Source organism: Ammospiza caudacuta, chromosome 1 (assembly GCF_027887145.1).
Source record: "Ammospiza caudacuta isolate bAmmCau1 chromosome 1, bAmmCau1.pri, whole genome shotgun sequence".
Lineage (NCBI taxonomy): Eukaryota > Metazoa > Chordata > Aves > Passeriformes > Passerellidae > Ammospiza > Ammospiza caudacuta.
The window spans coordinates 116833993-117111079 of NC_080593.1; the positions used below are offsets into that span (position 1 = coordinate 116833993).

General features: G+C 40.3%; 4 protein-coding genes across 6 annotated transcripts; 3 read left to right on the forward strand and 1 right to left on the reverse strand.

Annotated features, from left to right (window-relative positions):
* The first annotated feature begins 16791 nt into the window (after positions 1-16791).
* On the forward strand, positions 16792-131105 carry FAM110B (family with sequence similarity 110 member B). Of its 2 annotated transcripts, XM_058806738.1 has the most exons (4): positions 16792-16977; positions 46927-47056; positions 110912-110978; positions 126250-131105. In XM_058806738.1, exon 4 carries the CDS (start codon positions 126556-126558, stop codon positions 127666-127668), a length of 1113 nt encoding a protein of 370 aa, XP_058662721.1. In that variant the 5' UTR covers positions 16792-16977; positions 46927-47056; positions 110912-110978; positions 126250-126555; the 3' UTR covers positions 127669-131105. The 2 variants fall into 2 exon arrangements, with proteins under 2 accessions (XP_058662721.1, XP_058662730.1); XM_058806747.1 differs by lacking the exons at positions 16792-16977; positions 46927-47056 and adding an exon at positions 68486-68597.
* A 77824-nt stretch (positions 131106-208929) lies between these two features.
* Positions 208930-224582, forward strand: UBXN2B (UBX domain protein 2B). Of its 2 annotated transcripts, none has more exons than XM_058805621.1 (9): positions 208930-209055; positions 211491-211591; positions 213082-213153; positions 214662-214821; positions 216296-216373; positions 217717-217826; positions 218297-218434; positions 218564-218725; positions 220871-224582. In XM_058805621.1, the coding sequence occupies exons 1-9, from the start codon at positions 208930-208932 to the stop codon at positions 221031-221033; spliced, it is 1110 nt and encodes a 369-aa protein (XP_058661604.1). In that variant the 3' UTR covers positions 221034-224582. The 2 variants fall into 2 exon arrangements, with proteins under 2 accessions (XP_058661604.1, XP_058661612.1); XM_058805629.1 differs by having other exon boundaries at positions 221742-224582.
* A 14853-nt stretch (positions 224583-239435) lies between these two features.
* LOC131562390 (cytochrome P450 7A1) lies at positions 239436-251319 on the reverse strand. The gene is made up of 7 exons (XM_058812073.1): positions 251287-251319; positions 245979-246123; positions 244471-244711; positions 243523-244136; positions 242104-242234; positions 241014-241189; positions 239436-240402 (listed from the first exon to the last, which is right to left on the reverse strand). The coding sequence occupies exons 2-7, from the start codon at positions 246056-246058 to the stop codon at positions 240103-240105; spliced, it is 1542 nt and encodes a 513-aa protein (XP_058668056.1). The 5' UTR covers positions 246059-246123; positions 251287-251319; the 3' UTR covers positions 239436-240102.
* Positions 251320-260219: 8900 nt separating this feature from the next.
* Positions 260220-275619, forward strand: SDCBP (syndecan binding protein). Its single transcript, XM_058805022.1, has 9 exons — positions 260220-260351; positions 264746-264826; positions 267728-267806; positions 270308-270417; positions 270732-270890; positions 271883-272058; positions 273237-273408; positions 273960-274051; positions 274907-275619. The coding sequence occupies exons 2-9, from the start codon at positions 264776-264778 to the stop codon at positions 274959-274961; spliced, it is 894 nt and encodes a 297-aa protein (XP_058661005.1). The 5' UTR covers positions 260220-260351; positions 264746-264775; the 3' UTR covers positions 274962-275619.
* Positions 275620-277087: the final 1468 nt, after the last annotated feature.

Genomic DNA, 277087 nt, shown 5'->3' on the forward strand with positions numbered 1-277087 from the left:
AAAGGAATCAAACCTCTCAAAGCTCCCAGAAGCATCTTTATAAGAGCAACAGTAGCAGAACTGACAACAGGAAGGAAAGCTATTGATGCTCTGCCAGCAAAAACTAGGAATGTCAGGGTTAGGGAAGACTGTGGCCATGATGTAACTAGAAATATATGGCATATACACAAGAAAATTCCACCAAAACCCTCCCAAGACTCTAAAAGCTGCAAAAGACTGTGTATACCAGCTGTTGGGAGCATGGGTTTGAATGTAGGAGGGAATGACTCAGTCCTCAATTAAGCGAGTTTTGTGGGTATGAGTGTCACTTGCACGTGTAGAGATGGAACAGGGGCCCCAGCTCAGAAAACAGAGTCAGCAGCTTTTAACCCTTGCATTGAAAAACTGGCTGCATGGTTATCTTTTTCCCCTATGTGATAGGAACAGAGAAGAACCTTGGAATCATACACAGCTCTTCTTCAGTAATACAAGCTCCCCAAAACCTGAACAACAGTAACACCACAGAAATGTCTGCTGTGAGAAAACCTGAGAAATTCCCAGCAGCACATTGTCCACCACCACAGCAAGAGGGAAAATGGTTTCACAACTGTTTTGGAAGAAGAGGATGTCTAGGCAGAGGGCATTTGGCCAGGGAGCCTGCTCCCAGGAGGCTGAGCTCACAGCACTGAGTGCTCTCCCCTGCACCGGGCAGGAGACGCACAGCAGCAACTCTCCCCACGTGTGTGAGAAGCCAACACCTTTCCTGAACACCCATCCTCCCAATGCCCAGAGATGCTGCTGAGCTGGCAGCAAGCACAGACCAAGATATTTAGAAATGGGAAGATAAATCCAAAGTTCTGTGCTAACAGCCGCAGTGGTGTGGTCGGCGCAGAGGCTGAAGCTCTGCTCTCGCAGATGAAAGGGACTGTCTGTGCTGCAGAGAGCTGTGCTGACTCCCATCCAGCACACTCAGGGCATGCAGAGCTCAGCTCTTTGTGCCCTTCATCAACAGTGCACCACAAGAGAGAATCCCCTGGTTTGCTCCCAGCCCATACCTTATGTAATATTTAAATGTAGCAATGGGATACCTGGAAGAAAAAGATCCAAACTTAAATATGCTCTTCCATAAAGCAGACTAAAACCTCAGAAGCTTCTAGCAGTAGCCTAACAGGCACTCACCCAGCCAGACATCCAATAGTTTTTAATGCTAATCAATAGAAAAGATTATGGGAAGTGATCTTGAGAGCTATTGTCTCAGTGTGATATATATTTTGAAGCAGTGGGTGATTCTGATGCTTCGATGCAGTAATTTCTGGAAAAGGATATGTGGAAGGGTAGTAAAGATCTGAAAGAATTGCATTTGTTGGAGGAAGGTATTCAAAAAGGGGTAACTTCCGGGAGGAAAAAAATGGTTAAAATACAGAAGACTGAGCCAAGCAGTTTCAGCTGCATTCACAGCTTCTCTGTGTGTTTGTTGAACACCCATTTTATGATCAACTCATGAAACTTCCCGTGCCCAAGGAGGGGATAAGTATTTATCATCACAGCAAAATTTTGAAGGTTTATTCACTATTAGGGCAAATACCGACTTGCAAATGTTTAAAAGAGTAAAAAAGTTGCTTTTGACTATAAAGAAAAGTTTCTTTCCTTTGGAAGCTTAAAATTTATTATGTGTTATATAAATGCTACTCAATATTCCAAGTACTCCTCCTATGCTGTCTGGTATTTTAAGGATATATCAATTTTTTAGTACCAAACATATATTATGTCTTATTTTCTCTTCTGCATGCAGTTGGACCTTTTGGTTTGGCACCAGACAAAATACAATCAGACTTTGAATGGTTTGAACCACTGTTAATGCTATAATAGCTTGCAGTAGTTCCTGTGAAAGAACACCAAACTTTTTTTTTTATCAATAAATACTCTATGGCATATGTTTCCACATTTCAATATCCATTTATCCATATCTTTGTTTCTGAGGAAATCAGTATTCCTTAAAAGGAATACACTGTTAAAATGTATCATTATGATAAGGCATTTTTGTAAAACACTGGTAAAATGTATCATTTTGGTAAGGCATTTCATGTGAGGTAGAGAAGAAATTGTAATAATTTTAATTCCCAGGTGTTAGTATAAGGAGATTTCATTTTTTTTAACATACTCTTTATTTTTTCTGTGAACTTCCATAAAATCAGAAGACTAATGTTTTAGAACGTAGAATAAAGTTAATGCCTCAGCTAAAAATATATTAAAACCTGAAAAATGTGCTTAAATACAGCATCTTGCAAGATATGTTTCTTTAAATGATTTCATTTTTCTAAATGATTCTTTGTTCTGAAAGCAAAATGAATGTAATAAACAACTAGGCTATCTTAAAGCACAATTTGAGTGGAACAATTGTTTGTCTGCTTAATTGCAATATATGAGGTGTGCAATTCCAGTATCTAGAGTGAGGTCACTCACAAGTCTGAACACAAACAAGTGTTTAAGTACTTTGTTGGATCAAGTCTTTCAGAAAATTACTGTTGCAACAGAAAAATTAAAGCCTCCCTGTTGGGGTTTGACTGCAGGAAATTTAGCATAGGTAATGCCACTTACAGAAACCCTTTGTGGTACCTCATACAACGACAGACAAACAGCAAAGGATTTTCTTCTTGCTTTGAAATGCAACAAATGTCCTTCTTGCCTTCCTTTTGACTTGTAAATATCAGAAGTCAAAAGCATGCTCTGACCAGTTTTGGGGTTGTTTTGGGGTTTTTTGTTCTTAACAGTTGATTCTAATATAAAGCAATTTTTATGTCTTTTGAGGATTGAGGTGAAAAAAGGAATAAAACAAGAAAGGAAGGAGAAGTAAACTTGCTTGGAGAGGGAAGACTACCATGACAAAGAGGGATGAAGAGAAATCTTAAGTATTATTTAGAGAGAGATGAGGACAGTAGAGGGAATGAGGTATTGTCAGATGAGATATTGTCAGATAGAAGCTGCAAAGAATCTTAAAAATGAGGGTGAGGAAGTCTGAATTCTGTGAGCCAGATCTATGGGGGCTGTGGTGCATGAGCCTTAGGTTGGGTAAAGTTTATTTGAAATGGCATCCATTGTAAAGACTAAAAGAAAAGGGTAATAGGAAGTAATTATTGCTAACTATGAGAGGATCGGTGTTAGTTATTTTTTCTCACACACCCACTAAAAAAGAGCTGCTGTTTTGAATATTGCAGATTAAGCAAAAAGAATTAGTGTAAGTCTTAATGTGAAGAGAATGAAATGAGAAAGATGGAACCTAATGCTGGTGATAGAGCAGTGTGGGAGGGAAGGCATTTTAGGAAGAAGTAAGAGAAGTTCCATTTTAGAGCTGCTTGACCTTGAGAAACCACGGGAGATCCAAGAGAGAGTACTAGGGAAATAGAGACACAGCATGCTCAGAGAGAAAAATGAGGTTTTGGATTTGAGGGTCAGAGGTACTGAGGCAAGAAAGAGAATGAGAATATGCCATGCTACAGGCAAGGCATGGTGAGCAATGCAGGGTGGCAATCTGGAGATGCCCAGGGAGTCATTGAATACCCCAGAGAGGCTTCAGCTTGGAAAATGCAGCCATTGAGTGATCACAGCTGAAAACACAGGAAGTATATTTTTTATGGAGTGGAGAGGGAGGGGAATGCTGTCAAAATCTGAGTCTTCCTCTCCAGAATGAGACATGCATTGAAGAAAAAATAAAAGAAGCAGGGTTTGGGAAATGGAGGAGACAAAAGAAATAAAGACAGCAAATTATGTCAGGATCACATGTTAATGAGGAAGAAAATGAGAGAAATGAAAATGAGAGAACTGAAATTTGAGGCCACTGCTATAAAATCTGAAAGGACCAGAAACACTTTCTGGGATGGGCTATTTTAAACTTTCCTCCAAATAATTATACCCTTGCAGAGTCATGATGTGCTCATGTAAAATGATGGCTTTTTGTTCCGCGTCCGGCACGGTATTGGCGGGTATTAAATGGGATGCGCTGCAGTTCAGCTGCAGGTACAAAGCAAATGATGCATCTCTTTGCTCCAGGCCCTCATTATGCTCTGCAAACAATCAGAATGGAGATTTATTCTCCACTCACTGATTTCCTGCTCTTGGGTAAAAGCACGAGGGGCACGTTAGAAAGAAAGCACTAAGACACTGATTATCTGTTTCTCCAAGCGAAATTGGTTTAGGTTTCTCCAGGCCTCCTAGCAACAGCTTTATTATTATAGAGTAATTTCCCCCAAAATACTTCTAAAACAAGTATCAGATTAATGTTTCAGATAAGAAGAAAGTATAGTCATTAACTTCCAAGACTTGTCTGTGGAAATAAAAGCCTCAAATGAAAAATGCAATAATGGCTTCATTATGATATGTTGATTTTTCTTGGGTTTTTTTGTTTGCTTGTTTTGGGTGTTTTTGTTTTACATTATTTAACAGTGAATGGTTAATGATGACCAATATACAATACATTTATTACATAGACAAGAAAAAAATAATTCCTGTTAGAAAATATTTTCCTGCAGTATTGGCATATTTCATGTTTCTTTTAATATAGCTGTAGATATGAATCACTGCACGCACATGCATCACTTTTGTTTACTTACAAACCAGCTGTACTGCATATTATGTTGGAAGTAAACACATTTATGAAGAATTTATTAAGTTCTACAGTAATTGCAGTTTCTGTTGCTTACAACCTTATGGCATTCATATTTCTTATGCTATTCCAGGACAACTATGGTACCTTAAGAGAACTGATCTCATAAATATGTATTCTTTGTTTCATGGTAAATTTTTCAGAAGTTATGTTACTCAGATGCATATCTCTTAATAAACATTTTTTAATCCCCAAGTAAATGATTTATTGCATAGTCTCCTTTTCAAAAGTAGCTTAAGCACCAAGAAGTTGGTGAGACTTGGGTTCACATGGAAGCTTCTAAAAAAAAAATCTTCAAGTTTTGAAAGACAATAAATTCTGTATGAAGAGAAGATACACAATGGAGCACTTCTCTCATTCTCTGGTTTTTCTGCCATGGTACCATTGTTATTTTTTAGATGGAAAAATGTATTGTTTTGGTGGTTTCTCTTGCCTTAACCACAGGTGCCACCTTCCTAGTGTCTCTGTGGAGGAACGGTGGATGAAAACTCTTTTTTCCCCTTCATTGTTTTTCTTTGTGGTAGGGTATCACAGCACTAAGGTCTCTGGTGGGGCCAGCAGCTGGTTTTGTAGCGTCACTTTGTTCAACCACACCATGAATTGCCAAGGACTGGTGCAAGCAGATTCTGGAGGACACAGGTTTAGCCTTTCGTGCTGGTGTGCTCTGCTCCTGGGGGAATGCGGGAAGCTCCTTGTGGGTTTTGTTAAGGGGAGCACTCTTAACAGAGAGGAAACAAAGGAGAGGAAATCAAAGTATCCACAGTGTTTCTAGTGGACTTGACTAAAGAGGTAGAAACTGTTACATCCATATTGCAACACCAGGTGCTGCCTGGGTAAAATGCAAAATGACAACAGTTTCAGCTGTAAAAGTCTTTTTAGCATTAGAAATCTTGCTGGTAATTACAGAACGTGACTCCCTTGAGGGCAGAGTCAGTTTATATCTGATTCACTGTATTCCTAGAGACATTTGTTCTGTTCCTTTCCTCCAGAAAACTCAGGTGATATACCAAGGCAGACCTGGGCTTGTGCAGGAAAATGTACTCTCTAGCCCATTTTGGTCAAGTGGGATTTATTTAGCCCCTTCTTAAGAGTGCACTTTATTCAGGTGGAGAGAGTTTCCATCACTCCTTCTACTAGTGGCACATGTAATGACAAAGACTCAATATTAGAAATAGGGAATATTTAAAGTTAGCAAGCATTCTTACACAGGCAATATTGCAAAATACTTTGAAGTTTTAAAAAAGAAAATCTTTCAAAATGTCAAGATTAACACCTGGCAAGAAATTTGAGAGAATACACAAAGGGAATATATGATTTCATTAAAAGTCACCTGAGGCCTAGGAAGATAGTTGTTTATAATACAAGATTTCTTGTGACCAGTAGCAATTTGTAGCATAATGTAGGAGAGCGATTCAGACATGGGCAGTTTCTGAGATTGCATTTTGAACATTGGGGATTTCTAGCAAGGGTACACATTGAGTTTAACATGCTCCATATGTACAATACAATAACAACAACAACAAAAAGGAAATAATAAAATTTTTAAAAAAGAGGAATCTTAGCTTATTATCCATCTATTAAAATGTGTTTCATGCTTCTTATGAAGGGGACTAAGCACAATACACTCAACAGCTGTACAATCCTTTCTGCCTGGTATATTTAAATTACTTTCAGCAAAAGGAAGTAGATGTTGCTACAAGTCAAGCCCATCTTTAACAAAAAGGCAAAGCACAACAGGTATTGCCTCCTCCATCCTTCCCTCTGTGGGTACAAAACCAAGTTGTCCCTGGCTGGTTTCATGACCCTGCCCAGCAATGCACAGAGTATGAAGGAAAACAGCTTGGCGCCTGCAAACCTCACACATGAAACCCCCAAAAGTACAAAGGATTTTACAGAGATTAGATCCCGGTTTTTCGGGGGGTTTTTCTGGCTTTTTTTGTTTGGTTTTTTTGTTGTTGTTTTGGTTTTTGGGTTTTTGGTTTTTTTTTTTTTTTTGGTGAAAGAGCAGTTGCTTTACATGGAGATTTTTGTTACCTAAGGACCTAAGCTTGCTTCTGCATTATTGAAAGTACATATTAGAGTACAGCAAACAAGCAATGATGATTTATTATGGAGTCAAGAGGATTAGCAACATGGCTTTGTCACTTTCTTTTATGAATAAAACACATTAATAACAGCTTTGCAAACCCAAGTAAGGTAGAGCATAATATTCTGAGGCAGAAAATAAATAAAAGTTGGAAATTTCGGTAGACAAGAATATTCATTTATGTTTCCCCTTGAAATCAGCTGTATGCAGCCTTCTTAACTATTTTACATATCTCTGGAGAAACTCCATTTAATGTAGAACTCAACCTATTTGAAGCTGAATGTACGTCTTGAATATATGCTTAAATTTAAATCTGCAGCATTAACAACAAATAAATATTTCTCTAAAGGTTGTTCTCCAAAGAGTGTTCTCTCCATGTTTCTTTAATAGATTATGAATATTAAATGTACCTGGTAAAAAATCAGGAAAATGCTTGTGTGGTAGTTGAAGTCTATTACTGAAAATGTGAACTAGGCACAATTTAAGTTGGAGGCATGCCTGAAAAAGGATGGTTCATGTTTCTGAACTCAGGTTGTGCGTTTTATCTTTATTAAACATTGTAAAATTAGAAATTATGATTGCAAGTAAAATTCCACATATAGTTTGTGACAATATACCATTAAATATCTCACAGTGATTTTCCTGCAGCTGTGAATTGTATTAGGCCTCTTCTAATGGGGTATTAAACACAAGAATCCAATCTTTCTTCACATGCACCAATAGTTCCCATCACTTCATTCACATAAAGTCTCCTTGTTGCTAGTGAAAAATGGCTGATGAGTAAAGTAGGATATATCCCAGTGTGTGGTACCTTTAATAAAACATCTGCCATTTGAACAACTGGGAATGACTTGAGGAGTAATTTCTGAAATTCTGTAAAAGAAAGAATAAGTAAAAAATTTAAATAAATAAATAAATTTATTTGAAGAATAAATAAAATTTTTGTTGCAAATTATATTTTCAGATTCTGTAACATAATTATAATGTTACAGCATATCTTTGCAGTGTTCTGTTTTCATCACAAAATAGCCCAATCATTTATAGTTATTTTGCACGCCCTTTTAAAGAAGAATTTAGAAGACATTGGCATTTTTACAAACATCTACAGCAGATCTGTTTGGTGTGAAATAAATACCTGCATGGCTGCACTCAGCAATCAAGTAAACAATATGTAACTCCTTTTGTTAATCTATTAAATAATAAGGTACTACGTGCCTAGCTTTGTGTAGTGCCTTCCAGCCAAGATTCCCTGACAATTTACACACTTTATAATATCATTTTGCAGAGGGCCTGTGAAATGAGGAGATAACAAATATTCATTCTGTTCCTGGAACAGAAGCACAGGATGTTTTCAAAAGTGGCATCTCTGTTCCCAGCTGTGAAAGGCAAATATTTGGAGGCTGCTCAGCACCAGCGGCTGCTCTGGAAGTGGAGCTGAGTGCAGTCCCTACCCTGCCATACCCAGTCTTGGCTCCATCCCTTTTTAAAAGCTTAATGCATGGCTTTTCTGCTGCAACTAAGTCTTATAAACAGCCAAGTACAGAAAAGAGGCAGTTGATGCTCCACCTTCTTAATACAATATTAAAATCCTGTAGTTATTTTTTTAATGTGGATATACAATGTGTCTCTTCCACGATTTATGCCGTTTAAACATTCTCATTTGCATACTTTTCCTGTTGTTGGGTTCAGTAAATTGAAAAGGTGTGCTGACTGATGTGAAGTTTTCTCTGACAACTCCTCTATGTTAAAATGCTGTTTGGGAGTGATAACGGGACCCCGACTCCATGGGAGCTGATACTCTGCTTCAACCATTGACCCATTCTGGAAGCTCTGCATATTTCTCTCTTCTCTTTTTCTGATGTAAAATATTTCCTTTTGGAAGATACTTCAATGACTTCAAAGATTTGTTCCCTGCTACATTTTACCTGCTCCTGCTTTCAAAGAAAATAATTAGCAGTGTTGAATAAAGAACTCAGGAAAAGTACATACCATCTTACAGCTTATTGGTCTCATTGCCATTTCCAGTCTACAAATAATTATAAAGAAAAGCAAAAAGTTGAATGAAAATACAGTCATAGGCTTCACTGAAGTCTCTGAAAGAGCCCCATAAGTTCATTCAAATGTATTCCCTGGAATAAGTCATTTCTTGCTGAAAAACTGCATTGTTCTTACAGGGGTTAATCATAATATTTGTTTTATGGTGTAAGTTCATCACCATCCAGATTGCTTCTACGCTACACATACCCATCATCCCTCTGATCCTTCTTTATACTTTAAATACCTTTACAGAATCTTTTTTACTTGCAAACCAGTGTCTCTCTTCATTACATATCTGTTTTACAAAAACCACATTTGTTTAATGGGGTGCTGAAGTCATTATTGGTTGTGTATAGGAATTCAGATTGGAGTTTATAAACACTTTCTTCTTTTTTTCTGACCTGTTACACTGTGATTCCTTTCATCTTCAATTTTTCTCCTCCTTTTTAGAAATTTTATATTAGTTTTGATCCCTTTGTATGTCTATATTCTCTCTTTTAATAGTCCCACTCCTTTTTATCTTTATCAGCTTATTTCTGCTTGCTTTTTCTCCTTGTCATGGTTATTCATTTCTCTCCTCTGTATTTGCACTCATCCCCTTTCCTTCCTTTCAAGCTAACAGATGTAGACTGTATTTACAGACTGGATTTTTTAAAGAATAACATACCAAAGTCAGACTACAAATATTACTTATGCCTGATGTCAGTTATTCACTACCTGTCACTTCCAATGCACACATCACCAAAGAGCCTCCACTGACACTCTGGCCCAAAGTATAAAACCTCTACCATTACATTTCAAAAAATAACAAATCTTTTCATGTCTGAGCTGTCAAAAGAAGCTCTTGGAATAGCCAGCATAGACACAGTCACTACCCCCACACACAATAGAAGTATGATCAAATACCTGCTAGAGCAAGAGCTGATAACTCTGGGGAGTGGCAAACCCTTTCCATGCAGCTCCAATGCAGCAACATGGATTGATATTTTTTTTTTTTTTTTTTTTTTTTTTCCCAATCTGCCCTTGCCAGGGTATTTGATGCATTCCTCAAAGCAGGGCCTGGGAGTAGCAGTGCCTGGGATGCAGCTGCAGCTCCACTGGGGGAACGCTGTGGGTGAGTGCCAGGGAGGCATTGCGCATTTGGGGTTAGACAATGTACAGCGTTGAGCTGCCTGCTGTGCTGCTTGCTGAAACCATGAGAGAAAGAGCAAGCAAGGCTTGGAAAATGGGGTGGTTTCATGTTCTGCAGAGCTGCTTTAAATAACCCCTCTCTGACAGCACACCACACTACAGAGGGACATTGATGCCACTCAGCCTTGCCCTGGTAGGATCCCACACCAGCTGAGGTGCAGAGGGAGGGAGAGAGCATTGCTGCCAGCTCTAAGCCAAAGGGGAAGTGAAACGTCTCCTGCAACTTAAAACCATCAGTCTTCTGGACTTGTCTTGATGAAGACTGGGAAAAAAATGGGAAAGAACTGGTTCAGGGCAGCAATTCTTGCAGCTGAAGTTCCTGAGAAAGAGGCATCTGTTCCTTCAAACAGAGAGCTTTACTGAAGAGGAGAAAAAACATGCACATAACAGTAAAGGCATACAAGGTTTCATGTGATAACCTATTATTTCAGACTTTCGCTAAGATTTTTGCTTGTCACATTAGTGTGCAACTATAACTGCAAAGTACTTCAGTACAAGAAGACTGCCCTCATATTTAAAAAATTGTACAGATACAATAGATACCATGAAATAAACATTTGCAGCAATTTATCTTTTTTTTGATATATCATACTTGTTTAAAAAAAAGGTTAATAATTTCTACATATAACTCAGTTCATGCTTATCTTTTAATATGCCTTCTTTTTGCCCTTTTCTCAAGATCCTTGAGCCAACCTCTTTTTCTGAGGAAAACAATGTTACATCTTTTTAAAAGGCTAAATCAAACTTTCTTTCAAACACCACTTTCTGGATTAATGATTTACCAATCCAAACCCTGTTTAGTTCTTGAGAACTTGCTATATTGCTTTGCCATTTTCCTCCTGCTATTCTGAGCTAGTTCTGTACCTCACACAACACTTAAATAATGGAGAGACCCTGAAATCAGACCTCACTCTTTTTGGATTTATTCACACTTAAACATTCACACTGCAACTCACACTCAGCAATTTTTGACCCCTATCAAATTTCCTAGCTCCTGGGATTTAAGGGAGAAAGCCATGCAACAGGCAATGGCTCCTGCAATCACTCTCTCCTAGTGCTTGCTGTGTGCTCTAAGATCTGCTAGATCTTTCTCATCTCTCCTGCTGATCCAGACTTCCCTGATAGCATCACTTCCCAAGCTGGCTTGATGAGCTGAGGAGCAGAAAGGCCTGCCCCGGTGTTTGAGAGCTGTGCAACAGCCAGAGTGCTGCAGGCTGATGTGAGCACAGGAGCAGGGTGGGGGCTTTTGCCATGGATGAATTATGATCCGCAGTTTAGTGTCATCACATTTGCTATCTGTTACTGATTCTCCTGTTAGTGCCATTCCCTGATGTGGTCATGAGTGTGTTCCTGCATTCCTCTGGTACAATACTGAGAAATGTGATGCTCTGTGGTTTTAGTTCCTGTAATGAGAACAAGGCAGTTCTACTCACATACAAAATTTGTAATTATACAAGGCTATATCGTGTTACTGGCAACTAATTAGAATTCTCTGTTGAAATGACATTACTTTATTATACATCATTAACATAAAATGTCTAAACTAGCATGATAGTTGCTTTCATACAAAAAATGAGCTTACTTCTGTAAGTGAAAGCAACAAAATTACAGCAATTTTAGTATCAGTATTTTAATATATATTATAGTTTATGTGGTATGGTCAGAGGTTTTTCCATATAAAAATCACAAAAAGACAATCCTCCCTTTAAAAAATGTCAGTGACTATCAGTTTTGTCCTCTGCATTTACTATGCAGATTAAATAAAATTCAAAAATCATTAAATGTCAAAGGGTGGACCTTTGACATTTGGGGGGCGGTTGAACTTATACTATAAGTTCATATTTTGCTCTATATCCTTAGAGCACAGGGTACACACTACAACTAATTTACTCTCTTCCACCACTGCATAAGTGATGTTATTATCACATTGCATACAGTTAAACTGAGACAAGAAATTGAATTCCTTCTGGCCAGACAGTAAGTAAAATGCTGGTGTTGGGATGAGGACACAGGGCTCTTTGGAGCAGGCTGAATATCAGAATAGAACATTTATTTCACATTTACATGCTAGGTTTGAATATTTCTAAACGAGATAATAAGTAGGTTTTTCATCAGGGATCTGTAGAATACATTGGTGAAATCAAGCCACAGCTGGCAAGGTACCTACCTGTTCCTTGACAATACTATGATTTTGGTAACATATAAAACTGATGAGAGGGTAGCATTCCCTTGGCAGCACACTAAATATGCCGCAAGACACATAACCAATGAGTATAATTTGCAAATGTGTATGGAGAATCAGTCTTGACAGTTTTGTTTACAAAGGCAGGCAGCTATTTGCTGATAAGAGATATGACATGCCATTCATCTTGCTGCTACTAAGCCAAAGGGATTGCAACTGTGATAACAAACTGTTAGATTTGATTGTTGGAATGCTTATGCAATGTTAGTAATAAAGGGTGTTTAAAAGCATATCTCATTTGTTCTTGGGCAATCATATGGCATTTCTTATAATAATTTTCCTGGGACTCTTAAAAGGACAAGCTAATTAAAGAAAAGATATCTGTCTGGCTCAGCTTTAATGGGTCTGTGTTCTCTAAGTAGGTGTATGTAGGAAACAGGAGCAGACGTGTCTTTATTTCTCTGCTTGCATGGGTTGAGGCAGAATGTCAAGTGACACAGTCATGGCCTCACATCTTTCAGTTCCTTCATTTTGGCTGGCATTACCTCCACACACCTTCCAAAACTGGAAAATAAACAGTCCTAAAGACAGGACAAGGGTAATGGCTGTAAACCGAAAGAGGGTAGGTTTAGATTAGATAAGGAAGAAATTTTTCACTATGAGGGTGGTGAAACACTGGAACAGGTTCCTATCCCTGAAAATTTTCAAGGCCAGGTTGGACTGGGCTCTGAGCAACTTTGTCTACTGGAAGGTGCCTCTGCTTATGGCAGTGGGGCTGGAACTCAAGGACCTTAAGGGTCTCTTCCAACATAAACCATTATGTGACTGCAAGTAGTGCTGAGACCTTCAAGAAGCTGAGGAGGAGATTTCTGGCTTGTTTCTCCCTCTTACTGAGCAGCAGAAGAATGGGTCAGCATGACTAACACCTTTCCTTTGTCATCAGCCCCCTACTTCAGACAACACTGAGAAAACACTTTTCCCAGCACTCCTAAACACCTGCACCATTTTTAGCCTGAGTAACATGTTGCTCAGACATTTTCTTACAAAGCTTATGATCAAAGTAAAAACCCCCAAACTTATATAATACTATCCAGAGCAAATACAGGACTACAGAACCCAGCCATGTTTTTGTGCAACATTGCTCACTGAGCTTTGTTGAATGTGTGCATGCAACTCAGTAATGTGCAGACAAGGGCTGATCCAGCTGTGATGGCTAAAGCAGTGTTTTGTCTGGCCAGCTCACTCCCACCTCAGCAGGCACAGCTGAGGTGACGGCTGGAGAGTCTGAGCAGGCAGACCAGGCTGACCATCAGAGACCGTGCACATGCCTCACTAATGGATTTAACCAATGCTGGCTACACTGAAATACTTGGCGAGAAGGGTGAAGGGGTAGCTGCTGCAGGTTACAGCTTGTAACCTGTTGTTGTAACAAGTTGAGCTTGTGGCTGACCCCAGCTCACACCTCCTGGTCAGGAGACTGGAGAGAACATTTACAAGGTTAAATATCATACACCCTTACAGGGGTAGGGGCAGCTAGGAAGGCTGCACCACTCTTGAAATTGCTATGGCTTATTCAGCCTGAGTGCTGCAGTAATTCAGGCAGCAGTCTGCATTTTTTACTGTATTTGAGCATTAGACATAAGCCTACACAAGGAAGACATATCAAACCTCCAAACTTTCCACAGCAGGAATTTTAGAGCTAACAAGTGGAAAATGAGTGGCTTTGTTCTCAGTCATTCTTACAGTTACAGGTGACTTTGTGAATAGCATATACTGTGCCAAACTAGAACTGAAATCCTCTTTGAATGCAAGCAGGCCTTAGGTTTAGCAGCAGCTGTGAGATGGAGACTTACTATTAATGGCAGATTCAAGCAGCGTGAACAATAACGAGGCTCTGTTTAAGGTGGACACAGCTTGTCTGCATTACAACTGGACCTTGAGAACCTGAGTTAATTAACACAATTTTAAGTGGTGTCAGCTGTTTCTGAGTAAAGCAATTGATTAGAGCAATAAATGCTTTATTCTTGGTCTTACAAGAATATGGATTTAGGAAGAGAGTTATGATCAATAGGCGGGGTTTTAATTTTTTTATCTCAAAACCTTTTGAAAGTTGTGAAGTATTTTAATGGACTGAGAGGATTATTTCATTTTTTCATAATCTGTTATTTGGAAAGCACAAAGAAGAAATCAGTCTGGAATGTGATAATTTTATGTTCATTTCCAGGGGTTCTTGACTTAGTTCCAGACAACATAATTTCTTATGTACAATTTTTACTCCTATTTAGCAGCCTTACTGAACAAGTTTAATTTGGTACATGCATGTTTATAAAATAAGTTTCCTGTCTTAGATATGATCTATAAATCCAGGGTTACAGTGCTTTAAAATACAAAGGTATGTGTAGGAAGACAATAATTTAATGCACCCTTAATGTCATCTTAGGGCCAGGGTGCTGGTTTCATTAAAGGGATCTGGCACGTGACAAAGTCCATGGGCGTTTGTGATGAGCTCAAGGCTGCAGCTTGCCTTGCACTGGGAGGACCTCTCACCTCTGCTTCAATGGGTTGGTCATCTGTCTGAGGCCTCTGTCACTAGTCTTGACAGTGAAAACAAAGACCATATTTTGGTAGCTATATTAGAAGGTGAGGCATTAATTGTATTATTCCATACTTCTTCCCAGAGGCAGCAGCTGCACAGTGTGGCATAATTTCATACAGCTGTTCATCATCTGATTCTTGGGTGTGAAAAACTTACCAGGTAGTAGTGTAAAGAACAACTCCATAGTTCTTGTTTTGTCAGAAAGGGCACAACAGAACTGCTATACATGCACCTAGGCTTTAGCAAACGTCTGCATATTGATCTGAAGTTAAAATATTGATAAGCCACTGTTTTGACGAGGAATTGGGGAATTTTCTGGCTCAAACATGTAATCTAATTTCACATAACGGTTCATTTACTTACTCCTCCCCTTACTACGTACATCCAGCCCAAAGAATGAAGGGCACAATGCACATCCTGTAAAAGTTGGCCACAAGAGGTGGGATGCCTGTGGATTGGACGTGTGACAAATGACTGTGGCATTGGGTGGCAGAGGCTCCATTCAGCACATGCTGCAGGGCTGATGGTTGGCTTCTGGCCCTAGTGCATAAGGCAGCAAGAGATCTCAATAGCACCTAGGATGTGTCTTACACCTCTAGCACACTGGCTTTATTTAAGGCTGACTGATGTCTTAGGCAGGCTTCTTCATGTTTACTCCACTGTTTTACATTTTCAGACTTTTTACCCCAAAGCACATAATTTTTAATTTTAAGATAAAACAGAAAATTATTCCCCCCAGAACACAGCTACAGGAGTAAAGGTTCAAATTCACATACTTTTCATTCCCTTTTTCTGATGCAGCTATGCTAACGCGTGCAGGAAGCAGAAGGTTTGTGTGAGTGAAGCAGAAACACGCCATGGCTTCCTCTCCTTCCTCACATACCTCATGGACCATGCAGAAAATTTCTAGCTAATTAGCGAGGGGACCTGATAAATCACCTGCTTCTTTGGAGCACAAAAATGCAACATGGCCTAGTACTAAGCCTATTTAGCATCTAAAGCCCTGTGCTGCTCTGCCCTCTCAGTCTGGGAAGCAGAACTCTGCATAGTGAGAGCTCCCAGGTGGGATCTTTTAACTGCTGGGGCTTAATGAACATTATGTGAAAAGACCTTTTAAAAGAGGCTGCTTAGCGTTTACTCCTGGTTATAACAACCCTAGGGTAGTCTACTTTTGTTGCTGCCTTCTTAAGAGTCCACTTGTGGATATACAGTGACTGCTCGTTCCACCTCTATGCAAAGGACTAAAGTCTAACTATCCTTCATAGAAGGGTATTTCTGTCAGTTTCTTCTAAGTTAAATGCGAATGAGGGGAAATTCTCCCACTTCTACTGTTTTAACTGGCATGACAAGACTGCATGTATTAACCTCAGGTACCTGAACTGAATGACTAAATCGGTAAGCTTGGAGGAGATTTATAGGATGAGCACTAAAATATGGTGTAAAAGAAAAAAAAAAAAGCTTTAAGAAAGGTACGTTAATTGGACACGTACGTAATATGAGTAGCTCCGTTTGAAAGATCTGTGACCTACCACAGACAATGGGGCAAAAGGTAAATCTGAAATTCGTTTTTCAATGCTTCTTGGCTGCTGCCAAGCACAGAATACTAAGATACCAATCTTCGCGATGCCATCTACCCTGAGCAATAAAAAACCCACCCTTAATTTAACCGGAGTCACCAGTCAGCTCCTGAGGCATAAACAGGCAGCTGAAGCACCGCGCGTAGGCTGACTTTAGTGCTGGATGCCGAGCAGCGCTTGGCACAGGTGGAGGAGTTTTCATCACAGACCCAAATTAACTCCGGTGAAGTTGTTCCGCGCCTGCCAGCGCCGGAGGAGCAATCTCCGTGTGGGAGAAGCGCCCAGCGCGCCGCCCTCCCCTCCCGGCGCCGCTCGGCCGAACAAAGGCGGCAGCGCCGGGTCCCCTTTGTGCGCCGCGGGCCGGGCACGGAGCGATCCCAGCGCCCGCCCCGGGCTCCCAGCACGGCCCGGCCCGGCCCGGCCCGGCTCGGCACAGAACAGCAGCGCGTCGGGAGGAAGCGCCGGCTGCGCGGCGGGCGGGCGGGCGGCTGCCGGAGGCCCGGGCCCTGCCCGCCCCCGTCTCCTCCCCTCGGCCGCCGATCCTCCGCCCCCTCCGCCCTCTCCTCGCGGCGGCGGCGGCGGTGGCGGTGCCTTCCTCGGTCCCGGCTCCTCCGGCTCTCCGCGGCTTCGCTCCGCTCCGGGGGCTCCCGCGCCGCGCTGCCCAGCACGGTAAGGGCGAGGCGAGGCTCGGGGCCGAGGGTGGCTCCGTCCCGCGGCTGCCCCGCTGGCTGGGGCGGCCCCGGGAGCGGGGCGGGCGGGACCCCGCGCTGCCAGCCCCGGCGGGTGTCTGGCCAGGGGGCTGCAGCGGGGCTGGGGCGCCGCGCTGCCCCGGGGGCGGGCGGGGGCTCCCCCAGCCGGGGGCTGCAGCAGGAGCCGCCCTGCCCTGCCCTGCCCAGCCCAGCCACGCTGCTGGGGGTCGGCGGGCGGGCGGACGGGCGGCTCCCGGAGGGGACGGAGCGCAGCCCCGAGCGGGGGGTGCCGCGGGCGCTGCCCCACCGGCCGAGCCGGCTGCGCCCCCCGGCCCCGGGCGGCGGCTCCGACCCCCAGCCCGCGAGCGGGTTCGCGGCGGAGCGGGTAGGGCGGTTTGGCTCGTCTGAAACGCCTCGCTAAATGGCACGGGAAAGCGTATGGCCCGGGAGAAAGCCGCTGGAAGGGATAGCTGTTGGACTCCTCCGAGTTATTTCCCCGAGTCGGAGCGTAGTGGGAACTTCCCCCCGGGATGCCCGTTCGGGGGGATGCGGGGCTGAGCACATGGCTGCCTCCCCTGGGTCTGCCCCGCGTCTGTCACTGCACCGCCTGCCAAGGGGCCTGCCGGCGCCTGCTCTCCCTTCGGAGTGCTAATCTGACCCCAGGAAAACTTTAGCTGGGCGAGGGAAGGAGGCTTCTCCAAAAGGTAATTTACTTAAACGCGTTGGGTTTTTTTCCCTGCTCGTCTTCCTTCCCTCGCTCAGGCCAGGCATCTGTGGAAAGGAGGGAAAGCAATGGGATTATCTGTGTGTAAGGGTCCAACACGTATGGCTGCTGATAGTGCAGAGACGAAGGTTAAAACTTGCAAAGACTTGACACTGGCAAATTAACATCTCCTGTGAATCGTAGTGTTAACTTTTTAAGCTTGAATTTTATGGTCCTTTGCTTGTTGATTGTTCCTCGTGTTTAAAGTCTCTAGATACTCAGGTATTTAAGGACGAAACATATTCTTTGCACTTTCAATGACAATGTTGTTGCATTTTGTAAACATCAGGACAACTTTTATCTTTAATGTAGCGCCTTTTATCACTCAGCTGTATTGAGCTGTACTAAATACTTGCACTGTTTGTAAATCTGGTGCTGATTTGTTGGGTGGTTTTGCAAAGGTCACTTCAGTTCATCCAATACAGGCAATTTTTGTAAAACGCCTGTATTGATTTAGTGTGGTACAGGGTCAGACTTGGCATTTATAAATTATTTCACATTTGTACTTGTGTGCTGTAAGAGCCATGCTTTATAAAGCAACTATTCCTTAGTTTTTCCTACTGGCAGATCTTGGTGTGTGGTGTACAGGAGGTGTACAGCTTTATGGGCATCTAACGTTAAGTGTCCTACTTATTTAAAAATGTTGAGAGCTCTAAAAGGGTCAGTGTAATCCATACCACACGTGTGCTCAACTGACCTAGAATTAACAGGATAAAACACTTTTAGGCGCTTCTGGAGTGAAAGGTAGGATGCTGTTTCCGCGTGCATGGCTAACAATGACTTGCTTTTTCAAGGTGTCCGGTGCCATGCTCCCCAGTTTGGAGGGTGGCAGAACACCCGGAAAGGCTTGGCTTAAATTGGTGAGACTGGTCATGGGAGCAGAAGGCACCAAGCAGCCTGGAGGTGCTCCACGGGGAGGTGAACACGATGGTGTTGGTGGCCAAGGGAGGTGGATGCAGGGACCACCATCAATCCCTCATGGATGGTGGGCAGCCCGTGCTGTGCTGTGGGGCTGCTGGAGCTGACACAGCTGAGTGCCCTCTCAGGGCCCCCATTTCATGTGGGTTGGTAACTTAGCATGTCAGGTGCTATTTCATGCTGCGGGACTGAGTTTCCCCTCTGGCTTTCAGGAGGCAGCAGGCAGGTGCCTGTGCTCTGCCGTGTAGGTGCAGGCACACCAGGAATGTGGTGCTGAGTGTGATTTGCTGCCTCGATGGGACTGATAGCCCGTGCCAACAAGTTCACTCTGCTGCACAGAAGGCCTGGACTGCCTTCATGCCAGCGCATCTGTGTTAAGCAAATTGTATCACAAGCTAAAGTTAAGAGTTAACCATGTTTTCCAGGTTCTTGTGGAGATCATTTGCTGTCACTTTGCTGGAGAGGCTCTTTCTGTGTTGAGTTGTAGCAGCTGGCCACCTTCACCTTCCTTGTCTGCCCCTCTTAGGCTTGTGGTGACCATGCTGAAGATCCAGTTATTTAATGAAATAATTAAATCGTGCATTTAATATAGGTGCAGTCTTCCACTGGGTAGGAGATGGTTTTCTCTTAAAGGTTCCTGCTTCTCTTTCAAAATCTGGAGGTCTAAGGTTGATTTAGCAAAGCAAAACTGACTCAAATTGTAGGACACAACTTTGCAAATAAGTTTTGATTGCTCAGAACTACAGAGCTCATTTTGGATAGTGTGCTAGTGTGTAAAGGGAAGGTGTTTCTCAAATGTGCTTTTGTAAGTATGTTTCCTAGTGCTGACTAGCTAAGTTAAAAGTCTGTACACTGAATTATCATAGGGTAGATTTTGGCCATTAATTGTAGTGAAATGCAGAGTAAATAAAGGCTTATGTTTACAGCCTGCCCAGAACTAGAGGGTGTATCTTTAAATTCTGGAACATCTCTGGTCTCTCACTGGCTAACAGTGTGTCTTGTTTTCTGCTGCTAGATTACAGCTCCCTCCCATAAGGCCTTAAGCACATGTGTTGATCAGCCTCAAGTTAATAATTTTTAATTAAACTGAAGGGTAAGTATATGTCAACTACAAAGTGTTTTTCTTTCAAGGAAGCTTTATTTTAGGAGGGCAAGTTCTGAGAAGTTAGAAGAACTAGTTTGTGTTATCCATGGAGCTAAAGGCCTGTAGGAGTTGGAGGTTTAAATGGAAAAAAAAGAGAAAAGCTTGGACTGTTGAAGTGTAATGTACAATAGCTGCTTGGAAACTGCATTTTAAGGAGAAGCAAAAGCTTGCCAAGTTGGGCTGCGGACCTTGCTGTGAGAATAAGATACTGCAAGTTACCAGAAAACCTAAAAGGAATGAAGTAAAGGAGGGGATTGATTGTTGGAGAGCAGAAACTGCAGGGATAGCACGTGAACTGCCAAAAGCTAGAGGATGAAGAAATTTAAGATGAAGAGAGGGGAAAAAAAAAAGAAAAAGAGCAGAAGAGAATTTGGCTATGATGTTGTGAGGACCAGGCTGTATGAAAAATGCTTGATGCCTCTAAAATTAGCACTTTCTGTTTTAGTTGTTTAGTTTTAGATATGCATGAGGATTGAATATGGGAGAAAGATAGGGTGCCAAATGGAAATGACTGGAATAAATGTCTTGTGTCTGCTCCCAGTCAAACTAAGTCTGAGGGTCTCTGCTTTTGTGCCCTTTTGTGAGCTGGGGCAGGGCATTGGAGCCAGGTTAAAAAATAGAATTGGGTGTTATTGGGTTAGGCTGAAGGTAGCAGTTGTGATAGCAAGATAGCAAAAGATGTATAGTTCTATTTCTTTTAAAAAGAGAAGGATATCTTCACACCTTTTACTCTGGTCACAATAGAATTTAAGGATTTAGAATAAATTTGGAATGGAAAAAGTAATTAAGTATATAAAGCTAAGTGGAAAACAGGATAAAGAGCATCATGTATTTGCCACAATTAGGTCACGGGAGACTAAAGTTATATTATTACTGGCTAAATACTGAATGTCCTAGACAATAGGAGCAGAAGGCTTCAGTTCCATGTATATACACCAAAAATAATTAAATTGGAAATGTGAGGCTTAGCTAAAGGTGTCTCCTGAAGGAGAAATTATGAGTTTGCCTGCCTCATAAAGCAATTATTCATGCTCTGCACCAGTGTTAGTGGAGAGCTGGTCTCTTTGCTTCACCATACTGGCTGAAATAACTGTATGAGAAGGACAATTGCTGACGAGGCAAAGTTGGTAGTCGGCACTGAGGTGGGTTGGATTATTGCACAGGAAGAATTGAATGTCTGTGATGACTGAAACAATAGGAATGTCAGGAAGTTGAATAGCTCTAAAAGCAGAGTTATTTACTGAGTGATTATTAACAACACATATGCTATCAGCTGGCAAGTCATCCCTTAAAACAGGTTTGGAGGAAAAGGCCTGACAGCCATAGACAGGGATGACTCTTGTTTGATACTGACCATGAAATGGGAGCAAACGTGGTGCTCTGGAAGAGCTCTTCAGTGAAGGTAGACAAGTCATTAGGCAAGGTATTAGGGTGACTTTGTGTAAAATACTTTACATAGTTCTGGGCACTTATGTACAGAAAATATTAAATCGTAGTGGAACATGTGGATGGACATCCAAACTAGAAAGATCATGTAGTGTGAACAGTCTGGAGTTGGATGAGAGACCAAAACTTAAACTACTCTGTCTTAGTAATGGCAGAGATGGGAGATAGCAGCTGCTTAGAAGTTCCCTGGGGCAAATTCTTGGAGGAGAGGAAGGGTCATAAACTGAAGATTCATCTGTGATTTTGGGTTAAAAACTTGGTGTACGGAAGGGTAATTTGATGGATGAGTACAAGAATAATGCACGTGGGGGATTTGAAAGGAGTTTCCTTACTGTCAGATTTTGGATGCCTTCCTAGCTGTATGTATCCTGAATCGCAGCTAAGTATTGAAGTTTGCATGTGACTGTTCAGGAATGGAGCAGTTCAGGTAACTGAAACTGCCATATTTTATGCTTTGGTGTTCACAGTTAATCAACAGAAATAGTACTTTACTTCAGTAAAGGAGGTGTGATGAGCAGAAGCACTTATTTTTGGGGAGCATGTGTTGTCTAGTCACATGATGGTGGATGGAATTTATAGCAAGTAAAAACACTTATCTGTGACATTAGTAGCTGTTTTGTTCTCTTTTCAGTGCATAATGGAGTGGAATGAAGCTTAACTCATAAAATATTTAAGATAACCACAAATTAATATATGTGGGACAGAAAATGCATAAATGGACATGCAGGCTGGAGGTCAGGTTGGCTGACTTGCACCCATAAATAAATAAAAGGGTTCTCCTGTCGAATGAGTGCCTGTGTTTATCCTCTGCCTGATTTCATGCTCTCTGGTCTTAGGGGTGTTCCATGGCACTGGCTGCATCCTCTTGTTGGGGGCTGTGCTCCTGGGAGTAAGGGCTGCCTGGGGAGAGGCTTGGACAGAGCCTCGTGGGGTGGACGAAGTGCAGAGCTGTTGAAAACCCTGGTGGGGGCTCTCAGCTGGGGTTTGTGTGCTTGTCTGTGGCTTTGTTTTGCAGTACCTGACCCAGGTGTTGGTGCTGAGCTGTGCCAAGGCTAATGCACCCTAACCCCTGGGAAGCAATTGGGGTATGGGGTGTGCTAATTGAGACACACTTCCTCTAGTGACAGTGCTGAGGACTTGACTGGTTCACAGTGAAGAGAAGAGTGTGCCCCATTGGAAGTGTAAAGATGGCACGTGTGGTTGAAGGCAATGCCGTGTTGACTTTGTTTGATCTTTGCCATAGCATCAGTCTCTCTTGGTTTATAAACTATCCTGTGGCTATGCCCAGTGAAACTTCTGGAAGCTTTGAGATGACTTCAAAAAGAAAAAAAGAATATGTCACCTGTGTGAATGTATTCTGAGAAGAACCATTGAAAAAATAAGGTGCTTTGAGTTTGTTTGTACATCAAAGCAAGATGAATATCTTGATATTGCTTTATGACTATTTGTTTTGAATTTATAAGGTGGGTGTCTTACTGCCTTAGAAATAATCCAGTTGCAAACTTCCAATGTAGTTTATTAAAATCTGAATTTTAAGTGTTTGCCCTAAATGCCTGTGTATTTTTTGCTTTAAAGAGGAGCTATGTAATGAACTCAATGTGTCAGCATGCCCCATAGGAAGCAATTGTGAAAAGATTGTGTTGAGCCATCAGAAGAATAATTAGACAATCCCAGGGAAAATTGAATGTGTTGTCCTGGTTGCTTTTAGCATGCATTATTAGGCTGTTTGCGTACTGTTATTTTTCATTTACTGCTATTGCCCTATTATGCAATAAAAGTATAGTTAAAAAATATAAGACTAGGGCTGTGGTGGGCATTATAACATCTTTCATTTGACAGCCTTCAAGTCCCAAATATTAATTAATGTGGTGGAAAAGTTGTTTCACATTTACAAGGGAGAGATTCAACCTAAATTCAAACAGTCTTTACCAAATCAAAGAGCAAAGCACTTGTCTCTTGATGCTTTGCTGTGTTCTTTAAAAACAAAAATCACTCAAATAATTTCCTGTTACAATTTGAGGTCTTAGAAAAGTCTGCATTAAAAAATGGGAGGAAATGTTTTAAGGCTTTACTGGACAGGGAAGATAATAATTGAGTTGAGTATTGTCTAAGTTGTCTTCTTCATCTAGTGCCTCTTCACAGTACTAGACAAGTCTGTTTTAAGTAACTACCCAAATTCATGAGTGGACCCAGACCTTTGGGTTTGTGATGACCTTTGTCTCTCTATTTGACAAGTTAATCTGTGCATGCTGCTACTTGGGAGGTTAGGCAACCACAAGGAAGCTTTTTCTCATGTATGCATGTGCATTTATAGATATATGGAGTTTGAATCAGGATGGAGGAGAATCATTTAAGTAATGCTTGGTTAGAGCACTTTTGAGATGATGGTGATGATGATGATAATATGAATTTTATTTTACTTTATTTTATATATATAAAACTTAATGTTGCTGTGATATGTTTGTCAATCTGTTATTTGTCTTCCTGTCTAACTCCAGTGGGTTTGGACCATTTTTAAAATCCTGCTTAAGAACCTTTTGTCACTTTTGTCACATGCAGCCACATACTTCAAGATTATATTCTAAAAATTGCATATTTATTACTAACATTTGTAAATTGCTCATGTAAGTACAGTAAGTAACATGACGCATTCTATGTGCATGTTGTATTTAATTGCATTTAATATTTAGATTCATATTATCTGTGTTGTTTTGCCTTTCTGAGCTGCAATATTGCTGAATTTTATTACTGTTGGGTGTCCCAGTGTGTTAGTTTGGGTGTTCAGTGATAATTGCAGTGAGTGTCAATGAATTTAAATGGTAGGCAGTGTGAATGGAACTTCATGGTTTGCTTTTGCTCCAGTTGGATAGATGTTATTTTGTCACTGAAGATCACTTGTGATGGTCTCTCTACATAGTAAAACTTGATACAATATTAGGGACTTACTGATAAATCAGTTAATTTTATTAATGAATATCTGCTAATCAGAAACTAGAATCGCAGTTCCATAATGTGTGATTTTTGCAGTGTGTTTGAACAAATGCTTGGGGAGCATTGCAGATAGGAAGGCCTGCTTATTCAGATTTCCTGCAAGGCCTCCATACGTGCTTTACTGAAGGATTTCAGGTGTTCTAGTTAATTTCTAGTTAATTTTGTCTTTATTTATTGCTGCTGTGCTGTCTTGCACTGTTTTGTGTGCGAGTTCGGGGTTTACTCCTGTTGTAATTTTGGGTCCTATTCCCTGCAAATGAAATGATGCTTATTAGGCTGAGCTTCAGAACTTCTAGCTGAAGTGAATTCCCCAAATCTTTGTGTATTTAAAACTACAGATTTCAGGTCTTTCCCCCTTGTGCCCCTTTCTTTGTGTTTGATAGATATGAGGAAAAAGAGACACTGACTCTAATGAAACAGACCATATAGGAGTACACAATGTTCTCTTTATTTGAAGAGAAATGTTGTTTTCCTCTGATCTTTGCTATAGTCATTTGAGGTGTTCACTTCTGACTAAAATACATTTATTTATTTAAAAAGTAAATTTTGATTTTTTTCTGATGACCTCTTTCTTATAGCAAGTTTGTGCTAGCACACAAATTTCTTTAAGGACTGAGAACTTTCTTTCCCCCCTGTTTAATTGAAAGATGATCAGTATAATTTCTCTCTTCCTTTCCTCTCAATCTCCCTTAAACCAAAACAAACCCTTCAGTCCTTAAACAAAAGTGTCTTTGTTTTTACATTTGTTTTATGAAATTGCTTGAATCCTTTGGGAAAAGCTTTCCTCTCACAGGAAGAGAGGGAAAAAACCCCCCACCCTTCTAAAGCCAAAACCAGCAAGCCTGCCACCAGACATTACTTTGTTTTGCTATCTGAATAGTGGCAGATTGCATTAAAAAAGCAATTTCTTATCTTAATGAATGAAAAGTGCAATTGCAGAAATGCACACAAATAGACAAATGGTTTTCGCTCAGCAAATGTAAAATTGGTAGTATCCAGGGCATTAATTTGCTACATGCCCTTCTGGAAGCTTCTTCACATTTGGAAGTGGAATTTTAAATGGGTATTTTGTAGATCTGAGAGGTGGGACTATGAACTGCTCCTTGGCCTTTCTGATTTTATTTTTTGACACTGTTTATTGCTAAAAGTCTCTTGGTTGTACACCTTGGTGCTGTTCTGATGCTGTGGCCTTGCTGTGGAGCCATCCATCCTGGCACACTAGGCAGTTGTGTGAAACACCATCTCCTGACCTAGGAACCTGGAAACTGGCAGCAAACATGAGTTAAATGAGAGATTGGGCCAGGAAGACAAAGAATTATGTGAAATATCACCCTGCTAGTTTGTCTGCATGGGCTTTATCCAGAATATATACTGAAGAACAGAGATGCTGATGAGCTATTAGAAGATTATTGCAGCAGACTCTCTCCCAAATGCAATAAAAATGCAAAATTGAGTCAGTGGCCTACTAATCTTGATCACCTGTGTTATTATGCAGGCTGGAGGGATCAAGGATGAAGAAAAATTTTCTGAGTAAATGCTGCAGGTGAATGAAAAACTAAGGCAGCCTCCGTTAACACCAGGAGGTAGGGGCTTATCTGCTGAAGAGTGAGAGATCAGACACTGGGCTAAAAGCATTGGTGCAGGACTGTCCTGGAAGACCCCTTTGTGAGCATTATATGGAGAATTAGGGGTATGGTGGTCTCCCTGGCTTCCACTGGCACCTCACATCTTAAGCAGCTCTTGAATTTTGCTTGACGTTCCCTCTGTTGGTGTCCTGCATTGCTGCTGTCCCCCTTCTGTCCCCAAAGCCCATGCTGTGTCAACTTTATAGCTCATGCTGGGCTTCCATGTGTGTGCAGCTGTGAACAGCTGTGTCCTTATGACTGGCTTAGCCATAGTGTCCTGGTGAAACCTTCATGTCATTTCCTGGGCTTCCTTTTTATATCCCAACCTTGCAAGTACAGCTGCTTGTGCTGCCAGTGCCTGGGAACAGAACTGTGTGTGCTCTGCAGTGCCTTGTGGAGTAGCATCCATACCTCTCATAAACAGGCATGTGCAGAGATGATTATATGGATGTTCATCTTATATCTGAAACATTTTTAAGTGCTCATCATGAAGACTAGACCAGAGAATTATAGGCTTTGGAGAGATAGAAGCTGAATTAACTTGTGCTTTGCTGACTAAGCTGCATTAATGTTTTCATTACTTGCCCTAAAATGCAGTAGGCAAAAGCTGTAGGGAGAGGCCCTGTCCTCCATCTATGCTGAATTTAATAAAATATAGGTTTTCTCCTTCTAAACTTTCATTAGCCAAGAACCTCTATGATGCTGTTTAGATTGTTGCAGTCAGCTAATTTGATTTCCATATTACTTCTGGGTGACTGTTGCTGAAAAGATCTTTTTACAAGGTGCCTTGCCCCAGTATGAAATCAGATCCTCACCCTCCACCTCCTACGTATCTATTGCTGGATTGTGTGGGCTGTGCTGCTGAGCCAGAGAGCACAGAGGAGTATTTGCCTCCTGTGCTGCTGTTGTGGTCAAGGCTAATCAAGTGCTGCTAGTGACAGGAGGGCTTGCTTTCCTGGTGAATAGCAGGATGGTGTTGTGTATTTTGCTCAGGGGGGATCAGCACAGATGCTGAGTAGAGGAGCTGCCCACCTGACAGATCCATGCTCACTCTCTTTGTTCCAGTCTGCTGTGTGCCCAGAACACTTTCCCTGAAAATGCTGTTCCCTGTAGGTGCTGCAGTTGAGCTGGGACAGCAAGGTGCAGACTGGAAGGACAGAGACTGCTATCCAAAAAGCCTTGCAGTGGACATGGTTAGTACTGCAGCTCTGCAGGCCAGAGGCTGTCACATGTTGCTGCAGGTTCAAGGCTGAGGGAATTGCTGTGTGAGCTGGGCATGAAGGAAGGAGGCAGCTTGTGTTATGGTAGCTGGGATGCAGACACTGTCTAATGTGGAGTTGCCTGCTGTGAGGTTCCAGTCTTTCTCCTACGTCTTTCCCATGTCTTGAACTTTTACTAATTTAAAGCTGAACTTCTAATGAGAAGCAAAAAAACCTGTTCCTTAATCAGTGTGATTTGCTTTCATGGAATACTTCATTCAGCTTAGTGCAAATTGTGAAAGCCATGTTTTTATATTTGAAAATTATGTCAGCTGCTCTTGACATTGAACCAGGCAGAAGAGTGCTGACAATCCCCATGAAGTCTGGCTTCAATGAACTGTAATTTAGTACCATAACATACTGAACTGAAAGAAGCAATAAAATAGTCCTCCATATAGTCCTTTTGCATTATAGTTCTGGAGTTGCAGCTATGGGTTTTCCATAGTTTCCTTAATACCTTTCTCTTCTTAATAGGCAATATAAAGAATACCAAACTCCTCAAATTCACTTGAAGTGTTATTAGAATAACTCATATGTTGGGGTAGAGATAATGGCCTCTTGTTCTTCTGTAGAGCAGTCACATGGGCACAAATTCTTTTTTTCTTTCCTTCTTTGAAGTTGTTTTACAGAGTTACACAGAAATGCAGGGATTTTTCCTAGGCTGGGATTTTTCTCAGGTCAGTGTCAGAACTCCCTTTTTCATAATCGCTAAGATTGTGACAACAAGATAAACAGAACTGAGGTGAGGTATATCTTGTTCACCAAGTTGAACAGATCTTAAAATTTTTTTCCATGATCAACTAACTCATTGACATGGCAGTTAATAGAAGTGTAAATGGGAATGTCAGAAACTCTGTGGTCACTGCCCTGTAAGCTTCACTGGCACCTACAGTGAGTGTTCTCCAAGGGTAAAGAAGAGGCAGAGCTTGGATATGGAGGAGGGAATTACAATGCTAGAGTAATTGGCCGAGTTAATTGTGGCTGCTGTGCTTGGTACCTCTAAAGGCTTCTGACAGTGGAAGGAGAGTGCCATTGGGTTGTTGCCCAGTTTCTCTTTTTTAAAAAATATTGTGATATGTCTGATCACAAATTCACAGACTTTGAGCTCCCAAAGTGTAGAAGAACTTTCCTTGATGGGAAATTATAGAACATACCTGCTTATGTGTTCTGAATTATATGGTGGTTTTTGTTTTAACCAATTCTATTCTGACTTGGGAAAAAAGGTGATAGGTTCTCATGAAAAGAGATGTATTCCACATGGAAACCATGTACATAATTTTCAGATGATTTAAAAGCGCATTTCAAGACAGATCAGAGTTATCTTGATTTATGTATTTGGTCTTCAGCCTATGTACAAAATGTAAAGTGAAATAAAATTAAGATGTCTGGTTTATTATGTTGTTTACTAATAAAATACATCTAAGTGTTCACAAGGGAAAATTTTATTTGGAAAAAGATTCAAATGAAGTACCGCCCTACTGTCTCTGTTGTTACTTTTCTGTTGTCTTAAATTTTTTTTAGTTGTTTTTTTCCCCCCTTCTAACCGTGCCTAGGATGTGTATTTGAGCTAACCATTAATGCTTCATTTTTGATGTCTGTTGTACTTTTACCTGTATGCTAATGTATGTAGATGAACAGGCCAGGACATGACCTATATAATACAAGTGCCTTAATTTACTCCTATGTACATTCCAGGGTGTGGATATTTAAATAAAAAGGGAAAAGATGAGCTGGCGCCTGGTACAGTAATTCTAGCTGGAGACTGGTACTTGTGATAGGTGGGTAGTTATCAAAGTAGCCACCATCTGATGCCATTTTTTCCCATTCTTGCTGTAAAGGCAGCTCATGGAGACACATCCGCAGCCAGGCAGGGGCCAAGGGCCTGCTTGGGCAGAGTCATTCCTCAGTCCTCTTTTCCATCTTGAAGGCAGGATGCACATGCTGGGCCTCTCCTGGCAGCAGGGTGCACCTTGCAGCTGTGCTTCCCAATGATCTTGGGAAGAGCAGCTCCTGGAAAGCACAGAGCCTCCCTGCTTGCCCCAAGTTCAGGCTTCCTGCAGGAGCCCATGGGACATGGCCTGCCCTGCCTCTCTCCTGGATTAGGGCATGGCTGGCCTCTGGGTGGAACACAGGATCTACCTGGCCATCCCTGCTGGATCCCTTGGTGTCTCTAGTGCTGTGACAGGCACTTCACAGGAGGATGACAGATGATTCCTTTGATACTGTGCCAGGAATTCAGCCTTGCAGAGCACTCACAGGTCATAGTTGAGATTTTGCATCTTAGATAGAGAGAAATAATAAATCCTTCACATTAAACAGGATGAGAATACACAAAAGAACGTTTCCAGGAAAGCATGCGTGCATGAGATGGGGAAAAGGAGTTGATCTGGTTTCTGATGTGCACCATTAACTGTGGGATCTGCAACATTCCTCAACAGTCGAGAAATGTTACGTGGATGTCTGCAGGTGATCTTGAGTCATCTTGGAGACAGAAGACTGAATCCTCCTCTCAATCCCTTGGTATTCCTTCTGTAACAGGATGGTGTCCACACATTAATAATACTGGTTTTTTTTAAGTCTCAAATGATCTAATTTTCTAGATGAGCTTTCCCTTTCTGCAGCTGGTTTGGACTGAATCTGGGGAAGCAGTTCCAGTACATGGTCTGTATCCAAAGGATGCTCCTCTGAGGACTGTTAGCTATGGTAGGAATGTAGTCCTTAGCAGGTGGGCTGGGCTCAAACTCTTGCCCTGCCCTGTGCTTGGAGAGGTTGTCCATGAATTCTGAGCTGCAGCATTGCTCCCCCACATCTTCTGAGGGGTGCTGAACAGACTGGTGACAAGGCAGACTGAGGTGGGCATCCAGTGAAACGTGTTCCCCAGGTCCCTCTCCCAGGTTCTCTCCTAAAATATCGGAAATGCTCTTACTTCTATCTTCCTATCAGTCCTCTTAGTTGGATTGTCTGGAAATAGTTACTTTCTTATAGATGTCTTGCTGGTGGTATAAGATAGCTTGGCAGCATCTATGAGAAAACAGTTATATGGGGAAGAGGTTGTTTTGAGATTTTTGTCTTAACTGGAAGAGTACCAAAAGCTGGGAAGTGCAAAATACATGTGTTGTTTTTTTTTTCCTCTGAAATTTCACACCACTTTTCAAAATAAATTTTTCTGACTTTAAGTGGGTGAGTCCTTTCTCAAAAGTAGTGATTCCCAAATGTTCATATTTGAGCCAAGAATAAAATCCCTTTTTATGCAATCTCTTCAGAGCCTGCCTTTGAGAAAGAAAGAAAGAATTTAGTCTTCTTTTAGAGACTTTATTCTCTTTAGAGAACATAATGAGTTTGCTTTTGAAAGGAAAAACTGAGAATTGCCATGTAGGGGCTCTGTAGTATCTTGGCTTGATTTTATGCAGGATAAAGCTGTTTAGTATTTAATACAGTAAAGTGTTTAAAAGGATAAGTTATATAATTGCCATGAACTTTTAAATAACGATTAGTATTAGTACTTGATTGTCGGTCAAGGCTGTGGCTTTGTAAGTGGGAAAATGGTTGCAGATATAGTCAGAGCTTTTTAAGATTTTTTTCCCTTCCTTTTTGTTTATCCTTATTTGCGTATCTTAATTATGTCAACATAACTGTTTACAGTTTGAAACTGAAATGTTATTTTATTTCTCCAAGTATCTTTCAGTATCAGTGACTTCCAGTTTTTAGGAGCTTGTTAACTTGCCTCTGACAGTTTCTTCATAGTCAGATATGGCAGCTGATGTCTGAGAGCTTTAAAATAATAATGAATGCCATAAAATTCTTTGTTTGCTTAGTGATGTGATCCTGTAGCTTGATTTCAAATGAACAAGCATCCACATGGTGTGTGGGAATAAGTGAGGTGTCCCTTGCTGTGTGATACCTTTTTGTTGCTGGACTGCAGCTGACTCTTCGGGCAATAGAAGAGCCTGGTGGTAGAGTATGAAGTGGTATGAAACCACTCCTGATTGCAATCAGCTTGTCATGTATGCTTGAGGGAAAGGGTCGGAAAGTAACCTCCAAGCATTTCCACTTCACAGTGTTGAATTGTGGTTTTATTATTGTCAATATTTGGCTAATAATGGAGTAGGAGTTGAACCCTGTTTATGGGTATTGTTCACCAAATTCAGTGCTACTCCACTTCAAGAGAAACAGCACCAAATGTAAGCAAAATATCTCTTGCTCTGTTAGTATTTAAACTTTTGTAACAAAATGACTTAGGACTGAAAGCAGTAGCTTCAATCTCAGAGGCAAACAGATGCTTCCCAAAGTGGCCACACTGGAAAGTATATTTGTCTCTGGCTCTTTTTATTGTACTCTATGCTAAACTTAGAATCACAGGATTTAGAAACCTCTCCCCATGCACTTTTTAGTAGTGACCCAATCTGTCCATGATACAAAATGGATCTGTGGGCTGGAGAATGTTCATTTAGCTCCCAGGTGCACCAGAAAAGCTTCCAGATAGAGACAGCTGGAATTCCTGAGGTGCCAAGCCCAACTGGAAGGTTCCTCCTGCAGCGCCTAATGTAGCAGTACAAAAGTATCAGAAAAGGTTGTGTGAGGCAAAAGGAGATGATATTTAAAGATTTGCCTTGTTCTTTTACTAGTCATTTTGCAGCACCAGATAAATGATAATTTTATTTAATTGTAAGGGGAATTCCATTGTGTTTGAAGGATTCATCCTCTGCTCCTCAGTTTGTTGAGACCTTTACCAAGTGGGTAGACTTCATCAGTTAATACAGGAATTTACATAGAGGTGGTGCAAAGTTCACGGAGTAGTAGTGTGGTATGGCTGGCAATTTGAACTGTTTAATATGTTCACAGCAAGGGGGTTTTTGTTTTGGGGTTTTTTTTGTCTTTTCTTAAGCTTTTTCTTACTGTCAAGTCAATCCCTAGGAATGATGGGTTGTGCATGTGTCACATCCAGGCTATCATTCTAGCAAAATCACTGACAAGCTGACATGTGTGGTTATTGTTTGTTTTTTGGAGAAGGCACCAAAAAAACACCACTTCCTAATCCAAAGAGAAACTTTTCTCAGAGAAAACTTGATCTCTTTGTAAGTACTTTTAAATCCTGCCTGTGTATTGCAGGTGCGTGCCCAGACCACATGCTGCCTGGTGACTGCTCCTTCTGTGAACACAAGGATTAGAATAAAGTTTCAGCCTTAATCCTGGGTTTCCTGCACTGATTCACTTTACAGCCTTATTCCTGTTTAGTTGCCTATGTCTTAAAAAGCATGTTTTTATTTATGCTTGCTGTCACAAAAAAAAAAAAAAAAAGGCTCTCACTGTGGTATTTTGGTTTTTATTGTGGATGAACTGTGTAAAGATTTATGCCTTCCCCCCACTCAGACTCTTCACAAGGTAGTAATTAGCCATGTGCTATGCAAATTCATGCAGAAAACAAATTGGTTATGTGTTAATTAAAACTAAATGACAGCAATTTTATATTTAGGTTACTTTACAGTGCCTAAATTATTTTGGATTTGAAGTCTTAAGTGTTTTTCAATGCATGCCTTAGTCCCCTCTTTGTTACTTTCAAACTCTATAGTAAATATATATGGTTTCTTATGTACAGAATTATATGCTATAATTTAAAAAAAACCCAAACCAGTGTTTGTCTTCTTCAGGGCTTGACCTGACCTGCAGAATTTTGTGAAATGTGAAAATTAATTGTTCACTTTTTTAGTGGCCTTGCTTTTTGTTCTTTTATGATCTTTGCAGTCTTAAATGTGGTGTGCAGAAATTGAACTGCATCTAAGATTTAATATTGGCCAGGTCAAGATCTTGCGACTAAATTTGTATAGCAATATGTTTAATTGACAAGTAAGAGTAAAAGACTGTTTTCTCGTTATGCAGTCTTTTGTTTATCCTTGAAAGTTTTGCATTTAGGGAGCTATTTAAATCATCTGTCTTTATAAGTTAAATCAATAGCAAGCATACAAGATGATTTAAGCAAGAGGAAAATTAGTTTCTTGGTGTGCTAACAGATTTAAAAGAAATAGTTTTGAATTGTGTAATAATGGCATATGATGGGTTTTTGATTAAAGAAAACATACTAGAAGCATGTGTTTGTGGTGGGTTAATTTTTTTTCTTTTTCAGGTTTTCATGTCTTAATTGGTTTCTTTACCAGTCTATTGCAAAACTGGACCCTGGTGGGTCATCTGAAGGTTGTGTGAAAATATAAAGTCAAAATTTCAGAGGTTTCAAAACCACTAAGTCAAAAAGATGTTTGGCAGGGAGTTAGTTTATATTTGGTTGCTACAAAAGTATAAATCCGTGGCTAAGCTGTACAGGAAAATGTATGGAGGTAAATAAAGTTGCAGGGGGCCACTGGGGAAAATTTCAGATGTTGACAATTTCACTGATGTGTTTCTGTGAAATGATTGCCAGTGTTTCCTCATTCTCAAAAAGGTGCTTAAGTGAAAATTCAGCCTGTTGGGAGGAAGTGCTGATTAGCTCTTGTGTCCCATATGATGCAGTCAGGAGCTTGCCCCCCCTGCATGGGGAGGGAAGGGAGGATAGGGAATTCTTCCATCTCTGATCCATATATTTGTAATCTCCTGCTGTTATTTTTTCAGAGGCCTAAAAATATATTGGATTCTGCTTCAGAAAGAAGATTGAATACATGTTATTGTAGGAATGGTGTTTTAGGTAGTTTAGGCAAGAAAGCAGCTGTTGTATAAAAATGTCTGTATAAGTATGGAGTCTTCCTTTGAGACAAATAAATTTGTTTTCTATACAATTGATTGCTGTTGGTTTGGGTTTTTTTTTTTTCCAATTCTTAATAGAAGCTCAGCAGTAAGCCTTGACCACAGAATAAATTCTTTATCCTGTGTGATTTGTGTGCATTTGTCTTTTAAATCTGTTTAACAAAGTAGTGCAACAAATTTGGGATTAGCAACATGGTAGTTAGCTTTTCTGGAGGAAGCTGGGACAGAAAAATGGGGAAAATAATGTTTTTTGCATTAGGTATGATGAGCTGACAAAGATTAGCTGTATTGTGCATTTCTTTTCAAATGGTTCCTGACCTCATGGGTGCAAGGAAGTTGTGATTCAGCTGTAGCAGGATAAATTTGGCAAAGAAAATAAGCATGGGTTTTGTGCTGATTTGTATATTGCCAGAAAGATATTCTCAGCTCGTAGACTTTCATTTTACCTCTCACAAATTTAAAAATAAGGTTGATTTAGTGCCAAATGTCTTTTGAAACACATGTCCTTGTATTGTATTTTAGTTCTCTTTACCAATTGTAATGCCTTTATTTTTTCTCTGGATCTGCTCTATGTGATATGGAGGGCTGTAAATGCAAGTAAATCAGGTACTGCTCTCAAAAGTTTCTGATATGTTATGAAATGCACATTTTAAATTTCAGTAGCATGAAATCTGGGCTGTAAAATCCTACTTTTAATCTAGGCTTATTTGGTTAGGCTATGTTAAATCCACTCCTAAAAATACTCAAGCTTTTTTCTATTATTATTATTATTATTTTCATTCAAGATCAAATCTCTTTGAACTATGTAGACACGCACCTGTGCTCATTTTAATCCCTGTGTAGTTTTCATCAATTATCACAGCAGGCAAGAAGAAAATCAAATTGTAAAATGCTTTTGAAAAGTAAATACATGGAACTTGGGGTTCAGGTTTCTGTTTTAATCTAACATCATCTGTATTCATGTTCTTAAGACAAAGCTGGGTGAGGGAGGAGCACAAAAAGCCTTTTTTTGTTATTACTGTGAAATATCTGATGTGCTCTGCTGTATGATGAGTGTAATATGTTTGTGTTTGTCGAGGAAGGCTGTGTCGTGTGTGTATATGCTTTTTTTTTAAGCTGGAGAAAATCTAGGTCAAGAGATTTCATTCTTATTAATAACTTAAAGCTTTATTCCTCAAAAATTATCCTCCATGGCTAGAAAGCTTCCTCACTAGGGGAAGCACTGTTGCTCTCAAACATGGATGGGAGCATTTTCCTTTCCATCAGGCTGTTAAGATGTTCACCTGAGAATCATAGAGTCATTTAGTTTTGAAAATAACTTCCAAGGTCATTGAGTCCAACCATTAGCCTAGCACTGTCAGCCGAGTCCACCACTAAAGCATGTCCCTGAGCACCACATCTACACAGAGATATGGTGACTCCATCACTTCCTTGGGCAGACTGCTCCAGTGCTTGACAGCTCTTTGGGTGATGAATTTTTTCTGTTATCCAATCTAAACCTTCCTTCACACATCTTGAGGCCATTTCCTCTTGTCCTGCTGCTTGGTAGAGGAGACTGACCCTGACCTGGCTACAACCTCTTCTCAGTAGCTGTAGGCAGCAGTGAGGTCCCCCATGGGCATTCTTTTCTCCAGACTAAACAGCCCCAGCTCCCTCAGCAGCTCCTCATAAGACTTGTGCTCCAGACCCTTCACCAGCATTGTTGCCCTCCTCTGGGTGCGCTCCAGCCCCCCAATATCTTCCTTCTCCTGTGAAATGTTGAACACCACCACAGGACCTCACAGGAGCCTGATCTTTGTGGGTTTATCAGTGTGGGGCCAAGCCTGAGGCTGGGGACCCTTGGCATTTCCCCTTGCCTGCTGTCCAGCTCCATGCCATGTCCTCCTGACCCATGTGGGACCGCGCTCTACCCAAAAGAGGTCTTATGGTATTGATATGACAAAATGGGCCACAGCACTGAATATTTTTGCTTTCCTGAGAACGTACATCCCCATCAGCAAAATAAACAAATTAATATGGAAGCTTGCCAGTTATTGTTGTTGTTCATTGGGAGATGCTAAAATGTGAAACCTCTCACTTGGCCTTGTCCAGGTTTGCTCTTCCTCAGCAGCTGCTGCCCTGTGTGTGTAGCTGCACAGCACCAGTGACTTGGCCTGGTATTACATACCTAAACTGGAAACACTGGGAAGAGTGCTGGTAAACTGGAGGAACAGACAAATTCTTGGCTCTTACAGATAGAGTAATCTACTGTATAAGAGGTTTAAACAAACTTGGGCAAAATAATTGTATGAAGCCTTTAATTTTATCTTAATCTTTTGTGTCACCGTAGACCTGAAAGCAAAGGTAGTTAAATTATGATAATTAATCATGGAATAATTTATGCAGAAGAATGTAATGAATTTTCCATCAACTTGCAAGTTATGTAAATCAAGATAAGAGTCTTCTCATAAACATTCTGTTTGCAAGCTATGGACAAAAAAAAAATTAGGTTAATTTAGATGCCTTTTGTGTTGGCATTTTGAAGTTGTTTCTGGTTTAGTTCCTTCAAGTATTAGGATTTAGAACTTTTGATATCTGGTGCTGTATGAAAGAGGGCAGACTTGAGGGAGAAAAGGTAATTTTTAGTTATAATGTTCGTGTTAAGGATTCCTGTATTGACTTTCTCTTTCTCCTGTTTCTGCCCAAGATCTTGTGGATATAGGAGAGATTGGACAGGAAGCTGTTTATGTGCTGCTACAAAACCCACAAAACTGGGTTTGTGCAACAAGTCAAGAAATATATTTACTCTTTTCAGGGGAAGCCTTTCAATATGTGGAGTTGCAGGTCCTAACTTCCCAAAGGGAGATGTGCTGAAGCCTCAGACATTGTAGTCAGCCCATGTGATTAATATAATTGCGTCTTCTTTGTGAATAACTTCTGTAGATGTGAGGCAGACTTTGAAGCAAGTCAGTTGACACCCACACAGAACCAAATTATAACATCCTGATTAAATTGCTATGCACTATAAATGCTCAAGTATTGTCAATACAAAGAAAGTTTGTTCTCAACAACTCTTGAAGTGTTGAAATTCACTTGAATTTTGCTGGATTAAAAAGTTAACTTGCACAGTTAGGTTATTTGCATGTAAAATGAGCAAAGACTATCACGATCATTAAAAACATAAAATACATGAAAGAATAATGTCAAATGTATTTTAGGAATACCTGTCAAGTTCTGTTCACATCCCACGTATTTTACTTAACTTTTTTTAGTTGGTGATCAAATGGTGACTTTTGGTACACTGCCTTTTATTGAAAATAAAATAATTCTCTGGTTTATGTCAAACAGATTGAAACATATTGTTCTTGAATTGCATCATATGAAACATTTTCTCAGCAGGGTCTGAGAAAGCACGCTTCTGAAAATTTATCTCCTTTTTGTGATCATGGAGCGGTGGTAGATGCCACATCTCTGGAAGCATTCAAGGTCAGGTTGAATGTCTGAGCAATCTGATCTAGTTGAAAATGTCTTTACTCATTGCAGAGGGGTGGAACTGGATGGCCTTTGAAGGTCTCTTCCACTGCAAGCTCCTCTGATTCTCTGGTAATAACTGGTCATTTAAATGCAATGTTTGTACACTAGGTGAACGTAGGAGTAGAAATTATAGTACTGCAACGAAAATTAAGATAGGTACCTCTTTAGATGTGGGACTTATTTTTAAAGTTTGTTCCTTCTGTCTGTAGTGCTTTTGATGATTTTGATTAATTTTGTGTGCTGCAAAAGCTTCTCCTTAGATGCCTCATACTGACCTTCAGAATGGTCAGATTGGATGTTTGGGATTTAGTACTTGTTTGGGTGCCTGTCTTCCTAAATAACTTGCACACAATTTTCTGCAGGAGCATCATATTGTCAACATTCACAAGGAAGAATGCCACATCAACACTTATTAGCCTGTTGGAATCATCAAAATGCTCATCTTTAGGGGTGTGTGCGTGCCTCCAGTGAAAAATAGCTGTTTTGATGTGCAAAAATGTTGCCTTTTTTTTTTTTTCTGAGTTTTTTTGTTATCCTAATGACCAGCATAGTTTTCTTAGCTGTGCGTTCTTTTGAGATTCCAAAGGTTAACCAGTGTAAGTGTGAGCAGTCTTTTTAAATAATGAGATTAGTTTTAAATATCATTATTTAAAAAGAATTGCTGGGTAGTTTCAGGATGAGTGACAGGATGGGACAGTCTCTCAGTTGCCCTTTGGCTTCAGGGTAGAGCAGCATCCTTGCTGTATGGACTGATGACGTGGACTCACCAGCTGCAAGCTCCCATGCACCTCTCCTTTTATGACTGGTGCTTTGGAGTAGCTATCTGCTTTGTGGATCCTGTTTCCATTTTGTAAAGCTGGGGCTTTTTAAAAAATACTCTCTGCTCTTTCCTTCTTCCCTGAACTCAGTGCTGTTAAATGAGGGTCAGAGTTGGCAAAGGAAAACTTGGTCTGTGGCTGTCCATGGCTTTTTGTCCTGCATCTGGTGACATGATGTGACTGCTTGATCTTTTTAAAGTATAAGAAAAGTGTCAAAGTTCTCTGTTATCTAATGCTAAGCTGAGTTTTGTTTACATCAGAGCAGTATGAGAGTGTATTCTCTTAAGTTTTACTCCTGTTTTGACATTTGACAGTCGAGTGGCTCAAATCAAGCTGAAACCAATGGAGGTACTCTGCAACTGTTGCCCCTTTCATTCTTTTCCACAGTGACCTGATACAAGGTTGATAAATGTTTCTAAAAGAAGCAATAAGTGGCTGAGTCCTCAGAAAAGAAGCATAAAGCCTTCTGATTCAAACTGTTGATTTATGCTGCTCTTAGCAGTAGTGGTTGGTTTGGCTGCTTGCCCCTTGCTTGTTTGCCAGCTTCCTGCTACTTGGAGATGAACAGGGTCCTGGATTTGCTTTCTTTGGGGAAGGGAAATGCTTTGCCATTGCACTGAAATTCTCGTTAGTAATAATTTGCATAAACAAGAACCAATTTTTTTATAACTAGCTTTAAACAAAGAAAAGTAATCAATTGTGGCATCTTATGTATTTTTTTCCTTCTGTACAGAATTGCCTCAAAGGGCCTGTCTCTAAGCTGGACTTGCATCAGTAACTACATTGCTGTTTGCTTCTCTCATTCTCAGAACTCTAGTGTGCAAGACAGAAATGTTATGATTAAATACCTCTGATGAAGGTAGGCTTTTGCAGAGCTGGCACATTACACTTAATTCCTGCCTTTGTGTCCATCTGCTGAATAATCCTACATGCTGAGCCCATGGCCTGGAGATGGCTCCACTTCTTGTTGTCCAGGGGGGAAGGCTTTTGGTAGGACATCACTTTTCCATGGTATGCCAGGAATGACGCAAGGACTCTTTTCACAGCCTCATTAAAATTGAATCATTGATATCTTATAGCCAGGACTCTTTTTCTCTGCAAGTGTGATACAAGTTTTTTACTGTTCCTGTCAATGATGATAGTGTAGTATTGGAACAGGTCACAAAGGGAAGCAACAAACTCCTTGTACTTTGCTGTAGTCCAGTATTAGGTACATTTAATAAACAACAGTAATGGTTGAATGTAATTTCTAGGAAAGTTTTTAATGTGTGTTCTCTGAGGTGTCTTGACTTGAGCCTTCCTGAATCCCCAGCCTGGTCAGTAGTGTGGGTCCTGGGGTACTCCCCAGTTATATTCTGTCCTGCTTTAAAACCTGGATGTGAGAGCCAAGTCCCCCAGCTTGGCTGGGGACAGGGATTAGGTCTGACTGCTAGAGCAGGCAGCACATCTGTGACTGGCTGACATCTGCACGCCCTTGTGCTTGCCTTTTTTTCAGTGTTGAAATGTTTTCATAAATACTTCCGTACTCACTGTCTTGTCCTTTGGCAAGTAAGTTTTAGAAATAATGTCTGATTTATATCCTCTTTGTATTTTTGACCCTGTGGCCTGACCCCAAGTCAAAGCTTTGTATATCTTCTCATTCCCAGCAAAGTGGACTGTGGGGTTTTGTTTTGAAGCCCAGCTGTAGATTTAGTATTTCCTATCATGGGTAATGTGTCTGTTTCATGTCTCTTATTACTAACATTTCATTTGTTGATTGATTTAAAGTCAAAACTGAGGTCACCTGTTTGTATCTCTTCCTCCTCCAGCTGTAAAACATCCAAAGAGAAACAATTACAGTTGAACAATCAGGAACCAAGTTATTCTTCCTGGTTGTACTGAGTTGTGAAGAGAGAACTGACAGTCTGAGTATGGAGCTGGATAAGCCAGTGGATGTCCTTAAGCAGAGACAGAATAGAGATTAAAGTGAATTCTTGCTGCTTTGGGGTTTTAATAACTTGCTGATGAAAAGTCTTTGCTTGGAAACTTTAATGTAGAAATGTAAGCTGGAGAGTCTTTCATGCCAGAGGAAAATTCATCTTTACAGGCTGTAATGTCCATCTGTGTTTCAGTCATGTGTAATGAATTGATAAATCAATGACTGTTTACCTCAGCTGATTCCCCCTGCTAGTTGTCTCTTACTTCTAAGTGTAAATGCCTAACTTTTTTGGGCCTAACACTTCCGAAGTGTTTTGTTTGAGATTTATTTTGTGATAATTTTGTGGGGGTTGCTGGGGTGTGAGCTAGTGGGGTTTCCTCTGCATTTGCAACTATCTCATTATTAATAATTGTGCTTGTTCTAGTTCTGAAGCTTATATAATAAATTCAGCTCTTGTTGTGTTGGCCAGTGAGCAAAAAAAGGTGACCTAAAACTCTTCTAAAATATGTGCATGGCTTGGTGTTCTGGAGCCATTTGGCACTTTGTTACTTCCTGATTTCCCCTAGGCCTGATGGAAGAGTCCTCCTGCCTCTTGTCATTCAGGTACTTTGGAGAACCACTCTTGCAGTTCCCTGGCACCATTCCCTGGCAAAATTGCTTGGGCAGGTTTTGCTTCAGCATCTAACTGTGAGTTGAAAACCTCAAAGCTGCCTTGATCTGATTATTTAATGGAATTGGGTGTCACTTTTATTGCTTTGAATGTTGGTCACTGTCCCAAGGGAGAAGTAACACATCTCAAATGGGGGTTCACTACCAGGAAGGGTTAGGATTCTCATATCTCTTGCACAGCTTATCTTATGCAGATCTGCCAAGATGATGGAGAGATTAGAGGCTACAGCAAATTTGTTTTATAGTTTGTATAAAAATCCTACTTCTCCTCCTGTGGCTGGATTTGCAACAAAAACAATAATGAATCCAAATCTGAAGTCATTAAGGACCATTTGTGTAACTTTGATGTTGCAAAGATTTTTGAAAATGTCTGTGTATTCTAGACTATCATTCTTAAGCTGATAATGGCATCACCATTAAGAGCTGGAGAGAGGTGTCACCCATGTTAGATCTAAAGTCTGTCTCATGCATAGTTTTGCTTATATTTCCATGCATTTCTTATGCTTAGTAGATTTCCAGTTCTGCCTATTAAGTGCTGCTGATTTTCAGAAAGTTTGTTTTTTGTTAGAATGCAGGCAGGCAGTGTAACATACGTGTTTCCCCTTTGAGCTGCAAATAATTAATTGCTCTCATGTATATTTGCATCAATGTCTTGTCTTCAGATTTTTCCAAATAGCAGGCAAAGATGGTGATAGCATATGGTTGCTTCTAATGTTTGTTCCAAAGTCAAACCAATTACTTAGCTTGCATCTTATGAACGACAAAGTGGTTATGATTTCATGGGGGCTGTAAAAAATGAATAAAGCTAAATGGCAAACTGAAAAGCAGCACAGTTCAGAATTTGGCTTATTTTGGGTTATACCCAGGCTGTCATTAAGAAACCATTATATTTAGGAAATAACTTTGAGACAGAGTATACCGACATCTTCCCTGGATCATCAATGAGGTCTCAGAGAGTACATTATTTTTTGAAAATTTCAAAATTAACTACTTTAATGATATTCTTTTTAGGAGCTTCATTGACTTCTTTTTTTCAACTGATGGAGAATTCATCTAAAACTCTTACAAAAGGTCTCTTATTTTGTTTTAATTTCAGTTTCTATTCCCTATTTTATGGTTCTCTGTAATGTTTGCAGTAGTAAGGCACTGTGGCATTTTCCTATTCCCTTTCACAGTGAAAACTTAAGAAACCCAATTGTTTTGAATAAATTTTCTGGTCTTATTTACTTAAAATTAATCATGGTACCAGGCCCCTTCTTAAGCTTATCTTCTGGTGTCTTTTTGTTCTGGTTTTGTTTGGGACAGAGTAAATTTTTTTCATAGTAGCTGGTCTGGAGACATGTTTTGGATTTGTGCAGAAATCAGTGTTGATAATACAGAGATGTTTTTCTTATTCCTAAGCAGAGCTTGCACAGTGTCAAGGCCTTTTCTGCTTCTCACACCACCCCACTTTGAATCATTATGCTTGCTTTTCATCATGTGTCTCATTTTCCTCTTTTTGCAGCCTTTCTTTGAACTCTTAGTTGGCTGTTGTCACCAAACACAGGAACATTCACTAGTTTACAGGCTTTCTTCTTTCAAGTCCCTTGGCAAGAGGTGTTATGTTCACAAAGACTGAAGAGGGTAGGAAGTGGTACATTAGCATATAAACACAGTTCATAAATTCCCAGTTGCAGTTTTTAGTTGGTACCCCTTGAACTGTGCTTTCAGGTCCCCACCTGTACTTATCATCTGCTGCTTTTCTGTGGAGTTTCTTGAAGGAATGGTTTTCTACAAGAATTGTGCTTATCCTCTTGATAGCCACCTGTCTTAGCAGACCTAATTCTGATTGCTTTTTTGTTGTCAGTTTGTTTGGCATCTGACTGTTGTTCCTCAGGTGCACAAAGAAAGTGACAGCATGGAAACCCGTCAGGTCCATCATGCTGCTGCTTTGTTCAAGTACTGTAATTTCCCTGCCCTTCATTCTCCTCTACAACAACTCCCTCCTCAAAAACACACCAACTCTTTTTGCTCATCTTTAGAGCCCTGTTTTAGTAGGCTGCCCACTGATGCTTAAGCACTCTAATTACTCTGTCATGATGTCTATACATATTTCCATTTATTTTTTAACTTTAGAAAAACAAATCCTCTCCTGTAAAACCAGGTAATGGGCTGGCCAGAAAATCTGTTTTTCTGTGTTCCTTTTTTTTGGTCCCTATTATATTTTAATAACTGATACAAACTGTAAATTAAACCCTTGGTGTTGCAGAGTAGAAAAGAGAGTAGCTGAGAACGTGGGCAGAAGACTAAGACCTGCTTTTTGTATCTTCTTGTGGATATATTTCTCAAAAACAAAAGTATTAGTGTGTTGGACTTGAGGATCTGTTTCTAATTGAAGATTTGTTTCAGTATAATTAATGTTTAGGAGATTAGTGCACTTTTGTTCTTCTGCAAGTGTACTGTGGCATTTCCTGACAGTGGCTAGATAGCTGTGCTGAGCCAGAGTCTTCAAGTGAGATACAGCTGCAAGGATGGTGGTAGTGAAACCTTGAAACTTTGAAAGATGTTGCTACCTTCCAGTAGTCCAGTGGATGTAACTCCTGCTTGGGAAAATTAGCAGTATTTTCATCAAACTTTGCAGGTAGTAAGGCTCCTCTTAGTATCTTATAGGTGCCTTACTTTGCAATGAAATTATTAGTCTTGTTCTGAATTGGGATAAATCCTTCTAACAGCTGGGTACCAAGTCAGAAAACATTAATGTTTTTCCACCTCAGAAGTAAAACCTTCAGTACTGAAGATACTTTTTACTAGCCAACAAAAGTAATATAGAGTAATAATTAAAGTAGTGGTGTGTGAAGTATGAATGTATTAATTGTGGGAAGGGCCTGACCTGAGATTTTTCTGTGTATCTTTAATTTGATTCCTCCATCTCTTCAGGGGCTTAATGCTGAATATGGGAACAGATTGAAACTTAGTTTTATTGTTGATGTAAATGAAAATAAGTCTGTCTGCACGAGTAGAAGCTGCCAGAGTTAGAGGATATGGGACCCTTTCTAACGAAACTCCACTAATGTTTCTGAAAATTGTGTTCTCTAAATTGACTATACCTTTTGACTTATGCTTGATGTGAGATTTTTACTTGAAAATTATAGAGAGATGTTAGAGTAGTGAGTCTGTACCTGCTGCCTGTGGAAATGTAGGGTTTGCATTAAAAAGGTTGAATAGTTTTCAACAATACACATTGCTAGATATTCCCTTGTTTCTAATTATGTATAAAACTGAGGTCTTCTCCACCTCTTCTGCTTTGTTAAATAACTTTATTCTCTCAGAGAGGGTTGTCTGCAGAGAGCATTCATATATATTTTTTCTGACACAGAAAGTATATCTTACTTATTTGAGTAGCTGGATTCCTCCGGCTGCCTAGTTTCAGTTCCCTGGCTTACACTTCCCCCCTGTGACAGAGGTTAAGGTAACTCCTTATCAAAACACCAAGTTATCAAATGCTTAATCATATGCTGCTGAGCTTCCATATCAGCTTATTTCTTTCTAAGGAAATCCTACATTTTTAAAGACTTTAGTTTGGATTATGGAAACCTCATGGTAGACTTGAGTCAGGTTTGAAGGTTTAGATTGATGCCGTTGGGATTATTAGAATAAGAGTGCCATTCATTCATTCATTCATGAATCCTTCTAAATTACATTTGGCTTCTCTTCCATGAGATGTATGTTTTTGTAAGTATTAAAACTTTGATTTTATACTTAGCAGGAGAGGAAGAACATAGCAATTGAGGATGAAAAGTCCTTTCAGAAAAAAAAGCCTAAAGACTTGTTGATACTGGACAGCAAAGCAGGAAACTACATGTGTCATAAAAGGCTCCAGTTTGTTGGATAAAGGCTGAAACTCAGGATGTAGTCTATAAATACAAAACAGATTCATAAAAATATTTTTCAAGTGCAGTTCTGAGCACTTTAGAAAAGCTGACACATAACTATTCAGCTAGTTAATATAAATATATTTGTGCAGATGCATACACACACATTCAATACCATACTTTCATTTTTAAACATTAATATATTCAATTCAGTGATATTTATTTCCCTTATGAGACTGGTAACATTACTAACACCAGATATAAACTTGGGACCATATTTTTTGCAGATTCTAAACCAGCAATTTAGTGGAGAAGCAAAACAGAAGGAACTCTAATTTCAGCAGGCAGAAGGGAAGGAATTTGTGCAGCTGAATATTTACCTGCACAAAAAGTCGCAACCTTTTTTTTCCGTATAGTATACTGTCACAAGTGTTTGATTTTAAGCAGTATGTCTGGCAGTCTTCTGGGGATTTTGGAGATGTCTTCTATCCTGACCAGTTAATAGCTGTTAAAATTTGTCACTCAACTTGGAAATAAAAGTGTTTGTACTTGGACTTGCTCAGGCTATTGGCCAAGCAACATGGCTGGAACAGATTTACTTGCTGCAGCTAATGACTGTCTTCACTTTTTTCCCTTTGACTTGTCAAGTATGAACTTACAGGGATCCTTTTGCTACACAGTTGCTTTGGTTTTTAGACTGAAATGACCATCCTTCATAATTGCTGCTTAAATACAGTAATTTGTATATCAGAATAATTTGTAGTAGTACAAGAGTGTGTCTCTGGCTGGTTATCTGTTGTTGTGCTTTGTTGTACTAAACAAGGCAAAGTTGAAAAACATTTTTTTTTCTTGCCATGCTTTAAGGTTTTTTATCTTTTACCAAATTCCATAGTAACACTACTACAGCAGGCTCATAATAGTTGTGTAGCTGTAATGCTGTGTCACTCTGAATATGCTTATGCCTTCATCTTCCTCTTATTTTTTTTTTTTTCTAATTTTAAATACTTACATGCAGATACTGATCTGTCTGAAATCCCCCCATTGTTACTCGTTTCTGTTGCACAACTGTTTCAAAGGCAGTCTCCCAAGATGAGACTTCATCCACCCACCCAACACAAACAAACTCTTATCTTCAGTCTACTGTTGTCAGGACCCAAACTCAGTCAGATTTGATGTCTAGACTAAAAAAAAAAAAAAGCAGGACTGTGAGTGAAGAAGAAGTAATTGATACCTGACTGATATTGCTGCCTGTTTGGTTTGTTAACAGTATGAGACCAAAAATGTTTTTCTTGAACTTGTGCTTAAGCTGTTTCTGCATGTATTTTTGAGGTTTTTGCTAAAGGAGCCCTGTGTTTCATCTCATGGTCTGTTACTTGACTGCACTCCTGTTTCTAGAGTGAATATCTGATTAGAAAATTAAAGTAATTTGAAACCACTCAGAATTGTTAGCTTAAAGGAAGCTGCTGTGCCATCTGCTTGTGCCAGTAAGGGTGCTGGACCACATACTGTCAAATAAAACCAAACCACAGAAATCTCATGTACCCAAGTACATTTTCTGTGTGATTAGAGCTGGTCTTACCTCAGGTGGCATTTTGAGAAAAAGAATGTAAACAGGGATTTAGGTCACAGCTTGTAAACTACCAAATTCTGTATGGTTGTTTTGCATGTAAAAAGCAGTGATGAAATGCATTCATTTCAGTAAGGCAATGTGGTTATTCTTCCCTTCTGATGGTGGAATTTAAGGATTTTTATTTTTATTTTTTCTAAGCATAAGGTAGTGTTTGGGAGTGGACTTTTAACAAGGACTGCTTTGTCAGCTGGGTGGAGGTCATTGGCAGGGAAGCTAGGTGGTGTTTCTTGCCTACAGGGGCACAGGACTATATGAGTCCCTTAAGAAGATGTTGTCACACTTGTGCTCTTTGTCCTGAAGCATTTCCCTTGCATGTCTCTGAGCAGTTTAGTGTGGGGAAAATAATGAAATGAGAGGAATTCAGAATCGATACCCATAGGTCACCTGTTAAATTTCAGAGTTTGGAGACTGTGCTGTTGGGACTGGCAATATAAAGGCTAGAGACCATCTATAGCTGGCTGAATGCTTGTCCAGTATTGCTAAACACATCTTTGCAGCCTCTAAGTCTCCAAAAGAAGATGTAGGCTTTTAGTTTTGGAAATTTACATTGTTTAAACCAAGATGCAGCTTTAAGGACACTGCTGTCTTGTCCATTCTAAAACTGTGGCTTTGATGATGGAGCTAAATGCCTTCCCTGTTGCTGTGTCTCCAGGCATTGCTGCAGGGAGCCTCTGGGAGTTCCAGGTGAAGAGATCTGCCTTGATCTGGAGACCTCTGCTGAAGGTGAAGACCTCCTAACAGGCCAGACAGCCTTAACAGGAGTTCAGAAGTCTTACACCAAGGTAAAGTGATTCATTTTTCAAACAAATTGAATTGTGTGATACAATTCTCAAAATAAGTATTTTTCTTCTTGTGGAATAAACACTCAAGTGCATGCATCTCTGAGCTTTCTCCTTCTTTTGTGTGTATAGCTCCTTGCTACCTGACACAAATGTTGTAATAGCAAATTCTGGGGGAGGGGAGAGGAAAACAACATAATATGCATTGTAGGTTAGAGCCAGAAGTAATTCCTTAGATTATTAGTAGGAGATACATCTGCAGTTCTTTGTTGGCAAGGGAACAGGCTGTTTCTGAGCTCTACAGCATGCTCTGTTTTTAGAAACATATCCCACTTCAAGTGCCACATTCAGAGCTCACTTTGAGTGGCCACAGAAATATGGAAACACTCTCTGGTATCTTCAGCAATGGGAGGACATTGAGGTTTTATATGATGATTTTCTGTTTATTAGCACTGTGGTAATTTCTTAGCATCCACAATCCATTTTTGCTTGTACAGGATAAATACTGATGGAAGAAAAGGACATGTGACCCCAAGAACTTTGTTGAACTTATCAATATTACAGTTACATACATTTAGAGAGATTTGACTATGGTTTTGCTATGGTTTTGTTTGCCAGAGTTTTGAATGTAGTGATGATATATGCAGGATCTTTCCTTCATGCTGGCAAGATTAATTGAACTAAGTGTAGAGAGTTGGCTGAAAAAAGTGAGTGGTAGTGGAGATGTTTCCCACAGATTTATTTAGGGTTGAATGTAGGTGCTTCTAAAGTTGTCAGCTTCTCTGTTTTTAAAAACTACCTGTTGCAAGGTGCTGACTTTGTTGTTGGAAAGCTTCCTAAATGAATATTTCTTGATTCATCTGAGAAGAATTGCAGATTTTTCTAGTTAATCCTGTATTGATCTGAATTTGAACCGAAATTAGAGCTCTGAACTAGATCTAAGTTTGTTGTCCTTCCATCCATGGAGTAAAATCAAAATTGCTGTTAAGTTCTCCAATCAGCAGAGTCAGTGCTTCAAGTCAAAACCTTCCCTCATGATCTGTTGTACACACTGAGGGTGAGTGCATAGGCACAGTTGGGCCCCTCATCCCTTTGCTTCACATTTCTTGGATTTCAGCTGCACTCATGTTTCTCCAGTCCACTAGCAAGGTCATCTTGAGCTACTGAGGACACTGTATTCAAACCCTGACAGAGCAGAAAAGCTGCTGCTGGTGATTACAAAGTGATTTCAAACTGAAGGCAAAAAACCCATCCAGAAATACTTATCTCTGTAAATTTCCCTTTGTTATATTTGCCTTAGGAGTACACAAAGCAATACAAGTTGAGATAACCATATGTTGCAAAGACACAGCATTTCTTCTGGGAGTTACTTAAATATTTATTTATTTATTTTTGAAGTGCAGATTTGTGCATCGAGAGAGTAAAGACTTCACAGAAGGTATCCTCATAATCCCATGGGGTGCACGTATCTAGGTGGGGTGGTGGCTAGGTTTCAAGCACAGCAGTGTTAGTGTAGTGTTGGTTTTTGGTGCTGCAAGCATCCATGAGTGAAACGCAGCCTTGAACACTCTCACTGCTTCCAACAAGGCAGTTTGTTCTGTGCCTCTCTGTCTCGTTTCCCTTTGTTGGAGGGGTTTGTTGCTAACTAGAAACACATGATACAAGACAGCCAAATGTTCTGGTGAAAATCAAGGACACTTCATAGCTGTGAAGATTTTATATTTGCCCTAGATTCTTTATTTTTTTTTTCGTTTACCTCATTGATGCAGCTGTAACTGTTGTAAATTATATGAATAATTGATCAAGGAGTTCTTGTTAGCTCAAATCACGTTATGGTTATTGCTTTTTAGAACTGTGCTGCTCTTTGTTGTACTACAGCATTGCTTCTATGCTATCCTGTGTGTGTGGTTTTTATAGCCTTAAAGTTTTCTTCTGCTTCTGACCCTTTGTTCTTCCCTTCTTTCCCCTTCTCTGAAAAAATGTATTGTTTCTGCTTCAGTATATTCCATGATCTAAGTGAAAAGCAGAGTCCTTTTTAATCAACAGCAACACGTTTTAAAAGCCCTTCCCAGCCCTGGGAACTGTGCAGTGCACACATCTGGTTTCACATAAGCATGAATTGCTGGCTTCACAAACACGGAGCATGTAGTCCTCGCCACAGAGTTAGCTAAAGTGTTCTGTAACTTGAGACTCTATTTGAAATAAAAACAAAATTGTATAGCTTCTTTACCATGCTAATGGAAAACATTTAATTTGCTTTTTTCAAGCCAACCAAAAGTATGACGCAATGCTGCTCAGGCAGATTTACGGTGCCTTTTCTTCCCTGGAAATCAATACAGCTTGGAGGGGCTGCTGTGGGAGCTGGCTAGCTGACTGCAGTCCAGCTGCATTCAAATGTAAACTTCTGTCCCACAAACCAAAACTGGTGGTTTTGATTTATGCAGGCACCACTGTATCTCTGAGGTTGTGGTGTTGGGTTTTCTTCTTTGCTTTATTGCCATTAATACTAGATTGGATTTCAAAATAGCAGGGTCAGTGGGCTTGTGATATTTTTTTCATGAAATCATTCAGTGAATTTCTACGTTTCCTGAATTACAGTACTTAAGTCTATGGTAGTGATATCAGCAAAAGCAGATTTACATACTTGGCCATGTGTTCCTTTCAGTGGGGTCCTTCCCCCCCCCTTGAAAACAAACAAAAGAAAGAGCAGCACCAAAAAGCAGGCCCTCATTCAGTGTGAGCATTAAGGGCTAGCATAGGCATTTTCTACTTTGCACAGAATAAGCCCTGAATATTACATATTGTTTGATTTCACTCCTGCTAGAAGAGGTAAAATGCAAGAGTTTTTTATGAGCCCCAAAAAATTTTTCGAGGAGAACCATGGTGTTTCTTCATAAGTGAAGCCAACACTGCAGATTTTCATTGTGCACCAACTATTTTGCCTTTGTTTCCTTTCTGGTCCCTCACTGTCTCCACTAATAGCTTTGACTTTATTTAAACTCTCCACTATAAGAGGCTGTTGATTTTCCTCTCCTTATGCTTTTTTCCTTAATGGGATTTCAGTCTTGCTTAAGAGCTTTACTTCTGGCAGAAGGTCTTTTCTAGAATGGCCCTTTGGGATCCTTGAGACTGCTTTTCTCCCTGAATGCTGTGTTTCTTTGGGAAGTCTGTTACTGGTGGTCTGTGTCCTGGTCTTACTAGACACAGTTCTACCAGAAGGAAAATCACAACTCAATTGCTAGCTTGCCAAAAGGACATGTTCTTTTTAAGAAGAAAAGTTCTACTTCCATTTCTCATGCAACTGTGATCCAGGTTTTTTAATCCTCCAGCCTTTTTTCTCTCATATACTTAACAATTTCATGGTGAGTAAACAGCTTGAGAAGACAGTGTAGAGGAATTGAGGTCCTTTTTGCAGGGATAGCTCGGGGTGTCGTGGATTAGCAAAGAGGTGCAGACACATTTTGGAAATACGTTTGGCCCATAGGTTTTCTGTTTGACCATTCCAAAGTTCTTGTGAGCAGAAAGCTCTGTCGTTACAGTTTTCCTTTTGCCATCTTCTCTGCACTAGCACTGGCAATCCAGGCTGGATGATGCCATAAAGACTTCTAAAGCCTCACTTTGAATAAAGCTTACATTTACTACAGAATATTTGCTTTGCATGGTTACAGTACAAGCACTGTATTCCTGTGTAAACACTGTAATGAAGTTGTTAAGAAGAAAGGAAACGCTTACAGCATTTGCACTAAAGTTCATGGAGCATGAGATAGCTGTGCTTAGGATGCTGGTACTTTGAAGGGATTAAAAAAAGCTTCTCAGAAATAAACACAAAAAATGTTCTCAGACTAGCAAAACAGTTTGCAAGTGATGAGAAGAACGACACTAATTATTATGTAGAGAATAATCTGACTTGAAATGCCACAGTGGAATCTACTTATAAATCTGACCTTCCTACATATGAATTGAAAAGCAGGAAAAAGTTCAGGGCATGACCTAAAAATGGTAGTCTGGAAGCTTCTTTAGGTATGTTTGGTCTTATTTTTGTCTAGCCTGAAATGTAGTTTTTCCTCTTGAGTCAAACCTGAATAAACTGGTTTGGGTGTTCATGTTGCCCTCATGGTTCCAGCTCTGCCAGACATAGCTACTTTATTTTAAGAATTGCTCTTACTTGGAATTTGAGTCCTACTGGAAACAGTATTGTCAGGAGGCTGCAGTCTTGCTGTTAGGAAACTTAAATAAGATAAGGCTAATCCTATTGTGTGCTTCTGCTTTCAGAGGTAGTGTAGAGACTTGCCTTTCGTAGTGAGGGCTCCATACCAATCACTACCTGCTTTATGGGATTTCTCTCCCTTTTTTTTTTCCTGAACTGCTGGCTTGGCTAGACATTAATATCCAAAATATTTCACACAATTGTAGATGGCATTATACTGTGGCAACTTTCAGACTTACAGAAAAAGAAACCAGCTCTTGTTTTCTACAAGTCAAAGAAGGTGAGAGAAAATAAATTTACCTAGGATCTCTTTGATTGTTGCAAATTTAGGTTTCCTGTATACAGGATGTTTAAACAGTTATATTTATGTATCAGTAGAGATCGAGTAAGGATTAGAATAATGAATACCTTTGAGCTTTGCTGAGATGATTTATAAGTTTCAAAACCAGCAACTCTTTGCACATAGTAAGAATTTTTGTATTGTCATTTTGGATTGGTGCTGAACCAAACTTCATTATCTTGCTTCAGGAAGAGGTAGTATTGGCTAAAAAACCCAAAAAACAGCAAACAAAACCAACCAAATCTAATAATTTTCCTACAGGTGTAGGAGGATAATGTACTTCCAATATTTTTTCTTACCTTGGTCTTTTGTGTTGTAAGATTAAACTGCAAAATTACTTCAGAATGGGGTTATCTTTTGAGTTGTCTAAATCAACCTTAGATTTCTTAAAACTTGCAGCATAACAGATGATTTGTAGAGAATTAGGCTGCTAGAGTATATGTTCTTGAAATAAATTGGTTTAGAAAAGGCACACTTTTCAGGCTCTCCTAAAAATTAGTTACTCTGTAAATCATTTAATCTTAGGCAGTGGTTAGATGTCTGTGCCTGGGTAATTAGCAGTTGTCTCTGCTCCTTTCTTCTAAAGGACCTGAAACTTTTATAAGGCCAGATAGTTATCAGTAGGTTTTGACTGACTGGGAAGATCTGGATTAAGAGCAGAATCTTTTTGTTGTTAAAACAGCAGCTGACTTGCTGTGTGCCCTTGGGCATGTCCTCTTGACTTCCTTGCACCACCTTACCATTGTTTCCACTGCTGTTGTCACCACCATAAAGTTCTTTGTAAGCCTGTGATCAAAATACAGTTGAAGCTGTTTGTTATTCTGAGTGTACTCAACTTCATTTGCTGTGCAGTTCTGTATATGGCAGTGTAAAGCACAGTGGAATTATGCAGTTTAGTCTATAAAGAACTTACACAAAATAAAACCACCTTGTGCAACCTGTATTATAGTAAAGTAGATTTGAAAAAAAAAAAAAAAAACAACAAACCCACAGAGTTTTATTTTGGATTTACTGAAGTATAGAAATACTGCTAGTGGGGGATAAAGCTATGTGGTTAAAAATAGGAATGCTCTGACTATAAAAGTTGGGAGGGGAAAAAAAAAAATCTGTCCTAGAAGAGCTACGTGGCAGTCTTAATTTGCCTGAGTCTTTAGCAGAGGTTTTCCACTTCTGTTTCTGCCAAGCAAATTAAATTTATGAAGAGAAGCTAAACTCCAAGGGTTGGACTGTTAGTATCTTTTGACAAGGTTAATGTGGTGAAGCAGAATATTGGTAATAATGGGCTGACATTTAACAGTGGACCAGCTGAGAGATCTTTGTGTTCCTACGTAATGTGAAGATTGAATGTCCTGTAAGCTTATTGTTTTATGTTTTGTACTTGCTTTTGCATGCATGCCAGGACATGCTCTGGGAAGAGGCATAAACTTTTTTCCTTTTTTCTTTCACAAATACATTTCTTTCCTGTCTAGAGCTGGAAAAGAGGAGCACAAGAGGGGTTTTGTGAAATACAGCAAATTCTAATTACAGCTTGATTTAAAGCCACTTTTACACAATGGCTGAGGGGTGAGTTCACTTCCACAAAAACAAACTTGTTGGCTTCCTACTGTGCATCGGGGAATGTGAAGATGCGTGTCCTGGAGAGCAACTGCCTCCCTCTGCTGGCACCAGCTTTTCTTAGGCCGTGCTACAGCTCAGCTACATGATATTAAAATACAGCTGTACTCCTGTATGAAAGAACAGTGATGCATGAATTCATGGGTATGTGCTCATCTTAGTGGTTGTGCTGCAGGTAATACATGGGACATCGCACGTTCCATGTGATAGGCCTGATGTCTGTTTTCCACGAGCTATGGAAACCTTGTTCCTCTAAAGGAATGGTTGTTCCCTCCAATCTGTATCTTGAACAGTTATGTCCCTGGTGGTTCAAGGGGAAAATGTGGGTAAACATTTTCTTGCCATTGTGGTTTACGCTCATAGCGCATCTCTGGAAAATGCAAGATCTCATTTTGTTTGCCTGCTGAAGTAGCTGAAAATGTGGTTTTCTTTCTTCAACTGGTTCAAGTGTTCTGCTGTTCTTTTAACGCACTTTCTCAGATGACAAGGCTGCACATCTCCAGCTTAGTGAAATTTCATCATTTGTAGTAGGTTTTTCACTTTCAGGGATACCTTTTGCTCAAGACCGCCGTCACAGGTGGTTTCATTACAGCAGCTCATAGTTAACACTATGGTCTTTCTTTTTTCTTCCTTTGTTTCTGGCTGATGACTGCATTTTTAGCAGTTTTTTATTATTGAATTTGCACTTTATGCTGCTACTACTTCTTCCATTTCTGCTGCTCTAGTTCATAAGAATTAGAATAGCAGAGTTTGGAGACTAAGTATATGCACTGCCACTCTAGAAAAATGAGGCTGAGTGGAGGTAGAAGGTGGCTGGTGGTGAGACTGAAGTTGCTGTGCTGCCCAGCAGCATTGCTGAGCCGTGTTTGGAAGCTGCTTAGTGAAGAGATTTGTGTTACTGAGAGTCTGGGGTGAGTGGGTTGGCGTACATGGGAAGTCTTGGGGAAGGAGGAACAGGCACAGGGTAGGTGGGGAAAGAAAGGGTCACTGATATTCACAGACATCAAGGAGAGACTACAGAACCTGCCCAGAAGAAAGCAGTGCAGACACACTGGTGGAGAGGCAAAAGTAGAGATGGAGAGCGTAGCATGGACAGCATGTGGATGGAAATTAGTGGAGGGAGATACGGCCCTATGAGCTGTGTCTTTGAAGTGGGGTTAGCGTTGCGAAGGCCAGAAAATAAGAGGGATGCAGATCTGCAGAGTGCTTGTGAGAGAAGCAATGAAATGAGAGAGTCTGGCAGGGTATTTCTGGCCATGAAAAAAATCACCCAAAATTGTTGGTCCCACCAAGAGTTGGCGTGCCAACATGGGAAGAAATGTAAAATCACAAGAGGCAGAGGAAGAGGGGATGAGATCCTGTAAGATGAATTGTTCTTTCACCACTAGAGTGATCTCCTTCTTTCTTTTGTTTGGTGTCAGCTCATTCCACACTTCTCAGAGTATTTCAAACCCAGCCATATTAGTGTGATTCTGGTGAACAGTATCTGAAGTTGATGAAGGGGAAAAAGAAGACCACAAAGCTTGCTGTGATACTTTGAGAGGTCAGTGAATGAAACTCGCCTCTCTGTGTATAGCTCAACACAGTTGCACTCCAAAGACTACAAGAAAGTCTCTTTACCATGAAGTCATACCTGGGGAACTCTGTCCTTCGTAAGTCTTAAAATTTTATTCAGTTTACACAAACTTTTATAAACAGCAAATCACCATTTCTTGCTGCTTCTTGAGATACTTTGGGTTTTATTTGGCCCTTGCTGGAGTTCTGTTATTCAGCGTTTTGCATTTTCTCAGATAATTAGTCATGTGAAGGTCATCAGCTGCAGAAAGAGAAATAAGTTGTCTTTTTCAGCACTGTTTTGTCTGCATTGTATGTCACCTTCAAACCCTAAGGTGTCCCTAACTGCTAGGAGGATCCCCTTAAGACTTTTCCATCATATAATGTTGAAGTTCTGACCTAGTCGAAGGAAGATGAGCATTCATCAAGATAAAAAAGCAGTCAGGTCTCACCTTACGATAGTCTCCAAGCCAATATGGTGAAGAAAATGCTGATGGGAAGGAGAATCTTTGAGCATGTTTATGAATATTCAGGGATCAGAGCCAATGTTTTGTTTGGCTGTCCACAGGAGAATAGTGGCATTCACATGGTCCCTGTTCTTTGTCTCCCAGGTGGCTCTGGGAGTCACTGCTGGAAACCACACAGATACCTAAAGGAGTTGTGTGGCTTTTGCATTGTCTCATGTCAACCAGAAGTTCTGCAGTTGGCTTCTCAAGAGGAGATGACTTGAAGGGCAGAGGTGTATGGATTGCTTCTCACTTTTCTTGTGATTATTTTTTATTGGTAAATGCTTACAAAAAACCAAAGCCAATGATCAACAGTTCAATAATATCCCAGCTGCTAGTCAGTGTTGATATGCAGAAGTGACTTGGTACGAGTTGAAAGCTTTGTTCTTTTGGAAGCTTTTCTTTCTGCTGTGACAATTGTAAAGTTATTCTCCTAGGAGATGCTCAGATCTTCCACCCTTACCCCTAGTAACTGAACTGACTAGGTGTTCCTGCTGTTTCTTTACTGGATTACCTGTTCAGAGATAATGACATTTTCAGCTGTATTAATTACCAGACGTACGCCATCAAAACACCAGGTATGTAATCTTATTACTTCCCTGAAAGAGCCATAAAACCTAAAAACAACCGAATTCTGGCCCTTGTAAAACTTCTATAAGGAAGATTAAACTTAAATTTATGAAGAAGCATATTCCAGAAACATGTAGCTTATGAGGGAGGTTGTTTTCTTTGTTCTAATTATATTGGATCTTTTCTCTATTTTAAAGAAATTTAACTCTGTGATTAATCTAATTTTTATTTAATGAGAAGTTTTTTTGGGGACCCTGTCCGAGTGAGAAAGTTTACAGAATTGAGGCGTTGGGTGGGATAACCCTTCTGTTGCATCCACTAGATATGGTTGCATAAGGGGCTGGATGTACCAAATGTGGCCAGTAGATGAAATTCATCAGTTGACTGATCTTGAGTGTTGAGTGCCCACTGTGGATTACTCACTGAAGCCTGGTCAGTGCTGACCAGTAGTGATAGGGGGCATTGAGCTGTTCAGAGGGCAGTAGCTACGTGTTTTCCTGCACCATGAACTCCTGTGCCTCTCCTTCAGGGAGGAAGCAGCTCTCTTTATCTGCAAGGTCGTGAGCTGTAAGTGAATTTCCAGTGGAGGACCTCTGACCTGGAATTTCAGTGCTGTCATTGCCCGTTCTGGAGTTGTCTCCCATCTCCCCAGAAGTTACATCATGGCACCAAATGTAGCTTTTCAAGATAGTCTTTATCCTTCCATAGGGGCAGCTAATGTCATGGTGGTGATAGTGGGTGATCCAGAATTCCCTGCTCTGCAATAAAATTAAATATTTCCACCTAGGCCTGTTTCTCAAAAGTTGTGTTGAATGAAAAGAACCCCTATTTATTTTTTTTCCAGAGGAACTGGTACTAGGCTTTGTGATCTCTTGAAGAGTACAAAGAATAGAAAATAAATTCTCTGTGAACTCTTTGCGGCTGATTCTATTTTTCCACTGTTGTCCCTGAGTCCTCCTGCAATGACACAATGTAATGAGAAGAGCTTGTTACTCCCAACAATTAGCAAGTTTCTTTATTAATAGACTTAAGTATAAATACTTGTGCTATATAAATACACAATTTGGAAGCTAAGTCAGCCTTCCCTGATTTTCATGTGTCAACATCTTCAAAATGGTTTTCTGATCTGTAAAGTATTTTCCAGAAAGAAACATGTTTTTGCATAGATCTGTTTAATACTGTTTAACAAAAAAAAGTTAAAAAATAATATCACTGTCTCTTTTATTGCTGCTGCCTGTTGCAGCCAGTTTGTAATTTATACTAAGTTAGGTGCTTTAAGCTTTCAAAGAAGGTGAAGTATTTTCTCCTATGTCATATAAACAGTATTTGATCAGATGCACCCAAGAGTGAGCCACTCAAATAAAGAAAGACCAAAACACATTACCTCAGCAAAAAAACAGTAATTTCAATGTGATTTAAGTTGTCTTTATCTGGAACCATTTGGCATTAAAGTGTAATCAGTCCAATTTCCAAGCTTGCTATATTTGCATCAGTTGTAAATGAAGTCTTGTGTTGCCTGTGGATTATTCCTGTAGGTTTTGTCTTCTGTAGAGCTTTCTGATTGTCATCTCTCTTCTCTTTCTGTATTCTACTAACAAGAACAGGTTCAAAAAAATTAATAAAACTATATAAACAATGCTTACTTTGTGACTGTTTCTAGTTGCATCCTAACTCATTTCTACAACAACATCTTTTGCATTGCTCATTCACTTTTTTCACTGCAACAGGCAGCCTGTAATGAAAATGTTGACACACCTGAATGATGTCTCTGGTTTTTTTTATTCTCTAGATCAGATTGCAAGATAATTTTAAATTACAAGTGTTAGATCACATTTCCTTGGACAATTGCTTTTGATTATACTGAGTTACTGCACTCACCTATTTAAGTTACAGTCAACATTTTAAGTATCAGTGTTAAGGGAAGCGGGAGAAGGTGTCCCAAATGATGTTTGCTCCATATCTTCTTAACTTAATACTTTGAGTCTCTTCAAATTAATGTTACTCTTTGTATTAAAGAACATTGTATTAAAAGGGCAGTTGATTTGTCTTGTAACAAAAAGTACAGGTAATCTTGGCTGGGGGGGTGGGGCAGAAGGGATCTATGAGATGCAGCCTGGATATGCACATAGTGTAGTCTTTCATTATTTTATAGATTGCATGACAGCAGCTTTTAATTTTTGAATGCTTTAATTCTAGTGCAAGTACTCAAATGATTCACCAGTTATCTAAAGCATCAGGTAACTATACCCATCTTTAGCTTTGTTCTATCTTCTTATCCTTGTTTCTATCTTCATTTTCTCAGTGGTAGGCTACAGTGAGTTTAATTAATGTTTAGAAAAACAAAAACCCAAAACAATGTGGGAAGTGTTCCCAAGTGTTCTAATGAATAAGTGTTCTCACGAATGCAGCCTCTGCAGGCTTTCTCTTGGGATGGTCAGGGCATACGGAGGATAAGTTCTCCATCTCCTTTCACAGTACCTTCAAACACAACATAACTTGACCCCAACCTGCCAGCAGGCTGCACTTCTCAGTTGGAGGTGATGCTGTTGTTCAGAAGAGATGTCCTCTCTCTGCTGCCTGCAGTGGTGCCTTCGTTTTGGTGGTTGGTCCTTGCCAAGGCATGACCCTGGCCTTGTCTACACTCCCCCTCCGCCGAGGGATTGCTGTGTGCCACAGAGCGTGGTATTCAACCGTGGTGGGGGGTCAGCCCTTCCAGCTAATCCTATCAAAGTGCTGAATTGCAGGGGGTCAGACAAGAAATCAATACTCTTTTTCCATCTGATTGCCTCAAAGACTATGTAAATTAAATCTGTCTGTCTGTAAAAAAAGTCATGTCTACACTACAAGAAATGCAGTTGGCAAGTATGAGCTGCTGCTTGTGTTGCTGCTGGGAAGGATTTTGCCTGGATAATTTTGTTTCCGAAGTAGTTATTGGTAAGTTCCCCTGAGCTTTGTAATAGTGAGATGCAAATAATCCATGCAACAATGACAACTCTACTGTTTTCCTCACAAGTTGTGTAGATCTGCCTGCAGCAGGCTTTGCGAGTTGATGAGGTGAGTGAAGATATATTGCCACCTGGGAGGCATCCTTTGTTTTCTGGAGTTCTCTGCCTATTAATACCTTTTATGTGTATTTTTGTTGCCTTTTTCTTCTTTGACACATGCTTTTTTGATTTCCTTTTGTTTTGTTGTGTTTAGGCTTTTTCTGACATAATGTACTTCTGAAGTGCTGACATGCATCTCCTTCACCACCAGCAGCTTCTACAGATTTTAGAGCTTATTTTTTTAATATCCAGGCCAGATTACTTACCCTCACTTAGTTTTGTATTTTTATTTACTTGAGGAAGTTACCTGTAAGTTCTGCCAAACATTAACTCAGACTCAGTGCAGTAAGGCTGGAGCCATGTCATGGGCTGGGAGACATGAGATGTTCTAATATATGATATAATTGGGAAGACTTTAACCAGTCTCTGGTTTTACTCCAACTTTTTTCTTTCACTGGTTTTGGGAATTGAAATAATAAGTATACAGACACCCAAAAAAAATTATGTGAATAGTGCAAAACATGATAGATAATTTTCATACTTCTCCTTTATGCACTCTTAGGTCTGAGAAAGTAAATTTAAATTCCAAGTTGTGAATGAATACAGACTTCTGAAATAGTTTTTTGCTCCAACGTAGAGTGTAGCATTTTAAAAGAGAAATAGTGCATCTAATTTGGTTGATTTTTAATCTCATTTTATTGATGTGATGCAAAACAATAGTAGAAGCTACTTTTACCTAATGTACTAGTTTACCACAAGAGTTTATTATATGTGGAGTACTCCAAGAGAAAATGAGCCTTCTAAATTATTCCCGACATCAATATGTCAAAGCTGTTTCCGTTTGTTTTAATTGAAACAGATATGGAATTATATGAATGGGGGAGTTGTAGGTACTCTGAACAGCTTGAATACTGTAAGTGAGATAAATGATTAGATTTTTGCAGGTTAGCTGTGCAGATGCTGCAGCCTGTGTGCTGAACTGATCAGCATAAGGACTCAGTCCTGCATGCAGGGTTATCCACATTGCTTCCACTCAGTCCTTCCAAATAGGAATATATTCATGCTAGTGAGTGGGAGATGGTGGACTTCCCAGCAGCAGTCCAACTGTGTATAGAAATTATGACATTTTTCAAGTTCTGCAATTTTTCATACTTAGGCAGTTTCTGTTAGAGAATACAAATAATGCATACAGTGAAGTCTGTGTTAAACACTTAGGCAACTCTGAAATTTGCTAATGTTTCATTTTACTATCAGCCCTTTTACTGTGGTTATGCTGCTTATGTTTTGACTACAGACTACGGGAATTTGCTTTGAAAATATCAGTGTCTGTTTTATTTGAGGATCACTTTTGGAGCAGCTTCTTTTATAAATCCTGATTCAGGCAAGAAGAGACTTTCTTGGCTCATGTCAGTAAAGACTGCATTGTTGTAGAACATTCAGGAGATAAATATTTGAGACTGACTGAAATGTCCAATTCTGACTTCACTAAGTTTTGACTGCTCACCTTTTGACCTTGTCTTCCCCTGTTTGTGCCTACTTTCTGTAGGGACAAAAATGGTTCCTGCAATGCTATTAAGGTTATGTTGTATGGGATTACTGATTGCCCATCCTACCTCTGATATGTTTAGGACTTTTAAGACTCACTGCTGAGAGCCATCCGCATGATGTAGTGGGAAGTCAATTGTCTCAGAAATGCATTGAGCTTCACTGAGTACATTATTAGAAAAGCTGAGAACATACTTGCTGTGTGTTCATGCTCACAGACTGTATGTGAGTTTACAATGAAGACTAGGTTCAGGCCTGTAACTGTTACCCTGATTTTTCCTAATCTTATGTTGATAGAAATTCTTGACAAAATAATAAATGCCCACTAATGTGATGTGTGTGCAAGCAGTGTTAAATTACAGTGCCTGTGAGATGAAGGCTGTTACTTATTTCCAATTTGCTTAATTTAAAACTAAAAATTCTAATGCTTGCGCTTTCAGAAACTTGTTCTGGAAGTGCAGTGGAGTTATATCTGGGACAAGGTCTGAAAGGTTCCATCTTGTTTGGGCACTTCATAAGAATTGCCACCTGAAGAAATTCTGACAGTTGACACCAGTGGTATTACTGCTTATGTGAGGCTCCTGTGCCATGCAGGTGTGTGCTTCTGGGAAATTGGGCACTTTTTTTCCCTCCCAGGACTAGGAAAGCAGGATGAAGAAAAGGCCTGCTGCTTTGCCCAAGAAAGGCAGAACAGTAAGTTATGATGTCCCTAGAGTGTGGTAGAATTCCCCTAGTGCACATTTCCTGTCTTCCTCATAGCACTTCTCAGTGCTCATGCTAGTTTTTTGATAGGATCATCACTCTCCCCTTCACCTTAGTTGGAGCACCATGCAGGGAGGGAAGTATCTGCTCAAATGTTCAGAGAAGGATGGAAAGGAAGGGGTGGGAGCTGCTTGGCTTGAGGAATGGCCACTCATTTGTCTCCATTTATGCCAAGTTTTTATAGCCCTTCTTATGTGACTTTTGTGCTCATTTTGCATTAGAGGATTGGACATTAGCATCAAGCAGTTCTTGGAAGAAGGGTCAGAGGATCTTATCAGCTCAGCAAAATTTAACTTGCTAGGTGTACAAGCTGCCCAAGATGAAAGTATGCTCTTCTTTAGGAACATTATATGAAATAAGAGTCCTGATGACTCTTTCATAAAGGAGCTTTTTGGCTTGCTCTATTAAATAATTAAATCTCTCTTCCTGGAGAGGCTTTTCATCTGTGCCAGCGAAATGCTTCTGGCTTCTTGTAAGAAGACCGTGAGACTGGGTTCCAGTATGGTGAGGCACAGTTGCTGGTTTTATATGGACACAATTTCTAGAAATTTAATTATAATCTTTCTAAGATTAGAATCTAAATTTATTTTACTTTTGGCTAAAAGGGCTTGACATTTAATAGGCTGTCTTCAAACTCGTTAGCCTTGATTTCTGAGGTAACCAAAGCCATTGCATAGTTTTCTTCTGGAATTCATTGTGCTAAATATCTTCAATTCTGGTGTAAAGTAATAAGATCTTAGAGTTGCTCTGAAACCTGAATTATGGGTGTGGACTGGAGACTTGAAGTCTCAAAGGTTTGCAATCTCTGAGCTCCCAGAGAGCTGCCTGGCAGCAAGGAGGGTTTTATGCAAGTGCCTGTATGCATTAGTGTCTGCAAAGAGCCACTTCATGTTCCAGCAGTCACACCTTGACTTGCTTTCTAGTTGCATCTTGCAGCTCAACATAAACACCTCCTTGCACAGAGAGATGTAAGAGAGTGGAAAACAGTCTTTGAAGAATAAAAAAACAATGGGGTTTAGAGAGCCTGATGGGTCTTCATTGTGATCACAGAAGATCAAAGAAAACCTTGGAGCTGCTCTTTCTACTCAGAATTGGAAATAACATTCTTAATTACAGAACTGAACAGGTCTGACAGAGTTTTTTCTTCAAAGGCAGGAATGCTATACTTCATCTTTCAGCCTTTGCACTTTTTGCAGCATGGCATTTTTGAAAAATTACACCTGTCCTCTAATGGAAGACTTGTATTTAAAGTTTTCCCAGGTCAGTCTTATCTCAGCTGGATATACTCATCATCAGGTTGTGTCACCCATTCCAGCAAGGTAATCATAGTGAGCACGCTACTAAATAGAGAAGGGGAAAATGCCGCCAGGGTGATGAAGATTAATAATGTGAAGGTGCTGGAAGTTTACTTACTACATTGCAAGCTCTTTTTTCTGCTTTTCCACTAGGGAAATCAGTATTTGTCTATCAGCTTTCAGGGTTAGGTGATGCTCTCAGGGTCCCTATTTTCCACCAACAGCTACAAAAAATGTTTCTCCACTTATGAAGCCCTTTTGTGGCTTGTTCCAGTGTAGTTTTAACCTCCTCGGTCCTTGTTTTTAAGCAGTTAACTTTTGCTGCCGTTACATCTTGTGTTAGGACTTCAGTATCTTACTTCAGTCATGGGGGCTGGTTTTGGTTTGGGGTTTTTTGTTTATTTTTGGGGTTTTTTTTTTTTTATTACACTCTTTTTTGTTCTGGTTTGCAACTGTGTCTTTCTCACTTAACCATTTAGAAGCAGAGGCTGTTTTTTCTGTAATATATTTTCCAATCTTTGACTCGCTAGGGTCACGATCATTGGTTTTGTGTGAGTCAGCCATGCATTATATGGGGTCCATGGTCTTGATGCATGGTTTAAAGCTATTTCTATGCTTATTGTAAACAGTGTGGTCCCTTTCTGTGGTTCACCAGCTTTTGTGGCCATCTGGCTGGTCAGCCAGAGGCTGTGAAATGGTGGCTGCAAGGAACACATGCTTTGGTCTTGGGAAGGCCTTGGTTGTGCTGGCAGGTGTTACTCCCTTTGAAATGGACAGTTCATACTGAGACTCTGCTGGTAGCTGTGAGGAAAGGAAGTGGAGAGAAGAGTAAATAAGGTGGAAATAAAAGAGGGCACAAAGCATATCAGTGTAGCATGAGGTGACTGTTGAAATATGGTATAGATTTGAAGAAAACCTTTCACTGAAGGAAAAATGGATGGAACTTGAGGAGGAATGAAAAGTTGACATTGGTATGGAGATGTTAGGTGGCATGTTTCAGGGTGATGTGAAGTCTTTTACATGACCTTTTGTTTGAGACTTGTGTGTTCTTAAGAATAGTGATACTGTGTTATTATTCCCCTTTTGGTTTTGTGTCTGAAGTGCAAGTGCTCAGCATGGCAAACAACTTGCAGGCTTCACTTCAGATCCTTTTATGCCACATGCATCAGCAATAGGATGAAACACACCTCACTGACAGCTGAACTGCTCCTCCCTGGATCTCTGAGGTGCCAGTGATGGACTGGTGTCTTCATTTCAGTCAGCTGGGGCTGCAGTGAAGATGCTGCTAGCACGTAGGTCTGTGGAGGTGAGGCATGGTAATGTACCTTGGAATGTGGGTGTGGGGGATTTTTTTGTTTGGTTTTACTATGATTCTGAGATAAAAGTGGGTAAGAATGCCGTAGAAAATAGTTTTTGGGGTCAATCTTTGTGCCATCCTGCAGCGAGTCTCTGGCATTAATATAGAGACATCTCTGCCTGTTATTAAGCTTACAGAGGAGTTATGTCTGGGGCCTTTATGGATACAATGAGCATATTTGAAAAAAAAAAAAAAAGCTTGAAGTACCAGGTTATATGTCCAACTTCAAAATATGATTGAGAGCATCGACAAATGCACACATGTGGATAGGTAACTGCTTTCTTACCAATCACAGTTGGGGTCATCCAAGAAATGTCCTAATGCTACACAAAATGAAAATTGTTCATGCTGAGTGCCAACTTCAAGGCATTTGTGATTTCCAGAGAAAAGTTTATGCAGCAAACACTTGGATCATGTTTTATTTTCCTCCATAAATTATGATGATGAGTGATGAGTTTGCCACCAATTGGCAGACTTCCCATATACTTGCTAGGAAAGGAAAGAGCTTAGCAAATAGCTATTGTGAAATCAAAGGTTGTTTTCAAAAGAAAAAGAAAATAATGCTAGATAAATTTATTTGTGAAGGAAAACTGGAATGTAGAAAAAGTAGTGGAAGAAAAAATTGTCCCCTTTTAAATTGTGTGAATGTCAGAAGTACCATCCAAAAATTGTAAGATTTTGTTATTATGTAAACATAACCATGGGATGGTTTAACTTCTAAAAGTCTAATGAATGCATCAAGCCAAGTAAAATATTCATTAGAGTAATTGGTTCAGTTCAACCTCTTAAGGCTACAGCTTGGAAATATACACACTATTGCCTTTAGAAATGCAGCATATTGATTCACCAGCCATTTTATTCAACTCATTTTCATTCCATATGCTTACTATACATTGCTAAATCTAATTAAGTAACTGAGGTAGCAGTTTGCAAGCAATATTTGATACATTTTTAAGCCAAAGGTTTTGTGATATCCAGAGTAAAACCTGTTCAGTTGCAAGACACATCAGAAATTTTTTGAGATTCTTGTATTAAAATAATTGGATATGGAAGTACTTACACAAGTGATAATAATATAGGAAAAAGTTATTTGTTCCAAAATAGTAATCTATTTCTTAATTCCCTTAGATATGCCTAAATGAAGTGTATAATTCATTAATGTGCTAGCTAGACAGTTTTCACTGTAGGAAGCTAGTTTTAGTGTCATATGATGAATTCATCATACCCTCATAGGTTTTCCTCTTTTCTCCCCTCTGTGATGGGCATCTGCCTCGGACCATATGGTTTTGGAAAATTTTAATTGAAATTCTTCTGTCAAGGAGCTGAGTTTGAGAAAGCCTAACTTGCTGATAATTGCTAAAAATGTTGTAGAGACCTTCTGTTTCCATGCGGAGGAGCGGGAGCTTGAAGCTTAGCACAGGCGGGTAGCTTGTGCCAGGGACAGGCTTTTGCTTTCCATGAAAGTCTGCCGAATATTGGCCAACTTGTGTACCTTTCACAATTTCTTCATTTCCAACAGAGACTTGCTGGAGTCTCTTGTGACTGTGTCCTCATGAAACCTGCGTTCTCTGGGATCTGATGAGTCTCTTGTGACTGTCCTTATGAAACCTCTCTTGGCTTCTCTTGCTGGCGCATCTATAGATGGCTCTGTCCTGTCACAGGTCCAGTGCATGCTCCAGGTGCTCGTGTGCCATCACCACGGGTGGCAGGGCAGGCTGGTGGAGCTCTGCATCGGCCTCAGTTGGAGTTTTAGCCATCTGCCATTGCCAAATGTGGGTTCTTGTGAATGACCACTGACCCTAAATGTTAGTCCCTCTGCTCAGTTCCCCATATCGTCCTGACCCAGCATAGCATCACAATGGTTAAAAGCAAGTGTAAAAATTGCCACAGACATCAGCACTCTTCTGGCTGATCTGCAGAGCCAAGCACAGAGGTTTAGTGAGTATTGATTCTGCTGCAGAGACAAATAGGTGCTTCTTGAAGTGCACCTTTGCAGCTGTTTGTGGGTCCTTCAACTACTGCTGCTACCATGATGTTTTAAAAAAGAAAGCAACTCCCTGTGTTGGGAGTGTGCTGCCAGGGCAGCTCTTGCTGGGGCTGTGGGTGAATGCCCTTGGAGCCAGGAGCTCACTGGGAGGAGGCAGACGCTGGCTGCTGGGAAGCCGTGCTGGAGCTGAACAGGGTGAAGCAGTGAGGGCTTGGGGAGCTGCTGGGCGGAGGGGGGACACACATGTAGGCTTAGCAGCCTGCATGGGAGGGAGCCAAAACTGAGAGTCCCATAGCAGCTGAAGCCTGGTTGATTCCTGTTTCAGTTTTTCTGGTCATTTTTTCAAGTATCATATGTGCCTTTGTGGTTTGTGAATGGGGATTAGATTAAAAGAATCTAGTAGGTTTGAGTCTCTTTGACTTTATTTTTTTGTTTGTGTTTGTGAAATTTTTTTTTCCTAGCATTTCAAATAATCAGAGGACAAGGGTAAAGACTTTTATTGGTCTTATTCCCCTGTTGCTACCTTTGGCAAAATATTGTTAGAAAAATAACATTTTTGATCTGATCATCAAATAATTTTTTTTCACATGCCTCTTGAACTCTTCCATTTAGGTTTTTAACCCCTGTGTAACTGCATCTCCTGCCTTTCTTCATTAAGTACATAGTTTCCTGGTTTCAAGGAGTATGGCTGAGAAACTTGGACTATTCCACAGTATTTTAAAGAAACACAGTTGATAAAAATTGATGAGCTTCTTAGATGATGTAATCTAAAAAGAAAGACTTAATAAAACAGCCTTCTTTTATCAAAACACAAAACTTCATATTGACTGAACATTGAATCAAAGAGTAAAATGTCCCTATTCCTGCACTTCATTTTTATTTTCAGCCATATACAGCTTTGAAAATATTATTCTTACGGCAATGAAGTTTACTTCTAACAGAGAGCAACTCTTTATGAGCAATTTTCACTGGCAGATGAAGAAAGCTGTGACATAGCTATTTACGTATTGCCAGTAAACATGGTCTTGCAGTGTTACCATATTGAGATTTTGTTCCATTACTAAAATTTTATATAGTACCAAATATAATTTTTGTACTGAAGTAAGTACAATAGCTAGAAAGTGTTTATAGACAGCCTTTAATATCATGCTCTTGGACTGTGCTTGATACTGTGTGGTGCTGGTGATAAGAGTAAAGAATTAGGAAAAATGCCAGTGTGGACACAGTGGAATTCATTATTGCAGTGGGGTTCAAGATCTTGCTAGTGTAATGTTTATGGGTATGGTTTATGTGTAACTTAGTGAAACATCTTAGAAATGCATTGTAGTTTGCATATGCATAATGCTGTAGCATTATGATATTTTTGTAATATCAATCATGCAAATGTACTGTATCTCACAAGAGAGAGTTGGCACCACAACTGGTTTTTCTGATAGTCAGGCTGTGTATTTCCATCTTGTCACTGATGTTTGAAAACCTTTTGGTCAGTGTAGAGCTTAGGTGATGATATGAACCATGTGGGGACAGGAAACATCTGAAGGGTGTTTTTTTTCTGTTTGTGCTAAACAAAGTGAGGATTAATTGAAGTGTTTTACCAGGGAAGACTAAACAAGCATCTGTATCTTTTTTTCATGATTATTACCTGATGTTGTAAAAGCTCCCATCATCTTTCAAATACACAATGTTCTCTTGGATCATAACATTCCTTTGTTTTGTGCACTTATTTATGGAATAAGCATAAGTAAGCATGTAGGACTTGGTTGTGTTAGTTCCCCATGCATCTAAGTAGTCTTTGCTCATGGTAAGTATTTTCCAAACTACTTGAGTTGTTTTGTATAATGGCAAAAATGTCCTTGGCATTTGCACCCTAGCCTCGTGAAAGCTGAGTTAGGACTTTATGTGCCAATGCACACAGAAGCCCTCTGATCGTCTGGGTGTCCGCCCACGGGTAAATGTAAAGGACAGAGGGGGTCCTGTTGGCTTCTGTAGGGCTGCTGTGCACTGAAAGCATGTGTGTGGTGCCTCTCTGATCTGAGGTCCACGTTCTAGCCTGTGCAGTAATGCACAAAGCTGAGATCTGCTCTGCACGGTGCTGGCAATGTGTACATTCAAAACAAGAATTCCTGCTGGCTGAACAAACATCTTCGTTTTACTGTCTCCTTAAAGCAGACCTAGCAAGCAAACTGCGAGTGGTCAGCTTCCCAAAGGGCACACCTAAACAGATCCTGCTTTTCAGAGATGGAGACAAAACCCCTCACAGGTGAATCACTCAGCAAAACAACAACACCACCGCAAAACCCCAGCCGGGATTTGATGGTGACGCACCCAGACAGGCAGCAGTGCCAGACGCCGATGCCGCGGGCTGCAAGGTGTGCTCGGCCGGGCCGTGTCTGCGCGGGTGCCTGGGCAGCGCTGCGCTCCCCGGCAGCCCTGCGCTCCCCGGCAGCGCTGCGCTCGGCCAAGGGCTATAATTAGATTAGCAGCCTGCTCGGCAGCGGTGCCAGCCTGCGAGCCTCAGCGAGCATGTGCTGGATTCTGCATGTGCCTCCCGCTTATTGGCGGCCGGCGTTGCTGCCTGCCGGTTTGATAGGTTTCCCCAGTAATCTTTATGCTGCATTACAGACATAGATACAGAGAGGTACTGCGTGCATGCAACGGGAGAGGTGCTCAGCTTGTAGCGTAAAGGAAAGCCCACAGATGAAAGGCACTGGTCTTTGTTGCAAGGCATCAGTACTTAAGGACTGCTAGCCTGGGAGCGGAGAGGTCAGTGAAGGAGTTTTACTTGGTGGTAATTACTTTCAGGTCTTTATCTCTCCGGTAAAACAGTCATGCATGAAATGAATACTGTTAATCATGTCATCTGTTTAATTTGATCTTGCTTTCGTTAATGTCATGTGTACTCCGGTGGGAGAGCCGTCAGAATACAAAACATATCATTGGAGTGGGTTCAGTTCAAAAATAGAGCGTATTTCTATGAGAATATTGCTTTCATCTGAAATTTTGAGCCTGTGCATGAGAGTGATTTTACTGGTTGCCTTTTGTTATGCTAATAGAAATATTTCTTTTATTGGAAGGTTTTCTGCCGAGCGATTGAATTAGAGCATTTATAACTATTAGCATATGAAGATAAATCTGTAAATATTTATCAGTTTAAGGAATAATTTTGTGAAGTATTCTTTAATATGATCACAGCAATAACTATCTTGGTGGTTCTCTTGAAACAAGGTAGAGGGATGAGGAGTATTATGCTATTGTTCTTTCAACAAAGATGCTGGAGCCTTCATGTTTGGGTGGATTCTTTGTTTCATCTACTGGCTTTTATTTTAAGTGGCTTTCAAAATGAAACTGAAGCTATTCAGCCTGGTAGATTTCAATATGTCCTTTGCTTGCACATACATGTATTTTGTTCGTATTTATTGTTCTCAAAGGCTGAATTTTGGCCCATAGCCTTGTTTATTGTGAGAACTGCCTTCAGCAGTAGAAAGAAACAAGATATATATATATATATATATATATATATATATATATATATATATATGCACCAATCTTTTAATCTGTGATTCTGAGACTATTACAGTATTTATCATAGCGTCATACTCATTTTTTTCATGCTTGACCTACGCATCAATTGATCACAACTTTTCCTATAAAAAGCATGCATATTTAATGAAAACATTCTACAGTGAGAGCTGTTCAGAACAAAAGAAAGCCAGCATAAAGTATTAAAAAAAAGTCTCATAATGTAGGCATGACTCATTTGATGAGTTTTGAATATTAAGGCTGACTGGTGAGACTCCAGAGTTAATGCCCTTGTCTGTGTCAAACTCCAGAGCCCACATGAACTTGTATATTGAGTCACCAGTCATCTGGCTGGCTGGCTGCCACCATACGTCCGAGGTACGAGTAGATTGTCTCAGGCAGGATCAGAAAGGTGTTAGGAACAGGGGCTATTTTGGTGTTAGTCTTCATTCTTCCCTCTGCACTTATCCTTGAAGAGGTTTTTTCCTGCTATGTCAACCAAAGTATAATTTAGGTTGTTCCCTTTTAAAGCATGTGGTGTGAAACTGTGTTACCATCTGAGTAGATACCCTCAAATGTGAGCATTTATTCAGTTACCAACTTTATATGGCAGTGGGTACAGCAAAGACACATTATTATTTGTGATTGTATATTCAGACAGAAGAGTATTTGGGAGGTTTAATCACAACTGGTACATAACAGTTGGTTTGAAGTTTTGCTGTTGACTAAAACCGGTAACTTGGTGTCTATTTTAGTCAAGAGCAAGTTGTTTTTTCATATTCCAGGAGCTGTTTTTGAAGTTGTTTTCCTTTAGGCAGACTTGGAAAATGGCATTTTTGCATTGTGACAATTAAACCTGGACAGGGAGGACTCAGGACGTGAGGGCATGTTATTCTTGAGCTGTTCCATATTCCCTCATTACCCCAAGTTACCAACCAAAAGTGTTTTAAAGATGCTCCAAGCTGATTTATGGCTTCTACCTTTTTTTAACAGAGGACCACCTTAAGTAATTTATCTGTGTTTACCTTACCTTAACCTAAGGTGTTAACCTTAGCAGCGGCATCCCATGAAGGAGTAACTGAAATTAATGTTAGTAATAATGAAATGTAGAAGGTAAATATCCTCATCTGAATCACATGTTTACCATATCCAGACGAGTGGGTTTATGAGAGAGGAGAGGCTGATGTTTTCTCTCCGTGTATTAGGCTATTCTCATTTGTAAGCAGCATAAAGTATGTCTGCAAAAACACTGTAAAAGTTATCATATTTTTGGTGGTGGATGCAGGTAATATCACCACCCACTGGAACTGAAGTGATGCACCAGCAGTTATTCAGCTATTTTGCCTCCAGAAAGAGCTGTGATGATCTATGCAAGCGTCACAAGAAAACGTGACAGAAGTGAAACTAGAACTGGTGACCTTGTGATTTAACTTTGCAATAGCTTAACAGTCAGGAATATGCTACTTTGTTATTGCTTCATTTTGTAGCAACCTCATTTTTCTTCTTGGTAAACTAAGAAAACAAATAGAAGCAACAGTTTGTGATTGCTCTCTAAAAAGTTGACATCCTTGTTGCTATAAGCATATTTTAACTATAACCAGTGTATTGCTCCAGGAAATTTAACACACTTCATATTATTATCAATGAGATGTTTTATTCAAGCTTTGTCAGGGATTTTCCTGATGTAAAAGTTTTTAATTACTCTTTTGTTAGGAGATATACGCATTGCAAGTTTGTTGTGTGCCTCTGTGAGCTGTTCTCATTTCTGATGTGTTGCCTGTAATTAAATCTCAAAGTTCTTTGTTATGTGAAAAGGAAACTATTTTCCCCAACAGGAATACGGTATATATGTGTATATACAGATGTGTGGTAAAGACACAAAAGTATGTTGTGAAAATCAAGATCTCAAATATTTAATTTATATATGCAGGTAAACATGTATAAATACATATATATTTTCTACCATATAACTCTAACATATGTTTGGGTAGAAAACACCTTCAGTGTCATACCAGTATTGTCGTAATAGTCCAATAGAAATACTCTTGGAAGAGTAATGTTAGAAGTGCCGGGTTTGGCTGCTGGCTGGAGATGGGATATATGCAGTAAACTGAGTGGCTGTAATAAACACTGCTGCACTAGCTCTTCCCTTTTAAGATATTATGTCCTTGTACAGCTATGCATATAAGTGAATTTTGAATTACTTAAACCCTTACCAAGTCTAAAGGGGAAAGATGATACTTAAGGTTAATGCATTTTTTTTGTAGCCTGCTAGCAATGAAAGAGATACTCCAGAAAAAGTCGTAAGGATTTAAAGTATTACCACAGTGTTTATTTTGCAGGATTTGTACTTACATGCCTTACAGTTTTTAAGTCGAGTAGCAGCCAGTGATATATGCATAAAGGTTTATATTAGAATAAGAAAAGTGACATTGTGCCCTAAAGCTCCTTTTTGCTTTTCCTCTGTTTTTGGAGCCAACTCCAGTTATTGCTTTGCTGATGGAATGACTGTCTGCTTAAATGGTCGAGACATTCAATAGCCCATCTATAAATGCTTATTATAACACTTTGAGAGCTCACAGGAAATCAATAGCCTGTTTTTTGTATTTTGTTGAGTGAAGATCATTTCATTCTTCAAATATGAAGGCTGTTGGGCTGGGTGAAGATGCAGGATGAGTCCTCTCAGTGCATCAGCTTGGGATGGCCTTATTGTTGTGACACTCTTCCCACACTGATGCAGCAGCACTGTTTAATGGGCTCCAAAATGTTCCTTGTATGCAGACAGCTGTTGCTCCAGTTCAGGGACATGTGTCCTCCCATGCCCTGGGACTGGGCACAGGAGAGCTGGTGGCAGGGAATGTCTGTCCTGCCCTGCCTTCCCCTCCTGCAGGGCTCTTTGCCTAGCACAAGTTACCCTGGGGACCAACCAAGTGGATTTGGAAACTGGATGAGTGAAATATGTCTAGCTTTGGGCAGCTGTGTGTCAGACATTTCCAATGTTAAGAGCAGAATTGTGTTTTGTAGAGCAGGAAGGGAAAGTGGCTCTTTTTTGCCGTTCTCACAGTAGTATAGTGAATTAAAGACAAAATGGATATTCATTTTTTTTTACACTTAATCTCCTGTTGTGATTAATTTAAATTGTTCTTAAGTGTATTACCTGCAGTATTAAGTGTGACTTGATAGATTAAATGCAGAATACAGCCAACAAACAGTAATCCTGGACGCTATTGTCTGCATAATCCTGGTAATGAGATTCCTGTCTTAGTTTCACGTTATCTTTCATGGATGTGCTTCGGCCACCGGTAGACACAAATATTTGCTGCATTTTTCCATGAAGCACTTGGGGCTTCCAAACCCAATCCTCACTTTGTATATATGTCAATTTTAGACATTAATTGTCTGTTCCATAACAGATATTATTTGGGTTTGTGCCCTGTTGTGTAGCTGTTGCATATTTCTATAGTATAATGGTTGTTTAGTTGAAACAATATTTATACATTGATGATGATCCTATGGCCATCTACATATTTGGCTGCTTATCTGTTGGGTATTATAGAATAATTTTACTGTATCATCCATACTTTTCTGAATGTATGTAATAGAAAAACCCCAATTAATGGCAAAGAAGGCCATTAAATTCTTTTATTTTTTAAGAGAGTTTAACATTGTGGAAGTTGGTAGACTAAAGCAAAGGCTATTCTACTTTCTGGTTAGGAAGTCTATAAAAACAATGCTGTAAGAAAGTGATGTAATGTGTGAAAAGACTTGTACATGTTATTGGTGCTGTTTAACTGGAGAGAAATGTGAATACCTAGATATGCACATTTTCACAAGTTTGTTAACATCTGGCTCTTTCATTTATTTTGGATCCTCTGGAGTCCATGGATATAAGCGGGGTTTTTTGAGGTCTGGTTTTGTATATAATGTTACTGAAGGAGAGATGTTAATACAATGTGGTGTGTTGGCCTATAATATAAAAGCACAATATGATACAGTGTCTATGCCAAAATGTTTCCTGCCTGGATAATCTAGGCAGAAAAAGGCTAGAGTGGAAGGGAGAAATGGAGACAATAAAGATGAATTATCTTTTATGTGACCACAAACTGTGGAGGTTCAAGGTAGACTGAACAGTCTGTGCTTTAGGATTATAAACCATCACTGCAAATGTCTTTACAAAGAGTGAAAAATATAAGATCAGGGTAACTATTCCTGTCTATATAGCACAAACTTCCCAGGGTAAGGATGATTTCCTTCTGTCTCAATGTTATAATTGTCATTGGATATTTTGGGCATTGCAGTCATCTGGAAGTGAGTGTGCAGCTTTGTATTTCTACTGTGACATTACAACAGCAGTCTAGTCAGAAGATGTATGAGGGATGTGATAAATTATATCCCTTCCTCTTCCATTACTGTTACATCAGCCCTACTGTAATCCATGGTTCTGTGCCATGTGGTGTCCCTTATTTTCCTTTACCATACTGTGGAGTGCAGAGGTTGCTATTTTGACCCCTAGCTCTCCAGGGACTGGGTAAAGTCTGGCAGGAGTTGTGCAATTACTGTAAATTTTCTGTGAAACACAGGTACCATGGAGGGTGCAGCAGAAGAGGACCTCTGAATATGATGATGTCATTACACTCCAGTGTTTTGCTGCTTCTTGTTTCTCTTCACCACAGTTCTCCTCTCCTTGCTGCCACCACCTTTCTAAATTTGTCTGCTCCATTTTCCCATTTAAATCCACTCTTCTCTTTTTCCCACTTTCTCTAATCCCTCTTTCTGCACTTCAGCTTTTACCCATCATTCAACCTTGGGCTCTTTGACATCTTTGCAGCCACCCTCCCCTTTTTGGGAGGTGAATATCTGTGCTGCTTTCTGCTGGGGTTGTTGAATTTCTTCCCAGTTGCCGGTATGGGGCTCTGTTTTGGATTTGTACTGAACACAGAGCTGATAACACAGAGATGTTTTTGTTATCAGTGAGCAGGGCTTGCACAGAGCCAAGGCCTTTCCTGCTTTTGGTGCTGCCACACTGGTGAGGGGGCTGGGGGTGCTTGGGAGGGTGGGAGGAGACACAGCCAGGACAGGTGACCCCAGCTGACCAGAGGGACATTCCAGAACTTATGGCATCATGTCCAGCATAGAAAGCTGAGGGAAGAAGGAGGAAGGGTGGATATTTGGAGTGATGGTGTTTGTCTTCCCAAGTCACTGTTGGCTGAACACCTGCCTGCCCATGGGAAGCAGCAAAGTAATTCCTTGGTTTGTTTTCCTTATTTAACTGTCCTTAACTCATGAGTTTTCTAGGTTTTAGCCTTCCTGTTGTCTCCCTGATCCTGCTGGTTGGGAGAGCGAGAAAGAGGTTGCTGACTGGAGTTAAACCACAATATCCAAAAATACCATTTATGCAGAGGTGCCCAAGGACGGCACACAGGTGAAGAATGTACATTCTCTTACCAAAGAACCTTGATTTTATTAAAGTTACTGTGTATTTATTTGTTGGAGCAAGATGTCCTTGGCTCCTGCTTGGAAAGCTCATTCTGACAAATATAAATTGTGCCCCTGACCTTTTCAAATCTGACATATCTGCTGTTTTTCTCTCAGCCAGTTACCTCTTTACTGAAAGCAAGCATCTCTGTTCATCTTCCTGTCATCTCTAGATCAGGCCTTTCTTGAGTGATTTATGAGCTTTGCTGACCACTTTCTGCAAACAGGGCTCCTTTCTTGTCATGCCTTCATGCAGGTACCTCACACCAGCTGTTTCTGTAAGAGCTTGACCCAAGGAGCTGCTTCTGCTCCTCCTGCTCTTCAGAGGTGTTTCAGACAGTTGTGGCGCATTTCTGACCTGAATTTTGACAGCTTCACTGGTGCCTCCAGGGCTCCAAGATGTGTGGGCACTTAACTGCCTTAAAGTCACATTTATTTTGCTCTTCTTCTTTTGCTGGCACTTGGCACGTTTGCCACACTGGGTGCCTAAAGGATCCTGTCACAGGCTGTCCACTGGGAGGAGGTTTTTCAGACTGCTTTCATTAAATCCTCACAGAAAAAACCCAAGCAGATGATGCTCCTATCCTGTGCTAAAGTATGCAGGATTTGGGCTCTTCGTCTGTAGTGTGACTTGATGAGAACTATGGTATGTGTAGAAAAACTGGGATGCTTTTTTACTATCAACTCTGATTTTGAGCTCCCTAGAGAGACAGAGATTTTGCAAGTATTTTCTCTTTCCTTATGCCACAAAACAACTTATACTTTCATATTTTATTTCAGTATAAGTACTGAAGCCTAAATTTGCAACTGTGAAGCCTAAATTTGCAACAAAAGCATGTCTATAACTAACTCTTAAAAGACATCCATTCTTAGAAGACATTACAGATACTAAATCCATCTGGTGTTTAATTACCATTGATTTTTTATAACTACTCTTACTTCTGTGGAAAATAGTCCTGGAAGCATTAAGATCCTTAGGATCTTACACAGTGCTTTTTTTTTTTATCTCCCCTGATTGTCACTAAAATGAATTATGGAATTTTCAATGTGTATGAATACCTGATTGGGGGAGTGAAGAACATGGAACCTTCTCAGTGGTTTCCCATGACAGGACCAGAAGCAACAAGCACAAACTGAAATACAGGCAATTCCATTTAAATACAAGCAAACAATTTTATACTCTGAGGGTGGTCAAAAGCTGACAGAGGTTACCTGAAGAGGTGGTGAAGTCTTCACCCTTGGAGATTTTCAGAACCCAGCTGAGATGTGGTCCTGGGCAGCCTGTTCCAGGTCATCCTGTTGTCAACAAGGGCTTGAACTAGGCAGGCTCCAGAGGTGCCTTCCAACCTCAGCTCTTCTGGGATTCTCTTACTAGAAACCTCCAAACAGCAGACCAAGCACACCTTGCTAATGTAGGCAAGTTTGTTTTGTTTTTTTTTTTTTTTTTTAATATGTTAATTCTGCAATCCAAATAGTATAACATCTTATAGCTGTGTATCTCCTAGGTATGAGTGTACACTTGTATAGGTATGTATACATCTACCTATTTCTGTCTCCAGTGTAAACATACTTGGACAAGTTGGAGAATATCAGAGATGGAAAAGGAAGGAGTAGAATGTTTATATATATATATATATATATATATATATATATATATATAATAATTTAATGTCATTTCACACATGCTTTATGCCATCATTGAGGGTTTTTTTCCCTTCCCCGTATATATGCTACATGTGTATAGCAAAAAAAAAAAATGCTGATAAAATTGCTTTGAAGAGAGCTTTATTTTTATTAGATGATTTCTCTTGGGCACTACTTATACATAATTGCATCTTTGTTCCGGTGCACATTGACTGTAAGTGGGCACCAATCGTGCAGGAGGAGATCTGGAGGAGAGAAAGCAGAGAGCAAAAGGCTCTGGGTCAGAAGAGGGAGGTTCACTCTCAGCTGGACTCCTCTTTCTCAAAAAGATAGCTCCAAATTAAGCAGCAAACACATAAAAATTGGCCCGAGTTTGTGTCTATATAGAATACTCAATACTTTGGATTTTTTCAAACACTTTTTGAACTCCTACATGTACATAATTACAGCTTTCCTGGTACTCAGCCCTATTTCTGCAGCTCACAGCTGTCTGGGTGTCTTATAGTGTTCTTGAAAACTAGAAGCTGGACAAGGCTGCTAAAATTACATGTATTCTCTTGGCATATAGGTGATCCTGGGAGGTAGTGTTGGAGGAAGCTGTCTGAGAGCATCCTTTGTAGCATGAATTGGATACTTTGTGGGGAAAAAGAGACACTTGCACAGTGTCCCCTTCATCATGTCCCTTCAAAGCTGTGAATCTTGCCCTTTAGTATTAATGCATTTTCTTTCTCCTTTTCAACCCACATTAAAGTCAATCTTCCCCTTCTTTAAATGATGACCTTTATGTTGTTTGGGGTTGAAGAGATTTTATTTGTTTATATCTTGGCCAAGATAGGTGAAAAAGCATTCTGACTTGAGGTTTATATATAAAAGTTGAAAAAAAAAAAAAAGTTTTCCCCATAAGCATTTGGATTTTTGTTTAAGTAAATGGGAATGCCAAGTTCTCTCTTCTGACTCCCTGTGGTCAAATATGGTGCAGGGTTTAGTTTTTCCTGCTTGTTCATAGGTCTTGAAATAGCTTCTTAGAAATGTACTTGCAAAAATAATAACAGTAATAATAAAATCTATTTTGTAGATGAAAGAAAGCCAAACTCTGGTACAAAGAGCTTGCTTAGCTCCATGTTTAACCACCAGTTTCAATCACAGCTACTAGAAAGTTTGGAAGTCTTTTTTTGCTGTTGAATTTTCAAAATTTAATCTGATAAACCTTTAATCTTTATGAACTGTACCATTCATTTTAGTTTAGCAGTTATGCCTTTTACACTTGAATAGATTACTTCCTTGGGTCAGTGCAGTTGTCTTTTGAAAACCATTTAGAGGTATCCACTGGTAGTGAAGTTGTCTTGTCAGGTATCACAAACATGCAGGAAGAATGAATGGGTTTGCACTGACAGCTCCAGTCTCCCTCCCCTGCTTTTCTTTACCTCCTTACCTGTGTGTTTTTGATCATCTTTTCCTCTCTCTGTCCCCCAGCCCCCTTTTCTTCCCAAATCTGTAGTGCTCATGTTTTCTGTGATTTTCAGCTTCAAGGACTGTTAGGCCATCTGAAGCAAGAAAAAGTCCTGTTCATATTTTAAAGTGTGAAACTTGCTTTTCATTTCCTTTTCTTGATATATCTGGAAATGTTCACATGTATGATGTGACATTCTTCAGTAAAAGTGGGATCTGCTGTGACTGAAGCTGTCCTGCAAGTCAGAGGCTGCCAGCAGTGAACAGGCTCAGGCTGTCAGCAGTGTGACCATTGCCTTCTTGCATGGCTCTGCCCTCCCAAACTCCACAGGGAGGAGACAAAGGAATTGTAAGAAGTTCCTGTTCAGCTACTTGAAGCATTTCCATGGTGTTCCTTGAGGAAGGGTTTGCTTGGAGTTTACTGGGTTTTCTTTAGGAGCTTGGTATCAGACCTTCAAAATGGGTTTAGCAATAGTGCTTCCAGCATGTGTCAGGGTGTGGCTTTCCTGCTTTTCCTCACAGCTGGAAAGGAGTTCTCATTAAGCGTGAAGGTGTTGGCTGAGCTCTGTTTTTAGGATGCTTCTTCCTGAAGCCTGCCTGTTTGAGGGTTCTGTCACACCAAGCCCAGTGGTGGTGAAACAACTGCAAGTTCCACCAAGCTAGACTTGTACCAGGGGCTTTTGTGTAGAGCACTGTGACAGAGGTGTGGGACTTCTTGAGATTGTTGCAATGTTTGGTTTCTTTCAGCCAGAGGTACCAAGCAGAACATGACTCTGTGCTTTGCACTACTGCACCAGTGCCCTTGCTCTGCTATGGAAACATTTGGGAGCTCCGAGTGTTTTTGTAAAGAGGAGAGAAACCCAGCTATGGTGATGCCTTTGGGGACTCCATTTGAGTTTTGTCTTCAAAATAAAATTGTTTATTGCATTTAGAAAATAAGTAGCTAAGACTAAGAAGCAGGTGGATGAGGTTAAGTTTTACTGGTTTATTTCAATTTTTACGGGTTTATTTCAATTTTTTTTACACTTGTGGGAGAAGTCAAGTGGCCCAGATACTAATGCAGAACTGACACAGCCTCTAAAAAGTAATTGCATTTTTCCTTCTCAAAGAGAAAAAACATACTAAGTGTAATTTTGTTTCAGTCCCTATTGTATCTAGCATGATTTTAGCTTGGTTTTGGAATCCAGGGGGATTTCCTTTTTTCACATAAGCTGTCACCTGAGGTGATTTGTACTTCTTTAAATGTACTCTCCCTTGAAACTGAAGTCCTTAAATAGTCTACAAGTTTTGAATGCTTGTATTGCCTTTGATATAGTTAGATTAAAACTTTTATTTCTGTATAGATGTGGGGTTTGTCTGTATAATTTTTAAGCACATGAAAACAGGGGTAGCATTAATCTCCCTTTTAAGTTGTCCTCTGCTCAGCTGGAATCATTAATTTGCTTTCAGAGTCTTTTAAACCCCTGAAGTGTCCCAATATTTCTAGTCAATAAAGGTCACTTACCTTGTGTAGGAAGTGCAATTTTTGTCAAGTTAGTCAACTGAGAGTCTTGTCCCTTAAGGAGCCTTTCTGATGATCTTTCCAAACAAAACTTAAACCACTTCCATAATTTCTCCATAAGGTAAAAATTCCGCAATCCTCTTGAATGAGAAATATCTTTTTCTTCCTGTCTTAAACATGTTAATCCTTAAAAGAATAATAATAATGATGAAAAATGGAGATGTAAACAAAAGCAGTCACCACCGCATACCATAGTGGCGGAATAAAAACTGACCAGTCCTTCCTACCCCTATTTTATTTCTTCCAAGGCCCTCACAAGTAAGGAAAAACCCATATATTGAGGATTTCCCTAGTATACTAGGATGTTGTGTACTAGGAAAATCCTGTTGCCACATGTGTGAGATGCAGGCTTCTCTGTCTGCCCATGCCAAGAAATCTGCCATCCGTGTGTCTTATCCTACTACTGAAGTACTCTGCTGTCACTTTCCTAGCCTGGATGAAAGCAGCCTTGTCTCACTTACATCAATTCTGAATATTGCTTGAAAAAGCATTTCCCAGAGCCTGTGGCTTTGATCATATCACCTGGCTTTACGTCTTTTGTTGGTTCCTTCTCCTCTGTTGTACCCAATATTGAAACTTTTGCTAAGATATCCTAACATTATCTGTCCTCTTCCATTTATTACCAAAATTTTTGGTTTCTTGTCTCCATGCCATCTTAAATCACCTCATTGTTACACTTTCAAACAGTAATCTTTGTGCTTTGTTTTACATCCTTTTCACCTGGTAAGAGCTAATGCTGTTTAAATAAATTCAGTGTGCTCCACTGTTATTTTGATTTACCTAGTATCAACAGGTGATCTTGCAAAATGAGTATTGGTAACATTTCAATTAAGACCTAGAAAAAGATCTTTTCAGAAAGACCTGTGTTTGTGTTTGCATTGCATCTGCAGAAACATATCTGCTGGGAAGAGTTTTCTGTGAAGATGATAGCCAAAGGTTTGTAATGCAACAGAAACTTGCTCTGGGGTCACTGATTACAGAGAACAAGTCTAGTGTAGTGGCATTTCTAGGTGAATGGATTTGTCTGCAGTGAGAAATACCATCAGTTACAAAGGCAAATTGTCCTGGGAAGGAAGATTAAGTGTAACCTTAATACAAGATAAAGAAAATCTTAAAGACTAATGAAACAAAATACAATTTGTTGTGGAGCTATTTGGTATTGAAGGTACTGAAGAAACTCAGTATGTGTTTTCTGGAGCTTCCCAAAATATTTGTGCATGTCTGATGGCTGTGGGAGCAAAGGGAGATATGTCATTCTGCAAGACTTGAGGGTTGCATTGTGGCCTGGCAGGGGGGATGCAACCTACCTTTAGGAGCCAGGAATTGCAATAATTATTGCACTTCTCTTCCAGTGACTGAGTGCTTTTCTTTATGTACAAAACAGAAGCAACATTGTCAAACCCATGTCATGGTTCCAAGCTTTAATCAACACTCTTTAATGCTGCTCTGGAAAACCAGTGGGGGTTTTATTGTTGTCCTTTCAGGTTTGGTGGTGGGGTTTTTCAAAAGATGCCTGAAGGTCTTAAGGCCAGTTGTGTTTGCCAGATTATTTAAGACTGTGCTGCATGCCCTGGCTCCCAGTGGAGGCCATTGGCAATGCTACTGTGAGGCCACTCTGTTAACAAAAAGAGAACAACAACCAAAGAGAAAAAGAAAACCACCCACCACTAAAGAACCCACAACCAAACCTTTTTATTGAGGTCTTTACCTCTGTTCACCTGGAAAAGCACCTGGAAGTGCAGAGCTATTAAAATCACTGGGACACTGTTGAAAGGACTCAAAAAAGCTTCTGAACATTTACTGCTACTTGATGTTCAGGAGAGATTAGCTAAAAGTGGTTTTTTTTAAGAATTAAGAAAGTATTATTTGGTTTTGTACTGAGCATTACAAGCATAAAGAATGGAACAGGTCCCTCGGAGGTGCCAAGTGAGTTGTTTGGGAAATGCCATCACAGAGGTCCACTTGGTTGCACCACACTTTCCTAAGTGAAAGCTACTGGTGACAAATTAGGGCAGATAAGTTTTCAAAAAGAACTGGGTACTAGTTTAAAGAAGGGAATGACCAGAGTAAGGAATTTCCTGGTTTAAGGATTGAAATAAGTACAGGAAACAAGATGCACATTGGAATTCAGATGGACTCTGAGCCTTTCTCTGTCTTAGAAACATGGTGGCCTATTTCTTCTGGGTTTACCACAGAGACAACATTTTGTTGAAGTTATTTTAGTGTAAAGGTAACATGTGAGAGAAGTTCACGGGTGCTACTAAGGATCACAGAAAATGAACAAAACCACAGGGGCTGGGCAATTCCTAGCTCTGTCCTGGACTGCGTGGGGGAAGCTGGAACAAGCAGGGGACCCTGAATGGCCCCTGCAGCCCCTCACCCAGGGACAGCTCAGCTCCAGGGTGGAATCCCTCTGACTGGGCTGAGCCGGTCCTGTTCCACTGTTCCAGGGCTGTCAGTGAAGAGAAGCAGGCAGGTGTGGGTATGGCTTCTCCAACCAGCTTGGGTGGTGGGGGATCCTTCTCCCCTGCCAGCTGTGGAAGGGACAGGATGCATGGCTTTTATGTGACTGGAGTTTGTTTGACTGCACTGCTGTACTTGGAAAGCTGTTTCTGAACCTAACTCCTGTACTGGTTACAAATGGTTTCATTTCCAGCATAAATTTTCACTTTTAGTTAGCAGCGTTTCCTATACTGATAATGTCAAACTTGTTGCCCTGCAGTGTGGTGTGGAGTTTTTTCCCCCTCCATATGTACACTCCTGTGGGGTGAAGCATTTTTAAAAAATAAAATGTTTTTTCCAGCATAGTTTGTATAGATTGTGTGCATCTAGTGGCAGTTTACAAAAGAGTGATGGAAGAATCTTTGTTCCACATCAAAATCTGTGTGTGCTCACATACATATATCTGTATCTATATAGAAAGCTTTAAAATCTGAAAGCATTTGGCATGACAATGGTGTGTGATCACAAAGGCCAAAGGTTTTGTGCAATTTGGCCAGTGCTTCCCACCGAAACTGATAACAGTGTGGGAATTGCCTGTAATGGTCACTGCCTGTACAATTCATAGCTTGGGAAGAAACCTGGTCTCTACCACAGGAGGGCAAGTTCAGGGACAGCTTTTCTATCTCAATTGCTTTTCAAGGCAGCCGTGGTTTGTATGTGTGGTAACTGAGGAAAGGGTGTAGCTGGCATCTTCACAATTTCAGATCATCCCATAACCAGCGCATGGGTGCTTGGCTGTGCCTCTCTGGTTCTGGGGGTTTTGGAAAGCAGGAGGGACATGCTGCTGTTGGGGCTGGGGGCATCCTGGGGCTGAGCTGGTGTGTTCCTCATGTGCCTGTCTGCACGTTGAGAGGTGGGTGTGCCAGTCCATTGACTGAAATCTCATAAGGTTCCGTGCTAGTTGCTAAGCAACTGCAAAACACTTCAAAATGGGATTTCTTTTCCTTACCCACAGACTGTTTTTGCAGCAGGTAGAGGAGAGGGGGAATGAAGAGCACTGTGGGGTGGCTGCCCAGGAGCCCGTCTCCTTCCTTCCACATGTGATGGCCAAGGCGATGGAGAAGGACCCAGTCTTGTACTGTGCTCCCCTTGCAAATTCACAACTCTTCCACCCTGTTACAGCAGTTTCATTTTTTTGCCATGTACATAAATATTGCTCTCAGCAAGAAAAGATGCTGTATTTTAAACATTCCCCTGACAAAAAGCGAAATTTTCCAGTAAAACTTTGGTGTTTTAAGGAAGATAGTTGTGAAGGAAAGGGGCATGACATGAGAGGTATGATGATGATGATGATCCTTTAAGGGTGAATGCTCTCAGTGTAGTCATCATTGAAAATAACTGTAAGTTTTACACGACCCCATCAGTTTCCCACACTATAGAAACAACCAGGTGTGTGAATTGTTTTGGCAGTTGGCGTCCCATCTATTAAGTCATAAGTTCTACAGTTGGTATTTCAAATTATTTCCTATAAATGATGTCTTACATGTGAGGATTATGTTCAAGTGATTGCAGCTTGAAATTGGCTGGTGTCTCATGCATTTTTATCACCAAAATACAATGTCCTCGTTGGCAGTAGCTTAGTTTTGGTATTTGATTTATTTTCAAGCACCTTACTTTTACAAGTCATGTATTGTTTTTTGGCAGAAAGGCAGCTGCTTGGCATTCAGAGCCACTAGTTTGCAGTAACAGTTGTTGATTCTGGTCTTTATTGGTTTTTCTTTCCAATTAAGATGCAGCTGTTATGACTTCTGGAGTGAGGGAGGATTATTTTATCTAATGATATAAATAGAAAAATCCTAAAGTAAGGATCTGTCCTTCAAAACAGCTGGGAAAAGATCAGGTTGTGAGGCCTCAGTGTTTAGTGAGAAGTACCCCGGGCTGTGATTTTTGTGACAAACTGTAAAAAGATCGGGTGTTTCTTTTCTCATGTAAATGGAAGGGAATTAATGATTTGAAGAAGATTATTCTAAAGGATTTTTCACACTGCATCTTTTACAACATAATAGGGGAGCGTACAATTGCTAATGTCTTTGAACTTGGTTTTTTTGTGACATTTGGAGCACTTGCAGATATAGTGCTTTTGTGCTTTTTAGGGAGTAAAAATAAGATTTTTGCTCAGGTATGTGTTCAGTGATGTATGTGAAAAATCCCCGAGCCACTTTTTGTTTTAGCTATAGCCTAAAAGCTGTAATCAGCAGAAGAGGAAGCCACACACACAAATCATCGCAGTGTATTGCAGACTGGACAATTGTGTTAAACAAGCCATTTAAAGTTAGGAAGTCAAGCCGGCCGAAGGTGAACAATGATTTGAGCTTTATGTGTAATTTCACTTTGGTGGCTCATTCATGCATATTTGTTTTTTGAAAAGACTGTGGTACACCCATTCCCCAAACTCCACCCATGCAGCAGAGAGTCACTCAAAGCTAAGTAAGCACATCCACACTGGAAATCACACTGTATATACACACACAGAGAGATTGCGTGTGTGTGCATATGTGTATATGCCACAACACACATACAAATCATATATTTTGACTGTTGTTCTCCTTTATGTCTTCCAGATGTGATTTTCTAGAAAGCTGGAGGTGGAGCGGGATGGGAATCCCACGGTAGTCTCTTCTTTACTGTTGTTTCATGGAGCAAGGGAACATGAGGAGCAATTGTGGGCTCTTATAAGTCTTGTTGGAAGGATTTGCATAGTGTCTTTGGACACTGTTTCTTCCTTCTCCTCCAGCTTTCTGAATGGAATATAAATGATATCAAGTTGTTTCAGTAGTTTATCAAATATGCTGAGGCATTACCTCTCAACTATAAATGACACTATCATATAGAAGAATAAAAACTAGTCAGCCAGACCAAAAGCAGGGAAGATGGATATTTGATATATTCTCACACTAACAAAGGGAGTAAACATTCTTATTAATTTTCATAACAAAAGTGTATCTAACTTGACAGATTATTGAACTGAGAGATCAACTAAGAATGTCAATGCTATTGACAAATGATATTGTAAACCAATACGTCAAGCTCTTATTGACACAACCATAAATCAATGACTTTTATTTTCCTCTTTCATTTCAACACAATGAGAGTCGGAAATAAGTTCATATAATCTCAATATTTTGAGTTTTTCTTTTTCTAGACAGCAAGACCACAGGAATGCCCCAAGGAGGTTGTTACTGTAGTCTTATGATACAAAAAATATACAATTAAATACTATCTCTTAATAGAAAATATCCAAAAACAACTCTTCAGGATTTTAATTCAAATACTTGATGCTGTTTGAATAAAGACCATTGCATGAAGACTTGCTGGATGGATGTGGCTCCTTGTCCACATGGGAGCCTGTAGTGGCCTTTGTTGGTGAGGATTGGCTGTACACAGAGCATTTATGGTGATGGTTTTCTTTTGGAGATACCAAGAAACTCATGTGTTTAACAAATTTGTGTGAATGTAGGACAGATACTCTGGTCTGTGTGGATGTGATGACCATGAAGATGATGTCTTTTGAACACTGAACTTTACATGAGAATGTTTTTAACTTGAGTATTCTCAGTTTGAAGATTGTCTGATCAAGGATGGCAGGTTGACTTTTAGGGTATCCAGTGCCATCTAACATGCCCCAGGGTATCAGAGACAGCATGTTGGGCAGGATCCTGGTGTGCAAGGAGCTCTGAGAGTGAGATGCTGCTGTGTTTTAAATAGTGTTGTGACAAGGAAAGAATGTCTTCTGTTTGTGAGCAGCCTGCAGAAGTAAAACCAGAGGTGGGGTGTTAAAACTTTGTATGCCTAGGAAATGAAAATATGACTGCCCTTAGCAAGTCCTGACAGCTGATTTTTTTTGCTGGTCGTGGTGATACTATTTCTGTTATTTATTCCTGCTTGATAAAAGAAATTCTTAACAATTTTCTAAAAAGGTATAGTAATAGTAAATAGTGATAGTAAATACAATCATAATAGGAATAGTAAAAATAATCATAAAGTTAAAAGAACCAAATGCAAACAATGGAAAAAGCCCAATAAAACCCCAAGCCCCCAAAAAGCAAGAGTTTTTGTAACTTGCTTGGTCACTAACTCGATTATAGTGGCTGTATAAAAAGTGGTCCATTTTGGTAGTACATTGTGTTACCATGGTAACATTGACATACTAATTTAGAAACCCTTCAGGCTAGCTTTGAGAACACGAACATTGCACTAGTATACCAAAACATGAAAAGACTTATTGTGACTGTAACTGCTAAATGTTTAGGATGAGCCCTTTAGATACATGTGGACTTTTTTGCCCCCCTCAACATTTCTATTAGGATCCACTTTTGCTTATACTGTTAAAAATATCTGAACCAGTTTTATCTTAAAGATTTTACAGCATTTCTTATTAAATGCTTTTGTTTCCTTCTTGGAATTGGACCTTGGGGTCCCATTGTGAAGGCCATGTTAGGTGCAGCTCCTTTGTCCCCCAGCTGCAGGGGGCTGTTATTAGGGGTACTTGCTTCATTCTCTTGGTACATGGACTGTAAATTGCACTTTGAGTCCTGGGTATTAACAGGTCCTGCAATCATCTTACTTGTGTGTGGTCACAGATTTTTTCAGGTGGCATTGAATTGTGTCAGCTGGCCCAGTGAGTTTGCTGCCATTTAACTGCATATTTGAAAAAGAATAGTTCTGTTGAAGTGCTGTGTAACTTGTAATGTGATACTCTATTTATAAACAACCAAAAAAAGTTGCCAGAAGTAGGGAGCATGCCTGTTACACTTCCTGTTGTGGGTGACTTCCTATGTGGTAGAGAAATGTGTAGGCTCAGTTCCTTGAACCTGTGCTCATGACACCCTCAAAGGCTGCCGTGAGCCCTTGTTTCTGGCCGAGGTTGGCAGAACCTGGAGTTATGTGGGATTAGCAAGGCCTGAACATGCCTGGGGTGCTGCTAAGCTATGATCTTTTTCATTACAGGGGATTTTTGGCAACAATTCTTCACTCTGAGTGGAAAGTACCATGTTTTTTCTGTTTCAAACCAATATATACATGCACACAACTGGATTTGTGAGTTATTTTACCCAACTCGGTTAAATGAAGCAAAATGAATCTTAGCATGGGAAATAAGCATTATTTATTAGATCTCGGTTGAACTGATTCTGCAGTCTAACTAAAGTCTAACTAAAGACTTTTGCCTGAAAATAAGTGACAAAAAGATTGGAATATCAAGAAATAGAGTTAGAACAGAATTGGCTAAACAGTAATCTCCTTTACCAAGTCTGCTTTGTGGCAACTTGCTGTACTTGTTGTTTCATGATAATTTCTTAAATCCATTTTTGGGAGTGGAGGTAGGGTTTAATCTTAATTTTTACGCGATACTAAATTGGCAGATCTGGAAATCAGCAGGCAGGATTAGGTTGTAACACCAGCTTGGGTAAAATGAGAATGTTCTAGATTCTGAGCTTTTATTGAAAAAAAAGAAGGAAAAAAAAGTGAAAGGTAATTTGAGCCCTTCTGGTCACAAGGATTACTGTTAAATCTGTGAGTAGAATGCAGCTGACAGATTCTCAGGAATCTCTGTGCTACAGAGATGTTCATGTGCCATGCCAGCCCAAGAGGTGTTGACTCTGGAGCAGAGCAGCATCAGCACATCTGCCTGTATCTGCTGTTTGTTCTCATCTGAACATGCAGGGAGTGCTCTGTGTGCAGGGCTCCTCTGCAGCTCCAGGGGAGGAGCACCCCAAACCAAAACAAGGTGGTGCTGCATTCGTGCCAGGATTTCAGGCTTTCCCATCGTGATTAATGCTGTGCAGGTATGACTTTATAAGGAGTAACCCGTGCTGTGAACAGGGCATGTCATATGTATTTAACAAAGTAGTTAAAATTAAAATTTTTAAAGAAAAACTGAACCGAGCTAAGAGAAATAATGCGTGTTTCTCACAATTATAAATCTACTTGCAATTGAGCTTGGCTACAAATTATGCTTTTCCTCCCTGTCTTCCCTACCTCCTTTGGAGGAGATGACACTAATTTTTTCCTGGATAATTTCTTTATCTTGATTTTGCTGCCCCTCTACAAGCAGTTACACCAGTATAACCCAAGGGTTTTTCAGAGGCGAGAGAAAGGTCTTGCTGCCACACAAGAGGCAGGCAAAGCCATGTTCCCAGTGCAGTACAGATCCCAGCAGCCTTTTTCAGTTTCAGAGAGTGCCTGCAGCCATCCTCATCCCCAAGCCTCTTCTCTTGGTAGCCTGTCCCTGCCCAGACACACGGTCTTGAGCATCCTGGTGATGTGCTGCTGGGCCAAAATGGTCTCTTTTTAGGTCAGAGGGGTAACTTAGCAGTGCAGGAATGGTGCCTAAGGAAGCTGGTCTCAGACTGGGATGGGCTCCTGACCAGATCTCAGGCTGAGGTTGGGGTACACATCCGTGGGACCCTTCCAAGACACTGGAGGTAGCATGGAGAGGGAGGAGCACTTCTCATCAGCATGGGTGAAGGGTAGAGCACGTCTTAAGGCTGAGTTTGCGTGCTGGGTGGAGAGTGCAAGCTGGAGCTGCTGAGACCACAGCTGTGTGTTGCAGCCTGGCTCTGCTCCCCCTTCCCTGCAGCCTCCCGGCCCAGCCAGAGGCCGTGGCGTGGGGGAGCGCGTGGCGGCTCGTGCTGCTGAGTTATCCCAGCTGCGCTTCAGCTGCTCCTTTTCCCCCGCAAGAGTAAATAAATATTTAGAGTTTGAATTACATTATCAAGCAAGAACAATTTCCTTTTTTCATGTGCTTTTTTCATGTGCTTTGCTCCTTAGAGCTCACTAGCAGCAGCAATGACATTGGGGAATTATCTAGAGACAAAAAAAAATTTGTAAGTCTGTCTGGATTTAGCTACTAAAAATACATTTTGACAACAGTCATTTAGTTTAAGAATTTGTGTCCTGCCTGAGCTCCCTTTTTTGTTTGTCCAGTTCCGTATCCCTTTGCTACTAAATGTTTTTTCTGGGTGTCTGAGAGGCTTTTCTCATCTCCAGTTGCTAGAAAATCAGTATCTCATAGTTTTTCAAGCTGTAAATAGATTAGGGTGATTATTTTATAACCATAATTTAATTTATTTCAGAGGGCTTGTGGGGGGGTACAGTGGTGGTGGTTTCCTTCTTTTTTTTTCTTTTATTATGTTGAGTCGTTGTGTTTGGTTTGGGGATTTTTGTTTGGGTTGTGGTTTTGGTTTGGGAGGGTTTTGGGTTTTGGAGGGTTAGTTATTTTATTTGTTTGTCTTGTTTTGTTTTCTCTAAGTGTACAATTTGCCTGCTTGCCAGATGAGGAAACAATGCAGGGAGGCAAAGCTGACTCCCTCCAACAGCAGCAGCCACCCGCTGCCATGCTGCGGTACAGAATGTGAAAGCAGAGGCTGCTGTGCTTCTTTCCACGCCCCAAATCCAAACACCCACTTCCAGCATCCTGATGCAGGCTGTTTGTGGCCAGTTTGTGGACTGGCAGTGCAGGAGAGCCCTGTCCTCTCCTCATTCCTTCACCTGGAAGGAAGACGTGGGTGCATCACCACTGGGGTGCTCTTACCCACACAGTGCCTGTGCCACTGTTTGACACTTGAGTTTTGTGCTAGTGCAGTACAGACTGGTTGGATTTATAGGAGAGTGTTCCAGACTTCTTTTCCAAGCACATTGAATGGATATTTTCATGCTTCATCCTCGCTGCAGGATTATTTTTGTTTGGTTTATCCTACCTTCCCTGAATACCTTAGAAGTTGTTACTTCCTTGTGCACTCAGCAATGCTTCCCATCAGGAAAGAGGTGGCTTGCAGGGCTGGTCATTCAATTTTTGTTCCCAGTTCCAAGCTTTTATTTGCCTATACATTAATATTTGCCATGCCTGATGAGACTGGGCTTTGCTCCTGGTGTCAATGACACAAGTTGCACATTTTCTCACAGTCTAGCAAAGGGATAGACAACAGAGCTGTTGTCACAACTGGAATTAACACACCATATGGTCCCTACATCACCTCTCTTTTCTGTATTTGTCCATTGCAGAAAAATTATTGAAAAGAGTCCTCCATTTTCAAACTCAAGTCTTCAAACTGTTTCTTTTTCTTCCTCAGCTTCAGTGTTTTGTTTGCAGAGGCACTGTTGTTGTTCTTAGACTATCAAATGATAAAACTCCTCAGATGCTAAAAATAACCTAGCTATAACTCTGTAAAGAATTATTTTCTGCAATTTCTTACTTTTTAAGCAGCAATGTTATTTAGTATTCCCAGTAGGTGGGCATCTCTGTCATGTCTGTTTTTCTCTAATACAGCAATATAATCTCTGATCCATGGGTCTGTTACTGTTGTCTTCTCCTCCGTTTGCAGCTTCCCATTGCTTTATTAAAGAAGTCAGCCTAAGCTTATATAACTTTAATTCTGGGTTGTCTGTGTTTTTTCCTTCAAAACAGGTTCTATTTCATTTCTGCCAGTGTTTTAGGACTTCCAGTCAAAATTACTTCAGCAAAATAATCTGATGGGGAGTGTGATAAAACAGGATTTATCTGTGCATTTCTTTAGAAAATTTGTTCTGCTTTGTCTCTCTCCTTAATTTTTGTCCTTTCTAAACTAAACTAATCATACAAAGAGGATTCAGGTGCTGTGTGAATGACATTCGAATTATGAAGAGTTGAAAATACATGTCTGGACAAATATTCAAAGTTCAAAAGAACCTAAAGAGGTCAGAAACATAAAACAAAACACAAAACTGCAATTAACTTCACAGAAGTGTATCCCAAGTGAAACTATTGCATGTTGTGGAGAGACTTCAAAAAGGGTAATGCCATAAAATACTTGGGAATAATAGCAGGAAGGGCCTGAAATACAGTGGTAGGGAGCCTTACAATGGTTGGCCATATAAAGATGCTGAACTGCAGGGGGGGGTAGTGGCTCTGAAGGTTTGATTCTCACCCCACTGAAGTTGGATCCCTGTTGATGTTGCTTGGCATTACATCCAACTCTGTTTCTCCTGTGTGGACACCTCATCTATGCAGTCAGTAGTAGATGCTTTATACCTTGGGAGATACTGTCAACAAAATTTGAATTATTTCAGGAGAGAAAAGAAAAAATGTGTGAAATAAAATTGAGGGCGTAATAAAATTGAAGTACAAAAGAAACTTTCAGTATAGGTGATGTAACAAGAATCAGGAATTAACAGAGAAAAATGTAAAAGTGCTCGTTTTGTACATGCATATATCCAGAGAATGGTCTGCTACAGAAACTGGGAAAAGGCTCTACCACCTGTGGTTTCTAGTTCTAGGTCTTACAAGCCATTAGCTGAGAGGTGTTAGAGAATAATCTTCAATTTGTAGGATTGGAGGAAATATCAGTCTCTTTTCCTGAGATCTATAATTCCCAATTGCTTATTAGTCTTTTAGATGTGTGAAAGTTATAAGAACAATGCCTGTCTCTGATTCTCCTGCAAATCTCCCACCAGTGAAAAAAAAATTGTACCCTGTGAATGAACTTTACTGTTTCTCTAAAAACCTGTTAACTAAATTAGGCAATATGAACTTTACTTATTATGACAGATCTGCTTTCTGTTGCCACAATACAGAGATGATACTGGCTTTTCTTCCTTTTATAATTTTATTCTCAGCTCTTCCATGTAACCTGTCTCCATCTACATAAAGTGTGGGGGTTTCTTTCCCCCAAGTTGGATCTATTCTGGCACATCTTCTTGTTCTGTTCTTTAAAACAGAGAATCAAATGATTGTTTAGGTTGGAAAGGACATACAGTGTCACCAAGTTCAACCCTTAACCCAGCTCTGCCAAGGCCACCATTAAATCATGTCCCTAAGCACCGCATCTCCACATGTTTTACATAGCTCCACTGAACCCTTTCCATGGGTAGACTGTTCCAGTGCTTTCCATGACATTTTTTTTCCTAGTGTCCAATCTCAACCTTCCGTGGCACAACTTGAGGCCATTTGCTCTTGTTCCCTGGGAGAAGAGACTGACCCCACCTCACTACAAGATCCTTTCAGGTGGTTGTGGAGAGGGATAAGGTCTCCCCTGAGCCTCCTTTTCTCCAGGATGAACAGCTCTCTCAGCTGCTCCTCATAATACTTGTGCTCCACACCCTTCACCAGCTCCCTTACCCTTCCCTAGACATGCTCCAACATCTCAATGTTTTTCATGTAGTGAAGGGCCCCAAAACTGGACACAGGATTCAAGATTCAGCCTCACTAATGCCAAGCACAGGAGATCACTGTTCTAGTCTTGCTGGCCACACTGTTTCATCCTAAAACATCAGTAAACATGGGTAAAACATCAGTATCCCGTGCATTTATCCAAAACTCATTAAAACAATGTTCCTCCTCCTAGTAGAGCCTGTCCAGATTGCTTTTCCCCTTTGGGAGTCTTTTGCAGTGCTCAGTGACAAGCTTGGCTGCTTTATTTGCTAGTGAGTATTCAGTAGGTGTTGCTTCTCTGGTTGATCCCTCTGTTAATCTTTGTCTAAGTTCCTTCCAGGTTACCTTCCTTTGGACTGCTCATGGTGCTTGTGCTTGAGGATGTCCATGAGGGCGTGTTGCGGTTTTGAACCTGTAGGATAAGAGTTAGGGGCAAGCTAAAATATCTCATATTGCTGTCCATTAAGCTTTTCCCCTTTGGGTTCATGTGTAGTTAAACACCACACTTGTGCAGGAGCCATTTTTCTGTATAAATAGTTGCTGTGTAGTAAAGTACTGGAAGGCTCTTCCCAGGGAGGTGGTAGAATCACAATCTTTGGATGTGTTTATAAAAAGACTGGACATGGCACTTGGTGCTATAGTCTAGTTGAGGTGTTAGGGCATAGGTTGGACTCGATGATCTTAGAGGTCTCTTCCACCCTCATTATTCTGTGATTCTGTGATGTGCAAAGTGTATACATTTTTTTTTTTTTGAGAACTACAGGAGAATAAGCACAAATGTTGAGTCCAACAACTAGAAAGCAGTTTGAGTGGGTGTTGTTACAAAGGTGCAGTTGCAGCTTGCCCTGCCTCCTGCTCCAACCCTCCAGCGAATAGCAGAGCCCCACGGGAAGAGAGCTGGGGCTTTCTCCCTTTCACCTTCCACTACCATGGCACCTGGCTACATTTCCCACCTTCCTGCAGCAGGCAGCCACTTCCTCAAGGAGTTTGACTCTCCTGAATGTGGCTGGGTTGGCTCATTTGCAGCAGGGTGGGTGCTCTGCTGGTGTGACAGCCTCAGTGCCCGAGGTGCCGCGTTTATCATCGCCGCGCTCTGGCCGCGGCTCCGGCTCCCGCAGCGTTTGTCAGCGCTGAGCCGAGGCGCTGGCGCGGCAGCCAGCAGCCTCCAGCAGAGATAATTCTTAGCGTGTGCGCTGCTGGCTCAGCTCTGCTTTGCCTCGCATGGTGACAATTTCTGCCTGCCATCGGTGCCCCCTTTGGATCCAGTCATGCAGGCGGCAAACTGGATGTGTGTCCAGTGTTTGCACCCTCAATCTCCATCAGCAAACTTTGGGGGAAGTGACCTCTTCTTCCCAGTCACTTTGCCCCTTTCCTAGCATATTTAGCATTCATTGTCTCCTGTGCTGACCTTGTTCTTTAAATTGCATTGGGACTGGTCTTGTTCGAGACGCAGGTCAGCAGGAGAACAGTCGATTGTGGAAAACCACACCGTCGATGTTCGCTGGGGTCAGAGCAGCACAAGTGACCTAAATTTGAAATGCTCCATACTCCGTGGCTGATCCAGCATCCTCAGGCTGCAGCCTGTCTGTCTGCTACAGTTGCAGACCAAGAAGTGATTTTTTTGTTCAGGAGCAAGATTTCCACCAATTTAATCTACTAAAATTTGGAGTTTGGAAATCTGGGGCAAAATGGAGGGGGAAAGAGAAAGCAAGAGAAAGAAATGCAGAAAAAGACAAGTTGTAATTGAGAAACTTGAGTGAAACACAACATTTTGGTCATACAGTGGGTGGGTTTTGGCAGTTCAATTTGTTAATTTTCTAGAACAGGCATGAAATCGCTGTATTTATGTATATAGGAATTAATAATAGCTTACAAAAGCAACACATTAGTTTTTTTTGGGTGGGAGGAGAAACCAAGAGCTGCCTGAAGGCGAAACACATTTAATTCCCTTTTTTAATTTCTTTTTGTTTTAATTTTTTCGAGAGAGCTCCTTTTTCATTGTGTTCACTGCTGTTGCCCACACTGGTGCTGGAGGAGAGCATCTGTGCTGTCTGCATAAATTGATTTGGAGGGTGGCTGACCGTGCTTGGTGCTTCCTTCAGGTCACAGCTGCCATGGTTTGCAGGGTCCTTTATGCGTGCATGAGCACGGGCAAACACATCCAAGATGTGGGAGTGTGAGTTTGAGGAGAGCTTGGCATCAGCCCCCGCACACGCCGGCTGTGGTGCCTGCTCCCAGAAAAACACAGCTCAGAAAAAGCCGGGGAGGTTTTCCTCTGTGAGGTGAAGCTTGTAGGAGCACGCCTGGCATTGCTTTTGTTGTTAAAAGCAGATAGGTTTTTGTTGGTTTGCTTCTAGGCCACTAAATGCTCCTGAATTCTTTCCTGACCCCCAGTGATGGCACCAGTGTCACAGGAAGGGAATCCTGTCGTTCCCTCTTGGGCAAGGGACAAGCCCTGGGTCAGTGGTGGTGACCCAGGAGTACTTTGGACAACTAATGTGAAAAATCTAGGGGCTTTGAACACAACAGGAGATGAGGTGGATCCCCTCCCACCCCTTTTTTCCCTTAATTACGAGAAGTTTCTGAGTGATTGTGCTGGTTGAACCATCCACAGGAAAACAGCAGCATTCCTGCAGGGGCTTGCAAGAATTTATACTGGGTTTTCGCTGACACCTATTTTTATATCAGAGATGGCAAAAAGATACTGACATATCTAGTCTATCTGCTTGTGAATATATTTCATTTCCATATGCATCCAGCCTTGCAGTGTGTTTGATAAGTTGGGTTACTTGTTTTAGCTCATCTGTGCTTCTCCCTTCCCTTGGAGCTAATCCAGAAAATGTCTTGAAAAAGAAGGTTTTGTGGGGGGGAGAAGGAGATTTAATTTGCATCATGAGGAAAATATGAAGAGTTTTCACAAGATATGATGACTATATTTGATATCCTGTAGCTTTTGTTAGTCTAGAAGTGATTTTTTTTTTCTCCTCTCTCTGAATCTGAGTGATCTAGGGGGATGGTGAGCATCTATTCTTATTCTTCTTCAGTATTTTAATCTAGGCTGCCCAGGGCAGTGATGGGATCACCATTCTGGTACTCTGGTGTGTAGATGTGGCACATGGAGATGTGGCTTAGCAATAAACATGGTGATGCTGGGTTAAAGGTTGACTCAATGATCTTAGAGGCCTTTTCCAACCTTAATGATTCTGTAATCCTAATTATCTCTTCAGGTTTTAAGCTTTCTCCTGCAACACTGGTATTAATGGTGACATTTGACATTTCAGTTACTTGTTTTCTGCTGCTGATGAATGAAAGTATATAACTGAATTCAAGTGTGGGGAAAAAAAGGAGTTTTATAAAGATTAGTAAGGTAATGTAAAAAAATTAATGATCTGATATAGAAGTTTTCACTATCAGCATGGTATACATTTATCTTTTCAGTGCACATCACATTAAAAAGGTTAACATTGATAGAACGTGGTGCTTCACTGTGAAAATGCAGCATTTTCAGATTTATTTAGCAATTTTGTGTGGTTTTTACTCCAAGTTATTGTGCTTTTATGTACTTCAAGAGAAACGAAAATATGTATGCATGTAGATCTTACATATTTACTGGCATAAATTTCTTCAGAAAGAGCAGTAGTTCACTTTGTGTACTGTGGAAATTAGATAAATGGTCATACTTGTTAAATTTTATTTTTCGCTACTGAGAAGAAAACAAAAAAGATTTACCCAAAGATTGTGCCCAAAAATCAGAACACTCTGTGCTGAAGTCCTGGAGCAATTACAAGAAACAAAGAGAATCTAAGAAGAAGGAATATGCAGTTATTTATTTTAAATACTGCCCAAATTGGTGGTTTTGACAGATATTTCTTGTTGACTATTGCCTCCCATACATTTTACAAGATAAAGCTTAAAAACCTGATTTTTGGATCTACCTACTCATTCCTGTTTTATCTTATCCTTTTGCTTTTTATCCATGTATTTTAATCCAGAACTCATAATGAAATTCAAGCTTTTAGAACAGTTCACAAAATCGGCAATTTAATGCAGGGTTTGTCACTTTTACTTTTGTAACAGCTGTAAGATAAATAAAATAATGAGATATTTACAGCACAAGGTCAGGCAGGTTTTGTGATAGCAGCTTTTCATATATAAGATTACAGCTAAAAAGGGGGGGAAGTGCTGAGTTACATAATTGACTAAGGTTTGACACTTAGAATTTGTGTTATAACAGCACTTCATAGGCTATAGATGGGGCCGTTTCAAGTTCTGTTGTAAATCTGACTTTACAAGGCTTTAATGTTCTGTAGGCTAATAAAAATCACTCTAGGATTGAATGTGTGAAATAAAAAAAAATTGTGTTTTTCATATTTTTAATGCTCAGGGTATTTTGCCATCTTTGTTTTTTGCCAAGATTGCATTGCTCTTGGATTTTTGAATAAATCTTAAAGATTACTACCTTCATGTCTGAGGGAGGAGAGGCAAGAAAGAAAAGGAAAAAAAAATAAAAAGGCATCCCAAAAATAGAAGTCTTGCATTTGCACAGTAAAGTTTAAGGTATCAATGTGAGCTTTTGGCACTGGAGAAAAAGGGCATAAATATTGAGCGTGAAATATAGTGTAATAATAAGTGATAGCATTTTCACATGGTTGAAGTATAAGCCTTCCAGGAGCTACAGAGGATAAACTGTAAGCCCCAAAAAGCCAGCTTTTCTGAGAGACTACCCCTGTGCACTGCACATCTCCTTGTTTGAAACATCTGGGGCTGAGGAGGAGAGGAAATTGTCTGACCTGAAAATTTGAGGGTTTATGTAGCTTTTGCATGGTATTGTTTGAAGGAGTCACCTGCCTGGCAAATAGTATGAAAATGCCAACAGTTAGGAAGTGTGATTACAAATATCCATCTCGATTCCACATAAGCAGCAGTGGCTCCCAGGAGGAGTTAGCCCTCAGCCAGACGTGCTGCCCTTTGCCATTTAGGCAATCTTGGTGCAGGGCTGCCGTAACAACCTGCCCCAGAAGCCTCCTCCCTTCCCGTGGCGGTAGTGATGTGAGAGCAGTGAAAACTCTAGGTCAGGAATACTGTGTTAACATTTCCCTCAGTCCCCATGCTGCTTTGTCATTGATGCCAGCTGTATTCAGTACTGGAGTTGTTGTTTCTGGCTGCCTTGTCTCATCTGGAAGGAGATGACTGTCACATGCAAGGGTGACACCAGCCCGACCATGACCTGCAAGGCTTTCAGTGCCCTCAGCTGGGGGAAGGAAATCCATGCAAGAGCATAAACTTAGGGCCAGGAGGGCCTGGGAGCAAACACCTACAAATTTCTCACATCCCTGCTCCTTTCCCTGTGTCCATGGGCTTCAAGTCATGTTTCCTCAGAGAGTATGGGAAGCTTTCATCAGTGTTTGGTGGCAGTAGCGTCCTGCTGTGGTGTGCCAAGTACCTCTGGCATTGCTGTTCCAGCTGGTTTCCATGCACAGGGCATGTTGCATTTTGTGGCTGTTGGGTGAAGGAGAGAGAAGCGGGGAAGCTGTTGACCCTGCCCACCACATAAACTGTGCTGCAGAGACCCAAGGGAGCCCCAAGGGAGCTGCCACAAAACCTGCAGCACGCAGGGTATGCTTTGGGCAAGGGCACACTGTTGTGCTGTTTTGTCTGTAATTCAGACACTGGGAGGGACCCCATGGGCTGGGCTGTGCTCTTTTGGGCTGGCAGAGATAACCAGGCTTGCTTTGCACAGGTGCACAGAGACCTGCCAGGGATAAAAGGGGAAACCAGTGTAGGAGAAAAGCAGCTCCAAAAGATAGTGTGTCCTGTCACCTTGGTCCCTGGTGAGGTGGCCAGCTGCCACCTCCTCCGAGACAGATCCAACATGGGCTTAAATTAACTTTAAGAATTCTGGCTGTTTATCTAAAATCATTCATTGTTCCATACAGGTAATTGCAGAAATTAGGGATTCATATATGAGGGTAAAAAAAAAATTGTTTCTTCAGATTTTTACATATTGCCTTCATTCTGCATATGTGAGAAGCTGTGGTCCACAGCTTTCCTCACAGTTAGGCAAGAAAGTAGCTTTTCTTTACATTGTACACTGTTGCTTCAGGGTAGAGAGGGAGAGATTGAAAATTAGGGGAATCATGAAACTGTCTCCCTCAGATATACTCTGTGGTAAAAAACAAAGGCTTTTTATTAGTATTATTTGTCCTATAGCTAGATCTTCCCTTGAACGCTTTTGGGTGCTGTATTCTTTACTCGTGTTTTCTGACTTGTGCTTGAAACTTCCAGGCAGCTGGGGACTTCCTTTCCTTAGTTCTTGTCCACAAGGAATTACTGGAAGAGAGAGAAGTTCCTGCAAGAAGTAAGGCAAGGACAGGAGCTTAAGATAAGCACATCAGAGCTCCTCCTAGAGAAAGAGAATTAAGGATCTTTGGTGGTATGAATGCTTTATTTGCCTCAATTTGCATCCTTTGAATTCATATCGTACTGAAGTCATGCTCTATCATGACAGTTGTTCAAGTGCCCAATATTTTGAGCACACACAACAGCAAAATCCTTTCAAAATGATGATACCTGGTTGGAGTATATCTGATTGTGTGTTAGAACTGTTAGACGTAGGAGGTTTTGTTTTAGGAAGTGTAAAATAATGTGCCTGCAGGCAGCTGTGCAGCTTTGGTGTGAGGAGGACTGTGCTGGATGGTTTCAGAGGTGTAAAACAAACAAAAAAAGTGCACTCATTTTAACCCTCAGTGCCTTCTGTAGTTTCATTTCAAAGTACAGAATCTCTTACTTTATGCAGTTTCTATTCCTAGTGAGGGTTTAGTTAAGGGACAGAAGCACAGACAAGTCTGAGCACAGATCAGTTGTTTGCTTTGCTTTTATGTGCTTTGGTGTCAGCAGTGCGTGGTGAATTGGCAGCACAGCAAGTCCTGTGATAAGAGAGAATCACAGTCTGGGCCTTAGACTGTGCCTATGCTCCACCTTGTAATCCTTTGGGTATCTCCTGCTCTGAATGGGGTTGAACACAACACGAGGGGCATGTTCTTACAGATAGTGAGGAAGCATCTGAGCAGTTATTCTTCTCAAGAGATGCTGATTTGAGGGGAAGGGGGGGGGGGGGGCAGAGGGTGCTCTGTGTTGGCATTGGTGGTGCAAGGGGCTGCTCGTGGGTACCACCTCTGCTTGTGTTATGGAGGTCCCAGGACAAATAAAGCCAGGTTTAGGAACACACATCTTTTTAATTGCATAAGCCTTTGGGGGTGGCTTTGTATTCTCATCTACTACCAGATCAGAAAATAGGAGTAGTCTTACTAAGCCTTTTGCCACATGTTTGTTGAGGTTGTGGAAGCACACAGCAAGGGTTTTGTGTTGTGTAGAAAGTGAGTTCTTCCTTGGCGATCTGCTTATTTTTACTTTTGAGTGTGTGTAGATTTAACTGAAGATCATGTATTCACACAGTTGTGCTATTTAAGTTAATGCGGGGTGACTCAGTGTGTATTCACTGCTGCGAGCCCACAGCGACTGCGACAGAACATTTTATTGTCTGAAGACAATGCTAATAATGATAGCATTAAAACAGCGTTGGAATTTCACAAGACAATATTCTGTTCCCAGAACTGCCCAGGGCCAAAGAGATTTGCCATTGTCAGACAGGGGAACAGGAGCTGGCCTGCAGTGCAAACAGTGCCCTCTGCTTCCGCTGGGCTGGGCTGGGGCGTCCTGCCCCTCTCTGCTCCTGCTGCCAGGAACCTGCTCCGGAGTTTGTCACAGCTGTGAGCACCCTGCAAAGCAAGCACTGCAGCAGTTGGCTCGGCTGAGAGCTGTGGGAACACAGCCCCTTCCCAGGATGATCCTACTCTAGGCTGCTTTCATCCAACAGGTGAGCTGTCTTGGGCAGCTGAAAGGGCTGCAGGCTCTTCTTTGGCTGCCCCCACCTATCTCTGCTCTGGTGTTTGGTCCCACCAGGTGTGCAGTTTGCTGAAGGAGAATTTGGGATAGGTGTAGTGTTATACATTGTGGCTGCTATGGCATTCCCAAAACTCACAAAACAGTGGTTCAGAAGTGATGCAGTTTATATTGGTTGTGCATTTCTTTGTGGAGGGGTTGTAGGATGAAACCAGTGTGACTGTGGTGACAGAGGGCAGCTGTGCTGTCTTTGTAGCTGAAGTATAGGTTATAAGTGCAAATAAGTTGTTCATTATGAAATTAAAAAGCATTACATATGTATATTATTAATCCTTAGCACCACTTCTTACTGTGTAAAAACAATAATAGTTTCCTTATCAAGAGTTGTTAATAATGCTTGGATCCTGAAAGCAAAGATGCAGAGGTGGGAGCTGTGTGCATTTATTCTTTCATAGGAAATATTTAAAGCAAAACATTTCTACCCTCTTAACTACTCCTTTGCAGCAGGTTCCTGGTTTGCTGGTGTAATAGTCAGATTGGATAATGACAGCATAGACAATACGATGTGAAAATTAACTGAAGCAGAGACTGTTGGCAGTGCAGAGACACTGCCTGGAAACCTCACCAACTGCAAACCACATTTGTAGTATCATGACTTACATCCAGTGGGGACAGCATCTGCAGTGCAAAGCCATTTGGAGGCTCACTGGTGGTGAGCACAAAGTTTGCTCTCTGCATTAGTAACTAGCAGATAAGATAGCTGTGAATCTGTCTTGCACTGAACATCCTTAAGGTGAGAATCCACTGAGTACTTGCTTCTTTAATGACTCCCAGCAGCATTTCCCAGGAGCCACGTGACAAAGTACCAGAGGGTTGGGCTTATCTTTTAAAATGGATCCTTTCAAAATGTAGTTTGTGTTTGGTGGGTATAGTGAAGAAAAAGAGCTGATTTAAGGAAAATTGAATGGGGGAAGTGTCACATGCTTTGCAGTGTTGAGATTCCAGGCATCCTTGCTGTGAAAAATGGGAGTTTAATTACCCAGGTTTTGTGTGGGTTTGCTGAGTTGCTTTAGTTTGTTTGTCCTCTGTCAGTCTCTAATAATGCTATTATTTACTTTCACTAAACAGAAAAAATTAATTCAGTGCTCTCTGTTGCTCAGTGTCTGCCGGCAGTACTGGTACTGAGTTGTGTCACTGCAAATATTGGTTTGTTCTTGCCTGTACTGGTGGCAGAAACAGTGGGAAGAGTCAAACAGTCTAACTCAATATTGCTTACGTATTTTGTATTTTCTTTTGACAAAATCATTGCATGTTTCTGCCTCAACATGGCCTTCTGTGAGCTGCAAGGAGCAGATGACATCATTGTTGAACTGGCGAGTTCAGTCCATGTGATATGTACCTTAGAACTTTATGGAGTACTTTTGGCAGTTTCCCTGCCTAATACATCTTTTGGGGCATCAGAACATCTCCTTTGATTAGACAGTTTCTAAATAGCAGCAATTGTGATATTGGCCACTTGATTTTTGTCCCAGTATATCAAGTGTGTCCCTGTGTATCCCTGCATATCTGTATCACCAATACAGGGAATTTGGGGCATGTTTTCAGCATGGCAACCAGACTTGCACAGAGTGGCACAGCCCATCAGCCCTCTGTTTAGCTTCTACTCCCAGTTAAACACTGGCATTAGCAGCTTTTTGTCCTTCTCACCCCCTTTCCTCGACTGATTCCTTAATGCTGTACACAAAGCAGTCCTGCACAGCGCTGCCTGTTAAGTCGCTGCCTTGCTGAATAAATTACAGGTGCCTGCTGCTAAAAAGGAAGAGATGATGCTTTTCTTTCTCTGCATGGTTCTTTTTCTCTTCCTCATGTTTTCTTGATTTTCTCAAGTCATCCTGTTTTGTTTGCTGTTGGCAAGTAAATCACCGAGAGATGCAAAAAGCAAAAGAGCAGAGAGAATGCCCGGTGCATACTAAGAAGCAAATATTCCAGTCTATCAAGCATGGAGAAATGGAAAGAGGTGGATATAGATGGTGATGAATTTAAACATGTACTTGTTTATTGCTCTGTCTTCCATGTCTGGATCACCTGCTGCTGAGGAGAGGGCGAGACAAAGAAACTCTTGATTTTTGGCACCACTGCAATGAGGTGGCAAGATGAGATCACAGAATTGTATAGGCTGGAGGGGACTTGCAGAGGTCACCTAGTCCATCCTGCTGACCACCTGATTCCCATCTGATCAGGTTGCTCAAGGCCATGCACAGGACACTTTTCATTATCTCCAAGGATGAAAGTCCAGCAGACTCTCTGGACTTCTGTTTCAGTGATTTCTGAAAGTAAAACGTTTTCTCCCCCATATAAGGCTCTAATGTCCCATGTTGCAGCTCTGGTTGATGCTCCCCTTCCTCCCTGTGTACCTTTGAGGACAGTCTGTGTCCCCTCCCATCAGGCAGTGGGTAGGTCTCTCCCTGTAGCCCTCTCTTTTCATGACTGAGCAAACACAGTGCCCTCACCCTCTCCTCCTGTGCTCCAGCTCCTCAACTGGCTCTGGGACAGGGCAGCCTGTGCTGCTCCTGGCAGCACATCTACAAGAAAATCTATTTTCTGTGCTGCATCCCATGAGAACCCTGATTTCTCTTTTCATGTCAACCAACCTTAATTTCTTTCCTTTTTCAACCTTTTTGCATGACATCTCCAAAACAGTAGCATTTTCAAGCTATAGCTTTCATCATAGTATGCTATGATGTCACCAAACTCTATGTATGACAGTAGAAAAGAAAAAAAAAGCAACTGTTAATTCTTTGCTCAGTTGCTTTTATCTCTCATCATGTTCATTTTTACAACTATACCAATCCAGCAAGACTTGAATCTGACTTTTTTTCTTGAAGAGCTTAAAATGTGTTGTCCAGTGTGAAATTAAATATTCTGCAGTCAAGTGCAAACATCCAACCCAAAAAGGCAGATGCTACTCCAGGTCCAGTATCTATGTGTAAGTCATATTATGTTAGCAAATGAAGTGGGAAAATGGCTCTTAAATAGTTTCTTCTGCAGCTTGCCTAATTTTTTATATTAAGTTGCCCCTGGTATTTCAAGATTTTCTATCCATTTGCTGTATACTCTCACAGCAAATCCAAGCACAGTTTAGCAGGGCGAAGAACATTTGGAGACTGGCTCAGTGCCCAGAGCCTGCTTTTAACCTCTGTCTTTCTCAGCAGCACTGTGTGTGGTGTAGATATCCAACATTTCCCAGCTATGGGAGAAAAAAGAAAATTTCACGATAGAATTTCTCAATCTTAGTGAATCAGGTGTAACAAATTAGTGAATCAGGTGTGAAAATACTGGCCTAAAAGAAGACCTCAGATTGTAAAGACCCTAAGAAGCAGAATCAGGCATGCTAAAACACTCAGGTTAATGAGCAGAGAGCTATGGCATTTGATGGATTCTCATGTAATTTTGAAAGATATCCACTATCTCCCAGCTGAAAATTCACACACAGTTATTCTGTATATATATTCTAAAAACGTTATGACCCTTAAATATTGTCTAATAATGTATAAATTCTGCATGGCTAATTTAGACTTTGGACGATTCATTTTCTTCTCAGAAGTATTTTTGAGAATTCCTCTAGAGTAATCCACCAACTCATCAAGGAACTATTGAGTATAAGTTAAAGCAAATAGTATGTCAAGAGACTGACAACTTGATTTTATGTTGTTATTTCTCACTGACTGAAGAAATTGGATCTGTCTCTCCATCCCTAAAATAAAGTAATCCCCACGCAATATTGAAGCACTCGTGAAGAGCTGTTGCTCATAGAATGATGTTCCTCTTGGAACTTGAAATAATGTGCATCCCTTTACAAGGTGCATGAATAAAATATTAGACAGGTAGAGTTTGTGACCTAGTTGAAAGTTATGTGCATGATCTCTTCTCCTTGGTTGAACTGAGGAGTCATCTGGAGTGGAGGATATCTTTATGTACAACAACCCTATCTGAGTTTTTGGTTTTGTTTCTTTTAGTGAAAGGGTCATTTATGGATATGTGCTTTTTTGATTTAGGGCTGAGCTTAAAATAGCTAGACATCTGAAAACTTAATATGCACAGTGAAATTTAATTAGGCAATTGCATAAAATCAAAGGGATTCTTTTGTGGAAAGGAAGCAAGAATCCCCTTTTGGTACTTTCAGCACACATGCAGCTAAGTCCTGTTTTCATCTCCTCCTCTTGAGCAAGAGGTGTTAATAATAGATGTGTATGATCTGCTGCCAGGGGTGATGGGCCAGGGATGTGAGCAGGAATGGACTATATTCCTTTCTCTTTCATGGTGCCTTCTTCATGTAGCCAAAGTGCACAAAGTCTAATATTTCAGAAGGCAGTCTTCACCTTTGTACATTCCAATTTATTTGCTAAATTTGGTCTCTGCAGACACCAAGCACCTATTTCATGGTCACAGTTTGACTTCTAAGTACCTCTTGAAAGTATACACAGAATTTCTGAATTTAGGCTTAATTAAGCATTTTCATGAAAGATACAAGCCTAGCTTTTTCAGTGTCTGAATTATTAATTTTTTTTTAATAAAAATTATGAAAAAAGTATATCTATTTCTAAAAACCTTTTTGATATCTATAATATGGATTAACTGTTGGGAAAGATAGTAAGCTTCAAATGTGCTCCAGTTACATCTCTCCAACTTAAGTTACTAATTTTAAAAATTGGTTTTCTTTTTTGGTAGATTAGACAATACTAAATAAAATTGTATTTGTTAAAAATCTGTTCAATGTTAACTCTCAGAGTGAGAGGCTACCTGCAATATTTGTGAATCATAATTATGTGAGACTCATTTAAAAAAAGCCAACAAAACACAGAATCACAGAATGAACTAGGTTGGAAAAGAACTTTGAGATCAACACAAAAAAACACCATGGAAGTGAAGAAACAGAGAATTGCATTAAGGGAAACACCAGGTACACTTTCTGAGCAAAATCACTGACACATCCAAATATGAATATTTCATATAAACCATCACACTTTTTAAAACACCTTTTGCTGGCAGTTACCAAAGCCAGCAAAATTTCCCAATGTTTCATCCAGGCAAAGGTCAGTGATGAATTGAATTTCATTCTCTTAAACATTTCCATTTCTTTTGTGTGGCTGTGTCTCTGCCTTGATTGTTTGGGGTTTGTTTTGGTTTGGTTTTCCCCTCATTACTTTTTTTTTTTTTTTTTTTTTTTTCAAAAAAGTGGCGAGATTAATATTTTTGCAAATAAAGATGTTTAGGAGGTGTTTTAATTTTTTTTTGTTTGTTTTTTTTTTACTCATGGGAAACATGTTGGAAGAAAGCTTTTCTGTGTCATGCAACTTGTGGTTCCCACCTCCTGGTGTATTTAATACACTGTGTGCCCCTCTGCAGAGCATGGGCAGCAGCTTCCAGCTCCCTCTCCACTCATTTCCACCTTGGCCAGCTTGGGCACAGAGCATTCCTCTCTGTTTGTCTGCACATGTTGGTGTGTGGTGTCCTAGTAAAGATTTGTTGTCATCCAGGTAGTTCAAATAAAGTTTCCTGTGTGGTTTTCACTTTTCCTGTTGTGGTATTTCGTGATTTTTAATGTTCAAGGGCAAGACTTCTCTTAACCTGTATGTAGGCAAAAAGGAGAGCAGCTATAGAAAGTATATTTAGGTATAAATTTTTTAGCTTTTCATAAGATGCATTTAGTTGGCATGATGTTGTACATCTGAAAATTGTTTCATAATAATTTAATCCCATTTTTCTTTCATTTCAGTTTCCATCAGCAAGGCAAAACAGTCTTTGCTTTAATTATTCTTCATTAAGATTCATATCTCTGAGATTAAACTGAGATAAGCTTTGGCAATTCTCAGGTTGTGGTTGTCTAAAGAGGAGCCAGGCTGAGGAATAAAACTCCCTGTTTTCCTGCAAGTAAAAATAGGAAAAATCAGCTGAAATCCCTGAATCCTCACTAGAGTGCCTGCATGCTTACCCCAGGCACGGGGCACACCGTGCTTCTGAGTTAAGAGATGCTGAAGAAGACACATCCTTGACAATGCCTTTGAGAATTTGTTATGAGATGTGTCCCTCTGCTGATAATATCCAGGGACAGATGTCTCTTCCATTCTTCAGATGTATCTCAAATACGAAATCCAGATGTTAGGCTGGCCTCTTTCTCCATTTTAAAATCCTCACTGGGCTCTTGCTTACGTGGCAAACGCTTTGGTCATTCCTTCCTTTGGGGTTTTTAAATTTTGAATATGCAATGCCAGTCACAGGACTCTGAGATTTGTTTTTCTCATATCATGGGTGCTTTTTATTGTAGGAATATTCAACTGGCAAGGGACCAGCTGAAGGGATCACTGGTGGAACAAGGGGGAGTTTTCTGTAGTTTTGTGTGTTATGTTCACATTTCAGTGACTCCTGGTTCTAAAGGTCTCAACCTCATTGTGATGATCTTATTTAATGAGTCTTCTAAATGTGTTGTATTACTGGAGTGGCCTGGCACCACAAATGGCAGGAGAGTTTCTGTTCTGCCAGAACCCAGCCTGGTGTGGCTGTCCCCAAGGCAGTCAGTTGTCTTGAAAAGGAGCATCACTCCTGCCTGAACAGTTTGCATACCCTTTTGCTTACCAAATGGTTAAAAAAAATACGTTTCTAAAAAATGGCAAAAATGTTTAGAATTTATCTAGTTACAAACTTAACTTTAGATGCACAAATCTCCTCATATTGGTTGTTAAAATTTTCCACTTGACCTTGATTTCAGCAGCAGATAAATGATTTCCTGTTGAAATTAGGATAATGAGCCATTGCAGTATGCCAGCTGCCCAGCCATTGTGGACTGTTTTTCTAGGCATTCCAGGAGGATTTTTTTGGAAAGAAATTTGAATGAGTGTGGGATTTTATAGAGAAAAAAGCTACAGATAAATGTCAGTTCAGAGGAGAAAGTGGTAGCTCACACCCATGTAATTAAAGAAGTTAATATTTTTTACAGTCTGAGTCTAGTCCAGAGTTTCTTATCTTGGTTTGGTTTAAGTGCTCCCTGTCTAGGTGAGGCATTTTCTGCCCTTACAGAGGAGATTAAATCTTAGCTGAAGCTCAAAAGGGAAACCAGCTTTGTGTATGCCACTCAGTGTCATGATTTTTGTGATTTTGAGAAGTCTGATATTGGCTGTCCTTATGTTGTTTTGGATCTCAGATGGTTTAGAGTATTTTTTTGTTATTTTTTTCTCTTTCTTTTCTTCCTCTCTCTCCTTTTTTCCCTCCATAGAGAACTGAAAAGATAAGGACAATTGCTTTAAATATTCATGTTGAGGCCACTTGTGCCTGTCTAGTAGGAGCCAGTGACCAATCAGTTCTTTGCACATATCTCAGCTACTGTGTGTTTGGCACTACATCAGCATATATATTATTGATTTTTAAGAGAAGCAAAAATGTGGGCTCCTAATGTTCCTAAGAGGAGGTATTGCAGAGATCATTGTTTCCTGTTGGAGTGAACCAGGCTGTATGGGGCTTTGAGCCAGCTTGGTCCAGTGGAAGGTGTCCCTGGCCATGGTGGGGATGTTGGAACCAAATGATCTTTAAGGTCCCTTCGAACCCAGGGGTTAATCTATGATATAAATCTGCTTGCACAGGCCTTGTTAAGTTGTTTAAAGGGAAAAAAAATATCTAAGAAAGATTGTCAGTGAGGAAGGAATGGAATGGTGGCTGCACACCATGGCAGCTGTGCCCCACTGTGCCTGCCTGCAGGAAGCAGGTCTGTCCGCCACCAGGAAGAAGCACTGAGCTCTCAATGGTAACAAACATTTTCAAACTCTGCTGTGCATCCACTGTAAAGCTGTGCAGCAACATATCCTGCTGTATTTTCATCTTGTGTCATAAAACTGCAGGAGAGATGAAATCCTGGGCCTCCAGATACAGGAAGAATGCAAGAAAGAATTAAAAAGCACCTAAGAATCAACTACAGTAGTTGTCAGACATAGGTTGCCTTCTTGGAGGCCAAGCATTTGGTATTGATTTATCACAAGAGGTTTGGTTCTTCCAATACAGGGCTGGCCTGGTATTCTACTGCAAATTCCCTGGGACAAGCAGGGTCTGTTTATTTCTTGCCTATTTATCATTTTCCTTTCATATTTTCATGGAGAAAACCAAGTGCGTGTAACTTGTTGGTGGCCTTTCTGGGTTCTTCTGCATTGGAACTGGGCCATACAGAGAGGTAGCTGGAGTAACTAAAATTTGGTGACAGGGGTCTGGCGTGGTGCTTGCTAAACACATAAGAATTGCACTTGCGTGAGTAATTAGAACTTGAGAAATATTCATGTGAGACCTCTTATGCTAAACAGTATATTCAATTGTGAAAGGAGAATCTGGTGCTTTTAGCTATCCTGATAAGTCCTTGCTTATAAATTCTACTGAAATTTATGCTATATTCTTCATTTTCTCTACTTTTTCTTGCAGTTCTGTGTTACTGTTTAAAAATATTCACTGTGGTGTATGTGGCCCTTCTCAGCTGTGTTAAGGGTGCTGTGTTATGAGATTTGTCTGAGATGTGTTGCTGAAGGGCACTGTTTTGGACTGATAAAGTGCTGCTGGACATCTGTTACCAGAGCAGTTCATCTGCTCAAACAGGGCAATTAGTACAAGGTTCTGCCTTGGGCTGCTCATCCTGCACCTACCAGTGCTGCCATCTGAGGATTTGCTGTTCTGCTGGCAGAGACCTGAGTCCTCACAGAGGGTTGTGCACACTGCTGCTGCACAGTCCCATGCATGAGAATATTGTTGTTATGTTGACGAATTTACGCAGTCTGTAACTTAGTTCAGAACCTGGTCTGCCTCCACATTACTCTGTAAGCTTTATCCACTGACAGTTTTGTCAGTGCACTCTGCTGTTGCAGGTGCTAAATAGCATCGTTGGGGTTTTGTTCTGTGGCGTGAATGATGAAACCAGTCATGCACTGAAAGCTGCACAGAACATTTATCTGTTTGAGTTTTGTATGTGTATCTTCTTCAGTCATTTCTGTCCTGGGTCCAGAGCCAAGCTCAGTAAAGCCTGTGTGGTGTGTGCTTTCCTGGTTGTTTCACAATTTAATGGAGACCCTCTTGGGAAATCCTTGAGACCTGGAGCAGTATGTTTATTGTGGCACCAAAGGATTCCAGCAACTCACTGTACAGTAACTACTCCAGTATTAATACTTCCACTTTTTATTACTGCGACCTCTTTAGAACATAAAATAGGCTATATAATCTTAACATAGTGTACACTGGTGTTCACTAAACAGCAATGCATTTCATAGTTCACACTGACATTCATATCATAAATATGTCTGTTTGAATTACTACTATTGGAACAAACCACATGTATGTTGGTCATTATGTCTATATACTTGTATCATTTAGAAAGTAAAAGTGTATTCTTGTTGGTACAGAAAGATGAGAACTCTTTTGTGCATGCACTTATGTGGTAACTGTGTATTGGAGCTCTCTTAAAAGCCATTATGGTATTGGGTCTTCCTTAGCTTGGCATTTCTCCCCTTCTGCTGGCAGTCACCAGCCTCACAGCAGAAAGGAAAACTGCTCCTCCCCTTCCTCCATCACTGCCTTTTTTCCACATAAAAAGATGTGTAGAAAGCTGCATCCCACAGCAGAGTTGTTTTCCTCCCTAAGAAATACACTGACTTATTTCTCCCTTACCTATTGCATATATAAATGCTTAATTACAGGAAAATTATCTCAAAATTTTAAAATTATGTGCTTTTCTGTCAGTCTATTTATTGTGAGGATATTTGCAATCATTTTTAGCAGGTGACACAAAATATAAAGGTTTGGGGCTTTTTCCGTGTGGACTTTAATAACTGGTTTAAAACTCCAAAAAGTAGATAATAATTTTGTGTAGAAAAAGGAGAAGGTGTTGCATATGAAATGAAAGATGTATTGTTTGACTAGATGGGAGTAGTGTTTTATAAAGACAATACTGCCATGGTTTTAAAAAGCATTGTCTAAAATAAATGTTTTGGAAAAGGGAAAGTGACTAAGAAAAAAAAGCAAAATTTTTGCATATAGACATATAAAAATTAAATAGTAGATTTTTTGTGCTTTTTGTTGTTAGCTTGGAACATATCCTGTCATCCCTCCCAGCAAGGGAGGTGTGGAGGGTTTTTGAGCACACAAATATTTTGCTCTTTGGCCTTAACTTTGAGTATGGAAAAATAGACCATCACTGTAGATTCCATATTTTCATGTCAGAATCAACTAGCAGCTGCCCTGAAATAACACTAACATTTACATATTGATATTTTTCCCTCAGTTACTTGTAAAGTAGCTGACACTGATTCCATGCCCTACTAAATTTTTATCATAGAAACAGAGTTGTGTTTTTTTCTCTGCAGTATTTTCTCTCTTTGTTTGGAAATAGCCAAAAACTCAACAAAAGGGATTGTTTATCTATAACAGGAACTTAAAAGGAACTTTATTTTTGTCCTTCATCAGTGAATTAAAAATTGCATTTTGACATTTTGGCCCTGTTTGCATTCATTCATTGATCCCCAGCACAGATGCATTTCATCTCACACATCAGATACTGCATCAGGGCAAGCTTATGTTCTGAGACTTCCCTAATGACCTTTTAATTAGTTGTTGTTATGATTACACAGCTCACAGGCTTCAGCCATGTTGATGTCATAATTTATCTCAACTTTCATGTGAAATAGTCCCAATTGCTGCTGTGGCTGCCTTGCACTTCTTCCCCTCCCTTCCCCTGGCATGGACTGGCCTCGGTGTCCTGTTTCCATGACCTTCAACACTGACGTGCGTGCACCTGCAGTGTTACTGGTATGTTGTGTTTTAGGGGTTTTTAATGCCTTTTTCATATATTCTTTTTTGTCTTTTTTTTTTTTTTTTCAGAGTCCTCTGGAGCATTACATTCCCCTGTTTGGAGTGTTGACAAAAGTTTGGCATTCTGCTTTTACAGGTACCTTTTTAAAATGCACTTTTTTTTCCCCCAGGGGCTGATAAAAAGAAAGCTTTCCCAGAATGATTTTACTATGTCCTCCTCTGCTATCTTGTTGTGATAATGAGTTTCTCTTCCTCCACCTTTACTAGTCCATCGGATTGGCAGATTCATTAGTTGCAAGTATGTAGTTGAATGCCATTTCAGAAAGATTGAGGCTTTCTCTTCTCTTGCTGGCCTCAGTCACACAGCCATGTATGTGTTGCAGAATCCTTTTTGGAAGTACTCCAGTAGTTCCAGGCTTTTTCTCACCCTTTATTCCCAACCTGTACTTTGGTTACAGTTGCTCCATTCAGTAAATTTGTTTTTAGCTTTTACAATGGAGACCTCCAGTGCAAGTAAACACTTCTTTCCTTAGTCCTCCAGAGCTTTCTATTTATTTCTGTTACTTACCTGACTCCTTTTTGGAAGTGTTCCAGTAGTTCCAGGCTTTTTACCATCCTTTATTCCTAGCTGTACTTTGGTTACTGTTTTTCCATTCAGTAGATTGTGTTAGCTTTTTATAACAGAGATCTTCAGTGCAAATGAGCGCTGGTAGGCTCAGCACTTCAGAGCTTTCTGTTACTTATTTGGTTGTTACTACTGCTTTCCAAATACTGAGGCACACAGAATCAGAGAATGGGTGAGGTTGGAAAGGGCCATAGTGGGTCATCTGGTCCAAGCTCCCTGCTTAAGCAACATTATCCTAAAGAACATGGCACAGACTTTTGTCCAGACAGTTTCTGAATATGTCCAGTGAGGGAGACTCTACATCCTTTCTGGGCAATCTGTTCTAGTGCTTGGTAAAGAAGTTCTGCTGGTAAGGAAGTTCTTCCTTGTATTCAGATGGAACTTTCTGTGGATCAGATTCTGCCTGTTGTTCTGTTGCTTCACACCTCTGAGAGGAGCCTGGCCCCATCCTCTTGGCACTCTCCTTTCAGATACTGATAGACATTGATGAGGTCCTCCCTCAGTCATTTCTTCTCAAGGCTGAACAGGCCCAACTCCCTCAGTCTTTCTTCATAAGAGAGATGCTCTAGTCCCTTAATCGTCTTTATTGCCCTTTGCTGGAGCTGCTCCAGGAGCTCCACGTCTCTCTTTCCTGAGGAGCTCAGAACTGACACAGCACTCCAGATGTGGCCCCACCAGGGCTGAGGAGAGGGGCAGGATCATCTCCCTTGACCTGCTGGCAATGTCATTCCTAATGCAGCCCAGGACACCTTTGGCCTTTTTGGCCCCCAGGGCACTGCTGGCTCATGGGCAGATGTTGCCCACCAGGACCCCCAGGTGCTTCTGCAGAGCTGCTCTCCAGCAGGTCAGTGCCCAGCCTGTGCTGGTGCATGCAGTTGTTCCTCCCCAAGTGCAGGACCCTGCATTTGCCCTTGTTGAACTTCAAAAGATTCTTCTCTCTGCCCGCCTCTCCAGACTGTTGAAGGATGTCCTCTGGAGGACCACACAGCTCTTTATGGAATCAACCACTGCTCCCAGCTTGGTGTCATCAGTGAACTTGCTGAGGAGGATCTGCCCCTTCATCCCAAGCACTGATGAACAAGTTAAGGAGTACTGAGCCTAGTATAGGACTCTGGGGGACACCACTGGTGACAGGCCTCTGACTAGACCCTGTGCCACTTGTAACCCTTGGGATCTGCTGTTTAGCCTCTTCTCAATCCACCTCACTGTCCAGGCATCCAGCCCACACTTCCTGAGTTTGCCTGTGAGGATGTTGTGAGAGACAGGGTCTAAAGCCTCACTGAAGTCAAGGTAGGCAATATCCACTGCTCTCTCCCCATGCATCCAGGTAGTTGTTTCATCACAGAAAGCAATCAAGTTGGTCAAGCATGATTTGCTTTTAGTGAGATATTAAACTGATACTAGTGAGGTAATAAACTGGTACTCCTGAGCACCTTGTTGTCATCCATGTGGATAGAGATGGCCTCCAGAATGAGCCACTCCATCACCTTTCCAGGGAGGAAGGGGAGGCTGTCTGGCTGATAGCTCCCTGTATCCTCTTTCCTGCCCATTTTGAAAGCTGGAGTGCTTTTTTCCAGTCTTCAGGCACAAGTCCATCCACAACACTGAGCTTGACCTTAAGGTCTGAGCAGAAGATGAGCATTAAAGCTTAAAAATCTTTATTTTTGTCACTAAAGCTCCAAAACAAAAGGTGTCAGGAATAATGGACAGAGTAGCTTCATCCTTGGTGAGTACAAGTAAACCAGCTGAAACCCATGAGGACAGGAGGGGACAGGAGGTGAACATTTGGCACTTCATAGCAATGGTTGTAAAATTCTTGAAAGATTAATAAAGTATTTCATTGTAGCAAAGAAAAAAATCAGTAATCAATGTCTGATGTGTCATGTGTCAAATTAGCAGCACACTTCACAAATACTTAGTTTTAATTCTGCTCAGTAAAAGGCATTTCATGTTCATCTGTTTCCAATCACCATATTTGGCTCCAGAACATAAATTTGCATTGTGTGGGGTCTTAAAATTAACAATTATCACTGCTGTTTTATTTCAAGACAAAATGTTAAGTCTGAGAGTACACATGGCTCATTTAAGGGTAAAAATCTGTTCCCAGAATGTGAAAATCATCTCAGAAGCCATTTCTATCAGCTGAGGAATTGGGAACTTGAAATTCCAGATACATAGTATGAAATTAAGGCAGCAAAACCATTTTAGCTGTGACTGACACCAGGAACATTCAAAGATCTGTGTTAATTTTTTTGATCACAAGTTAACCTACACTAATTTTACAGTCACATTTCATATTTTTATCTCCTTCATGTCATGCTGCATGGGATTTATTTCTGCCATCTTAGAAATGGGATTCAATGTTTTGTGTTCATACAGATGCTCCAGTAGTTCTGTGGTTTTGTTGGAAATATATTGCTCATTTTGTCAACAGAAAAAATTGGATTTGTGATTTATGATGAAGGCAGCATTCAGTCCTGGCTGGGGTGACACAACCAGCCCTCCCTTTACATTAACTTTTAAAGAATGCCTTGAAACCAGTCCAGATCAGTGATGAGCTGGAACTGGGACTGAGGGACACCTTCAGTGGAGGGACTCAGTGTATGGGGATTGTGTGCTGGCTGAGCAGCTGGGCAGGAGAGGTTACCTTTATGAAGCAGGCATGGGCAGATGGAAAAAGAGACACCATGTGTCCTCAATTGAGGTTTGGCACCTTGGTTTCCCATTATTTGTCTGGTTTAGGCATCTTAACTCTGTCATGCAGGGTAAAGTAGCTTCAGTCAACTACTAGAAAACTTTGCTGATACTCATCTCTTAATAAAGATAAAGCAGTAGATACAAGACTGGCATACCTCTATCCACTTTCTGAGTTTGGGGTGAATTTCTTATGTTACTTTGAGGGCAGCCAATATCAATCCTGTATTAACCTCCAGTTTGGAGATTTACTTTTGTTTACAGAAGAGGGGAGATCCATAAGCGTGGCTGTGCATCACACACCTTAGAGGAGAATGGATATGTAGCAGTCCAAGGGTAGTCTGATACTCTCAGGGAGGGCAGGAATGGAGGAGTGGTTTAAGCAGACTTTCTAATCAATAGTCTGTGACACCTGTGAGGACAGGATGGAGAGCATCCCTGATTCAGGCATCCCAGGGACAAGCCTGTTGTGTATCTGGTCATGCCATCAGCATGTGAAAGGGGTCTGAAGCATTGCCAAAAAGAACGACTGGATTTACTGAGGAATCTCCAGCAAACCTCAGTACTCATTCAATTGACTGGTCAGTATTTCTGGTCCCTGGATTTTCTCCACTATGCATTTTCATCCTGAAGGTGCAAGGTGCTCTGAGCCTGGTGTCCCTCTGTGATATGTCCCTGCCAGCCACCCAGTGCCAGCTCCTTTGCCCCCAGCCTTCTGAGCTCTGCAGACAGTGTGCCCCAGGCGCAGGGGCTGCAGGACAGAGAAGGTGTATCTCTCTCCTGCAAACCAAATGGTCTGGGTTAGCAGGAGCTTTGCTTCAGGAGGAGCTTCTCTGAGAGCTTCCCCTTTCTCCACAATGCCCTTACGCCAGCTCTGTACCTTCTGCAGGATGGAGGAGCTGTGAGAGAGGAGATGAGGAAGAGAACTTGAGCTGTCTCTTCCTTTTTCATGTAATCCTTCTCTGTGCTTGTAATCTACTCCTGCTTCCCAACTCACTCTTCAGTGCTTCTTCCTCTATTCCCAACACCTTCTCCTCTCTTTGCCTGGTTAATAGCATTTCTCTTCTACTTCTCTGTGTCTTGTAATTTCTCACTTCTCTTATGTCTGTCCCCACACTCACAATTCCAGGTTTTGTGTTTCTTTAGTTTGTTTGTTTTGTTTGTTTTCTTGGAGTCCCTACACTGCTTTCCTCTCTCCATTTAATTAAATGCAGCGGTCATGATACAGATTTTGTTTTCTTTAAGATGATGAGGATTTTATGGTTTCTTAAAATTGGAGGTCAGGAAGAATTTCCAGCATCATCATCATCATCATAACTTCACCTAACCCCTCAGATAGGCAAAAACCATTCAAAAGAATCTGAAGATTCTGATTTCTAAAATGAGGCTTTTCAAGAACATTGTTTTAGTGAAGGGTCATTAAATTAAACAGTAATACAAAGGCCCCACTTTGAGTGTCAAATTTGCATATTATACAAAAGTTTGGATGCTCATTGACAAGTTATTGTGAGAGACAGGGTCAAAAGAATTATTGTCCTTACTGGAGCTGGATGTTCATCTCCATTGAAATAGGTTGTGAACAGTTTGTGAAGATCTGTAGCTTAACGTGTGGACTCTGTGGCATGTATTTCCCATACAGCAACCAAGAAGAAAATATACTCAGTGTACTCTAACAGCAAACACCTCAACAGCTGTAGTCAATGGTGGTATAGACTGAGGAGTTACACACCGTGCACAAGTGTGGCACTTGTGTTGAGTTATACAGCTGTAATCATTAATGGCAACGTCATCATAACAATGAAGACCTAAATTGTGTTTCAGTGCCAAAACTGGTATGCTCAACAATCTGCTTGAAGAACTCTGTAATATACAGATACATCTTCAAGACATAATGCTATGCATGCCTTCAGTTTTCTTTCTCGACTTCTAACAGCATGTAACTTTAGGCATGAGGTTGGAGAAAAGGAGAATGAACTATCCTGTGGTATGGGAAAATGTCCTCTTATCTAGAGAAAAACATAATTTTGCCATTCAAAAATGAAAGAAATGATTCATGGAGTTGCTCTGAAGGTTGCAGTGCCCTAGAACACTGCTGTAAATCATGTATAGTTTGTTTTTTTTTCCAAATGTAATTTTAAAAAGACTCGATTTGTTTTTACGTAGTCAAAACTTTTATAGTGTGTTTGTTTTAAAAAAAATGCAATATTTCATCTGTGTACAGCTTAGAAATGCAATGCTTAGAAACTGTTAACTCAGGGCAATTCATTTGTAGACATTATTTTTAAATAGCCATTCTGACCTTACTGCAGTAATATCTCATGTTGCAGAAAAGGCTGTTTAAAGCAAAGAGTTTTGACAAACAAGACCCCACAGCTAATCAGAAGAGCAGCTCAAAGTCTGCAGTTGTCAGAATTAGGCCGCTCTGTTGTATCCCGCTGGCTGAACATTATCATTTTTCTGGTGGTACTGGTTTTACTATGCTTATTTTTAATTGTGCCTACTGTATTGCCTCTTAAAGGTGGCCTTGTAAGTTTTTAATATCAGTAGCAGACGTTAATTAGCTTTATTTTAATATTTATTTCTAAAGATTAAATGCTCGTGTTCACGTATAGAATTTATTAAAAAGAATTTTCAATGTAACAAGCTGTTAAAGTAAGAAAATATTTAAATATAAATAATTAGATGGCTTTCTGGGTTCTTGCTTTTAAAATCTTGACAAGTATTACAAGAAATATTCTGTATGCTTAGGCACTGTTTCTTTCAGATATATTTTCACAACATGTAAGAAACTTCAGGAAGGTGCTATTAAGCTTTGTTTTGAAACTTTGAAAATAAGCATTTTCAAAAGATTCTTTTACTACATACATCTCTAAAGGAAAGAAAATTTTAAGTATGGGGTCTTTTTCTATTTATAATAGCTCTTTATGGTTTCTGGTTTTTTCACTGCATAAATTGTTGGAATTGTTTTTCTTTTCTGGCTGTGTTTGTTTACTTTGGGTTTTCGTGTATTTGAACATTTCTGGAGTTTTGCAAGGGAGTGTCCAACTGATGCTGTTTTCCTTGTGGGTTTATGGTTATTTCTCACATACCTATGATGCTATGGTCCTTTAATGCATTTCTCATTGTAAACAGTTTTAGAGAACTTTCATCAATAACCAAGAGTCTAATCACGGCAGCTTGATATTTCAGGGCCTCGGGCCCTTTATGACAGTTGGGTAAATTTTTGCCATTCCCACATGAACAAGCTGGCAGCAGTGTTTATGTACATAAAATCAGAGATTGCTGAACTCTTTTGAGAAATGAGAGATTGGATCAAATCCCCAGTCCCCAAACTGGGGCAAGTTTCGCACCTCCTGAGGAAGAACCAAGTTGGTCTTCCTATTCAGCTGAAATGTCCTACTTGCTAGAAATCATTTAATTGCACTGGAGCAGGGTTAGTAAACCAATTTCCTTGTCAAGTACCATATGTGGTCTTTTTTTGCTCTTTTCTTTATTTAAAGAAACCTTGCTAGTACTTTTTTGTTTGTTTGTTTTAAAGTGGAAGCTTTTGAAAGAAAATGCTGGAAAAGGATCTGTCTCTCCATACTGAATCACAAAATTCTTATGGTTGGAAGGCACCTCTGGAGATCACCTCATCCAGCCCACCTGCCAAGTCAGGGTCACCTGGAGCAGGTGACACAGGAAGGTGTCCAGATGTATTTTGAATATCTCCAGGGAGGGAGACTCCACAACCTCCCTGGGCAGCCTGTTCAGTGCTCTGCCACCCTCAGTGTAAGGAAGTTCTTCCTCTGTGAAACTTCCTCTGATTTTGTTTTAGGCCATTGCTCCTTATCCTGTCACTGGCACCACTGGAAAGAGCCTGGCACCCTTGACAGCCACATTTGAGACATTTGTATAATACAAGGTGTAGCCTGGTACTTTGAGTATCTGCCATGGAAGGCTGCTTCCAGTCTGGACTCCAAATCTGGTGGAGGAGGAAGTGTTTTCTTGGTCATCCTCCCCAGCTCTGGCTCTGTTTTAAGGTCTGGCAGGTACCTGCTGGATGAGACAATGTGACTGACCAAGGAGAGGAGATCCCTGGTTTTTCTACATTTTGGGAATTATCATTAGGCTTAGTTGTTTGCATGGTTTTTAGCAGAAATAAGAACTTCACTTAAGCTAGGTGGCATGGGTGCTTGGGGCATGCCCATGGGGCCTCTTTCCCCGAACATACCTTCTATCCTACATGCTCGTGATCATTCCAGATTTTTCACAGTTTCCTTCCAAAGAAGTGAAACAGGGGAGATGAGCAGCCATAGAAGTCATATGGGAGATGAGGAAAGCGTCCAGGTTTTGACTTGGTTTGATGTTCAGGACATAGCTGAGGCCTTGTAGACAGGCAGAAGAGCTCAGAAGTGATTCTCAATGTATTAGTTGAGGGAGAAAAGTACTGGCAGAGGAACTGCTTTGTGGTGAGATCCAAGCTTAAATATCAGCTACCCAAGATTTTATGAGTACTGCTGTCACCTAAGTGGTGAGCAGAGACTCTGTTTCCCCACAGAAAATGCCATTTAGGTGTATGTGTTTCAGTGCTGATGAGTTTTGAAGGCTCAGCTTGATGTTGCCATGCAGCAATAGCCAGGAAGGCGATGAACCTACAAAAGTCTTCTGGTCATGGGTCCTTAAATCTTTGACTACAACGCTGTTTTGGTAGGCACACTGCACATTTAATATAAACATTCATTTTTAAAATCTATACCTGCATTTATCCATTTAAATCTGGTTTGATTTTTTAGTATTTCCAAGATAAAAGGTTCTTCTAAGACAAAGTGGTTTATGTTTTAGGGCATACTCCATTGTGTAATAAAGGTCACATCCCTTAGTCTAATCCCATAGCTGCACTGCTATGCTGCAGTAGAGTGCTTTAACATTCATACAGGTTTTCAAACATTTATAGAATTTAGGACTATGTTTAATTTATCCCAGTGTGACAAATGGTTCAGAATTGGCATTTTGAAAATACTGCTATCAAGATGTATGTTCTGTAGGTGAGTTTATAGCTATAATTTTTTTGGTGAGGGATGCTGCAGAAGTTACTGAGCTGTTTCCCAGCTGCCTGATTACTGATGAGACTTGTGCTTCTGCTGTTGAGGACCAGACTTGGCAGTGTTATTGGGGGTACCACGTGGGTGATGGTGGAGTCTGAGAATCCTGCTAGTGAGGTGATGTGTCTGTAGTAAAACTAGAAGGAGGGTGTTTTGCAGATGTATCTCCACATTTTTGCGGATAGATTTTTATTTCCTTCTTTGCAAGTGCATATGATTTCTATGGAACTTATTGCCATAAGATTTTTGGTGGCTTCAAATATGTCTCACTCTGAAAGTGGGCTTGTTAAGAATTACCATGGTCTTGAGATGGAAACTAAAATGAAAAGTTTTACATTTAAAACATTTTTGCTGATCTTCATAATTGAAATAATTTTTTTGTTCCGTCTCCCTGTTTTCCCCTACTTTACAGCAGTGAACCCCCAATTAACTTTTTTTTCCCCACACACTACCAGGAAAAAAGGTTGGTTTATCAGGATGCCAAATCCAAACATGGCCATGAAGGACATCTACCAGCAGCAAGAAGATGAGATGCTAGTTTTTCCTATCAGTAGAAGAAAAGGGGAGGGTAGTGCAGATAGCAGCAGTTACTGCATCTTACAGAAGTAGGAGAGAACCCTCCCTTTTTCCAGAGAAGAGGGACCAAACAGGTGGGACTTGGTACAGCAGGGACCTCTATCAGGCTTTGATAACCTCTGAAATGTAGCTGAACACCAGAGCCAAGTATCCTGTATTGAAGAAGGGGATTGTGTTGATCTTTAAAAGTGCATAAAATATCCTAGGAAAACTGTGTAGGCTCAGGAGCCCACAGGATAAACTGGGAGTTGTGGCCTTGTAAGGAGGAGGCTGTAAATTTAAAATATTACGGTTATGGATAGATGTGGAATTAAAAGTATAAAAGTAGTTTATATTTGAGACCATTGCCACTGGCTGATGAACAAGTAGTAAGGGTGTTTCCTAAAACTTTGTGAAGTGTTTATTATTCTCATAAAATGCACACTGAAATAGAAATATTCACATAAGGCTACAAATCCAGGAAAACATCATATTCCTTATTATAATTTTTTAGGCCCTTTGCTGTTTTGGTTTGTGTTTTTTGGGGTTTTTTTTTGTTTAAGTAAGCAACTGAAATTATTGCAAAGAACACAATGCTGTCTAAGTAAAACAGGGGTCCAGAGAAAACAAAACTGATTTACAAACACAACTTTTATAAACACGGCTTGTAGTAAATAATAAGATATTTTCTTTTGGTTTGTACTGTCTCATTGGAAAAAGGAGAATTTCATTTCTGGGCTTTCTTCTGCATTTATGCAGCCTGTTGAAAGAAATCAGAGTTTTCATCATTGTGACGTATCTATGGGGAAGTATTTATCCGAGAAGCATCCCTGGGAGTGGATTACTGCTACTGGGTAGGAGATGGATTTCAGAACTAAAAAGAAGCAAAATACTTCCTAAAGTTTTTTCTTTCAAAGAAGTATCTATATCCAGCTCCCAGTGAGATCTAGGCATACATTACAGGGTTAGTATGTAAGTACAGCTGCTAGGTTGCTTTCCTGTTTTCCAGACGTTTATACCTCCATGGATTTCCCAGCAGCTATTTCAACTTAACAGTGTTAGCATTTCTGGTTATGGCAATGTCCTGCTTTAAACCTCATCATTTTCACTGCATATTAAAATAGAAAGAGTGCTCAGTGGTGACACTGTGGTATTTATGGAGAGTTTTGTCTTAAAAGCCTTTGATGTAAGAGCAAAGCAGAATTAGCATAAATGTATCAGCCCATATTATGCTCAGCTATGCAAGCTATTGCAAACAATGTTAGTTGTAGTTTGGTATTTTTGGTTGGAAGTAACACATCAGCAGTGAAAAGTGACTGCCTTTGCCAAAGTTACTGCCTTCCCTTTGGTGGAAATTTTTCTTGCCTTGTAATTCTGCCACTCTCCGTTTCAGGTCACTGTAGTTCACATTATTCATGACCTTTTGAAGGTTTAAATGTATACTTGAACAGATGCCTGTTGCTCCTACTGTTCACTGTACCACATTTTAGGGAGGAACAGAGTTGAAAACAGGCACTTTCATTTGTATTTTGAGTGATGGTAGATCTGAAACACTATTTCATCTCCTCATGCTTTATCTTGACAGTTAATATTATATGGGACCAAGACTACACAGCATACACATCTTTATCTAAAATTGGCTTAAAAAATGAAATACTGCTGCCATTCTGGATATGGATGACCTTTTATCAATTTCATCCAAGTTTACTTAGGCTTTGCCTGTTTTTTTAAACTTAGTAACATACATATGTGAGGTTTACAATGACAATTATCTACAGAATAACTTGTATCAGTTTTAGGCATACATATTAGTATAACTTAGCACACAGACCTGTAGCCAGTGATTCTCAGTGAAGCTCTCATTTGTAGGCTTTGCAGTGACTGTTAAATAACCAGTATCTTCATAATGGGGCCTGCAGCTCTGAAGGGCACCCAGGTGTTAGGGGAACCTGACATTTTCCATCTGTGTCCTGCATTCCTGTGTAGGTTTTGTTTTGTGATCTCTTTGAGTCCTGTTGCAGCCACCTCTTGATTACTTGTACTGGAATTTATGTCTTGTTATGGTGCATCTTGAGGTAGTGGTAGTTATATTTTATCACCTGGAAAATAAAATTGACACAGGCCTTTAAATATAAAGAAAGGCAGAGTAAAGGCTGTCAGCCTTCATTATATTTATCCACCATACATCATCCTCCCTTCTGTGCAATCCCTTCATCTGCTGTCCCAGAGGGATGAATTAGGAGAATGAGCTTCATTGTAACTTTGTCAGGTGAAGCAATGTCCTCACCAAAGTCAAGGACAGGCATTTCACTCATTTCATTTAGACCACATTTTCACATGGCTCTTTTTGCTGCTTTTTCTGTAACTTGAATACTGCTAAAATATGTAATGCCTTTCTGTGGATGCTTTTAGACAAAGACTGGGTGAAATGTGGCCAAACGCGTAGGAGCTACAGGACACCACAGAGCGGAGGAGGGAAGTGTGTCATTTACTGTCAGTTGACACCATTCAGTCAGTCTGTGTTTGGAATGCAGTTTTAGGTATGAGAGGAAAAAATGAACTCTATTATTGTTCAATACTGTTGTATTCATAATAGTGCTAGAAATAAATACTTGCCACAATGGAGTCTGCTCATAAATTTCCCATACATTTCAAGAAACTGCATATTTAAAATATATGGACCTAGGATTCCGAAGTTTCTGCATAGTTTATGTCTTCCTACTGCCTCAGTTTTAAAGTAAGGAAAGAATATTTTATAGGAGATTTACTTGTAGTTAATGTTACTTGTTACTATTGCTGCTCTAGGCTGTGTTGTGTTCCCCTAAATCATGCAGATAGTGCATTGGTTATTTAAATATGAATATCTGACAAGCATATTATGGACTCAGGAGTGATTAAATTGTGATGCCTAGAATGAATTAAGTGCTTTGAATCTCTGCCTCTGCCACAAAGGAATCCTGGATTGAAGTGTCTGGCCGAAAATGCAGCTTTAAAAACCCAAAACTTTGTGCATTTTGTATTCTGCTCAGCAAGTGTGCAATAGTTGTGGGATATTAGAGGAGCTCAGTAAGACCTTTCAGACAGGTTTTATTAATGTATACATGGTATTAAATAGAACTATGTTTGAATTCAACTGTAAGGTTTTTGTCTCTGTTTTCCTTGAAATAATTTCTTAAGTCTAGTAGTTTTGTAAGGAAGAGCAGTAATGGAAATCCAGAGTAAATCCTGAAAACAGTTGAGTCCATAGAAAGATTACACCTGTACAGCAGATCTCTGGATGTAAACAGAGAGAAAGGAACATTTCTTGGATCCCTAGATATATTTCGCACATTTTCTAGGAGTGGGTGAAGAAAACCTATTTGCCTTCGAGTTTCTGCAAGATATTACTGGTACCAGAGATGTTCCCAACAGGGAAAGGGAATTCAGATGCCTAAGCCATCTGAGTTTCTTTGGAGTTTAAGCCAGAAAAAAGCCATTTCTATGCCCTGATTGCTGCAATGATGATCTTCACAACTGGAATCTCAGTCTTCCCAAGACAACACTGTACTGCTGCTCTCAGCGTCTCATCATTAACAATAAAATTAATAAGTAGCAAGGTTCTGTAGTGTTGCTGTGGTGTTTCAGGTGCCCATGGACAGAAGAGAAGCTGGTAAAACTTGAGCTCGTTTTTCCAGTTAGCAGTAGGAACAGCCTGTAGCAATCACTAGCACAGGCAGAAGTTTCATTAGATTTTACATTCATCCACCTCTCTTTCATCGCACTTTCTTTTTTAACTGTATCTAGTTAGTAATTTTTATCTCTCTGAGAGGAGAATACTGAATAAGCTTTCTGGTGATACTCAAATACAGCACTTCAGTGAAATGGAGCAATTTAAACAATGCACAAAAAGTTGATCTCTTTTCTTAGCTGTATGTTCCTTAGTTCATAGCAGCAGCCCCACAGGTACAAAGCCTCCATGGCTGGCCACATCACCACTTGGCTGCTACCCCCCAGGCTCCCTGTGCTGGCTCAGGTGGACATTTCTGTCCTGGCTCCTCACCAGGTCCTGTCTTTTCTTTCTAGACATGCCTGAAGCACACTGCCAGTTGTAGCATATTCCCGTTGACTCCGGGGCACCTGGCTCCATATGTGCTTGCAGGCAAGCACACTTGTTCTCTCGAATGAACATGTGTGCATGGTGGGATTTATTTTTCTTCTTTTTGTTCCCTTTTAAGTGTGGTGCTGAAGCCAATGTGGATGCTCAGCCTACTGGGCAATGCTTGCTGACATTGATGAAGGCTATCCAAAGTGAGGAAGTTGTTAAATGCTGGGAAAAGACTTCCAAAAGCAGCCTCGAGCTGGAGGCCTGGGTTCCCATAGCTCTGATCTGTAGCAGTGTGCAGAGCTACTCACCAGGAGGAGAATGGAGTTGGCAGCTGTCCTCAGGGGCAGGACATGGTCACCTTTAATGACAGTGGTCTAGCAGGAGAGTTCTCTTGCTTACTCAAGTGGTATTAACTCAGTTGGGTGAACAGTGTTAAGTACAAAGAGCTCGGTTGTTTGTGGGGTTTTCTTCCTCTTGACAAAGCCCCTGCTCTCACACAGATTTGATTTCTGCACACAAGTATTAAATATACACATGAATGGGATATTTCTACAGGCACTTAGCCATCCAGCTCTGAGCTGGCAATGTGGAAAGATTTGCTTTGTGTGTACGGAAGAGAAATGTGTGTGCAGATGCAAGTTGGAATTGCCTTCTGCGCATTTGGAAGTATCATGCTTAATTTCAAAACAGTATCAATAAGTATGTTGATTCAAACGAGGAAAGCTTTTTCTCTTTCAGGAAGATTTAGTTTAAATTCAGGAAGTCAAACTGCAGAGGAGTTAGCACTAGGATTTATAAAACAGCATTGAAAGAGAAGCTTAATTAACATTTCACTACCCTTTCAATTGCACTGAATCTCTGTCTGGTTTATCACCCACCTAAATATGTTAGTTTGTATTTGAAGAATGCTTGTGACAGTGAGCCTTCAGGAGAAAGCTCAGCTTTTTCCTGTAATCTCATTATAGCATTTGTATATTTTATTTGCTCACTTTGACCTTGGATAATATGTAGAAAGTGTTTAATGTATATATATCACATGTTTCTGGTCATCAGTGATTGAGGTTGTTTTGTTTTTACTGTTAATGTAACTTGAGCTGGAATTTCAAGTTGGGCATTGATGGATGAGAACACATAGGATGACAGCAACATGAAAGCAAATCATCCCAGAGAAGGATGCTGTTCTGTGTTCTTTAAGATAGAGTGAAGAAGGAGCAGCTGCTTTTCTTTCTCTCCCTGAAGATTACAGTGATAATAGAAATTGGATATTAAAGAGGGCAGCATAGATTAATGGGGCAGTAATAAAACAAATGAGACCCATTAACGAAATCACTGCTTGAAAAGTAGATTCCATGGTAAGTGCCCTTCAGTGCCTCGTTTAGGAAAAAATATTTCAACACTTGTAATATCATCCATGGTGTTGGATTTTAGACTGTTGTGACAATCTCAGTGATAAAGCCTTAAAATAATTTAGATGAAGAGAAATTTTATTTGTACTTATGGCTTGTTAGAAAACCTGAGTTATTATGTCTATCTACATGTTGAAGACAAGTTCTTCTTTTTCAAACCCAGTCACAATGGTTTTTCATGTTCTCAAAATCTTACATAAAAAGCTAAAGACACTTTTTGTTGTTCTGTTAAGCCTGTAAGGTGATCATGAGAGCTTGGAAGGCCTTCTTTTATCGCTGGAGCACCAGTGCTATAGATACCAATGTTCAAACAAACTAGGAACTGGAACTGGTGGATTTAGTGACATCTCTTGGTTTTATTTGTTCATTCTGTATTTGATTAGCAATGAAGGATGTGCATTGCAATTAAAACTTCATGTTTCTGTTTGCTTTCTGCTTTTTAGACCAGATTGTTTTCTGGACAATTTAATGAGCAAGGAAAATACACTTGATTGACCAGATTTATACAGTATGTTGCCTATAAGGAGAAAAATGTTTGGGGGTTAGAGATAAAACATGTTCACAAATCTACTTAACTAAGCCAAATATATTAGTAATAAGTGCTTTTTTACTGGGAGATGTGTGGCTTCAAGTCTCTGAATTGTCTCATTCTGCTTCCCTTTATCCCTCTGGAAATGTATGGCTGTATTGTGATGAGGCTTAATTTTTTTAGAAATTTTTTTCCCCCAATATAATTTTGTTAAATCCAAGTTCAGAGTGTAAACATCAAACGATTTCACATCTTGTGAGGTGCAGAGGGTGCTGGGCAGGGGCAGGCAGGGGCTCCGTGTGTGCTGCCCGTGCGGCAGTGGCCGCTCCCGGGTGGAGGCAGAGGCAGAGGAGGGCCGGGAGGCGGCTGTTGCTATCGCTCTGATGTCAGGCGCTCCCGCTAACGTGTGGTTGGTTATTCTGCCTTTCAGATCGCTGCCGCTCGCTCCTGGAGCGCAGGGGGGACGGCCAGACTCCCACATCTTTCAGCGAGAAGAAAGGAGCCAGCGGAGCGGACTAATACGGACTTGTGTCGGGTGCCCTTGCCCTACAAAGGCTGCCTTTAAAAGAGAAACGCAGTGCTATTTAATGAGCTGTGAGATGAGGCACTGCTGCTAACACTCAGATCCCAGGATTCATCGGCTATTCATTGTGCTTAATGTACATGTTTCTGCACCGTGCATTTAGGAGATCCCAGAGAAGAATCCAAAACGGCTGCGGGGGAAAGACCACCAAACATGCCTACAGAAACATTACCGACAGGTAGCATGGTAAAGCCGGTCAGCCCTGCCGTGACTTTCACATCTGCCGTTCCTCTCCGCATCCTGAACAAAGGACCCGACTATTTTCGCAGGCAGGCGGAGCCTAACCCAAAAAGACTGAGTGCGGTGGAGAGGCTCGAAGCCGACAAGGCGAAATACGTCAAGAGCCAGGAGGTCATCAATGCCAAACAGGAGCCTGTGAAGCCGGCGGTGCTGGCGAAGCCGCCGGTCTGTCCCGCGGCCAAACGAGCGCTGGGGAGCCCCACCTTGAAAGTCTTCAGCAACAATGCAAAGACTGAGAGTGGAGTCCAGAGAGAAAATCTGAAACTCGAGATTTTGAAGAACATCATCAACAGCTCTGAAGGCTCCAGCTCAGGCTCAGGGCATAAGCACGGTCCCCGAAATTGGCCACCCCACAGGGCCGATTCGACAGAGCTGAACCGACACTCGTTCGCTGAATCCTTGAAGGTTTACCCCACGCAGGGCCGGAGCAGCCCCCAGGAGAGCAGCTCCAATGTCAGCAGAAGGCTCCTAGATCAGTCAGCAGAGACTTTCTTGCATGTCTCTCACAGCTCTTCAGACATTAGGAAAGTAACTAGTGCAAAGCCCTTAAAAGCAATACCCTGCAGTAGTTCAGCCCCACCTCTGCCTCCAAAGCCCAAAATCGCTGCCATTGCCACCCTGAAGTCCCCAGAGATTGAGGCAGTGGAGTCTGGGTGCGGAGTTAGTAGAAGACCCTCCCTACAGCGGTCAAAATCAGACTTAAGCGACAGATACTTTCGTGTTGACGCAGACGTTGAACGATTCTTTAACTACTGCGGACTGGATCCTGAAGAGCTTGAAAACCTTGGGATGGAAAACTTTGCAAGGGCTAACTCTGATATTATATCCCTCAACTTTCGCAGTGCAAGCATGATTAGCTCAGACTGTGAACAGTCTCAGGACAGCAACAGTGACCTTAGAAATGATGACAGTGCCAATGACCGTGTGCCATACGGCATTTCTGCCATTGAGAGGAATGCCAGAATCATCAAGTGGTTGTATAGCATCAAGCAAGCTAGAGAGTCACAGAAAGTGTCCCATGTGTGAGAGAGAAATCCACCGTAGAAAAAAGCAAGGACTGTATCTTTGTCTGTGAATATTCAGTTTGTGAAGGGTTGTGAAGTCTACTTGAAGTCTTGTACCCTTCTCAAATCTTTGTGTTGCTTGTTGTGCAATGTTTCCAAGTTGCATGCCTGTCAACATGTGAGCTGACCTGGCTTCCACTTGAACAGTAACTAACTACAAAGCCTGGCTGAGCATACACATTATCTGCCAAAAGTTTAAGACAAGAATCTGATTAGGGCTTCAGTATAATCAAAGTGTTTACATGGAAAGGTTATATGACTTCTTTGGTATTTATGTGGTTCCTCGTGGATTTTATATATGTCACTTTTTGTCTTAATACAGATATTGTCAACTGACTTTACTCGTTTCCAAGTTGAAACAGAATCCCTTTGGGGGGAAGAAAACTGGAATTGGCCAAAATATGAGGTTTAGGCATACAACGATAGGCAAAGTAGCCTTATCTCTTGTAGAAAGTGCATTATTGGCACACGAAAGCTGTTTCTAAAAGGCAAAGAATGCTATGTTCTTAAATTATGTATCATTGTTAAACTATATATCCCTACTTGTAGTAAGGCACTGTTCAGTAAAAGTTTATTTTTCCTAGGTAAGCTCCCTCTGTTTTACAGCAGAAGTAGTCTAGTGAATCTGCTTGACCTCTCATAAACTAAGTGAGATTTGCATTTGGGTTGGTGTAAGCATTTTAATGATTTTGTATTATACCAGTTGGAAAAGCTTAAAGAAAGTTGGAGTCAACAGATGACAATGGCGCAGGTACAGGATTTTGTGGGTTTGATTTTTACTCAAAGATTCCTGGTCTTAAACTTTTGACAGGAATAATTAGATCCTATAGCTGATATTGAATGCCTTTATTAGTCAAAACACATCATGACTACAAACTCCATGCTGTCTTAATTTTTTTGTAGACCTATTTGAAGAGTTAATGAACAAAAAATGGAAACACACAGCCATATCAATATAACGCCTCCTATTCAGAAGTAAATACACTCAGTAGCTGAACTATATCTGAAAAAATGTGATTATGTTGTCTTGCATATGTTATATCTAAGGCTGTGAAAGTTTGTTCCAGCTCTAGGAAAGTGTAGAAACATGACAGTATGTAGCTTTTCTTTTCTCTTTTTTTTTCCTCCTTAAGATGGTTAGTGCTGCGAATCAACCTGTTACAAATCTTTCAACAATCTGTCTTCCCAGTGGTTTAATTACCTGTCACTTCAACTGACAGTGGTGGTGTGGTAGTGGAGGAGTTGAAAGTACAGTGGTCTGCTTCATTATTATTGTATTCATGCTTTGAAGTAAATTGCAGCACTACCTTATACTACATCAGCTAATAGGAAACTTTTTTATTGTGTAAATGCTGTAAGACTTTGTATATACTTCAGTTGTTACAAAATCTTTAAAAGGAAGAGTGTTATGCTAATAAATAGCTCCTGGTGCAGGTATGGTAGGGTTTTTTTGTTCTTATTTTCACCCCTCCCATCCTTAAAACTGTATCAGGAACTCAATTGCAGTGTGTTTTAGTGCTGTAGAAGGTCTTGGTTAAATAATAGTTCCAGTAAAAGGTTTCTTTTACTAAAGTGCTTTTCAGAATATAATTTTTTATAAAATAACTATAGCAGCATGATCTGTCTGAAGAACTAGAAGAGATTTTCAAGACTCCTAAAATAGCTTGCTTCTTCCTTACCTAGCAATGTTACTGTTCCCGTTTATAGCATCTGTTCGTAATGAATCACCGCAGTCTTCTGAATTATTCTTCAGTAGTGCTTATTTATATATTTGAATATTAAAGATGTTTTACAAAGTCGGGTTCTCTCTTTTCTCTGAGAAGCCTGTAGCCCAGGTTATAACAGACAGCTACAGTTAATGCAGGCAAGACTGGAAGTGGAGCCATGCAGTCATTTGTTTCCTATGGAATTATCCTACATCCAGTTTTATATAATTGTTCTCTAAATGATTGTTTATGGAGGGAGGGAAGCACACATTCAGTTTCAGCACACATTCAGCTTCAGGAGGCTACTCTGTGATTTTTACAGTTGACTTCACAACCTAAGACTTACAACATTCCTAGCTCAGACAAAAAAAAAAAAAAAAAAAGAGGAGCTCTGTATTTCAGCTACAGGCCCATTTGTGACATTTTAAGCTCCATGGGTTTCAGTTGGCATTGACATCACACTGGTTTTTCAAGCATATTTTTCCAATAGTAAGTTCTGCTCAGTTCAGTGACTGTTTTGCCAAGGAAAATAATGCTTGAGGGATTAAAGCCAAGTGTAATGCAGCTGTACAGCAATGAAATAAAGAAGTTAAAACCGAAATAAAAAATCCACCCACATTGTTCTCTCTCAAGTGTTTTAAGAATGATGATAAACATGCTATCTCAAGTGTTGTCAGCCAAAAACAGTAATAAAGAAGCTTTTATATCTAGAAAATGGATTAGAGCATATTGCTAGTATTCTGAATTTGTTTCTCAAGGTTTGTGGGGAAGCCACAAGCTCTTGAGAAATCAAATTCATTTCCTTTTAATCACAAAAGGGTGTTGTAAGCTATCTGTAAGAGGGAGTTTCCTCACCCAAAATCTTAGGCAGCACCTTTGGAACAGCACAGGTGCTGATCTGCCTTCACTGTCCCTGCTTCCTACAGTGTGCACATGGAAAAGATTTTACAGGGCCTAGACCTTCACAGTCAGCTGGACTTGCAACTCTGGTGAGGTTGCAGTAATAGAAATCATGGGATTGCAGAATGTTCACAAGGCTTTGAACAAGCAGGTCACAATTGCCTTTATTTGTCGCTTTATTGCCATTTATGCAGATATTATTTAATTATTAGTCACCCAAGGACAATGGTCTTGTTTTTACCTGTACGTTTGCGTAAAATCCAAATCATTGGTGTCTGATTGTTTTTGTATTCAAATGGGAATAACCATTCTATACAATATAATATTAGATATTATCTGCAGACAGGTAATCCTGTCATGTCAAGAGTGCATTCTGCCTTAGGAGATTCCTGAGTGCTGAGTGCTGAATTCACAAAGAGTTGTAACCAGCTGAAATGCTTCATCAGGAACCTGTCCTAGTCCTGTTCCTGCTGTGTCCAGCAGGCATTTACCCAGGTACAAAGTGCACAGCAGGTGTTCACAGCTAAACAACAGCTCTTGTTGCAGCTCTGGAGGGAAATGCAAGCCTGTCCTGTAAAAGCTGGAACTGACAGTACTGGCCTCAGCAGTGAAGAAAAATACAGTGTGTCTTCAGTGACTGGTGTGAGCTCATACACACACACATACACCCAGACAAAAGAAACCACCACAGAAGTTTATGGTGGTTCTGTTACTTTGGCTTGCCAGAGAGGGAAGGGAAGAGGAAAATGGTGTGACCAATTACCCTTTGAAAGCTACCTACAGCTTTCCACAGAGGTAAACCTTTTATGTGAGTCAAAGAGGTGGGCATCAAAGTAAAACTGGCCTTTCAATCACTTCATATTATATAGTAACAATGTCATGAAAGATGAGAGATAAAACATCTGTGCCACAAATTTACATTCAACAAATATAAGTACCGAAATTGTCTTTTTTTTATGAATACTGTTTCTGCAAAGGAGAGCTCTGTGCTGTGAGTGTATGCACCATCTGAGTGACCGAGGGCTTTTGAAGGGGAAACACAGAACGATGATGCTTTTGGCTGTAATTCAAAAATCAAAAGGCATGCTCAGACAACAGAGCCAATCAGTATTGCTGACTTATCTCTTTTTACAGCAGTTTATCCATCCGTGGAGGCCATACGCACTTGATTCTAGTCATTGAATGAAAAACAAAGTGCCTAATGGAGCTCTGCAGTACAGAGCTGAATAATTGCAGTCTGCAGGGGAACAGGAAGGGAACTAAACCTCAAAAACAGTCTTCCTGATACCTATTGATTATGGGGTGATAATGTTTAGTACATTATATTCAGAGCTCATTTGTTTATAGGAAACATTTTATTGATCAAAGTAGTCTTAACAAATCTGGGAGGTTCCATTTTCCAAGGCCATAAAACTCTTGTCCATTGTGATTAATGCTACTACACCAGTAACTGAACACATTAAGCTTAGATTGTAAGAGCATCTGGAGTTTTGTTCCCAGGAGCAGTAAGGGTCCATTGCCGATTTCAATATAAATGTGGATATAAATGTGCTATACAGGAGAATAAACTGGTCAAGGTGTTTTGTCCTGAATTATAAGATAGCTCTATATTAAAATCTTTGTTACCATGGCTTAAATATTCAATGATATTCTGAATTCATTTGACATTCCTTGCTGTCAGCAGAAAGACTCCAATAATCTGCCCTTTGAAATATGTCATCCATAGCTTAATGGGAAAGGCCAATAAAATTGTTTGTTCAGTGTAAGGACTTTTATCTCCTGATAATGGCATCTATTAAGTGAACCTCTAAATAAGCACATTTCAGTCAGAAGTATTAACCCATAAATGCCTTTTGTTTTTCTCTCTGAAGGCCCAAATGGTGATCAATAGCTGAGTTCTACCATTTGTTACAGTTACTACATTATTGCTAAATACTCAGTTGATGTCCCTTGGGCTGCAGTGCAATCTAAAGTGGAGGCACCTGGTAGGTATGAACAGCCTTCAAGCATATTCTACATTTGATTACCTAGGAACTTGGTTGTGGCTGCCCATCAAAACTGACTAATAATAAGCAGTGACTTAAAAAAAAATCATGAAAAACAATCATTTATAATCAAAAAGTAGTCTCTTGAATGTCATTCTTCTAAATCTAAAGTAATTTTCATGATGCTCTTATGACAAGAGTAAGAGAGTGCTAGTATCTCTGCTATTACTGTTTCTTGCTTTTGGCACAGCAAGTCGTCTCCACCTTCTGGGTGTCTTGCCCTTTCTGAGTTTTCTCAGCTTTCTTCTTTTCTGTCTTCCTTCCCTTGTGGTGTCTGACTTTTACATCATCTCTCCTTTGAAAATTATGACCAAGGTCATCATACTCTCCTCGTTTAACCTCCTTTCAAAGCAACTTTCCCACAACTTGTTCTGTCTTTTATAACCGCTGTATTCATGACAGCCTGTTCCCAAGAGAGTAAATCTGTGGGTACAGTTGAGCTGCCATGTCCTGAAAAGCTAGTAATCTTTTTAATGGATTATTTTTAATTTTCTGGGGTGTCATGTTATTTGCAGGCAAGATGAAACAGCGAGAAATGCTTCTTCAGGAAGATGCAGGGATTGAAAACACTCATGAATTGCAGGATGTCAAACATATCTCAGAAGTATCAACCTCTTGGTCCAAAATTGTCTTTTTTTCTCTGTCATATCTCACTCAATGCATAGTCCTGCTATTTCTTTGTCTCCAAATAAAATGCTGGCTTGAGGACAGTTGTGTGCAAATGTGGTACAATTTCCAGTGAGCAGAATGCTACGGGTCCATTATCCAAGAAATATTTGTTGTTTTGCCTTCTGCTATTTGGTAACAGGGTACCTGTGTGTCTTACACCTTTGGCATCCAGACCACTTGTGCTGCATGTGCAGTTCCCAGGCAGCTGGTGAGAAAGCACTTGCTAAAAGGGCTTGTAAAACAAAAGGACAGTGGAAGATCCAGGAGGGACAGACAACGTTTCTCCTCACCCTCACTTTTGTGGGAAATCCTTCAGCTGTGGTAAGAGAAGGTTTAGAAGCTGAAGTCCCCAAACTGCCATCTCATGCAGCCCTGGGGCCAAAGGTCTGAGACTTTAATCCTGTGTGTGAGAGAAGGGTACCTGAGTGTCTGGGGCCAGACAGGATAAATCAGTGTGTGGAAGCAGAAGGCACTTGCTGAACCATGGTACTGCTTCACTAAATGCTTGCTATTCATGTCTTAAAACATGAAGACAAAAAAGGAACATGGTTGAAATTTGGAGAACAGCTGTGTATGCAAATGCTTTCAGACGAGATGCGGAGGTGGGCGGATAGTTTTGCTTTTTAAGAAAGGAAGCTTTTAAAAGATCTTTTAATAAATGACCTGCTTTTCAAGTATATTAATTTTTTATGAAGTCTGTCTTGCCATTCTGAACTGTAAAATCTTTGCTACTCTCAGCACACAGCATTTAGAAATGTACCAATGATGATTTGGAGTGACTTAAAGTAACAGGATGCTTAGCTGAATGTGAACCTTATTTTACTAAAATTTTGGATGGTGGGGGTTTTGTTCTTAATTTTAAAATGATTGTAGGGGGCAATAGAAAACTAACAGAGTCTTATTTATTAACCTCCTGCAAATAAGACTGGGAAGTACAGATTAATGTGTCTGCATGAAAATTACAGTATTAGGTTTTGGCCAGACTTGATTTTCTTCATTGTTTTGCATACCTCACAGCATATCAGCTTACACAAAACTGGCACAAAACTCAATCATCCCATCTGAAAATGCTTTCTGTAAACTGATGGGTTTTCTGTAAACTTATGGGTCCACCTGGTGTCCTTTCTACAAAACAGACGCTGAGGTGCTGGAGCACTTCTAGAGAAGGGCAATGGAGCTGGTGAAGAGTGTGGAGCACAGGTCTCGTGAGGAGCAGCTGAGGGAGCTGGGGTTGTTTAGCCTGGAGAAAAGGAGGCTTAGGGGGAGATCTTATTGCTCTCTAGGCCTGCCTGAAAGGAGGTTGTAGCCAGGTGGGAGTCAGTATCTTCTCCTAAATAACAAGTGACAGAATAAGGGGGAAAGGCATTGCGTGGTAGAGTTAGCCAATGTGTGGAGGTATTTAAAAGATGTGAACATGTGGCACTCAGGGGCATGGGTTTTGTTCTTGTGTGGTGAACTTGGCAGTGCTTGGCAGTGCATTTGGTGATCCTAAAGGTCTTTTCCAACCTAACAGATTTTGTGATTGTTTTGTGTTTAATGACTCTGAACAATGAGCTTTCAGAATGCTTTCAATTTCCCTTGGTTTTGTTTCTAGAATGTTCATCATCCTCCTCTCCTACAGACCGAGTGAAAATAGGAGCTTTTTATCCGTCTGTATATTCTCTGGTATTGAATTAAGGAAGTAGAGAACAGGCATGGAGCTATACCATAAAACAATTTTTAGCTGTTTTTTTTAATGAAATTGCAAGTTTGGTGTTTTTTCCTCCAAGATGCTGTACAGTCAAACAGAACCAAAGAAGTTAATAAAGTGTGTGTGTGCATGTGTGTGTGTGTGTGTGTGTGTGTGTGTGTGTGTGTGTGTTTGCACTTACAAAGTGCAAAAATATATCACAGGGCTGGTAGCAATAAGACAAGGTATATTGGGTTTAAGCTGAAAGAAGGTAGAGGCAGACTAGATATTTGGAAGAAATTTTTTGCTTTGTGTGTGCTAAAATACTGGAACAGATTGCCCAGAGAGGCAGTGGATGCCCCATCCCTGGAGGCATTCAAGGTCAGGTTGGACTAGGCTGTGAGCAGCCTGGTCTAGTTGAAGATGTCCCTGCTCATTGCAGGGGGATTGGACTAGATGGCCTTTAAAGGTCTCTTCTAACCCAAGTCATTCCATGATTCTGGGTTTTCCCCTCGGGAAACCTTAAAACTTGTTTGGCCTAAGGAAATCTTGAAATATCTCTGGACACTTCATCTGGGAGGACGATGGAAAAATTAATACCCAAATTCTAGCCTCATCGAAGTCAATGTGAACTTTGCTACTGATCTTTAGTGGGGCAGACAGCATTTCACCCGCTGTGAGAACTTAATATTTTGGCCTGTTTGGGGATGAGGGTTTCTTTCTCTGCATTGTGAATATCATACACTAATTTTCTACCACTTTCTCACCTATTATTCTGCCATTTCAAAACGTACAAGGGGGAAATTCCTCCAGACACTGCAGGTAGGAGCCATGGGAGGAGTGAAACCTTGCAGAGACGAGGCAAGGAAGAGGTTTGGTGAAGAACAGAGGTTTGGTGAAGCACAGTACTGATGTGGGGAGAAGGTCAGGACCTACCCACCCAGTACAGGGTGTGTCTGTACACATAAATAGCACATATTTGTTCTCTGAATTTTTACTGAAGAGATAATGAGCAGATTATGGAAAACCTACAAACTAATGAACCATCATGAATATTCATATCAAGCCTCAGGAGTGCCCCTGCTGCTCATCTCCAACCACCAATGAGGTCTTACAGGAGCAGTGTACAACCAGTGCTATTTGAAAACAAATTTGCCCTACTCCAAACCACATTTATATAGTCAGCTGTGATATCAAAAACCTTTATGGGCCGTTATTTATTTGAGAGATCACTTATGAATTTTTTGGGATGGACTCTGCTCTTTGGAGGTCACCATGGAACAGTGTTTACTTCTGTCATTGTCCTATTTCCAGCTCTGCTGCATGAGACCAAGCAAGCAGAGCTCTTCAGGGCCCTGTTCTGGCTATTCCCCCACCATGTGCAGGACATCCACGTGCTGTCATCGCTCAGAGACATGGATGGTGTGATACCCAAAGGCAGCTGTGGTGTGAAATTGAAGATTTTTCTTGTGGGCTCATTCCCACACCAGTTCCACACAGACCTGATGCTCAGGGTCGTGCTGTGTTCAGGGGCTGCTGAGTGAGCAGATGTGTAATGCCATGAAATTGTGCAATGTGCTGAAAACTTATGGAAAGGGCTTTCCTGGCCACGTTTTGCTGAGTAAAAAATGGCATTTCCCATGGCTGAAATGTTGGCAGAGCACTCATTCAGTATATACTGGGCAAAGGTCAGTGGTCTGATGGGCATGCTGAAGGGCAGAGCTCATGTGACTTCAGGAGCAATGAAGTCCTGCAGCTGCATCAGCCCCTTCTGTGATGCAGCACAACGTGCTTGGTATGGGGAAGACAGACTGCACTGGAAGGAGGGATTAGCTCTACAAAGCCATGCCACCACCCAGGCTTAGGCAATTAATTATGTTTTAATACAGTAGTTAAAGAATAATTTATAGGCTCACATTAACATGCAGTAAATCTAATCCCTTGCCTAAATGTGCTTGTGAATAGTGGTGTTTTTTTGGGTTTTTTTTAATATTAAGTTAAAGATTCAGTGTGAACCCCTGGCAATTATTGACACATAGCACCTTTTTTTTACTGGGCCAGATGAGAGCAGGTCATGTAGATAATAATATAGGGTTGTTAGTAGGTTATAAAGAGCTGAATTATGGAGATGAACTTCTTCAGAAAAATGTTATTAAAAATAAAACATAGAGACAATTTTCCTGACTGATGCTGACTATTGCATGTGTCTTTGCCAACAGCTACAAGTAAGTTATAAGGCTCCGAAACTGCAGATTGACTTGCTGTCTTTAAAACCATTAAATGAGAAAGCAGGAAAGAGAGCATGAATTTTGAGAGCAACCTTGATGTTAGTGTATCCTGATCATGTCGTGTCTGGCGTGGGGGGACAGCAAGGGAAGAGAGGGGGCTTTAGCACATGGACTGCAGGAGAGTAGAAGGGAGAACAGAAATGTGACCTGAAAATAATATTAACCATGACAATCTGACCATAAGATCTTCCTCATGAGCAGTCTGCAGGAGCAGAGCTTGTCACCAGGTTTAAATGCCAGGCATTTCAGAGCAGGGATGTGGAACAGTTTTGCTGCCCAGGGCTCCCAAAGGATCTGACTGGCCAAGGCCACCGGTGCCGGCTTTTTAGTTTTATTACTGCTTTCACAATACATCCCTACAGACTCATTTGTAATGCTTCTCTCATTCCTCTAAGTGGGGAATGCCAAGATAAGAATACTGGAGGTCTTTGTACTCTCAGCAGTGAAGCACAGCAGAGATGAGAGCCATAGGAAAGGCCCAGGAGTCCAGGACAATTTCTCAGTTGGTTCCCTTCAGAAACTGCCCCCTCTGGGGGAGGCACTGCAACAGTGGAGGCAGGAGCTGCAGCCCTTAAAGGTTTTGGAAAGGAACTGCCCACCTCGTAGAACAAGGTGCTAAATCCAGGCACCCTCAGAGCTTCTGCTGAAAACAAACTGCAACTGTTGTCAGTCCTGCCCCGCACGCCACCACATTTTGCTGCCGCGAATAAGCAGCATTTCTACAGTGATTTAGTAGGTGTGGGGAGGAATGACACACTCAGGCTCACGTGTCCCTTCCCACCATGGTGTAGGAAGTTATACTTCTGCAGAGCAATGCTTCTTGTCTCTGTCTTTGCCCTGCGTTTCACCACTGCTGTTTCTTTCCCAGCCCCATGTTTCCACATCAGGAAACTGAACATCTCAGTTCTACTCAGGAGCTGAACATCCTTTCTCCTGGACCTTATTATTATGATGTTGAGTGGTGAAACCAGAAGCCAAGGCTGCAGCTGTTTGGCTTATCCTTGAAATTTTTCTGACAACAACCTGGGTCTCCACTTTATTTATGACCAGCCATATGAAACTGTTTCGTGAAGCATATCACTAAAATTTTAGTTTTCCTGTTGCTTTTTTCTTACTGTGAGATAAGGCCATTTATCTTCCTTGCTGATGTTTTCAGTCTTTCAGCTTCCTCAAGTTGAAGCATTTATTTCCTTAGGCAATAGTTTCTACATTCTTTGAGAGACAGTCTATTTTTTAACACTGTGGTGGTACATGTAACTCTGCTAAACTATTGCATGCATGTAGTTACTCCATTGCATAAATATGCATTTGCAACCGGGATGAAGGAACAGTAAGTTCATGGAAAATTTTAAAAATAAATTTTTGAGGAGCAGTTTGGAGCAGTTCCAGTCTATCTGAGCACTGCAGATGTAATGCAGGCTGCCTGCATTTGCAATGCACAGTAAAAATTATCAGAAGATTCTGATTAGTAAATGGAATGTGTAATGTGTTCCCAACAGACTGTTTTCCCACAAGAAATAACTCATTTTGAGCCCTGCTTATTTTTCAAAAGTGCATAACAGAGCTGACATTGAGAAAATTTTACGTGGAACGGGGGAAATAAAAAAGCCACCTTCAAGTTATAGGAACTGCAAATCAAATAATTCGGTTGAAACAGTTCTGCATTACTTCTAGCAAAGAATTTGATTGACAAGTGAGCCATGAAAGAGCAGCAAACCTCTGTTCCCAGGGATGTATGGACTTTAAGGGCCCTGCTCTGCCCTCAGCCCACCCCACTGCTGTCCCAACCCTCTGCTCAGAGCCTGCTGCTCACAAGTGGAGCTAGCTCCATCTTTAAGATGAGTTAGTTTATTGTCTGAGTTGCTGCTCTAAGATGGCAGCTGCTTTACCAAGTTCTCTTTGCACTGCTTCCCAAAGACTGGTCTCCTTCAATAAAAATGAGCAGCCCTTGCACCACCATTAATTGTTTAAGGTGCACTGTCAGAGCACACACTTGGCCTGGTGTGGAGGTATTTCCACATCATCACATCACAACTGGTGATGGACAGCAAAGCAGCTGGTGTCCCACGATGTACCAGCTCACATCTGGCAACTCATGTCTAAACTGGGTGGATCTTTGGGGTCTGGAGAATTCACATCAAAATCAATATGTCCCATGGTCAAGTCACCTCTGCTCTGAGACCCTACAATTCTGTACCACAAAGGCTGATGTTTTCTGCTCTTTGTGAGCTTTTAAATTTTTTTGAAAATTGAATTTTGAGATCTCAGTCTTTTCTGGAGAGAATTCTTCCCTGAGACAGGGTTGCCTTTGTCAGCACATCTGCCAGTTGCTGTTTCAGGCTCATCTGTAAGGTGAAGCAGGAATTTATGGCAGTTGTAGATACTCCTTTTTCCAGTTCTTTCCAAAAAAAATCTGATAAGCATAGACATGTGTTATCTGTAGGAAAACGTGGGAATAAAACCTCCTTTTCTGAGGCTTTCCAAGAGTGTTCATGAAAAGGGTCTGTGCTCGTACCAAATATTCTAAAATGTGTACATTTGTCACATGTAACCACTGAGAACCAAATAAACAAAGGCTACAGATTTTTCTCTATGCAGATTAGGTTACAGACTGCAAAACAGCTGCAAGTTGGCAACCACTGAGAAGTGGCATTGGATTGAGTGCCTTCTCAAACAAAGTGCCACCTCAGAAGGAAAACGTGAGAAACAAAATGCTGCATTTCAGCTTGGCACTCAGCCCTGGTCAGAATTTGAAGAGGAGGCTTCTTTGTGGTCCTTGGATACTGAGTGAAGTGTCTCTGACAATTCAGTATGTGCACAGAGATAACATGTCAGTGTATCAAAATGCAACAGGCTTTGCATTGAGGACCCAATATTTTTCCAACTTCTTCTCCCCTGGTAACCTTGCTCTAAAGAGGGTTATTGTCTCTCCTTTGTTTTGGAAACTTTGTCCATTATCCCTTTCAACTAATCTGTTTTCTTTCAATGTGTTTAAAATGCATCATATACATTTTCATTTGTAGTTAAATTTCTGGGCTGCTAGCAGTGATTCTTGACATGTACTCTGCATTTCCACTTTGATTTTGAGATCTTCCTAACAATAAACTACAAAAAACACAGATCATTATTTCTAAGGATGCCACATTGATATAAATGCAACCCTCTGTAGCTGAACAATACCAGTGACATTCCTCTGTTCATCTAATCCTTGACTTCAAGACATCATCAGATCAAAGCCAACCACTCAGCCAGTGTATGCTGGGTTTTCTTCATTTCCAAAAGAAATACCACAACTTGCAGAGCAGAAAATCCCGTGTATCCTTCTATAAAATCCTCCAGAATGAGACACGCTTATGGCTGTGAAAGGAGGGGAAAAGCAGATAAAATTCTGACCTCCTATAACAAATGAAACTCCTGTTCTTTCTCTCACTGAGGCTCTGATTTCACCCAAGAATTACAACTGTGACTACTTTTAAAAAGTAACTTGTCTCCTTACACAGGTTTTTTTTAATAAATGCAGCACTATCACCCAAGGTATGGATTTGTGCTAGTGAAAAGACACTCTGTTGTGAAATGCAGCCTCTAGAAATTAATTCCCCCTGAGTCAGTTTTGTTACATTTGGTTTGGGTTTTGTTTTCCCCTTTTAAACAGACTCATCAATTTTTAGGCCAGATGAGATCACTTTAATTGTTTTGCCTTTCTCTCTAATACTAATTATATCCAGGCATGAATTATTTCCCATTCAAATTACACAGTATTTCAGTTGAGAAATCCTATTTTGATTTGAACAAAGGCAGTGATGGAGAACCCACAACAGCTTTTACTAAATCATTTCAGTGGTTAATAACCCCCTGCTTAGATAAATTGTAATCTCCTTTGCAGTCTGAATTTGTCCAGCTTCAAAGAGCAGCCCCAAGGTAGTGCTGTACATTTGCTGCTAAGGTTGAAGAGCCCACTACCCCAGCTTTGCTCACTGCACAGAGATTGGGAGTGTATCTGCCTTTAACTTTTTATTGGGTACATTAAACAGCTGTCAGATGAAGAAATTTTCATCCTACCTGTTGCAAGGTGTCCTAGCAGAAGTGACTAGCACAGCCAAGATAAGCCTGCATGCACCAAGGATGTAGTGTTAATGATAATCTTTTGTCTCTGTGAAGTCTTTGCACATGTTGGAGCAGTAGCTGAGTTTCACAGGCCATGTCTGAAGTTACCCCTCCCTGCCTGACCAGAGCCTTGCCCCTTCCCACCATCCACAAGGCAGAGAGCCACCAGACCTGCTAGCACAACACCCCATGCCCCATTTCTCCCCAACCCACTTCAGCTGCAATGATCCATGTTAAAGAAACAATTCACAAACCAACAGGAAAAAGCAACATATTGCCCCAAGTGTTAAGGTAACCCAGATCCCAGTGACAGAATGGGGTTGGGGAGCCACTGCATCAGCAGCTGCCCTGGGTCACCTGCACATTCCATTGAACAGCCCCTGTTAGGGACCCCTTTTTATGGAATATTTACACCAAGCTTAGTACCCAGCTGTGCACTGTCCCTTCAATTCACATGGCCTTGTGTTGGCTGATGGTTAAGCTCACCAGACATCACTCTGAGCAGGAACCTCACTGTATTAGAATGTGCAGAATTTATCAAGCTCTTTGCTTGCTATGGCATAACCAAAACAATTTTGCCTCATTTTCAGATTTCCTTAATTCTTTTATCTGTTAAAAAAAGGCCAATGGCTCTTCAAAGTTCTCAAGCAATTGCAGTTCTCAAGATTGATGATCTATTACTAATAATGTTTTATAGTTTTCTCTTTCAGTGAGTTATTGTTGTAAGTCCTTGCCAAATTTTAATGAGGAACCCTGCTGACACACTTGTGGGAACTTGTGAGGATTACAGACATGTAACCCTCAATGTTGTCTTCAGAGATCACATAAAGAGAGCTGCAGTGTTCGTCAGTCTCTGTTCAGTTACCTTCTCCTGGTGACTCCCTTTTCTCTTCCATTCCCTCAGAAATGGAGCCCCAGTGTCGTGGTGCCTGGAGCACAAGCTTTCAGAAGGACTTGTGTCTCCTCCAGCAAGTGATTCTTACAACAGGCACCATGAAGTGTCACCACAGTGGAAATGTTAGTACAGCTGTGTCTTCATTATCCTTTTGGCGTCACATTTGAAGCTTCCTCTCGGGTTCCTTAGAAATATGTTAATTTAAAAAAAAAGGAAGTTATTTTCAGCAGAAGAGAGATGAAACACAGTGCTACATGTGTGTAAGTGTCCAGTTGGGAGCCCAGGGTGGGGTTCCCATCATTTCTCAGACAGCCTGACCTCTGCATGTTGGCTCATTCCTGCTGAACTGTATTTGACTTGAAAGAGTGAAAATAATTATTTTGTTTCTCACTAGTCTAGTTCATATATCAGTCAACAATTGTTGGCTTTGCCAAGGGAGACTTTTGCTCTATTAATCCACAAGCTTGCTCTCCAGAGTCCTTCACTGTGGCCTCACCCCAGCCTGCCAACTTCTGGGTCTACTCAGGGCTTCTTACCCACATACAGCACAGAAATAATATTAACAGCATCCACTTAAATCAACAAGACAGCTTTGGGACTATGCTTACAACTGTTAAGCCAAAGCATAAATACTTCTGGAAACCTCAAAAATGTAAATCTAGAGTGGGAAACTGCTTGAAAATTTACCTGTCACAGGTACTACTGCAGTTCCAGTGTCATATAAACATGAAGTAGCTTTTGTTTTAACTTAGTCGGATCCCTAATGAAATATTTTGTGACCGCTTTTGTTTTCAAATTTACTATGCTTTAGTTCAGTAATTGGTTTATGACTGTAATTACTAGTCTTTCAGGCAACACTTATTAAAAACAAATTAGGTTTCTGCAAACTCTGGTGATTTCATGATCATATAGATCCATATAAATCACAGTTAATTAAGCTCTTTATCACTTAAGTTTTCCATACACAATGTATTTACAGCATTGCTGTAAATAAGACGCAATATTCCTATCTTTCCACACCAATTTAGTCATATTAAAACAAAAATGGGTTTGTAACAACGGAGGCTGAAAATCAGAATTTACTTAAGTAGCCTGCTGCACACTAACAATGATATGATGGTGTAAGCTGATTGTGTTTATCTAGAGAGGGGGAAAAACCCCTAGAAATATAAGCATAAGCTAAAAAATGCTATTTTCAAACAGGGAAAATGAAACAAGCAAAGTTAAAACTCTTTGAATATATGTTTCCTTTCCAAGTCTTATCAGAGTTGTTACAGGGTATAATTCTGGCTGCACTAAAATGAAAAAAACACACAACAAACAACCAAACACCTAAGCCAGTTAAGAGTGCAAGTATTCCTTAAGATGTCCAAGCTGAAATGTGCAAATAAATATAGTCTGGATTTGTTTTCTTCTTTACAAGATCCACACACTTATAAATTTCTTTTAATAGCTATTACTACTTCCATTAAAGATTTTTGTACTAAAACAGCTACAGAATGTGTCCTGACTTGGAGGAGTCTGTGAGTGACACAGTTAAAAAACCAAAATGTGCCATTGGTCTTCAGGAGTTTTGTCTTCAATTAGGATCCTTCAGTGCCAACTCCATTAAAACTTCCAGGCTAAGATTCAACAGCTGCAAGTTTTGATCTTCAAAAAGGTATTATTCAAAATAGAGATGGTTTTTAATGTTTATGGAAAAAAGAAAATCATCAGTCAACCAAATCACTTGCACTGACTTTCTCCATTTTTACTTTCGTATTAATTATGACTGGAGAAATCCACTAGTTCGCAATTATTAACTTGAACTTATTGCACTACAAAGCAGTTATGAGCTGCTTCCCCCTCCCCCTGCACACCTGAAGGCCGTGCCAGGTGAGAGATATCTGGCTGTGCTCTGGAGGGTGACCCTTGGCACCCTGAAGGGACTGGCAAGTGAGATGTCCATCTGCAGCCCAGCACCTCCAGGGCCCGAGATAAAATAATACTAATAATAAATACTGATTTCAGGCTGAACTGATTAACATCACCAATAATTTATTAAAGCTGGCTAGTGTGGGGATGAATATTTTTGTGCTGCTGGCATAAAGTAATGACTCAATGTATCAACATTTCCTCATATAATCATGACACAGTTCCAACAGATACATGTGTATTATTGCTTTATGCAGCACATCTTTGGAAATCTCTGTCCCATTAGTTTATTGAATTTAATGGCTGCTTTTGTGACATGCTTAGATCCTGACTGGCATAGAGCACCTCCAATGTGAGATGCAGCATGTTATCATCTCACATTTTCTGTTTCTTCATCAATATTTTTTCAAATGGGTGCCCTGTCCCCAAACACCCAGCAACCCCTTTCTTGTGTGGTATATTGATAATCTGAGTATATTTATGAAGAGGAGTCATTCTTTCTTAATATTTATGAATTCATTTGCATTTCTCTAGCCCTGAAAAACTCATTAAATAAAACAATAAGCTGGATGTTGGAGCCAGTTTGAAATAGAAAAAGATTTTGTGAAATACTATTTTTTAAATGCTATTTTAGCAGGTGGAAGCAGCATACTTATAATGGCCCAAAAAAAGGGAAAAGATCATTAAAAAGAAAAAAAGTCCTACCTCAAATGTTACCAAAATGTCACATCACATAGAAACACTTTCAAAGAGGAAGATATGTTCTTTCCTGATGCACCAGTTCCATAATATTGTGACATTTACATTCTAATGATAATTAAACTTTGATCTTTGGGAAATTTTAGAGCAAAGAGACTGATTTGCTGTGATCTTGCCACCTCCCTGAGGGAACTAGATGCAGCCTGCAATCCTCCCAGGAGTTATACAAACAGAAAATAAGAAAGTAAAATATTGGGAAAGAAAGCTGTTTGGATTATGTGTGCACAGAGAAGTCATGAGGATTAACCAGGTTGAACACTGAGGTTTGGTTAAGGATAGATACACAAAACCCATGCAAACACTCCACTGCACTGAGGAGGACAGAGAGCTGAAGACATAAACTTGAAACCATCTATCTTTTACTGACACTGGGTCTTGAGAAGCTGGGAGGTAATGGGCTAAAGGGATTGCAGAGCTTCAGCTTTACTCCTAATCCATGTCACAGAATTAAATCTAACGAGGGGAGGAAATCCTGTGAAAACCCTCCTTGGTGGGGAGTAAAGGACATCATTCTGCACACAGCTAGGCAGAGTACAGCTGGTGCTGCTCTCTGAGCAAGGTGGAGGCTGTGCAGCCTCCTTACTTTTGCAGGGCACTCTGTCACACATCTGATAAAAATATCTACTTTACAATTAGGCTTGGGCTCGACTCAAGGTGCAGGAAAAGTTTGCACTTCTGGTGAAACACTGGCATCTGGATGCTGCTGAGGGCAAATCCTCATTGTACACTGCAGCCATTCTTCGCTCCCTCTCTCCCCTCAAAGCCTGGAAGGAAGATTTTCCTTCACAATGTTTTTCTTTCAAAACTCCAGCAGCTACTGAGTTTTTAGGAATTGCTTTATTTCCTCTGGTGTGCTGGGAAACTGGCTGCCTTTAGTGTGAGTAAAAGGGAAAAGAGCAATTTTACCTGGGTTTGTACCTCGCTGGATCCTGCAGGGCACATCATGCATCTCAGTGATATATTGGAGTGAGCAGATTCCTCGCAACAGAGAGATAGGAAAAAAAAAAAAAATAAGTGGTACACAATGCCAGGCAACCAAAGATGTTTTGCTTCTGTAATCATCTGCTACCATACCCCTATCCTGGGCAATGTTGTGCTTCTCCAAATTGAAGAAGCCTTTATGTTCATTGAGGTCTCCCAAAGACAAGCACCTTCTGCCCCAAAGTAATTGTCACCAACTGCCCTTCAAAGGAATATATGGGACACAATCAATTATCTCTTAAGGATGAGAATCTGAGCTACATGGAATAAATTCAACTACTTTCTCCTGGCTGGAATCTTTGCTGTAAGTAGGAATCTTCTTAGCATCAGAGTGGTCAAGATAATAGCGTGTGGTGTGGCTTTTCAGAGGCAAATTATCAAGTAATGTATATTCTGTGTATTTGAATCATTCAGTGATACCACCAATATTAACCTTTCTGCTGGAACTGGTGTGTAGCAAAATATCTGCAATGAGGGAAATATGGGGCTTACTGCTAAAATTCTTGCATAAGTTTTTCATACAATAATTCTGAACTTCAAATAATATAATGTTACATTGAATTAAAAAATGCAATTCCCCCATGTGAAAATGAAAAGTGCCTTTTGTGATTGACATAGAGTGTTTAAGGGTTAGCATACAGAGTTCTCATATGCAGGGAAATATCTGTGGAAGAAAATACAAACTTTGCAAATTGTTCTTGGTTAGCCTAGTTAATAACACTCAATTTTTTATATTTAATTACAGTAGATTGCAATTCATTATTTCAAATAGATTTAAAACCTAATAAGCATCAGACTGCAGAGCAAATACTCTTCCTTTGTGTGCATAACCACTTCCAGCTTCTCAACCTTTTGTAATAGAAGTACAAGAAAAAGAATTTAAAATATGTACATAAAGGGAGATACACTAGAACATTTTGTCTGTTCATTGGAGGTGGATAGTCAACACGACAAGAAAAATTAAACTGGGATTTAGAGGCGCTTTTTTTACCTTGTAGAATGAAGAGCTTTCATGATTTTACTTTAATTACCTTCTTGTTCAGTTTTTCCTTTGTTGTCTAAAATATCAATGAGATTTCTTCTATTTTCTATTGTTATGAACCTCTTGAGCAAAATTGCTGCCTTCAAATAAGAGCAGAATAGAAACTGGGGACAAAGGCACAGAAATATTTAGGCAACAGATTACATTAAGGAAAAAAAAAAGGGAGAGATAGAGAAAGAAAGTACATCTTACTGAAGCAAAATTCATAATATTTTCATTTCTTCCTACTGCAGAAACTTTCTGACCTCCTCCAGGATAGTTTCCCAAAACTGCTGTGAAGGCAGCAAGGTAGAAGATGGATGGAGAGACTGCAGTGCTCTGCCCTTCTGCCCCTCTGAGCTCTGCCTCAAGGCAATGCCAACTCAGCTCTGTCCTCTTCCAGTCCCTTTATCCACTTCTTACTCCTGCCTTGTCTGTAGTGAGGCTTCTAAGCTGTCTTGGAGGGAAAAGAGCTAGAAGAAACACACTGAGAAAACCTGCTGGCTTACCCTGGGAATTAGGTATATTCAGGTCACTGCAGCTCACACAATGTGGCAGCTGAAATGAAGCAGCATCATAAGACCCATGAAATCGTACAATCATTCATGTTGGAAAAGACCTCTAAAATCCTTGAGTCCAACCATAAAACCAGCACTGCCAAGGCACCACTAAATCATGTCCCTAAGTGCCATAACTACACATCTTCTAAATTCCTCCAGGGATAGTGACACATCAAAGGAAAGCCTTTTTCTAAAGCAAAGAAGGCTCAATTAACCAAAGCTTGGTAGAATGAGGATAAGATTAATAGCAGTGTACCATTTCTAGAATTACAGTGTTGGCAGAAAGATATTTGTTTAAAAGAATTCTTTCTTTAAAGAAATACACTACATTATTATCATAACTGTAATAAGCCCAAAAGATTTCAATCATAATTTTGTCTGGGAAACTAACTGTGAAATAACAAAATCCCCGCAACTTTGCTTTTGGTATGTGAAAGAGAACACATCTAAATTAATCCTCACATCCTTTCACAACTAGATTGATGAACAACTATGTCCTAGAAAACAAAAGTAGGATTTCCAAAGACTGGAAAGCAGAGAAGCTGAACTACTGCTCTTTCAGGCACCTTTTACTCTACACCAGTGATTGTGAAGAAATGGGATGGAGACCACTGAGGACTTAAGACACCAGAGCTGAGGACAGATAAGTTCTTTTCCAAAAGGTTGTTTAGGAGAGGCAGACAGCCTTATTTCCAAAAAAAAACAACATGTGGTCCAATTGGCTATGGACCCTCCATCCATGCCAGCATGTGTTTTAACTTAAACAAGGAGAGGTCAGCCTGGAGCACAGGCACCAAACCTACCAGATTGCTGTCAAATGAGCACAAACCTCTCAGAGCAGGAGTGCCATGGCACAGCTGTAAACCTGCTTGAAAGGCTTCACACAAAAGCCAGCACCCAGCTGTGAAAAGTTTTTGTTCTTAAGGAAGAGCACTGCTCTGCCAGCCCACTGAGCTCACAGAGAGCCTCTGATCAGCTGGAGCTAAGATACTTGTTAAGAGAAAGTTTAAGTTAGTCAAGACCTAGTACAGATACGTGAAAAAAATGTAAGGTGAGATCTTTTTAATCTCTCATGTATATTTTTACATTGGGCTTCTACTAAAGAGGAAAAGAGAGTAAAAACTGCAAAGTTTCCTCAGCATATATAAACCCCAAGAATTTGAGACACCTTCATGATATTTGGTATGAATGCAAATGGCTCTTCCCAGGTCTTTGTTTTCCCTTTTCCCAAGTTTTTAATGGGTTTGACCTCAAGCTCCCTTACTCTAGTGTAGAAAATAATAGGTGCTAGTCTGGTTATTCTGAGTCCCAGGAGAGTATTTTGCTCACTTGCAGCAGTCCTTGCCATCCCTGTGAACAATTAACTGCACTAAATAGCACAGCATCCAGCTTCAGGATGTGTCCATAGGCACTGTTTCACCAGTATGTTGTTCTGGGGAGAGACTTTCACCTGGGACACCTTCAGCTTGGGTTCAAACCCTAGGTGTGTGACAGAGATTATTTCATGGATGTGAAGCCACTCATGGTCTCTGTGCTTTGTGTCTGAAATGGGGAGGACCATGTTTCACCTGGAAGAGGCTGAGGTAGAAATTTGCTGAGGTTTCAGAGGATGAGATAACTGCATCAGTGCTTAGAAGATTTAGAAGAGTCACATCTGTATAATGTCTAAGAGATTTTCATTGGGAGGATATTTTGTTGGGGTTTTAAATGGAGGTGGAGTTTGGTGTACCTCTGCAAGCTCAGAAGTCTCACTCCCACTGCAAGGTCTGAGCAGAGCTCTCACTTCAGGGGGAAATCCTTCATCTTGCTTTCTTGTCTGCCTGCAGATGGCTTAAAGACACTACAGAATATTTTTCCTAAGGTAAAAAATGCCTCTGCAGAAGACTAGGTTTTAAAAGGTTGCTTCTTATCAATGGAATTCTGAGTTGAAATTGAAGAGTGGCTGCCTTAGACCAGTATATGGCTTGTAAAGTGAAGGCCTGACAGACAAAATACACACCTTCTTCTATCTTGCATTTGTTCTTTTTTATGCCCAGTCAAGACAGGAAACATTAAATGCACTATTACATTATAAATTTACTTGTGAATTACTTTCCCGGGGAAGGTTGGTGTGAGCTGAATGTCCCCCTCCTCTCACTAAGGCTCCACTCTTTATAAATGACAGTCTTATAAATGACAGTCTCTTTTTGCAGATGTGTCCAAGAGCCATTTTCTGCAGCTCCCTGCTCTGCTGACAGCCTCAGGGAGCAGCATGTCTGGGTGAGCACGGACGTCTCTGCCCAGCTGTGTCACCAGTGCCCACATCCTTGCATGGCACTGACTGCTGTGGCTCTCTTCCCCACCCTGTGGGAGGGCAGACAGCATTTTAGGAATTAATGTGCAATACCAGACAAGAAAGAGGGAGAATGGCCAAAGCCAGGTCTTACTCAGAGGTCTGTATTTCTTCTCAGCACCTGAGTTGCATGGGAAGATGTAGATCTCTAAGCTGCTCTCTGCAAACAACTTCTGTGATGAATTTAGACCCTCTGTGCCTCTTGCTTGCCAGAAATTCTTGTGAGAATACACCAGACATGAAGAAAGGCAGAGAAACAGCCACAGCTGGAGCCTGGCCAGCCCAGCTGGCATGGTGGTGTGTGTGAAGCCCCTGGAGCCTGTCCAGGGACAGGATGGTGGGGGAAGCTGCTGGCAGCACGACCTGCTTTCCTTCTCCCACACATGACAACAGCCAGGTCATGGTAAAAGGGGGAGCCAGACTTGGAACACAAACAGTGGGCTGCACTCATGAGAACTGTGCCATTGAACAGCTGGAGACCGCTGATGCTTATCTCTGGGGGAAACATGGCTGTTCCCATTCTGCATTCTTGTTGCCACACTGTTTGCAAGGAAGGGCAGCCCCTTCTGAAGATAAACCACTGAGCACCTGAGCCAGAAGAGCTGTACCTCGATTCAAAAGGCTTTGGCCTGTTGGTGCATTACACCACACCTTCCCTGCAAATGTGTGCTGTCATAATGGCAGCGCTGGAACTTCTTTTTGTCAATGATCTACTGAGCAGCCCCTCGGTGTGATGTGTGCTCAGGTAAATTGTGCTGATTAGCTTTTCAAGAGGGGCTAATGAAAATCACATTAGCACTATTTAACAAAAAGGTAAATAAGGAAATCTTTTGGAACTGGGCAAATATTTGGTATCAGTCATGTGTTTCTGTGAATAAACCTTTTCAGAGTGGCTGCTGATGCCACTGTCTATAAAGAGCCATTCATGCAGGTTAAGAGTAAAGACTGTAAAAACTGATGTTGCTAAAATGTGTAATGTATATATTTTGTTTTACAACTGAAGAACTTGCAGTAATCACACTTTTAGGATTATACAGAAGGAATTATATCATTTTCAGGGCTATGAGCACAGACCAGACAATTTAGCAAAGACACCTAATTTCTAATCTAAAGACTTCATCAAGTATTTTCATTACTAACACTAACTGTAATGCTTTCTGGAATACATATATACAGACAATTACCATAACAGCTTGTCCCGAATTGAGACATTTTGTAATCTGCTGGCTTTAACTCATATCATGATAAGAGTAAGACACACAAGTGTTCCTTTGAAAATGTGAGCAGTTCTCTATCTTTCTGTATAACTGAAGGCTAAGCCTGCAAGGATTTTTAGAATAACTCCAGGGAGGAAGTTTCTAGGGAAAGAACTCATTGTACCCAGAGATGTCTCTTGCTATGCTTGTAGGACTACATCCTGCAGGCAGCTGCCCAGCAAGAAAGAATAATTCTAATTAGAAATGTGGGGAGGCACTGGGCTAGAATGAAGGTCAAGAAAATTTGAAAAAGATTTGCATTTTATAAGAAAAGCTTCTACAGTATGTAAATGTCCAGACATTTCATTAAACAAAATCTGTTGAATATCAATAATAGAACTGGCTGGGGTCTCTTGATTGCACTATAGCCTTTACTGTAGCCTTCACATTCAGTATTACCTTCTTTTTCCAATTAACTACAGATTTTTACAATTAACTACAGCATTTGTTGGATCCCATAACAGTAACTTCTTTCCTTAAGCTGCTCTTTTCCAAGGTCAGAAGGAAAATGCCTTCTCTCCACCTTCAGCATTGCACTGTTGGCATGGAATATCAGTCATGGATAGGTTCATTCATTTTCCTCTCATGAATCCCAGTCATTACCAAATGCAGCAGTCCTGACTGGGGGGCAGAGGGGTGGGATAGGAAACCTGTTTCCAGGTTTCTGCTATTCCACAGCAAATACTCTGTTGGAGCTGGGAATCCTCCAAATTCCCTTCATCTGTGTGTCAACATTATTCCTGCGTATTCTCAGATGAAGGAAAACACACCACATCTTCATATGTCTAGATAATAAGAATTGGTTTCAATCATGACAGAGCTAAAATTGCCAATGTACATAGTAACTTCAACTGCAATTTAAATGCTGGACTCAAAAAAAGAGAATTCAAACAGTCTTTTTATCTCCTATGCTGTAGGAGGGCAAGAGAAATCATACAGCTGGAGTACGTGGTTTTTCTCTGCACTTAAAAATCCTTTTATTAAAGAGGGAGGAAAAAAGTGGAATTTCAAAATCTGTGTATCTGATGAGAGAAATTTTTTTGTGCCTAATCTGGAAAGAAAAACAATCCATTGCTATGGTAAAGGGTTTCTTCTGTACGTCTGCCAAGGTCACTGAATGCAAAAATCCAGGGAGAGTACAGACTTTGAAAGCAGCTCAGCTGTTTCCCCACAGCAGCTCTCTTAGGACTCAGAAGGGTGAGAGAGTTTTCTTGACATTGCAAAACTGTTAAATAGAACTGAAAATATTTTTCCTACGTTTGGCAGTTCAAGATCTCAACAACATATAATGGATCTACTGATACCCAAGAGATTGTTATGGACAACAAGCCAGTATGCCCATGTCTCTTTCCCAAGGTCTCCTTCCTTCAGAGATCCCTCTGTGAGGTTTCTGTGTCGCAGTCTTTCAACAACTGGTCTTGTTTTCAGCTTCTTTGAATTCAGGTCAGTCTGTTCTCTGGTTTTTTCCATTTCTGCTTTGTGAGGCAATGCAACTGAGCAATTCAGAGCACGTGCATGGGTTAAGCCCCCTCAAAAGTCCCTTACTCCAGCCAACACCCTTCTCCTGAAGTAACCCATATGATTTCAGAAGTTTTACTGGAACTGAAGAACATCAAGGTGTCAAAACATAAACGCCCAGTGAAAAAGAAAGCTCTGTTTCAATGTCCCCAGGTTGCCTCCTGTGTGCAACTGCCTAAGTACCTCTTGGTACATCTGGCTACCTGCTACAGACTCCTGAATCCCAAGTAAACATTTGGGGATGAGAGATGTGGTGTCACAGCATGGGCTTTCACCACTGTGGTGAGAAGCCTGAGTCTTTCAGCTCCATATCCTGAGAAACATAGAAGTCCTGGCCTTGCTCCATTGGTGGGGCTCTCAGGCTTTCCAAGTTGTTTCTCCTCGGAGAAACTGGAGAATATCCAGTGGAAGGTTAACAGGAGAGTGAAAGTCCAGCAGGATGAATGCTGTAATGAATGGCTGGGCTTCTTTAGTCTGGTGAAGAGAAAGCTGGAGGGAATCCAATAGGAGCCTACAGATTTTCAGAATCACAGAAACATGTAATGGTTTGGGTTGCAATGGAGATTCATTGCAAAGATCATCCAGTTCTAACCACCCTGCCATAGGCAGGGACAGCCTCCACTAGTCTCAGTCTAATCTGGCCTTGAACACTTCCAGGGATGGGGCATTCACAGGCGCTCTGGGCAACCTGTTGCACTGCCTCGCCATCCTCAGAGTAAAGAATTTCTTCTTAACATCTAATCTAAACCTACTCTCAGCTGGAAGCCATTCCCCTTGCTCCGGTCACTACATGCTCTTGTAAATAGTCCCTCTCCATATTTCTTGTAAGTTCCATTCTGGCACTGGAAGGCCACAATGAGGTCACCCTGAAGCCTTTTCCAGGCTGAGCAATTCCAATTGTTGTAGGCCTTCTTCATCAGAGAGGTGCTCCATCCCTCTAATCATCATGGTGGCCCCTCCTCTGGACTTGCTCCAACAGGTCCATGTCCTTCCTGTGATGGGTCCCCAGCGCTGATGCAGCACTGCAGTGGGCTCTCACCTGAGTGGAGCAGAGGGGCAGAACCCCCTCCCTGTCCCTGCAGGCCACACTGCTTTGGATGCAGCCCAGGGCACGTTTGGCTTTCTGGGCTGTGAGTGCCACTGCTGGGTCATGTCCAACCTCTCATCCACCAACACCCCCAAGTCCTTCTCGCAGAGCTGCTCTTGATCTGCTCATCCCCAGCCTGTGCTGACACAGGGAACTGCCCTGAGCCAGGTGCAGCACCAGCACTTGATCTTGTTAAACCTCATGAGGGTTCATTTCTTGAACTTGTCCACACTCGCACAGTGTGAACTACACCACTCAGCTCAGTGTCATCTGCACATTTGCTGAGGGTGCACTTGGTCCCTTCATCTATGTCAGTAATGAAGATAATAAATAACACATTTTATTTAATATAACCAGTGTTGCAAAGATTATACAAATCCTTGGTAGTGGCAGACCACGTGATGAAGGGCAATAGCCACAAGCTCTGTGCTCAGTGGTTCAGCACAGGCACTAGACAAGACAGACCTCTTTACTGAGGTGACAGCACAGCATCAAAGCATGATATCCATTGAGGCTGCAGAATCCCCATCCTTTGAGCTTTTTGATATTTAGAAGTATTAGACAAAGCCATGAATTCATGCAGTGTTGATGATAAACATACTTTTAGCAGGAGTTTGAACTAGACAGCTCCATATGGTGCCTTCTGACCTACACTTCCATGAATCTATGGTGATTTGAAAGCTTCTAGGAGTCCTGCTCTTCAGATAAGCAAGATCACAGGCAGGAACAGCTTATTTATCTTTCAGAAACAGATAAACAATCTGCACTTTTCCTCCCAGGACAGCTGTACTTTTCCCCTCTCCTTCCTCAGGTTGCCCACTTGCTGAATTTCCTGTCTGTGAGAACTTCAGAGAGGTTTAAACTTTGCTCTGTGTTGAGATGGTGAGCATTTCCTGTCTGTGGGTTTCCATGGGACCACACTAAGGATATTGCCACCATGAGTAAATCACTGTCATAGCCAGGCTGGCAGATGCAGATAGAGACCTGAGATCACCAGCACAAACCTGCCCCAATATTCATTGAACTCTTTCAGTAGCTGGGCCAGCACTTCCAGGCATCTCCCCTCCCAAATACCCCAGGTGGGGTTGTTCTTGCTCCATGTATCATGCTCCATCCAAGAAGGAAGTTGGAGTCTTGACATCTGCCTCCCCTTCTGGTGCTGCACATGGGCTTATCCCCCAGAATCAGGCTTGCCATTTAGAGTATTTGCAATAATCTCTGCAAAGTTGCCAGAAAACCTTGCTGCTGCCTACCCTTTACCTCAAACAAATTGAAAGGTTTTTCTGTGATTTTTTTAACCACTCAGCAGCACAGTCTGAACCTGTAAAACAGCTCCACTGAGCACATCAGCTGAGTCACTGCTTTTTACCATAAACTCCTCGCAGCAGAACCTGGAGAAATCAATAACACCAAGCAGCTTAGTAAAAGTGCTGAGGTTTTGCAAGGTTCTTATATAGAAACACACCAAGTGTTCACAGCAGGAAAAGCACCTCAGCTCATTAACACTGGAAAAAAGCCTTTAATTCACCACACACACCAAGGTGCCACCTCTGTGATGAGAGAAGGTGATGGCTCAAGAAATACAGGAAGGAAGTGGAATCAGTGACACCACCAGAGGGGGAAAAGATCAGTTTTATAACTGAACCTTGGAATTGGAACACTGTTAATTGCATTTTGTATTCATCTCTGTTCTGAGCACAGAGCCTGCATAAACACATGGATCCTTAACAGAGGCAAAAGATGATGTCTTCTTACACTGTAATGCTGAGCTGTCTGAGGGCAGGAGCACCACAGGCAAGCTGAATTCTCTCTCCCTTAGCAAGTCACCCTGTAAATCCTCCTATTTCTGGGAGTCTGTGTTCCCATTATCCTATGCGGAAGGGATAACAAGATGCCAAATCCCACAAGAGTAGGGGAGGCTGTGCTGTTCTCACCATCTATGCAGAGAGAACTCTCAGCCTGCAGCTTTGCCAGCAGCAAGAGTCAGGACTCAGGAAAACAGCCTGTTCCAGTCCTCTTGGACACACACATCCACACATACACGTACACCCTAGCTTGCATTCTGCATTCTACAAATCTCTTCTAAGAAACTTGCCTCTAAGTATTGGCCAGGCCCCTTTGATAACTCTGTGAAACTCTTTGCATATTGCAGAGATTTTTGTCTTGCCTGCTCTAAATTTTGGAAGACCTGCTGGACGTTTCACCAGAGTAAACATATTGAAGGATAACACTAGCTATCCATTACACATTATTTCATGCTAGAGACAAATTTATATGAAAATGGTGAAGTGTCTCTTTCTTTTGACAATTTTTTTCCATCTTGCATCAACATAGCATTGGATTTAACTTTTCCCGTTTTCTCTGTTTTAGCTTTAATCTGTGAAAAGGTAGGGACTCCATCCAGAGCAATGAGACTTTCCACAGTCAGTAAGCAGATGTTCTTTGTTTGAACTCATATCCCAGCACACACTCATCTCTTATCTGCTAATATCTTGTGATTATAATCACAAGGTTCATCTAATTATTACAAAATTTTCTTTATTCAGTTATGAAACTGGTGCGTGGGAACTTGACTGCATTCCACAGGGCACTTGAGCTCTCTGACATTTCCTGTGATTTCTGCAGCAGCAGTGATGACCTCCCCCTTGAAAACCTTTAGGGCCAAAGAAAGAAATTGCAGCTGTGCAGGAAAACCAGGTACACCCAGTTTAAAGAAGTGCGACCAGACAGGTTACCACCTGGTGTCCCTAGGGTGAGCTAAGGCATTGTCTCGTTCAAAGAGGCCGCTGGAACACTGTCACCCTTCTTCACTTTTCACATCTCAGTTTAGCTGCTAAGACCTGAGGAATATGAGCAGGGCACCTTATGCATACACAGGCCATGGTGGTATTGGTTTTGCTAGGGTTGAGCTGACCTTTTGTGTTTGATATTTTTGGTTTGAAAGAAAACAATGGTATTTGCCTTATATGACATGTAGACTTTCTAAAACCATTCAGCTTCCCTATTGTCTGGTGGTATTGAATGCATGCTCTGCAAAATACAACTTCTCTGCTGCTGAGAATGAACCTGTAAATGGCAAAGAAAAGCCTGATGGAATAATAAGGGGTAGTGTGAAGCAGAAACATCCACAAGGCTTCTCTGGATCTGAATTACTTTCCTTACTAGCAAACACTGATATTTTATTTATTTGTTCTGTGATAATTACAAGGAGAATTCAAAGAGCAGACAAAAGACTGAGATATACGCAGCAAGACAGGAAGAGTACACACATCCCATCCTACAAAAAAATCTCCCTTTAAATAAAAGCTTTATTTTAACATCTTTTTTTGGTGCAGCTAACATAAGAAATGCATAAAGCCAAAATACACCTGGAGTTATTTATCACAGTCTCTTATATTCAAATTATTCATCTAAAAAGAAACAGGTAAAAAAACCACCTTCTCCTGTAGAAAAAACAGTGGCACCCAAAAAGGTCTCCTGCCTCTCGCCTCCAGTGTCCCCCAGCATGACGGAAACACCAAATCTGACACCTCCAGTTTCACGGCCTGTGACTTCAAATTCTTTCCAAAGTAAGCAACCTTTTTAAAATTTTAAATTGCTTCCTACAACTAAGGGAGCCACTTCTTGGCACAAGCTGGGGAGATTCCACTGCTCCTGCTGCATAACACATTGCTGCACAGGGGTTGTGGCTATGAAAAGATGCACTTGGTCCAATTTCTTTGTACCAAGCTACTTTTCACCTTTACAAACTAGATTGGACAAAGACTTAGAGTCCACACCAAGGGAACCCAGTCTGAGGAGGCTCACAAGTGGCCAGACCAACCCACTGAGCCCTTCTTCTACTGCCCTACAAGAAACTGCATGAAAAAACTGCTTAGCACAAGGTGAAAAGTGCAGTGAAGGTATGACTCAAAATAACATTTTAGAGATTTATTACTGGGCTAAAAGAGGACATCCAGTAATTTACCCTACCTAGGGATTGAGAGACAGCAGGGTGAGGCTCCTCCATCATTAGATGTGTTAAATCTCATGGTGATAGGAATACCTAAATTAAATGTGCTTGTAACTTGGATAGCATTTCCACAGATCAGTGTTTCACAAAGTTGTAATGGCTAACATCTTCAGAGCATTGGCACAATAGGGTAGAGAATCCTTAGCAAGTCACTTCATAAAGTCAGCTGTCCTGGGGTAATAATTTTTCACTGCGTATGTTCTTGCAGTCATCCATTCTGCAGAAGGAAGAGTGCAGCTCTTATTCTTCTCTGCAGTTTTCCCCACTATTTCCTCATTTTTGCTTTAGAAGCACTCTCATATTCTTATTCCCATGCCCTCTACATATATTTTCTCCTTTGTTGTACTGCAAGAAAAGCAAACTTGCAGTACAAAGGAGGTCTATTGCTTTGTGGTTTTTAATGGCAAACCTTTCAACAAGTAGATGAGGCATCTGATGGTCTGTAGCCCTTCAAAGCTGCTCACAGGTAGCAAGCACTGTTAAGTTCCTGCCAATCCCCATTTGTGCTGACTGACTGAACAGTTTCTTCTCTATTATTGCATATTTGCCTTTGGAGAGCCATCTCCAGGAGGGTTCTGCACTTGCCCTCAGAGCCCCAGTACCTTATGCCTGTGCATGGTGGGCTCCTGTTGGAGACTCAGGGCTGTTTGCTGCTGTCACAGAGGCACCAGAGGGCTGGGGCGAGGCTCCAGGCACACATTGCAAGTCACTCTTACAGGCAATACCAGGACTGACTGCACACCAAAGGGCTACAAGTGGCTCAAACACAGCCCACACCCCAGGGTAATGGTGAAACTGTTGTGACTTTCTCCCAAGTGCCAATTCTGACCTCATCAGCAATCCTGCAGGAGGGAGTGAGGCTCCTGAGAGCATACTCATCTCTGTCTCCCTACCACCAGTGTTGGGTATGTGTCCACAAAATCACAGAAGTGTAAGCACACTGTAATGCTTGCAGAACATCTTAGGCCTTGGGATGATGGTTTGAACTAGCTTTTGAGCAAGGACCACACTACAGTTATTTGCACTCTGAAGAATGTCTAGCTTTTAATCTACTGATTGAACTGTGGAGAATTCCCTGAAGGGAGGGATTGCTGATCTCACAGCACTGGTTGAGGACAAAAGCAGGGCAAATATGTTTGGACAGCTGTCCTTGATATTTCTTTTTTCAAAGGAGGTTTTGAGCTACTGTCTTGGTTTGGAAAGACAGGTGTCTGCTAAGGAAGACAGGCGCCTCCCCTGAAATGGAAAATGTAAACTCCCTTCCTCCGAATTGCTATACATTTTAAATTAAGGGGCTCTCAGGCAAAAATATGGGAGATGGAATAATAGTTCCTTATCAGGGAAGAAAGTAAAAAGATAAAATAAGCAATGCAGTAAACCAAAACGACACTGACTGAGTCAGAACACAACCTGACACCCTGTTGGTCAGGGTGTTGGTAGCAGTCCAATTGGAATTGTGGCTGCAGTCCTCCTGGAGTGTCAGGTGTGGTTCTGTTGAAACAGGGATCCTGTAGAAGGGTGTAGTCTTCCTCTGAAGATCCAGTGGAAGAGGCAGCTGTTCCTCTGGGAAATCCAGTGGAGAAGCTGTGCTGGTGTTCCAGAACTCAAGGTTATATCCAGGTGGGAATGCTTGGCTCCTCCCTCTGGATGGAGCCTCTCACACTGGGATGCTGTAGTTCTTATCAGTCATGCAGTGACATTCAATAGCCTGTTATCAGCAGATGTCTCCCCAGAGGGAAGGATGGTTGTGGAAGAGATAAGGAAAACTGCCCACTTAACAGAAGACAACTGCCATACAGATGGCAAATAGAATACAATTTGCTTGACAATCCAGGACAGCTACCAACACACGGAATTTTTTGACGTATTCATGGAACACTGTGTACTGTAATTTTGTCTAAAGTGAATCTATTCTTTTGGTGTGAAGATTGTCCATCTGTCAAGCCTTTCCTTCCAAGTCAGGGTGAGTCCTTGGAAAGCTGGAGGTCTGTCTTGGTTTAGGGCAAATTTGGGAGAAAATTTTTAAAGGTTTTTTTTTAGAAAGTAGATTTAAGTGGTTCTTTTTTAAACTGCTTTGGGAATTTTTTTTTTTTTTTTTTTGAAAAAAGGGGAAAAAAACTATTTATTTAATAGGTAAAGTATTTACTAGTACCAAAAAAGAGAACAATGTTAAACAATAAAGCTTCTTGCTGTTCTTAAGAAATTATAAACTCATGAAGTCCACCAGTGCAAGAGGAGATGGCTCTGTCCATACAGTCAGTCCAGCACTATGCTGAACATGCCCAAAATGTGAAACACCTCCATCATTCCACGTATGTCCTGACACTGGCAGATTAAACCATTTTCCATTGACTGAGTAATACTTCTCACAAAAGAGTGATCTCAGTTGGTATCGAATTAATTTGATTTAGAAATTTGGCAAGAAATTTCTCAGTGCAGTTACCAGACTCTAAGCTCTTCTTTACTTAGTGACAGTGGGATAATCACAGAGGTGTTTAGGAATTGTATTTTATTTTGTATTCGTATCTTGCATTAGTATTTTGTTTACTAGTATTTATCTATATGTGCCAAATACTTGAAAATACATAGTGGACACTAGGATCCCTAAATTGCATCTGTACTATTCATGCAAGATTGAGACTACTGTGCCCACACCAATTTTCTCTACCAAAAAAGCTCTACCTGGAGCACAACTTGAAAGTAAAACTGTAAAGGATGGAGCCATCAGTACAGAACTTAAATGAGGCTGGGTTGGGAAAAAAGAATTTAAATTAAAAGAAAATGAGTTCTTTGTTTATTCCTGAGGGAAAGAAATGTTTATTTCAGATCCAATGAAATATTCTATTAAAGAGACTTAATTTGGAGGGACAATGTAAACAGGTTTTTTAGTAAATTAAATGTTCAGCAAACCAATCATCATTTTTCCAATAGTCACTTACAAACAGAGTATACAGAAATGGTGATAGGAATACCTAAATTAAATGTGCTTGTAACTTGGATAGTATTTTTACAGATCAGTATCTCACCAGGGAAGAAAACAACCAAAAAATAATAGTATAAAATGAAACTGACAAAGAGTAGAGATTTTCAGTTTCACCAGCATTTATTTTCCCAAAAAATTTGTTTTAAAATAGAAAAATTTTAGAAACTAAAAGTGTATTCATTATGAAATGATTTTGCATTAACTTGATAAACAACAAAATAATGGTAGGAAGACTTTTCTGCCCTTTGAGGAACACACTCTTTATTGAGTTTAAAATTATAATAAACCATTGAGAGCCTACTGAGCCAGGTAATAAATGAAACATAGCAATTTAAGAGTTCATTTCTGTGGCTCTGTAATAGTTTCCAGAGGTTTTTTTATCTTAGTAGGGTTTTTATGGTTGTGCAATTGCAGTAATTGAAAGTAGATTAAAAAAATTATTCTCCTCCAGACCTTTCCAGGAGAAAAAAAAAAAAAAAAAGAGATGAAATCTGTATGATGTTTCATCTGGGAAAATATGGAAATATAATTTTCATATAACATAATGGTTAGTATGCCTGGACCTGCAATCTCATTATTACAGAGAATATGTGTAAAATTTAAATTAAACTGGACATGCTCTCCTGGTTTGTACACCCATTCCCACCAGCACAGGCAGTGCAGAGCAAAGTTACAAGATGAGAAGAAAAGTGAATTTTGGCAGAGGAAGTAGAGATATCATCTCAACCAAGACATGTAGCAAGTGAGAGAAGGCAAACCTAGCATCCTCACAGACACAAGAGGTCAGAATTAGGTGGAAAAACTGGAACATAAGCCTCAGATAACACAAAAGCTTGAGGAAAAAAAGAAAACATCTCCCTGGAGATAGGTAGCCACAGTACTAAGTCAGAAAGGCTGAAAGGGAGAGAGACCGTACTGCTGTGATATTGCACACCAAATTTGTGGTGGGAGAGCAGCACATGATCCAGAAAGGCAAGGATGCTGCAGGTGAAAGATCTGCAGAAGAATGGGATGGGAAGGTGGGAAATCTCACATTTCTTATTTGGGAATTTGATTAGATGTCCCAAGCCCTTCTGCTCTTCAGCTATGCTGGAGAGGGATTTATACGCTGCCAGGTCTCAGAAATGCATAGTGGCATTAATGAAAAATGATCTCCAGTGTGCTGTGTCCTGCTTTGAACGTGCAGGAACCTCATAGCAAGCCCAGTGTCTTGGCAATCTTTGAAAACAACACAAAGAAAATACTTTAAACCAAACGAGTTTATAATGCTGTGCAAGGATTAGCCAAATTTCACTCATGTTCTGTAAATAAAAATCCTGTTATCTGAGCCACAGTGACCTCTGAAATCAAGGAGACAGGGTTATTGACACAGCCACAGGAAAAATTCTCTGATGCTGCATATGCATGAAGGGACTCGGGCTGTATCAGCATTGTGAGCCGGGATAATGGACTCTCGTGGCACAGCGGAGCAGGGGTCACTCTCGGGGAGCAGGATGGGGATGGAGTTGCCATCTGCACATTCCTGATTCTCTTCATGATAATCGGCCCATTTTTCAAAACATACTTTGCATGCAAACGCAAGTGCTTAGCATTTATATTAGCAACATATGTGTCATTGTTTGAGCTGCAAGCTCATTAGCCCCTCGATGCGACGTGCCACCTGAACAGAATGAGGCTTGCAGAGATTAAAAGGTTCAGGGAAATGGCTGACGGCAAAGTAGACAGTGGCAAACAATAATATCTAAAAGCAGGGAGAGTCATACTTTTCATTTACCACGTATTTTGATCGATGGCTCTAACAACCTCCCATTTAAAGGCTCACAAAGAACAGTCATGTCCTAAAGGCAATGGCTGTGAGCACAAACAGAAAGAGTCTGGACTACACTTGGATCAAAAAATCAAACCAGGGAAAGAGAAGGACAAGAAGACTGTTGAATCCTTGAAGCAGCACTGACATTTACATGTGACAAGAAGGTGGGAGAGGTACTATAAAAAATGCAACTACTACTGTAAAAGATGATTATTAAAATATCCAAGGGCACAGATTGCATCTATAATAGTAGCACTTGTGACTGAAAATCATGAAGGATCAGTATAGATGCTGATAACAGACCAAGATGGATGTGAGGTAAACTGCATGGGCAACATCTTTAACACTTAATTGCAATAGAAAGTCTGGCTTTGCAGAGAATCCTCATCTGTTAAATAGAGAATGATTTATTAAAGTGATTTTCTCTCTCTGTGAGGGTCTTCAGAAGGGAGCTGAGGGTGATTTAAGTACTTAGATGTATGCACAAACCACCAAGAAAGGAAAAAACCAGTGCCAGGACTGATGCTGGTTCCTGGAGCAGAGGGCTCCTTTTGTGCTAAAAACCTGGCTGGATTCGTCTGCTCTGTTTAAAAAAAGCATAATAGAGGGACTTTGAATTGCTATGAAAAGGTGAAAAAGGACTTCTACTCAAATTAACATGACACAACCCGATGTGAGGCAGAGCTGTGAGGTAGATGTCCTTACACCTTTTCCTTCTGCTGAGCACGTGAGAACAGTTTTAGTCTCTGCAGATCCATTTTCCATAATCTGAAACAGATTATGAAATAACATCTTGTAAATAAATATTCTCCTCCCCACATCCCGCCCCCCTGCTCTTCAGAGTAGGTCCTTTCCTTCAGTCTTGCTCACAGACCAGAAAGTTTTACTGACTTCCTAATTGCAAGAAACTTTACACAGTTGGGGAAACCTCTTTCTTTCCATCACATTTGAGGTCTGGCTGCACTTCTGTGTTTCCTGCCCTGCTCAGGAGTGTCCAGCTCCTCTGCATGGCACTCTCCCTGATGCAGCATATGTCCTTGAGTAGCCCCGTCCTGGATCCACAAACATTCCCTGCTGCTGCCTTCTCTCCCTCCCTGCCAGGGCTCTGACTGTCTCAAGAGCAGCAGCCCAGACTAATCTTGTAGCAAAATAGACACCTACAGCATAAATGGGGAGCACACAAGTAAAAGCCATCATGCCCTTGCCATGTTTCAGTTGATATGAGAAGTTAAACCAACACAGAAACTCAGTTATCAAAAGCATAATCAAGATGAGCCCTTTCCTCCTTCATCATATGGGATAACACAGAGCTATATATGGAATATAATATATTGGAAAAACCAGGGAGTCCACTGGATGCTTCAATCTGAACAAAATCAGCTGAAGAACAAGTGAAATCATATACCAAACAAATGTGCCTGTGGAATGGGGCTGAACCAGAGGAGCAGCACTGCCAGAGAGTGGTAATAGGAACTGGTGCTCGTCTTGTGCAGACACTAATCCTGACATTACTTGTAAATGACAGTACTGCAACGTGGAATAATAAAGGGTGAATATAAACATGAAAAAACAACAGAGAGAACAGATGACAATTAATACACGGGGGGGAATTGACACAAAATCAGTTTGGATACTGAACTGTGACTACAACTAAGCTGGTGTCTGAGCTCAGCTATACCTGAGCTGATTGCTGCCTGGTACCTAAAGTACCCAAACACAACATCAAAACCAGCTTGGCAGTGGCCTATTCCTCCTCCTCCAGGCAAGAACAATGTTCATTACTTCAGGCACACAGGCCTAAGTACACAAACACACACAGAGAAGAAAGTTGCTTTGATTTAGGCACCTCCTCTCATTTTCCCACATATCATTCTTCTGCATGACTGCAGCATTCCAACCAGACTGTAATTCCAGCCTAGTGGCAATCACCACAGGTATTTGTTGACATTTCTCCACCTTTTGTGTGCAGACAGGTTGCTTTGCAGTTGCATGGATAACTAAATCATCTCAAGCTGCCTTTGGAAAGGTTGGAACATGTGAAGTCTGATTGAGTTTGATATTGTTATAATCTTGGCTGTACAGTCAGAGTATCACAACAACACTGAATTTAGATGCAATATGGAAATGAAGATGCACCATAATAATCAAGCCATCTTATATCCCACTATGGCTTATTTATTTTTTTCTTTACTCTTTGTGTTTTATGTTTAGCTCCCTTTCCCATAACATTTAATCAATTTTTATTTTTCTTTTTGTAGGTCTCATCTGGGTGTCACTTAAACTGAAACCAATTAAGAAACATCTGCAGACAACAGAACAATGTCAAGTGTGAACAATGAAATTTCTTCTAAGAGAAGAGAGAGAGTAGAGCACGCTCTCAGCAAGACTGGGAAAACTCTGTCCAAACAAAAACCATGTTTATGTCCTCACTGTAACTCCAGTGTGTTGCAACCTGTCTCTCAAGAGCACTGTAAACCAAGACTGCGTTGGCCCAGACATTGCAATCAGCAATACTAATTAAATTTCAAACACCATCATCAGCTAGTGTGGTTTAGGTATAGTTCTTTTAAGACATAGGAACATAAAGCAATGATTGCTTGCTTATGAAGAAGATATTTTACTTTAAACTGATTTTTTTTTCTTTTTTTTAATTCTCAAGAACTCACTAGAGAGCCTTGTAAAGGTTATATGGAGACATTTTGCCTGTCTCTAACCCAATTTCATTTCTTTTATGCTTCATCTGAAGTCACTGGAATTGTCATGTTTCTTTATGGGATAATTATAACATCCCTGTAAGGTTTTATTACCTTAACACACTGGTATATATTCTCAACTCTAACTCTAGTTTAATATGTATTTTTAAATAATTAATATGTAGCCTAGACAAGCATGTGGTGCAGCAGAGAAATTAGAAGTCAGGAGTATCTCTGAGGAAAAGCTGTACCCTGTCCACATTACTATCCTCCCAATAAGAATGGCCAAGAGAGTTTAGACTCAAAAAAAATTGGAACCATCACATTGCTCGTTCCTCCCTGCTGGTAAAACAGACTTTTACACAGTGCTGTCAACCTGAAGAAGCAAAAAAATATGACATGAGGCCTCCACATCAGGATCATGTGGCTGAAAATAAATATGGGGAAAAGGACCAGAGATTTTTGTGTTTGCAAGGGTGAGGATAAGAAAGTGGTTTTGTCTTTTTTGCTTTATGCAGGATGAGCTTCTTACATGTCTAAGGAAAAAAAAAAGTGATTTGGTAAGGGCTTGAAGGCTAACACTGATGGTGTCTGAAAACACCACGGGAGCATCCAACCCAGCCCTGAAACACCCAGCTCTGTGCTGCTGATGTTCCAGGCATCACAGCCAAGGGGACAGCGCAGATGAACTGCCAAATGTCTCAGAGCAGTCTGGAGTGGTGCATTTTGCAATAGACCCTGCAAAAGCCATGCCATTACCCATTACTTCCTGTAGCTGGAGGCATGCTGGGCTCAGGGCAGATCCAGAGCTGTGGTGTTGACCTGCCTGGAGGGAGCTGATGGAGACCATCATCTGTGGCTCACAGTGAGCAGGGTGTCCATCCTTTTTCCTGATCAGAGATGGAAAGCCTTTACAGTTTGTTTTGCAAAAATAATGTTTCCCTTTTCTTTATCAGAAGCAACAGACACTGGCATGACAGGCTGGTACTCCACAGGCTGATTTTTCCTAAGGCAATGATACTTGAGCTCCTGGTCCCACTGGTATGGCCACAAAACAAGTCCTTAATTATAATAGAAGCAAACCCAATAGTAGTTATTATTTAAAGATAAAGTAAGGTGAAGGAAGACAAGTGCCACAGATGCAGCAAATACCTGACTTGAATATCTCAGAATTGCCTTGCAACACTTCCCAGGAGGGGGAACAGCCTTTATCACACCACCAGTTAACAGGGGCATGATCAATGACAGAAGTGTCTGTCACCTTTCACTAAAGTCACCACCAAGACCTCTGATATTTTTTCAGAGAAAGAAAATTTGGGTTGCTTCAGTGAGAACTGATTGAACTGAGTAATTTTCACATGGGGCATCTGCACATGGGGCAGACACTATGAAATCTGCACAGTACCATCCAGAAACAAATGGAAGGATGCTTTATGATCTAAGTAAATGCCAGTGAATAAAATTAAGAGCTAATTTCTTTTTTTTTCTTTTCATTTCCCCCCTTTTTCTTTGCCCTGTAGCCATTGGAAATGCCCATCCATACAAACATTCATTTTAATCAAGTCTTCTTCCTTTTCTGTTCTGACATATCTCCTTGTGTCTCCTCTCTGGCAATCCTGTCATCTCTGCAGCAAGTTCTTTAAAACAGTTTCTAATTTTATCTTGATCTGTGAATTTTTTGAAGATTCTCTGTTTGAAAAAGACTGGAATAAAAAATAGGCTGAACTGAATAAATAGTTATTCTAACATTTTGATGTCTCATGGGTTCAGAACGCGGGGGTAGGAGGAGGTTCTGACAAACGGCGAATGCATTGAAGCTCCTTTGCTGTTTTCCTTCTGAAACACAGGGCTTCAGGTCATGCACCCTCCTTAACCTAGGTCAGCTCCATCACAGACATCTGATGCAGGCCTTGTGATGCACCACTCCAAGAAAGAGAAGAAACAGGGCAGGAGGAGATGAGTAAGAGGGATTGGATCATAAGCTTCTGCTCCGTGCAGCTGGGGACACATGAACAATGGAAACGTCTGCAGAGGAATGAGCCATGATCGTAGCAACAAGGCATGTCCTGCTTTGCTGTGAGAGTGTTGAGGAAATAGTTTGATTGCTTTTTGCCAGCATATATCAGCCTTTAGATTAAGAACGATGCCTATCTGTATTTACAAAAATGCTCTGAAAGCCTTGGTTAGAAAACACTGCAAAAATAGGGATACCCCTTAAATTCTTAAGAATGTGCATTGGATCAATGGCTAATATTGGTGTTGTCCCATCAATAATGAATTTAAATGGATAATTAGTCAGTTATTTTGCTCAAGCAGCTTGGTGGTGGGCTTGCTATGTGTTTTTTTAAACTTAGGATGTTCTCACTCAAAAGTCAAATCTTCACTGATTGACACAGAATACTGTGCACAATGCAGCACATTTAACATGGGGAAAAAGCTTATAATGTAGTTTTTGTGCAGCTTGGTAGGCATTGAGATAAAATTCATATACTCCAAAGGTTCCTCTCAAACCCTGCAAAGCTGTGGAACAAAATTACTCCACTATTTCTCAGGATAATCAGATATAGTTTTAGATTATTTTCAGGATAAGTTATTTCCTTTTTTTCATATCTGAATCATTTTTTCACAAAGTTAGTAGTTGTCTCACTTCCAGTGTTTTCCCCAAACACCTTTCAATGTCATCTGTGGGAGCAGTCACAAAGCAATAGAAGCATGCCAAACATATTGATTACAGAGTAAAATGGTTACCCTGGCAACTAAAAATTCCAGGAAAGCTCTTTAAACTTCCTTCTGTTCTCATGTGACTTCTTTTTATATACTTTTTTCCTCGGATGGTTTGAGAAATCATGGATATAAAAGTATTTGAACTGAATATACGGCAATGGAAAAAAGGTGATTCATGCCTAGATTATTTATTCCACCAGGAATATAACTACCCACATTACTGCCTTAGTAATCCATCACTTGCATAACAGGCAGGCAATTTTTGTAACTTGGGGGGCAGAGTAAACCTCTCCCACTGATTTCTAAATCTATATTCAGATGTGACCTAAGGAAAGAAATTAAAGGACTAGAATTTTCCTTAAGTTCCAAGGCAAGCAAGATGAACAGTGTGAAAGAATTAGAATTTATGTGGAGGTCAAAAGTTTGCTCTGGTCTGTACAGAGCAAAGGAAATGATTGTTCTCTCTCCACAGATGATTTTGAATGAATGGTGACTAGGTGTGACAACAGTGACCAAACCAGAGGAGCAGCAGGGTCCAGAGCTGGTGGTAGTGGGCTCATGTGGTTGCTCAGGCTCATTCAAGGCACAGCCTGATGGTGCCAGGATCTTCAAAAGCAAGTGCAATTGAAAAGACACAGGAAGATTATTGGGAGGAAATTTAGATGGCTCCTTTCTCTTACTCCTCCTTGGTTTAACCCCTGCCACACAGAAGAGTCCTTGCTTACTGCACAGGCAGCCCTCATGAACAGGCTCAGCTTCTCAGACTTTCAATATTTCAGAGGGAATTGCCCTCGCAGGCATTAAGCAGATGCTTGTTGATCCATTCATTTGTAAGCAGGAACAGTAACTGGACTATGAGGAAAGGGGAAAACATGGAACAATGATTACATTAAGGTTTGGGGGTTAGTTAGATGAAGGGTGTCTAAGCCAGCAATTCAGAAAACAGACCACTACTATTCAGGCTTTGATATGCTGATTTTTTCTTCCCTGAACAAATGGTGGTAGGTTGTTTTTAGGGGTTTTTTTTGTCCTCTATACTGGCTTTCCAAATAAAAATGGTTTTGAAAAGCTGCAATTACAGAGGTTACAAATAACAAGCAGCAACACAGCTGGCACTGGAACATTTCCAGAACATAATCACCTGTCATGCCACGATGAGGACCCATTATATCCAGTGGGGTGCGACAGATCTCTTGTTAAAAATCTCATCTCTTAATGGAGCAGGTCTGGGATTGTCTGAGCCCCAGCCTGCTTGCCTATGTCAGTTTGTGTTAAGGAGGTATGTTATTCCTTTGAATGATGGCTTTTTATCTGTCCAAGACTTGTATTGTTAATAGAAGGCTGAAGAAAATGTGATTAAGTTACATGGAACCATAAATCAGCTTGCAGTGAAAAGAAGTGACATAATCAAAACTTTCCAGTAAACATAATCCCAAGAACTGAGTCTGGTATAAAGCGTGGGGAAACAGAGAGTGGTTAATTTTTATGGGTGGAATATTACTTCAGTGCAACAAAAGGCAGCTCTCTAACTCCCTTTATTTGAACAGATGTTTGCCTTGTGTTGTCCTTTGTATTCTCTGGGGGTTTTTTTCAGTCTTGAGAGGGAAAACTTTGCTAATGCCCTTTTAATACCCAGTTTCCTTTAATTTTTTTTTTTTCTGATTGAAAAATGTAAACCTCTCTAGAAAGACATCAGCATTTGTCTCACATACAGGAATCACTGTCACTTCTATAAGCAGCTTTCTGCTGAGATACAGAAAGATAAGAGTGAGCACTAGCATTTTGACATGTACCAGTCACAGGACCTAATGGTAACATTAAATTGACATACTTCTTAGGGAAAGGAGGGAATCCTCAAAGGAAATATGGTTCCACTTTTCTGTAACTGTCATCACTTTCCTTTGCATGGCACTGATTTGGGGAAGTTGGATCAAAACAGTGTAGTCAGCCTTAAGGTTACATCCCAAACTGACTGATTTTGCTGCACAAGTAGGGCAAAGCGTGCATCTGATTGCACTCAGTCATCTGCAGCTGTAACAGAGCCCAGACTGTTGTTCAGACCTCTGTCTATCTATATCTATCTATCTATCTATCTATCTATCTATCTATCTATCTATCTATCTATCTATCTATCTATCTGCCACAACTCCCAAGGCAGCATTCTCCAGTTAAAATGGGAAGATGAAGACTGTTCATCAATAAATATCAGAAGTTTATGAGATTTTTCCAATTTATGCTTTGCAGCAGCAAATCTTATTGCACTAAACCATGTGGATTTTTAATCCTGTCAGCTCTGAAGACTGGTGTGGTCTCAAGAGCCAGGTGAGCTTAGCTTCCCTGCAGCACGGGCAGGTCCCCTGATGCCACAGATATCCCACACCACAGGAAACCGTGGCAGATGTGTCTGCCAAAGGCTGAGCTCCCTGAGCAGCTCTGCCCCTCCTGGCCTCTGCCCTGCTGTGCTGGCTCCTGCCCTGGGTGAGCTGTGCCAGCTGCGCTGGCAGACAGGGCTCAGCTGCAGGGACAAGCAGCAGCCACCGGGGACAAAGGGTTGGCTGCCAAAGGTCCTTCCCCACTTGGCACTGCAGGAATTGTGGAACTACAGCAGCTCCCTCAGCCTCTTGTGGCTTCCCAAAGCTTGGGCCAGGAAGGATTTGCGTGAAGGTACCCTGGTGCAGCAGGAACCCATAGCTCTGTGTATGCATTTAGGGTGGGTTTTGTGCTTCATCACTCACTTCCCCTCTTTTCCTCTTATCTCTAGGAATTACTAAGAGGCCTCTGTGTGACCAAAGCTGACCTTTTGGGCACTGTATCCTATGGGTCATTCACAGCAGCAGCTGGGAGTGCCACGTGTCCCATGGTGTGGTTCTGTGAAAAGAAGCACCTGCAGGGCAGTTATGGGGAAGAGATGCTCCTGCTGTTCAAGTGTGCCTGTGCAGGGGGTGTGCACCTGTAGCAGTTGTCCTTATTCCTCACTCCCTGGAAAGGAACAACACTTGTTATGCAATGATGGATGAGGCATTGAGCACAGGCTGTGGTTTATTGGATGGGAAGGGCGTCACTGCTACCTGGATATGCCAGACCCAAAAACCTTCTTCTGTGCTCCCAGGCCCCTTCACTGAGATGCTAGACACAGGCTATTCTTTTGTCGTAGATATCTTTTTGTGAAAAACCTTTCTTAGGATATTTTTCCCTTATGAGAAGCTGGGGCCTCAGAAACAAAATGTAAACAATGGTTATCTGCTGCTCTGGAATGCAACAGGTGGATCTGTGATTGGTCTCGGGTGGATGTTTGGATTTAGTGACCACTCAGGGCAGAGCTGGGTCTCACTCTCTGTCCGAGCCACAGACCTTTGTTATTAATTCCTTTTCTATTCTTAGCTAGCCTTCTGAGAAGAAACCTTTCCTTCTATTTCTTTTTAGATAATTATAATGTAATATAATAATAAATCAAGCCTTCTGAACGTGGAGTCAACATTCTCGTCTCTTCCCTCACCTGAAAACCCCTGTGAACACTGTCACAATTCTTTCATTTTTTCATTGTTTTTCTATTAATTTTTTCACATCTTTCTCTTCCTTTCTCTGCACTTAGTAAGGATCTGTACTTTTTATATGTAGAGGACAAGTTTCCTTCATTGATTGATTTGAGGCTCTGAAATGGATACTGCTACTGGAACCCTGGGAAGAAGACAGGCTTGGGAGATGGTGGTTATTATTGAGGGCCACAGTTAATTACAGATGCCAAAATGAGAGTGTGGAGGGGAGCAAAAGGTGAAAGGAGGGAGCACTCAGAACAGCATAATCAACAGATGTGTCTTGTTATCAGCAGTGATATAGCCAGCAGAGTTATTAGAAATGCCCTAGAGTTTTGAGTTGTTTTGCTCTATAACTTCCTAATAAAGTAATATTAAAAAAAGTTAATTGCTTTCACATGAGAAATTTAAAGGTTAGTGTACTCACTATTTCCATGATTTTTCCTCTCTAATTTTAAGAGTGTCTGTTCCATGTGGACACATTTATGCACAAACAAGCTAAGCTCTTATCTTAAACAGCCAGAAAGAAACAAAAAGGCTACAGATAACATACAGACTATTTGTTAACTGGGCTCCTACACTGACACAAATAATGTCTAGGATGAGCAGAAAGGCTCCTAAATTTTTTTTATTTTTGAGTACTTAATTTTTTTCCCACTTTCATCAGCTGATCTAGCAAAATATATTGATTCCTCCAAATAAATATTGCCTCAGTAATACCAGACCTAGCACCTGAACTTGGTCCCCGTCTCCAAATGTGGCACTTACATTTTTCTATGACAAACAATGTCATTAATTTGCAAATAGTCAGATGGGACAGTAACAGCAATTTTTGCCAATAGCTAATGGAAGTAGTAAAGCAGAATTTTGAGTTCTTCTGGGGAAGAAAAGTTCATTACATACATTGATCATTCCTAGTAGATGTCCCAGTCTTGATGCTGTAGGAGAGATAGATAGAGAAAAAACAAGGCGCTGTTTATGTTGTGCCACTGTACAGAAAGTGAACAATATTCAAGAAGACAAAAATGGAGAGCTCTAAACTGAACAAATGTCTCATGAAGTTTGGTCTGGAACAGCCAAATAGCCAGATGAGCCCTGTAGAAACTGCTCCTGCATCTTTACATTTGGCACAATGCCCTTAAACATGGCTGATAATGCAACAGGTTTATGCAGGGCTAGATTTGGCATCTCTCACAGCACAACATTGTGCCAAAAATGATTGTCTCAAATTCTGGATCAATTGGTCCTCCTAGTGATTCTGACATATCCTAGAAGGCCTTCCTTCTCTTCATGCTTTTATAGGATAGAAAATAAATATGTATGTTGTATATATACATCTGCAGCGTTAGACACATACACGTAAATCCCTGCCTCACCAATCTGTACAAATATTGAAGAAGCAGGGCTTGCTAGGCAATATTTGCTTTTCTCAAGGAAGTAGCTAGAAGTAGTTTTATTATTTTATTTTTGATTGTAAACAAAAAGCCCACAAATTATATCTATACACCCTTAAGGTAAAAAACAAATTAAAGATTCTAATGAAATCAGTGCTTGATTCTTCTTCTAGTCTACTTAATTGAAAGCTCAGACATGCCTAATAGTTTGTATAAAACACTAATGCAGATGATTTTCTCTACTTTGATGAGTTACAAATCCTTCCAGCAGAAATCACTGGTTAACACAGAGTCTATTATCCATTTGGTTTTCCAGTCATGTTTCAGTCTTGCGAAGATTTAACATCCTTGAATAGCTTTGTTTTGCAAGACTCAGACCTTTGACTTCAGCTCTGCTGTCTGACTCACATACATATATAAGCTGCTGACTACAAGAGAGGTAGAAGTCTTGTATGACATTGGATTTGAGTAATTTAATTGTAACTCTTTGATACATGAAAGGACCAGCTGGGAAATGGCATTTTGCATATTACTGGCTCTCTGCAATGAGAAGCACCTCCATGCAGTTATGTGCTGCCTTTGTAATCTCAGAGACCGCACCATGCACACCTCCTCCAGTTACATGGGTTGCTCATGCCAGCACTTAAACAACAGCAGTAGCAAAAGGAAGAGAGAAAAGTGCAGAAGTTGCTGAAAAAACTGTGTTTTCTTGCAGGTGAAATGAGCTCCCTCAACTCTGCTATTTATCTATATTTTTGTTTAACAAAAGAAGGTGAAAGAGCAGGAGATCAAGAAATTAGAAGAGGAACACTTGAACTGAAAAGCAACTGTTTAAAAAATAAACCCAGATGAAGGTTCAAAAATTAGGAATGTTACCAAATACAAGAATATCAGCCAATATTTCTGTTGGGTGACTAACAATTTTAAATTCCTCACTTTTCAGATCCCAGATGCAGTATTCCTGTGCACTCAGCATCAGACATCTGGAAATATGACCTCTCTTTCACCAACTTGCTTAAGAACTCAGAATTGTTACTTGCCTTTCAGAAGCATTATTCTTCGTGAATGTACCCCACAGAAGGTAGGTATTTGTCTTTTCATTCTCTTTTACCTTACTTTTTATGCTTCCATGATTATTTAGTCCCAGGCTGCTGATCCACTCTATCAAATGGACTCTTCAGCTGCAGTTTAGCACAGGAGTATGCTTTAGGATGGAACAAACGAAGGGATTACTCAAGTAAAGGTAACTACGAGTAACTTCATTTATGGAGGAAGTGTCCTCCCATGAGTTTTCCTCCATGTTACAGGTGGGTGGCAGATTAGACTCAAAAATTAGAGTTAACCCTCGTTTCAGTTGTGGTTACCCAAGTGTTTCTGCTGTCAGGGTAATTCATGCTTTAGCTGAATCCATTATTGGATTACAAAATGTGTTCACTGCACAGAAACCAGCCCAGCTCCTTCTGCCACTTCAGTCTGACAGATGTTCAAAACCCCCTGAAGATTTCACTTGTGGAGAGACAATACATGTGAGTAAAACCAATGGTAAAATCCTAGCTTCATAAAAATAAATAGAAATGATCCTATTGCCAACCATGGAACTAAGACATCAAACTAAGTGGCTTTGTACAGAGCATTTCTTTCTCAAAATAGCCTTTATGCATGGAAGCTTCCACAGTGAAGCTGATTTATAATCTGGTCAGGATCTGTGTACGGGTGTGTACATTCATATGTCTGCCCTGAAAATTTTCTACCAGCCAATCAACCCACCAGAGCAGACTGGGAGCTGGCAGAATAGCTAATTACTCTCACTAAGGGAAACCTGCTGCCTTGATTAATGCCTGTTTACCAATTGTTGCTGTTGTTTCAGCTGTAATCTCAGAAAAGGGTTTGCTGAGGATGACTCTCCTGGAACTTTGTTTTTCAGTTTTGCTGTGCTGCAAGCCTTGCATCATTCTTCATTCCCTGAGGCAGTTCCCTGGACTTCCACAAATGGCAGACATAGTCATGAGTACGTAGTAATTAATACAGTGTCTGTGCAGCAACATCCTCTTTCATAACACTATTCCTCTGTAGATCTGGAAGGAGGCATCACTATCCCTGTTTAACAAATTGGAACTGTATGTTGAGGTTAGCCCCAAAGCTTCCACCTTAGTTAAAATCTTCCACTGGGATGAATAAGGACTACCTTAACCAACAACGATTTTGGCAAAGAATATCCCATTCAGTTTGCTGTACTGAGACCTATCAGCTTCTAAATGGTATCTTGTCTTTCTAAAATGAAAAAAGGAAAAGCTATTACTGTCTTCTGAAGAATTTCAAGCGCATTTTAAGTGACAGAAGTGTTTGTCCACCTGCACCATCTGCACCATCCCTCTTACTGCACTGATTCCCATTGCTGAGGAGATGGAGGTTGTGGCTCCTTGGGAAAATCAGATTGTGTGAAAATGCATCCCATCTTACTTTGCTGGGAGCAATGCTCCTCAGTTCTCCTGTGGGATCACTCTGGGGGCAGGAGACAGTACTGAGCTGAGTCTGCCAAGACTTTTTTGACTTATACTCCTTGGCCAGGGCTCCCACCAGATCCTGGTGCAGTCAAAGATAACCAGAGCACAGGTCACTCTCAATTCTCATTGAGAATTGGTGGGAAGGAGGCCACCAAGAAAGGCTGGCAGAGGAGCAACTTCTGAGACTCAGAGTCCCCATAAAAGCAGTGCAAAAGGGTATTTCTCAGCCTGTGCAGTTAGGTCTGGCTTATCTTCTTTGTAATGCCAGCGCTGGTCTTTAGCATTTATGTATTAAGTGATGCCTCTGTGTTTCAGCATTTAAGACTGGCCACACCAAAGGAGCCAAGAGCTTCCCCTGGCTCACTCTAATTTCCAGCAGCAATTTGTAGCAGATGGGTTGGGAGGGAGCTGCACCAAAGCAAAGAGAGCAATACCTTCCGTGGCACTCCCTCAGCATTGCCCCCACCAATCTGTGGGTCAAGGGTTCCCATCCCAAAAGTGGTATCCCTGCATTTGTGCATGTGTACAGATTAACAGGGCCCTGTGCATGAAGTGCCCCCACTGCTGCCACCATCCTTCTACCAGAGCATGACCCAGTGTGCCCAGCAGCAGCTTGCAGCCACTTGCCCATATCCTGCCTGCTCAGAATGGGACAAGGATCAGGGACTGGAGCATGCGTTTGAACAGGCTCTGAGCTATGACGCTCAGCTCTAGATTTGTGTCTGATTTTTTTCCTGGAACTGGCCATGTTCTGACTCAGTGTTCTGGTTTGGTCTAAAGCTATGATTTATGTCTAACCCTGAGCCCAGAGCCTGCCTGAATAGGATCTGTTGTTCTCTTTGGAGGCTATTTCAGATAGCAGTGCTCCCAAAGGAGTGACTTTGTGTCTTTTGAAGCAGCTCTCCCTCCCAGTGAACACTTTCATCCCAAATAACCACAGAAACAGTCAAGTGAAAGGCTCTTTCTTGCAGGAAACTCAACTCAGACTGAAGATGGAGCTCAGTATTTGTGCACTTGTGCTGTATTTTGTACAAATTTGCAATATACAGGTATAAGACATTCAAGAAGCTAGCAAACTCTACCTTGGCTCCAAGCACAACAGTAGGAGAGGGGAAGGAGGAAAAGGCTGAGAGGAGCACAACTGGCCGTGGGGTCTGATTCAGTGCCAGCCTCCTCAGCAGGCCAGTGGGGTAGCTCACACCTCTTGGGAATCAAAATACATCACTTGTGTATCATTATTCCAGAGATGTTTCACAAATTTTACCTTTGTGTACCGTTGGATAGCAAAGCCTGGGAGACGGAGCTGAGGTAAGATCCAGCCTCACAGGCCAGTCCCTGTGCATGTGGTGCACATGCTGCTGCCCACAAAGCACTGATTAAGGGAGCTGGGGGTCCATTTCAGCTTTGAGAAGTGCAAGTAATTCTCTGCAGTGAATGAATTATGACCTTTTCAATGAGAAAATTACCAGGCTCTATTACCTTCATTTCTGTCCCCTTCTCATCTGTTGACACACAGGCGTTCTGGAAGCAGCTCCTCTCCCAATGACACAAGAGTAGTTAATTTGCTTAAGTTGATGTTTTCGTTTAAAAACCAGTTATTTCTATTGTCATTCCTTACCAATCCAAACAAATAAGGAAAATAAAATTAGTGCTCTGAGAATCTAAACATTTCTTTGTCAACACAGCAGAAAAGAATGTTTGACAAAGCCTAAGGCAAATGATTAAATTCTTTATCTATCACACCAAGGAAAGCAGTGCTGCTGCTCTTGGTAATAAACCTATATTTGTTGTCCCTGAAGGAGAAGGTGAAAAATAAATTAATGACTAGAAGACATAAAATTTTACTTGTTGCATGGTTTATTTCAGGACAAAAATAGCTCCTTTGGGTTTGGTAATACATATGCCTAAAGTGTCAATGGTCATATTTATCACAGAAATTTGAGAAAATTATGAATTCTTGCACTTAAACCAATAGCATTTCCCTGGGAAACATGGATGCTGACAAAATCTACAAAAGTAAGTGCTGTTGACATAATTCTCCTTTTCATACTTTGTGGTTTTGTCTATCAAATCTATTATATTAGGGTTTCCTATATATGAGTTATTTTCAAAAGAATGATTTCCTTTTTAATTTTAAAATTAGCCCCCAAGTTGTGATGTTAGAAACTCATTGTGAAAATGTCCTGGAGACCATGTTGGCATGAGCAGGAAGATGATTAATCACAGGTTGCCATAGAAAAATCAGATTCTGTATCAAAGGCACTACCTTGGAGAAGAAAGTGTTATTGACAGAATTGAAGCAATGAAATCACAGTTGGAGAAAATCACAGATCTTTATAACTTTTATTTCCTTGCCATAGGTCACATTAGCAGAGGTGAATGTGAACAATTTAGATTTCTTGTGCAGTAGATAGGAAATATTAGGATTTAGAATTGTTATTTAATGCTAGAATAATTCATGAGCAGGGAAAAAAAACATGCTGAAGCATATTTATTTGTGATAATGGTTAATAAGAGAATGGAAAAATATTGAAGATGGGCATAATGGTGGCAAAAGACTTAAGCCATGAGTGCTGAAGAAATGGTATTACTGGAGAAGGGATCCTTCCAAAAGCATCACTGACTGTGCTCAAAGCTGATACAGGGTTTAGAAATTAATCTTTATTTAAAGAGAGAAATATGTGACAATGAGCCAAACTGTGAGTTTTTGTCTTCATGTTCTGCCAGAGTCATGATTAAAGGAGTATCTGGTTGTAGTATTAGCCTTACACTTTTAATCATTAAAAAACAGAATAAAAAGCTAACTAGTCAATTCTCTCTGCTTTTAACTTCTCTGAGGCATTTGTTGGCTTCAGGAGACCCTGCTGTGGGTTTTATCCCAACCACAGCTCCGAGCTGCAGGCAGAGTGGGGCATGGTCCTGTCAGAGTCTGCCTCTGCAAGTCCACTGGGCCAGGAGGCAGAGCTCTCTTCTGCACTGCCATAAAAATCAGTCCTCTGTTTTTAATGTCATCCCTGGGCAACACTGGTTTATATTTCAGAAACAAGAAAACAAACTCTAATAACCCTAGAGAGTATCTGGCAAGTACAAACCCCGAAACCACTGAGAGGCAGGGGGAGCACAAGACATTGTTGCAGTTCAGAGGTGAGGTCAAGTAAGAGTGATGGGGAGGAAATTGTGGAGTATTTGTTGGCAGTAGCAAAGCCCTTGGCTGCCTTTTTTGCTGGATGAATTCCTAAATCCACTCATCTGTTTTGCAAAAGACAAGGCAACACTTCTAGAGTTAATAATAACCAATTTATATTTCCAAAAGTGTCAAAATGTGATATAGAGAGAGTATTTTCTTGACTAGCTTGTCCTGTTGAATACAATGGCTTATTATTACTGTTTTCATTACATTGTGAATATTGCCTTATATGAATGGAATGAATAACAACTTCCCTATTGAATTAAGTTGTTCAAGATTGCATTTGTACTTGTTGAAGCCCTCACCTTTCTTTCCTGGGTTACCTCAGCTCTGAGGAAAAGGTGAATAGATTCCTAAGAGATGGTGGCTTAATTGTGAATTAATCCACCTGCTGGGCATTCTAACTAAGTGCAGTGTCTGGCATCTTTGCTGGGGCATCAAGCTTGCCATTGCCTCCACAGCTGACCCAGCTGGTAGGCTCAGTCCCAGAATTGTGATATCTGCTCAGATGGCATACAGTCTTTGAGAGAGAGTGTATAATGTGAAGACATTTTTTATGAGGACTTATGTTAAATTAATTTCTAAAAAAGTTATCTTCATTGCCTTAAAGAGATTTATTAAAACTATCTGCATGGTAAGCTTGTATCATATAGAAGAAGAACCATTTGCACATTGCCTGTAAGATTTCAAAGCAGCTACACCCATTCTTCAGCATTAACCTGGTCTCTTGTGACATATTTAGAAGGCAAATTCTCAGGTAAAAATTCTTAGAATAAGATACTTTAACACATGCCAGAGTTTTACAGTATTGCTCCTTAGCTTCCTCACAGACACCCCTGTGTTGTCATTACGCTCTGGGAAAGTTGGTTAGCAAAACTTCTGGTGGTCTGGACTGTAACAAGAACACCCTTACCCAGCCTCTGGCAAGAGGCTGTCTCTGACTCTTAATAAACCAACCAAGTGCTGTGGAGCTGGAAACAATTGTTTTCTGTAATATTTTATGAGCAGATTAAAAAATCATCACTTGGCAGTGTAGGAAAAGCTACACTTTAGTGCAGGAAGACAAGCTGTGATTAATTGTATGCTTATAGCCAAACTCTACAGGGAGAGGCTGTGGAAATATCTAAACACCTTGGGCACTCGCTCTAGCTGATCATGTTTAAGCAAATGGTTTGGATTTTAGAGTCTCCAGAGGTCCCATCTAACCTCAACTACTCTCTGAGAAACCAAAGAGGTACTAAAAAAAACAAGAGTGTATTGATCATCCTAAAATATATTGTTATATCATAAGGTTAAAGGTCTATAGCACCATTTTCATGTATAGGAAAATAAAGACAAGCTGCTTGAGGAACAGTAAAGAGATTGAAAAGAAACACATATTTTAAGTCCTTTAAAATAGTAAGGAGAGGGTCTTCCAAAGGCTTAACAACACAGTGTTCATTAGCTCATGGTTCAATACCATGACATAATTTCACTCTTTTGCATAATTATTTGTGCTCTTCCACACCCCAGCAACGTGCACAGCACAGTCCATCTTCTGCTTTTTTCACCTGTAAGCAAAACTGTAGCATGTACAGATGTACACATGCAAATTTTCTCATGCTCATGACAGATCTTCAGAGACTGCAGGAACTCACCACATCCCCTCTCCAGGCAGAGACAGCTCAGCTGGACAATCTAACACCCTCCGCAGCTATTTCTTCTATAGGATGGCTTGAAAGTGACCCACACTGCCCCGTGTGGTCTCTCAGGCTCTCCTCGCAGGGCTCTGGCACACCAGCTTCCTCCACCCTGCCTTGATTTCATTCTTTCAAGACAAAATCACCCCTCAAGTGGGGCAGCCCTGGACAGCTTTTAAACTTCAAAGGTTTTTGGCAGATTTTTGCACACCACCAGCTCCCAGAGCTGGAAATTATGCTGAAAACCTTGGGAATCAGTGATGAGAGCATTTTAATTTAAACTTAATATAATATAAACCACATTATTCTGTGCCACTGGCGACATAATAGTTTTGTCCCTCCATTTTGTCTCTCAGTTTCTGTCCTTCTTAATGTGTGTATATCCCAAAGCCTTGCATTAAAATAATTTGTTTGTCTTTTGAAAGGGAACCTTCCAATGCATGTCTGATAAAGCCATCAAAAGCCTCTGTTATTATGTGCTATAATGGTCCACAGGAGCGTTTGATTAGAGCATTTTCCTTGTCACACTGACAAGCTATGAGATATTATCTGCCTCCAGAGGCTAAACGGAAGACTTGAGGGATAAAAAGGTCTGTTGCTATTACATGCATAATCTTGTGACTGAAAATGCCACCTGGGATTAAGAGAGCTCTTTGGATGCATGGAGTGAAATATTATATGTAAATTAGTTTTGTTTACCAACACTGCTGTGTTGTAATTATTTTATTCAGCTACACTTAAACTTTAGAGTGAACTAGGGAATACTCCAACTGTGATTTGATTGCTTTCTCGTTTGTATCAAATGTTGTTTTCTTTATAATGGGAAGAAAGAACTGATATAGATAACGAGGTAAAGACACTTTTAACACAGGAAGCTCAGTAGTGATATTAAACATTAACATTACATCAGACCTTGACATCCCCTAGGACTACTCACCTATCTCCAATGCCATGGTCAGCAGGACAGCTTCTCCATGTAAGCAAATAGCCCCAGCAGTCCAGGCACACTTGGAAAAAAAGAAACTGATCCTGCTTTCTGCTAAACTTTGTCAGTGCCATGTAATATATTTTTATAGGTTTTGCACTAGGAAAAAATAGAAACATCAGAACTGTGTGGTGCAATGGAAAAATATTCCTGAATATACCTGGTTAAATGCATATAAGGAGAGGAAAATAAAAAGGACAAATTATGGCCCTGTGGGTGCTAGATCACAGGATGTTGGTGTGCTTCTTCATTTAATTGTGTCAACAGTGATGTAATTGCTGTCAATCTTAGGCAATACACCCCAAATATATATTTATAGATCTATTTATATGATAGATGCACTGCTCTAAGAAAATGCTGCTTTTCTTGGTGGTAGAGCAGTTGTTATGGTGACTCCTTCCCTCATTTAAAACAGGAAACAGAGCAGCAAAATAAAAATAATTCCATTTATGGAATTTATAAGAAACCCACTCTGATGCTGTAACTCCAGAAAGAAACCTTTTGGAATATTTAATCTTTATTTTATAGCATTTGTCCTTTCATTCTGGAACTTGCAATTTTGTGAAAAGATTTAGTAATAGGAAATAAATGGAGGGAATGCATTTTTCTATGGTATACACTGTAACATTTGCTCATTTATAATATTTTTACAGTATTGTGGTCACTGAATGTACAAGTACGTTTTGCAGGTTAGGTACCTACTGAGTAAAGGTTATGCAGGGTTCTGTTTGGAAGACCTCACTAGGAAATAAGATGGATGCTTTTTTTCTCTTGGATGATTCAATTTTTGATAACACTTTGTAGGTTTCCTATGGGTGTTAACTACAGTCATAGTGCTATAATGTTAAACAACATTTCTGTAATTTCTTGATTGTACCTATATATTTCACAATATTGAAGCAGCAGAATTTCCAAGAGGCCTCTTTTTCTTCAGTTTCTGCTTAACTCAAAGTTGTTTCTAAAGCTAATTTGAAGATTAAATACTCCATGACCATATAAATTACTTAACATTTTATGCCAGATCTGAATTTTGAACACCTTTACTCCAAGCTACCTGATAAGCATTGGATTTCTACTTTATAACTAAGAAGCTGAGGCAATCAGGTGTGCAGGTTGAACCCAGACTGAGGTTATGTCCACAGCCAGTGCAGATGTGATTTTGTAAAATCTCACTCTCTCTACAAGAATTTGAGCATGTCTTATGTTGGTCAAAGCTTCCAGGTGGACATCAAGGATAAGCAGCTCTGTAAAGTGCTTGATCCCTACCCGGTGGAGATAATGATCCTTTCAAAGTATCTTCTGCGATGCTAATGAAGAATTTGTGCTTCCACAGAGCAGATATACAGAATGCAGAACGTGGGCTGAAGCAGTCATTGTCAGGAAGGGACAGCAGAAGCTGATCGACAAAAGTGCTCTGGAAGGGAATCTGGGAAATTATCCACTGCAAATATTTAGAACAGGAAAAAAGGAGCACACAGAAAAAGGGAAAATACCTTAAGTACATACGTGTCAGGATGCAGCTGGGGATGTGCTCAAAGAATTGAGGGAATGCCAACTGGTAAAAGTGAAACTCGTCTCAGGAAATGCACAACTCAACAACATTTTTTATTTGAAAACATTAAAAGGTATCTGTGGTGAAGTGTTGCATTTTAATTACTGTGAGAGGAAAACTTCCCCAATTGCAGTGTTATCTTTCTATCAGCCTCCTATAGGAAAGTAGCAATATCACAGTAGACAAGAATTGATAAAGTTTATTAGGACTAGACTACCAATGTAACTTTTAAATGAGTAATTTATCACCCTTACAAGGCCTGATTTTTATTATCCTCACCTGCAGCTGAAGATGAATTACTTTCCTAGTCTGGGAGCCAGCAGCCACAGAGCATCCCCTTATCAGCAGCAAGTCATTTGCCTGACCAGCAGGTCCCATGCCACAGCAGGCTCACACCTGAGAGCACAGTCGGGCTACCTGCAGCACTTGGACTGCAGAGGGGCACCAAGGTGCCCTCAGTGCTGGTGATGGCAGCCCACTGCATCTATTTTCATGCTGAAGGAGCCAATTTGAACTAAAGTTCTCACACCCTATAAACATCTGTCACTACTTCCAGGTAGAATTCCTGCTTCTCCCAGGTGCCTTCTCTTTTTTACTCTTAAAGCCTCACTAGCTTAATTAAACATCTTTGGAAACCAAGTTACACCAAGGAGTGACATCCTTTGCATGGAATCCCTGAGCTCAGCTCTAGTGCTGCCCAGAGCAGGAGCAAGAGCAAGAGCTTTAAAGAGGTGTGCTGAGGCCAAGCAGAAGAAGAGCAAAAGCCAGACAAACAAACCACAAGTCAATCTAAGAGGATCCACTTTAGATCAAACTGATGACTGCTCAGTTTAGGTTCAAAATGTAGCCAGAAAGCCTGCTGGGATTTTTTTTTTTAAGACTTCCAAAAGAGAGAAGGGCAACTAAGCTGGTGAAGGGTTTGGAGCACAGATCTTATGAAGAGCAGCTAAGGGAGCTGGGGGTTGTTTAGCCTGGACAAAAGACTCAAGGGCTACATTATCCCCCTCTACAACTTCCTGAGAGGAGGTTGTAGCCAGGTGGGGATCAGCCTCTTCTCCCAGGTAATGATAAAGCAACAGGAAATGGTCTCAAATTGTGCAAGGTGAGGTTTAGATTGGATACTAAGAAAAACTTCTTTACCCAAAGGGGTGGTCAGATAATGGAACACTCTTCACAGGGAAGTGGTGGAGTCACTGTCCCTGGGGATACTTAAAATATGTGTTGTATCCCTAGGGATACTTAAAACATGTGGTACGTAGGACATGGTTAAGTTGTGGCCTTGTCAATAATATATTAATGGATGCACTCAATTATCTTTCAGGTCTTTTCCAACCTAAACAAATTTGTGATTCTATTGTGTTATAAATCCTGCAACTGTGAATTTGGGAAGGCTGATTTTATTCTGGTTTTAACAACTTTGAAATAATTTTTGTAAAGCCCCTCAGCTGATACCTAAATAATCTATAGGGGGCAGATAAAAATAGAGACATTCAGAAGAAAATACCTTAAAATTTTTCACATAAGGGCATGCAATTCAGTTGCTGTTTAATTTTCAAGTCACACACTCGTAATTAATATTTTGCAAACATTTAACTTTCATTCACAAAAAGTTTGATCTATTAGGAATGTTGGGAAGCAAGAAAAGAAGATTTGATCATAAAATGTTGATTTGAAGAAAGAAAAAACAGATGCTTCTGAAACACAAGGAAATGAATCCTGCTATATGCTTATTCCATCCACTCCATTCACTGCCACTCATTCTGACAAGACATCCAATCTATGAGTTTGCAGGACCAAAGAAACAAACCCACAACCACCCTGAGATAAGGAATGCCCAAGCACATTCTTAATATAAACCCCATGAAAAAAATTTAGCTGCTCTCTGGTTTTTATGTGATTCTGGATTCCCCAGGAAGATACAGCAGTGACTACTCCCAAAGCTGAAGAAAAGGAGGTTTGAAAGTCATCTGACTGATATAAGTAGTTTTATTTTAATAATTGCTGTTGGAACAGACCACTCAAAATGGCTGCTATGATTTCAAATAACTCAATCAGTAAAAGCCAAATAGGATAGCTTAGAATGCAAATACCACCAGCCACACAGCTGGAGTAGATGGGTATCACAGTGGTATTAATAAAGGAATTGTAAAGTATCACTAATAAAGGAATTATAAGGTGTGAGAGGGCAAAGCAGAAAAAAACACCAAGTGATGTCCTGGATGAGAAAAACAAAGCCTTTTAAGGATAAAAAAGAATACAGAAAATTTCCTTCAGTGCTTACTGCAGTGGCAAACTAGGCAAGCACTATTGCAGGATTTACCTGTGCTAAATGAAAAGGAACCCTCGGGAGTCTACGTTCCACTTTATGGAAGCAAAAAGACAACATTTAAAAAGAGCACATCTAGCACTCACTGCAGCATAAAACCATGTCCCAACACATTGCCATACTAGTTATACATCAAGCCAAGGGAAAATGAAATTCAACCTTTCTTCTTTCCTTTTGTGTTGGTGCCAAGGGACAAAAATATACCATAGGATAAAGCCCTCTCTGCCAACCCCAGACAGTTCCAGCATAACATACAATTAACTTTCACAGCTGGTCACAGGCTTTGTCAGAAGCCTGGGGAAAACAAAAAATCCTCTGTGCTGAACTTGATTGTGAATGTACTTATTAAACATATCTCATTAAATCCATCTGAGTTACCCTTGCTGCTAGCTGGGTTAGCTGGCTGATGGTGTGCTTACAGGACCACATGTACAGTACAATGTGATCTACCTCGTCAATAAAACCCCTTAACTTCCATGGTCCAAATTACTTCCGTTATTACACTGTATGCAGACACAGCAAGACCACTGAAATTGTGCTTTTTTCCTCACTTTGGCTTCAATCCTGCCCACAATTGCACACATGCTCACAATTTACCAATGAGATTTATTCTACTGCAATATTTGGACCCCACCTGTTAACTCTCTATGGCCAAAGCTATCATTGTATTACATGCACTCATATGCCTGGGTGTCAAAAACTCTATTTCTGTGACAGTTGTCCCTTTTTTGACCCAGGAAAACATGGAGGGATGAGGAAGTTCTCACTTATTGCTCAGAAAGACTAGTGAAGAGGTTTTTCGACCATCAAACTGTAACCTAATGACTTTAGGTCATCTGACAAAGACTTTCTCCCCTTGTAGTACTTGCATTAATGCTTTAGATATTTGCCACATGCCTCAGAGGTTTGTGAACCACTCTTTTGTCTGATCCCAAAATAAAATGGTACTTTTTTCCACCATACCAAAATTATATTTGGCTACCAGCCTGGAACCAGTCTGGTAGGTATATTGGATTTGGAGCGTTATCTGAATTCATCCAAATTGGTTTGATTTCCATAGACAGGCCCAAACCCAAGTTTTTTAAAGGGATGATCACCTAACATTAATTGGGTTTCTGGTAACTGCAGTTATAAACCTAGTCTAGCAGAATTGATAGCTCTTTAGAATTACAAATAATGTAGTTCCTCTAGCTACACAGATCTGTTTATTTTAATTAAAATGAAAAGTCCTGATCAAGTACTACCATAAGATAAGGTAAGGGGTACTGGATGAGGTGAATCAACCCAAATTTAATAATTTCACTTGTATTCTTGTTATTATTTCCAAACAATCCCCTGGCTGGTATAATAGCCTTAGTAAAATGAATGGAATGGTATTTTTTCTAGGTGTCCAATCTCCAGAGACAGATTGATATTTTGTGTTCAACAACTCTATGTGAGCCGTGTATGTTTTTATTTGTAATTCACAGCATGATGTTGCTGCTAGCAAGGAATAGCAGTTCTCCTGAGACCACTTTAACGTATGTACATTCCTATGGGAAGGCTGTGAATCTAATGGATAAAGTGTGTATTTCACTACAATTCCTCTTTAGCTTTTCTCAAGGTTCACCTGTTTTCCCTATACCTATTACTGGGAAATGTTAAATCAGATCTTAATTGCTCTTCATCACAGTTCTTTTCTAAAGCAGATCGTCATGGAAGCCAAAACAGTGAGGAAAACATAAACACAATCATCTGAAAGTAATCCATCGATTAGCTTTGTTAGGAAAAAGAAGCTATCCCAGTGTGTATATCCATCCATTTAATCATGAGCACTATAAAATTCCTTTCAAAAACTGTCTGGCATTACAGAAGTGGTAGCCTGTTTGCTAACAAAAGCATTTACCTCTGTTTCTACATCTGTTTGCACTTGCAAAAACGTTCAGCCTAAGAGCTGGGCATTGGAGACAGTATTAAACCATTTAAATAGCCAGCAAGGAGAAAAAAAGCTGTTCTAAATTTCACTGTAGATGTTGAGTGTAACACCAGCCTCTCTTAAAAATATACATTTATAGATCATAAAAAATGAAAACCTCTCTTCTAGAAAGAAGGAGTGTCCACAGGCACAGAAACTGGAATCATATTTACTCTTAAACACCAGAAGGGTCTCCAGAATGTATTTGGCATTGATTGATTTGCACTTTTTCTCACAGCTCTCAGGCATCGTGTGAGACATAGTATAAGGCAAGGACCACTCCCAACATGCAGCTCTCCTATTTTACCTGATAGTTGAGTATTACATGGGATATTTGGTTCCAGCTGTCACCACTACCATGGAAGGGGTCCAGAGAACTTTAGTATACTACTGTAAGAGCATATCCTTAAGGAACCCTTGCTCAGCGAATGGAGCAAAATTAGCTTTGCTCATAGGCTCTTTGCACATGAGAGAAGCCTTTAGTTTACACTTCAGTATTTATACAAAAAACCCTATTTCACTGCAGCATGTTTGACTTAGGTAGAGAGAGATAATCCTTCCATAGCCTTGGGACTTCAGTGAAAGCATCTGCTTATCTAGTTTGTTGGCATGTTTCATCTCTGTGGAAAACCCTGGTAGAGGAGACAAGTTTTTTGCTCCTTTGATTAGGAAGCTGTGTTAGATGTAAAAGCTAACTTGATGCATCGTTTTTGCCATGACTTTAAAAACCAACCAAACAAAAGGGCCTGGCAGATGTAATGTGCTGATTCATAGACACAAGTCCATATGAACCATAAGGTTCACCACAGTGTTCATGAACTACAGGCTTCTGTCAGGATCCCATTAGCCTGCAAAAGCCTCATCTTTAGTCTCCTGAAACTGGATATTCAGTCATGTAGAAAATCAGCTTCCCTTCATGCCCATTTGCAATTTATATAATTTGAGGAAAGCTCATTTCTGCATTTCAACAAATACATTTTATGGTTCAATTTCTAAGTTCCACTGTCAAAATGATGTTACCGCATGTGGAAAGGAATAAACTCAGGCACTTCTAGGATGCCTGGCTGTATCTGAAGTACCCAGCTCACGTACAGAGAGCTAGCTGTGCTGTACAGATAGATAACTGCTTTCTGCCTACACTGACATATGGCTCTGAACTTCTAGGTCCTGGACCTGAGGACTGCTCTAATCTCGCTCAGCATTTTGTTTGTAATTTTTTCTCCCTAGTGAAAGACACTCAGAAAGGAAACTATTCATTGTTTTCAGTGGCTACTTCCTTCCCTAAGACTGCTTTTAGTCCATGTGGCATCTTTTATGACCTGTACAGCTTTATCTGTCCCAAATTAAGCTTCTGAATACTTCATTCCTTCTTCTGTCATCAGAACACTTATCGCCACCTGGAACAGGAGATTTCAGATAAAAGTTGCCATGTGCTCCCAGGTCATATTAATTGTTCACCATGATACGTGCTTTTAAAAAGAGAGGGAGAAAAAAACATATTCTATACACTTTGTTTTTAAATTGTATTCTAGAGGTATATATCTTTCCCCAGAACAGTTCTTAGCCAGATTTTTAATTATAAGAGTCTCTGCCTTCCAAAGAGCAGGACAAGCTCTGCAAAGATAAATTAGTTCCTCAGGAAGTCTGAGAGAATATAAAAGAGAGTGTCCCTCAGAGACCATAGTGAAGGTAAAAAGGAGCTTGTAATAGCACCATGTCCTAATGGAGTCCTTCTGCCAGGCAGGAATAACTCCAGAGGAAATATTATAGATCACACTCAGGAAAGGACTCATGTGGCCTGAAACTGAACTTCCTCACATGATATCAGAATGTGTTCCCATTGCCTTCACTGCAGCATTCCTACTCTCAGTGAATTTAAACACAGCCTAAGCAGTGAAAGTTTTTTTTTTTTTAAAAAAAGCTAACCCCTTTTCCCCAAATCTCCAAACAAACAGCCAAATTTACCAAGTGGAAAACGTGTTGAAGACCTTGTCAACAGAGAAAATCTAGAAGCTGTGTGGCAGGAATGCTCAGAGTTTTGTATTAATTTTGCCTGCTGAATGCAATTCATCAGATGACATCACTGAGAATGCTTGCTTTGAGTCATGGTTACTCTGCAAGTCCTTTCCAGAAGAGCAAGCAGTCAGCTAAACCTAGCTGTCTTGGAAAAGTTTCGGGTTTTTTTCATAGGTCCTCACACACAAAAGAATGCCCAAGTGTAAATTAATGATACACAACCTCTAGCAGTGACATAAAGCTACTTCAAGAGTGAAAGACTGCTGGTAGTTCATGTGGTACTGCACAGCTGCAGTATTTGGAGACAGAGAATTCATGGCTGAGGACAGAAAGGTGAAGCTACTTCATAAATTAGCGAGGAGATTTTTTAATGTCAGTGCTGCTCTGACAGAAACACAGCATTTGGAGTCTGGTCTTGAATATTCAGCATGTAGCAAGCTGAAGGGAGTTCAATTTATTCAATGCAGTAAGGAGAAGTGAAAACTCAGTTTATCAAAGTAGTTTTAGCAACTGATGCTGGAAATTCTGCCAGCTGTGATATTTTAAGTTTCATTGGAAAACTTTAAAATGCCACTGCCCAATCTAAACAGTATCACCACTGCAAGTAATGCTGAACACTTCCTTTGAGTGCTCTGCCATGATGCTGTGAACTGTCTGAGAAGGCACAAAGGAAATTTTATGCATCACCACAGATGGATTGTGACATTTTGCCAATCATATGTTTTTTCAGCCACCAGAGCGACCTCAGCAGAACCTTGACACATCACCCTCTGTCCTCAACTTCCTTCCAAAAACCTCATCAAGGACCTTTGTGGAAGGGAATCTGTGAAAGCTGCTAGGATTCTGAAGGCATGCCTGGACCCTGTATTTTGTGTGTAGTCACCTTCCAGGCTGCTGCAACCTCCCCTGATGAGTGGAGCCATAGCACTGCTACCAACACACTCTCCTCCACAGTGACACTCGTGGCCTCCTTCCTTGCCATCTGGGACAGGACACAGCTTTGGAGCTGGAGGTGAGATAGTAACTCCAAAGTCAGTGAGACCTGCAATAAAGCAAGAGAGGTGACAAAAAGAGATAGTTTCTTCTAAGAAATACCTATGGAGCAGGTAGAACACATGACTGGGAGTCTGAAGTAGGAGGAGGTGTGGAAGTCTATGAAGCTGTATGGGGAAGTTTCCTATGGGATGAGCTGTGCTGGGACTGGCCATCTGGGTTTGTGTCTGCTGTGGGGTGACACAGTAGGCATAGCCCCCTCACCCTTTAACGGTCTGACAGAAATGCCTCTCCGAGTGAACCTACCCCACTCTTCACTCGTGTGACCAGTCCTTCCACGGCACTTTTATATGAACACACATGGCATCTCATAATTTATGATGGGATATTTGGAAGAAGGAAAGGTGATATAAAATTTGGACTTCTTTTCCAGTCTGAAATGATTCTTGTGATTCAATTCTCACATATTTTGTAGGTTTACAATATTGCAATCCTTGGCCAACTCCAATGCTGGGTAGTGATGGAAGTAAAATAAAGAGGCAAAGGAAAAAGAAAGAGCACTGCAAGCTGCTGTTATATGACTTATAACATCAAAAATCACAGATATACAACTCTTGGTGTTCTTCAGGAAAAAAAAAAAAGTTTATTTGATTAATATTTAAGGCATTCATAGCATAATACAGAGCATAGTATCAACAACCATCAACAATAAAGCCAACAGCATGGGAGTACTAGGAAATGCAAAGGCACCATAAATGAATGGAAGGAAAGCATCCCTAAGAGCATATATACAGCTTGTGCTATCTCTGGCATCAAGACACTCCCTTTCAGAGATCAGATGAAGAGTTACAAGGTAATTTTAGATGGCTAAAGCAAAAAGAAAGTCTTATTGAGAGTAAAGAGCCATAGAATGCTTTGGCCTTGTATCTAGTGAAATCATTGAGACAAAACAATTTTTTCCCTCTACCATGAAGAATATATATCCACATGTAGACATGACTCATCAACAGTGACAGCTGCCTTGAACAAATGGAATAAGAGTCAGAAAAAGAAGGTGAACTAACTCTGGAAGCTTCAATGGCTATGATTTTTAAAAGTTGTGCTGGAGAAGCTGAAGTCCATATTCAGGAGAGGGAAACCAGAGACTCATGGCAAAGAGATTATATTAGAAATACTTTGCTTTGATGACCTCTCTGTAACATGAGAGACATTCACATCCCCTGAAACACGGCTGAGCTGTCATCAGCTTCACCCTTTCAAAAGCAATACAGTAATATCAACGGCCTGGTGTTCTGTGTCAAGCTCTTCTGAGAGGCTCTGAGACTGATGACTTAATGTGAATTTATCAAATTTTGGAGTCTGCTCCAAGCTGGTCTGGAAGACAGAGCACACAAGAAAAGAGGAAATTCAGGCAGATAATATTCATCTGATCATTTCCCTTAGGATATTTTGTGGCTCAGCTTTTCATGGGAAAGTTTTCTTTTCAAATTAAACTATATTATCTGTACTTCATACCACAAAACCAGAACTGTTTCCCAAGTGTCTCAAAGGCTCAAGGCCCAATGTACTTTACATGTTTGCCATCCAATCCATTGCCCAAAAAGGAATTAAAGTACTGTCTTTCAGCCATATAAAGACACATGGCAGAAATGAGAATCTAAAGTAAATCTCTTAAATGCTGGATTTACTTTCAGCCATAGTAAGTATTTCAGCAAAACTACAGTCAAGATTTCTCATATTTATTGAGGTATGGAGTCCTTTTATTTGACACTGAAATGTGCATTTAGTGGAGGTTAAACATTGGGCAGCACTGCAGATACTCAAGTTGTGCTTAGATCGTTCACTGACACTGTGCATGATCCACCAGACTGCCATTGAATTCCTGCACTGTGGAAGCACAATACTCTTCCTGACCATCAGCACTGCAGACCACCAATATCATTTTAATGCAGTGTGACTGTCCTACTGCTTTGTGCAGCATCCACTCACCTATCTATTCTTTAGTCCCTTGCCCTATCCATCCCACTAGGAAGAAATTCTTTCAGATTGTTACATTTTTGAATATGTTTTCAAAACAGTAGCAATGTATGCTGTGCACACCTCATCTTTGTTCAGAATATTTTATGATCATTATTTCAAAATCAGCTCTGCACATCCCACAACACAGTGCTCTAAGAGTCACAACTAAGTCACAGAAGTTATAGGCAAGAGACTTGCAGGGAAAGGATTGGTTTTGTTTACTTCTTTCAAGGACAGCAATACAGAATTTCAAAATTTGTATGTAGTTTTTTTACTGGAGAATGTAATTTTTTAAATCTGAATTACAGATTTATGCATTCTATCTACAAAGCACATACATTTTTGTGTTTGGGAATAACAATTTTTTCTTATATCTTGAGAATAAATTGTGTATGGTTTCAAGTCCTTTCATGTTGTCAGAACAGTGTTTTGGTATTAATGTAAAGAAGAATCTGGTCCTACAGGAATCTGATTTTCAGAATCCCTACTTGATTTTCCATAAGATGTTTCAACAGAAGAATACAAAAATTAATCAGTACCTGAAATATATTTATTTCCTAATAGCTATTAGGATAGGGAGCGAGCATAAATCCTTTCTTACCAATTTCCCCCAAGTACAAAATCTGAGAATTTGATTTAAACATTAAATATATTCATGTGACCTAATGGTATGAGAACTGAAATCACTGTAGATGATATGCCAGATGATACGTTCACCATTTCAAATGTCATGCCAGTTACATAATGCAATGTTTTCCCACAGTATCCATCAGGAAATGCACACTAATGTTAAAATTATAAATATTTTTAATAGTGCCTGAAATCATAAGTTTTACCAGTCACTAATCAGCATGAAATCTATTCACTGTGCATCTGTTTATATCAGTTGAATCTAGATAGTAGATATTTGATTCTTCTTGTCAGCCAATAAACATGAGAATTTAAAAAATCTCAGCAAGAAAGCAAGAGGAGAGAAATGGTGTTTTTCTCACATAATTTTTTAGTGCTAGGGAAACCATTTCCTTTTGCAGCAGGCTACAATACTTATTATATTTCTGGTGTTTATTACATTTGCTCCAATACAGTTCATTTCATTGTGTGGCAGCAGAAAGACTTTAAAGTCTCATCACTACTATTGAATACATTTTAAAGCACTGCCTGGTAACAGATTTTGTTTCTCTATATTTCATAACACAACCTGCATATATTTTTTTTCTGATAGCTGATATTGTTCATAGGTTGAAGTTTTTGACACATCTGTTTACATAATTTTCACTGTTTGAGAACTAAATTATATACCAAATTTTTATATAATACATGCAGTACAGTGAGGAATGAGTCCTTCTTTATCATTGTTACTTCCAAGCAACAATAACTTACCCATCTATGTATCATGCCAAGTAGTGGGATAAGGTAGCAGATTATATGACCTGGAACAATCTAACTGAATGTCTTTGCACTGCATGGTCAGGACTATAATGTTAAACAGAAGAGGGCATAGAAGTGAATTCAGAAACCAAAGCCCTGAGTGCCCGTATTACTTAATTGCCAGCCTGCTCTGTTTTAGCCTGTTTCAACAGGGTCTCTCCTTGAAAAACCTACTCTAGAGTGGTAGAATGCTAAGTACTGTGCATACAAGCAAGTCAGTGCCACTTGGCCTCTTTCATACACCCATTTACATGCAACTGGAAGTACATCTACATCACAAAAAGGAGAGACTTACAGAGGAGCTCAGAGTCATGGGAACCCAGATGTCTGAGTGGGTCAGTGCAGCACTGCTGCCCAGCATTGATGTGGATTGTCCCAGCAGGTGGCCAGATGCAGCCCAGATGTGTAGGGTGGCAGGGCTGACTGCACTGTGAGATAAATTCTGGTCCTGAGGTGACTTATTACAAGTCACTGCCTGATACCTTGTAACCCACAGGGATTGTTGTTGGAGCATGGTAATTTGCCAGAGAAAAAAGGATCATCTTCTATTGGTTAATTAGTATGGAAATCATGAGGAACCTTTTGCAAAAGCTAGACTTCCTAACAATATCTACTTGACGTTTTGATTCATTTCTACTGCTGATCTTTCTATTCAGTATCTTGAATGTTGCTTAGAAAATCCCATGATATCATTTCCTTTAATCAAGACTTTTTCTTTTTTAGCCTGGAAAAAAAGGAAGGGATAAGCCTGGTACTTTTTCTCCCCTCAAAGATTTGACACTTGCACTCTTTGTTAGTCCTGCCTTCAATAACTGCATTGATATTTTTGGACATGACAGGCAACATGATTGTGACTAGCAAGTAGTGATTTAATCATATTGGCCTCCACAAGTGTTTTCTGTCTCCTAATGTTGTTTGCCTACAGAGTTAATGATAACATTTTCTTCAGTCAGCTCAGCTAAGTCTGCTCTGTTGCACACAGCCCTGTTCAGTATGTAACCACATGACATATTCTTGGAACTGAGTAGAATAGGCTGTTGTGTGGGCTTTTAAGGCTCTGCTGCCTTTGATGAATCTCAATATAAAATCTCCATGAAGAGGCAAAAAAGTCATCCATTCTCTTCCTTCTAGTTTTGTAACATAATAAAATTCACCAAACATAACCTTAAATTTATAAAATAAAATATTGCTAAAATGTCAAGGTTCAGTCCTACCTGGACTCTAACCTCAGTCTAGCAAGATAAATTTGCCTTGTAGAATAAATAATCATAATATTTGAAAAATAAATCCAAGTAATCATATCTGAAAGGTCACTTACAGCAGCAAGGTTCATTTGATGTTTCATGGAAGAAATCCCTCTGACTTACCACATTTCACAAAGAAAACACTGGCAGTACTGTCTGATGAAGCACTTAGAGCTGAAATATTTATGCACTGTATGTACCTGGGGAAAAGTAAGACTTCAGACATTTCTTCTCCACACATATTTGCATGACCCAACCCTTGACAGTTACATCAACACAAAACATTGTGCAAGGCCTCAAACCCTACCTCAACCTAACCACAAGAGATGGCATGGCTGGACCACCTGAAAAATTTCATTGTACTGTTTTCAAAGCTATACTATTTACAATGTAGGTAGGATGTTTCATACTTCTGTAAAAGTAGCACTTATCTCCAGTGGTTGGGTTTTCAAGGGCAGCCAGGAAATCACACCTGCTGCTGAAGGTTTTCAAGACATGGGATCCAAAGTCCCTTAATGCTTGGAAAATGCCATTCAATGTACTTTAACCTGATGTATTTATTTCTCAAATGTAGCACAGACAGTAGCATAGCCAGACCTCCAGATCTGGCATTTTTAAATGTTTTCTCTCTGTCATGTGGCTATTTAGTTCAGCTCCACTAGCTCCCACTGGCTTGGGGGTGCAGTCCAGCACCTTGTTACTCAAGTGAGGAGATAAAAAATGTTTCTGTATTTCATTTCAATGCACGGGTATTTTCTCAAAGAAAGAGCCCCACATCCCTGTGCAATGTCCTGAGTCCTTCCCTCTTTAAAAAAACTCCTCCATGCAAAATAACCACTAAAATTCATTCCGTTCCCAAGGACTGCTTGCCAAAATTCTCACCTTTGGAGCATAGCTGGCTGTAATGGCTACAAGTGGCCCATTTTGACTACAATGGTGTGCGGATGATGAGGTTTGCCCAGTACTTTTAGAGAAAGCCTAACACTGCTGAAGGAGCTGTTCTAAAAGGAGGACATGGGGCTGTAAAACTGGTTGGGTTTTTTCCAGCAGGAAAACAAATGAGTATATCAACATTAGGCTAGAACTAGCACCAGCTGGAGGTGAGAGAAAAAATATTAAGGAGACCACCACATCAGTGCAGTCAGGAAAGTTTGATGAAGTGGCTTCTTCTTGCCTGTGATTTCCTGAAGGTGTAGCTGCTCAGGACTTACAAAATTCTCTTGTTAAATTTAAAGGACCTTAGATCAAGCACATTGTAGTGTAGAGTGCATTTCCTGTATTGCTGGCAAATAAATCATGTTGCTTTTTGACATCTTCCCTGCTCAATAAGCAGTTGTTGTGTCTTACACAGTGTGTAAGGTTTGTCAGATTGGTGCAGTCTGAATCAAAAAGCAATTTTAACTCAAATGCCAGTTTTCTGCAAAAGCCTTCCTTCAAGGGAGACTCATTCCCTTTATATTCTCCACCACCCTGAGGGGGTCTGTTTATGTACTGAGATATTTGTAGATTATAGAAAGGTCCTGTTATTTGGATTTAAACATTTTCTTTTAATACTTAATGTGTTTTTATACAATTCCAGGGTTTTGTATCTTTCAACCACTTGGATTGGTCTTTTGAAGTCTGGTGGGAAGCATATTTGTCACTAACTCAGAACAAAGGGAAGCAGATACACAGCACTTTTCCAGCCTTGTTTTGTGTTCTACAGTGCACTTATGTTGTCTGGACAAAAGCACAAACTCCAATAAATTTAAGATTGCATAAAAACCACACTGAGCTTCCATTATTTTTTCCTTTCTCATGTAAATTTGCCTAGGATTAATTCTTTTAATTAGAGTATAACCTCCTAAGTGACACATATTTTGCATAATCTTACTTCATTCTCAGATATCTTTCTTCTGCAGCAATATATTTCTTATCCAGTGAATTTTGTGTCTTCCTACCACCTGTTCAAACAAAATTTTAAAATGAAATAGCAAAATGAACTTACTGTATATTAAATATATTTGCCACCAAGTCAACTGCTGAAGTGTCTGAGGAGTTCCTAAAGGGTTCCCCTCATTTTCCCACACCTACCTTCCTTTATCCATCCATGTCTTTTACCAAAGGTATTATCTTGGGGTCTATATTGTAGTTAATGATACTTGGGTTTTTCCTCTTTTCATATGCTAAATTTATGCAGTCATAATTTGTTTTACTTGTTGTTGAATCTAAAGTGAATGAAGTAACAAATTTATCTTTACTGTTAATAAAGAGAAATTAGATTATAGATTCTCTAGATGCTCTGCCCAAATTTTCACTTGGTAAAACATGCTGTGAAACAGCCTTTTGGAACTTGGTAATTTCCTCTCATCCTCAAATTTATTACAGCTGTATATTTTCATCAGCAAAGCAAATTAAGAATAGGTTATGCTGGTTTAAACAGAAATATTAATGTGATGTATAAATTAATTCACTGCATTCCACAGTGCTAAATGCAAATAATTTCATCAGTCACTTCCTGTCTAATTAAAAAAATAAATTAGAATCTTCTCAAAATTGTGCTATATGTCACTTTTAAATAGATTCTTATATATTACATTGCACCAGAGCCATAATTCAGCTTTCATGTTACATAATTTTGTGTCTCTGACCAACAGCTTAGAAAATTCTATTTTCTTTCAGCAGAAATATCTGCCTCCAAATTGTATCATAGTGCAACCTTCAAGATGCATAGCAAGGGCAAGAAAATTGTCAATGTACTCAGCTTCATAACCTCTTTCAGAAACTTCTTTGACATCAAATATGGTATTTGCAGATATGAGCATGACTTCAACTGCTCTCAGACTAAATTTTTGAGTTTTGAGCCCCTCTTAGGGACATATTGCCCTGTTTTAAGTCACAAGAATATCTCCCCCCTTTCCTCATCTCCCATTCATCACACTTACTGCCACTCTAAATACATATATATTTTTAGCCTTGACTGCCCATGCATTTAGGGACCCAAGTGGTGGAAAATGGTTGTTGTGCCTTATTGTGAAGAAAAAAAATACAGTGAAAACCGAAATAACATTTCTGTCATTCTGAAATGACATTTTTTCACCATTTCACTCTTGCTAGGACACTCATAGAGAATCATAGAACCATACAATATTAAGGGTTGGAAGGGACCTCAAGAATTCTCTAGTTCCAATTCCTCACTGCCATGGGCTATGACTCTTGGAATTGACCCCAAGGCAAATGTAGTGAATCAGCTGCAGAATCACCACGTAGCTGAACAAGATTCTACAGTGCTAAGGCCAGAGCATGAGCATCACCTGCATATCCATACCACAGCTTGCTTGTATGCTGTATTAGCGAACTAATGCTAAGATTTTCCAAAGTAAAACTAGCTGGTGACAGCATAATGGAGGATGGGAGGCTACCTGTAGCCCTAGAGATAGCCAGTAACTCCCAGAGCCCCAGAGCTTCAGCTCTGCATTATATAGGATCTACATTACATAGCAGAAAAGAACAGTCCAATATTCAACAGTGCTTTGGTGTTTGCTCTGTCAAAGTCAATGCAATGTAGAACAGACTAAATTCTCATCAACTTTGTCTCATCTTTACCTGAAAAGAAATTGCCTACTCTCAAATGATACCTCAGGTTTCAAGATGTCACTCAATATGACAAAATAAAACTCTATCCTGGAGAAAATCAATAGGTTTTCTGTGAATGGTTTTAAAATAAATATCTCTGTGGTGGAACTGAGAAGTTTTCTTACTGTGATATTGAAACACCATGTAAGACACCCCAGAATACTAAAGCATAATGAAACAGAAAGTCACTTCTAAAGGTAGTCTTCCTTATATTTTGGGGACAATGTATTTCATGAAAGATGCACTCCTGGATGCTAGTGAAGAATACGGCCTTTTGTGTCATTTTAACATCTTGCACAAATCTCAGTAGACAGACTCTATAATCCAACAATCACAATCAATGCCTTGTTACGCCGTTGAACAGAAAAAGGGTTCTTTGACAGGATGATTTGGTGTTATACATGCTAATGTGAGCCATAGCATCTGCAGAATAGCTCATGAATACCCCCAGTACTGCTCAGCACTCTAGTCAAAGATGTGTTTTACTTAGCTGTAGTGCCAAGATGCCGTTTCATTAACCTTATTTCTCTTTCTTTTCTGTAAGGCATAATTCTGTTGTAGCATAGACTCGCCAGGATACGTCATGGATACCAAGTAGAGTAAATAGTATTAACATAATATGCACAGTCTGTGCTTCCAATTTCCATGCTTCACACAGGAAGATGTATAATGACTAAAGTCTGACAGTTTAATTTATTCAGCCCTATGAGACTGGTTTGTTAAAAAAGCTTTCAATTTCAGATTCATTTTCCTTTCCTTAAACCATGAAGAAGGAAGTAATTTACTTCTATCCTGCCTTAATTTTTAACTGACCTATAATGCATACGGTTAATAGAAAAGCTCAGATTTTTCAAATGTCAACAGGAACTCTGTCTGTAGTCTATATTTAAAATTCTGACCACTTCTTAGTATTGACCTCATGCCATGGTCTTTCAAAGTCAAAGAACAAATGAGTTAAATGTATATTCAGAAAAAGAACAAAGTTAGAAACACTATATTAGAAGTGAGTTCCAGGATGCAAAGAGGTAGTTTGTTATTACAGGAAGGAAGCTGTTTCATCCCAAATTTCAGCAAAGCTAAACAAAAGAGAACCTGTACTGTGTCAAAAGTTGATGGAAATAAAGTCATTGCAAAAAAACTGGCAAATATTAGTGCATGCTTCTGGAACGAAACTTTTTCAGAGAGACCTTTCCTAAAATCTCAGTTCAAGTCTCCTTCACAGGTTTGCACTGTAATCCTAAACAAATCCCTTATGAACAGATTCTTTAAAGTATTTAAATGCCAAATCCTGTTAAACATTTTTTTCTGTGTCTGTAGCCACTGGGGTAGCTTGGAAAAAATCAGCCTCTCTGCCATAAAATTCTATTGCGGAGAGGACAGACATGCTGACTTTGCTCAGAGGTGTTGTAGAAGTCAATAAAGTACACATTCAACTGATAACTTTGGTAAATTAAGATACAAAGAATGCTTCCTTGTAAATCTCAATTCTCAACATTCACAGAGTTCAGATTTTGAATTTTGCTTTCTATAGTCTTCAGTGGTTGATTTCTGGCAAACTTCACCTTCAGTTGCAAAGGAAGGTACAATAATTGACTACGTCAGGACAGTTAACCTGCAGAGATCACATTACAGCCTGAAGGCTCTCCAACTTCTTCCACATGTGAAAAAGTTTTGGACTCTGCTATCAGTATAATTGTTCTGATGACTGAACTGCTCCTGTTACATTATGTCTCTTTCAACACTCTTATTTTTAACCCTTTCCAAGATTTCATAACCTAAATAAAAACACCCAACTTTCTAACTTGAACTTTTTGTAAGGTTACAATATTCACTCAAAGGTGGGTAATCTAAGTCATGTTTCTTCATTTTTGTCACCAACCAAAAAGACACATGAACAGCTATCTCCGTGTGGTTGACAAGTAGCAACTCATCAAATCACAGATCACAATTGTGAACCCTGTAATCCATATTTTACCTTAAACCAGAACTTTCCACAGAATCAAACCTCCAGATTCCAAGACAAATTCCACACAGTGGCCTCCTTGGTTTAGCACTGAAAGCAGCTTCTCATGAGTGAAATGATCCAGAAGTTCAACAATGTAATCCAATACTCCACTCACATTCAGAAGAAGAGGGATTTTGAAAATTCAGAGTATATTTAGACAAGCAATTTGAGCTAAATGTCATTGCCAATAAGAGAAATTTAGTAAAGTCCCTCAATGGCTTAAAATATGCTTATTTTGATATACTTAATCCAACAATATTCTGCTGAGCAATTCACTGTATTTTTCCCCTTTTCTTCCACAATAAAAATCGGTTCATTTGTTTCCTTACACAAATGCAGCATCTAATTGCCTCACAGATGTGCCATGCCAGAGATGTCACTACAAAAGAAATCTCTCAGTTGATCAAAGATCTTTATCTTGTTATTGTTTCTCTCCTGGAAGAGGATTGCTGATAGAGCTCACCCATACCATTTGTTCTGGCTCTGCTAGACCAATGTCAGCACATCTGAAAGTGCTACACCTTGCTAGTGTCTTTAACTCCTGTGCCAATGCCAGCTACTTGGTGAAGCTAACAACACTGAATGTGATTCTACAGTCACAAACGTTAAGCAACATAATTGTTAACAAATCAACAGCTCCTAATAGTGACCAAATTTGAAAAGTTTTGATAGCAAATTGAATAAAAATCCAGTAGAGTAAGAAACTGATACCATGTAACACCAAGTAATTTCAAACAAGAACCAAAATGCCCTAGAGCCTACTTGTGCAGATACCTATGAGACTTGGGAATCTGTAAAATATTCCATGTGGAAGAGTTTTTCCAGAGAGATTGGCTCCATCATAACTGTGTGACCTTGAAATATCCATCTTGGGAAGATTCCATCTTTACTAGTGTATCATCATGTAGAATGACACAGTAAAATGAAAATGAGGGGTGTTGAAGACCCTTTTGTTTTAAAGTGCTTTTCACTTAAATACAAAACAAGTCAGAGAGAAAAATCAAGGTTTATATAAACACACTAGAGAAAACTCCCAACAACCTCTTTTTTGAAGACAGACAGATCCATGGACAGCTTGTGGATCCTAAATAGCAGATCACAACAGAAGTATGAATTAACTCCTCAGAAATTCTTTAAATAATCTAAGTCCTGCTAATGTTGCTTTTCAGTGCTGTAGCAACCAGCAGTTTTTTCCTTAATTTGTGGTGAATGGGAGGATATCCAGGATCAACAGGATGCACACAAACCTCCATCACTGTCAAACCTGGGACCATTCTTACCCTACTCTTTCACTAGCTCTACCACAATTTGTTAATATGCTGTCACATCAGTTTGAAATGAAGTGCCTCAGCAAGGCATATAACAAGAGAGTGCCTTGACTCAGGCAAGAGACTTTACTATTGGAGAAGCTCAAGAGTACTTTCTTAGTTATCTGCAGGGAAAACCAAAGCAGCAAGACTGCAGAACTACCTAACCCTCCCCTCTTATAAATACAGTTGAGCAGAAATTTCTCACTACAGGGATTTTTTGACTCCACAGTGCCAGATTGTCACAGTTGATATGTTAGTGAGGAAAGGGCCTTGGTTTCAACAAAAATTTGTTTCTAAAAATATTTTGGGGAAAACTGGTAAATTTTGAATCTGTTAAAATATCTATTAGCATATTATTAATTGGGATACTCCAAATCTACTAAGCTGCTTATTTGGAAATTCAAGATACTTCAAGCTATGTAAAATAAATAATGAAGAAATCCTTTTTAAAAAAAATGACCTATATAATTTTGTTCACAAATATATTTCAAGATTTCAGTTCTTCATCTCAGTTTGAGCAAGGGCCAAACCTGAAATTAAAAAAGTAAATTAATGAAAGAAAAACATTTTACTTCCAAAAATAAGTTGCAGTTCACTCACAGCTACTCTAGTTTACAGAATTCTGCAAGCATCAATCTACCAATTTATGTCACAAGAAGTGACCTTTCCTGAACTCCTCTGCTTTTGCCTCGTACAGAGCACTTCAAAGACTCAGCAGAGATGTCTCTTTTTCCAGGATTCTTTCCTTATAGACATTTTTCAGGTGATGTCTTTTTCCAAAGTTCACATGCACAAATGGCACAGGTGGTGTTCATCACCTCTCAGCTGGAAAGGTGTGGCAGGTTCTAGGACTTCACCATGGGCTGCCCCCACTAATGCAGATTAATGGGAGGGTGATTTGTAGATTTCTGTCATTTGTCTCTAAGAGCCTAGACGATACTGTTGTAGCTGAGAAGTAGCAGCCAACAGCTGTCTCTTGTTATTCACCTCCTTTAATTCCTCTTTCCCTCCTCATTGCTTCCATTTACTCTTTCAGCAATGAGGGAAGATTAAAGAACTGCCAAAGATGAGAAATGCAAAATTCAGAAATGAAAGGAAAGGCTGCATGGACAGGATGCCTGTAGATGATTTTCTGGAACTTACATTGATTTAAAGGTCAGAAGCTTAAGTGAATGGGGATGAAGTATTGCCCATATTTCCAGGTACAGTCTTAATTTCACTCTCAAAAAAAAAAATCAAGAAAATCAAGTCAAACTGTGTTCTAAGATGTAACACAGGATAAAAGAAACAAAGACCAAAAGAGTAAGCATCCCTTAGAGACAAGAACACAGCTGAATGTGGGGATTTTTTACTAGATGTGTCTTTCTGAGCATTCCTGTGCAACTAGGCTCCTTATTTAAATAGAAAAGCAACAACAACAACAACAAAAGACAGAATTGTAGTGGTTCCCTAAAGAACTGGGGACTTAATCAAATATTATAACACACAGTGCAAATAATGGGAAAGTAAGCATGAGAACTGTGTGTAATTCTACTTAAAAGAACAGAAAATTAACAAATCAAATTTAGCAATTACCATTAGCAAATTAAAGAACAAATTAGTATTTCCTGGGATTAAATTCCTTGTAATGTATTACCTGAACTTTAACTGATGTTTCCTAAAATTTTGAAATTTTGCCTTAACTTATGGTAAAGTTCTGCTCTGACAGACAGGAGGAGAAAAAAAAAAACAAGGACAACTGATGCTTTCTCCAACAGCATAACCATGGGACACTTGTATTAGGAGGGCTTTCTGGATAATATGTTTTTCTTTGAATAAGTTACAGGGTAAATAATCCCATTTCAGATAAGAAGTTGAAGTGGTTGGGATGTTATTCTATGCAGAGAATTTTCTCTACACATTCTTTTTCAAGTGCCTGCCATACAATGCAACATTCCAGGCCTGTCTCTTTATGTTTGCAGTAATACAAAGGTATTCATGCAGGTGAGAACCATATTGAAGGTAAAGAAACCATCTCAACTTGACCTATAGTTCACTAGTAGCATTTTGTCAAAACTTCTGAGAATTTCCATAACTGCCATGTAACATGTTTTTACCTGTTTGCCTGAACCAGCAGAGGAACAGAATGCTGTATAGTGTCTTTTTGTTCTCTGTGTATGCAGAACTTACACCTGTGTGGCACTGGTACACAGCTACGGCTCTTAGCCTTCACAGCAATAAGATGTCAATATTTAAAATTAGAAAGTGACGTGGTGATGGTATCAGCTGGAAGGAAGTCTTGAAATGTTGGCTTTAAAGCTGATCCCGCAGATCCTGCTTGCTTGTTGTATCAGCACCACCTGCTGGTACCTCACATCTTTTCCATTGTAATGCTGGCAGAAAGTTTTCCCTTAACATTTCACTTAAGCTCTAAAAATATTTGGGGAGGCGTCAGAAAGAAAGATTGTTGTTTCCTAATCTCTTTGGAGACCCCACTGAACAATTTATACTGATGTTAGTTCATCTAAGGAGAACAGAGAAAGACGGTTACTCAAATCTCTTAAATCCTAACTTAGGCAAACCCTGCTCTGAAACCAATAGAAAGGATCCAGGGAGTTGACTCCTGGTTTGCATAATTTTTTCACATGTTATCTAGCTCATCATATTTTGGAACTGAAACAAAATTGGATTCATCAGCACAGTGAATGATTCTGAACAGATGTGTACACACAGTATGATTCACCTCTTGAGACATTTCTAAGGGAGGATTCATCTCACCTAACACAGTAACATCCAGGAGTATGTTTCCAATCCAGCTGAGTGCATCTTTTATTTTTAGCTGACAAAATATATCACTATTTTTACATTATTTTGAACTCAAATTCTCCTTCTTTTTTGCTAGATAGTCAGATCTACCAAATAGATGCCCATGTGAAGTGGAGATACCTTATTCATGCATTGCAAAAGGGAAACATAAGGATAATGAAGCCTGTTCATTCTTCTGGGAGGCAGTCAGCTGTACATTCAGCTCTGGACAAGACTCAGCAAATGACGTCCATGATCCAAGTGAGGGATCAAAATAGGTGTCCATGATACATGGCATGGGAGATGGGCCATTGCAGTGCAAGTGTTCTGGGGACGTAAAAATGGTAATGGCACTTACAGGAGAGGCTGGAGGTTCCAAAATGGCCTTAGGGAGGACACAAAGGGAGAAGCTGATATTTTGGCTTGGAAATGGAGAAGGATAATATGGGACAAGATATACAGGGAGAAATGGAAATAAGGAATACAGGATATAGATTTGTAGGTATTGGCTTCCTTGGTTCTGTTGTACTGTTCAATATGTCTATTTTTCCAGCTTCCCTCACAGCAGAAGCAGTGGAAGGTCTTTTTCAGACCCACTGCCTGTAGGCTTGCTCTCACATCGATGTAAATATGTCCTCACTGCTTTTCCTCATCAAGATGCTTTCCTACTGCAGTCTCATAAATCTGGTTTGCAGCAGTTGCTGCACTACAGACCAATTGTCAAACCTCTGACAGCTTCATCTTTGTCTGTACTATGTCTCTGCACCCATTAGTTCCCCTGAGGGAGGCAAGGGCATGGCTACTGGAGCATCAAAATGAAATAAACATATATTAGCACTGGCAGAATGAATTTAAATATCCTGATTTCAGAGCATCTGCAGGAAAAGCAGGCTTGATCTCAAAATAGCCTTAAAAATACAATAAAATATCTACTTTACTTTTTATTTCTTATCTATTGCATACAGAAGGTTTGTCTCATGTCCTTAAAGCCCTCTTGTGTATTCTTGAATCCTTTGCTCATGGTGTGAACTGCAAGGTTAAGGTTGTCAGGGATCCTAATGACCTCTACTTTCTCTTCAAAGATATGAAATGACCAGCCTCATTTGTGCACTGTAACTGGAAGCAGTTCAATTCTGGTCTTATATGCTACACCTGAAGCCATAGTTTTGGAGTTTTTGTTTGTTGGTTTTGATTTTTTTTTTTTTTTTTTTTTTGTTTGCTTGGGTTTGTTTCTTTTTCCTTTCTTCTCTCCTGTCTTAATCTTTCATTTTTTTTCTACTGTTTAGGCTTTGACAGAAAACTTTGCCATGTTCAATTCTCAGTAAGTAAAAGGCAAATACTTGTCATTTATAGATCCTGTAACTGAATGATACATTATTAAATCTTTTCATCATCCTAGGTAAATATAACCAGCAAAATGCTGTCTGTGATGAAACATTTGGAGACAACCAAAGCAAGCAGAGAAATGAAGACACTGTTGCTCTTTTGCAGTTATTCTAATACAAAGCTTGTAACAAAATCCAGTACAAATTGTGGAGTTAGGCCAAAGCAATTCTAGGTTGAAATGATGATGAAATAGCAGAACATCAGACCTCAATAGCAACAAAAAGCCTATTTTAACATACTGAGTTTAAGAAATGTAGTGCTTTAGAAATTAGAAATACATGTTGGTTTTTAACAGACTATGTTCTATTTATTTTGGAGTTTGGTGGTGATTTTATTTTTTTAATACAAATGTGAATCTCTCAGCCCCTAAGAAATTTCCTTTAATTTATCATACAATGTTATCAGTTGCAAAACAGCTGGTACATTGTGACCATAGGCCATGACAACCCATTGTGTTTACCCCAAGCCTTTTCTTGTTCCTAAATTATTTTCTGTGGGAAATTTCCCTCTAACACAGTTTATTTCACAACCACAAAGCACAGATGCTCTCCTCTTTACTGCATTCCTCTCTTTCCAGACAAGCTTCATGGAACTGAAACTCATGGAGAAGTAATAGCATCAGTGAATTCCCTGCTGTCCACTAGTCACAAAACCAGTTTTAAAGGACTATGCATTTTTGGCAAAAAAAAAAAAAAAAAAAAAAAAAAATTTAAATACAAATGCTATGTCAGCATTTACTCATTTGCCTCTTGGGTAAGAGAGATACAAGTTCACTAATCAAGAAAATATTACAGTTCACTGGGACTTCAGAAGTGCATTTAAAAGTTTTTCTCTTACTTATCTGCATTCTCCACACTCTGGCATGGAGAATTTTTCACTGTATGTATGTGCTTTTTATTTCTTTTTTTATTTGTGTTTTTATGTTTGTTTCTGGACAGCACTGACACTGTAGTGAAATTTTGGGGAAAAAAAAAAACCTGACTACCAAAAAGAAGGTTGTAAATGCTGCTAGTTTTAGCCTCTAGGAGGAAAATATCTAGGATAGTTGAAGCATATTTTAGACATAAAGAAAAATACAGTATCAAATTTAATTAAAGAACTAGAGCTGCCAGGTAGTAATTAACTGTTTTAAATCTACAGCTGTGTGAGAAAACATTGGTCACAAGAATAATGTTATGCAAATTAAAATGGATGCTTGCGTTGCACAAATTTAAATTTACAGATATCTGTGACAATATAAATTCCACTGAGAAAATAATTATGTGCTGATCTGTATTCAGGTGATCTCCTGAAATGTTGTTGACAGCCTTAAGCAGAGGAGGCAATCACAGAGAAAGACAGACAAGAATAATGCCAATGTTTAGGGAGGATATGCCTGTCAAAATATGGAACACCGAATTATAAAAAACAGATTTTATAATAAAGTTACTTGGCTTTTAAAGTGATTACAGTTAAGACATCCTCTCTGCTAATTCAGTCTGCATCACCACAGAACATTTTGACTTACAGAGAAGCGGCACACCACATATCAACCCAACGAAGGCTGAATGAAATAAAGTGACTAAAGCTTTGCACTTGGCATAGTCCTCACACGAATGCTTCAAGTACAGGAGTCAGCTGAGGGAAGATCTATTTCTATTCAGTTTCCATTTTTTCCTACATCAAGCAAAGAGGTCTTTGCAAGCATACGTCATCAGCATTTAAAGTTCTGAATGTGGGAGCTGCATGAAATGTATTTTATCTGCAATGTTATATAAATATGTATACATAGAATATATCTTCTCAGTGGTGCCATTCTTCTTTGTCAAGGACACAATATAGTTCTGTAGGAAAAACCCAATCATTCATATCTACATACTCCATAAGAACAATATTGTCACCAGTGTAGAGACCAGTGTCACCGGTGTCACCATTCACCCTTGAGATGGATCTGGGTACCAGATCATATGCTTTTTCCTGTGCTGTTTGTGGGCTGGGACAGAATGTTCTGTCTGCATTCTCACTGAGAGTTTGGCTGACTATGAAGGCATGAAGTGCAGAGTTTAATAGTCCAGCTTAAACATTTCTATGAGATCCCAGCTCCATTTTCCACAATTACCAGTGTTTCTGGACTGTAATCCAGCATCAATAGGGTCTAGAGAGATTGATTAGAAAGCAGCAGGTGTTTGGGCTGCACAGCCCAAGAGAAAACTGAGGATGGTTGGCTGGCTACAGCTACAGCTTTACAGTACTGCAATTCAGCCTTCCAGTCACAGTCAAGAGTTCTTCATCCTGTCTAGGCTGCAGTTAATTTTCCATAAATGCTGTGTTTTGGATTTGTGACTGAAAACCAGTGTTGGTAACACAATGGTGCTTTGACTATTGTTGAGCAGGGTTTACACACACCAAAGCTTCTGCTTCCCACCCTGCCCCATCAGTGAGCAGCCTGGAGGTACACAAGGAGTTTGGAAGGCACACAGATCAGCTGAACCCAAATGACTGCAGAGACATATCATATAATATGGCATCACGCTAAATTTTAAGGAAAAGGAGCTGTTTCAAGGAAAAGAGAAGACACTCCCAAGATGGAAGGTCTGCCTGGACAAGAGCCACCAGGAGTGAAGTCAGCAGAACTCAGCAATAACTGGGGGAAGAGAAGGATCCAGAGGAGGGCCGCAAAGCTGGTGAAGGGTCTGGAGCACAAGTCCTGTGAGGATTAGCTTAGGGACCTGGGGGTATTTAGACTGAAGAAAAGAACTCTCAGGGATGACCTTATCACTCTGTACAACTCCCTGAAAGGAGGTTGTAGCCAGGTGGGAGTTGGCCACTTCTCCCCAGCAAAACGATGAGACAGCATAGTCTTAAGCTGAGGCAGGGAGGTTCAGCTTGGACATTTAGAAGAATTTCTTCTCAGAAAGGGGGATAAGATATTGGAATGGGCTGCCCGGGGAGGTGGCAGAGGGCTGAATATGACACTCAGTGCATTGTCTAGTTGACATGGGGTGTTTGGTGACAGGTTGGACAAGATGATTTCAGAGGTCTGTTCCAGCCCATTTGGTTCTGTGATAGGTAATTCCGGCAGTGGGTGACTACAACCACCAACTCTTTGACGGAAATGGACCCCAGACTCAAATGGAGGGAAGAACAGCACCTGCAGACTAAGTAGCACGAGAAGCAAGACATACAACCAGCAAGCAGGGCTTTGTCGACGGATGGACAAGCTATGCAATTCGCCACGAACGGATGCTAAGGGCTTTGTTCGCTGAGGCGCATAAGCGCGGTAAAGTTGTGACTATCCGGCCACCGGCCCGCGGCGGGCCTGGCGCGGCCTCTCCCGTTGCCATGGCGGCCGCTCCGGCGGCGCTGGCCCCGCCCCGCCCGGCCTTGGCCACCGCCTCCACAAGATGGCGGACGGCGGGGCAGCGCCCGCGCAGCCGGACGGGGATGTGCCCGCGGCTCCGGGCGCCGGCGCCCGCAGGGACCGGCCGCCCCGGAGCAGCGGCCGCCCGCCCAGCGCCCGGGATTTGCAGGTGAGAGGGCGGAGGTGCCGCCCTGCTCCCGGGGCGGGGCGGGGTCGGGCCGGGCCGGGCGGAGCGCCGCGTTCCCTCGGGGCCGCCCCGGGCCTTCCCTCGGGCCGGCACTGAGGGCAGCGGGCGGTGTGCGGGACCCCGCGGGGCTGCCCCGACGTGCCCTCTGCACCCACTCGGCTCCGCTTCCTTCAGCTCCCACGCCCTTTTGGGGCTGGGGAGGGGAGGACGCCTCTGGAGCAGCACTAGGCCCTTTAGGAAACGGTGTGTGCTCAGTTCTAGGGCTCTCCCGACACTTCACTAGTTGGGTTTTCACTGTCCTTGAAGTTATTGAAGTGCCATTGCATTTCCTGATTAATCGATAGGAATGTCTTGTCCCGTATGAAAATGTCAGTCCGTGCAGATGTGGTGTAAGGCTAAGGACAAGATCTTCTCCCAGGTGTATGTGGGAAAAGTAGAGTGTGATCACAAATGTAATTCAGCATCAGTACTTAAATTTACAAACCCTTTAGCAGTATTACAAACCTTTTTTTTTTTTTTTTACATGTGATTTGACAGTTTATGAAGGTGCAAAATCTTTTAGCAAGAAATTGATTGGAAAACAGGTGAAACTTAGTAACTGAAACTGCCCGTGTTCTATTTAATTGCATGTAATTGACAGAGAAAGATGCGTATGTTTTTTTTCTTGATTACTATTTGGAATTTTCACAGGTTCCTCTTAAGGTTAATTTTGCTGTAATAGGATGCTTTGAGTTGGAAAGGATCTTAAAGATCATACGGTTCCAGCTCCTGTGCTGTGGGCAGGGACACCTTTCACTAGACAGTGTTGCCCAGAGCTCCATCCAACCTGGCCTCCAACACTCCCAGGGATGAGGCATCCACAACTTCTCTGGGAAATCTTTTCTGGTGCCTCACTACCCTCTGAGTAAAGACTTGCTTCTAATATCTACTCTAAATCTCTCCTCTTGTAGTTTAAAACCATTCTGCCTTCTCCTATCACTATCTGCCCATGTAAAACGTTGCTCTCCCCTTTTTTTGTAAACCACCTCTAAGTACAAAAGGCCCCAGTGAGATCTCTCTGGAGCCTTCTCTGCTCCAGTGTTACTGTTGTGTTATTCTCTGAGGTTGCTATTTTGTTGCTACAACGTGTAACAGTAACAAATTCTGTGTTAATACTTCAGGTTCTTAAGGTTGTAGTCAGCTGAAGCAGGCTGGCATTTTGGCTAGATACTTACTGATAAAGTGTTAAACCCCACAGAAGTACCCTCCTGGGTCTGTACTTGATTTGTGGTGCTGCAATACGAGAGGGAGCATGAGGAAAGCGCAGAAACCTGGCTGTGAAACCCTTCCATGCTCTCTCAGCATCCCTCAATAGGGATAGTACAGGGTATGATGTCTATGACTTACCCATCAGCTTTAAATATCTGAAAGGTATTTTCTTCTATCCTCAGATGGAATGGAGGCCTTCAGCAGATTTTTTTGTGCTCACTTTTCTCAATTTAATTTTCTTAATGGATGGACATAATTCCTCATATTTATTTTTTCCCTGCAGGAAATACCTCATAATATTATAAAAACAACAAAAAATAATATGGGATTAATACCCTGTGTTTGTAGCAGTGTGTTTTCAAGGACAGATGATGTTTCATTTTATTTTAATGTGTACCCCCTCTGCATAAAAATGTAATGAAATTGTAGCCTAGTACCTTTTCTGATGTATATGATAAAATATTAATGTCAGTCACATAGTGTGAGCAGAGTGGCTTGGGGACAAAACTAAAGATGATTTGACAAAGTAGAGTCTTATTCAGGACAAAAGAAAGGTTGCTGAAGTGACATTGCAGGTCCCTTACATCCATTTCTAAGAATGAGCTTGCCAGTGACATGGCAGCATTTTGGGAATCTTTGGGAAAAAGTCATTGGGGTTTGTGTAAGTTTTTGTGGAGTGATGCCTTGAATTCAAGCAAGCAAGGCTGAATTTGTTCTTCATCCCAGTACAAGCTTATTTGAATTATGTTTTTTACATTTCTATGTCAAATGTTTGTAAAAATTATTGTTTGCTTCTATCAGAGGGTTAGATTGCTGCTTTATTTCAATTTGTTACCGTTAATGAGCTGATGCTCAATATTTCTTTATGTATTTACTCTCATGACTGAATTTAATACAGATTTTATGTAGCTGGTGAAGCAGTGGAAACTAAAGGATAGCAGAGTGCAAGTTTGAAGTCATAAAGGCATTTAAGCATTGTGTGGTTTTTTTTTTGTTTTTTTTTTTTTTTCATAAAGCACAAGGGAAGTTGAATTTTAGTTGAGGTTCCTTGTGTTGATATTTCTACTTTTCTAGAGAGATGGATATTTCACATTATTTTTTGTCTTATTTCTATGCAATATGTAGTTCTTGAGTTACAGACTTACAAAAATGAGTTTTGTTTCCTCCAGCTGGCCTTGGCAGAATTATATGAAGATGAAGCTAAAAGACAGTCATTGTGCTCTGACAAGCCAACATCTACAAAGATCAGTAACCCAAAGGGATCACAGAGGTAAGATGTGGGGGTTTTTTCAGAAATGTGTGGATAAGTGTCTTATCAGCTCACAAAACTTTGTCATTCCTGCTTGATCCCTCCTAGTATTAAAAGCAATCTACAGTAATTCATAATCAAAAATTGTGAATCCCTGCAATAATTCATTGTCTGTCTTCTCAGAATGCTATTAAAATTTATTTAGGAGCCTTTTTACCAATTGGTATTCCAGGTATTCCAAAACACTTTAAACCCATTTCATGTGAGGTGCTATAACCAAAATGCTGTGTTGCTCATTTTTTACACAGACATAATTTGGGAATTTGCTGTATCAGAAAATTGCTGCAGTTCTTTGTTTCTTCAAAATTCAGTAAACTAGCAGCTTGTGTGAAACTTGGCAAGTGAACTGCTTTCAGTGTTGTTTTTATGTCACTGCCTGATGAGGCAAATAGTGATTCTAAAAATTATTAGGATGTTCCTTTGGGGTGACAGAAATAAGGGCTTCTTAATGAATTTGTTGGGCAGGTGGAAGGAAACATGCATATCTGTATTTCAGTCCAGCTTTTCCTAGAACACTACTAAGCTGCAGTGTTTGCAGTTCACATAACATTTGAAGATTCAGAATAGTCTTGGATGTTTTTTTATAAAATTATCTTGCTAGTTTTTAATTAATTCAAAAATAATTTAAAGAAGATAAATATTTGTAAAACTACTGACAGCCATAGCAGGTCTTGTATGTGGCTTGTTTTTGAATCACTGCTGCCAGTATGGATCTCAGTGTTAAAGGAGGTCAGGCAACAGAAAAAATCTTAGTCACCAGTTATGCTTCAAGTTCACTGCAAATGCAGAAATCTCTTCAGGAACAGAGACAGAATATGGGACACTTGGAAGTAAAGGGGGTTTTGAGATTTTTAGTTTATTTCAGTGAACCCACCTAAGCTGACTAACCAGCTACACAGGACTAAGTTTACAAACAAATAAAGCAAACAGCTCAATTTCCCAGTACATCTCATGAAGTTAAAACTCTCCACTCCCAAGCAAAGGAGAAGCTGCAGTACCATATCTCAAATACTTCAGTGTGACAGTTGGCAAATAGTTGTTATTTGCTGCCATTCATACTGGAATCTGCGTGAAGAGGAAGAGATGAATTAGTAGACTTCAGTTTGCTCTCAGATGAGAGCAGTGCATTAATTGCATGGAAGCAGTGCTGCTCTTCTATGGTAGAAAAAAATAATTCAGTTGGAATTGACCTTTAGTGACCATCCAGTGCAACTGTTAATCCAAAATGACTCTGCCATGTGTGTACTCTTTCCTCCTTGTTCACTCAGAAGCATTCATGGCTGTGTACTTCAGCAAAACAAACCCAAAAAACCAAGCAACCAAACAAAACCCCCAAAACCAGAAAACACAACTCGATATTCTTAGTTTTTGAAAAAGAAGTCGTTTCAGAAGTTAGATATGAAGTTTATGTGCCAGTCATCTTCAAATGTTTTCTTTTATTCTCTTGGCAGTCTTAAACTGGATTCTCTTAAAAGGTTGAGAAAACCGGAGAGAAGCATGAGCGATGACAAAGAAAACCAAAGGTATTTTTAAAACAAAACAAAACAATTTAACAATTGTGAAAGTAATTGGGGTTTGTGTCACATTCACACTTTGCTCCCTCATGTTCTTTCAAAATGCATGTGAGCTAGGTCTGCCCTGCAAAGAGCTAAGGGACTTACTAGAGTGTTAGCTGTACATTGTTGTTGTAAAATTACATTTAGCAGAATGTGACTGGAGTGATGTAGGACCTGTAGTTGCCTTAACCTGTATGGTCATAAAGGTTGTAACTTACACTTGTGCTCAAAAACTTTTTTGTTATTCTGAATATCCTGAATTGTTCTGTGTATCTATTGCTCAAATATTTGAGTACTTCCTTTCTTTCTTGAATACAAATTCTGATAAGAATTCCTGTTTCACATCCTTACCACTATCATTCTTTTAAATCTAATAATTAAAGATTTTCCATATAAAATCTTTGGGGGTTTGGGGGAATAAACACAGATTTATGTACAAAGGAGACATGTCACTCAGGGATTGACAATTATGTGGCATTATAAAAACAGTATGATTGTACAGTAACCTCATACCCAATACTCTCTTCTGATAATTGTAAAATATGATGGAATCAACACATTGTGAAGGCATTGGTCTGAGAAACAGTTTCACATGGATTGACTTGCCTTCCCCCAAATGGTTAAATGTAAAAGTTGAGGAAAGTAGAAAGCAGTTATTAGTTATTAATACTTCCTGTAATCAAAGGCAAAACAATCAGGTTTGCTAGATTTTCATTTATTTACAGATTTTTTTTACAGCATCTATTCCAATGGTATTTAGAGATTGTAGTGCCTTTCTCTAGATAATTGTTGAGGAATATCTTGATCTTTATCATCAAACAGATACAGTTTTGAACAGAACTATTTGTAGTTTAGCATTTTGTCTTCAAGAGCTAGTTATGGTGCTGTAAAGGAAAAAACCCCACAAAGTAGCTTTCACAACATTTTCTGCACGTTTTAAAAAGCCTTGGAAGTTAATAATATTTGTTTTAAAATTTCTATTTCTGATACTGTTGAGAATGAATGTATGCCACATCTTTGAATTAAAAAATTAAATTGTGGCACTGTTCAGGTTTTCCAACAGTTTCATACTTGTTTTGCTAAGGTGGTGTTAGCTCTGAGTTTATATTCTGTCCAATCCAGGCACAGTCCCATGCACAGGACACCCCTGAGGAAATCAGTCTTTCTGGGAGTAGGTGACAGCCATATAAGATGTCCAGCTCCATCAGGACTGTGTTCACTTAAAACTTATGGCCTTGGCCTCTGATCTTTGGGATGTGTTCTAGAAGGCACCTTGGTTCTTTGTTAGTCAAATGTGTTTAGTATAGTGCTGCTTGGATTATTGAGAAGTTTGGAACCAAGTGAAGCATTTATTAGAATGAAAAGGATTTGTGCCAAATTTGCCTCTTTGTTAATTTTTTTTTCTTTTGATGGAAAGAGAAAAATTGTGCTTTTTATTTAAGGCATTGTTGCTTATTTGCATTACTATTCTAAAGATTTTATTCAGGTGACTCAGAATATAGAGGATTACAGATTTCTGGGGCTTCTACAAACCCAAGTAAAATTGTTGCTGAGCTCTTCAAGGAAGCAAAAGAACATGGCGCTGTCCCATTAGATGAAGCCTCGAGAGCATCTGGTGATTTCAGTAAAGCCAAGGTAAAAGTTAAGAAATGTGTTGATCTCTCTTTACATTTGTGTTTCTGAAATTCATCAAACCACAGGAGAGCAAGTGCCTTATAAAGTGATTTATAAATAGCAGATTTGCTCAAAACAGTTTTATATTGTCTGTTTTCAAACAGCTTGCTCTAGAAAATGAAGGACCACACAATTTCAGAGGGAATCATTAGAAATCATCATGAACTGGAATTATATGCTTTCTTTTTAATTACAATTGATTAAATAAGAAACCAGACTAAATTTGCATCCCAAATCTTACCTATAGAATTGCTCCTAGAGTTGTGGTCACCAGTTCAGTGTCCAGATGCAGACTGGTGACAAGGTATCCATAGAGGGACCAGTGCTGTTCAATATCTTCATCAGTAACACAGACAGTGAGGTCAACTGCACCTTCAGCAAATCTGCAGGTGACACCAGGCTGAGTTTTGCAGCTGATGTGCCTGCGGGCTTGGATGCCATCCAGAGGAATCTGAGCAAGCTTAAGAAATGGACTCAAGGGAACCTCATGAGGTCAACAATGCCAGATGGAGCATTCTGCATCTGCATCAGGGCAACCCCCAGTATCAGCACAGGCTGGAGCTTGAAAGGATCAAGAGCAATTCTGGGGAAGGACATGGGGTAGTGGTGGATGAAAAGTTGGACACGACCCAACAACGGCACTCACAGCCCAGAAAGCCAGACATGTCCTGGGCTGCATCACAAGAAGCATGGGCACCAGGGTGAGGAAGAGAATGCTGCCCCTCTACCCCACTCTGGTGGGAGCACACCTGGAGTGATTCATCCAGTTCTGGGGTCCACAGCACAGGAAAGACATGAACCTGTTAGAGTAGTCCAGGGGAAAGCTATGAAAATAATCAGAGGAATGGAGCATCTCCCCTGTGAGGAAAGGCTGAGAGAGTTGGGATTGTTCAGCCTGGAAAAGACAAGGGTCTGGGAAGACCTCATTGCAGACTTCTAATACTTAAAGGCAGCCTATAAGAAAGATGAGGATAGACTTTTTAGCAGGCCCTAAAGTAGGACAAGGGGTAAAGGTTTTAAACTAAAATGGGGTAGATTCACACTAGGTATAAGAGAGGCATTTTTTACAGTAAGTGTCTTAAGACACTGGAACAGATGCTCAGGGAGGTAGTGCATGCTCCATTCCTGGAAACATTCAAGTTTGTAACCTTTAAAGGTCTCTTCCAACCTGAAGTATTCTATGATTCTTATGTTTGAAAAAGTGTACAGAACAGAAGCTGAAATGTGTCACAAAGCTTTCTTAGTCTGACTGTGGCTGCTAGATATAATTTTCCACTTAGAAAATGCGTGGTAGAACAGTACTTGTTTTTTATCTCAGAAGCAAGCTTGTGGATGGCTTTTTTTTCTCTTGTTTTTTTTTTTTTTTTTTTGACCTAGAATTTTGATAAACTGTTTTAGATAATTATTTTATAAGCTTTTCTTTTTATTTTTTTAGTCATTTTCTGGTGGTGGATACCGATTGGGTGACTCATCACAGAAGCACTCTGAATACATATATGGAGAAAATCAGGATGTAAGTAAAATCCATAGCAGAAAACAGAACCTCCAACAGAGGCCTGCTTAATCATGTGTACACCTTGAAATGCCAGTATTATTGTAACTATGTTTATGAGGTGAAAATAAAATCTAAGTATTAGCTACATGTTCAGTAGAAATTGTTGAAGTTTCCGAAGAGATGTTTGTTGGATACCCCTAAGGCCTCCAATATGGAGCTGTCAGATGTAAATTTGTTTAAAATTCTTAGCACACCTCATTTTCAGTGTTGTCCTTTCCAGGTGTTGTCCTTGATTCTCTTAGCTATGCTAACATTTTAATGCTTTTAGGAATTGATTCTTATTGTGGCTTGCAAAGAAGCCCATCTCAAACTGGAGGGCATGGATGGTGTTCTAGGGAAGGGGAAGCAGCAGGCTTGAGGCCTTTCTTTCCTATCACTTAAAAAGCAGGATGTGAAGGAGAGGATGAGGAGAAAAGAAGTTCTCTGCACTTTGCTATTTTTGTGAATGGCTAAAGCAAATTTTCAGCTTGTCTAGAAACAGCTACTAAGGCCAGAGGATGTGGTCCTGGCTAGGGGGTGCTGTTGTGCCACACAAGGAGCCTTCTGGTCTCCAGCAATCCTTCTACTCCAAGTAACAGCCAGCTGTACCCAGCCAGAATCTTTTTTGAGTGGGCTTTCCATAATTGGAAGCATAAATAGCTTTCTAAGGGTAGGCCAGTGATACTGGCTGGGAAGCCTAGTTTTGCTGGATGGCAAAGCACTTAGAAGGAAGAGAGGATGCAGGTTTTGAAGCTGGAAAGCCCTGGCTGGACCTTTCATGTAGGATGTAGCAAAATCAGAAGGGAGCAAAGGAGGCTGGTGTCCACGATTCTTAGCTTTTGAGCTGAATGGAGCTACTTTCAGCTTTGTTGGAACTCAGCATGTAATAATCTGAGGAAAGTGTAGGTTTTGCTGTAACTGATGTATCAGCAGTAATTTTTAATTTTATGGGTTAATTTCTTAATTTCTCTGTAAAAATGTTTACTACTTTTGGAAATAATTAGAACACTATGAAGATCACTACACCCTCACTGTATCATACTTTATGTCATGGATAGCAGATTAAGAGATTCTTTTTACCAAAGTACGAGAGTGGTCTAGAAGAAGATGGTGGTCTATAACTATTGGGCTTTTAAAAAAATAATCTAACAATGACAGTTATAGTGCAAGGTATTGTTCTTATTTTTTCATTTGCCTTCTTGTTTGTGGTGTTGTACAAAATCTGTTTAGTGTACATCAAAATTTCTATAACTAGTCTGTACACAATTGTGCTGCCCTCTTTGTCTTTCTTCACTTTTTTTTAAACTTTTTTTACTTCATAGGTTCAAATTTTGCTGAAACTGTGGAGGAATGGATTCAGTTTAGATGATGGCGAGTTGAGATCCTATTCAGATCCAACAAATGCTCAATTTCTTGAGTCGGTTAAAAGAGGGTAAGTTAAAATGACAACTTTTTTGAGGTATGTCTTTGAAGTGAAGTGAACAAAAATCCTTTCTCCACACACTTATCAAAAGCTCCAGATTTCTTCTTTGCCTGAACCCATAAAATGTGATCTGTATTTGCCACCAGATGCATGGGGCACTTAAAAATTTGCAATACTTTGGTTCTTTTGGTGGGTTAACTCTGAATGATACTTGCTACAACAGCTTTTATGTTCACAATTTTTTCCTAGCTCATTCTATGATTCAGGTGTCAGTATATTCTAGGTTTTGACTGTTAGTTCACTGATTTTTTTTTTCTTCTTTTATGGTGAAATCAATTCATAAACCAATTGAATGTGACTTTGAAAGTATACATAATCTTAGTATTGACTCATACTGTGTGTGTACTTTTTGGTTGATTTCACAGTTCAGAATGTAATTGAAAGTGTAATTATTGTAATGTATTATTTTTGTAATTCAGAGAAATTCCTTTGGAACTGCAGCGACTTGTTCATGGTGGCCAGGTAAATTTGGATATGGAAGATCACCAAGAACAGGAATATGTGAAGCCCAGACTACGATTCAAAGCTTTCAGTGGTGAAGGGCAGAAGCTTGGAAGGTGAAAAAAGCTAGATCTGTTCTGTGCTCTGTATTCATATGCTGTTTCATTCATGTGACTGAAAATTTCAGACTACTTTGTCATGATTGCATTAGTAACATCTGCTTTGGTTTTCTTCCAATCCTATAGCCTTACACCTGAAATAGTCAGCACACCTTCTTCCCCAGAGGAGGAGGAGAAATCCATTCTTAATGCACCTGTTCTGATTGATGATTCCATGCCAGCAACTAAAATTCAAATTAGATTAGCAGATGGAAGCCGGTTAATACAAAGATTTAATCAAACACACAGGTAAATTGATTCTGAATCAATGCAGGTAACAGTAACTATTTCAATAAGTTTGTGTTTTGTTGTTAAATGAGTCTCAGCAAGACATCAAAAAGGGGGAAACACGAGTCTTGCTGAAAAGTATAATTCTGTGTCACTTTCATTACATGGATGTATGATAAACTGACTGTCAAAAATTCTGTACTTGGAAACACAATACATTTGATAACTGCAACTTCTGTTCAAACTTTTATAACCAATGATGTCCTTTGTTTTTTTAGGACATAGTACAAGCTATAATTGTTCCCAGGACAACTGAAATCTGTGTAGCCCCACTATGTAGTCATCCCAGCCCTGGGCCCTCCTTGGGAGGACCAGGTGGATGAGTTGGGAAACACTGTGAAAGCACTTTATTGCAACGTGTGGAGTATAGTCTTAATTGGAATATAGTCCACACTATGGGCAGAGAAATCCTGTGGCCCATAATCAAGAATTTCAGCTTTCTACCTTGTTATACTTAAGGTTGTGACAAACATGACATGGGCTGTAAGGGTAGACTGCAGCTCATATGCAGGAGGATATATAGACACTTCATGCTCATTTGCAATTCCAGCATGGGAGTAGGACATAATACTGAGAGGTAACTTCTGTTTTGGATGGTCATCTCCTAAGAATTGGCAGTGAACTTGATGGAGGTTTTAGATTTGTTAGTAGCTTTGCTGATTAGAGCTTGGCACTGGTTTTATTGATGTTGGGGCAGTGCCACAAACAGTGTTGGCCAACCCCATGAGGTTATGTTAGTGCAAGGTTCTGCAAAGCTCTGCTCTCCACTGCTGAGAGATCTTTGGGCAGAGGACAGAGATTTGGGCAGCAGTTCCACCCATGCTTTAGCACTGTTAAAGCCAGCCTTAATCTGAAATCTGCACAGTTGTGTTAGAACATGGCTACAGCTTGAATCCTGACTTGGAGGTGGTGTTGGCATGGACCCATTTCCTTGTTAATATTGTTACATGGAGAGGTCATCTGTTTCCTTTTTTCCTTCTGGCTCAGAATAAGGACAAAGTGTAGTTTTTCTACCTGACAGTATACACAGACCACAGTGAGGATATTTTAGCTGAGATACCAGTAGGGGGGAAGATACAGCAGTACTTTTTTGATAGTTTAGACCTGATAATATATGCTGAGAGTGCAGGCCCAGATCCTTTCTTCACAGCATCTGCTGAGAAGTGACTGAGACAAACCATGGGGCTTATTGGGAGCCTCTGTAGCTGAGTTGTGTGTTCTCTTTGCATGGAAGGGTAGAAGTGGTAAACTTGCCAGTAACATCTGTAACAACCTAGATTGTGTTGACAGGAACTTGTTTAATTATTATTAACTTTTTCTTGACTGTGAATCTTTATGGTTATCTTCAGCAGCTGATTTTGATCATAAATATGGCAAAGTGCATTACTTGTGTCAAAGGCCTTGAAGACTGATAGAAAGCAGAAATCACTACTTATTTGGCTACAGTAAACTTGCCAATTTATTAATTACAAAAGATCTTCACAGATTTATTCTCAGCTTAATGTCTTAATAGAAAACCCTCAAATTTCAGGATTTTATCTCTAAAATACTATTTTTTATCCATGTCTTAAAAAATTAAATTCTTCTTGTTATACTGTTTATGTGACTGTTTTATTAACTATTGTTCAGAAGTTCGCTACCAAGTGAAAATAGGGGAAAGCTCTTGCTATTGAAGTGCATTAATGATTCCTGTCTGCTTCCTCTTCACTGTGACTATATATTTTAAGATTCTTTCTTCTTTCTAACAACTTCACTTTTTTGGAATATACCTATTAATAATGAAACTTTTGACAGTGGTGTTGAGTTTACTTGACTTCCTGTGTTTGGTATCAGTTTGCAATATACTTCCATGTTAAAATTATCTTTTCTGTTATTTGAGGAAACAAGCAACATTCACTATCATTTTTCTGGGGATTTTTTTTATGTAAGAACCAAAAAATTGTGAGCTATAATCAGTACATCTGGATCAGAGAGAAATATGAAATCTAGAACTTACCTAGTGGTTTAGTCTGCTTAATGGTTTTGTGTTCTCTGATCATGTTAATGTTCAGAGATGCATGTCAGATGGAATCATACAGAGGTTTTATGTCCATCTCCTTTTCACAGGATTAAGCATATTCGAGATTTCATTATCCAGTCCCGTCCAGCTTTTGCAACAACGGATTTTGTTCTTGTGACTACCTTTCCAAATAAAGAGCTAACAGATGAAAGCCTGACACTACAAGAAGCAGATATACTTAACACTGTGATTCTTCAGCAATTAAAGTGATCTTGTGATTGTTTTACAACATAGGGACCCTGCTGTACTGTCATACAATATGTTTCCAACAGATGAAAGAAAGGAGATATCAGTGTCTTTTTATTTCCTCTTTTCCAGGGATCATATTTTTGGATTTCATGTCTTCCAGCTATAACATATCTAATTTTTTTATTTTAATTTCTCAATATTATTCAGGTTATTTTCAGTCTTAAAAATAAGGTTCTGTATGTTAATATGTTTCAAACCACGTCTTATACTAAATGTGAAATGAGATAGGACTTTGTGACTCAGTTTTTTGAGGGGGGTGGGGAAAGGAGCATTTTTCTGAAGGGGACAGTATCTTTCATAGAGTTGGTAAGATTTGCACTATGGAAATGTTCTATGCTGCATTGACAAACAGCCATTTGAAAACTTAGACTGTAGGTTATGTTTACCTTGAAAATTGTATTAATATTAAGGTGTTCTTTTTAATAGGTTTACAGATAATTAATGCCCTAATATAATTTTTGTATGTTCTATTTGTAGTGTTTCATGGTGTAGTATAATATTTATATTATAGTTTTTATGTCATTTTCCTTGTATTGTTGCTCGTATGAGTGAATCAGTTCAGGAGATGCAAACCCCAGCTGTTGCAGACTATAATAGAATGTTCTGAATTGTATTCTAGTTGTGCTACTTGTGACAAAAATAAATATGAATTTTTTTCTTCTTAGTTAGAGAAATGTGAGAGACCACTGTCATCTGGGGAAATTATGTGATTTACAGGAGGCCTCTGGTCATTACAAATCTGAGTGTGCAGTTAGACCCTGTGCAACAGCATGACTCCTTACACAAACAGTTACTTAACCCCAAACAAAAATACATTGAGGTGCACAAACACAGAACTGGTCTACTTTTGTGCATGCAAGTGACAGCATAAATGTGTTAATTGGTCACATATTTTTGACCTGAATTTCAGTTGTTTATATTTGGAATTTTGGCCAAAGGTATTTTGTAGTATTCACTGGGGATTTGGTTGTACAGCTTTCACTGTGCTTGTTTGGAAGCTGTATAATTAAACCCCTTCATCTTTGAAATTACATATTTTATAAAAAAACCTGCCCCAACACTGCACTAAGCAGACAGGAGTCTTATGTTGGGGGAAACTGGCTGCTGTGCTTTAGTAGTATGCAGTTTTTTAGTATTTTTGGATTTATATCAGATGAGTGGATCACACTCTGAAGGAGTATAGGTGGGCTGTATCTCTTGTACCAGTATGTGTTGAAAATTGCTGTTTTCCATGTTTATTTAGTTCTGAAAATATCAATACTTGTTTATTTATGTTAAGGTTATAATTGCTTAGTATATTCTTACATTTTTACCTCAAAGTAGATATTTGACTGAGTAGATTTTAAACATGCAGTTGTTTAAAGTATTAAAGTATTTAAAGTATTTTGTTTTGCAGTCTGAATATCTGCATGATTTTAATCATAATTAATTTCATGTGCTAAATAATTAAAACTTTAAGATCGCAGACAAGGTTTCTTGTGTTATTCCAGATTTATGTTGTGATAGAGTGGTAATTGTGTTGTCTGCCAAATATTTAAGCCTAAACATAAAGGAATTGTCATGTACTGTGCTGGTGTTTTATATCCAATATACAAACAATTCTCTATGTAAATGCGAGGCCAAAGTTTGTGATATCAATTTGGGCAGTCTGTGGTTTGGGCATATTTTGGTTCAGGATACAGGTAAAGTTACATGGCTTATTACTTCTGAAGACCATTATTGATTAAGCAGTGATGTATGAAGAAAAGGGGTTAACTAAATTGTTTTTTGCCTCTTATGCCAAAACCTACAAGTACATATTATCACAGTCTCTTTGTTTCAAATACCTGTTGAATTTTAGTGTTTAATGGCAGCTGAGAGTAACTGGGGGTCCCAGAAGTTAACAATATTTTGTCTAGCACTAAGAAAATGTATCAATGCTTATGTTTAAATATTTCATGCTTCTCAGTACTTAAAAGCCTATGGAATCTTCCACCTCATAATTTTAAGTCATAACTTTTATTATATAAATTGTCACTTATAGCTAACATCGTGGCATTTTTGGCACAAAAATGTTCTTTGAGTGCAGACCTATGTGGATATGCAGTTAAGATGGCTACAAGGGAGAAAGAGCTTGGTAGAGGATGATGATCTTTCTCTCACAGTAAGGCTGCTATGTTTAGGAGTAACATTTAGTTTCCCTTAAATAGAGGTAATAATCCTATTGCTTGCTCTTGTAGGCAGCCTATGAAAGGCTGAGGCTTCACCTCTGCTTGGCTTTCCTAGAAATCCTTTATCACACAAGAGCCAAATAATCAAAACCTGAATGTTTTCCTTAAAGAAAACTCCTCAGTAATAATTGATTGTGGATAAACACAGCCTTGTTAGTCTTTGGGTTTTGGTTTTTTCCTCAGCAGACCACTGAGATGTTTGCAAGCATTCTGCTTTAATTAAACTACTGGACACACTTGTATAATTAGCATATACTAGCAGTTATCTCATGCTGTTCTTGCTCTTTGGTGAAAATCTGTCCAATGTTAAATGAAGCAAGGAAGAGCACAGAGTACTCTGAGGAGCTATTTGCTAGCTCCCTGCTTAGTTGCTTGCACTAAGTTACAGGTCCCATGGTCCTTAAATTGTCTTATGCTGTGCAGGGAGAAGAGACAGAGATGCATCTCCCCCTTGCCCATGCTGCTTAAAGCTGGCAGGCCTCAGCATAGGCATGTGCTGCTCTGGGCAGGTGAGACAGCAGCAAGAGGTGGGGGAAATGCTGAATCAATGGCCTGCCAAAAGCATGTCTGGTGTTTTTGTAGGATGGGTATAATTGCAATGGGTCCTGAAAACAATAAAAGTGGTGCTGAATCTATTTAGCCTGGAAAGCACTGGCCCTGGAATGGGGTTAGATGAAAACAGTGCAGCAGAACCATCTACACCTATTTGAGGTTTACAGAATTGGCTTTGTGACTGGGAGATGATTTTAATCCCTGTGTTTGTAATTAGTGAATTTGATCAAATTTGAGTTTATGATGCTGGTTCTGCTTCTTAACGACCTCTCTTGAGAGAGCATTTCCAGTGAGTCTTTGGTCCTAAGTTAAATTTCTTATCTTAAAAAAACTAAACAGGTAACTTACAAGGAGGAAAACAGGGATGAGGTGATTTAAAGTGGGCAGTTACTTCACAGGGAGGAAAGCATAACACTAATTAGAAGCTTGTACAAAGCTGGAAATTCAATTCAGGTATTCTCAAAGGGAAATTCAAAAACAGTTTTCAATAGCTGAACTACTGGAATGAAGCAGCCTTAAAAATCAACTTTCTTTTTTGTTGTCGTTTTTTTTTGTTTGTTTTGTTTGTTTAAATTTTATTGTTATGCTGGCTTTCTGTAAGATTTGTTTTAATTATACCAAATTTATTTAGGTTGGTACTGATGTAAAATAAAGTAAAAAAAGATGGCTTCATTTTTGAAAAGCAACTTGCTTTGCCTTTGTCTAGTCATAATTAATAAACTCTGATGTATGTTTCATATTCAAAGGGCTGGAGATGTTATGTATATCACTGTATGAATTCAAAATTTCCTTTACAAGCCTTCCAAAAAAAGTCTGCTGAATATCAAAGAACTCAGATACTAGAACTCAACTTCTTACACTTCTTAGTTTTAATTCTCCTTTAGTACTGGTCTTGTTCTGCCCATAATATAAGAGCTCCCTGGCAGCATATCTGAACGTTAAAGCAAAGAAACTATGTTTAAAAACTTTTTCATCTAAAACTGAGAAATGAGGAGAGTTCTGTTCACTGGGAGCTGTCTGCTCTGGAGTTAAATATGTGATCTACAAGTTATGTGGTTTGGCTCTTTTTCAGGGATATGGGAAGGTAGATTTGTTATTCCACACTGCATTAAGATAAATCAAGAGAGAAATTCTTAACTTTATTAAAATTATTAAAATTAAGTTTTAAAAAATTCTTCAGGGATTTATTCTGGAAGAGCTACTATTTTGCATTTATAAACCTTTTCCAGTCCAAATTTATTTGGTGAGCTCTTAGACCATTTAAATACTAACAAGCAAGAATTCACAAATGGAAATAAGCATGAGTCATTTTTCTAATCTGATGTTTCTAGCTGAAGTTTGAATAGAAGGGACTGTTTATGCAGGGCCAAGATATTGGTATTTGTTTTGTAGAATTTGTAGTGTCTGACTAGGTGCTGATATAAGAATTTTGATTGTCTATTCTAGAAAAAGAAAAATCAAAACCATTTATAGTGTTTGCTAGCTCTAACCTTAATGCTACCAAGTAACTGCACTTTGAGGACAAAGTAAATTTTCTGATTTTCGAATTAAATTTTCATTTTTGTGAACTTTTTTATGACAATAGCTTTCTACAGTGTTTTGCACCAATGGAAACCTCAGAACTTCAGTGCTTACCTTGTGTAAGCCACTGACAAATTTCCATTTCAGTGCAAAGAATTAATTTCTGTTTATCTTATAACAGTTCCTAATCAAATTACACTAAGTCATCATTAATCAAATGTTCACAATGTAAATTTCCTTACAGGCTCTCATGACAATTTAGTCAATTTTAAACTAGATTTTGCCAACCAATACCTCAGCCTGAATCTGAAAGTGTATGTACTAGTTTTTTTGTAAGTTTGCTGTTAATAGAGAAAAACATAGATAACATGTTTACTTCTATTTGCATTCGAAGTCTTCTTTACTTAGCAAACTGATTCTTGATACAAGAAACTGAGAAATTTTCAATGGAGAAGACTCTGTCTCTGAATGCAGAAAAATGCTACCAATCTTTGTCCATGAGTGAGTATCTCAATACATGTCAATAGTAGTTTCCACTGATTTATTTATCACTTTTTTAGTATTGGTTCTCTTGTTTTGATACTGTTTTCCCATGTATTCTTTCACCTCTTTTAACTATAAAATTATATTCTGCATATTGTTATTAATGTGGGACTTCTTCCTATAGCCCTCAAGTCCTGTCATCTAAAAGGAATCATTGAAAGCAGAGGAGGGAGCATATGTGGATATAGGCAAATGGTTGTGTCAAAAAGTTTTTTATTAAATTATTTGCTCCTGCTCTTATAGTCTAGTAATTTGTTTCATTTTCTAAGGCCAATTCCTGAAAGCTGTATTTCATGGAAAGAGACACCAACCTTAAACCAGGTCACAACTGCTTGGTAACCTTGGTCACTACACAAAAAAATTGTAAGCCAGAATTTGCTTGCTGAAAGAACTGGAGAGATCAGACAATTAGACCTTAAAAGGATCTGCTCCGGGTTCAGTCTTACTTTTTCCTCCCCCTTACTCTTAAACCCTAAGACTGGAAAAGTTTGGATAAACCACACACACCTTGCCACCATAGGACTCAATAATATGTAAGGTTGACTTAGCTAGTATGTTCTGTATTCCTGTTGTTGCAAAGCCTGGCCTTTGGAGTCCAGTTCTGTCTGAGTTTTGTGTGTTTGTATTAGTATCTCATGGCCCAAGTTAAGAAAGAAGCTTAGATCATGTATATAATAAGGATGTGGAGTAAGTCATAGTGTCACCAAATAAATAAATGTGAGAAAACTAAACCTTGAAAGGATTTTGGAGGAACTTTGACTATTCATGTTTCTTCTCTAACCTGCACTGGCCTCTTCCACACAGAGGTTTTCATTTATTTACTCATCTAAACATTATTTTGGGCACATATAGAAAGTCTCTTTAAATTCTGTCTTTCTATACAATTCCTATTGGCCTGCTTGTAGGCACCTATGGGAATAATGAACTTTATGTTCAACGCTTTCATCCTAGGTATTTTTGTGGCTGGTTTCATGTCTCTCAGCATAAATAGTGGCTGCCTTGTTGTAGTTGCAATCTTCAGGCCCTACTGCAATGAAACTTGGAAACAATAAAAGATCAGATTCATGTTCATTATTGTTCCCATCAGCTGTAGCTCCTACTGCTTTGACTGATACCCAGTATCAGAACATGTCGACCTGGCAAGGTCTGTTTGCCTTCGCTGTCTCTGTGGGTGCTATTTCCCAACCGACTGCGCAAGCAGAGAAGGTAGAGCTGACCCAAAGTCAGTGATTTCCAGATGGCCTTTACTCATAGTCAAGGCCACCAACAAACACACATTTAATTTTCTGAGTTTTCTTAGAACAGTAGTCTTTCCAAGCTCAGAGAGTGCTGCTGGCTTTGTACAAGTACACTAACCACTTATTAAGTGCTGTTCAAATAGTGAGATGTCTTTATTATTAAGAAAGCTACATTTAGCTAATAGGCTTGCTAAGAAGATGATCAGAGGGATAGAGCGCCTCTCCTAGGAGGAAAGACAGAGAGCTGGGATTGTTAAGCCTGGAAAAGAGAAGGCTTTGGGGTCACCTAATTGCCGCCTTCCAATAGCCAAAGGGAGCCTTCAGGAATAATGGAGAGGGACTCATTATAGCAGGGAGTGACAGGATGTGGGGAATGGCTTCACATGGAAGGTAGGTTTAGATTGCATATTGGAAGAAGTTAGAAGAAATTAGAGCATTCTCTGTGAGAGAGGTGAGGCACAGGAACAAGCTGCCCAGAGAAGTCGTGAATGCCCCATTCCTGGAAGTGGTCAAGGCCAGGCTGGATGGGGACTTATGGAAGATGTCCCTGCCCATGGCAGGTGGTTTGGAATCTAGATGATTTTTAAGCTCTCTTCCAACTTAAACCTTTCTATGATTCCATGATACTCTTAGATGAGCAAATCAGTCTCTTTCCTGTGGAGTAAAAATGTGAGAGTCAATAATGTGTTTTTTTGTAATATTTTTGTAACATATTCACTGAAATTGAGATTCTGTAGCATTGTTATAGAAAGCTTGATCATACTTATAAGTATATGCAATTCCTGCAACACAGAGTTAAAAAAAACCATAACTATATAATTATGGTCCTGGCAAATGACTAGGTTCATGTTCTTTCTCCTTTCTTTATCTTCACGTTCTGAGGGAGGAATAGATTATAATTCATATCAGGTATTTCTCCTAGAGAACCTTCAACAGATGTGAGTGACAATGAAAGACACTGCTTTCTTACTCCAGCTATCTTAGCACCACAGAGCTTTCAGTCCATACTTCCCATGAAGGCGGCTGCCCATCTCTGATAAATGTCATTCCTTTTTTCCTATTCTTGCCTTCTTAAGCACCTGCCACTGAAACTGAGGGAATCTTCTGACAAGAAAGTTCCATTCTATACTGTCAGGATCTCATCTATTATGTTGCACCTCATCCATTTTATTTGTACTTCTGCAGCTAATGCTTCTGCTCAAGTAATGACATGCTTGTGTGGCTGATATTTATATTCCAGCTTATATTCCAAGGACTCACCTTCTTTCTGAGAACTATATTTTTGTCCATACTTAAGAAATTATTTGGAAGAAATATATTAAAATAGAAGAAAATAACTCTTCCTCAACTCAGTAATGATTGTCACTTTTCATTCAGTCATCACTAATGGATTCTGCTTTTTACACTCTGCACTTTTTTTCCCCCATAGCTAAGCTAAATTTTTCATATCAAAGATCTTGATTATCTTTTGACTTTTTTTGACTAAGTGGACAATTATCATGTTTAACTTAAGTTCAGGGCACTTTGGCAGTATTACCTCCCCAGTTTTACCCCAGTAACTGTGGTTTCAGCCATCATTGCAGCTGATCCATCAACCCGTGACATGCTAAAAACTGCAGATAGTGCAGCCTGGGAGAACTTCCCCTTTCTATTGTTTTTCTTTTATTTTTTCTTGTTCCTCTGTGTTCTAAAGCAGAACAGATGGAATTGCTGTAGAAGTCAGCAGGAATTTGTTCTCATCCTGTGATCCAATGGGTTTGTTTTATAGATAAGGAAGTTAAAAGGCAAACAAAACAAAGCAAATCTTGAGCAGAAAATGACTTCTTGTGACCTTCCTCTGAGCACTGCATCAAAGGTTAAACAAGGCCAAGTGCAGGGTCAGGAAACTGCATGAGGGCAACCCTTGGTACTAGCACAGGCTGGGGCATGAAGGTATTGGGGGCAGCTCTGTGGGGAAGGATTTGAGGGTTGCTGGTGGATGAAACGCCAGGCATGATCCAGCAATGCGCATTCACAGCCCAGAAACCCAAACATGTCCTGGACTGCATCAAAAGAAGAGGTGATTCTGCCCTTCCACTCTGCTCTCATGAGACCTCACCTGGAAGAGCTGTGTCCAGCTATGGGGTCCTCAGCACAGGAATGAGGAGTGAGTTCAAAGAAGGGCCACAAAAGTAAAGAGACAGCACCTCTCCTATGAAGGCAGTCTGAGAGAGTTGGGGTTGTTCAGCCTGGAGAAGACAAGGTTCCAGGAAGACCTTCTTGCAGTCTTTCAGTACTTAAAGGGGACCTGTAAGAAAGATGAAGACAGACATTTTAGCAGGGCCTGTTGCAAGAGAACAAGAGGTAAAGTCTTTAAACCACAAGAAGAGACTAGAGATGAAGAAATTTTTTTCTGATCTGGGTGGTGAGACACCAGAACTGGACACCCAGAGGAGTGGTAGATGCCCCATCCCTGGAAACATTCAAAGTCAGGCTGGACTGGGCTCTCATGTAGTTGAAAATGGCCTAGCTTATTTTAGAGGGGAGTCTGGACTAAATGATCTTCCAGGTCCTTTCCAACCCAAACTGGTCTATGAGTCTATGAATTGTCTGGCAGAGGAAAAATATGTGATGCACATTTCAAATGGGAAGATAAAGGTGTGTGGACCTGTTGGGACCACTGTCACCAGTGACAACTCTTTGAAGAAGGACTTCTTTCCCTTTGTTTCACAAATGTTGGGAATAGGCATTAAGAAAGGGAATGACCGCAAAGACTAAAACATAATCTTTGCTCTTAGAATCATGACTTCATGAACTTTTTAAATATGACTTAGTTTTTTATTGTATACCAGTGAGATTTAGGGTACAATTCTTACCAAAAAGAATTTTCCAGTTTTCTTCTGGTTTCTTTAGAATTATTTCTTTGAATTACATGATTAATGAATGTAATTTCTTTGAGGGGGAAGAAGTAACAATGGAAGTAGATTTGACACGCATCTATGAGCTGAGCAAGACAGGATTTTTTTACTTTCTGTTTTTTGCCTTCTGTTTTTTTACCTTCTGAGACTGTTTTCTTTTGCTCTCTGCATAAGCAAGTAAATTAATAAAATTTCCATGCAGCAAAGAATGTAAATGTGTAGAAGTGTATCAAAATAAATAGAAAACAAAAAATGTAGTATTATAAGATACCAGTCAGTGACTTTGATTTGACAGTGATTAGGAATTTGGGAATTGGTCTTTTCTGTTATATTTTAAAGTAGAAAACCAAGATGCAGCACTGCACCTGAATATTTATTGTAAATGGTTTGTGCAACATCTGCCTCACCAACTGCTTTGTGCCTTATGGCTGTGATGGTCAGGAGACACTGGATACCAAAATTTAATATCAGCAGACAGAAACATCTCTCTAGTTTGATGGATCTGTATTTGTGCATACAACAATAGATGGAAAATAATTTTTGGAATCTGCTCAGATACATCTCTTCTGTTCATTCAAGTTAACAGAAATACACAAAGTTATTCTCTGTCCTTATTCTAAATGTTATAGAGGACAATTTCAAGAGCAATACACAATGATTTCTTTTCCTGTGGTGAAAGTTTTAGATTAAGTGCCTTTTGATATTGAGAAGACACGAAGCAAACCAGTGCTAAGTGTCTTGGGGAACTTTTACTGTGTAAGAACTCCAAAGAATTTGTTGGTAAATATTTTTGAAAGTAAATACTCTATGAGTTTTTCTTTGGTTTCAATACATGAGTGCCTGGTAGCAGAAAGTTAACAGTTCTATCAGTAAGATTGAAAAGAATTTTTAATTACTAGGGAAATTATGAAAATAATTAATTCCAGAAAGAATTGGATTATAGCCATTTAGTAGATTTGACCTAAGTCAAATATGTCAGAGTTTTCAGCAAACCAAAATATTTTGACAGCCAGTATAGATCAATTTAAATAAAATCATATGTTTTCCATCTTTTAATCTTTTAACTTGAAGTAATTTTGAAATGAAAGCTTTTTAAATGGAAGAAAACCAGGAATGTGTCATTTTGAATAGAACGGAAGGAAAGAACTAATTTTCTTATTTGCAATTGAAAAGGGAATATGAACCCTGTATAGCTGGTTTGAGTGGTTACAATTTGCATTTTTCCCTCAGAAATTGTTGACCAAACTATTTTTGAGATAGGTGCAATCTTGACTTGCCTAGTTTATGCAAAAATTGCATGATACAATTCCCACACCAAAACCACTGTCTCTCCAGGACCTCCTTTCAGAGTATAATCAAGAGCGGAAATGTCCAGGGCAGTTTTATTATTTACATGCTCGATAGCTTTCGTTCCTGTTGATATAAAAATTTACTTTTGAAAGCTGATGACCAAAACTGAGTTCAGAGCTTGCATTTCTTTGAGGGTCCTCAAAACTCTGAGAATGGGATTCAGTTCAAAGGTTAGGGCACTTAAATGTAGGTATCTACTTGTGCACATTTTTGTATGGGCAGAATGCCCAGCTCCCATTCTGTTCAGTAGAGGTTTAGGGCTTGATCAGGCAGCTATCCCACAGCCAGATTCCTGGAGCTTTTCAGTTTCTGAAGGCTCCATGAGGTCAACAGACTCAACACCTGACTTTTGGGACATAAGTCTGCATGAAGGGAGCCTAGAGATGCATGGGTTACTGCAGGGTATTTCAATGTCTCTGCTTCCTGTGTGGGGACAAATGAGTCAAACCCCTTGTGAGTGCCATCATGTCAATTTAGAGATTTTTTTGGTTTACCCTAAAGTAACACCACATACTTTGGCAGCTGCTGGTGTTCAGCTGCCTGCATGTGCTGGCCAGATCTCTGCTGTCTGTATGAATTTTGAAACTAAATTCATGTTTCATAACCTGTGAACTGACTCTTATTTTGGGTGTCTGTCACTCTCAAAACAGGACTTTAAATATTTTTTTAATCTTATTTTCCTGTAGTCTTTGGCGGCACAAACTTAATATTTTTCAGACTACAGCATAGTTTCAATGTGACACCCATTATTTCCCTTTCTCGTATTCTTACCACATACTCATTACAAAAATCACTATTACACTGAAATTAGGAACTAAAGTCTCTTAGGTTATGAAAAAACCTTGCCTCAAAAATATTAGAATTATTCCCTAGATAAGCATAAGAAGCAGTAAAATCTTGTATTCCTTTAGCTACCTCTTGTTATCCAGCATATTTTTGACAATACATAAATTATAATAGTGGCTACATGTGTGTCTTATTTGCCAGGCTCCAGATACATTATACTCTGTATGGCTCAGTGGCAGTCCTCTGCACAAGGTTCAAGGCTGATTGATGGTACACTTTGATGTACTGATCTTTAGCAATAGCTGTAGTAGTGGAAAACCTTAATAAGCGCTGTTCAAGGCCAGTTTCAAGGCTGGACATTATCACCTAATTACTTTGATCAGAGTGGTGGCAAATATTTGCATAGTACATGCATGTGGATTCAGCCTGTTTTATTTTATTTACAGAGTAACTTTTTGGAATAGGGTCTGTCTGAGGTCTACTCTGGAAATTGAGATTCATGGTTTCCACAGAACCATGCTCTTGCAGACCTCTTCTCCTCATCTTCTGACTCCATCCTATTGCATCTCCTCAGAGCCACCCTGTCATGCCCTCCCTTAACCTTTTGTTCCTCCCTAAATATTGTTACCTAATGCAAACTTATTTCTGTGCTGTTCATGTTCTGTTCCTTTCTTGCTTCATAGCTTGATGAACGCACATTATAAAAATCACATTGTGGAACACTGCTTTGAAGTGCTGTTCTGGCTCCCCATCAACTGAGTTTATATCTGCTTCACTCAAGTGATGCTGCTTCACAATGTCTTCAGTTGGGCTCAAGACTCAAAATCAGTACTCCATCCTCACTCCCCCTTGGTCATCCATCAGCAATCTGTCACTGTCTGTGTCCTCTTTCAAATGTTGTCTTGCCTTCTGCAAAACTGCTGATAAGATATAGCCTTCCATAACCATTCTCCTAACAAACATTCAGCCAAGTGTTTCCTCCTTGTGCTGCAGTAATTTTCCAGTGCTGTCCTCCTCTCCTACCTCTTTTTGCCACAAAGAGCGTTTATCCATGCTGTCATCCCTCCTCCATTCCTACCTTATCCTGAATTCTTTATAGCACCAAATATAAACTTTTTTTGCTTCCAAGGAGCTTTGTATCTTAATCCTCATGTCTCTGTCATCTAGTATTAACTGCCCAGTTCTAGTGTTTTAGATCTGACCAGATCAAGAGGAATAAGCAAGGAATTTTTGCTATAATTTAGCTTTAGGAATCATTAATGGGGCAAGATGGTGCTGGCCTTCATCTCTCACCTCTGCTCTGCCTGTGCCACAAACATCAGCAGGGAGCTGGGGTCCTCTGAATTGCAGCCAGGCTACTCTCCTGTTGCACTGCAGTGCCTTCCCTAGGAGCCTCATCTGCAGACACCTCTGCAGTGTGGTGTTTGTCTTATATCTGCATCCAGCACCCCTATTCTCTGGCTATGGTTTCTGCAAATTCACAGGATTATTAAATCAACGGGTTTTAGGGACAGTCCTCTGACTGTAATCTCTTTCCAGACACAGGAGAATTTCTTCTAAGTGCAGACATAGAACTTCAATGGACAACAGTTGTTTTGCTGTGTTTAGCCAAATTTACTGTGTCTAAATAACACGTGTAAGAAGCTAATGTACCAAGAGTATGAGGCACAGTGAACACAACTCATGTGATTGCATCATTAATGGCTCTCCCTCTTGTTTTTAACATCAGCTTTTCATTCTTATAAGGACATTATTCCTTGTTCCAAGAAGAAACAAAATAGCCATGAAATTCTCCTTTCAATGTGGAGGATGTATTTTTAGGGAGTGTTCCCTTAACTATTTATCTTTCCAAGGTTTTGCTAACTTGGGCAGAGCAGTCGAGCTGAAATGTAACATGAAGCAGAGAAGTCTTTCCCTCAGCCTGAGGAGTGATTATCATTAAAGAAGAGCAGAGCTGAGGTCACTGCAGGTCATCAAGGCCCAGTTCCCCTCTTGCCTGGTGATTCAACCCTTGGGCCAATGTTCCTCACCCTGTGTCTCAAACCAGACATGGAAGTTCTCGGCAAGGGAGGAACAGAGCTTTTTTCACAGGCACAAAGTGTTTGTATCTGCCTCCAATTCCCTTGCAGGATCTGGCTTACCTTTAGAGTCCAGGTGTCCATATGGAACAAGGGCTGAGACGAGGTGCTGTTCTCTCTCCAAACCCAGTGAGAGGCGAGTCTGGCCCGGAGCAGCTGGCAGAGCCACAGGCACATGCTGGGGACAGTGGGACTGACTCTGTGCTCCTGCCAGCCAGCACTCTGCACAGGGTGCTTACTGCAGCTGACACAAACAGGAGGCCTCCCAAAGCCCTCCAGAGCCCAACACAAAACCAGCTGGTTTTTTGAAAGCTGCTGAGCACCTCTGAGAGCAAGTCTGTTCCTTAGGAACCTTGCACAAGCATCCCAAAGAAGCTCTGCTTGTTCTTGCCCTGGGTAAAGGGGAGCTCGTTCCATACCTAGAGTGAAGTGACTTCTAGCTTGACTTCTTCCAGCCTATGGTATTTAATGTTTTTCCTCTGGGTGTTTTTATGTCTCAAGTCTGCAATTACTGGGGGCCTTTTCCAATCCTTCTCCAGCTGACTGTTACACAAATGTTACTGAGAAATAATCACACGGCCAGTCGCACTGAAGAGTTCTCAAAACAACAGAGATTCAGCCAGCCAAGGTGTGTTAATCTTTCAAAATTTCTGTGGGATCCTGCTATCTGATGAGACAAATTTTAGTAATTACTGTTATCTTTAAAAAGATAATTGGAACCCACAGGAATTTATTTATAGGTGATTTAAGTATAACAAACTTTTAATTTTAAAAATCTGTGGCTCTTTCGTGAATTGTTCTGAAGTGACCTCTCTCTCCCTTCATGACTCACAGGTCACTGAAGATCATTTGATTTGAAATGTGTCCCCCACAGAGTTGCCTGTCTTGGCAGAAAACAAATTAAAGTAAACAAGAGTTAGCAAGGTGGGTATTTACACTGATAGCACTCCTGTTAATAGTATGTAACCTTTTTATTATTTAATACTAAGGTTATTAGGAGGCAATCACTGCTTTTATCACCAAAACCCCTGTATGCAGCAAAACATAATTATGGTCAAGCCTCATCTGCATGTTCTTTAACTGTATGGAGCTGGTGGTGTAAATGAGAGGAGATAATAGAACCATAGAATCATAGAATAATTTGGGTGGGAAGGTCATGTAGTCTAATTCCCTACAATGAGCAGGAGCATCAGAAGATTATGGTCCAACCTTCAGCCTGTTGACTTTCAGATAGAACAATCTGTGCAGGTCATAAATGGCAAATACCTATTTATGGTGCCACAGCTTTCTGTTTAGACAAATACCATGAACAAATTGAAGATGCTATCATCAGCTAAGCAATAGTTATCTCTAAAATGTATTTCACGCTTTCAGAAAAATTATGCCATGATTTTTCCTCTTTTTGCTTCCTCTTTTATTTCATCAGAAACTTGCATAAGATGTCTCATAATAGAGATACCAGTTTATCCTGATATTCTTACAGTAAGATAAAAAAAAAAAATGAAGAAGGGTTGAAGAATCTATGCTCAAAACCACTGTTGACACGTTGAAGAGTGGCTGCCTGAACTCAGCTCTGTTACATCAGCTGTGGCCAGCATGGTTTCAGAACTGTAAAACTGTCCTGTTTTCTGACATGGTGTCATGTTTCATTAGTAGGGTCACCATGTCAGTTCCAAGAGCTCCATGATCAGTAAATATTTCTTTTAGCCTGAAAAAACTCTAGAACATTTTCACTGCCTAGGTTCACTCTGCTCACCCAAAATGCTCGCCCTCCTTCTGCTGACTTATGAGCCACGTGGTCTCATTCAGCCAGCCTTGCTCCTAATCCCCAAATCACTGTTCAGAGGCATCTGACCAGCCCAATGTCCAGCTCATCTGGGTCCAAAAAAATCTGAACATTTAATTTCCCTGACGTGCCCAATCTATGTTACACTTATGTGTTCCTTAAGGGTTATCCCTCTCTCTTACTCATCCTACACAGGACAACCACAAGCATTGAGCTGTCCCTGGGGGTGTGGGAGAGACTGAACTCACCAACTTCCTCAGGGACTGCAATCCCAAACTGAAATTGAATCTTCTCTCAGCTAAGAGAGCACTTTGGCTCTAAGGGCACTGTCCAGAAGTCATGCAAATCATCCTGTTGAGTCTGTTACCTTTTTTTTTTTTTGAGAAAACACACTACAAATTCCCTGAGAAAAATGCCTGAGCTATGCTAATGGTTAGGGTGCCCACCTGGAGGCTGAGGTTGTGGCTCCTCTTCTGCCCCTACCTCTTCATGCATTTTAAATAGTAAGTATATAATGTGAAATACACAGCCCACAGCAGAGGCTGCCTGCTTGTTACCAGCCTGGATCTGTCCAATATATTTCTAATTGCTCCTATGGTTTTAGTATTATTTTTCTTTGTTTTCCTGTCTTAATACAAGTCCTGCTTTTAGGAGAGACCACAGAAAGAATTGCCCTGGTATAACCTTGTGGTGTTTGTGACCCTGGCAAGGCAGATGAGTATTGATTGCTGAAGTATTTGATTACATTAGCTGAGGCATAGTGCCACAGACCTTGTACTTTCTTTTCTCCCCTCACTTGCATCTGTGCAACCCCCTTAATAGGGGTTTAACTGAGGTTAGAAAATTAGCAGCTACAGCAGTAAACAAAAATACTTGTATATGTAGCCCTACATATATTAAGAAAAAAAAAAAAAAACGAAATCCATATCAAAGCTATTCAAACAGTTCATCTGTGTGTCTTTTGTCACAAAGTGGAAGCATACTTAGGGGCTTATACTGGGTCTTTTCATCTGCATAACACAAGGTCAATATGAAAAAGAAGAGTCCCCTGCAGACATGTTTTATCATCCTCAGGCTACAGGAGTCCTGAGCTGAGCAGAAAGGACTGGTTGCCTCTGTTCTATACACTGCATATCAATCTACAGGTTATGTGCTCCAGCCATCCATGGAGAGCTGCTATCCCAGCCAGAGAGGACTGGCCCAGGCTGAGTGGTGAGGACCATGGTGCCACAGGAGTTTGGGCAGGAGCTCCTGAGCCACCCTTGCAGGGCCCTGTCTGGTGACAATGTTGGTTTCTACCAGCTTGTGGTGATTCTGCACTTTAATCATTATTTTCTCCACAGTGGTCAGAACTGGACTTTAATCTGTGGAGTGATCCTCTGATGTTTTCACCTTCCCCTGAGTTCTTTATTGTAAGTATTCCTTGGTGTGTGAACCAGCTCAGGCAGGACACAGGAGCAACCACAACAGCATGGATGAAATGGAGAGAAAATTTGGTTTTGTTGAAACCAAACCACAAGTTTTCTAGCTTTTACCCTTCTGATTCTCTCTCTGATCCTACTGCTGGGGGAGTGAGTGACTGGCTGTTTGGGGCTTGGTTGTTGTCTGGGTTTAAATTGTGATGCCAGTGGGAGGATTCCCAAAGCAGCACACAGGCAGAGGCACACAGGCAGGGATGCAGACACCATGGAGATCTCTGAGTGCTAGGGGATCACCAAACCTTCTCTTTTTCCTTCTAAATCAGGGATTCATGCAGGTGTAGTTTACTACAGTTTGGTTGTTCCCACAGCAGGACAGGAATCTCACCCATGCTCAACAGGATACCTCTAAATCTATCTCAGGACTATGTTATCTGAACACAGGTGTTGTCCAGCACATGAGGCTAAACAGTAACTGGTATGATGTACATGGCTTTTGACACCTCAGCTTGCAAGCCATTTTACCATGTTCACCAATCTTCCTCACCCATCTTCCATTATTCTCCCACTCTTGGGAAGCTGAAAGCCAGGTCAGCTTGAGGAGCTACTGAATACTTCAATCTCTCATTCACCAAAGGAACTCACAAGAACCCCTTAAACCACAGCCAGAAAAGTCTGGAGCAGTTGGTTTGAAGCAGACAATGGGATGTAAAAGAGGCATAATTTTTGAAGCAACCTAGAATTAGTTTAGCAGTTGTCTTATCTCTTTTCTGTTGTTGTTTTCCATGTTGAATTCCTTTTCTTCAAGGCAGTGCATTTTTCTTAAAATATTACATAGCCACGCTGCCCTCAAAAACTGCTGTTTCAAGCAGGATTTATTTAAGAAAGAAGGAGCAGATATTCTAATGATAACAACAAGTACCAGGGTGCATGTCAGGCTTGCATTCACTCTCCAAATTAGCTTACATTGAATATGCTATAATTTATATGAATCATACAAAATATAATTGGCAGAAGTGTGGAAACAAGCTGTACTGGATACTACCCTTCCCAAGAGAACCAAAGTAATAATTCAACCCTCCTTGCATTATATATAATTGTTTAATATTATACATCGTGCATGAAATTTATGTTCTCTGTTCTCCTTTGAAAATGCAAAAAGATTAAATAAAATTACAAAGACAACACACAGATAATAAATGTGTGTTGCACAAAAAATAAAGTGTTATGCACATGCTGCATAATCTTTTTATTAACCTTTGAATATTTAGCACAGTGGATGTGAGAGGAAAAAAGAATAGATAATTCAAAGTAATTCTAGAACTCAATCAAAAATTCCTTATTTAGGAACAATTCTATCAGCTAGGCTGGATATCTTGCCAGAATGTGAAAATATCAAATAGTCCTGCATCTCATCTTCTCTCACGAGGCTTACTTTTGAGTTAAGGACAAAAGGTCAGATCAAAAGTTCTTGGAAAAAAGCAGGATAAAAACAATGTTTAAGTCCATATGTTCTTTTCATCAGCAAATTATAAGAAAGCTCTCTCTTTTAGACCAAAGAAATTTCATTAAAAAATGGACTTTTGTGACAGACATACATACATACATCCGCCACTTGTAGCAGAAAAGGACGGGAATATTAGAGAGAATTAAATTATATTAACCTTGAAACAATGGTTCTTATGGACATGCCATCACTAAAAATAAAATGTGTGGGCACACCACTACCCATGGTAACTTTAATGGAATTAGACTAGGAAAAAAGACTTAAGGAGGCTCATGGAATATGGAGTTTAGGCAATGAGGTTAAATGAAGCCAGAACCACTGGTGAATATGTGTTAGATATTTATTTATCTCCATATTGGTATTTGAGCTGGCTAGTTTAAAACTGGTGTGGGTGGCTTTGGATGAGTGCATAAACCTTTGATAATGCTAAGATGTTAAAACAACAAACAGTCTCGAGATGCAATTGGTTTAGCCAATATAATTTATTTTAAGACAGTTAGTACTTTCTAAAAATAAGTATCTTACAAAGAATATAATACAAGTTTTGAGGTTTCACTTGAACGTGAATATTTCTGTAGGTTTTTTTCAAATCTTCTTCCAGTTTTTCATAAAACCATAAATGTAATTCCCCAGGAAACTCTCTCCTCCCCACTGTGAATCTGCCTTTATACAACAAAAACTTTATTTCACCTATGAGGAGGCCCAGCCCCCCACCCAAGATTTCAATTATAGAAAAGATTATATTTTAACTGCAGTACAATTTTGAAATTATTATGAATTAGCTCATGAAATTCTACCTGTGGGAAAGTATTTGCTGACAGAAAAAAACCTGGCTGCTGGACACACACAATGGAAAACCTTAACTTGCCTTTCAAAATGGTTGGTAAAAAGGGAAACATTTGCATCAAAAGAGAGCACTAAACCCACTGAATGCCGGTACCATGCTGGTGCACATTTTTCATTAAAATGGTGAAGCAGCATCTTTACATATATTTTCCCCCCAAGACTTGAAGCATTTCATTTGCATATATACATAAAATGTATATAAAGCATATGTTATACAGTGCATTTAGTACTGTTAGTATATACAGTGTATTTATGTACTACTAGTACATAGTGCATATGCATAATACAAAACATGTACTCATAAGCATTTCAGCCTGTACCTGAAATCAACGTCATTTGATGGCTGCAAAATACCCAGTCCTGCACGGGACTGGTCTAGAGAGGGACACTTCACATTACTGTCCACAAGCTCTATCTCAAAATATGAAAAAATCAGAGCCAGAAACTGTTTAATCTCGTGGACAGCAAAGAGCCTTCCCGGGCACTTGGCTATGCCTGTCCCAAAGGGCATGTAGTAATGCTTCAGCCTCCGGCCGTGCCGGTAGAAGTCGGTCTTCTCCTCTCCCTTCTCGTTCAGGAAGCGATCGTATTTGAATGTCTGCAATTAAACACACAAAAGGGTTCCTTGGTATTTGGATACCTCCAGATGCCAGATAAAGCTGCTAAGCCAGGCTGGGAAAAGGATGTCTCCCCCAATCAGAATTGTAGAGTACCACCATTCCCCATGGGGTTCTTTACGAAAGAGTAGCTGCTGACAAGTTCTGTTATGTGGGACAGGATCCCAGGTTCTTTGCTGATAACTCCCCTTTTCTTTCCTGACCTCTAAAAATAAGGATTGTAATCTGCATTCTTATTCATGTAGCAGAAGGAGAACTGGAAGAATTCTAATTCTGTGCCTTAGGGAAATTATTATCTTTATCCTTCTTTAAAAACCCTCATAATGATGATCTTCCCTCACTGAGGAAGGCAGTAACTAGAGGGCTGTCTGGGGCTCGTAGCACACCTTTTGGTTGCACTAAAATCTGTTTTGCAGATAGTGCTTTCACTGCCTTTGTTTTTTCTTGTTATCACATCTTCAGGTGTAAGAATGGATTGTCTGGGGTACAACAGAGAACCAGCCATGGGGCACCTCAATAAGTGCTTTATCCAAAGGCCTGTTAACTTCTGCCAGAACACCAAGTTCAATGCAGTTTGCAAAAAAATGCTTACCAAGGGATCAGCATAGATTTCTGGATCGAAATGCAGCAGCTGAGGATAAAGAGCTACAATATCATCTTTGCGAATTTTGTAAAAGTCGTTCTCCAAGTGCAAAGTGAAATCCTCCTTGGCCACTCGGAAAGTCATGGATGCGCTGGAGAGCCTCATCGCCTCCTTGATGATGCTGTCTGTTGGGACAGGACAAGGAATGATTGCCATGGAAACAGTGAAACTGGGGGCAGGTCATGGATTTTGAACTATTTCAGAGCCGTTATCCAACCCTAGATTTATTAGAAGAAATATTTTATTATTAACTTTCTAAATGCCTAAAAAAGTATCTAATTTCTTTTTAGCATTTCTATCCCTTCTGCAGATACCACTGAGAGCCTAATCTGCTTTCCCCACAAAGAATGCTTAGAGTGGACGAAACAGAATGTTCAAAAGTGAGACATATTTTCACTCTGATATAAAGACCAAACCAGTGAAAACTGAAAATATAACAAAGAAACAGTGCAGTGAGCAGTATTTTCTGGAGCTTTAAGAGGTCCTGTATAGAAACCCATACTCAGAAAAAAAGTAATGTGGGAAGTTTTTGTTTCAATATTAGCTGACTCTTTTTTTAAGTAACAGTAGTTAAAAAACAGCATCATAACAACTCTCTGTAAGTTCTGAAAATTATAATTTAAAAAATATTGAGAGGAAATATAAGTAATGATATTAGAGAACATTGCTTCACATGATAAGAATAAGGATTTAAGTTTTGGCAACACCTTTTTATTTGATTTAAAGACATAATCAAACAAAATATTGTTCAGAATTATCCATGTGTCTATGTTATGTTCAGTATAGGATTATTGAGACATACCATTACCCATGAAAAAATGCTGTTCATGTGAATTTTGATAGTCTCAGTACCACCTGGGATATTGGGAAGCCTGGTTGTGTTGGCTACTGTTAAGCAACATAATAGTTTCCTGTTCTCCTGTTTCTTTGCTAATTCCATAGGAATTCTATAGCAAGCATTTATATGGTAATAAACAGAAGACCATGGAAATTGTAGTGTGATTTCTGCATAAAATAATCCTGCATAAAATAGTCATACCCAGTATTGGCATATTATCCAGCTGTTTCCGGTTCAAGGAAATATGTTTGCCATCTAAGCTGATACTCTCTTCAGCACTTTCCAAAACACTTTGCACTTCTTTGGTAGCTGCTCTCATTGCTTCTGGATTCCTAAGATCAAAAGAGCAAAGGTATAACATAAATTTAAAAATTCTTTAAGAAGTGGTTTTGCTATTAACTTTCTTTCTGACCAAAATTTGTTTTGTTGAGAGAGAAGTACAACCTTCTAAAATAAAAATGTTGCAGCAAAAAGCTGCAGTTCTATTTATTTCATGTCTTGGCAAAGGTATGATAACTTCAAAGGAAAAAAACAAGAAAAAAAAGGAATCTCAAGTATTTGATTTTGTCTGCAATGACAAGTGGGACAGAACTGATGTGTATAATTCAGGTAATAAACAGTATTGGCACTAAAAAGCAATGCCAAAAATAAGGAAAAAACCTGCCAGTTGTAGATTAGGAAATAGCCCCACTGCAGGTAGAAAGGTTAGGAACAGGATTATAGATCAATTTTATAACATCATTTATTCTGACTGCTGTGACAATATTGTGTCTAGTTGAAAAGAATCTTCCTAATACCAAGAGCCCACATAGCACCCTTCACTGTCTAGCCTTTCTTTCAGACATGGAATATATGAGCTTTGGTGAAATATATAAACACAATAAAGGAGGCCCCAATTGTGTCTTGAGGAAGGCACAATCAGGGTGTTAAAAGACCCCAAGTTCAGAAAATCTAAAGCAAATGCATTATTGGAGCAAAAAGTACTAAATAATCTCAAAAATTAGCATTGGAAGTAGGTATGATAAGTAAAAGTGTTGGCTGAAGCAGATAATCCAGAAAGGCCCACTCTAAAATGGACATTTGATAGCATTATCTGAGCTGTGCACTTGTCTCACAAGTAACAAGCTCAGCACGTGCAATCTACAGTAGAGCTTCAGTGGGATTTATCAACATATAAATTATTTTCTATTAAGTATCTGTGAAAACAATAATGAAGTTAAACCTCATTTTGCCTGCTCTAGTGAGATGGTCTAAAAATGTCTAGTTATATTTGTAGCCTTTAATACAATTAATGTTTTGACTGTAACTAGCACTTTTAATGTCATATCATACAGATTTACTCCAAAGCTTTCTTGACAAAGTGTAGCATTGCCCTGGAGTGCTGTTCCTTAACAAAAAAAAAGAAAGTTTCTAAAGAATTGCTCTGTGCTCCCACCACTTGTTCTCAGATGGGTGAAGGGCTTTTCTGTGGAAGTCCTGAACAACACAGCACTTCGGTTGCAAACAGTAAGTTTTTACCACTGATGAGATATCAAGGAGTTGAATTGGCCTGTACTAATTAATTGGTTTCTGAAAGACAAATATTTTGCTTGTTTGGGAGCAAGAAGCATTGGGACTTACTTAAGAAGATAGAACAAGGTCCAAAAGGTGGCAGGAATGGTGTTTGCCTGAGAGGCCCAGAGCACTGCCACGTGGGTCTTGGCCTTCTCCATGTCATCAAAGGTTGACAGGGTGTCGTTCAGGAACATGCGCAGGGTGACAAGCTCAGACAGGTTGTCCCTTTTCAGGAGGTTCTTGTGCAGGAGAGCCTCTCCCAGCTTCTCACGTGCACTGTGGGCACTCTTGAACAGGTGGATGGGCAGCCCTGCCACGAGGGCTGGGAAAATCTTATCGAATTCCTTGAAGTTTTCAAGGGCATTTAGGATATGAGCTCTCTCAGTTTCCTGCTTTGATGATAGGTTTTTGTCATTATTTGAATTAAATTCTTTACCAAAAAGTGTTAAAAAGCCAGACTCAAACATCACTTGGCAACAGAAGGTATAAAGTCCTTCTGTCACCCAGGTATTAGACCGAAGCTTAGGTGCTCTTGACTGCAGCATGACATACTGGAGGTTTTCCATCATTGCTTCAATGAGGGCATCTAGGGCATTGCCTTGAAGGGTTCTAATGAAAGTCTGATGAAAATTTTCAGTGGTGTTTCCCTCCGCTGGGTCAATGCTACCATGCCCAAAAGCCTGTCACAAAATAAATTGTATGCATGATAAGTAAGGCCTGTCATTACCTGGATGATAAATTCTAACAGAAACACAAGCCAAAGTATAACTTCATAGCTTACTAGAGGAAAGGATAACAATGTAACAAAATAATGTATAGTCTTAGAACATCCAAATCACTGCAAATTTCTTTTCCATTTAGGAAGAGGAAAAAAAGATCTCAATATTTTAAACCAGTAAAAGTGCAGAAATGTGAAACCAATCCATAACTATCCAAAGGCACAGTTATGTTTAGAGGGATTAACTGGGTATGCCAGCAGATACTCTGCATGTTAGATATTAAAACCAGGAATACCTTGGCAGAAGTAGCAAAGTGGAACTTTTTCCAGTCCAAGTGTTTTCCCTGGCGCATCAATTCATGGTATGAAAAAGGGTCAGTGAGGAAATGAATGTATTTCCCTGCTACATGGCAAGTGAAGATGTGGCCGTGCTTCTTCTGCTTTTCTTTGAGGAATTCAAGGGGGTTGGCACCAAACTTCAAGGCACAGCCCAGGTATGGAAGGAACCCATTTTCAAGTGGTGGCTCACCTTGCCGCCTACAAAACACAAACAAAAGCTCCATTTAAAATTATGTATAAAGATGTCTTCTCCAGAACTATCAGGCATGTAAAATACTGATGATAGGTTTTGTGTAATGTGAAAAAAAAAAAAAAAGAAGACAAAAATCACAAATAAGTAGTTTATTTACAAGTAATTTTTCTCCCCTTTAAGAGCTAAGCTATATAAGAAAGAACAACTTAACTATTAATAGACATAATAATACACATAATAAACCAGTTTGATTATGTAATATTTCTTTTCCCTGGATCAGATGTATATTTTTCACCTGTCCAAATGCAAAATTGTTGCTATTAGCTAAAACACAGTTATGAAATTGTCACATTAATAAATAATCCATCACACTAATATTATCTTATACATTTTTGGACAATTTTGTCCACAATTTAATTTAAATACCAAGCAAAGACTCTTTTTAGCATAGAAAGGTTGTTATTATTGGCATATCTCATTAATAGACCAGATCTTTCTAAAAATATGGGAATTTTGCTATGATTCTCAGTAAGCATAAGAGCTAGTGTTCCAGAGAATGTGTCATCAAGTACATGCTGTAAATTAAGCAGATACTTAAAGTGAAGCATATGTTTAAATTATTTTCTTTTTTTAAGCAGAAACAGCTTTCCTGCATAAGGACATTGACTGCTGAAATAACTTTCATATAATATTTCAACTTTTCCAGTAAATGAAGTTAATTATTTTCACCTTTTTAAAAATTAAACTTTTAAAAATAAAACTAGAAAATTACTGTGGAAATTAAAAGATAAGAAGAGTTAAGCAAATTACTCACTCCTTATGTAAATGTGTCAGCAGGATAAATGCTTTTAAGGAATACACCTCATACATAAATATTACCTGTATTAAATTGTGTTACTAGATATAATACAAAAATGTTTGTAAGTAGGTATTAAACAATAATTACATATAAGTAGGTATTCTCTGTGATTACAATACAGGTGAAATTACATCTCAGAACATTAGGAAATCAGGACATACTTATTAATATTTTAATTACCTCCCTGATGCATAGATTTGTATCTACAGCTACCTCTAGGCATCAATACACTATTATTGCAGAGTTCATACACAAAAATTCGGTTGGAACATAAATCTCTCAAAAGACCAAACTACAGCATTGTCTATGCTGTCCTGCGTGTGTCTGACAACAGTTCTCCTAGTGATGTACACAGGATATTTGACACAAATAAGGGCCAGGCACACTGAGATGCTTTTACAAAGAGTCCTTACCTTCTCCTCCTCCCTAGAAGAAACCAAGACACGCAACAAAGTATTACTGCCATTCCCCAGATCCAGGATGCCAGGAACATTTCTGGTAATGCCCAAAAGCTTCCAAGTGGAAAATGGGTAGCTACCAGGATGGCAGGAGAGGTGACTGAGAATGAAACAGAAGACAGGTCACAATTTATATACAGTGGGTACACTACTGTATCTAATGGCACTGAGTCAACCTAGCAAGCTATTGATTAACCATTTCTGGAGAGAGCTTGTTCCCTCTCTTCTCTGTCACCTTTCTGCAGAAAGCTTCGCCAGATTGATGCAGACAGTTGCAGATCTGGCCTTGAGCTAATGTCACGTAGCAGAAGCAGTTCCAAAGTAACCAAACAGCTGTAATAGTTGATAATTTGAAGGTTAGCCAGGTGTATTTTGATGAATCCTGCAGATTTACCAATTGCAGTTTATAGTTCAAGTTTAGCAATATATGAAATGGTTACTGACCGGTGTCCAGGAGATTCAGGCTGTGCTAGCTGGTGGCTGCAGCCCGTGCTGCCCTTCAGCTGCCAGCCTGTTCCCCTCCCTTCTCCGTGTGGGCTGCCCTGGCTCTGGAGTGCCACTGCAAGAGGGAGCGGCGGGTTCAGCAGCTGGGCAAAGGGATGGCTGCAGAGGTGGACCTACTTCCTCTAACAATGTTTGTCTGGAAGAAAGGGTAGAAATGGTCTTTCACAGACTCATAGAGTGAATCAAAGAAGAAAAGGAAAGTAGATCTAGACAACCACACTGGTTTCAGTTTTTTTTTTTTTTTTCATTGTCCTTGGACCACCTTTTATTTTCCCACTAAATATTTTCTCCTTTCTGTTGTTGACTTATGAGAATTCAAACTTTGGCTTGCTCCTAGAGCTGGCATCAAGCCATCAAGGAGGCAGCTCAGGTACAATGATGTTCCATTAGTCATCCAAGGCCTAATATGTCTTTAAGAGAGAAACTGAAGGGTTTTTCAGACTCACTTTTGTACCAGTTTTTGTTGGTGTGCCTACAGTTATGTGAAAAAACAGTAAAGATTTGGGCATCTTGCTGTTGCAATAGAACACTACACTGAAGGCATTGACACTCAAATCTGGCAGGTGGAACTATTGTCCTGGCTTCAAACCAGGGCAGGCAGTGAGGCATGGGATAACTGTGCACATGTCATTACATTTGAGTCAAATTTTAAATTACTGTACTGAAGAAATTAACCTTATTTGCAGCATCAAGGATTGCCCTCACTTAATCTAAAAATCACTCCTTTTGCATGTCAGGTCCAGTCTTCTATCCCATTTTCATTTAAGCACAAGTGTTTAATTTATTTTCCCATAAAAAGTTATTCTTCATTAGCTGAATTTAGCTTGATATTATATAATTGCTTTATAAAAACCTTGCTTTTCCATTTCCTGTCTGTTTGCATTATTGAAAAATTCAGTTCTGGGCATCATCTTTGATTTCATCCTGTGACTTCTTCATCCTAAAAAATAATAATAATTTTATTATATTGGTGTCTAATTCTTTTTGGATGTGTAGTTGAAACAACACTGAAAAAGTCAGAAGTTACTGTCAATTTTGTGTCCAAGACCCAGGAATAACATTTAACCAGCAGCAGTTGCCTGTGTCCCCTCATCATATCTTGTGTTGCACTAGGTAGAGCTGCCATCACAGTTGCCTCCTCTCTCTGTGCTTTGGGTTGTTGCGCTGCAAAGTGATGATAACATAATTTATAAATGGCATCCTGCTGCCAGAAAACAGCAGCAGTAACTTCTCTAAAGCTGCCCACCTTCTTTCACTTTCTGCTTTGTACATATGTAATAGCTCTAAAATAGCAGAGCACAGGAGCTCCCTGGCAACTTACCTGAAATAATTTCTTTTTCTCTCAGGAAAGTCTTAAATAGGCCAATCTACAATCCCAAAGCCAGCCTGTATTACAACAGGCTGCAGGCTGTGACTTGTGTCCTTGTGATAAAGGCAATCAGGAGTCTTGTCTGCCACAGATACTCCACCAAATTTAGCAGATGATAGGTGTGAATCTCCTTCCATTTATATTAGTGGGCATTAGGCTTTCCTGATTTTTCAGCAGCACTAGTGGAGTGCCCTGATGTTCTGGGTGTGGTATTTTGGTGTTCTTCAGACAAATACAGTATTTCCCACAGACAAAGCTCAGGCAGTTGCCAGTCTGTACAGCAGGGATTAAAGGCACCATGTGGTCCTACTGATTGACAGAGAGTACGTTTTCTGCAACCCTTTGTGTGTTGTGTATGAGCTTGGCTGTCTTGCCCCAGCCCAAGGGGATGACCCACAAGAGTTATGGGTGCAGTCAGAAAAAACGTACTGCTCTGGCTCAGTGAAGAAAACTCCTCGTGTAAATGGTAAGAAGAATATTAATGTGAAAAACTGTCACAACTTGGGCCCAAGATTCAACTCAGGCCAGTGACAGCATCAGGAATAAAGCACTGCATATGTTTGAATGTATAAGCCTTTGTTCACTGCAGGTTTGAGCATGGGTGTTCATCAAAAACTCAGCAAGGTATCAAATAGTAGGTAGAAAATGCAAAACCTTTTAAGAACTGTAATAGGACATTTTGGTCAAGCCCTAATGAGCACTGAGCTAGAACCAGTTCAGAAAGTCCAGCTCAAGAGCACATGGATGCAGGCATGCTGACATTTCACCCAGTACCCGCTTTTAGCAGCGCTTCCAGCCCAGCATGGCTGCCCACACAGGCTCCGGGGGCAGCCGGGCCTGCACAAGGTCTGCTCGTGTCTTCAGGGCCAGGAACTGTGGTGAGACTGCTGCATGGTTAGATTGCACCACTTTCCCCCTAAGGGCACTTTTCACCCAGATACACCCACTGGCTGTGGGCAGAGGCTGCCAGGAGCACTCTTATCTATCACCGCTGCTCCAGCCAGCCAAGTGGAGCCGGGGCCTCCATGGAGCCAGTACCCTTCCCATAAAACAGATCACTTCTGTGGTGATTCCTGAAACCTAAGAGAAGGCTTAAGGCTTGTTTCCTCCTGCTACCCCAAAACTGCTCACTATCCAAACCTGAACTTTATCTCATATGTTGTAGCTGTACGGCTTTTATTAGTGACAATCCATACATGGTATTTAAATTAACAGAAAAAAATAGATAGACCAAGCTGAGGGGAATAATGTTTTTCCAGGGTTACTAATGGCTTCATAACCTGGGAGCACTGATGTGCAGAAAGGGTGTGCTGGACTTAGGAGAGGCTGCTGATTACATTTGGCAGTAAATAGCAGATTTCCACACAGATTTCCATACAGCCAACTCTATAACTTGTTTATTCATGGGAAGTAAATAAGAGATACACTGTACAAAGAAAGGATTGGCTTTTTTTTCTCATGCACATGTTGTGAGAACTAGTTTATTTCCTTCTATCAACAGACAAAAATCCCTGAAACCACACAAACCAAGCATTTTGCCCAGCAGTGGGAAGGCAGCCCTGCATTTCACAGAACACGAGCAGGCTAACATGCTACAGCCAGAAGATGCAATTGCAGCTAGGAAGCACGTCTGCAGCTGTGAAACTTGTAAAAGAGATCTCAGAAAGGTGGAGCAATACAAAAGGAAAGCTTAAACAAGAAGTTTCACAGTGAAGCTGCTTGTAGCTCAGAACCTTTGCAGCCAGAAAACAGCTAATAAATAATTATATGTCACCACCTACTGGTAACCTCCTTGTGTGGCACTTGTGTTTTACAGCAGCCACTGAACTTGGCGAGTCAATATTTGTTTCTTGCTTCCATACACCAAAAATGATATTTCTTCCATGGGTCTATATATTTTTCTTTGCATTTACATCAAGTATCACTTAAATGAAGATATGGAGATATGCTGGGTAAGATCACTGAGGTTTCTGAGGGCCAAGCTGAAGACCTGGCTTTTTTGGGATCACTGAAGATGTTAAACAGAACAAGAAATAAGGCTTTAGTCCTCACCAGCCACAAGAAACATCTATTTTACGAGAGGAATGATGGCTATCAGCACACAGGATCCTGTACTGGGGACAGTCCAGAAATTGAAGGTTCTTGTGCAGCACCAGTGTTGACTTGGCACAGCCATCATATGTCTGCAAGCTGAAAGGCATCAGCAGTGCCCTGGGCACAGGGAAGAGAACACTGGCTGCCGTGTCCCCTCACAACAACAGACCTGACACACCATGGCACACCATGGCACAACACTGCCCAGCCTGCCCTCATAACCCAGCTGCTGTTACCAAGGGATCATGCCAGAAACGCAGCATCTTCCCCAGAGAGATTGTAATTACAGATATAGTTCCAACAGATCCCTAGCTGGATTCACCTTTTTCCCCTAGTTTTCCTGGGTCAATGGAATAGGTGGAAATCTTGTATACCTAAATTATAACAGACTATCTAAAAGAATATGAGTAAAATTATACTAAAGACACTGTAAAGAATAATGCCATAGTTTAATTATTTAATAATCTACACAACCTAAAATAAATTCATGCTATTACAATATCACTCCACAGCTCTGTTAGCAACTGTCATGGTTGTTAAGAGGGCAGACTTTGCCTGCATTATACCCTGCCTTCTGCAGAATTTGTGAATCATCTGACTCCAGCAAAATAGCATGTTCCTGTTTCCTTAAAAAAAGAAATTAAAAATAAAATTTTTAAAAAATCATTATCAACATCATCTTTTTTTTTTTTTCTTCCTGCTGATTGTAAGTCAACTGCAGAGGTACAACTCTTTTGTAATCTGATATCATTGTATATATTACAATACATATGTATTTGATATATTTGACCCTGTCATTTTTTTTCATGATGAAGCACTCTGCACAGACAATGCCTTGTATTTACATTAGGATAACCAACATTGATGGGCTATAAAATTAGACAGGCTTGGGAACTTGCATCCTGTTTCAGAACAATTGCCCTGAGCATTTTAACAATAGTAAGGACAGATATTTCCTCTAATGACCAAATTAATATTTCCATATTTATCTCAGAGTATCTTCTGAATGTGCTTATATATCAGATAATCAACTTGATTTACTTGCACCATATCAGTTTATTTTCTTTCTGGAATTTTGTTTGTTTTTTAGGAATGTCAGTTGAAAGTTTGGCAACCTTCCTGTCAGACCTGGGATTTACAATGCCACTATCTTCCCTTTAATATCAAGCATTAGAAACTAAATCTCAATCAGAAACACCATCCTTCACTTGAATTTTAATAGGAAAAAAAGGAAAGGAAACTATTAAACATATGATTAAAGTAACAATTGATAATATTAAGATTTATGAAAGTTACCTTTTTCTAAGTTTTGCTGAGGAGAAGCTGTAAAGAGAGCAATTATGAAAGTGGAGACAAAAGAGAACTCATACGGGAACCCAAACAGGAAAAGGAAATGGCTGTAAAATAAACCACGAGGAGTTATTACCATTCATCCAGTGCAGCAAACTGCATCTTCTTAAAGCAGTTTTTTCTTTTTTAAAACCCTGGAGTTGAGTTGTACAATTTCATAACAAAACAGAAGCTTCTACATTATCCTGTTACTCTAAATGTGCAATTGCAGGTGCTCAAAACACTTAACAGGGAGAAATCAAATCTCAGATGTGATTATAAACATTATGCAGCTTACTGCTACAAAATAATTATTTGAAGAAAGGTAGTTAGGTAGCAAGCCAGGAGAAGATTGCAGCAATCCAATTGTCTGGGTGAATACTACAAGCTGTTCTGGGCTGCTCGAGCAGATGGAGCAGAGAATGCAACGGCACCTTCTGCCTCACTTTGCTTGTCTTATCTTTTCTTCTGCTGATGCTCTTTTCCTTCCTTCCTTCCTTCCTTCCTTCCTTCCTTCCTTCCTTCCTTCCTTCCTTCCTTCCTTCCTTCCTTCCTTCCTTCCTTCCTTCCTTCCTTCCTTCCTTCCTTCCTTCCTTCCTTCCTTCCTTCCTTCCTTCCTTCCTTCCTTCCTTCCTTCCTTCCTTCCTTCCTTCCTTCCTTCCTTCCTTCCTTCCTTCCTTCCTTCCTTCCTTCCTTCCTTCCTTCCTTCCTTCCTTCCTTCCTTCCTTCCTTCCTTCCTTCCTTCCTTCCTTCCTTCCTCCCTCCCCCCCTCCCCCCCTCCCTCACCCCCTTTTAAAGAGCTGCACTGCTCTGTAGCTTCCTAGTTGCTCTTTAGCTGTCAGTCCTGCAGTATGTAAAGGGGGCTTACAAGAAGTATGGAAAGGAACTTTCTGCACAAACTTAGTGATCAGACAAGTGGTACAGGTTTTAAAACAAAAGAAGGTAGATTTTGATTAGATACAAGGAAGAAAATCTTTACTGTGAGGATGATGAGGCGCTGGAACAGGTTGCCCAGAGACATTGTGGACTTTCCATCCCTGGAAGTGTTCAAGACCAGTGTGGATGGGACTCTGAGCAGCCCAGTGAAAGGTGTTCCTGCCCATGGCAGAGAGTTGGAACTAGATGTTCTTTAAGGTTCACTTCCAATCCAAACCATTCTATGATTTTATGATTCACTGCCTGAGTTTGGCATCCATTAAGTGTAGCACTTATTTCATGTCCCCGCCTTCATCACACTCACAATTCACTCTACATCTGCATTTAGAAGCCATGGAGACTCAGTCACACCTGCACCTATTCTGTAAGAAGGGTGGCATCTTAGGAACCTCTCTGTTGTTTACAGCTATTTCCATCTTCTCTATGCAAGTGCTGGTGCTGCTCTGGTCCTGCAGTCTGGATTTGGGTCCCTTTGGCAAACCTCACATCAGGTTGCTGTGGGGTTGGCTTCATGCTCCTTTTCTTCCTGAAGTGACCACCTGTGCAAGGACAACATCCATTGCTCCAGGGTGAAAGGAAATCAGAAGGCCCACCACCTTACTGGCAAGAGGCAATCTGCCTGGGAGCCAGCTTGGCGCCTGTAGTCACAGTGGGGACTTTCTATTTCAGCTATGGCCACTACAGTTCTAAGGGAGACAGAGGCTGACAGCTGCTGGAAACCACCAGCAACTTCCCCTTGATGGTGATTTCAGCAGCTATTAGGCCACTTTGGGATTTTAGAAGTCTCCAGACGTTTAGGGAAAATGGAGAAGCTGGACTAACAGTGCAGCTGGAAAGGATCCACAGCCTGAAAATGATGGGTGTCATCAGCACAGCTTTCCTTAAACAGTTTTTCTTTGGTTTCAGAATATTTCAGAATATTTTTACTTTTTTTTTTGCATTTACACATGAGCACAGGAATCATCCTATCATCCTCTGAGAGCATCCCTGGTGGATTTATGCAAGCCTGTTGCCTAGGTATGGAAAATTTTGCCAAGAATGGTTGTATATAAATATGGTTTTTAATGGAGATCTGAGCTTCACTGGACTGTGCAAAATGCAAAGAAGTAGAAGTGTGGGGCACACAGTTATGCAACTGGGCCACATTTTACTCTTCCAAGGGAAAATACACATTCTTCTACTACTAGATTTAAGTAAAGATTTCTTTTTCCTATAGCTATATTCTACTTTTTATAATACAATATTTCTTGGAAGATACAAGCCAAGATTGAAGAGTGAGTGCCTGTCTATATTACAGAAGAAATCTGCCAGTCATCACTTCAATTCTTCTCTGCGATGCATTCCTCTTCATGATCATACTTCTGTGAGCCAAAGCTTCTTTGATTTTCTTTTTTTTCTTTTTTTTTCTTTTTTTTTTTTTTTTTTTGAGAAAGCAAACTGTGGCAGTGAACAATGTCTTCATTGTGCAAAAGAAAGGAAAAATAAGGCATGGTCGTGTCACAGACATAATATGAAACCAACTTCAAAATGTAAGGCTGTTCAACTACTCAGATTAGATTAAAAAGATATGAATATGGGGCTAAATAAACTGTCCAAAGTGCAGCCCACTGGTTTTACATGTGAATCAGCCTTCTGGCTTAGGCAAACTGAATTGCAACTGAATGCAGATTACTAATTTGGAAAAGTAATATTAATTTTCACTACCAGAGCTGCTGTAATACTGCATGTGGCCCATTTATTTCTATATGTTTCTATATTATTTTTGACTTAAATAGGCAAAGATCAGAGATCTACCTCTTACAGCTTTGCTTTGCAGTTGAAAAAACAAACTATAGGTGGAAAGACAAAAATTAAAACAGAAACACACAAAAAGAACAGGGTAACAGGAAGAAAGAAGCTGATGGAAGAAGGGTGACAGGTAGATGTAGCAGAGAACAGGAAAATAAAGACAAAACACAAGGTAAAAGATAAAAGGATTTAAACAGATGGTTAGTTTACAGATGGGGACAATTATTGCTTTTTTAACAAATAGACAAACATTGGTGCTCCAGTCGTTATATAGCTCAAGACTGGTCTTATAAGTTAAACAGGTTTGGTGCGGTCAGAAATGCAGTGGCAGGCTGCCAAAAACCACTCCTGAGCTAAGGGAAGCATTTGACTTGCTGAGTCAGCATGGAGACAGCTCCCCAGAAAAGTAAGGGCACTGTGCCAACACCAACACATGCCTTTGGATGAGCCATCTCCTGATTGCTCACAGCAATTCAAGTTCCCATGACAGTCTCCCCCAAAATTTTTGGCTTGGTCCAAAGACTTCCAGTGGTGACAGACATATAAGCGAAATTCTAATTATAACTGTTCAGCAGTGGTAATTTGTGACTGAGGAATGATCTGGCATGGAGAGCAAGGAGGGATTAAACTGGCTGGAAGCAGGAATGCCAGAGCCAGAACAGACTCCTTCCAAGGGAGTGAAGTTTCCCTTGGTGATGAGATAAGAAACAGTCTCAGCTTTGTCTTGTAGCCATCCTGGAATAAGAGTGCTCAGGGAGCCAAGCGAAACTCAGAGCAGCAGAGCTGGGTGAAGGGTGGATCCACAGGCTGAGGTGCCCCATGCAAATAATCTTGGATTGGTGCTGTGTACATAAGGCATCTGTTTGTGGTGCATCTTTGCAGATTCCAGTAGAGGCACATATTGTGATGGGGACTCTGCCCAGTGCATTGTTCATTGGCTTATTTTGTAATGAAGCACAAGGGTGCGTTTAATTCACCTCGAAAGTACCATAAAAATTCTCCAACAGGTGCCACTAGTGAGCCTTGCTGTAGCAGCTGCTCTTGGCCTCTGCCCTCCTTTGCCACTTCCAGAGGTTACAGCCCCAATAGCCAGAGCAGAGCAAAAGGACTGCCCACCTCTGTCCCACCACCCCATCCCAAAGGCAGATGTCTGCTCAAATTTATCCTTGGAGGCATTTTAAGACAAAGAGCCAGGCATCAGACCTCATGATTCCTCATGCTATATTTGCCACAAGCACTTGTGCCCAGGATAGGTCGGATGGTTGGACCAGAAACCTGGTCTAGTGGAAGGTATTCCTATCTATGGCAGGAGTTTGGAATTATATGATCTCTAAGGTCTCTTCCTACCCAAACTCTTCTGTGATTCTATGAGGGCAGAGGGATCTGTCCTTTTGTCTTGCTTCATGCTTCATCTAGACTATGGAACACCACCTATATTAGACGACAGCCTTGGACTGAACTAGACTATATCTAACATGAATGTATAAAATGTTAATTCAGAGTTCCCAGGAGAAAGGAAAAGACATTGAATCCCTGGAAAAACAGTTAAACACAAAATATTACAGCTACTGTGAAATATACACCTCATTTCCGCCATGTCTATGTAGTCTTTACAATATGAAAACAAAGAATATAGGTAGTCTTTACAATATGAAAACAAAGAATATAGATTTTTAAACCCTGAATTGTGTATGTCAGAGGTAGGAAAGAACTGTTCAGGTTATTTAAATCCTTTCCAGCAAAATCCCACTTGTGGATAAGGCACAGGAAGAGCACAGTCACTCCTCCCGCTTGCCTGCATAGAGTTCAAATCCACCCCTTCCTTGGCTCTCTTTCCTGTCTCCTGTCTCCTAGGACTGGCTCAGGATCATGAAGGAGCTTGTTGTCTGCAGGACCTCTTCTTCATCTGTTGCAAAGGCTACAAGGTGTCTGAGGAATGAGAAGGACAGAGGAACATACTGCTCACACCCTAGACTGTCAGGCAGTGGAGTTGGATGCTGCTGTCAGGCAGTGACAAATAATTCCTCTCTCCAGACTCTCCACAAAGCAGTTCCTGTGTTTTGCTCATTTTCTATCTGCCCCACAGAGGCTCTAGGTCTAATCTGCAGAAGTGTTGGGCACACTTAATCATGAGTGCAGTCAGGAAGGTGGGGATTTAACAAAATATCTCCTGTATTACCACAAACATGAGACATGAGTTTGTAGAACTGAGAGCTCAGAATAATGCATTATGAGCATATTCAACTTGAGTGTCTGAATGCCTTGTCTGTACCCCAGAATTATGATGGAAAATAAATGAGCAACTGTTTGCACAGCACTTAGAGCATTACTTAGTAAGGATGGGGACAACATTAGTATTTCCATCTTTAGAGTGGAGTTTGAATAGTAGACAGGAAATCAGGCATGAAACTGCCAACTGAGCAGTGGAAAATAACTCACTGAGTGCCATCCACCCCATGGGTGTTACGCCCTTAAAAGTAATATGCAATAATATGAAATTAATATGTTATAATGCCCTTAAAAGGCAAGATCCAAAAAAATATGAACAGGGAATGAGGAAAAAAGTGACCGAGCAGTATCTAATGCTAAGTACATTACTGGGGCAAAGCTCCTGTAATGTAATCTCTTCTGCATAACAGGGGTTTTTGCTGAAAAATCTTATTTCCACATGGAAAGTACAAAAATTCTGGTAGATGAAGTCTAGAGGTACAGCTCAAGTGCAATGCAGCCCCACAATTAAGCTGGTTTGGGGAAAGCTTGTTCTAGAAATGCAAACATGTTTGGACACTCCTTTCAGCTGGCTTAGAGCAGGACCCGTTAACTCCCTCATAACTACCCCAGGTATGGAACCACCTTAATACAATTATTCTGTTTCCAGTGCTGACAGGGTGCTGTCTTGCACAATTGGTACATGTTTTGAGCAACCACTAATTGTGGAGTGGGTGGAGAGCTTCCTTACAAACAAAAGCACAACCTGTTTTCAGCTTCAAAGGAGAAATGTGTATTCTTCAGTAATAACTATGTATTATTTTATTAAGATTTTTTTCAACAGCTGAGACTGATACCAATCAGTGGGTGGTTTCTATTATTCTTTGAAAGTTGGCACTAGGCCAGCAAAAAACCCACAAATAGTACACTGATGATGGAAAGTTATCACACTTGCCCATGGGTATTCTAACTTAAACAAGCAATCTCTAATAACTTGGCTCTTTGTTCTACTTCTTCCAAACAACAGATGCACATACCTTAGGAACTAATCTTGGGCAATTCACCTCTGGCTCCTTAGAGCTCCTCAGTCTCAGTGGAGTTCTTAGAAAGATATGGCCTGGCCCTTCTTCTGTCTCCCTCCAAACTCCAGAACACACAAGTATCTCCCTTGTCCCAGGTGCTCAGTTCATCTCACAGAATGACTGAGACACCAAGACTCTGACTGCTACCTCCTTCCAAAATTTGGTTTCCTTGGGAAAGATACGAGACTAGACCAGCAGTTGGAACTGTCTTTGGTCTGTGTGTTTAAAGGATGAGGATCCTGAGACATGCCAAACTGCATTGGTTGCACAGATTAGACATAGCCATTTTTCATCAATTATCTTTCTGGTCTATTAAGTTTTGTTCCTACATTTAAATGAACAATTTCTCAAAAGTGTACTCTTTCTCTCTCCAACAGCTGTTCTTAAGCGAGAAGAAACACCTTTATGCAGATTTTCAAAATCTTTATTAAAATCATGTTTCACAATATACTGGGAGATGAGGATGATAAGATTCACTTTTGATACCAAGATGGATGTCCTGCAGGTGGACGCGGTGCCAGAGCTACTGCCCATAACCTGGACTTGGCTTGCTATTAGATTATGTATCTGCAATAGTACACAGATGGTATGCTCAATGAGAAATAAACCACATAGAGCCAAGTTTTTGGGCTAGGACATCTTCATAAAGAAAATGAACATCCATTACAGTCTTGTGGGTAAAATTAGGGAGGGTGCATTGACAGTGCAAGTCAGATACCCACTAGAAAAGGCTGCTCCCTGCATAACAGCAGGCTGTCTTGAAAGACCACAAGGAGATAGAGTAATGCAGAGGACAGCAAATAACAGCCTAGCTTTCTGGAGAGAAGAAAGGTCTTTGCAATGAGAGGAGCATTCAATATCAAACCAAAAGAAAACATCATCCTTCAGCTGTCAACACTGGCACCCAGCAGAATTGCACTGGAAAACTCTCAATCATACACCTGCAATTTCCATGCTACATGAACACTACAGTGCTCTTCATTCTACAGAGTGGGTCCAGGGCTTCACTGCCCTGAGGTCATTTCAGGATGAAGAGTGGCACACTTTGTCTGAGCACAGTTTTAAAACTTTCACTGCACTTATGTTAAAATCTCCTTCGGCTACATAGAAAATTTAGCATTTCTAAAGCAGTAATCATCAGTCATTATTAAACTAAAGCTAGATTCCCTCCTTTCCTCCTGGCCCAGAAGACGCGTAATACAGGGTTTTTGTGAAGACTGTGATACCCTAAGCTCAAGATTTCACTTCATATATATTTAATGACCCGTAGTTACACGACTCAGCAGCCAATGGTTCAGGTAGTGGCATGCAGGAAGGTTCCAGGTCTGACTGATTATTGGATATAGAAACAGAAGCCTCCTGAGCTGCCAAAGAGTTGCTGCTCCTCTGCATTCAGCACTGCTGTGGCTGCTACCCCAGACCCTTGGATGCTGGCAACTGGAGAGAATCAAGAACTGGAAAACACACTGCAATAGCAAGAGAAAAATATATTGCCACAAAATTTCTGTTTAGCTTAACTAAGGTTATGGTTGTGCAGACAGCTCAAATGATGAAACAGCCTGTTAGTGCCAGAGTGAAGCGAAACAACCTTCCCTCTCATTCCCATTTCTCCTTCTGCTTCCTCCTTTCTCCTGTTTCCAGCCACACACTCCCTTGCTTTGGCTCATGCTTGTGTTTGAGAGAGCCTTTTATTGCTAGTATGGCTCCAACCACCATGTTTTTTGGTGGATTTGATTTCTCCTGGGGCAATGAGTTAAGCTTTCTCTCAGAAGAGCTGGGCAAATGCTGGGACTGGCTGAGGGCAGGAGAAAGAGACTGTAGGTGGGAGCAGACCTCCTTCTGGATGCTGGAGGACTGCTCAACTCCTGAATGCTCAACCTCCTACTGAATGTTCTTCTTAGGTGAAGAGAAGCTCTAGGGCATTCAGCACATTTAATTATTTGTGTGATGAACAATATTTGACATCAGGCAAAGAATTGTAATGAAGAAGGGAAGACTAAAAAAAATTGATGCTAGAGAAGTGCATACTCTAAATAAGGCAAAGACAGGTAATTATGGTAATTGACTTATGAAAGTCTCTTTCCGAGCTTGTTCTGGGGTTTCTCTGTTGCTGGTACACTTTACATCATGGTTTCTTCAGGGCAGCCTCTCCAGGATAAAAACTGATGCCTGCCTGTAGCAGAAGGCAGGGCCAGCTGTTGGACTGTGGGACAGGTGATGTGGTCACTCCGGCTCTGATGTGTCACAGCTTGCCCATCCATGGCAGACATACAAAACAAGGCACACACGAGGCCGTTAATGGAGTGTGCTTCATTACAGCAGAAACAGGTAGGAAAATGAGCAGAAAATAGTACTTTTTCTCCACGAAGACGGCAGCTATCAACCAATAAAGGCATACAAACGAGTCTAAGGCCTGAGTCTACAGTTCCCTGACTAGAGGTTATGCTGAGGAGGGGGCTGGACTCTGCCGTGCCTGCAGTGAGGGGACCAGAGCAAATGGCCTTAAACTGAAACAGGGAAGACTCAGATTAAGTATTATAAAAATTGTTTCACTGTAAGAGTGGTCAGGCACTGGAATAGGTTGTCCAGGAAGGTGATGGAGTCACCATCCCTGGAGGTGTTAAGAGGCGTCTGGATCTGGCGCTGGGTGATGTGGTTCAGTGGTTACAGCGGTAATGCCAGGTAGACAGATGGACTGGATGATCTTGAAGATCTCTTCCAACCTTGATGATGCCAAGATTCTGCGTGAAACAAGGAGCCTGAGGCGAGTGAGCCCACCGCCACCCCGCTCGCCGCCCTCCGCTCCACAGCCGCCGGCAGCCAAACCCAGCCACGGCCCCGGCCCCGGCCCCTTCCCCGCCGCCGCCGGAGCATGCGCGGGGCCGGGCCAGTTCCGCCGCCGCCCCCGCTCCGCTCCGTTCCTAGCGGCGCTGCCGGGATCCAGGGGAGCCGCTCCCGCCGCCCCTCTCCGTACTGCGGGCCCCGACGGACGGCAGCAAACAACCCCCGGGGCCGGAGGTAAGCGAGGGGCCGGCGAGCGGGCCGGCCCCCTCCCCGTGGCCCTTTGTGCGCTTCTCGGGGCAGGCGACGGGCGGGGGGCTGCGGGCCGGGCATGGCGGAGCGGGGAGGGGGCGGCCGGCGCCGGGGCAGCCCCGCTGTGCCGCTTGCGAGGGCGGTGTGGGTGCCCGCTCCAGCCGCGGAGCCGTGTCGTGCTCCTGCGGGGCCGCCGCTCCCCGCAGCCGGCCGGGGGAAGGCTTCAGCCGGGCTCGGGGCGCTGCCGGCCCGGGGGGCTCCTCCGCCCGCGGACAGGGAAAGCAGCGCCTGGATAAGGCCCTGTGTGACTGCCTGTGCCCGGCCCTGGGGTTTGGGAGCGCCTTCTGGCCCCTCCTTGGGGCTCCGCGGCCACTGCACGGCGGAGGCTCGGGCATTTCTATTGAGTTCTCTTGTGACGGGCTGAAGGGTGCTGCAGCAATGGACTGATGCGACGGGCCTTTTCAGGAGTGATATACGACGAGCCTTTTCAGGCAGACGAGCCCTGCTTCAGGTCTGAAATGGAGGCAGCAGGTTTCGGAGCTGAGCGCATAATGAGGGCAATTGCTCCCAGGCTAATTAGATGTGTATCAGAAGGGAAATACTGAGTTATTAGTAGAGAACGCGTCTTACGAAACCGTTCCTCGGTTCGTGATGTCTCAGCCTGACCTTGGGGAAGTGTTGTCCTCGGTCTGCTCTAAAGATGAATTTCGGGGCTCATAAGCTTCTAGTTTCTGGAAGTGGGAACCAGTGTTCCACTGTAGGTGCCGACATAATGGCCTGCTGTACTTCTTCCACGGGCTACAGGAGGAAGACATATGGGTGGGGGGACGGTTTTTGTTTTGTTTTTTTTTCCCCCCTCCCACAGTTTTGGCTACTGGTGCTTTCAAAGACAGCAGTCACTACAGACTGGCCAGGTTGGGGTTTCGCAGGACCGTCCTGCTGTGCTTTGTTCATGCTTTCCGATCTGAACAATGCGTCGAGAAGGCCGTCTCCTCCCAGCCAGGCCGCCGAAAGCAGCTCGGGATCACTCCCACCTTGGAGACTTCCTGCTGGCAGGCTCGGGGTGGTGTCACGAGTGACGCCTTTCATGCCTCTCCCGTCGGTGGCCCGGTACTTCCCTTTGGCAAACAGGATCTCCTTAGTGGGACATGCTGGCAGGGGCAGTCAGACTTTCCAGCCAAGTGTACTGAAGAGGGGGCGAGGTCTTTACTGCCAGGTTTTGTTTTGTGGGTCGCCAGCTGAGTTACAGCTCCTGCCCCATACATTTCCTTTTGTTTTCATTTCTACGGCCCTAAACACTTGTTCTCCTCACAGTATGGAAATGATTCTGATGTTGTTATAGATTGTTAAGAGAGGAGAGGAGGTTGTAGTGACTCACGTTTTGTGGTATCCACTCCCTAGTGCCTAAAACCGTTACAGCACCAGCTGAAATTCATGTTTATACTGTGAATAACACTGTACAGAAGTCGTGGACAAGTTCTTCCTGCAATTACTGGTGGTCACTGACGGTGGCAATTATTACTTAACAATCCTTTTTTAAACTAAATGCAATATTCTTGTGGCACTCACATTGTCTAACATGGGGTATTTGTGTTACCATATGCAAAGTTATGAGCTCATTCAATGCAGTTACAGTGGTGACTGTTCCTCTGGCTATTTAGTTGGAAAACCAAAACCAGGAACTGTTGAGTTTATGGCGAGGGAGCCAGCCTAGCCAGCCAGCCTTTGTGGCAAACACTTGGGTCTGTTAACCCTTGGCTGGGGAGGGAAGGATGAGGGGGTTGTCAAGGGGCAGGATAAACTTCTGGAATGTTGTCTTATGTAATCTGAGCACTAGTATTTGTTTAGCTTTGCTAATGCTTTTCTGCAGAAAGCACTGGGCTCCTCTTTCTAACTAGCGGAAGACTGGGGTTTTCTGGTAATCGAGTAACTGTGTGCAGAGACTGGTCTGTGGAGGAGAAATAAAGCTGGCCAGGGTGTTCCATGGAAGTTGGTCACTGGGGCAGGGGACCTGGCACTGCCTGTGCTGTGCTCTGCAGCCCTGTGGATGCCAAGATCATCACCTGCAAAGTGCTGCTGTTGCGCCTCTCCTCGCCCTGCCATGGGGTGACTCCTTTGGGAACACACTGTCCTTGGCCTGCCCTCTCCTGCTGCCGGGTGTGCTGGCTCTGAACATGTGCCAGTGCTGGGACCAGCACCTGAACCTACCGGGGCTGCTGTGGCACATAAGGACATGCTGACTCTGATGCTGTGTGTGCCTTGGCTGGTGTGAGCAGCAGAGTGGAGCATCCAGGAATCACTTTCCTGATCAAGGGCTTTGGCTAATGTTTGCTATTACCCATTTTGGATGAGCAAAAGCATTTCATTGTTTCAGGTTGATACTGGATTAAAACAGGACTTCAAACTGACCTTAAATGCATGTGTTATAGCTTCCAGGCTTTGACTATGTTTGGTAGAGTTGCAACAATTAATCAAAAAAGTCAGTGGCAATTAATTATTGTAATATAACAGACCACGTGTTTACAGTTTAGGTCTCTGTCACATTGAGAGCATGCTTTTTTTAAGTTTTAATTGCAGTTTGACATGATACTGGAGCTATTGGGTGCTGCTGAGCAAACATAAAAGCTGTTGATGAATTTAGTGTAATATGAAGAGATGTCTATTGTGTTACTGCAGTATCACATTAGGCATCTGTGTGTGTGGCATTCATTTAGAAATATACTGTGTCTGCACTTAAGGAAGCAATCGCTCAAGGATTTATGCAATGGTCACTTTTAGTCTGAAATTTTTGCTAAATTGCTACTTTAATAAGAACCTCTTTACTTTGAATGAGAAAATGAATCCCCAAACCAAAAACCTTTAGTAAAACTTCTGTATTAACTATGTTTTCAGTACCTTCTGTGACTTGCAAAACTGTATCACATTTTGTTGTCTTCTGGTTATGTCCCTCCCCATCCCTCTCACTAAAATGTTCCCATGTACTGATGTGGAATGTTTTATTGTGGGTTTCAAAAGTTTAGCTGATCTCAGTGAGAGTGTGAGTTAAGAAGCTCTGGAAAACTGGGATTTCCTGAAGCCTCAGGTGACTGGTTCTAGGAGAGCTGGATGTCAGCGTGGTGCCTTAGAGTACCATGTGAAGTGGTTTAGTTTTTTGGGGTTTTTTGGGGGGTTTTGCTTTAGGTTTGGGGTTTTTTTTCCCTTTTTTTTTTTTTTTTTATTACTTCCTGGTAAGTTGTCACGGGGGCTCTCTGAACATCACATGACAGCCAGCCTGGAATTTCTGTGTTTTGAAACTCGCCACTGACTGAATCTTCCTAGTTTTTACAGATCTCTTGCTGCAATTGATGCGTTGCAAATGGAAGCCAAGGTCTGTCTAGAGGCCTCTTGCTGGATCTCATGGTTTAGCTCCAGCCTAAAACTGAGCACCACAAAATTGCTTGCTGATTCCCCCTGCCCCAGCAGGACGGGGGGAGGGAATCAGGAGAGTCAAGTGAGAAGTCATGGGTTGATGTAATTAGATAGTTTATTGTGACAAAAAAAGAAGAAAAAAAATTAAATAGTTGGAATATATAAAATGAGTGATGCACATTGCCACTGCTCACCACTTGCTGACCAATGCCTGTGCCTTTGGCCAGGTTTTCCCCCAGTTTATATACTGAGCATGATGCCACATGGTGTCCCTTTGGCCAGTTTGGGTCAGCTGTCCTGGCTGTGCCTCCTCCCAGCTCTTTGTGCCTCTGCAGCCTTCTCACTGGCAGGGCATGGGAAACTGAAAAGCCCTTGACTTAGTCCAAACACTTTTTAGCAACAACTGAAACAACTAGTGTGTTATTAATATTCTCATCCTAAATCCAAAACACAGCACTAGGAGGAACATTAGCTCTATCCCAGCCAAAAGCAGGTCAGTGGAATATTAGAAGTGTTGAAAGTGTTTAAATATTTTAGACAGCAGAGCGGAAGCTTCCACAGTTGAATGTAAAATGCTGTCCCTGTTGGGACAGGAGTGATTAGGTTTTTCCTCCTAAATCCCATTGTAATTGCTTCTTGGCCTCCTAAAGTCCTTCTTTGCTTCCTGCAAAATGTTTTGCTCTGTGTAGGTTTTCTCTTCATTGAGACCTAAACTTTGACAGTGCTAAGTATATTAAATAAAGCCTATTAGCCAAAGGCTGCTGTTGATAACAGATTAAATGGGTAGTCTTAATGGAATTCATCTGTAGTGCCAGATAGCTTTACTGCTGACTGGCAGGTCACAGAACACTTGTTTAGCACTTAGTCTGGTTAATTTATTTAAAAGAAAAAAAATTAAGGAGTTAAACTCTGTAAATATCTGAAAGCTAATCCTCTTGTTTGTTTGCTTTCCCATTTGATTTTTTTTCTAGTCTGCCTTTGCCCGGTAGGACTTCATCAAAATGTCTCTCTATCCTTCCCTAGAAGATCTGAAGGTGGACAAAGTTATTCAGGTATGGTGGACTTTAAAAAAGATGAGTTTTGATGACAATAACTTATCTGATATTTAATCCAGGAAAGGGGAGACTTATTGTAGTTGAGAACATGTTGGAAAAGACAATGTGTTTACTTTGTAGCTTTATCTAATATGATTAATACTTATTTTACCACCTGGATATATTTATTTTGCTTTATCTATTCATTTGTGTTCATTTGTCTTTAATATGTTTGGGGTTTTTTAAGTATAGATACATGGTCTTAAGTAGACAAATATAGTCAGTGTCTTCACATACTTCAGCTCTGACTTGATGACTAAACTAATAAATCTGCTGCATCTCATTCCCAGTGTCCAAATCTGTGGCAGAAAGTTTTTGTGGTCATTGGAGTAAAAAAAAAAAGACAAAAAAAGTAGCACTGGTTGTCTTAATGCCATCTGGAATCAGACTTGTCCTCTGGCTATTTCATGGTAGTCACCAGTTCTTACAGTACATCCAAGATTATCACCTTTGTGCAAAACCCTTTATTTGTAAGAATATTGGTAGTTTTATTATTAGACATGATGAGGACTAAAACATATCTGTGAAACAAAATAATGAAAAACACTTGAATGAATTAACAACTCTATGAGAAGTTTGATGTGGATGTATTTCACAAGGAGTTTCCTTACTTTCTTCAACATTTTACCTCTTCCTGAACTTAACCTGCGTTTCTTCCTGGTTTAATAAACAGCAAGAAGTTATAGTGTGTTTTAAGGTGGCTGATACTTCTGTCCTTGCTGTTTTCATTGGGAAGCCATCAAGCAAACTCCTAGAACAGCTTCTTAACTCTCCTGTTCTATCCCAAAATGCAGTGCCCTGTCTCATCTGTGTTTGTATGTGTGGGGTGGGGCTTTTGCAGTTGTGGGCGCTATGTTGGGATTGCTCCTGGTTGTGTCCGCCCACTCCATTCTTCTTATGTAACCACAGTCCTTTATCTACAGTCTGGTAAAACTGAACCAAAAATTGAGTAGCCTGGAGCCAAGCACAGGCTCCTTTGGCTTTTTATTGACCAACTGCTAGAGCTTATGTATTGCAGTTGAAAATTTTCATAAATGTAATCAGTAAGCCATTCCATTTTCACAGATACTTTTCATAGAATCATTGAATAGTTTGGGTAAAAGTCCTCTGCAACAACCAGGGACATATTCAATTCCATCACTTTTTTGAGAGCCTTAGATGTCCCAACCTGACCTTAAATGTCTTCAAGGATGGGGGATCTAGCACCTCTCTGGACAGCCTATTCCAGTGCTTCATCACCCTCATTTTGAAAAACTTGTTTCTCATATCTGGTCTAAATCTAAATCTAACCCTCTGTTAGTTTAAAACCTGTATCCCTTGTCCTCTTGCAACAGGCCCTACTAAAGGGTTTTGTCAGCATCTTTCTTATGAGCCCCCTTTAGGTTCATAAGAAGGCTGACAAAGGCTGCTGTAGGCTTCTCTTCTCCAGGCTCAACAACCCAGCTCTGGCAGCCTTTTATCATAGGAGAGGCGTTCCATCTTCTGATTTGATTACTTCTGTGATAATTTCTTTGGGGCCTGCTCCAGAAGGTTCATGTCTTTCCTGTGCTGGGGGTCCCAGAGCTGGACACAGCACTCCAGGTGGGGTCTCACAAGGGCCGAGCAGAGAGGCAGAATCACCTCCCTTGACCTGCTGGTATCAAAGGCTAAATTATTTCCTTCTCCCAAAGAATGCATTTTAAAAATGCTGTCTCTTTAAATAAGTCTGAGGGCATTTTTAGGAGAAGAGGGGGCAGAGTGCTGAAAGATGTCTGTATCTGCAGCGAGTGACTAAGATTCAAATGACTGCTGGCTAAAACAAACAGACTTGTTACATTAAATATTATTCTAACCTGCTCTTTTTGTCCCTCATTTGAGTTGGAGCCTGTGCTTCTAAATACACGTGATATTGCTAAATAATGACTCATTCTTGCTGTGAAACCTTTTTTTAAAGACAACTTCCTGGAGTGAACAGGACTGAGAAGTTTTCTATTTTCAAGCGTTTCCTGAACATCATGAAGTAATTTGACTGTCATGTTGCGTTAGAAAATTTATGTGTCCCGTTCAGCATAACATTTCAGTATGCATTGAGTACTTCCTCCCCCTGCCCCCCCACCTCTGACATTCAACCTCAGGAAAGTTACTGGAATAGCAATTTCCATCATGCTCTAGAGGCCTCTCTAAGGCTGTATTTTTCACTGGTCATGAACACACAAGGCCAAAAAATAGAGCTGAGGTATTGAGAAGGAAGGAAACTGACTCACAAATATAAGAGAAGTTAATAAAGTAAGCCAGTCAGCAATACAGAAATAAAGCTTAATGTGTTCACTGTAGTAGCTGTAGAAAAATCATCTTGGAAGATCTGATTCTTTCAGAAGACATACTAGTAGCACTGGATTGTGTGGAACTTGACACCTGAAAAGAACTATGGATCTCACTTAACAGTGTCTATAAATGGTGTGAAGAAGTAAACCTGCTGCTCTCTAACTGAAAAAAGTAATTGCAAAACACTCTGCTAAAGGTCACACCTTAAAACTTATTTGTTAAGCTTTTTTGGACAAAGGTAATGTTTCCTTTAAGGCTTTTTAACTTGCTTAATGATGTAAATAGACCAGGTTGACAGGAAACCCTTTTTGCATTATCATTGTAGCTCTTTCTCTCAGGAAGATATGAGTTGATTTGCCAAAGTAGCTCTGATACTATTACAGCATGTTGTATTGAAGCTATTTATTTCACATAAAAAGTTTGACTTCATTACTTCAAGATGAATAGTAATTATCATGTACAAGAAAAAAAGAAAATACTGAGTCTCCTGCCTGCATAATTAAGATTTATTTTTTTCTTCTGCAAGATAACATATGTGAGTTTCTTTGCTTTTAGGCTCAGACTGCCTTTTCTTCAAATCCAGCTAATCCAGCAATCTTGTCTGAAGCTTCTGCTCCAATTCCTTGTGATGGAGGTAAGCTCATGTACTGCATAGTATCCTATGGATGATGTTGTGGAAAGCAGTTATTAAATCCTAAAGTTAACAGTACAGTAAAAAATAGCTATAAATATGTTACCCTATTTACAAAGGGAAATAAATGTTACCCTGTTTACATTTCCATTTTGGAAATGCTAACACCCACCTTGGTAAGGTGCTATAGGAGTCAAAACAGTGTTTGCTTATAAAAGGAAGTTGTGGCAAGCAGTCACCCTTCTCTTTTTGCAACCTTTTCCAAGTGAGCCTACCATAACAAGATTTGATGTTGGTGCCTTTGGGCTCTGTTAGCTCTTACCTCAGACACTTAGTTGTCCTTATTTATCACATATGTATTTGTAAGCTTTAGAGGACAGTGTGAGTCAGTCTTTGCTCTACACTGAGCTTGCTTTGGGACAAAGACAAATCTCTGTCAACAATTCCCAGGAAGCTGGCACTTAATCCTGTTGTGCAACCAACATAAAGCTTGCAGCAGATTTTGGAATCAGATTTGTGGTGGGAAATCCATCAGATCTAAAGCTGAATGATTTGTACTTGTACTTTCTCCTTCTTTTCTTCCATGCACATGTACATCCACAAAGGTGCACAGGTATGTTTGAGGTTAGAGCTCTGCTTTAGTAAATTTAAGTCTAAAAGGCCTAAAGCCTTGTGACCAGCAAGACCAGCAGCAGTGCTGGAATGGTGGTCAGGAATTGCTCAGATATTAAAGGCTGGTGGATAGAACTTTGTCTCCAGTTCTCCTCTGGGTGCTTCTGTGTCTAAGATGACTTTAAGGCAGATGTTTGCATAGCTCACCAGAGTTGCCTCTGGTAGATCCTATCTGGATTAGGTACTTCCCTGGCCTAACCTCACCAGACCAGATTTGAGATTGCTTCAGCAGTCTTGGCAGCTCTACTGTCCATAGTTTGAATTCTCCTGCATGTGTTCAGCAAGTAGGAACCAAAACATAATTTTGACATCAGTTTGTGTGTGAATTGCTCTGGAATTCTGTGACTGAAGAATGATCAATCATTCAATATATCCCAAATGAAAGAAGGCCTTACATCACCTATAGGATGTGCCAGACCCACTGGAATTGCTTCTGTTTGACAGAAACAGGAGACTATACAACATCAAGAGTTTTGTGTTCTGCTATGAGTTCCATTATTTGGAGCACTCTCTGTTTTAAATGAGAATTTGATTCAGCCAGCAAAGAATGCATCTGGTGTAGTAAAGAACAAAACAGAGGAATTGTGTAGCTTCAGAAATCTTGTGCTGTGTTGTGTGTAATCCTAGGGGCTTGCTTGAAAAAGCAAGCAAAAATAGAAAAATTATTCATCAAAAGCTTTTTAATCAATAGTGGTGAATTATAAGCTTCTGGGTTAGTCCAGAAATATGATCAGACTGCTCTCATGCAAAGCAGCATATTAAAGAGCAAAAAAATCTCTTGTTTATATTGGCATTCACCTGGCATTGACCTTTGCTCCTTCCCAGAAAAGTTACTTTCTGTTGCTGGTCAGACATGGATTCTTAAAATAGGTGGTTTGATACATTTTTGCCCATAAATGAACGCTAGAAACCTAAGCCTTGTGTACTCGGCTGCTTCTGAAGCCTTTCTTTACGCTGCCTCTCTCTCCAAGCAGCTTTTTCTTTTCCCACTCATTTAGTGAGAATATCAAGGGGACTCTTAAGAGTTCTCATAACTGGCACTTGTTAGATGGCACCAGTTAATGATCTGTGGAATGTCAAGAGCAATATCAAGGTTGTTTCCAGAGTTGTTCAGCTCAAGGTCTGTCAAGTCTGTCAGTTCAACTTCCTTTCCTCCCACTCCTTGTGCCTCCCTCTGCTTGGGTATAGAGCATTGTTTTAAAGGCTGTGTGTGTTTTGTCTTGTTGAGAGGCATGTGTAAAGCCCCTCCAGTTTGAAGCTGTGACAAACTGACAGCTGCTTTCTCATGAAGACTCACAGCAGACTGTAGTGTGAACCTTAGAACCAAGAGGTTTCTGCAGAAACCGTCCCATGCCTCAGATCTGGAATATCCTTGTTGTGAATGCCTCTTGCTGTTTTTGAACTCGGTGGAAGGTCTCTGTGTGTGTTCTTCAGCACACCTGGTTTGGGGATGGGGAGGGGAGCAGTTCTTCACTAATTGCCCGGAAGTTCTGGAGTTGAAGGGCGTGTCCTTATGCAATGCAGCACAGTGTTGGTTTTGGAACGTCACCGTGTGTCTATTGTTCTTAGTGTTGTAAAGGGTGAATAGAGTAAGTGAAACTGAAAGTTCTCCTTTAAGTTCTTTCTCTCAGAAGTGCTGCTTGTCTGGTTACTCTTCTGAACCAGGCCAGAATAACAATTCTGATTCAAGTGAGTCTTCTGCCATAATTTTCCAGTTAAATAATTACAAAAGCACAAGATTTGTTGAAATACTTGTTCCTGTGAAGGCAGTTAACTGCTCCTTCTTTTAAACCAACTGTTGTATTGATTTTTGTTTTGTTTTTCTCCTCTAGGCTTGTACCCCAGATTGTATCCAGAACTTTCTCAGTATATGGGCCTGAGCCTCAATGAGGAGGAGGTGCAGAGAAACTTAGCAGTGGCAGCAGCTGCTCAGCCACAGGGTGTAGGTACCAGTCATGCATATTCTAGAAAACAAAAGTGTAAAGACTAAATGTGTACCTAGCATTCTAGAGAGCAGATTATTATTTGCCTTAAGTACCATACTTGACTGAGAGGTGAATTATTTATGTTGCAGTGTCTATTTTAGTCTGTTCTGAAACGGAACAGTCCATTTCCAATGTTGGGAGGTGATGGGGGAAACTTGGTGCTGTGGCTTATTTTGTGCGTTGTTTTTTTAAAATACCACTTCATACAAACTGACATATAGCTGTTCTTAAAAGTTGAAACTAAGTTGTCTGGCTGTTTTGTTTTAATCAGCAACTGGTAACACGACCTTCTACTAATTACATGGTAGCTCCAGTGACTGGAAATGATATTGGAATTCGCAGAGCGGAAATTAAGCAAGGCATCCGTGAAGCAATTCTGTGTAAAGATCAGGATGGCAGAATTGGACTTCGCCTTAAGTCTGTTGATAATGTAAGTGTAGAAGTTGCTTTTGCCTCCAGAGATTTTATTGCTGGACTATATTAGCAGTGAAGTTAGGATGCAGTCTGGTCACAAAATAGTCTTATGTATAACGGTTTCTTATCTGTTACTGGAATTTTAAAGTCCTGCATTAGACTGGTAATTAGATTTCCAGCTTTCTGGACTAGAAACTGAATTTACAGCTGCAGTTTAATGCCTTGTGCTTTATAAGATCTGAAAAATACATAAAATATTTTTTGTTTCACTTTAGGGTGTGAACTTGTCCTTACATAGTTGCTGTGATACTTTTTATCAGTTCAGGACTGCTTGTCTTTACCTTTGTGCAAATACTGGGCAGTACTTAATGTTCAGTAGTATGTAATAACTGCCCACTGTTTACAAGTATCTCCTTTTTTGTAAAAGGTGCTTAAACAATTTAAGTCATTTAATCTGAATGTTTTAAAAAATTTGTACTGCAGGTAGCATATAGGTTTAAAATACTTTTCTGTAGTTCTTCCTATACAGAAAATGGGGTTTTTGTAGAGTAGCATGGGGTGATGTTTTTTTAACACCCCTCTCTCCCAAGGTATTATTTATAATTTGCTTTGATATGCTTTACTTTGATTTAGGGGTAGTTTCATTAGAAATAGTTTTGTAACACCTATTAAAACAGACAAGTATTTACCCCTTTGCTTAAGACTTTAATGTTATGCTAATGGGTTTTTTTAATTTTTAATATTTAGAGATCTAGATAGATTTGCTTGGTTTTGAACTTTGTTCTTGCATTAAGTATCTGTCAGACTTTTAAATACATCTAGAAACAGACTGAAATTTCAAAATTGCCCTTTATGAAGAGATAATTAGCATGTCCTTTTGTCTTGTCTGTTTGGCTGATATTGTGTAGAATGGGAAACTTCAGGGGCTGTGTGTTCTGTGACTGGTCTTCATCTTTAACCAAGAGCTTCCCTTTCTCCTCCCCTCCCCTTTTTACTCCTCTTTTGTAGGGTATATTTGTCCAGTTAGTTCAGGCAAACTCTCCAGCATCCCTTGCTGGTCTGCGGTTTGGGGACCAAGTTCTGCAGATCAATGGTGAAAACTGTGCAGGATGGAGTTCTGATAAAGCACACAAAGTTCTGAAACAGGCTTCTGCAGAAAGGATTTCAATGATCATTCGGGACAGGTAATGCCAGCTGCAGATATGGATTTGCCGTAATCCATCACTGAGTAATTCTGAGGGGTTTGGGTCTCCCCTTGCTTGTGCAGGTTTAACAAAATCTCATTGTGCATGTGCTTTAGTAGTAAAGATCTTCAGAAATGGTCTCTTTTGTGGGGAGCAATCAAAATGGTTCCTAAATTGTAAACTTCCTGGGCATGATGAGGCGTAACATTTTTCCAAGATAAACTAGTGAGTGAGAGATGCCACAAGTTAAATTTAAACTCTGAAGAGTTCTGTGCTTTTTTTCAGACAGAATTTTTTAATTTAGTTAAGTCAAAGTCAACAATGATAATGCAAAAAGGGTTTCCTGTCAACCTGTTCTATGTGAACTCTGTTGCTTACATAGAAATGAATGCGAATTTTACTAAAAGCATGCTTGATGACCCAATATGTTTTTTAAATAATGATCTTGTAGCTAGCTGTATGTAGTAACCACAGGTCAGATTCAACATAAGGCTTGTAGGCTGCAAGAAGACAGATGATACTTCATGTGACTAAGTGTATGCCTCAAAGCTTTTTTTCCATGCTCTTTCCTGCTTAAGAACCAAGCCTGACTCAGTGGAGGGCAGCTGCTTTGATTGGGGGCAGTTGCTTCAAACACTGAATTAAAATATTGTGCCAGTAGATTCCCTGCTCTGTCTACTACTTCTGTGCCCAACATGGCACCCTCTTCCTATATCTACTGTCTTTTTAAGACACAATTTAAAGGTTTATTATTCCCAAAGCAGTTGAAGTGTTGTTGGGAAGCCTTGAGCTTTCAGAATCCTGTAGTCTACCTACAGTTGTTAAAACTCCCTGCACTGTTTTATTGACCTTGTAATGTTTGTAGAAAACTTTATCTTTAGTGGATGTTTGTTTGGTTGGGGTGGTAGGTGGGTGGATGTTGTTTGGGATTTTTGTATTATTATTAATCCAGATGGTGAAATATCTGTAAAACAGGGACAACATGTAAGGTTTTTAAACAAGTATATTTTAATACAACAATATTAACAAAATTAAGTTAAACCAAACAACTTTTCATTATAGAAAATATGAGTCCCTTAGAGTACAATTACTTTTTGTAAGCTAAAGATGCTAAAATAGGATGTGGTTTTTTCTGTGGTTTAGTAGACTGAAGATTTTAATTTTAAATGTCTTTTTAGACCTTTTGAACGGATTATTACCATGCATAAGGACAGCACAGGACATGTTGGTTTCATATTCAAGAATGGAAAAATAACCTCAATAGTGAAAGACAGTTCTGCTGCAAGAAATGGACTTCTGACAGAGCACAACATCTGTGAAATTAATGGCCAGAATGTAATTGGGTTGAAGGTAAAATAACCACTATGTGCGGGGTGTGGAACGCTGTGAGCTTTTTATGTTTCTGTAGTGTGTTTTGGAGAGACAGAAAAGGTTGTAATATATTGTTCAGTGTTCATAAAATATAAAATTCAGTCATGATGTAACTTGACTGGAGAGACAGATGTTTTAGCCTCTGTGCAGTTTTGTATTGGTTGTCAGGGCAGCTCATTCTCATCCTCTCTGCCTCTACCTGGCAAGGCAGATAAAAAAATTCTGTTTTTATCTGTAGTCCAACCTTGCTGGCAAAACAAAGGGTCAGCTTCCTCATTCCAACCTGCATCAAATTTTAGCAGGAATTGTGTATGTCCCTTCTCTAGTCAGTTCATGCAAGATACTTTTAACCAAACATCTGTGAAGTGGCATTGCAGTTTCAGTGATTTGTCCTGAAGGTTGAATGCTCCAAACAAGGAGTTGGGAGGGGTCTCAAAGCCACGTGAAATATGTCTAGAAGAAGCTCTTGAACCGCTGCTTTCACAGGCAGCTTGAGTTGTGTTGCTCATGTGACTTCTTGTTTCTGACAGGACTCGCAGGTTGCAGACATCTTGGCAACAGCTGGAAACGTAGTGACCATCACTGTCATGCCTTCCAGTATTTATGACTATATAATAAAGAGGTAGGTAATACAGAGCAGCCGTGGTGTTATTTATAATCCAGTGGACAGTGACTAGAAAGTGTACTTGTGGTAAGATGTCATTCCAAACTTGAAGACTGTAAAGGGTGGGTGGAGATGCCTGAAAATTTGTTTAATCTGATGTTTTGGTTAAATTGGTGTGTGTTGGTACTGTTTTTAACCTATTCTGTGTTTGTGATGATTCTTTGCCTTTTCCTCTCTGGAAAAAGCCTTTTCTAAACTTCTTTTGACTATGCCTGAATTTCTGAGAAATGAATACTAAGGTATTTGTTACCTTTTAACTAAAATGTTGTTTGTACTGCAAGTAATTCCTGTGGCTTAAAAGTGATTCTGGGCAGGATGGTTCTGGGTTTCTTCCTAATCCTTTGGAAACAATGGCTTTCTACAAGTAAATCTGTCCTCCATAAATACTTTTTGAAGTTAGTAGACATTAATAATGCTTCAGGTGTAATTGAGTCTTTTTTTCAGGTAAAGGAAAAGGATATGCCCTTGGCTTGGTATCCTCTTTCTACAGAGCAGTTTTCAGTCTAACAGCCACCTTTTCCCTCTGCTCTCCTTCCCTTGTGCTTGTACTCTGCTTGCCACATGTCCATACCTTAAAAGATACCAACAACACAGCTCAGGTGCTAGAAGAAGTGTTGAGCACTGGGGGCTTCTATTCAATCTCAGGGTGCAGTTTCATGAGCTGTCTGTAGCAACTTGTCAAAAATAGTGGAGTGAAAGTCCAGCTTCTGGTTTGTATTGAAGGACTGGCCATGACAAAGCTACTGTGAGCAGAGGCTTGAGTGGTCTTCTATAGTTATCTTACAAACCTGAATGCCTTTTCCTTTTCCTTAGGATGGCAACTAGCATCATGAAGAGCCTGATGGATCACTCTGTTCCTGAAGTCTAAACTTGCACCATGGATGTGTGTGTATATAAATAACGATGATTCCACTAAACTTGGGCTATTATACTCAGTGATCTCTTTCTTCTGCACATGAGCCTTTCTGGAGGCTGAGAGAAGATATGCTGCATCAAGCATTTGCATCTATAATGGCTGGGAATGTCACCGTTCAACATATCTCGTGTATTCACACACTGTAAAACTTGCAGCCTTACATGCTTGACAATGTGAAATTCCTATTGTGTTATGACTTCTTTTTGTAGGTCTTTTATTTAGCTTACTACTACTATAAGCCATTGCAACTAAAGGAACCAGGTATCACTTGCAAAGCTACATGTTGTTACCCAGGACAATGCTGTGCTTTGTATGTCTAAAAAGAATGAGTATTTTTACTGCTTTTTGTCTGCAAGAGTAGATTTGAAATAGCATATTAGAAGTAAGGCTAGTACTAGTTAATTTTTTGTTCTAGTAAATATTGTTTACACAAAAATGCCACTTAGCTGAATATGGCTCAAGGCATCAGTAAGCATTAATTAAAGTAGTGTACAGATACTCAAATCTTTTTATTACTTGTTATATGAATTGTAACAAATATGCTTCTTTCTCGCCTTAACCATGTTATTTTAAGGATTTAGACATAACCAAATAAATGACCAAAAGTTTACATCCTGTGTGTGTACCTACTTCAGGTAAAACAGGCTTATTTTATTGAGGTCAGTTTCAGCCAACAACTAAGATAGGAAATGCAGTGTAAAATACTTTAAAAATCTTACTCGTTTTAACATTGAAATGTTTCAGAAGGGGTAGCTCTGGACTACTTTAAGTAAGATGTGTTGAATGGAAAAAAAATTTCACTGTGAGGGTGGTGAGGCACTTGAACAGGTTACCCAGAGAAGCTGTGGATGCCCCATCCCTCAAAGTGTTTAAGGCCAGGCTGGATGTGACCCCACCAGCTTGGTCAAGTGGAAGGTGTCCCTGCCCATGGCTTAGGTGATCTTTAAATCCCTTCCAACCCAAGCCCTTTTATGATTCTAACTCTCTTTCTACCTTAAGCTTAACATACGGAATAGCAGCCAGCTGTTGTACTAATTGTAGAGATGCAATTTCAGTGTAAAATGGCCTACAGCTTGCTGGGTGTGCTAGGTCTGGCTGGGTTAATGAAGGTAATGAAGTAGGAGTTGAATTTAATTTTCTTGTAGGAGCAGGTGTGGGGCTGTGTTAGAGGCCTGTGACCAAAGCAGGGCTGATAACACAGCAGGGTGTTTCCTGAGTTGAATGTGCACAGTGTCAAGGCTTCTCCTGCTCCTCAGTCTGTCCCCTGTTCCTAGAGGGAGAGAGGGAGCACAGCTGAGGCCACTGATCCAAACTGACCAAAGGGAAATTCAACACCATTTGACATTGTGCTCAGCAATAATTAGGGGAGAATTTTCCAAGGCAGGTGTTGGTCTGGTCATCAGTCTGCTCTGGGAATAGGGGTATGATTACCTTTGCATCACTTCTTTTTTCTTCCCCACTTTCTATTTTCCCTTTGCTTAGTTCTCCTATCCATTGCAATCCATAAATTCTTGTAGCTTTTGCACTTTTGAGTCTCTTTTCCCTCTTGCTATGGGGTAGGGTGAGTGAAAAGCTGATCACTGGGATCAGCCCACCACAACAGTTCATGTTCAACATGGGGCATGTTCAACTGAGACTTGAAGTTTAGTGATTGCCTTTTTACTATTTTTCCCCCTCTGCTCTGTTCCAGGTTACAGCTATGAAATCTAGGATTACTGAACTTCAGTTTCCCTCATATTTGGCAGCAGCATGAAGTCAAAGCAAAGAACTTGAGTTCAGTAGAGGTATTATTTTGTAAAGATGTATTTGGGGAATCACTTTAGCTATTCCTTCAGAATTTACTTGGATCAAGAATTGGTCTGGGGGTGGTGGTGGCATCTCAGTTATTTCTTTGTTTGTCCATTTAAGGGACATATGCAAAAGATTCTAAGAGACCACACCCAAAAAAAAAGCAAACACTTCAGAGCTTGGCAGTCTGCAATAAACAAAGTCTCATCTACCACTTCCTCATTAGCATGTGTAGCTAATTGTAGCTTTTCCTGGGTTGGGAGACCTGCTCTTCCAGGAAGGACTGAAGT

Excerpts from the sequence above, each read along its gene's own strand:
- FAM110B (XM_058806738.1), top strand. The coding sequence starts at position 126,556 with ATGCCTACAGAAACATTACCGACAGGTAGCATGGTAAAGCCGGTCAGC.
- UBXN2B (XM_058805621.1), top strand. The coding sequence starts at position 208,930 with ATGGCGGACGGCGGGGCAGCGCCCGCGCAGCCGGACGGGGATGTGCCC. Across the intron at positions 213,154-214,661 it reads GATGACAAAGAAAACCAAAG|ATTTTATTCAGGTGACTCAG; the intron begins GTATTTTTAAAA and ends ACTATTCTAAAG. Across the intron at positions 216,374-217,716 it reads TATATGGAGAAAATCAGGAT|GTTCAAATTTTGCTGAAACT; the intron begins GTAAGTAAAATC and ends TTTACTTCATAG.
- LOC131562390 (XM_058812073.1), bottom strand. The coding sequence starts at position 246,058 with ATGTTCCTGGCATCCTGGATCTGGGGAATGGCAGTAATACTTTGTTGC. Across the intron at positions 244,137-244,470 it reads ACTTTGCTACTTCTGCCAAG|GCTTTTGGGCATGGTAGCAT; the intron begins GTATTCCTGGTT and ends ATTTTGTGACAG. Across the intron at positions 241,190-242,103 it reads GGATAATATGCCAATACTGG|ACAGCATCATCAAGGAGGCG; the intron begins GTATGACTATTT and ends CTGTCCCAACAG.
- SDCBP (XM_058805022.1), top strand. The coding sequence starts at position 264,776 with ATGTCTCTCTATCCTTCCCTAGAAGATCTGAAGGTGGACAAAGTTATT. Across the intron at positions 264,827-267,727 it reads AGGTGGACAAAGTTATTCAG|GCTCAGACTGCCTTTTCTTC; the intron begins GTATGGTGGACT and ends CTTTGCTTTTAG. Across the intron at positions 274,052-274,906 it reads TATGACTATATAATAAAGAG|GATGGCAACTAGCATCATGA; the intron begins GTAGGTAATACA and ends CCTTTTCCTTAG.